The sequence below is a fragment of the Ovis canadensis genome, chromosome 3 (genome assembly GCF_042477335.2).
Source record: "Ovis canadensis isolate MfBH-ARS-UI-01 breed Bighorn chromosome 3, ARS-UI_OviCan_v2, whole genome shotgun sequence".
In the NCBI taxonomy this organism is placed as follows: domain Eukaryota; kingdom Metazoa; phylum Chordata; class Mammalia; order Artiodactyla; family Bovidae; genus Ovis; species Ovis canadensis.
The window spans coordinates 43,867,868-44,087,882 of record NC_091247.1 but is presented as its reverse complement, the minus strand read 5'-3'; the positions used below and the strand labels follow the sequence as shown (position 1 = coordinate 44,087,882).

The window sequence follows — 220,015 nt, the reverse complement described above, 5'->3', positions numbered from 1 at the left end:
AAAGATAGATTGTGGCCAGAAGCAGTGGCCCTGAATGACCAAGCTAAAGATACTGCCATTGGAGGCTAATCAGGAGGAAAGTGATGTAAGGAAATCAGGATTCAGGGAGACTTATCTGGCCCTGGTGTTTAGCAGTAGTTTTCAAACTTGCTTTAACATTGGAAACGTTTTTGTGAAATGAAATCTAATGAGGATGCTTTGTAGGTATGAAGTAGATCAGACAAGAATGGTATTAATAGAAAGGGAGGGTAGAAAAAGATGGGGCCTGGGCTACACTGTGATGCCCAATAGATACTTCTTGGTGGTGTAGTAGTTGGAAGTTTAAACTTGTTTTTCTCACCTGTATTTTCTAATATAAACAGTTATTAGTATCATAATTAAAAATTCCAAAATTAATTTTAAAACTAAAACAATCCATTGCTTTGTATTTAGAATCAGTTCATGGCTCACCTCCTCAAAAAAACTTTCCTTCTTTCTCTGAACCTCATGTATTTTCTTCTAATATATCATCTTGCATGCTCTTTGAAACTTGTGGATGGATTCACAGAAGTGCTATTTTGGTCTGTTCAGGCCACTGTAACACTATACCATAGACTGGGTAGCTTATAAGCAACAGAAACTTATTTCTCACTGTTTGGAGGCTGGCAAGTCCAAGAGCAAGGTACCAGCACATTTGACTTCTGGCAAGAACCCACTTCTTACATGTGTGAGTGTGTGTATGTGTGTGTGTATGAATATGCATATATATGAATGAGGAAACGATGAGGTACAAGGAACACTGCTCAGATGCCAAATTCATTAGCCAGTCAATCTGAGATTGATTAAAAGCCCTGCTATTCTTTCATGGGTATGCCCTGTCCCAATAGATGACTCACTCAAATTCACACTGGACCCAACCACAGAGGGACAGCAGTGACTAAAAGTGACTAAGCACTTTAGGAAATCAGCATTCTGGTTTCTCAAATGTTGAGTCTGATTATAGTTTCACATCTTGGGACCCGCCTCACTCTGGCACAACTTCATTCAAAATTTCCCCAGAGAGGGCGTGGGGCAGACACAAGAGCCCCCGGGGCTTGAAAAGAACTTTGAGAGGCTAATTGTCTGTGGAGATGAATGGTTACAGTCAGTGGGCCCTCCAAACTGAAATGTAGCTTATGAAATAGAACATTATTACTCCAAAACCCACTTTCTGCAGAGGAAGTGGAACTTCTCTAGCCAGTTGGTGAGCTTCTCAGTTGTTTATCTCTGGGCTTCACGTTGGAGAAGAGCTTATTTCCTAAGGCCTCATCAGCCACAGGGAGAGAAATCAAGGATCTGAGTTACAAAGAGGTATTTGATTGCAGGCACCACCTGGTTTCCCAGGATGTCAACATTTGCCAGAGCTCAAAGAAGCTGCTTGGGCTGTTCCTGCCCCAGGTTTGAACTTAATGACCTCGTAGAGAGGAGGCCTCCCACGGGCCTCAGGAAACACAGGCTGTCTAGTATCAGATGTCCGTCTGGTGGACTGGAGACCAGTTGGAAAGGGGCCAGGACTGATCCTCACACTTTTTTTTTGGTACCCTGAGCCCAGCCTCTCCCATTCAGGGCAAGTTCTCCATCTCATAAAGGAGTTGGGTGGCGGGGAGGGTCTCTTCTTTTTCCTTCTCCTTTACACAAGGGTCTAATCCCCAAATCCAGAACTTAAAGAAAGGTCTTCCTTCTCCTTCAGATCCTCTTTAGAGCGAAATCCTGGTGGTCACTTGGATGTTCCAGGTCCCTGAACCAGGCAGGCAGGTTAGTTTTGGCTGCTACCCTCCCTGTAAACAGGTATTTAGATGCCCTTTTTGTGACAATGTGTGTGTGCTCAGTTGCCCAGTCTGGTCCAACTCTTTGCAACCCCCCGGACTGTAGTCCACCAGGCTCTTCTGTCCATGGGATTCTCCAGGTAAGAATACTGGAGTGGGCTACCATTTCCTTCTCCAGGGGATCTTCCTGATCCAGGAATCAAACCTGTGTCTCCTGCATCTCCCGCATTGGCAGGTGGATTCTTTACCACTGAGCCATTGGGAAGCCCTTTTGTGACAATACTTATGGTTAAATACAGGCATCTTAGTCAAACAGGAAATTCACGTTCTTTAGCCAGAGTTGAAGAAGATGCTACAGAAACAGCAGCTCAGGTCAAGAATCTGTGGAATGTGACTGTTCTTTATGTTTCAGTCTTTGTTGGAAACCATGGTACCGTCTCCATCCTCTTTGTCCTCTGATATGACAACGCTCACTCTTCACCTGGTGACAGCTCAGAAGTGACTAGAGCATGGCATGGTGCTTACAGGATCAGCCTTCCGTGTTAGCACAGACCAACTGTCAAATCTCCGGGCCACTCAATCACTTAAAGGGCAGGGCTCAAGGAGACTCACTAAAGGAAAAGAGGAGAACCAGGAAGGTCTGGTATCTGGGAAGCCAAGAAAAGTGACAGAGCCTACTTGAAGGTAAGACAGGTATGTGGCCAGGGTCACGAAAGAATGGACTTTTCCAGAACTTGGTTGTGAGGGGGAAGGACAGTGGCAGGCAAGCTAGGGAGAAAGGTTTTAAGAAGGGAGAGACCTGACCGTTTCTAGGCTGGGGAGAAGAAGTAAAAAGGAGAGAGCAAAGGCCCAGAAGAGACTGGATCCAGAGCCCCAGAGGGGTCTCTGGGCAGGAGAGGATCCAGCTTTTCCTTTGTGAAAGCTGGAAGGTGACTGCAAAAGTGGCTGAAGTTCCAAGGATGTGAGCTGAAGTAGTTCATGAAATAGAAGCTGTAATCCCCTAGAGGAGGAAATGGCAACCCACTCCAGTATTCTTGCCTGGTAAATCCCACGGGCAGAGGATCCTGAAGCGACTCAACAACAATGGACTAAATGTTTATGTCCCTCCAATTTGTATATTTAAGTCCTAATCCCCAGTGTGGTGAAATTTAGAGGTGGGATTTGGGCGGGGGGGGTAATTTGGTTTAGATGAGGTCATGTGTGTGGAGCCCCTATGATGGGATTAATGTCCTTATAAGAAGAGGAAGAGACCAGAGCCTCTCTCACCCTGCCATGTGAGGGAACAGCAAGAAGGCAGCCCTTTACAAACTAGGAAAGGGGATCTCACTAGACACAGCATCTGTGAACACCTTGATCTTGAAATCACCAGCCTCCATAACCATGAGAAGTAAATGTCTGATTTTAAGCCACCCATAAGTATATGACATTTTGTTATAGCAGCCCAAACTGCCTAAAAAAGAAGCCTTGGTCGTCTGCTGAGAGAAAGGTGGCTATGGCTGGGTGTAGTGGTAAAGGTTTAAATAGCAACTGGGAGCATCATGGGAAGAAAGGAAGCTTGATCAATGAACTGTGAAAGGGTGGCTATGCTGAGAACACAGCTGAGGACAGAGGACATGGCTTGTCAAACCCAAACCATGAGACTCTGAATGCCTATGCTACCCTCAGTGGCCTTCACATAGGTAGTAAGTAGGAAAATGGTTGGGGTGATCCACAGAAAAGGATTTGTGGGACTGACAGCAAACGGAAGGGAGCAAGGAGTTTGAGGCTTGTTGCAAAAATGACAGAAGAGTTGTGTCCTGGGGTCCAGCTGTGTTGTCAGCAATGGGCTAGGAGAAAAGAGTAGAGATGAGCAGCAGATGACCTAGGAGAAAGGGGGTGATGGAGCAGAAAGAATAAAGGATGCGTGTGATGAAAGAGGGGGCTTCCCAGGTGATTCAGTGAGTAAAGAATCCACTTTCAATGCGTTAGACCCAGGTTCATCCCCTGGGTTGGGAAAATCCCCTGGAGGAGAGCATGGCAAACCACTCTACTCTTCTTGCCTGGAGAATCCTGATGGACAGGGGAGCCTGGTGGGCTACAGTGGAGTCATAGAGTTGGATGCGACTGAAAAGACTTAGCACACATGCACGGCCATCATCAAGTAATTGGAATTGGCCTATGAGATGGAAACTGCTTTCAGTTCTGTTCCAGATGAAAGGTGATAAGCCTGGGCCAGGTTTTTAGCAACATGGATAAAGCAATAGTAACGTGTAAACTAAGGTCAGCTTGTCATAATCCATGTATCCTTCCTATTCAGCCTTAGGTGCTCAATTAATGCTTATTGGCAAAGGAAATATCCTTCTGCTGATCTGGGAGGGAGCAGGACCTGAAGCTCACCTGTAGCTATTTAAGCTGTGTTTGGAGTGTGGCCTACAGCTTCAGGGACTTTTGCATATATCTTGAATATTGACTTGTTTTTAATTACTGGATTCCTACTGCTCTCCGTAATGTTATATATTTGGTTCTAGCCAAAAGAGACTGCAGCTGAAGAGATTCTGCCACTTACTCAGAAGGTCTTAATCTTTTACTAGTTAGGTTAGGAGAGGACACAGAAAGAAATGTGGGAAGCTAGAAGCTACTACAGCTCAACCTTGAGGAAATACCATGAGATGGGTAACAGGGAGCATGCGTATTACTCTCAAGCTTCAAATCTGCCAAGTGTATGTCTGGTCACAGATATTTCATGTCACACCTCTCTTTGCCACACAAGGCTCTCTCATCTTCTTTCCTTCTGCCCTTACACATCACAGATGCACACACACACATACAATCTCAAGTGTTGCGCTTTCCTTTGTAAATCAATAAGGCTTTGGTTCTATAGATCAGGATTTTCCTCTCTTCAGTTCTTGGCTCTTCTGGTAAGTACCAAAGGGGATAACAAACACGAACAATGAGATAAACAGCAAAACCCGGTCCCGGAAGCCCTCATATTGAAGCAATCTCAGTAGGTAAGAACAATTTAAAAAGTCCTAGATAAGTGAAGACCAGGATGACATATAGATGACTTTTTAAAACATTAATAACCGTCTAAAGGAAGTTGTGGAGACAACTCAGGGACTACCTCTTTACATGGTATCTGATCTATCACCACCACGTGCTTAATAGGATTCAATAGTCTCAGTTATATTGTACAATCAGAGATCTGTTTGGCAATGGCTTAAGAAGACAAGGGCTTCCCTGATGCCTCAGACGATAAAGTGTCTGCCCGCAATGCAGGAGACCTAGGTTCGATCCCTGGGTCGGGAAAATCCCCTGGGGAAGGAAATGGCAACCCACTCCAGTACTCTTGCCTGGAAAACTCCATGGATAGTAAACTACAGTCCACGGGGTCGCAAAGAGTCAGGCACGACTGAGCGACGTCACTTCACTTCACTTCACTTAAGAAGACAAAGGCCTAAAATCAAAGAGTTCCAGCAGAGAGGAAAGAAATGAGGCTTTTTGCCAGCTGAAGCCACGTACCCAAAGGGAAAAGGATTGTAAGGTGAAAGGTGTTTCTCAGAGATGGGCCCAACGCTGCTTCTGTTTTCTCGTAGTCTCAGGCTGGGTCTATCTGTTAGGACATTGTGACCCAGGGTGACTAACTGCATCCTCCCAGCAGCTCCTACCGAGCCAGGGACAGAAACACTCACCCATGGCCGATGTGGATGATCCCTGAATCATGAGGTCTGTGTTTTCCCTCATTCTCCAGCTCTGGAAGGCAGCCACGGCTCTCCAACCTGGGATTTCCACCTGGGACAGCAAGAGGCAGCCAGGTGAACTCTGGGGCTTCAGTAAACTGGCCTTAGGGGGTCCCCAGGGCGATTCTGAGCTTGGGGGTCACCCCTAGAGCCACCCCTCTCAGGGTTCTGAGAGCCAGTGAGGCTGAGCTGTAAGATGTCCTTTCCCCCTGAAAGAGCCATTAATCGAGCATCTATTGATGAATAGGAAGGACACATGGATTATGACAAGCTGACCTTCGGAATTTTACAGAATGGTTAGGAAGGAACATTAACACAGCTTAGGCAGCAGGTGCCTGCCTGTCATATATGGACTGTTTGTGTCCCTGTAAAGTTCATGTGTTGAAACCAAATCCTCAACATGATGATATTTGGAAGTGATAGACTTTGGGAGGTGATTAGGTCTTGAGAGTGGAGCCTTCAGGAATGCGGTTATACTCATAAAAAGAGACCCCAAAGAGTCCCCTTGCCCTTTCTGCCATGTAAGGACACAGTGAGTAGATGGCATATATACATATATATGTTTATGCACACACACACATGTTCATATATATTCATAAAATGGAGAAATAGCCTTGGGAAATAGCATTTGAACTGTTTTGCTAGAAGATCAGTAGTAGTAGCTTACCTCATAGTTTCCTCAGCATGAATATTGAGGGGTTTCCTAATTTGGTGGTACAGATTATTCCAGGGTTTATCCTGTGGGTGGAACCCCCACTCTCCCTCACTTTCCCTCACTTTCCAGCTCCCAGTGGAGTTACAGAATGCAGAAGGAGATGGCAGGAAAGCATTTGAGAGAGCCGCCCACCAAAAACAAACGCAACCCAATTCCAGATGACTTGGCTCCATTTTGAATGGGGCTTTCTCATTGTTCTTCTTTTTTCCTTTGAAACTGGTTTTCATTATCCACTGTTTCCCTAAGTGTATAAGAACTGAAAAGTGTGGATATTACATTGTAATTGGGGTTGGGCTTATTTAACAATTAGGAATTTAACTGATGTTTTTCTAGAAAACTCAACTTGCTGGCATGAAAAATATTCTTTTGCCCCAGTTTTTCATATGTTGATGCAGGAGTGTAGGAAAAGTCATCCAATGTCCAAAATAAAATATTTTCAAATAGTAAACTGTAACTCAGTTTTACATTTCTTTTATTGTGTAACAGATTACAGGGATCCTTGCAGTTGTCACTACTCAATGGATACCTATCACAACAAATATCACCCTACAACTCTCTTACTTTGCTCCTTAACTTCTGTTAAGTGGTTTGGGACAGTAAACAATTCTTTCTAACTCTAGAACTTCCAAACATAATGGTTTTAACGAATTAATCATACCCATTTTTAAAAGTAGTCCCAGAAAATATGTGATGTGATACATTAACATATATTTTCCATTTGTGAATATAAAGATATCAAATAGGAATTAACCTGTTTGTCACCAACTTAGGGAGACAAATGGAAAACTCCATTCTATATTAAAGATCTAATTAATTTATCAGCTATTTGCCTCATCACTTGAACAAAATAAAATGCCATTTATAGAAATTATATAGTTTTGTCATATTTTATTTTTAGACTAGTTTTATAATTATCTTAGCCAAAAGATTTTAGCTAGTTATGTCATTTCTTATTTATTATTGTTGTTCTTGTAACTTGGAATGTACTATTGGTGATTAAAATGACTTTATAGATTGACTATTGAATGATTCAGAAGGTCAGTATCTAACCTACACCCAGGAAATAAAACTTAACTTACTTTTTAATCTCAATATTAGAGCTACAGTATCTCATAGAACCTAGATTTAGTCTTCAGAATTTTAGAAGGAGAAAGTGGCAGGGGAAAAATGACTGACTTAGTTTTTAGTGGGACAGAACACAAATATACTTGCCTCCCTTAAACGGTCAAACGTGAAACCGCATTGATCCATCAGCCTGTGAATGTTTAAAATCTGTCTAGTTCAGCTCTTTTCAATGCCTGGAACATTTAGGAATGTAAAATTAATTTAAAAACGCACTCTAAAAACAGGTTTCAACTCAGTTCCTCAGAGGAGGAGTAAGAGTGTTGATAATCACCTGATCAGATCTTCTGTTTCCTCAAGAACTTACAGAATACTTACGACCTTTTCATTCCTATCACTCTTGTCTTTCAGACATCAGGGCGTTAGACTAGTTTTGTCTGTACATTTATTTCACTATCAGTTGAACAGGGCAAGGGAGACCCTGAGTGATGTCTGAAACCAGAATTGCTTGATTCTTGTTATTTGGTTACATAAAGTATAACATAAACAGAATGAGTGTTGCCTTGTAGGATAGAAGTTAAAGCACTCAAAGCAGAGTGGATCTTGAAGAGAGTCATATGGTTGTAAATGGATCTCAGTAGCTGTTGCCTTTGCTCTTATTAACTACTTCAATTCCCATTTTTGCTTTCAGTTCAGAGATTATTCAATCACTGGCCCCCAGCTCCTACTTCAATCTTTTGACTGCATATTGAATGCTACACAAGAAATACTCCTCTTTGTGTAGAAGGGGTCTGAGGATATGAGTTGTACTTACACAGCTGTAGCTCGAAAGACATAGTTAGAAGAGATGCAGACTGTATTGCTGTGCAGTTGAGCATCTGGGAGGTTCAGGAACATGGTTGGCACCTGGCAACTATCTAAGCCAGGACCTCCACTGCTATGATAGCTGCCATAATCAGGTGGGCAATGGGTCTGCCTGATTTTCCATTAACTCCACACCACCATGGAGTGAAGCATATAGGATCACCCCCAAAGCAGAATAAACCTATGCTTCAGCCACCAGCAAAGCAAATGCCAATCCCTCCTTCTCTCTGCCCATCTGTCTAATCAGCTGAAGGCCTTAAAAGATTGAGATCCCCTAAGAAGCAAGAAATCTGTCTTTGGACTCTGATAGCAGCATCAGCTCTTCCCTGGGTCTCTAGTCTGCCATACAGATTTTGGGCTTTCTAGCTCCACGATTGTGTGAGCTGATTCCTGAAACTCTCTTTCTGTCTCCCTCATTCTATCATCTACTACCTATCCATTCACTACTGGTGCTGTTTCTCTGGAGAGCCCTAACAAATACAATGACATTTCTTCAGAGGTGGGCACTGAAGAAATGGGATGGAAAAATATTCCTAAAATTTTACTGGTGTTTTATGTTCCTATTACTTCTCTCCTTTGCCTGTCCCTCAAGCTAAGGTACTCATTGCTTCACAGCAGATGTAACAGAAACGAGTCTTTCTTGCTTTGGTTTCCAAAAGCCCTATGGCCCTTAGGGGACTGTGACTCCATCCAGAGCCAAAATATATAGGAGACATGGGGTTTGAGGAGAGCAGTGTTTGCTCTGGACTAGACAAGTTACCCCAGACCTTGGAAGGGGAAGGGAAGGGGACATAAGAGGCCAGAGATGTTGTCAGTTCTGAAGTTCCGGTGGAGGCGAGGTGGGTAGGTTAAGAGGAAGGAAGACCTTAGCTAAGGAATGACTGTGCAGCAAGTCTGAACAAATAGTCCTTACATAGCCAGGCAGAGTCCTGGTTCCCAAATGAGACGTCAAAGCCACAAGGAAAGCCTAGACCACTTGTGCAGAGGCAAAATGAACAGGAACCCATCCCAGTGATGACTAACATGTTTCCATGGCCTGTAATTGGGAGAACAAAGGATGCCTCCATGGACACCCTTGTGGTTGGATGATGTAGGACAAATGGGCCTTTGCCAACCCAGTGACCTGATACAACTTCAACTTCCAGGAAGTGAGATACCACCAGAGAAACTCCAACTTGGCTTAGATAAGTTTCTACCACTCTGGAGAATGGGAACTCAATGGTTTAGAGAAAAGGCTATGTCTAGTCACCTGGACTGTGACAAGCAGCATGTAAGAGTGGGATGGCTTTGGGGAACTAAAAGGTGGCCATGAGTGGGCAGTGCAGTGAGTGAGCAGAAGGTAGTCCAAGCTGGGAGGATGGGCAGGGGCCAGATCACACATGCCTGCAGACAGCATGTGTCGTGAGTGACAGGGGAAGCTGTTGAAGGATTTCAAGAATGCCGCAACTTGTAAAGGTGACATTGGCTATTGCATGGAAAATGCAAGGGGTGTGGCCTGCGTGTAGGTTAGGGGAGCAGCCTGAGAGGCTATGGTAGTCATCCAGACAAAAGATAGTGACAAAAGATGGAAGCCTAAACCAGGTTGGTGGTAGTAAAGGGGATGGATTATTGATATGTTTTAGTGGTAGAAATAACAGGTCTTGTCACTGGGGTGTACTTGTGGAGTTAGGGAAAGTAAAGGGTCAATAAAGACTGTCAGGCTTCTGTTTAAGCAACAAATAGAAAATGGAGCCATTAACTAAAGGAGGAAAAGTCTGAAAGAAAACGAGTACATGTGGGGAAACACAAATTTCTGTTGTGATTGTAGTAAGTTTGAGATGCCTGAGTGACAATCCTGTGGAAATGTCCAAAAGGCATAAACAGAGCACAGAGAAGAAGTCTGGGTTATAGATACGAATGTGGATGTCATCAGAATTAGCCTTGGCTGTTTTTTTGTATTGTTTTGATTTGCACCTGCCCAACTTCCATTCATCTTTCAGGTGTCGGCTTAAATGTTGCTTTCTCGTGAGGTCTCCCCTCCCCCCACCCAATAAACATCAGTATAAATGAGGGGCTCTCCTAGGGTCTCTCCCTATTTAACTTTTTTCAAAGTACTTATCATGGTTAGAAATTAAGGTTCATGTTCGCTCGCTCCTTAGGGATGAATCTCAGCCTGCATTGAGAGGCTCTAGGAAAAAAATGACTATTTTTCTATAATGAAATCTTCTAGACCCTAAATTTTAGGAAAAAAGAGAAGGCAGGAAGCAAAGAAAGGAGGGCCCAGAGCTGAGTGAAGATAGACTGACACATTCATGGGTGGAATAGAAGAGGAAGCTGACAAAAGCAGCTGCCAAGAAGGAACTAGAAAGAACACAAAGTCTGGCATGTGAGGGGAGACCGGGACTAAGGGAGTGTCACTGTGTCCTATTCTGCTGAGAATTCAAGCCCAGTGGAGAGACTGAAGTGCCTGTTGGATTTACACTGTGGTGGGCATGGGGGGCTTTGTAAGAGCTGTTTGGATGGAGCTGTGTGAATAGAAGGCAAGTGCAGTGAGTAAAAGAATGAATGGAAAGGAGGCATGATAAATAATACATGAAGACTATTGTTCCAAGAAGTTTTGCTGTTGGGGGAGAGAAAACTAGAGCAGTGGCTAGAAGCATACGTGGGGTTAAAGGACAGTAACTTTGGGCAATACTGAATTGTATTCCTGTGCAGATGAGGACAATGGGTGGAAAGGGAGCGGGGAGAAATAACAGCAGAAGGGATTAGAGATGAATAAAGAAGAGGAAGGGACAGAGCAGGTAGGAAAGTGGTGACACACAGAGAATGGAGCCAAGAAGCCTTTGAAGGCCACGGCCAGAGCTGCCCCAGCTGTGCCCATCGCCTGAGGCAGTGCCAGCTGCTGCTAGGAGGGGGACGCCATCGCTGGCTAAGAGGTTAGTCACTCTGTCGGCAGCCAGACCCTGGCCCCTGGCCAGCCACATGTTGGGAGCAGAGTAATGAGTTTTCTGGCAGGCGTTGTCGAAGAGGAAGGGTGGTGTGGGTGAGCTCTGAGCAGCGGGAGGGCAGTAAGACAGGCTTCAGAGGGAGCCTGCAGCTGAGATGCCACCCCCGCGCCCTCTTTGTTCCTCTCGCCCACACAGCCTGCAGCCAAAGAAGTGGGGGTGCAATTTCACTCCTTTCTCTTACCACCTCTCAGTTCTGCCGCTCCAGGGGGTCGGACCCTGCAGCCCCAGGAGCAGATGGGCACTGCCCTGGCTGCCCCATGCAGACCTCTCCTTCTTGGTGGGGAGTCTGAAGCTCACAGATGGGAGAGGGTCCTGGCCGCTCAGTGGGAGGCCCAGGCTGGCTGAGCCCCAGAAGCACACAGAGGAGCAGGCCTGGGCTCTTGGCACTGCAAGAGCCTGGGGAGGGTGTCTGCTGCAATTCCCCGCATGCCTTAGACCAGTGCTCTGCAGATTTTAATGTGCAAGAGAATGGGCAGGGGGTTGTGTTCAGAGGCAAATTCTGAGGCCGCAGAACTGGGGTGGGGTCTGAGAGTAGGCATTCCTTTTTTTTTTTCTTTCAAATATGTCCTTATTTATTTGGTTGCCTCGGGTCTTAGTGCAGCATAGGGGGGTTTTCCTTTGGTCACGTGGAATCTTCCTTTGGGGCCCACAGATTCTTGAGTTGTGGCCCACCAGCTCTGTACCATCCAGGCTTAGTTGCTCCACAGCATATGGAATCTTAGTTCCCCAACCAGGGATTGAACTCATGTCCCTGCATTGCAGGGCAGATTCTTAACCGGTGGACCAGCAGGAAAGTCCTGAGAGTAGGCATCTCTAACAAGTTCCAGGGTGATGCTGACACTGATGCTGCTCTGTCAGGGCCTTGAATTCGTAGCAAGGCTTGAGAGCCCTGATGGGCCTCTTCCACAGAAACATGTATCAGCTCATATGCACAGAACTTTCACACCTGCTGAGAGTCACAGACACTGGAGACTATTCTTTGGGCTTCAACCCCCAGGATAGTGACCCCTGCACCACACAGGATTACTGGCAAGTTGTTGCCCTTCCCCTAACTCCACCCCAGATGGTCTCAGAACTGAGAGGACCAAGTCACCTGGGATACCTGTTAAAAACACAGACACTCTGCCCCTTTCCTCATTCCCAGAAGACCAGATTCAATAGGTCTGGGGCAGGGTGCAGCAATACACTAGTTTGATCAAGTTCCCCAGGGGATTCTGATCCAACTATTTAAATTGAACACACTTGAGAAACACTAATTATAAACACTTAGGTTTATGGCTTCCCAGGTAATACGTGTACTGAAGTCTGAAGACCTGAAGATGTGAAGGAATAAATATTCGACTGAGGAAGTTTAGATGCTGAGGCTGGTATTCCTGCTCAAGGGACCCTCCTGAGCATTCTCTCAAGTCAGCCTAGAATGATCACTGTGACCGCATGCTCGGTTGATCCTACCTTCTAGCAGACCAGCAGCTGCCCCCCAGGAAGGTGAGTGCTATTTTTTCAAGCATTGGTGATGGATTTGTAGTGGCTGATCAGGTTCTTCCAGGAACTGGGGACACCTCCTTACTAGCTGCTCTGTTAGCCCCTTTGTGGAAGGGTTCTGGGGTCTTTCAGACACTTTTAAATCATAAGACAAATCTTTCTTCTGCTAATGGAGCAGGCAGGAATCTTGTTCCATTGTCCAGGGACCTGAGAAATGTCGCATTAACTTGATTTATTTACATCTGATTTTAAGTCTCTGGTCCACTGGGCTAGCAGAAAATTTGAGTTCAGTCATTACTAGGGAGCTTAAAACCTCTAGGGCGGTGCAAAGATCCCCAAAGACCCTCTGATATTTAGCTCATGCTAGTCCCCTTTCAGGAGAAGGCAATGACACCCCACTCCAGTACTCTTGCCTGGAAGATCCCATGGACGGAGGAGCCTGGTAGGCTGCAGTCCATGGGGTCGCTCAGAGTCGGACACAACTGAAGTGACTTAGCAGCAGCAACAGTCCCCTTTCAAGGCCCCTGTTACCCAGTGACTTTAGTCAGAACTGTTGCTCTGTACTTGGATCTTTGTGGAGGCTGGGAATGCCACGCTTAGGCTCTACATCCTAGGTGCCCTGTTCAGCATTTCCTTCTGGAAATCCTGCTACTTTCCCGGAGAGTGGGCCAGGGGTCGACATAATCTTTAGGGCCTGCAGGCCCATCACCTTCTCAGCCTTGGGGATTCTCCCTCCTCTGTCACCCTGCTTCTGCCTTCTTTTCCCTTCCACTTCTCATAAACTCAGAAGAAACTCAGGCTTTTGAAAAACAAAAGCTAGAAAGAGAGGTTGTCTGTAATATAAATCATTTTTGAAGGAGTGTAAAATTTTCATTAAAAAAATAGCAAGAACAAACCTCAAAATAATATCTCAATGATCCCATCACAGAAGCATATGACTCTCATTGATATGACCTCATTCTTTTTTTTTAACACTTTTTTTTTCTTTTCACTGCACTGCATGGCATGGGGATCCAGGTATCAAGGCTGACTCTTAACCACTGGACGGCTAGGGAAGTCCCATTCTTACGCTGACAAAGTATCTTTGTCTTTACTCTGTCTCACCAAAGGAGGCCCCCCCCCCCACCCTTTCTACAAAGGGAAGAGGATGAGTAGGATATCAACCTCTTTCTATACCAAATTAAACTCTCCAGTGGAGATTCAGCCCTCTGTCGTGTCCCTGAAGCACATTTACAGATCCTTCTGAACATTGCTTGAAAATCCACAAAAACAGAGGGAAAGCTCATCCTGGATCTCATTAGTGTGAGATGTTAGCCCACCCGTCCCATTATCAAAACCTGCACTCTAACTACATCTTGTTGCCTGCCTGAGGCCTGGCTAAGTCACAAGAAAAGAGTTGGATATATTGTGACAAATCACACCTGTGGCTGCACGTTGTTAACCAGAGGAGAGCAGCCCGAGAACTGCACCTGTGGGGAGCATTCTCCTTCCTGAAGTTGTCTGCAATGGTCTCTCTCACTTCCCCAGGTCTCACTTTGTGCATTGGGTCACAAAGAAGACCCGCTTCCTGTGAGCAGACAAGCGTTTGCTTCCTTAGTTTTTAAAACTGGGCCTTCGAGTCTCCATGGCTGTGCTGTTTCCCGTTCCGGCTCGCGCTGCCCTATCTTCCCTTTGTTTCATATGAAACTCATCAACAAGGCAGTCTTGGGGCAGGAGACACTGTAGCCTCTGGCAGGGATCCTGGACGGGAGATCAGAGAGACCGTGAGAAAAATGTCAAGCTCTGCTCTGACCGGATGCGTCCCAAGATGGGAGGAAGGTGGGTCTCACAGAGAGAAGCTTATTATTCATCTCAGTCTTTTGAATTTAGAAGCTAACGTTACACATAGAGTTTACGGAAGTGAGTTAACCCCTAAGCTTCTAAAATACTCACATGGCCAGGTTCCCTAGTGGCTTTTCAGTCTGAAATATTGCCTTTTCCTTCTAGATTTATGGTTCAAGAAATGTTAGCATGTGCCAGAATCACCTGAATGGCTTGTTAAAACGGAATCCGGCATCCTGCCTCTCAGAGTTTCTCATTCAATGACTCATGAATTTGCATGTTTAACAAATCCCCAAATGTTGCCACTGCTGCTCCAGGGAACACACTTTGTGAATCACTTTTTTAGATTAATGCTTCTTAAACTTTAATATATATAAGAATCCCCCAGAGACTCTCCTTCAAAGGCAGATTCTGGGTCAGTAGGTCTGGGATGAGATTCTGCATTTCTAGCAAGTTCTCAGATAATGTCTATACTGCTGGTTTTCAGACCACAGTTTGAGTCACACATCTCTAACGCAGTGGTTCTTAACCCTGGCTACATATTAGAAACATCTGGTAGGGTCTTGAAAAATCCCCACGCACAGGCCACATTCATCCAGTGAAATCAGAATTTCTGGGAGGGAGGTCCAGACATCAACCATTTTAAAAACTCCCCAGATGAATGTAATTGTGCAGCCAAGATTAAAGACTATTGTTTTAGAACAGTGGTTCCCAACCCTACTGCATATTTTAAATGTATGAGATGCTTTTGCAAAACACCTATTCTTTTTTTTCCTCCTATGCTTTATTTTTTTAATTTTCTTTTTAAAATAAGCTTTTTATTTTAGGGTAGTTTTCGATTTACAGAAAAGTTGCAAAGATAGTCCAGAAAGTTCCCATGTACACAGCACTCAGTTTCCTCTGTTGTTAAGATCTTATATGAGTGTGGTACCTTTGTCACAACAGATGTCACAACTAATTGCTGTTAGTTCGCTCAGTCATGTCCAACTCCTTTGCGTCCCCAAGGACTGTAGCCCACCAGGCTCCTCTGTCCATAGGGATTCCCAGGCAAGAATACTGAAGTGGGTTGCCATTTTTTCTCCAGGGGATCTTCCCAACCAGGAATGGAACCCACATCCCCTGCATTGGCAAGTGGATTCTTTACCACTGAACTACCTGGGAAGCCTGTCATAACAAATACTGATATGTTATTACTAACTGAAGTCCATGCATTTTTTAGATTTATTTAGTTTCAATATAATATCATTTTACTATTCTAGAATCCCATCTGGGAAACCACATTATATTTGTGTTGTTTGGGGTTTTTGAAAAATACCTGGTATTTTGGTATTCAAAAAATACCTATTCTTGGGTCACATGCCTAGTAACTTTCTAGCTGATTTGCCTAATAAACATGATTGCATGTTTTCCAAATAAACATAAACACACACACACACCTCTAAAATCTTCAATAGCTTCTCTTTCCTTTTAGATAAAAACAAAAGTCAGAATTTCTGGACATGGGACCTGGGTCTTTATCTTAGAAAATACCCCCAGAGATTCAAATGTGCAGCCAGAATTGAGAACTACTCTAGATAGTCTTTAATTACATTCTACCTGCTCTATAACATTTGCCCATTAAATGCGGTCTGCCCACCTAGGCATGCAGAAACCTACCCTGGGCAGTAGCCTCTGGTGGCTGACCCCTCCCACTTGCCTGCTTAACCTATTATTCCCCACTTTGATCGTTGTCAGTTTGATCCTCTTCATTTGTTCTTTGCCTCCCCAGAGCTGCCCTGGGACTCCTCTATGTTTTACTAAACATAAGCCCCTCATCTCTGGGTTCTGACCCTGCTCCACAGTCTCCCACACTCTGACTTGGATTTTGGCTCTGTACACTCACTCCCCTGTTGGGCTTCCCTGGAGGTTCAGAAGGTAAAGAATCTGCCTTCAGCGCAGGAGACCCAGGTACAGTCTCTCAATTGGGAAGATCCCATGGAGAAGGAAATGGCAACCCGCTTCAGTATTCTTGCATGGAGAATTCCATGGACAGAGGAACCTGGCAAGCTACAGTCCACGGGTTCGCAGAGTTGGACACTGCTGAATGACAAACACTTGTTTCACTCCCCTCTTGGCATCAGCTTCCCCACATCCAATACTGGCTGCCTGCTTAGCCTCCCAGCCACCAGGTCAAGTATGAAGACTCTCTGCAAATATTTACTATGGGTCTCTGAAGTGCCCGGCACTGTGCTAGACAGGAACTGCCTTGTGAACCAAAACAGACCTGTCACTGTCCGTGGAGAACTTCACTTTCTGGTGTGGGAAACAGTGATGAAACAAATGTAAAATGTGTACAGTATTATGTGCTGGGGAGGAGAGGGCACAGTGCTGTGGATGTCTATCAGAGGGGAGCCTTGCCTGAGGAGCAATATTTAAGCTAAAATCTAAGACAGCAGTGGGAGTTACCTAGGTAAAGAGGAGAGGGAGATGGAGGAGCAAAGGGTGTCATGTGCAAAGTCTGGGCTGTGGGATGGATCATGTCATATCGGGGGACGGAAGGCCTGGGTGGCTGCTGCAGAGGGAGAGAGAGGTGTGAAGTGGCTTTCGACATTCTATAACCTATATGGCACCCACTCTGTGGCCAAGGTTCAGCACACAGCAGCCACCCACCCTGATGCAGCAGTCATTTGGTAACTGGCTCTAGTGGGCCACACTTTGTGCAGCAGTGCAGGTTGTCAGCTTTGACTCTGTGAATAGCAAAACTGACCGTTTCTCTTCCCTCTTCCTTGCCCCTATCCCTGGGACTTTCACCCTTTTTCTAGGGAAACAGGACAAATCTGACTACAGACTATAACAGAAAGAGATGGGTTTCATGATTTATTTTAGTTGGCCAGGCACAGAATGTTCAAAGTAGTCCTTTATTTTAAATTCAAGTTGTGCATCTTCCAATTCATATGTTGTCCATAGAGGTTGGAAGTCTGGGAGGAACTCCTCTATCCCATTCAGTTGTCTCCCACATCCTCAGCAATTGAAGTGTTCCCACACATCTTACCTTCTGGAGGCCAGCTCCATCTCCTCCAGCCCCTGGAGAACAACAACAGACTTCCCTTTGAATCCTCATTTACAATAGAGTGTTCTAGGAAGAGGTGACTAATCACAGTGAAGAAGGGACTGTCCCAAAGGACTCCAGGATTCAGCAGGGAACTCCAGAGCTTCTTATCTATGGGGTGTACTCCCCAAGAATGTACTCAGGTTTTTAAATGCCAAAAATAGGGAGGAACCAGCCCTTGGACTAGACCCAGTGAGAATACCTGAAGCCAAAGGGAGGAAGATGCTAACATAAATAACTATAATTAAAGGTAGAAAAAAGATGGTGTGTTAAAAAGGCTACAACTTCCTCAACTTGATAAATACTATCTATTAATACAAAAGTTCTACAGTTAACTTCATGCTTAAATGATGAGAAATAGATGATCTCCACTAAGATCAGGTACAAGGCAAGGATGTCCTCTCATATCACAATTTTTAACATCATACTGGAAGTCCTTGCAAATACAATAAAGCAAGAAAAGGAAATAAAAGGTATAATGATTAGGAAAGAAGACATGAAACTATCTGTTCACAGATAACGAGCATTTATGCAGAAAATCTGAAAAATTCCTGGAACTAAGAAGTGATTATAGCAAGCTGGCAGGATACAAAGTTGATATGTACAAGTCAATTGTTTTCCTGTATATTAGCAATGATCGAGTAGAATTTGAAGTTAAAAACAATTTACATTTATGTTAGCACCCTCAAAAGATATGCTTAAGTATGTGTGTGCATGTACATGCTTAGTCACTCAGTCATGTCTGATTCTGCAACCCCGCCAGGCTCCTCTGTCCATGGGATTCTCTGGGCGAGGATACTGGAGTGGGTTGCCATTTTTTCTCCAGGGGATCTTCTAGATTTGGGGATCGAACCTGAGTCTCCTTCATTGCAAGCAGATTCTCTACCATCTGAGCCATTAGGGAAGCCCATACTTAAGTATAAACCTCACAAAAAACATACAAAATCTATACACAAAAACTCTGATGAATGATATCAAAGAAGAACTAAATATATATTCTGTGTTCATGAATAGTTATAGCTAAGTTGGTAAAGAATCCGCCTGCAATGCAAGAGACCCCGGTTTGTTTCCTGGGACAGGAAGATCCTCTAGAGAAGGGATAGGCTACCCACTGCAGTATTCTGGCTGGAGAATTCCATGGACTGCCAAGAACAGTATAATCCATGGGGTCACAAAGAGTCCAACACGACTAAGCAACTTTCACTTTCATGGTCATGAATAGGAAGACTCAATATTGTCACTATGTCAGCGCTTCCCAATTTGATCTATAGATTCAATGTAATACTAACAAGAGCCTGTAGTGAAAGGTAGCCTACAGAGAGAATGGAGAAGCAACAGGTTTTGCCTACAGCAAATTTTGCCTGTCCTTACTGAAGTACTATTTAAATTATTTGGTTCCCAGAAATGTACATTTAGTAAAAGAATTTCAGAGAGTAGCAAACAAGGTCTGGTGAGGTCTGTGTGCCTGGGACTCTGTGTACCTTTCTAATGGACAGCTGACCTGCAGAGAGATTTGATCATCTCAGATTACAATGAAAGTTTAATTAGTGGTGAGAAAATTGCTGTGTAGTAATGGCTCTCAATCCTCACAACCTGTTATTAACGATGTGCTTTTTCATGATTCTTATGCTACACAATCATTCTTTCTTTCCTATGGTCACCCATCCATCCATTGATTCTATAACTATTCATTTAGCACCTACTAAGTAACAGGCTTTGGAAATATCAAGACAAATAAGACATACTCTCTGTTCTCAAGGGCAGTGCGTACTGTTCGTTCACAGACCTTTTATAGCTTGTAATGATGTGTATTTGTAGGATTCTTTGTTTAATCTCTCTCTTCCCCATTATGTCAGTTTTATAAGGGCAGAATCATGTCATTTTGTTCACTGTTGTAACCTAGCACCTGGCAGAGTTCCTGGCACACAATGGGCACTTGATACGTATTTGGTGAACAAAGGGCTTTCAGTTGATTCAAGACTTAGAATTGTCTTTGTTTGTTTTTTTTTTTTTTTAGCCCTTATTATATCCTACTACGTAAAAGGAGATTTTATAGGAGAATCAGGCAATAATACATTTTGAAAGCTAGGTGACTAATGTCCCACAGTGTTTGAAAATTACAAACTCTGTGACAGGTGCCTGAGCTAACAACTTAGTAACAAAAAACCTGCCTTGTAATGTGGATCCTTGGCATCTAGGGACTCTTCTTTCTTGGTAGCTCTCAGATTAAAACTGGTCAAGAGACTGGGTTCACAGAATGCAGCTGATTCTTTGACCTTGAGGAAATGGACTGTGGAAAGCAGAAGTGGATGTGGGAAATGCCCATCCCTAGACTGATAAGAGGGGGTGGGCAAAGAAGACAAGGGATGCCCCACAGAGTTGGGCAGGTTGCACACTCCATAAGGCACCCAGACAAGGGGTAAGTAGGGGTTGAAACCAAGCCAAGCTCTTTTTCCTGGCAATGAACATTAATGAGAGGCTGTGTCAAAGGAGTCCCAAGGAGGTGGTAGCCCACAGAGGAGTCCTCGTTTTCTTAGGAAGAATAAGAGTAATGAAGAAGGGCGTGGAAGGAACCTGCATTGATATGCAATCAGAAAGCAGAGAGTGGAGCCTTGCCCACTCTGATGGCCTCACTCTGAACCACTGATTCCCCTCACTCCCTTATCCCCAGTCCAGCACACCCAGTCCTCACGGTGATAAAGGCTGTCTCCTAGTAAGAGCAGGAATATTTGTGACAGGACATCTTAAAACCAAAGATGTTAGCAATCTGCTTCCCTGAAGGTAGATGCAGGGGGCTGGGAGGGCCGACAGAGGGGCTGCTAAGCTGCTGACCCAGGTCTGGCTGGCGGCATAAGTCATCCTTTCCCCAAATGTGGATAGACTCTGTGACACTGCAGAGAACTTATGTACACAGCTTAAAGAAAAGCAGTTTGGTACCAAATACCTTTAAAAAAAAAAAAAAAGATTACCCACACCCACCCTTATTCTGCTCTTTATGGTACATGGAAACTCCAGGGCTATTTCTAGCTCGAGATGAAGGGATGCTGGTGAGCAGTGAGGTTTCTGCAGCTGATTACTCATAGGCCCGAGCTGTTGCCACCCTGCAGAGGTGCTAGGGCCAGGCAGCTTGACTGCACATGGCCGGCACATGGCAGGTGGGCGGGAGGACGTCTGGCTGGTTCTGGGGGGAGGAGGGGAGATGGAAGCAGCTCTGAAATTGCATTTTGGGAGCAGTAAGCTAAAGACAGAGCAGTTCTGTGTGCCTCCAACACCACCTTCCTTCCAGAACGAAAGAATGAAAACTGGGCGTATCAGTGTTGCTTCTGTGCTTGTTTCTCTTGCTTCCAGTCTGGAGTGTCAGTGCAGGTAGCCAAGATGCAATTCTTTTTCCTGACGGAGAATGAATAATCTTAAAGACAGTGGTCAAATCTCTCCCTTTTTTTTTTTTTGGCTACGAGGCATGTGGGATCCTAGTTCCCCAACCAAGGATTGAACCCATGCCTGCTGCACTGGAAGCACAGAGTCTTAACCACTGGACCGCCAGGGAAGTCCCTAAAGTGGTCAGATCTTAAGGAAGGTTATCAAAACATCATGGAGAGAGATCAGGAAAGGGAAGGACTGACTTCAACTATAAAATTTCAGAGACTTTGAAATCAGATGAATTTGAGTTCAGTTCCTGTCTCTTTCATTATCAGCGGTGTGACTTTCAGCAGGTACTTAACCTCTCTGCAACTCATTTCCCTCATCTGTTAAGTGGGGAGAATCCGGGACTGGACTGTTTTATTTTGTTGGTGGGGGGCGGGGGTGGGGGGTGAGGGGGGCGGGGTTGCTGCCAGTGCATGGTCACGGATCTAAACACTCATTTTCTGAGCAGGTCAGTCATTCCAAAACCCAGGATTCTGACTCTTGTTCATCCTCTCCTAAGAGAGTACTCATTGATTTTCTTCATTTTTATATTTTATCTTAATGGGAAGCTGGCAGTTTTTGCACAAAGACCAGGTAGAAACGTGATTTATATTACATATGGTATGTTACTTACAGAACAAAATCCACATTTTGCCTTGTCTTGAAAACAAGAAAATGCCTTGTTTTCAAGTTTAAATATTTTTGCCCTCTAGGATGTAGGGTGTCAGATATTGCTCCTCTTCAAAGCCATGTCTAAATTGACAGTAATATGTAAATTGAAGTGATTTTTGTAAGAGTTAGGCATGTGAGTATTTCTCTCCGTGCCTGGCATCTAAGCGCAAAGGAAAAAAAGTGGCTTTGGTGGGAGGTATGTGCTTTCAAACACCACACGTAGGCACAGAATTATTTGATTACTTTCTAAATCAAATTGCACCTTATCCTGAACCTCCACTTTGTACATCCTATTCATTATCGGGGTTGGAATATTCTCAAGTCAGGAGAAGTCAGAGGAAACTCACATAGAGCAGAAGCGTCCAGAAGGCTCTCTGGCCTTCAACCCACATTGATCACTCACTGATGTGCTCTTGGTCCGAGCGCTCAGAGGGGGCCTTGCTGCTGTCTCCACCCTGTGCTTAGGTTCACAGTGTTTGCAGGGACTGAAAGTCCCAGCCCCTTCCACCTGGGTCCCCCGACCTCCCCAGCCCTTCACTTTACCCCCTAGCTATTCTCCACCGAGACATCTCTCTGGGTGACTGCAAAGAAGCAGGGGCTCTATTACCTGAATGCCCCTAAGACTCCTGGAGCCCAAACCACCCTTCTCTTCTCTGGCTCAGAGATTATCTTCTTTCCCGGAAGGGAGGGGGTGCCAGACAGGGCTGCTTCAGCATCTACTCCTCCAAACACCGGGTAATCTCCCTCCAAAGAGGCCATTTTCCTCTTAATTCACATTTTTACTCTATTATCTTCACTATTTTTGAACAGGATTTGTTATCTCATCATGGGGATTTAGGACTCTTTGGGGAAATCCCTGGCGGCTAAGATGGTAAAGAATCTGCCTGCAAGGCAACAGATCTGAGTTCAATCCCTGGATCAGGAAGATCCCCTGGAGAAGGGAATGGCTACCCACTTCAGTTTTCTTGCCTGGAGAATTACATGGACAGAGGAGCCTGGCAGGCTACAGTCCATGAGGTTGCAAAGAGTTGGACACAGCTGAGTGACTAACACTTAGCACTTAGACCCTTTTGCCATATTTTTATTCTAAGAGCTACGAACACTCTCAAAATCCCATTCATTCTGATACCAAATGAAGATCTAGACCTATAGAGCAGAAATTAGCTCAAGTCCATTGAAAAACAGAGATCTCTTTCATTTCTTTGTTTCCTGTTCCTTTCAAGATAGCACAGTGCTTTAAATTATTTGTGAAATATCCTCTGCTTACCTTTCTCTGTTACAGAACTTCCCCAACTATATGAGCTATTTCACTTGACTGTACTGGGAAGACAGTGTGTGTCTGTAGAGTGTGATCATCACAGAGGAGGAAGTATGTTTGTCTGGGATTTTTCTGCAGAAGGCAGTCAGCAACACAAGCCCACAGCCTATAAATAGAACATCTGACTTTCTTACCAATGTGGTTGAATCTTCTGTTTTCTTACTCAGCAAGAGTTTGTTGAAAACTGACATTGTAGTTGCTGGCTGGGGTCATAACACTGCAAATTATTTCTAATGGTATGCAGTGTTTCTAACAGGAGTCAAGCAAGGTCAGCTTGGTGGATATATGTCTGATAGCCTCTGGGGTTAATGAGCATTTTTGTTTACTTTGAGAAGGGGAAAGATAGGAGAGGATGAAGACCTGTGATCTGCAGTCCAGAAAAGTTCTGCTATTGGCTATTACCATAGATGTTTCTGAATTTTTCCATCCTTGAAGGGAATGACTAATAAAATATGTGCAAACTTAGCTCTTAATAAATCTATTTCTACTATTACTAAATGCTTTTTAAAGTCATCAGAATGTTGAAGAAGTAGATGTGCCCTTGTTGATAATTCATGCAAATGAGGAAGCCCCAAAGAAGAGAGAATTAGTCCAGACAGACATGGCCAATGATAGAAAGTCATAAAATCTTATCACAGACTTTCCAAAGCTCTGCTTCATTTGTGAAATTGGGAAACAGTTAGGGAGGACTTTAGCCAAAGATGATGAACACACAAAGGGAACCTCTTGACTCAATCCAAACACTTGAGAACTTCTGGATACAATATAATCAAAGTGCTTGTAATATATAAGCAGCCATGAAGCCAGAAAAGAAAATCACAAAGTTGCAGAAGGAAAAAGAGAACTCAAAGTCAGAGGTGACTGGGAGTTGTATTGTGTAGAAAGTGAGATCTAATCTCGTATTATCTACAGAATGTGGAAACCCAAGCTTCGATACTAACATTAAAAACCTGTCTTGACCTTGATGTAAAAATATGAGTTCATGAAAAGATAAATTTAAAAGGCTTCCAGAGGAAAAATAAATCAGGTTCAAGGATAAGATTCACTATCAAGAAGATCAATTTGGCCAGGTTTATCTGTAAACGTGGGAATATTTTGTGGATATTCTGCAGAAAAAGCCCAGCTGCTTCTAAAATGTACGTGGAAGGGCAAAGGGCCAGAAAGAGGAGAGGAAATTGTGAAGAGGGAGAAGTAGAAGGAGGAAGAGGACTTGCCCCATCAGGTGCAAAAACTGACTGTAAAACTCTAGCAGTAAAGACTTGGGGGAGGGGAGAATTGATGGGGATGGGATAGACAAAGAAACCATTTCTAGAAAGGAAAAGAGCTTAGAAATAAACTCACTACATGAGAACAACTTGATTCATAACAGAACAAGCATTACAAATAAGTAATGAAAGGAATGGGATGATCAAAAAAAAGTCAGGACACGTACATTCAAAATAGATTATAAAGACTTAAATGTAAGACCTGAAACTATAAAACTTCCAGAAGAAAACACAGGTATGCTCTTTGACATCGGTCTTAGCAATACTCTTTTTGGATCTATTTCCTCAGGCAAGGAAAACAAAAGCAAAAAGAAACAAATGTGACTACATCAAATTAAAAAGCTTTTTACACAGTGAAGGAAACTATCAACAAAATGAAAAGATACTCTATTGAATAGGAGGGAATATTTGCAAACAATGTATCTGACAAAGGGCTAATATCTAAGATACACAAAGAAATCATGCAACTCAACATCAGTTGAAAGTTAGTCACTTAGGCGTGTCTGACGCTTTGTGACCCCATGGACTTCTCTGTCCATGGGATTTCCCAGGCAAGAATACTGGAGTGGGTTGCCATTTCCTTCTCCAGGGAATCTTCCTGACCCAAGGATCGAACCCAGATCTCCCACATTGCAGGCAGACTCTTTATCAACTGAGCCACCTAAACAACCCAATTTAAAAATGAGCAGAGGACCTGAATAGACATTTTCTAAAGAAGACACTCAGATGGCCAGAAGTTACATGAGAAGATGCATCAATAACACTAATCATAAGGAAAACACAAATCAAAACCACAATGAGATATCACCTAACACCTGTCAAAATGATTACCATCAAAAAGACAACAAATCACAAGTATTGGTGAGAATGTGGAGAAAAGAGAACCCGCAGGCACTGTTGGTAGGAATGTAATTTGGTGCAGGCATTATGGAAAACAGTACAGAGGTTCCTCAAAAAATTAAAAATATGATCCAGCAAGTTCCACTCCTGGATATTTATCCAAAGAGAATAAAAACACGAATTAGAAAAGATGTATGCACCCCTATGTGTGTTATTTAGGTAGCCAACATATGGAAACACTCAAGGCCCCTCAGTGGATGAATGGATAAATGGTGCAAGAGAACTAAACCTTTGCTTTCCATAGTGGGATTGCACTATGATTCTGACCACCAAAATAAATAAGCAGACAAGAAACAATAACACAAACGTGTTATTTAGAGATGGAGCAGTAAACCCCAAACAATCAACTGAGAGAGCTGGAAATGACTTCTCTGGGGAAGAGAACACAGGGTCCCTATTTGCCTGTTTCAACAATGAGCAGATATCTCTTTACAATAATAAAAACTGACTCGACTGATAGTCACAAAGAACCAAACTGAAAGTCTAAGAGTTAAAAAATTAAACCATTGGAATTAAAAGCTCAAAAGATGGATTGAACTGAGGAATAGACACAGCTCCCTCTGGAGTTTCTTGGTCCAACTAATAAAAGCAGGGAGATTAGGAAGAGAGTGTGTCTTCACCAGGAAACAGACTTGCTGAGCAAGGCAGGGTGATTTCTAAGTCATTTAGCACTCTGCCCAGCCCCCTCTCTCTGCTCTACAGCTTGGCTAAGGTTCCAGGATGAAAGACCTAGATTTTTGGCGTCACCTCCCTATCTGCCTCACATTAACAACAACCATTAACATTAACTGAGACCTGTTCTAAGCACTTTACATATACTAAATGTATTACCACTTTATCCTCACAATCACATTACAAGGTAAACATTTTGACTCATAATTAAAACTGAAGCGTGCAGAGTGAAGGAACTTGCTTTAAGTCATTCATCTGGTAAGTGGTAGATTTGGGATTTGAACCCTGGCAGTCTATCTTCCCAGGTGGCTCAGTGGCAAAGAACTCGCAGGCCAATGCTGGAGCCGCAGGACACGTGGGTTTGCAAGAGGAGATGGTAACCCATTACAGTATTCTTGCTGGTAAAATCCCATAGACAGAGGAGCCTGGCGTACTATAGTCCATGGCACTGCAAAGAGTCAGACTCTACTGAGCAACTGAGTAGGCAGCACCTGGTCTGCTTCAAGCCTCACATTCTTAATGATTATGCCATGCTGTGTCTTGTTACGCACACATACACCCCTGTCTGAATGTCTGAAGTCTTCAGTGAAATAGCAAGTTTATCTCTGATCACAGGTTAACTTTTTTGTTGAGCTGCTAAGTTATGTCTGACTCTTTGTGACCCCATGGGCTACATTATGCCAGGTTCCTCTGTCTTCCGCTAACTCCCCAAGTTTGTTCAAATTCATGTCCACTGAGTCAGTGATGCTATCTAACCGTCTCATCTTCTGTCACCCCCTTCTCCTTTTGCCAACAATCTTTCCCAGCATCAGGGTCTTTTCCAATGAACTGGCTCTTCACATCAGGGGGCCAAAGTGTTGGTGCTGCAGCTTCAGCATCAGTCCTTCCAATTAGATGGGAAAACAATGGAAACAGTGACAGACTTTCTTTTCTTAGGCTCCAAAATCACTGCAGGTGGTGACTGCAGCCATGAAATTAAAAGATGCTTTCTCCTTGGAAGAAAAGCTATGACCAACCTAGACAGCATATTAAAAAACAGAGACCTTTGCCAACAAAGGTCTGTCTAGTCAAAGCCATGGTTTTTCCAGTAGTCATGTATGGATGTGAGAGTTGGACCATAAAGAATGCTGAGGGCTGAAAAATAGATGCTTTTGAACTGTGGTGTTGGAGAAGACTCTTGAGAGTCCCTCAGACTGCAAAGAGATCAAACCAGTCAATCCTAAAGGAAATAAGTCCTGAACATTCATTAGAAGGACTGATTATGAAGCTGAGGTTCCAATACTTTGGCCACCTGATGTGAAGGACTGACTCACTGGAAAAGACCCTGCTGCTGGGGAAGGTTGAAAGCAGGAGGAGAAGGGGACAACAGAGGATGGGATGGTTGGATGGCATCACCAACTCGATGGACATGAGTTTGAGCAAACTATGGGAACTGATGATGGACAGGGAAGCCTGGCATGCTGCAGTCTATGGGGTCATAAAGAGTCAGACACGACTAAGTGACTGAACTGAACTGAGAAACTAAATAAAATATGAGCAAAGTAAAAAGAGCCTAAGCAAGTGATTAAATGAATATGCCAACCAAAAAAGTCAAAAAGTTTGCTGTATCTGAAAATGAACCAAAACATGATCCTCCTGGCAGCCAAGACAAAGAAAGGAATACAATAACTGCAAAAATCTCATTGTAAACTAGGAGACAGTTGATCGAATGTTGTTATGATGTACAAGTTAAGAAGAGTAGGTGAAATGTCATGTCCTTACATATGGAGTCTCTGTGATTTTGGAGAAAGATACCACCTTTCTTTCATCAGTTGGGAAAGTAAATTTGGAAAATCTTCACGTGGCCCCACTGTCTGCCTTGAAGATATCTGGCTGCTTTCTTAGGCTCACAACATTAAAACTATAACTCAGGCTGCTTTCCTAAGTCAATAGAGCCGTCCTTAAGATGAATCAAGCTAATTCAGGGTAAATAGAGAAAGCAACCAGCATAGAGCCAGGTGGGACTTGAACTCCGGTTGCAGAAGTGTGATAACGTTTTCTGTGCTCATGGGCCTTATTGGCAGCCCTCTTCCTCCACTGGATGGAGGAGCTGATTGTGCAGATTTTGGAAGGCTGGGATGGAGGCCACCTGTGGATTGGTAGCCAAGCACACCCGATTCTGGCATTGAGAACAGAGTCCTTAGGTGCTCCTGGGATCCTGGGTACTTGAGGACAATACTAGCTACACCCACTGTGATATTTCAGAGAAGAGAAGAAAACCAACCAGCCAGCAGTTTATGTGCCAGCTCCCTTCCTTGTCTCCTTGACCTGATAGCGCTGTCATCCTGGGGCCCTCTCTTTTCTGGGAAATTTGCATTGACCCTAAATATAAGGAGACTTAGAACTCAACAGAAATTCAAGTAATCATTTAAGGGACCAAGATGATCTTCCCTGTTGGGGCTGAGTTTACTCAGTGCAGCCATCACATCCTCCTCCAACAGCCACCCTCCTTCCCTCTGCCACAGCCAAACTCCTTGAAGGAACTGTCTCCACAGGCTGTTTCTACTTCTTTACCTCCTATCCAATCTTCCAGCAAAACTGCTAATGACCTTTTCACCTTCTTGTTGCTTGGTGGGCACATCTCTTGTCTTCTTGATCTCTTTGCAACAGGGCTACCCTTTCTTTGGAAACTCACTTCCCTTAGTTTCCATAACTCCATTGTCTCTTGACTTTTATTCTCAGGTTCTTGCCCTGGGCCCCGAGTTTTTATTGCCCCTCCTCCTTCATGCAAACCTGGTGCCCTGTGAGCTCTGAGGGAAGAGAAGATCTGTTTGCTCACCATTGTTTCTCTCGCTACAGTTTGGCTCAAGTCCCAAGAGGAGAGAGGACAGCTGGTAGTGCCAGCTCCTCTCTGGGGAGAGACTTGCAAAATGCTGGGCATGTAGAAGGTGATCAATAAATATTTTTGAAGGAATGAACAAATGAAAGTCTTGTTCATGTTTATTTAAGATTTGTATCCTGATGACTTCAAGGAAAGGATTGAAGGTGGCTTATAATATTAAAATATATCAAAAATACCAGTAAACATTTAAAGAGAGAAAGAAATGGTGGAAACCAAATAAAAGTAGAATGAGATGGACATATCAGCTTCCTGGAATGAATTAGTTACTGAAATGGAACATTCAGTTTGGTTCTGAGACCCATTCCAGTACTCTTGTCTGGAAAATCCCATGGCGGGAGGAGCCTGGTAGGCTGCAGTCCATGGGGTCGCTAGGAGTCAGACACGACTGAGCAACTTCACTTTCATGCATTGGAGAAGGAAATGGCAACCCACTCCACTGTTCTTGCCTGGAGAATCCCAGGGACGGGAGAGCCTTGTCTCTGGGGTCACACAGAGTCGGACACGACTGAAGTGACTTAGCAGCAGCAGCTCCTGGTAAGCAAAGCAAAATGAGAAACACACCAAGTTATACAGTTCCTCATTAGTAAATAAAAGGAAGCTTACAAGTTTGAGTATGGATAGAAATATTTTCTGATACTGAATTTTAGTAAGGGTTCTAATATAGTTACCTTGATAAGGAAGACACATTACTAATATCCTGAGTACTGTCTTTGACCATCATTTTTATGTCTAGATGCTTCTCCAAGTTGTTCTTTTTAAACATCTAGATGATACATACCAGAGCTATCTTAATTAAAGAAGTGAATTGAGACTGAATGGGATAAACTCCTTGTGGATATCAGACATTCACAAGATGCATTTGTAATATGTACTCAAACACTATGGCTCTCTTCCCCTTGTCGAAAAGCCTAAGTACATTTTGGTGAAGGCCAAGGGGACCAGCTATAATGATTTTCACAAGGAAATATACACAGAAACCCTAGCTCCTTTTCCCCTCAGAGATTTAACACCTTGGGTTCATAAAAGCTCCAGCTTGGAAATGGGGGAAATCTGTGTTCAAATAAAACCAGCACTCTGGGAGCATATGATATTAAAATCCCCAAGAGAGGCTAGGTAGGATTTCTGCTGGTGCATACCTCTCCTACAAGATTCGGGCTACATCCAAAGACATCACAATTCAAAAGGAGGTACAAGGTTCAAAATTAGGTACAAAGGCCTAGAAAAAAAAAAAATCCAGTGAGATAATTCTTAATGTCCTCTCAACATCCAACTTAAAAGTAGAGTTGAGAATGGAACTTTAGAGACAAGACTTTTGGTGAGAATTTTGGAGAAAACCAGTGGTATGCTGAGGGCTTCCTTCAACCCTGCACTGTAGTGGAAGAGATGCATGCCCTTCCTCTCACCATAGAGGGGCTTGTGGAGAACTTAAAATGTGTCGCCTTTAGTTTGGGAGATGCAGTAGGTTGGAACTGCCTGTAAAACCTACACGGACAGGCTAGTGGCCTTGATGGCCAAGTGAGGAAAGAGGGCTAGGCGAGTGAGTATAGGACAAAGAATGCAGGGAGCAGACCATGCATGCCGAGATGACCAGCATGGAGACTTTGCTGCTGCCCCTCAAGTCATCTCAGGGTGGGGTAAAAGGATCCTGGCTGGGAGACCAGAGACATCACTGGATTTCCAGGAACAGAGGGAGAGTAAGCACACTCTGGAATCTAGATGTGTTGACCTTTGTTCTGGAGCTCACAGTCCTGGCCTGGGGATGCTGAGGTGGAGGATGGGACGTGGTGTCTCTGAAGAAGATGAAACTGTAATCCTGACCAAGTCTTGAGAAAGCTAGAAATTTCCAGCTCCCTCTCCATCTCTCCCTTTTCCTCCAGCTGCCTGGTATACGTGTGTGTGTGGATGCCTGCATGTTTGGGAGGGTGGCGGGGTCAGAAACTGCAGTCAGCAGTTACAGGAGGAGAAGAAGGGAAGGAAAGTGACCCACGGCTGCCCTCCCTCCCATGGCTGGCCTGAGCTGGAAGCCAGGAGAGGCCTCAGCTTTAAATCTGCTTCATAGTTTTTATTAGTACATAGGAATGGACATTTTTATTTCTGGATTGAGACTCTTATTTTTTCAACTTCAATGACTACAGACCTCTTTTTTAGCTAAGATGGACCTGAGAAGTCAGAGGGTCTGCTTAGGTTTCCTTTCAGAGCCAGGAGGAAGAGCCTATAATACAAAGTTTAAGGGATCCTGGAAGATGGAACCAAGCTTCTCGGTGATGCCTGCCCCAAGTTGCACGGGCACAAAGTAGCGGGTACATAAGCAGGCCCATCCCTGCCCTGAAGCAGGGACAATGAGAGAGTGCAGAGCCCACCAAGCTCAGGCGTGGGATTCCAGCCTGTTCAGAGGAGAGGCCTATCCTTGGCGGCAAAGCAGGACACCGAGCTTACTCTGGCACCAAAGAGTCTGGGAAGTGCTGGTGCTGGTGGAGAGGCTCCCAGATCCTGGTGGGGAGGGATGGGGCAGAGCCACATGGAGGCTTCTGAACCACCCTAGGGTCAGGTCCAGCCCCTGGGGGCCCCACCCAGATGAAAAGCTCCTCCATCTGATAACACCCAGGAAAGTGAGTCCAGGTGATGCACTCTTCTGCCCCAGGCTCTGGTAGAAAAAATGAGTTTAGAGCCCCAATCCAAAGAATGTGTAATTAGAATCTGCATGTAGACACAGACAGGTCATACCTGCCCTCACCCAACTGAGAGTACTCGCGGCACTTTGGAAGAAAGGCACAGGGAAAACACAAAGCAATATTATTATCACTTCATTATAATTAGAACCTACAAGTCAAGTCTTGAAAGACATTTATAGCTCATCTTTACTTGTTTAGGTAAGCTTCCCAGAAAGAGCAGGGAAAACAGACTTGAACTTTTAAAATCTAGGCAAAAAACAGATCTGTGGGTCAGGGCCACTATCTAGAGCTCCTCTATGTTAAGGGTACCCTTTGAGGCTCAGGTATATTAACTCTTAGAGCCTAAAATTTCAACATGATTAAAAAAAAAATAGGCTTGTTTTTTAGCCTTGGAGGGCTCCAGGCCAACTGGAAGCTTCTACCCGCTGTGAAGCAATGTGACCAGTAAAATAGCTGGTGAATTATCCATGACTCAGCATCTGATGAGTGATGTGTCTGCAAAGCAGAGCATGAAGGGAGGATGCTCAACAAGCATATAGGGGAACCCCAATGTTTCCTGATTATGACAGGGCTTGTTGTCTTGCTTGAGGATAATTCAGACTCATTGGCCTTTTGCCTCTCACCTCCTGCCTCTATTAGAGGCCAGGAGGCGGCGGAATGGGGCCAAAGGAGGAAATGCTCCCAGCTTATTTAGGTATGAAGGGCAACTCTGGTAGGAAAATCCACGTGAGCAGGTGAGGGCTGATGGTTGCAATGAGTCTCTGTCTCTGTGGATTTCAGGCCCCTATTCTGAGAGCACTTTGGAAGAAAAGAATCCAGAAATGCCTGTGATTGGCCGAGACACTGAAACCAGAGATGCGTAGACATGACGCAAAGAGTCACACCATGTGCGTTGCAGCCAGGTCTGAGGCTTTGTGACTGATGAGGACAAGTGTTGCATAACAACAGCCCATGAAAAACAGGTTTTAAAGGGCCTGTGTACCTGTGTCAGAGTCAATAGACTTAGTGGAGATGCAGTCAGGGATGATCTGCTTCTATTCACCTCCTACTCCCAAAACATAGGCTCCTAGGCTTCCTGGGCTATCCAGGGCCCTGCTTCATGCCTGGCACTGCCTGTCTCATACTCTGAATCCATTTCTGAGTCCTGTTTCCCTTCTCCACTAAGTTGTTCAGGCGCTAAGTCGTGTCTGACTCTTTGCAACCCCATGGACTGCAGCGTGCCAGGTTTCCCTGCCCTTCAGTATCTCCCAGGGTTTGCTCACACTCATGTCCATTGAGTTGGTGATGTCATCCAGCCATCTCATCCTCTGTCGCCCCCTTCTCCTCCTGCCTTCAGTCTTTCCCAGCATTAGAGTCTTTTCCAGTGAGTCGGCTCATCTCACCACGTGGGTGAAGTACTGAAGCATAAGCTGCAACATCAGTCTTTCCAATGAATATCCAGGGTTGATTTCCTTTAATATTGACCACTCAGTCCTTATATTCCAAACTTACCCATCCTTAGTCTCTCCCTTAGGGACTCTGAGAGTTTGAAAATTAACAGTGTTGAATTAACATATCCCTTCTTCTAGGTAGCATTTTATTGTACTTGACTTTGTGGAGCTGGTGCCTGCCAAAAGGAGACTGGTATAAGCCTCTGAGGCATCGTGTAGCACAACAAGGGGTGGGTAACTGTGTGTAGAATATTCCAACAGCACCAGATACACGTCTGAAAAGGACCTTTTTTATTCAATGTTGTTCCGAGTTTCTTGGCTGCTATCTTCACTCAGATAAGTTTTCCTCTTCCTAAATTTCTAATCCCTCAGTTTGTCACAACTCACAATGAAAACAAACAAATTTTACTCCCCTCCCCAGCCCCCCGCCCCGCCCCCCAACCACAAGTGTAGCAATTTTTCTGTGGGTGGGAAGAAACTAAGAGTCCACATCAGAGACCTGAGAAAAGGAAACTTCACTTCTTCAGGGGTCACTATGTATTTTTCACTGACAGGGGGTTTCCCTGAAGTAAGGAGTATTCTGTATGCCTTCCGGGTGATTTGGTGCAAAAATCCACAGTGTTGAGAGAACATGGTTATTAGCAGCAAACCGTACAACCCCTTATCTGTTTCTTCACAGGCTCTAACCATGGGGGTTAGAGCCAAGTGCCAGCTCTTCCTGCTAAAAATGTTCACAATTTGATCTACGCCAGCAGTGAGGACTGCAGTGTGAATATGTGAATTCTTGCTCCAAACTGGCTAGACGCACACTCTGTAAATGTCATTTCTTGGGCGCCTGGTTTATCTGAGGAACCAGATTTCACCAATGACACTGACACTAGCTGATGATGTCGTGCAAGTTCTGAATCTTGCAGGGAGAAGATCTTTTAAGGCCCCTTTCAATACGACTGGCGTGCTTCTCACTTTCAAACCTTTTTAGGATGAGGTTAAATCCGCAAATCACTCTACAAATCTGACAAAGTGAAAATCAAACGTATTACTTTTACAAACTGCTCAAGTCCACTTTCTCCTTTACAACATCTGATATAACTGAAAATGTAATAGAAAATATTAAAACCTTCTCCTTGCTTTCTACCACTGGAGTAATATGGGTTCAATATACACCAAAATGGGGCTTCCTTGGTAACTCAGCTGGTAAAGAATAGGCCTGCAATGCAGGAAACCCCCTGGAGAAGGGATAGGCTACCCACTCCAGTATTCTTGGGCTTCCCTGGTGGCACAGACGGTAAAGAATCTGCCTACAATGTAGGAGACCTGGGTTTGATCCCTGGGTTGGGAAGATTCCTCTTGAGGGAGGGCATGGCAACCCATTCCAGTATTCTTGCCTGGAGAATCTCCATGGCCAGTGGAATCTGGTGGGCTAAAATCCATGGGGTCGCAAAGAGTCGGACACGATTGAGCAAAAAAGCACAAGAACATACACCAAAATGAAGACATGAAAATGCATTACAAATTTAAAATACAGATTTGTATATAACAAGATGACCATCCTGGACCTCCGTCTTTAAAAATTAATGTCATCATCACCAGAGTATTTTTTGACCATGCAAAGTCAATATCAGGCAAACCTCAAATTCTAATTCTAGGGTAAGAGATGCTGTCTCAAAACTGAACAGACTGTCTTCTTCCAGAATCATTAGACGCTTGTATAGATATGCAATAAAAGCATTAAACTGACAGATCAGTTAATCTCTAGGTATTTATTAACCTGAGAAAGGACATAGATATACCATGTATACAATCGTCAATCAGATACTCTGCTTTGCCTCAACATGAGCTTCATTAAGGTTTGTACTCAATAGAACTACTATCTATGTATACTTAAATGAAATATAATTTTCCCACTAAATGGAAAATTTAGTTAAAATGTGTGTCATTATTTTGGCAGGCAATGAATAACAAGATGAGGGAGCTACATGTTCAGTAAATTTAAAGTGGAAAATGAGCATTTGTTGTTCAAATTACAAAAAAATTCTTGTTTGCCCGGAATCCAAATTGCTTGAGATGTCAAAAAAAAAAAAAATGCCTTGGAAATATTCTGCTTTTATGTTTTTTATAGGAGATCAGCCCTGGGATTTCTTTGGAAAGAATGATGCTAAAGCTGAAACTCCAGTCCTTTGGCCACCTCATGCGAAGAGTTGACTCATTGGAAAAGACTCTGATGCTGGGAGGGATTGGGGGCAGGAGGAGAAGGGGACGACAGAGGATGAGATGGCTGGATGGCATCACGGACTCGATGGACGTGAGTCTGAGTGAACTCCGGGAGTTGGTGATGGACAGGGAGGCCTGGTGTGCTGCGATTCATGGGGTCGCAAAGAGTCGGACACGACTGAGCAACTGAACTGAACTGATGGTTTTTATGTGACTAGTAACTAAGCTTTTACCCCAGGATATCTGCCATCTGAGGTTCAAGTGCTATCTGAGGTTGTATCTGCTCTAGGTTCTATGCCCATGGGAGGGCCCTGAATGGTTCTGAAGAGTTGTGTGTGCCCAACGCCCAAGGACAACACCCACAGAGCAAAGAGGTAGGAAATTACTGCGACTGAGCGTGTGGATGGAAGCTGGCAGCTGGCCTGGGTTCAAAGCCCTGCCAGACCATTTAATTGCTGTGTGACTTTATGTGAGTTATTATTCTGTTTTAGTCTCAGTTCCCTTATCTGTTAATGTGCATCATAGGCTTGTGAAGAATATATAGAATACAGAGTATTTAGCATAATATTGGCACATAGAACAATAAACATAGGCCATAAACGTCAGTGATTATTATTCCCAAATGTTTTTCTCCCAATGGATCCCAACCTTCAGTCTATGGTTTGACCTGACTAAATATAACGATAGGACCATATTCGGGAGGGTTACCATAGAAATGCCTATCACCTTTCTATCGCCCCAGGTACCACTGCTAAAACTCCATCATTTGAGCAAGTGTCAACAGAGTATATTTGGATGTAGAACACAAGTGTTACTATTAGCAGTAACAACTGCAAACACTTCTCTGCAAGTGTTACATCCTCTGCCTCGGAAGTCAGTTAAGATACAGGGCTCTGCCCCAGCTCAAACCCAGAATCCCCAGCTCCTGCTCCCTGTGTCTCCAAACACCAGGCTCACCATTCATCTTGGCCTTCTGACCAATTACAGATTTTCTCACTTCTCCCAATGACTGTGTGCTCTAGATTTAAGACAAGCAAATCTTCTTTCATCTAGGCCAGTGCAGAGCAAGCATGAAGGAGACATTTGTTTCTCTTCCTTGCTTGACTGTCAGGTTGTTGGGAGCTGGCCAAGGACAAAGGATAGCACCTTGGGGAACTGCAAAACCAGTGTCAGCTGCCTGGCTTTCACAGGCTATACAAACTCCTGGGGTTTTCACTTTTCCCTGGCACTCAAGCAGCGTGACAAGGAACCCCACCCCATATGTGGTGAAAGCCGGCGTGCCCTTCCCTACAATGTCTCAGGGGACTCCCAAAGAGCTTCCTTGCCTCCCAGTCACCTCTTTTCCAGATTTCTTGCTTCCACTGCACTCTTGACCTACTGCATGTCTTGCTTCTTAAAAGTCCTCGGTTCTCCTCACTGTTCAGTCCCATGCTGACCTTAATTTCTACATTTTCGCCAAAGCACCACCAGCAGGAGGCTGTGGTATGTGGCAGCATTTGGAGCAATGGAGAGGTGACAAGAACAACAGGAACAACAAATCTCAGGATATGAAAGCCCATCAATTATTGTCACCTGGGGGAATTTCCTGCTGGCCTTAGACCCATCTTGGTTTTGTTTTTTTTTTTTAGTTATTGGAGTATAGTTGCTTTACAGTGTTGTGTTCGTTTCTGCTACCTAGCAAAGTGAATCAGCTGTATGTTTACATATAGCTCCTCTTTTTAGACTTCCTTCCCATTTAAGTCACCACAGAGCACTGAGTAGAATTCCCTGTACTATCTATATCTAGGTGCCATTTCCCAGGTCCTTCCTCCCTTTGTACGGGCCAGTCTTCTCCAGATTCAAATTTCTTTCTCATGCACAGCATCTAGCTCTCCATCGCTTGCTCCCCACTAAACTCATATCTACATTTGCAAGTCTACCAGCTCCCTCAAGGTGCTTTGCTAAGCGGAGGCCTCTCCCTTTGGGGTTCTGCCCTTAAGCTGCATAATGATCTGAGAGAAGCTTTGCAAACACATGATCAAAGTTATAACATGGACATCTGCTCCCCACAATCTCTGTAAGAGAGAGGAGGACAGCATAGTGAATAGGATAGGGTACCAGTGTGGCTCGATGTCAGAGATCCACAACACAGTAGCTGAAAGAAACAGAATTTTAGCTTCTCCACACAGAGATGTCTGATCTGGACCTGGGGCACTGCAGAGTCCTTGCATCTGATTGCTCTTCTATCCCTAAGGTGTTGTCTTCATCGCCCAGCTCCAGATGGCACATGGCTACGTTCCAGTCAACTAAGCAAAAAGGAGCCGAGAGCCAGGGGAAGGGCTGCTTCCCTCAGGCATAACCTGAAAGTCGCCTGTATCATGTTCCTTCGCATCTATTGGCCAAAATGTGACCCCACACCTGCAAGAGAGGCTATGAAGCAAAGTCTTTATTTTAGGTGACCATGTGCCCAGCTAAAAATCAGGGCTACTCCAGAACTTTGCCCTTCAGTATTGGTAGCCACTGATTCTGAGTGGCTATGGAAACAACCCAAGTGTCTGACACCAGGGGAATGGATAAAGATGTGGTGCATACACGCAATGGAATATTACTCAGCCATTAAAAAGGAATGAAACTAGGTCATTTGTAGAGACATGGATAGACCTAGAAAATGTCATAGGGAATGAAGTAAGTCAGAAAGAAAAAAATTCTGTATACTAATACATATATGTGGATTCTGAAAAAATTGGTATAGATAATCTTATTTACAAAACAGATATAGAGACACAGACATAGACAGCAAATATAGGGATACCAAAGGGATAATGGTGGGGGGGTCAGATGAGTTGGGAGATTGGGGTTGACATATGTACACTATTGACGCTGCGTATAAAATAGATAACCAGTGAGGACACACTGTCTAGCACAGGGAACTGTACTCAGTGCTCTGCGGCAACCTAAATGGGAAGGAAATCCAAAAAAGAGGGGATATATGTATACGTATAACTGGTTCACTTTGCTGTATAATACAAGCACAACATTGTAAAGCAACTATACTCCAACAAATATTTTTAAGAAAATTAATGACAATAAATTTAAATCAGTTAAAAATTCAAATTCAGTTCTTCAGTCAGTCTAGCCGCATTTCAAGTGCCCCATGGCAAGAGCATTGCACGGAGTGGATGTAGGACATTTTCATCATTACACAGGTTCTACTGGACACTGCTGCTAGAGCAGAAAGAGTGGGACCCTGGGGCAGGACTCGTAGTCACTGTCACCAGTAATATAAAGATTTACTTTGCCCCTCTCACGAGGAGGTGCCTTCAGGCTGAGGACTTTGTCCACTGCCACTCTGTGCTCTGGTGGCTCACTCGTTTGAGCGTGCCCTGCAGTTGTTCACCAGACAATATTGGGTCGAGGATCTAACACAGGCCTGGCACATAGTAGGCAGTCACTAGATGTCACTTCCCTATGTGTCCCCTACCCACCAAGCCCTCATCCATACTCATGGTGCCCCTTCCCTGTATAAAACTTATTTCTGGAGTCCTACACTGCCTCCCCGAGGGACAGGCATCATTAATCACTCCCCTATCACAGAACCCCATCCCTATCACACAAGGTGATTTTTTTCTTGGGCTCCAACATCACTACAGACGGTGACTGTAGTCATGAAATTAAAAGATGCTTGCTCCTTGGAAGAAAAGCTTTGACAAACCTAGACAGTATATTAAAAAGCAGAGATATCACTTTGCTGACAAAGGTCCATATAGTTAAAGCTATGGTTTTTCCATCAGCCATGTACGGATGTGAGAGTTGGACCATAAAGAAGAGTGAGTGCTGAAGAACTGATGCTTTCAAATTGTAGTGCTGAAGAAGACTGTTGAGAGTCCCTTGGAAAGTAAGAAGATTAAACTAGTCAATCATAGAGGAAATTAGTCCTAAATATTCATTGGAAGGACTGACACTGAAGCACCAAAACTTTGGCCACCTGATGCGAAGAGCTGACTCTTTGCAAAAGACCCTGATGCTGGTAAAGATTGAAGGCAGGAGGAGAAGAGGGCAACAGAAGATGAGATGGCATCACCGACTCAATGGACATGAGTTTGAGCAAACTCCAGGAAGCGGTGAAGGGCAGGGAAGCCTGGCATGCTGCAGTCCATGGGGTGGCAAAGAGTTGGACAAGACTTGGCGACTGAACAATATCACAAAAGAGGATTTGAGACTTGGCCAAGGTGAGGGAGCAAAGTGTCTACCAGGGTGGGGGCTCCAGCTCTCTCTTGCTCTGCTCTTTAATGTCCCCTTCAATGCAGGGAAAGCCTGACAGTGACAGATGACCACATTCTCAAGCTTTTTTAAGAATTCATGGGAAAAAATAATCACATATACTTGCAGAAGAGAGGGAGGTTATTCTCTCTAACTAATCCAGCCCTCAGGAGGAACATTCGTCTCAGGCAATACTTGCTGGGAACATTCTGAGCCACCTGAGAACCCAAGCCAGTTCTTTATTCTGAAGGACTGCTGGAACCTTAGAGCTGGGTCGCTTTGTCCCCTTGACCTTTTGCTTCTGGGAGGTCTGTGACCTTAGATTTCCTTTCTTGAGATCAGGAATTCACACGCTGAGACATACTGTCGGAGCTGCTGGAGGCTAAAGGAGTGAAGGAGGAAGCCAAGGGTGTGGAAAAGTTTCAGCATTGGTCCCTCAAGTGAACATCTGCATTTGGGTTCTTTGGAAAGAGGGAGGAATCATGAAATTGCTAATTCTTAAATTTCGTGGGGTCACTGGCCTGTTTGAGAGTTTGAGACTGTCTCCTCAGAAAAATGCATGTACACACCAAAATCTACAAACATCTTAGAAAGTTCATGCACCCACTTAATTAAACTGTGTTACCATTTGACTTGGAGTCCCCAGTGATTGCCATGGCTTCAAAAAGTTTTATGAGAGAGCATTATCAGGCTTGAAGAAGTCCTCCGGGATCCCAAGCTCATTAAGGGCCAGGCTTCATAGAGGCCAGTTGTAGCCTGATGTCACAGCTTGTAGGCTCCATTTTCCCTCTTTTTTTTTTTTTTTTCCTTTTTTGGATTTCTTTGTTTCTGGGAATATGAGGAACTCCTTCTCTAGAACGACACCCCAGGGATAAAGTCAGCCACATCCACCAGGCTGAGAAAATACCCAAAGGTTCAGCCAGGAGCACAAATTACCCTGATTGGAAGATAGGGAAATGAAAATGCATGAGAAATGAAAATGCATGAGGCTCAACTGCACAACTTTCAAATGAGAAAATAAAATTCCTGATTTGAAGTCTCCTTGGGGAGGTTCTTCTTTGCTCTGTGATGGGAACAAAAGGTTATTGCCTTGGTGGATGGCGGATGTTTTCTCATTAGCATGTGGGCGGCTTGATGAGAGGCTTCCTGAGGCCTCTTGGCTCAAGTGCAGGGATTGAAGTGTGAGTGGAGGGTGGAGTGAAGCGAGGAGGGGCCACACAGGCAGAGACTGGATCCTTACAACCTGTGCTGTCCGCTGGGGCTGCCATCTATGACACTTTGAGCTCTTCCTGCTTTGCCCAGGGCTGCATTTCCTGGGGCAGCTGGTGTTCATAGCTTTGGAAGCTCTGCCCATTCAGTCAGTAGTTCTCAGCCCTGGCTGTACATTAGGCCACCCACCCCCCACCCCCCACCCCCCCCCCGGAGAACATTAAAATCAGCACTGCCCAGACACTGCTCTTTGACTAGTCTGGAATGGATTCCAAGATTCCTGGAAATAAACACTCCCTGGGTGATTCCAGTGTCCACCTAGGGTAGAGAATCATCACTCTCAGTGTTGTTGAAACTATCGTAGGTTTTCTGAGGAGTTGTAGAGAATTTAGAAACTTAATAATCAGAGAAAAGCTAAAAGGACTGTTCCTTTAACAAACATGACTGCCTTAGAGAGAGAAAAATCATGTTGCCCAAGAAGGTTGACCAGGAAAATGGGCTGTGGGTACGTTTGTCCTCCTTTCAGTCCTTAAATAACAGATTCTGATCAGCTTTGGTAACAAAACTGAAGTTCTGTTAAATACTTAATGAGAGTTTCCAGAGAGAATTAATCAAGAATGAGTTTAATACTATTCCAATTAGGTGTGGGTTAAATAATGCATGGCATAAAAATTCAAACCAAACAGAGATCAAGTAGCCTGTGGGAGTCCCTCTGGTCAGGGAGGGAGTGGCTGTGCTCTAAGGTGGGGAAGGGTGGCTGTGCACGTTACTTGGCAATAAAATCTGGTGAGTTTGCACTTCCTTACAGTTTAATATTATTCCAGTGAGGGTAAATGTCACTTTTCTTCCAACTAGATTATTCTTGTTTTTAGGAAGCAGGCAGAAAGTTAAGGGTGACCCCTGGAGACTGGTCAGTCATATATCAGAGCAATCAGTAAGTTGAAGGTTTTAATTCTGGTTCCCACAGAAGCATGCTCTAAAACAAGGATTATATTAAAGGGCAAGTAGTTCATTTGGAAGGTGATGCTAGGAACCATTGGAAAGACAATGGAGAAGGTAGAAGGGAAGAAAAGAAAGGATATAGAGGATCTGTTATCAAGCAATTACCACTGAGGGCAACTGGGTTGCCATGCAACCATGCAGACGTGCCTCGGTCACCCTGACTGAGATGCAAGGAAGCTGGGCTGGTTATCCACCAAGTTCCCATCCACCATAGACTGAGGGCTACTTCTAGGATATTAACTCTCCTCTTCTGGCTACCAGGCCTAATGTGCTCCACTGGCCAGATAAAAGCTCTCAGAGACAGAGAGGCAGGTATGGGAAATAAGCAGCCTTTGGCGTACAGAGTTCATATGAGCAAGGCACTAACCGTGCCTGCTGCAGTGGATGAATACTGAGAGTAAAGTAGCCATCCATCCATCCATCCATCCACCCATCCACCCATCCCATAGAATCATGAGCAAGTGATGTGTGTGCTCAGTCACTAAGTCCTATCTGACTCTGCGACCACATGGACTATAGCCCTCCAGGCTTCTCTGTCCATGGGATTTTCCAGGCAAGAATACTAGAATACAAGAGTGGGGTGCCATTTCCTCCTCCAAGGGATCTTCCCCACTCAGTAATTAAAGCCGCATCTCCTTCATCTCCTGCATTGGCAGGTGGATTCTTTACCACTGAGCCATCTGGGAAGCCCTCAATCAAGTGGCAGACATATACAGTTCAGATTAAGGGCTGCTTACATAGACGCTTACAGAGTTCTGTACAGGGACTTTGCAGAGAAGAACCAGGAGGGTTCACCTGTCCACCATATTTCTCTTTATCTGCCGGCTAGTCTCCTAGCCCACTTGATCACTAAATTTAGGAAGTATTGTTTACTCTGATTCTCCAAAAAAAAATCTGTGGTGCTTAAAACTTCCTTCCACCCCCCATTCCCACTCCAGTGCTCAAAACTCAATGACAGGTTGGCAGGTGGAGTCACCTTGGATCTGGCCTGTAAGAGATAAAGGGAGAAAAGTCACTTGGTAAGAGTCATTAACACTAAAAGAGATGAAAATGACCTACCCAAGCTGGGCTGGATCTCCTGACCATTTTTCCATTGTTAACTGCTCTGTTTCTATCAAAGGAGCCTTTGCCATGACCTCTAGACCCAACCCAAAGCATGGATTCTTTAACAGGTTTCTGATATTTCTTTATGCTAATCGAGTAATCAAAGAAATTCTTACCAGTAAGAAGCCAGGAGTGAGCCAGAACGCAGGGTCACTGCAGGGAGAGGGGGGGAATCATTTCCAGTGAGTGAAAGTCAAATGCAGTCATTTCATCCTTTAACAGAGCCAAACAGAAACATCTACTAAATCTTCAGGCTTCAAAAAGTTAGTAGGGATTTGCAGAATCAAATCATCTCACTCAATCCCTGGCCTCCCTTTCTGCGGAGCAGGGTTTGGGGTAAGGCAAAGGCTAGGGAAGGATGAAGTGGAGGGGGCCCCTGGAAGGAGGGGCTTGTGGGGCAAAGGGCTGGTAACACCTGGCACAGAGACCTAGGTTCCTGTTTTTGCTCCATGCGCTCATCTCAGGAGGCGCCATCAGTCAGACAGACAGCAATTGCCCTTCTCCGAGAGTCTGCTCTTAATTTACTAGTCCACCTCTCACATTCTCTGCTCTATCCCTTAAAGTTAACAAGTTGTGTGGGGTTCACTGAGGACATTTGAACCAAAACATAATCTCTTTTTCTTACTTCAGCATGCCCAGAAAAAACATCAGTTAAATTTCTAGGGCTTCTCTAAATACTTTCGATTAAAGACATACATTAAATGCATCACAGTGCCTCGCAAATTATGAATTTTTTAGAGACAATACTAATGTAGCCCTAGAGTCTTCTCCAGTTCTGGCAGACTTAAAAATTCTCTTTATGGCCTTTTCTGATTATAAAAATAATTCACCTCATAAAAATTCAAACCAAACAGAGATGAAGTAGACTGCAGGAGTCCCTCAGGGTCAGGGTCGGGGTTAGGAGCAACACAAAGCCGGGAGTGTCTGCTATGCATGTTACTTGGCAATAAAACCTCGTGACCTTGCACTTGGACAGGGCACTAATGACCAGACGGCTCCATCGTCACAGTCACATGGGCCTCTTTCAGATGTCCCGCCTCCTGGGGATGGAGAGATGGAGGCATCAGGCTCCTGGCCTATTTATTCTCTTCTGTGTATCATGCAACACAATTCCACAATTCCATACATGCTCACTGAGTGCCAAGCTCTAAGACATTAATGAGCAGGGCAGACAAAAGAGACAGATCGCCTCTCTCCATGGCCGGTCTGAAGGGAGACAGACCTAAAGAAAATTGGCCACACTCCTCATACACAATTGTAATCAGTGATGAGAACTCCTGAGGAAAGGAAACTGGTCCTAAGAAAACAGGTAACAGAGGACTCCACCCTAGATGGGATTGAGGACAACTTCCCTGATGAGATGATGCTGAGATCAGAAGGGATGGGGCAGTGAAGTGGGAGCCCTGGGCATTGCAGATGGCAGGGACAGCATGTGCAAAAGCCCTGTGGTAGGAGGGGACCTCTGCAGTTCTAGGAAGGCTTGCAGGGAACAGAGAAAGGTGGACAATGCAGTGGAATCAGGCAACGTTTTTCAGTCAGTCCAGGGTTTAAGCAGTCAGGAGGGTTTAAGCTGGGTTTGAGCATGTGGATCAGTAGGGGGTGCCTGGTTGGGGGGAGGCATGCTGATGCTGGTCACAGCTGGAGGGTGGATAGGGCAGGGCAAGAGCAGTGGCTGCATTATTGATGGGTATAACTCCAGCTGTGGTCTACTGCAACTGTCCTGGCCAAAGCAGCTGGACATGCCTGGGGCTATCATGTGCCTCCAAAGCCTCTTATGGCCACAAACACAGCATTACTGTTTCTGTGACTGGCTTCCAGACCCTAGTCCACCCTGCCAGCCCAACTGCATCAGTTTCCCTGACGAAGCTTCCTTGAAAGTGTTATTTGCTCAGTTGTGTCCGACTCTTTGTGACTCCATGGACTCTAGCCTGCCAGGTTCCCTTGTCCATGGACTTCTCTAGGCAAGGATACTGGAGTGGGTAGCCATTCCATTCTCCAGGGGATCTTCCCAACACAGGAACTGAACCTGGGTCTCCTGCATTGCAGGCGGTCTCTTTACCAACTGAGCCAACAGGGAAGTCCACTCCTATACATATCGATTCTTATTTAGACAGTCTCAGGAGGGCCCAGGAATCCAGTTTTAAAGCTTCTGAAGAGACTCATATGTGGGTCCACATTTTTTTCCATTTTCTCCACAAAGATTTGCTTGGGAAGATGGTGTTGAACCTTGGACTGAGCACTGGGTGTTAGTTCAGTTCTACTACTCCTAACAGTGTGGCCTCAAACAAATGGCTGCACATCATGAACCTCGACTTCACCATCTGTAAATTGGGCATCATATTTATTTTCTTCCTGTGTGCCTGGAGGGGCATGGAGTGTGTTTTGAGGATCTAATGAGATGCTGAATTTGAAAGTTTAACACAAATACCTGATATTCTTTACCTGCAAACAAACTATAGTTTTCAGTGTGGATAAAGAATTGAGATGCTTTTGAACTGCGGTGTTGGAGAAGACTCTTGAGAGTCCCTTGGACTGCAAGGAGATCCAACCAGTCCATTCTGAAGGAGATCAACCCTGGGATTTCTTTGGAAGGAATGATGCTAAAGCTGAAGCTCCAGTACTTTGTCCACCTCACGCAAAGAGTTGACTCACTGGAAAAGACTTTGATGCTGGGAGGGATTGGAGGCAGGAGGAGAAGGGGACGACAGAGGATGAGATGGCTGGATGGCATCACTGACTCGATGGACGTGAGTCTGAGTGAACTCTGGGAGTTGGTGATGGACAGGGAGGCCTGGAGTGCTGTGATTCATGGGGTCGCAAAGAGTCAGACACGACTGAGCGACTGAACTGAACTGAACGCATTCAGATTTTATTGCTTGGTGCTTTGGCCCTTTTTCCTCTGGTTACCTTTTGTAAGTGAAAGCTGGCTAAAGGCATTGATGCTTGGTTCCAAAAGCACCCTCCCTATTCTCTGAGGAAGTGGTGGTCTCCTCCCCTCTTTCCTAAGGGTCTGTCCTCCCTCTAGGCAATGGCCACCCTTTCATGTGCTCATACACTCGTCCCTACTGTGGCCAGCATTGCTCTTCCCGCTACCTGTTTGCTATGTGCCAGGCATTGAACTTAATTATTTACACTCATTATTAAACGTTACCCCCATCACCCTCATTAAAGATAAGGAAACTGAGCTGTAAAGAGGTCAGGTAATTTACTGAGGGTCATGTGGCCAGGAAAGCAAGGAGCTATTTGAACTGATTAACCACTCTCTTACCATTATTTGTAGGAGTCATCTGACCATTAGTCTTAAATTTTACCTTTGCCTTTCTTCCAGAAGAACAGGGGTGTCATAAGGCAATGGTGACTTTTCAAGTGAGTACAGATACAACCTCGAGTCTCATTAAGCAGGGGAAATACTCATAAGATTGTGAGCCTTCTGAGAGCAAGGACATACTCATTCATCATTGGGTGAACGGCACAGAGCAGGTGTTTGGTAAAGTTTGTTGATGAATGAAGCATCGACACAGTTTACACAATGGCACAACAGAACATTTATCCCATGAGATGATTTGTATACCTATTAGAAGGAAGACAAAGGTGAGGCTCAATGACTTGCAAGGCTACAGAGTGATTTGCTGCAGAGAACACCAGCATGGAAGTCGGATAGATCACAGCTTTGTTCACAATAGTTATGTGACTCTGTGGCACTGAACTAGGTGCTCATCCCCTGGAATCTCCACATTGTGTGTTTGTGTGTTCAGTCACTCAGTTGTGTCTGACTCTTTGCGACCTTATGGTTGCAACCTTATATCCCGTCAGGCTCCTCTGTCCATGGGTTTTCAATTCTCACATTACTCATAGGTAAAATGGAGGTGTTTATAGCACCATTTACATAGTATTTTCTTGAAGTTAAATGAGATGATGCATAAAAGCATCAGGCACATAGTAAGTGCTCAGTAAATACTGGCTCTTGCTAGTGGAAATAGAACAGATGAATTCTGGTCATTTGGCTTCAGGTGAATGTTCTTTGCCCTAGATTTGAAGTATGTGAACAGTATGTTTATACTAAACAAATACATAGCAGAATATTAGAGAATTTATGACAATGCTTACCCAAAGAGTTGGCATTTATTTACATTAATGGAAACCAAAGTAGTAGGACCCTCGGGACTGAACAGGGGTGTGTGTCTTTGACAAACTTGGGTCCTTGAAACTAAGAAAGATGGTCCCCTCTGCTTGTAACTACAGTGGCCAGCACACTGACCCTGGCTCATTGTCACTAACTAATTTCAGTCGTTACCTGAGGCATCACTTGAGAATGGAATTCATCTATTCAACAGTCATTTATTGGGCACCTATTGTATCAGCCACTGTGATAGGAGTCGGGATGTGATGGCAAGCCTAAGAGGCTGTGCCTGCAACTGCATGAAGTTGTGAACTAGCAGAAACACTGGAGAGGCTATTCTTAGCCCTAGAGAATCTTGGCACCTGAAGAGCCACACCCGGTGGAACATAAGATCACTTGGGCAGACGGCCACCAGCGTCTACTATTTTTAATCTTTTTTTAATTTATCTTTTAATTGGAGGAAAGTTGCTTTACAATGTTATGTTGGTTTCTGCCATCAGTTCAGTTCAGTTCAGTTCAGTCGCTCAGTCATGTCTGACTCTTTCAACCCCATGAACTGCAGCACACCAGGCCTCCCTGTCCATCACCAACTCCCGAAGTTCACTCAAACTCACGTCCATCGAGTCAGTGATGCCATCCAGCCATCTCATCCTCTGTCGTCCCCTTCTCCTCCTGCCCCCAATCCCTCCCAGCATCAGAGTCTTTTCCAATGAGTCAACTCTTGGAGAAAAATTCCTTTACAATGTTGTGTTGGTTTCTGCCATATAACAACTCAAATCACCCAAATTATACATACATCACCTCCCTCTTCCCTGGTGGCTCAGATGGTAAAGCATCTGCCTACAATACAGGAGAACTGGGATCAGTCCCTAGGTTGGGAAGATCCCCTGGAGAAGGAAATGGCAACCCACTCCAGTATTCTTGCCTGGACAATCCCATGGACAGAGGAGCCTGGTAGGCTATAGTCCATGGGGTCTCAAAGAGTCAGACACAACTGATCAACTTCACTTTCACCTCCCTCTTGAGCCTCCCCCCATCCCATCCCTCTAGTTCATCAGACAGCACCAAGCTGGGTTCCCTGTGTTATATAGCAACTTCTCACCAGCAATCTATCTTACACATGGTACTGTACATAGGTCAGTGCTATTCAGGGTTTGTTATAGTCCATTTTCTCTTAGTGGTAAACTTATGAACAAGTCTCAAAGTCCATTTCTGCTTGGAGGAAATACAGGTAAGAAATGGTCATGAATACAAAACAAAGAGGAGTAGAATCCAAGGATCCATGAAAACTTCTGATGGTAGATACCCTCTGCCTGCAGAGAGAACTCCATGCCTCATCCTGATGTAATCTGACCATCCTTTACAATGCTGTCCCCAGGGATGTGTGTTCTTGGCTGGATGGAACAAGGAAGGGAGTCCCTTTGATCTTCCACGATGAGACTTACCTCCCTTCAGTGTAGATTCACAGAGATGGTAGCTTAGTAGAGAGATTTAAATTATCCAAAATTAACTACTGGAAACATAACACAACATTTACAAGAGACTAAACTATATTTATGGTCTTGGCCTCGTAGCTACTGATACAGAGATAACCAGAGTTAAAAACATTGGTTTACATGTCCTCTTACTAAGGGAAGTGTTTATTTCCAAAGAAACTGTGTTCTTATTTCCAGATCATATTTTCTGCGTGTCCCAAACCCAGCACTGGAGTTGGCAGAAAGGACATAGCTACAATTTGTGTTGTGCCTTTTCATTTGTATGAAAGGCAAATGCCTTACATAGGACCTGCCTTGTAGAATTAGCTTAGTAATCAAATGAGATCATGTATGTAAAACAGCACAGTGCCTGGCATGTTACAAGCTGTAACTATTTGTAGTGGATGTCTGGTGTTGGTCTGCCTGGCACCCATCTCTCCCTTAGGGAACAGTCCTCCCATTTCACATGGTCTTGGCAGGTATGGAACCCAGACTGGGCTGATCATGGTACCCCGTCCCTTATCTGCGGCAGACAAGAGTCAGGTCAACGTGCAAAAATGTGCAGAAATGAAAACCGGGTGGACAGAGAGACAGTCCTGGCACACTTGCGGCCAACTTTGGTCCCTAAACCCAGATTCCTATTTAATAGCTCCTTATGCAGTTCTGTCAGCTGCTCTGAGCTGAGTCACAAAGGTGAGCCAAAAGTTCCTCTTTTGCTTAAGTGGCTTGAGTTGGGTTTCTGTAACGTACTGTTGGGATCATGAGGACGTGAGAACGTGAAGCTGGAAGCCTGTACGACAGGAGGATGGGATGAGGCCGTGACCTTTCAGGAGCCCACAGCTGAGAGGTGATAATGTTCTTGGTCCATTCCCAGGTCTTAGTCACTGATGTTTCAACCGGCTGCAGAACATCTCCTTTCATCTTCCTCTCACCTGTCCTGGATGAGTTACACCATGTGGCTCACCCCCAAAGGTCCCCTCCCTTCCGAGTCTCAGAGACAAAAAGGAGGCTGAGAAATGGAACCGGGTCTTAGCAACAGGGACCCCTCACTTGTTTAGACAAGGAAGGACACCCAGTGGTCAGTCCAGGGGCTGGAAGGAAAGCAAAGTGGGCATAATGAGCAGTGAAATTTAAACTGGAAAACAGGCACTAATCCCAGGGCACTGCCTGTGTTTCATTCACCTTTGGAGTCCCCGGGGTGAGTGCGGTATCAGGTGCTTCACTGAGTCCTCTGGAAAGTCTCAGTGAGTGGAAGGAATCTGAGTAGGCAAGTTCACTCGGGTTATAAGGCCATGTGGGACGAGGCCCTTTCAGGGGGAGTGGAAAAGGCTTGAGACCTGCCTCCTGCCTTCAAGGAGCTCCACCAGAGAGAGGGAGGTGAGGAAATCACTATACTGGGGAAATTCAGTATATCATGGAGATATGATTCCAAATCCACGGGGTGGAGCTGTCTCTTGAGAGGTTGGAAAAGCCGGGGAGTGGGGTTTCCGCTGGCCTCTGGTGGGGAGGGAGGGGGAATGGTGACTAGGATTCTGAGTGTGAAGAGTGAAGCAGAAGATCAGGCAGCTGTGGGTTAAGAGAAGCAGGAGCCTTAGACCTGTAAGGGGTCAGGAAGATATAGCTGAACAGATAAAATGAGAACTGTCCTGGTGGCCGTGGGGGTTTGTAGTAGTTAGGACTTGTGGGAGGGTGGTGGAGAGATTTCTGCTCACACATTCAAATCTGTTGATCGAGTAGCATTTGACCTTGACTGACTGGTGGGATGCTGGGGACAGCTGCCTTTGGTGGCAATGCAGAGGTGTGGGCAGAGTGCTGTTCTTGACAGCAGCATCCAGGAGCTTGTGAGTAAAGGCAAATCCTCCACCGTACCCTAGACCTGCTAATTCAGAAACTTCAGGGGTGTGACCCTGCTGGTTGTGTTTAACAGGCCTTCCAGATGATTCTGACGTCTGGCCTCGTGCAGTCCACGTTCAGAGAATGTCTAGGGGGGCCATGCAGGCAAGGTGGGCTGGCATCTGATTGCAGGATCCTGAAGGTCAGATTCAACACTTACGGTTTTCTTGGTAGTTCAGCTGATAAAGAATCCACTTGCAATGCGGGAGACCCTGGTCCGATTCCTAAGTTGGGAAGATTCCCTGGAGGAGGGCATGGCAACCCACTCTAACATTCTTGCCTGGAGAATCCCTATGGACAGAGGAGCCTGGTGGGCTACAGTCCACGGGGTCACAAAGAGTCAGACATGCACGTAGCGCAGACATAGGGCATTTTCCCTGTACCATTGAGAAGCTATGAAAAGTTTTGGAACATGAGCCATGTTTTCACTCGTTCACTCAGCTAATGTATATTGTATACCTACCATGTGCCAGGCCCTACACTGGGCATGGGAGAAAATACACCAATGTGAGTTCAGGCCAGCATTTTAAGTACAAACTTATCTGGAGACAAGATTGCCATTGCCTGTCTTTTTTTTTTTTTTCCAATCTGATTTACAAATGGAAAAAAACACCTATTATGCTCTCCAGAAACAACTCTGCTGCTTGTCTGTGCCAACAGAAGTTATTCAGCTAAACGTTTACTAAAGTTTCAAACACTAGGGATGGGACCTGATGAAGGGAAAACAGGGGGACACACATACGTGTACACACACACACACACACACACACACACACACACACAATGGAAAGGGGTGATGGGAGGGTCAAAGGAAAAAACTTCCAGATGTAAAATATATGAGTCCTGGAAATGTCATGTACCATGCAGTGACCATAGTTAGTAATGCTGTGTTAGATACCTGAAAGCTGCCGAGAGAATAGATCTTAAAAGTTCTCATCACGAAAAAAAAAAATCTGAAACCATGTGAGATGAAGCAAAGTATCTAGGCTTCGCGTGGTGACCATTTCACAGGGTGTGCAGATATCGAACCACTATGTTGTGCATCTAAAACTAATAACACTGTTATGTACCAATCATATCACAGTTTTTTAAAAAAATTTAAACAAAGGGGTGGGAGGGAAGCATTTTTCTGCTGTCCATGCTGCCTGTCAGAGAGCTGCCTTTTACAGAGTTCTCAGATGGACCTGCAGCCTTGGACTTTGGAAGGAGAGGGCCGACTAGCTCCAAGTGTTTCTATGTTTCCCTAACAGTTTTGGAGGGTGGGAGGGGAGAGAAAGGGAGGAGAATGAAGGAGTCAAGTGTGGGAGGCTTGCTCCTGTTCTCAGACATCAGTCCTGCCCACCGCTCAAGGAAACTGGAGCTTGATTTCAAAGACGAACAGGTCTTTTCATCTGAGTCCAATGAAACAACCAAGGTGCTCATCTGGAAGGTCACGTGTCCTCAAGACAACTTTCAAACCTTTTTACTGTCTATGCAGGCAAGCATGCTAAATTGCTTCAGTGGTGTCCAACTTTTTGCGACCCTATGGATTGTAGCCTGCCAGGCTCCTCTTTTCATGGGATTCTCCAGGCAAGAATACTGAAGTGGGTGGCCATGCCCTTCTCCAGGGGATCTCCCCAACCAAGAGTTCAAACCTGGGTCTCCTGCACAGCAGGCAGATTCTTTACCATCTGAGCCACCAGGGAAGCCTTTACTGTCTGGCCAAACTGGGGGTGAGGATGGGGAGGCTGGAGCACCTCCAGGGGTGCCTGTCTGCGGCCACGAGGCTCCTCCATGTACCCATCTGGTAGGCTGAAGTTGGTGGGCCTGGCCCTCCCCTGGGGAGAAACCTACTAAGGCGAGTGGTGATTGCATCAAGTGGCAGAGGACAGGACTCAGAGGTGTCCCAGGGCTGTTTCAGTTTGAGTTTCTCTCTGGCCTGTAAGAAATGAGACAGGTTTCTGATCTCCCCTAAACCCTTTGGCTCCTGAGTCTACACCCTCTGCTACCCCAACAAAGCAATTACCATCCACTCCTTCCTCTGGGCGGTCCTCTGCTGCTGCTGCTGCTAAGTCGCTTCAGTCATGTCTGACCCTGTGCAACCCCATAGACGGCAGCCCACCAGGCTCCCCCGTCCCTGGGATCCTCCAGGCAAGAACACTGGAGTGGCTGCCATTTCCTTCTCCAATGCATGAAAGTGAAAAGTCAAAGTGAAGTTGCTCAGTCCTGTCCGACTCTTCGCGGACCCCATGGACTACAGCCTACCAGGCTCCTCGGTCCACAGGATTTTCCAGGCAAGAGTACTGGAGTGGGTTGCCATTGCCTTCTCCAGAGCGGTCCTCAGCTGGCTCCAAATCAGAGGAAAGGACCAGGAGAGAGAAACTGAGAAATCTCTGCGTTCAGCATCACCAGTGCCACCAGCCCCGTTTCTGTGTCCCGTGTGTGATAAAACAACAGCACCCTGGCTGATGATGACCCCCTCCTCATTTGGCTGATACATGACACCCCTCCTCATTTGCTTCCTGGGGATTGTTTATTAGAGACCAGCACTTCAGAGAGCAAGGGCCAGCTTGAACACAATAGGCAGCTCATCATCACCGGCATGGTGGAGCTTATTTTTAACTAATTACATTACAGAGGGGTGGATGGCAGGGAGAAGAGGGTGGGGCATTATAATTGGATGAATTTTAAAAAAAAAGATGCCCAGTTTTTTAAAAATCTCAGGCTTAATTTAGTAAATTTCAATTACAAAGGGAGTTACTAAACTGCAGATTATTTGCATTAGATCCTTAATCACCGCTTCATTTGTACCAGGGATCATCAATAGAGATTCTGGGGAATGCGTTGTCAGAATAAGAGATGGGTCCTAATGAGGTCTTTGTTCTTCCTGAGTCTCTCTTCTGGAGCTCTTTCCTCCCTCTGTGGAGAGGCACAGAGTTTTCCAAACGGGGTGGAGATGCCTTAAATTAGAAATGGAGCATGTGAAGGAATCAAGAGTTTTTCAAGCTGGCTTTACCCCTGGAAGAGAGGACGCCATACTCCTCCAGCTCTCTTAACAGGGTTTTTAAATTTCCCTCACATGCATTAGCTCTGCTGGGCTGCTATGGACGCGTCTGCTCCCGTGCCGGCCACAGACACCTGCCTTTATTAGCTGGCAACAGAGAGAATGGCCTTTTTGGACCTTCCTCTTGTGAATAATGGATATGCTGCCATAGACCTTCCTGCTTCTGTTTTTTCTGCTTCCTCTGAAGAAAGTGTGTCCAGTGGTCCCTGGCCACTGGGTCTTTATTGGAAAAGCTGTTTTCCAAGATCATTTAACTCTAAAAAAGTGATGAACCCACAGGGACTTTGAGACCTTGTGTGTGTGTGTGCGTGTGTATGTTAAGACCCATTTTGTAAGAGAAGGTCTCTTTTTTGGGGCTGGGTGAGAGGAGTAAGGAAAGGGTAAAGTGAATAAAAATCTCTCACCTAAATCCTAATGCCTGCAGTTCTTTCCTTCATATGCCACCTCCTACTCTGCAGGGCTTTATAAAGCACTTGTTTATTATCTTATAGGTTTAAAAATTGCCCTCATCCTGCAAATGAGAGAACTGAGGCTCAGAAAGGTTAAGTGACTTGCCCAAAGTCACTCAGCATAGGGGGTGCCAGACTGAGGATTTCAGTCCATGTCTCTGAATCCCGTGCTCCTCCCAATACCCCAAACCACTTCTCACAGGCTGCCGGCAGCCCGCACATTTACCCCATTTGTAGAGGTCGGCGTCTTCACTTTGACTTTTCACTTTCATGCATTGGAGAAGGAAATGGCAACCCACTCCAGTGTTCTTGCCTGGAGAATCCCAGGGACAGGGGAGCCTGATGGGCTGCCGTCTACGGGGTCGCACAGAGTCGGACACGACTGAAGCGACTTAGCGGCAGCAGCAGCATGTTATCCATTTAAACTTCATTTCTGAATCTGTGTATTTCAGCAACAGTTTTGTTTCAGAGGACTCCAGAGAGTAGCCTTACTTAACCTTCCTCTGGAGGGATGTCTCTTTGGTGGGGAGCAGAGAAAAGGGTGGAGGGGGGAGCGGAAGGGAGCAGCCAGCAGCGAATTTTCCCAGTTTTCCACTGGAGGAAGCCAAGGCCTGGGGAATCAGACAAATCCACGATTCTCCTGGCATTCTGAACGTTTGCCAGGTCCCTGCTCTTTGCTCTCACTATTCCTCTGGGCTGGTTCCAAGTGTGGAGGAATGTCTGCTGAAGTGTTTGTGTTGAGGTTGTGTGTGTTGGGGAGGGGTGGAGTGCGGGGAGACTGATGCTGGCAGGAAGGAGGGTGTTTACCAAAAGTCCAGCCAAGCCTTGGGGTCACAGGGGCTGGTCCAAAGTAGGAAGTGTCCTCTGAGCTGGAGGGGCATTTATATCCTCCAGAACCTCCCGTATTCTGTAGCTTCCTCTGCTCTAGCTGGCTACCCCCTCATGGTGCAGATAGAATATGTGTGTGTGTGTGTGTGTGTGTGTGTGTGTGTGTGTGTGTGTGTGTGAAGTCGCTTCATTTGTGTCAGATAGAATACTTTGGTGAAATATTTTTAAGCTAAATACCTGGGTTCAAATCCCACCTCCACTTGTTAGCTGACAGATCTGGGTAAGTCACTTAACTTCCCCATGCATCAGTTTTCTCATATATTGAATGAGAATATTAACATCCACTCTCTGGGCTGTTCTGAGGTTTAAACGAATGATGTAAAGCAAAGAGCAAAAGGTGGCTTTGATTAGTAGAGGGTTTGAGGCAGCCAGGAAGTGGGAGGATAATAAAAGGAGACTGCTTGTCCCACAAAGACATTAGCAAGAGGGCAGGAGTGGGTTCAGTGATGAGACAGCTTACAAGGACTTTTGCAAATAGGCCATATGCTGGCTCTGGGGGAACACTGAGAAACTAGTTTGAAAAGCACAAAAGTCATAAAATAGCACTGGTATTATTGGTTTTTTCCCCCTTAGTGTGAGCAAAAATATTCAAGCTGACAAAGCCAAGCCAATCTTCTGGGAACAAGACTCTAAATTTACTTGTGAATCACCTCAGCTTCCTTCCAAGAGAAAGACACCCCCGTCCCTTCACCCAACACCCCCATCTATGACGCATTAGGATCATAACGTCTCCGTTTCTCCCACCAAAATCACAGTCCCTCGTCGTGGGCTTGAGGACAGCCCTGAGGTCTGGTACTGTTTCCTTGTTTCAGTCCCTCTGGCGGTTGGAGTCAGTTTCCAAAACACCCTATCAAGGGAGCGGGATGCGCGCCAAGCTCTACAGTGGACACTAGGTGGCGCCGGACCCCACATTATTCAGGCAACTTGCCCCCGCTTCCCTTTCTGGAAAATTGTGGCTGCAGTGACATCCTCTTCTCCGAGAAGGGGGCTATTTCACTTTACGCCACAAGCATAAAGGGTCACTAAAAGATTCCCCCCGGCTTTGCTGCTAACTGGGACAATTGTCCGGGTGTGGCTACGGAAGGCCGTTCCCGGACCTGAGGCTGGAGACCCGGCAGTCAGTTGCTGAGCTATATATAACTTGTTAGGAACAAGTAGCTTTTTTCAATTTCTGCTCTGCCCAAAGGGGCAGGAAGGAAAAGAACTTTCTCCCTTAGGAAGAGGTGGGGGGCGGGGAAAGTGGCAGATGCCCAGGCTCCTCCCTGAACTGCCTGGCATCTGCCTTGCCCGCAAGGAAGGGAGCCGAGGACTTCCAACCCTGACCCCATGCCATTTCATTCCAGGCCCCACCCCTTCTGGCGGGGATCAGCCATCCTCAGTGCCCCAGAGGAGCTGTGTTGTGCGTTTATTTTCTGTCGAGGGATCTGGGCTGAGGTTGCCATTAAGTACCCGCTTAATTTCATTGCACTGAGAGTACACCCTCACAAGGACCGGTGGCATATTAGGATCCCGAGGGCTGTGAAAGTTCTTATGGACAACAGCAGTAAGTGGCAGTTATAAAGTCATTTCCAGTTTTCTAAGTGTTTATGAGCACTCTACCTACAGAGGCAGGTGAATTTCATTTTCTGATTGCAGATAAAGTGACTGACACGCCAGGGTCTCACGGGGTCTGCTGGCACTGATGTCTCTTTGAAACAGTGATGATCCTTGTTGCTTACTATCATTTTCACTGTTATGTTCCCTTTTGTGTAGGAGGCCAAACAGAGCACTTGCCTAAAGACAGCTTTTGGCTACTGAGTTTCTGTTTGGCTCATACTATCTAGGCAAAGGGTCTTCCCAGCTGGTGATAGTGGTTAAAAAGAACCTCCTGCCTGCCAGTGCAGGAGACATAATAGAGAAGGGTTCGATCCCTGGGTCAGGAAGATCCCCTGGAGGAGGGCCTGGCAACCCACTTCAATATTCTTGGCTGGAGAATCCCAATGGACAGAGGAACCTGGCAGGCTACAGTCCATAGGGTGGACTGAAGTGACTTAGCACGCACGTATCTAGGCAAACGAGAGCTGAATGTGGAGAGCCAACGAAATAGGGTGAACACTGAGCAGACCCTCAACTTCTTGGCCAGGCAAGAGTTTCCTTCAGTGGGAGATGGGCTCTGCAGAGTAGGAGTGGGATGTGTTGGGAGGGCAGGTATGTTGGCGGTGCTGTTGAGAAGACAACAGGGGAGTGCCTATCAACCAGCCAGTCAGCGCATTCACGGGCACCTACCATAAAGAAAAGAAATACTGTGGCTCTGGGAGGTCACAAAGCCTTTAAGTCTGCCTCCAAAGAGCTGGTGGTGCACTGTCAGTGGGGCAAGCATAGCATGTATAGATAAAAAGAAAGTTAATGACTCAGAGGAGTCCTAGAGAAGTCCTAGCTTGGTTGTGTGACGATTCCCTCTGAAGCAATGAGGAAGGAAGGGGTTGGCGATGCTAGAAGGAGATGGGAGGAAGCGGCCAGGTGGGATTGCTGGTGGCCTGGGCTGGACCTTAGAGTCTGCATAGCATGGGGCTTGTGCCCAGGTCATGTCCAGACTGTAGACGTCCTGCTTGGGTCAAAGTGGAATCAAAGGTGCAGAATGCCTGGGTGGTATATTGTACGTACAGGATACCTGTGCTGTGGCTTAGGAAGCCAGACGAAGTCACCTGGGGCAGGTGAACTTTCTACTCTTGAACTTTATATTCTCCTGCCTTCCTCCCTACAAGGTTCTGTTCCTTAGGTCCTTGGAGGTGTGGGCACAGTTCCAGGCCCATCACTCCCACTTCTGGTCAGTTCTGGCAACTCTGCTCTGGACTTTCTCCTTCCTCCCCACCCCCACCCACCACCACTGACGCATTTCAGGCCTCATCGCACCTGGTCTGAAGGGCTTTTAAAAATAAAATGATTTCTATAGGAAATAAATGCACATGGAAATGAGCATGCATGCATAAATCTGACAGAAGCATTTATAGTAAAAGTAAGCCTTCCTTTCACTCTAGGTCCCCAGCCTCCCAGGTCCTCCCCACAAAGCAGTCCACATCTTTTTCTCCCTACCAGCCCAAGCCTTGTCCAACCACCCTTTTCTGCTTTCTAGAATCTCGTTCTTTAAAGCACAGATTGATCCTGTTTGCCCTTGGCCTTGGATGGGTGAAAATGCTAACTCCTTGGCCCAGCCATCAGTCCCTGTAGACTTCTCCAACCTTCTCTGCACCCCACATACCGCCCCCAGCCCCTCACAAGCTGTGCTCCTGCCAGGCCCACGTATTTGCAGTGGCCTAAATCCATGTTCTTCTCTGTCAGAGTGTACATTTAAAAATAATTTTTAATTTATTTTTTTGAATAGATAACACCAATACACACATACATAATAATCTATGCTCCTAACCACTATTTATTAATTTCTTGTATTTCCTTCCAGATCATTTTTATGTGCAGCCTTCTCCCTTTTTTACTCAAATGAGAACATGTAAGTCATACTTTCTATATCTGCATTTTAAACATTTAGTCGTAATATCCTAGAAACTTCTCTGCAGCAATTCATAAAGAGCGTTCTCATTGTTTTCTGTAGCTCTGTGGTATCCAATTGCTTAGATACACTCTAATCTGGCAAACTTTTTTGTGAGGACCAGATAGTCAATATCTGAGGTTTTGGGGGCCATCCGGTCTCTGTGAAACCACGCCCCTCTCTGCTGTGGTGCAAACGGAGCCCTGGGTATAGACAAAGGGGCCTGGCTGTGTTCCATATACTTCTACTTACGGACACTGATGTTAGAATTTTATATGATGTTCATGCATCATGAAACTGAATTCTTCATTTGATTTTTTTCAACCATTAAAAATTTTTTAAATGATTCATAGCTTCAGGTCCTACAATAGCTGGCAGAGGGCCAGTTTAATGAGAATTCGCTGACCCCAACCTAGTCAACCAGTTCTCAATTAATGAGCATTTAAATCATTTCTGATTTTTTCCTGCAATTTATAATAATGTGCACATGTCACTTTATATGCATCAAATAGATTTTTCTGTAGGGTCAGCTCTAAGAAGGAGGGTTGCTGGGTCAGAAGGTGTATGCATTTATTTTGGTGTGTGTGTGTGTGTGTGTGTGTGTATGTTAAGTCACTTTAGTCGTGACTTAAACTCTGCGACCCTTTGGACTGTAGCCCATCAGGCTTCTCTGTCAATGGGATTCCCCAGGCAAGAATACTGGAATGGGTTGCCATGCCCTCCTCCAGGGGATCTTCCATAACCAGGGATCAAACCTGCGTCTCTTGTCTCTCCTGCATTGGCAGGCGTGTTCTTTACCACTAGCGACACCTGGGAAGCCCAGGTTTATTGTGATAAAGACTGTTAAATGGCCCTTTGGGTCTGTCCTAGTGGACATGCTCACCAGCAATGGATGGCAATGTCTGAGTCCTCACAGATAACCGTGTATTTTCAAAACTTGTGTTTTTGCTAAGCTAATAGGTTAAAAAACACAAGAGGCCTCTCAGCACGTAGCCATTTGGATTTCTTTTTGTTTCTGTAAGTTGTCTTTTCATTACTTTTGCTTGTATTTTTATGAATCTTTTCTAGAGATTTGTTTATATTTTCATAATTTAAGGAGATTAGACCTCTTTCTGCCAAGTTGCATATATTCTTTGCAGGTTTTCATTTGTTTGTTACTTTGCTTATACAAGTTTGCTTATTTGGCATGCAAGCTCTAAAATTTTTTTTAAACTTTTATTAGGTGAATTTATCAACTTGTTACTTTATTAGCTTATAGTTTTTGAGTCATAAGTAGGAATTATAATTCTCCCATGTCTTGTCTTGGTACTTGTGTGGTTTTATTATCAGAATTTAAGTGTTGAATCCATTTGGAATTTATTCTGGTATATAGTATGATAGGGCTTCCAGGTGGCTCAGTGGTAAAGCATCCACGTAACAGGGAAGGCAATGTGGGTTCGATCTCTGGATTGGAAAGACCCCCTGGAGAAAGCAATGGCAACTCACTCTAGTATTCTTGCCTAGAGAATCCCCATGGACAGAGGAGCCTGGTGGACCACAGTCCATGAAGTTGCAAAGAATCAGACACGACTGAACAAATGAGCACAAACGCACCCATGGCTTCTACTTAATATTTTTCTAGATGGTTACCCAGGAATCTCAACACCATTTATTGAATGAGTCACTGGATTTGGAATGCCACCTTTATCGTATGCAAAACGTATTTATATTCTTCCAAACATATATATATAGTCTATCTAGTCCAGGATTTCTCAACCTCAACACTATTGACATCTTGGGCCAGATATCATTCTTTGTTGTGGAGGGTTGTCCTGTGCAATGTAAGATTTTAAACAGCATCCCTGGCCTTTACCCATTAGATGTCAGTAGCAGGAACCCACGTGCGTACACACACACACACATACTTGTAATATGCAAAAAAGAAAAGAAAAGAAGAAAAGTTTCCAGATTTGCCATACATCCTCTGGGTGACAAAATCACCCCTCTTGAGAATGACTGATCTAGTCATTCCATGTTGCTCTTTTTTTTTTCATAGCTTCTTGTTTCTTCTTCTTTATTTCATCACTGTGTGTTTATACATGCGGATCCATCTCTTGGAAGGTCCTCCGATTACTTTCCCATCAGGATTTGGCTCAGGGACTCAGGGAGCCTTCTTGAACCACCCTGCTCTGTCTCCAATCAACAGGTGCACCCCCTATGAGAATTTCCATGAAATTGGCTTGTCTTTCACCCCTGAGCAGGCTGTCAGCTCCAAGAAGAGAGAGGCTTTGTTCCTGTCTTTATCTCCAGCCTTTGGCACTGAGCCTGGCACAGGGTAGAGGCTCTATCACTATTGGTGGATGAGTGGATACTTCTTTTACCCACCTCCCACCAACAGCGACGAGTTCGGTCAAAGCAGACAAAGGATGCGATTGGTTCCTGGGAGCGCAGCCCTGGTGCTGAGAAACAGCCGGGGCCGGGAGAGCTTGTGTGTGCCTGGGCACACTAGTGATGAGATGTGTGCGGTCTCCTGTTTAATACCCTGCAGTCCCCAGCTATGAAGATGCACTCAGCTGCTTAAGAACAGGAAAAGGAGAGCTGGGGACAGCCGGCATGTGGTTTCTTGGAAAAGCAGGATAAACAGTGATGACAGCAAGAGCCCTGGATTCTGACAGCTTATGTCAGATTCCTACTCTGTTCACTTACCAGGCACTTAACCTCTTCAAGGCTGTTTCCTCATTAGTCAAATGGAGGTAGAAACAGTACTCACCTCAGAGGTGAGCAATGCCTTCTTTGGCTGGTTGTTTGTAGTCCCTCAATTTCTCCCAGTTTTCCTGCTTTAAACGCCTTGGGGAGAAGAGAGAGAGAGACCAACCTGTTCTCCAAGGTACAAGCCAGACGGTATGGGAGAGAATGATGGTTTGGGGAGCCTCTGTCTGACTTCTCTAAGGCAAAGGGACCCTAGCATTGATGTGGAAAGAACCAGCTACTAGGTAAGAAGTGACCACTTTGTCCCCCACCCCCACCCCCAAAGCTGACACCTGAAGCATTTACCCAATATCTTAAATGAAGCAGAATGATTCAGTTCTATGCATAGGAGAAGACAATGATAATCATAAGCAGCATCTATTAAATGCCAGACACTGCACCCACTGTTTACATTCAGTTGCATAACCAACCCCCACACACCTCCCTCTCTCAGAGCAGGTTTTCATCTGGTGATGGGATGGGGTGGAATTGCTGTATGCAGCCCCCTTCCCCCATTATTAGTTTACTTCTTAATTCTAGCCCTGTTTATCTCCAACCTGAAATCTCTCTCCCGGCTGCCACACCCTGCTCTGTGTAGGCTGGGCTGGAGTTTGAAGCAAACTAAATGAATCAGATGTGAGCACAGGCGCTAGTCTTGATTTTAGAGGCTTTTAACTCACTGCCGCTCATGGCTAGAGGAGGAGGAAGGCTGTGCACCTGGCCTGCACCCTCATGCCTGCTGCCTACAGCACCCACCATAAACAGCATGCCTGTTCCTGGTGAAACAAAGAGAAAAAAGAAAAGCCAAAGAACACATGCTTCTCTTTTGCATTTTCTCTGATGCCTGCTCAGAACCATGTGTGCTGAGAAGTTGTTGCTGATGGGTTTGCACTGGCCTGAGATGCATTTCTGTGGATGCAGCTGATAGAGGCAGTGGGATACGGAAATAGTGTGCCCCATTTATTGATTTTTTTTTCTTTTTAAAACATATTTAGTTGGCTGCGCTGGGTCTTGGTTGCAGCATGGGGGATCTGTAGTTGCAGCATGCAGGATCTTTAGTTGTGGCATGTAGGATCTAGTTTCCTGACCAGGGATAAAAACCTGGGCCCTGTGCATTAGGAGCATGGAGTCTTAGCCACGGGACCACCAGGGAAGTCCCTTGTTTTCACAATAATCCTTACCCAGGCCACCTGTCACCTCTTCCCCCAGAATCTACAGCCTTTTCAAGGATGTCTCTGACCCTAGCCTTTACCTGCCTGAGATATTATGATTCATAATAAGAAATATATATTTCATCTTTGGCCTCCCATCTTTATTTAGTGAAACTCTACCTGGTGAGTACATCAAATAGCATGTAAATGTCACTTTCTCAAGAAGACCTACTCCCAGGTAGTCATTACCAGCTCTTATGGCTCCAAGTACTCATCACAGTTGCAATTTTATATTGTTTGTGCAATTATTAATTAATGTTTTCTCTCCCAGTCCATGAGCTCAAGTGGTATCTTTTGTTTTCTTACCACTTATCATCAGAGCTTAGCATAATGGCTGAAGCATAATAGATACTCAATATTTATTGAGTGAATAGTGAATGATGGGTTAAGTATAACCTGGTAGGTAATGCTAATATTTATGTGCCAAGAAAGTTCTGAACATGTTAGAAATATTATGATCTTCCTCACAATCTATGGGATGGGTAGTATTACCCCTACTTTACACATAAGAAAATTCACTCATGATCCCATAAATAGTAAGAGGCAGGATTTGAATCCAGGGTGCTGGCTCCAGAATCTGAGCCCTTAACCACTATGTTATTCTAGCCTATGTTGTTCTCCTCTGTTTCAGTAAATTCACAAATTTCATTTTGTTCTAATTATATCATGCCTTGTGCCTCTTACATGCAATGAATTGTACTCCACTTGATGTGACATTAGAAAATTTATTTGACAAAGTGTTTTATCTGCCAAATAGCGCTGTAGTAATATGCATCCTGTGTTTTAGCAAAAATAAGTTGTATGTATTAATAAACATTTGATGGCAAAACTATGGACATCACAGTATATGTTGAGAACCACTGGTCTAATGGCTGATAACAAATCTTCAGTATACTTATTTATTCCATTCTCTCTTATGGATTATAGTTAAAATTCTCCTTACCATTCCCCTAAGAAAAATGTGTCTTTCTGGACTTGGCGGCCGGCTTCATCTTTCTGCTTGGTAAAACTTTGATCTTAAAGAGAAACTGCTGCTGCTAAGTCGCTTCAGTCGTGTCCAACTCTGTGCGACCCCATAGACAGCAGCCCACCAGGCTCCCCCGTCCCTGGGATTCTCCAGACAAAAACACTGGAGTGGGTTGCCATTTCCTTCTCCAAAAGAGAAGCAAGGTCTCCTTCTATCCCTAAGCCCCACATACTCGCCTCTCTGATACTTGCAGTGGTCTACCTCAAAGGGTGAAGCCAAACTCATATTCAGAGGTTTTGATATCTTTCTGTTTTCTTTGTTCCTTGGTACTTTGGAAAAAACAGCCTCACCCCTTTGCAGGAAAGAACCAGGGACATTAATTCAGGGCTTTCTTGAGTAACCTGCATGTTTCACTTTTCTAGATGAAATTGGAAGTGACTTACCGTTTCTGATAAAATACCTTTTTAAAATGTATTTTTTAAAAGTTGTAAAAATATGTGTATATATGTGTGTATATACATAGTATACTGTACATACATAGTATATATATTTTGCAGTCCATGATGTCACAGAGTCAGACACGACTTATCAAATGAACAACAATAACAAATTAATAGAATAGATGTGGGCAGAATCTCTGTCAAAAGTGATTACCTCCAGGGACTTCCCTGGTGGTCCAATGGCTAAGACTCATGCAGGAGGCATGGGTTTGATTCCTGGTTGGGGAACTAAGATTCCCACATGCTGTGTGGCCAAAAGATTTTTTCTTTTTTAAAGTAGTTACCTCCAGAGGCAGAGGTAAGAATGAAAGAGATATGAAGGGGAACGTCTTCAAATCTGGGGAGGTGGTATGCTTCTAAACATTTGGATCTTTACAAAGTAAGACTATATTCACATTACAGATAATTAACTCCTTCCCCCCGAAAGCAGAGAGCCAAAGAAAGAACTATTATTAATGCTGAGAAAGGAGGGGAGAGAAGGGGGGTAGTCAATGAAAGGACTCTTTCATTTTTGACTGTATACTTCTGTATTATTTGAATTTAGGCAACAGGGACACACTCATGTATTTCTTGTATAGCTGTTTTTTTATATCATGCGAAGACTCATTTATGCATTCAACAGCTATTGTTTTTACTCCTCACTCTATGCTGAACGCTGTGCTCTGTACTTGATCTGCTATAATCCTCACACTATTCCATGAGTCACATACTATCATCCCATTGTATAAGAAAGAAATTTGGGGCCCAAAGACTGGTTAGGTCATCTGCCCAATGGCCCATCTAGCTAGTAAACAGCAGGCTGACATCCAGCCAGCTCTCCCTGATTGGATGTGGGCTACAGTGGTGGGTACCAGAAGGAATGAGGCTGCCCTGCCTTTATATAACTGGAATCTAGTTGAGACGGGAACCATGAGAGACAGGCTAAAGGAGTGAACAGACTGAGAAAAATAAACAGACATTTAGCAGAAAGAAACACTCAGAGAAATAACCCTAGTAAAGCTGAATGACTTCAGAAAGACAGTCAGAGATGGTTTGGTGCCCCCAAACACCCATAAACATTTTCATTTGGTTCCACGCACTCCAGAAGCCTCCTGTCACACTGAAGCTCTGTCCAGACGATTCTAATAATAGCCCGATGGAATCCTGTGGTTGGAAGAAACTGTGAGAGGTCACTGAGTCCGTCCCCCGCTGCAGAAGGGCGTAAGTGTTCTCCTTATGGGAAAACCGAGGCAAGGAGTGACTTAAACTGCTAGATCAGTCACTCCTCCACCCCCAACCCCAAGTCAGCCAAGGAGTTGGAACCGTGTACTGGGGTCAAGGGCACCAACAGCTTTGTGAGTCAGCATGTGGAAAATATACTCATACTGCAGCTCTTTACAAAGGAAGCTACTGCTCACCCTCTTTTCCAGCTGTAAAACATTTGGCTGGCCGTAGGGGAGGGTGTCAGCTGGGGAAGTGAAGAGGAGTCACTATAATGCCCCTTCTCCCAAAGCAGCAGCAGGCGGAGGAATGAGGACAGTGGCAGGGGCTTGGGGCTGGGAAGCAGCTGGGTGTCAGTTGCTCTTGCTTTGCTGGTGTCATCCTTCTTCCCATTATCTACTTCGTCAGGATGCGGCTCCATTAGCACACTGGATCAGGCCAAGTGTGTTAGGAATGATTAAGGGCCTTGCAGGAGATTAAGGGAATTACATTTGTATACTCCTTCTAGCCAAAGGCTGCCGGACAACGGCAAGCAAGCCTCTGAATAGCTTTACACGCAAACAGTAAGAATAACTGCAGCCGGTTCCAGGCTTAATGCTTTGAATCATGAGGATGTGGTGTGATGCAGAGACAAGTTCTCTGAGGGCAAGTGGCTCCTCAGTCATGGGCACTGAGAAGACTGTGGGTGGTTGGTGGGGGATGTGCGCGTGAAAGTACAAGTCTGAGAACAGCGACCCAGGAGGCGATCCTCAGGGCTGCCCTTGGGCCACTGGGGCTCACCAGGCCAGGACTAAAGTGAAGCTCTCACCTCCAGCACAAAATTTAAAGGGCCACCCCAAAATTCAGTTATCAAGAAAAATAATATTTTAATGCCATATTAAGAAAAATAAAAATGTAAAAATTTCATGATGAACAAAGGATCAAAATTTCAAATAAAGACTATTTGAATAGTCTTTCAAAGGGGCCGAGCCATATTGGAGCCTGAGGCAAAAAGAAAAATGTGAGCCCCTGGCTTTAGTGGAAGCAAACTCATCAATCCTATTTTCCAAATTTACTTCTCTCCCCTCATTTTTAATTGAGAGAATTGTCTTGTTTGATGATTTTTCTTGACTAAGCAACAATCTTAAATAATTTTAATTAATTGTATTAATTATTTTAAATTAATTGTTAGAGGTACCACTTCACACCAGTCAGAATGTCTGCGATCCAAAAATCTGCAAGCAATAGATGCTGGAGAGGGTGTGGAGAAAAGGGAACCCTCCTACACTGTTGGTGGGAATGCAAACTAGTACAGCCACTTTGGAGAACAGTGTGGAGATTCCTTAAAAAATTGCAAATAGAACTACCTTATGACCCAGCAATCCCACTGCTGGGCATACACACCGAGGAAACCAGAATGGAAAGAGACACATGTACCCCAGTGTTCATCGCAGCACTGTTTATAATAGCCAGGACATGGAAACAACCTAGATGTCCATCAGCAGATGAATGGATAAGAAAGCTGTGGTACATATACACAATGGAGTATTACTCAGCCGTTAAAAAGAATACATTTGAATCAGTTCTGATGAGATGGATGAAACTGGAGCCGATTATACAGAGTGAAATAAGCCAGAAAGAAAAACACCAATACAGTATACTGAAACATATATATGGAATTTAGAAAGATGGCAATGACGACCCTGTATGCGAGACAGGAAAAAAGACACAGATGTGTATAACGGACTTTTGGACTCGGAGAGGGAGAGGGTGGGATGATTTGGGAGAATGGCATTGAAACATGTATACTATCACGTAAGAATCGAATCACCAGTCTATGTCCGACGCAGGATACAGCATGCTTGGGGCTGGTGCACGGTGATGACCCAGAGAGATGTTATGGGGAGGGAGGTGGGTGGGGGGTTCATGTTTGGGAATGCATGTACACCCGTGGTGGATTCATGTCAATGTATGGCAAAACCAATATAGTATTGTAAAGTAAAATAAAGTAAAAATAAAGATTAAAAAAAATAGAAAAAGAAAAAGAAAAAAAAATCTTAACTTTAAAAAAAAATTGTTAGTAATTGATTATAATATATTAATTATTTAAAATCATAGTAAATTTCACTGGGTGTAAATTAAATATTTGAACTTAATGTGAGTTTTGAGAGTCCCTTGGACTGCAGGGAGATCCAACCAGTCCATTCTAAAGGAGATCAGCCCTGGGTGTTCTTTGGAAGGAATGATGCTAAAGCTGAAACTCCAGTACTTTGGCCACCTCATGAGAAGAGTTGACTCATTGGAAAAGACCCGGATGCTAGGAGGGATTGGGGGCAGGAGGAGAAGGGGACGACAGAGGATGAGATGACTGGATGGCATCACTGACTCAATGGACGTGAGTCTGAGTGAACTCCGGGAGTTGGTGATGGACAGGGAGGCCTGGCGTGCTGCGATTCATGGGAGCGCAAAGAGTCGGACACGACTGAGTGACTAAACTGAACTGAACTGAACGTGAGTTTTAGCATACTTACTTTTTGATCTTTCAGTATTTTTCCCACTGCTTTAATGTTCTGGAAAAAGCAAGGGCATATGGGGGCGCACAACTTTCCTTCGGCCTCAGACTCCAACACGACCCCCATGGCTTGGGTGGTGAAGAAACCGCATCCGATGGTCTCCCGGTGGAAATGGGGTGTGTCTCCGTCAAGCATGGGAAATCTTGCTGATGATGCCTCCCCTCAGCCTAGAAAAGACCCTTTCCTCTCTGGGGCTGCCCTCTGGGAGTGGGGATTCAGGAAGTAGTCTCCTCACATTTCACACTGTTCTACTGCTGCTGCTAAGTCACTTCAGTCGTGTCTGACTCTGTGTGACCCCATAGGCGGCAGCCCACCAGGCTCCCCCATCCCTGTTCTAGAGGCCATGAAATTATTGCAAGCTGCGACATCATCCCACCCTTACTGCTTGATGAGTAGGAGTCTCTGACCTTTGGGGAGGGGTCACCTTGAGTCCAAGGGCACACATACAGCACATCCTTGATAGAGAACCTGTGACTAGTACTCCTACACAGCAAGCAACTTTAAGAAATACCACTGGGAAGTTTCTTAGCTAGAAGACACTTTCTGAGATAATGAGAGGTTTTTTTCCTTATTTTCTTTTGAAATATATAATATGCTCCCATGGTTCAAATACAAAAAGTTGTAAAAAGGTAAACATTGAGAAGCCATCCTCCCAACCTTGTTCCACACTCCTCTCCTCACATACAAATAGGCTACAACTTCTAGTCATTTCTTGGCAATTGCAGCTTCTTGAAAAATAGTATTTAAATAGGTGTCACGAGTTAGGCTAGGACCCACGCAGCTCCTCCTGGATGAGACTAGCTAGCCGGCATGCAATGCTGAGCAGAGTGGTCACATTTTGTGTGTGCGGCTGACCCTGGCAGCACGGAGCCAGCGGCCTGCTTGGGGCCACTGGAGTCCACAGGCATGTGGGCCTCTCTCCTCCAGACTGGCACACAGTCCAGTTTCAGTGCTATGGGATACCCCAGAGCCAGGCCAACAGGGAACGGGTCTGAGGCCACTGGCGTGGCTGGCATCTTGGTCTAATAATAATCAGGTATCAGCGTTTCCTAGAAACACATGACGGGGTTTGTGATCCGTCCCTCCTGAACTGCGAGCAAGCTTCTGCATAGTCGGGATGACACGCATCCTCGCAATCGGAATGACATTCCAAACCACAAACACAACTCTTTGTTTTTGTGGTCACCATGTCCCCTCAAGATATCAGTTGCTCCCAAGGTGACCAATTTCCTCTGTTCTCTTGGTCATGATTGGGAGGTCACTGGAAGAGTGGAAGGGAGGAATACCCTTACAGCCAGGGTCCCACGGGGCCCAGAGCTGGAGGCTGGGCTGGTTGAGATCTCAGTACCAACTGGGGAGAAATGCTGATTGAACCACCAAGCCACATTAGCTTTACAACGTGAGAAAGGCGTCCTCTCCTCACGCCTCTTTTGACCACATCCTACTTACCATCTTCTCTATAAAGTTGCTTCCCACTGAGTCACCCTCTAGGGCTTGCTGGCAAACTTTCAGCTCCCCTGGTTTTCAGCCAAGGGGCCGCTCCCAGACTTCTCCACTCATTCCAACCCTTCACAAGGCCTTGGAAACTGTCAAAAACTTGAGTGGCTTGTGAACTCCCAGGTAGTTCGTAAGCAGAGTGAACCCTCTTTGCTCACTCTGGGCCCTCGGTCTAATTGGAATTGAGGAGGACATGGAGAATACAGGGTCAAGAAAAAGAGAACAGAGTTTGTGGTTCCACCCTAGGGTGGCATTACCTAGCCTAGAGCAGACACATTTTTGGTTCAGTTCAACTAGTGCTCATTAACGCATTCAAAAAAGTGATGATGGCTTTGAAGGCAACTTTAAGTGTAGGAATCCTCTGTTGAGGAGGAGGGGCTAGAAGTGGTAGCCTGTATTCAGAGATCAGGAAATGTCTAGACAGCTCTGGAAAGACAGGCTGTGAAATTGGGACAAGTGTCAAATGCCTAAATGCTGAAGGAAATCCACGTGAAGAAAACAGAAGCTGCAGGGTGGGTTCTGAAGGGAGGTTCTAGGTGAAGCAAGATCCCTGAGCACTGTCCCTATTTTCCTCAAACCCATGCAAGCCTCTCCCTCTTCCATTTGTGCAATGCTTGTTTGTGCCTACTTCACTATGGGCACTCAACAATCAACTCAAATAATGTATTTCTCTGTGTATTTTTTCTATCTCCTTGGATAGGTCTTCCTCCATTTTTGAGAAGAAACATCAAAGAAACAACTTTTTCTCTGGAAGACAGGTTTCATCAGCAGTAATCCATTTCCAGAAATATACTGTAGCCTGGGGGCTTCCCTTGTGGCTCAGCTGGTAAAGAATCTGCCTGCAGTGCAGGAGACCTGGTTCGATCCCGGGGTTGGGAAGATCCTCTGGAGAAGGGAAAGGCTACCCACTCCAGTATTCTGGCCTGGAGCAGGAAATGGCACCCCACTCCAATATTGTTGCCTGGGAAATCCCATGGACAGAGGAGCCTGGCGGGTGACAGTCCATAGGGTCGCAATGAGTCAGACACGACTGAGCATCTGAGCATAGGACTTATCTTATGTGCTATGTCTCAGGAACACTTTAACATATTTTCATAAGTAATTGTCATGTGCATTCCCAAGGGTTATTGGCTTTCCTTCTGACAGTGAATGGAGTAAAGAGTAGATCATTATCTCACAGTTAGACCAAAACAGAGGGTCTGAATGTTGCTTTGATTTTCTTGACTGTTCAATTCTTTGACACTTGCATACTTTTTCTCAAACTCTGTGAATTTGAGGTCACGCTGATGGAATGCTCCTTTGTACTCCTGCTGCTGTCTGGAAATGTCTGTTGTCATCTTATGGATTAAAGAGATCTTAGATTTCTATAGTTTAATAAGTTCGACCTACATAGTGGTGAACAGCTCACGCTTCACCTGTACCGTTCTGATGTGATACAGAACATGTAAGCATGCCTTTGAAATTCGGATTAGCTCAGGGCAGGGGAGTTTGAATTGCTTACTTTACTTTCCACTTGCTGTTAAGAGATCTCTCCCAGATTCATCCCATAAACTCTAGCCACCTGGTGGGGTGAGAAAGAATCAAGAAATATGTTCTCTCACCACACAGTTGAATAAACTTCAACTTCCTTCCTTCACAGGTGAACTGCTAGATAGTTCTCATCTTACCAAACACCAGCTCCTCCCTCCTATAGGATGATTCCTCTGATCTACCCAATAACTTCACTCTTTGGAGTGGCCCCTCTTTCTCTGCTGCCTTGATACCTCTCTCTCTCTCTCTCTCATGAATCATTCCCATTCGCCAAGAAAACACACATGAAAACGTCCCCTTCTCTCACACCCCCCAGCCACAGCCCCACCTCCCTGTTCCCATCATACCCAAATGACTTCTCTGCCCACTGCCGAAACTCCTGTTTTCGTGGCACCACTGAAATGACCTCTCTCAGGCCCCCCAGTGACTGCCCTGCTACCCAAGTCCAAGACTCATGCTTTTATCCTAAGCCTTTTTGATCTGACCATTCCCTCCTCTTGGACTTGGCTTCTGGAACAACCCATCTGCTGGTTTCCTTCCTCCTTCCCTGACCCCATCTGCTTAGCCTCTTCTATGCAACTTCAAAATTTGGGGCAGGGCTTCCCTGGTGGCTCAGTGGTAAAGAGGCTGCCTGCCAATGCAGCGGACACAGGTTCAATCCCCGATCCAGGAAGAGCCCACACATCATGGAGTGACTAAGCCCGTGTGCCACAACTACTGGACCCGCGTGCAGGAACTACCGAACCCCGCGCACTCCAGAGCCTGCACTCCACAAGAGAAATGTCCGCAGTGAGAGGCCTGTGCATTGCCACTAGAGAGTAGCCCCCACTGGCGACAGCTAAAGTCTGCACACAACGAAGACCCAGCACAGCCCCAAATTTATGAAGAAATAAAAACAAATGGAAAAATTTTAAAAACTTGGGGCCACTGGAAGGTTTCATCTTAGCCTCTTTTTTCCTCCATCTACACTCTCCCTGGGTGATCTCACCAGTGCCCAGGGACTGAAATTTCCCCTTCATGCTGTTGACTCCCAAATTTCTCTCACCAACCCAGACCCTGCCAACACAAGGCTGGCTCACCAAACTATCTGCTGATATGGCTTCTCTCTGGTCTCTCCATTTCATGGATGTCCCACAGACAACCACTCCCAGACAAGTGCTCATCTGCATTTCTGAGCATCTGAGAATTAAAGGAATTTATTCTTGTCTTCATCCTGGGTGATGATGCGTGATGCTAAAACCTCTGAGCGTGTGTGTGAAGTGCAATTTGGGTGTATGTGAGTGTGTGTGACCTAGAATTCTATGCTCACTCTCCATGTGTACACTACCCTGATAGGCAGCTATGTGTCATTTTCCCTGAGTTGACTTCTACTGGACTATTTGGACTTTTCCTGCTATTCTCATGATATTTTGAATCAGGACCTCCCACACCCCAAAACCGACAAAAGTCCACACCCCACATATTTCCTGAAATGTTGGGAAATGTTTTATAAACTATGGTGACTACCTTGGTGGGACCACAGAGCCAGGCCATAGCCTTTCAGGTAAGACTTAGATGTAAATGAAGGAAACCTTAGATATAAGTGAAGGAAACCATATCACTCTGGATTCAAGGCCTGGGGGCACTGAAAATGCTGGTAGTGGGCAGGTTCCTTACATTGACATAAAACATTTGAAAGCTTTTTTGTGTCAGCTTCTCACTAGTCCATCTCCTGTCCTAGGTGTCTCCTAAGGTCCTAACTCATCAATTATGAAGCTTCCAACAAGAGAGATTCTCATATGACCAAGACCACACAAGAGGGGCCGTGAAGCTCTGGTCTGTGGCTTCCTACCCTGCTACTCTGGAATTACTGTGCTGTGCTTAGTCACTCAGTCGTGTCCAACTCTTCTTGACCCCATGGACTGTAGCCCACCAGGCTCCTCGGTCCATGGTGGTTCTCCAGGCAAGAATACTGTTCAGTTCAGTTCAGTCACTCAGTCGTGTCCGACTCTTTGCGACCCCATGAATCGCAACACACCAGGCCTCCCTGTCCATCACCATCTCCCAGAGTTCACTCAGACTCACGTCCATCGAGTCAGTGACGCCATCCAGCCATCTCATCCTCGGTCGTCCCCTTCTCCTCCTGCCCCCAATCCCTCCCTGAATCAGAGTCTTTTCCAATGAGTCAACACTTTGCATGAGGTGGCCACAGTACTGGAGTTTCAGCTTTAGCATCATTCCTTCCAAAGAAATCCCAGGATTGATCTCCTTCAGAATGGACTGGTTGGATCTCCTTGCAGTCCAAGGGACTCTCAAGAGTCTTCTCCAACCCCACAGTTCAAAAGCATCAATTCTTCAGCACTCAGCCTTCTTCACAGTCCAACTCTCACATCCATACAAGACCACAGGAAAAACCATAGCCTTGACTAGATGGACCTTAGTCGGCAAAGTAATGTCTCTGCTTTTGAATATACTATCTAGGTTGGTCATAACTTTTTTTCCAAAGGGTTAACGTCTTTTAATTTCATGGCTGCAGTCACCATCTGCAGTGATTTTGGAGCCCCCCAAAATAAAGTCTGACACTGTTTCTACTGTTTCCCCATCTATTTCCCATGAAGTGATGGGACCGGATGCCATGATCTTCGTTTTCTGAATGTTGAGCTTTAAGCCAACTTTTTCACTCTCCTCTTTCACTTTCATCAAGAGGCTTTTTAGCTCCTCTTCACTTTCTGCCATAATGGTGGTATCATCTGCATATCTGAGGTTATTGATATTTCTCCCGGCAATCTTGATTCCAGCTTGTGCTTCTCCAGTCCAGTGTTTCTCGTGATGTACTCTGCATATAAGTTAAATAAGCAGGGTAACAATATACAGCCTTGATGGACTCCTTTTCCTATTTGGAACCAGTCTGTTGTTCCAGGTCCAGTTCTAACTGTTGCTTCCTGACCTGCATACAGATTTCTCAAGAGGCAGGTCAGGTGGTCTGGTATTCCCATCTCTTTCAGAATTTTCCACAGTTTATTGTGATCCACACAGTCAATAAAGCAGAAATAGATGTTCTTCTGGAACTCTCTTGCTTTTTCCATGATCCAGAAGATGTTGGCAATTTGCTCTCTGGTTCCTCTGCCTTTTCTAAAACCAGCCTGAACATCAGGAAGTTCACGGTTCACATATTGCTGAAGCCTGGCTTGGAGAATTTTGAGCATTACTTTACTAGCGTGTGAGATGAGTGCAATTGTGCGGTAGTTTGAGCATTCTTTGGCATTGCCTTTCTTTGGAATTGGAATGAAAACTGACCTTTTCCAGTCCTGTGGCCACTGCTGAGTTTTCCAAATTTGCTGGCATATTGAGTGAAGCACTTTCACAGCATCATCTTTCAGGATTGGAAACAGCTCAACTGGAATTCCATCACCTCCACTAGCTTTGTTCATAGTGATGCTTTCTAAGGCCCACTTGACTTCACATTCCAAGATGTCTGGCTCTAGATGAGTGATCACATCATCATGATTATCTTGGTCAGGAAGATCTTTTTTGTACAGTTCTTCCGTGTATTCTTGCCACCTCTTCTTAATATCTTCTGCTTCTGTTAGGTCCAGACCATTTCTGTCCTTTATCGAGCCCATCTTTGCATGAAATGGTCCCTTGGTATCTCTAATTTGCTTGAAGAGATCTCTAGTCTTTCCCATTCTGTTCTTTTCCTCTATTTCTTTGCATTGATCACTAAAGAAGGCTTTCTTATCTCTTCTTGCTATTCTTTGGAACTCTGCATTCAGATGCTTATATCTTTCCTTTTCTCCTTTGCTTTTCACCTCTCTTCTTTTCACAGCTATTTGTAAGGCCTCCCCAGACAGCCATTATGCTTTTTTGCATTTCTTTTCCATGGGGATGATCTTGATCCCTGTCTCCTGTACAATGTCACAAACCTCATTCCATAGTTCATCAGGCACTCTATCTATCAGATCTAGGCCCTTAAATCTATTTCTCACTTCCACTGTATAATCATAAGGGATTTGATTTAGGTCATACCTGAATGGTCTAGTGGTTTTCCTCACTTTCTTCAATTTAAGTCTGAATTTGGTAATAAGGAGTTCATGATCTGAGCCACAGTCAGCTCCCGGTCTTGTTTTTGTTGACTGTATAGAGCTTCTCCATCTTTGGCTGCAAAGAATATAATCAATCTGATTTCAGTGTTGACCATCTGGTGATGTCCATGTGTAGAGTCTTCTCTTGTGTTGTTGGAAGAGGATGTTTGCTATGACTAGTGCATTTTCTTGGCAAAACTCTATTAGTCTTTGCTCTGTTTCATTCCGCATTCAAAGGCCAAATTTGCCTGTTACTCCAGGTGTTTCTTGACTTCCTACTTTTGCATTCCAGTCCCCTATAATGAAAAGGACATCTTTTTTGGGTGTTAGTTCTAAAAGGTCTTATAGGTCTTCATAAAACCATTCAACTTCAGTTTCTTCAGCGTTACTGGTTGGGGCATAGACTTGGATAACTGTGATATTGAATGGTTTGCCTTGGAGACAAACAGAGATCATTCTGTCATTTTTGAGATTGTATCCAAGTACTGCATTTCGGACTCTTTTGTTGACCATGATGGCTACTCCATTTCTTCTGAGGGATTCCTGCCCGCAGTAGTAGATATAATGGTCATCTGAGTCAAATTCACCCATTCCAGTCCATTTTAGTTCGCTGATTCCTAGAATGTCAACATTCACCCTTGCCATCTCTTGTTTGACCACTTCCAATTTGCCTTAATTCATGGACCTGACATTCCCCATGAACAGTATGAAAAGGCAAAATGATAGGCTACCAAAAGAGGAACTCCCCAGGTCATTAGGTGCCCAATATGCTACTGGAGATCAGTGGAGAAATAACTCCGAAAAGAATGAAGGGATGGAGCCAAAGCAAAAACAATACCCAGTTGTGGATGTGACTGGTAATAGAAGCAAGATCCGATGCTATAAAGAATACTGTAGTGGGTTGCTAGGCCCTCCCCCAGTGGACCTTCCCAACCAAGAGGTCAAACCCAGTTCTCCCGCATTGCAGGCAGATTTTCTTTACCATCTGAGCCACAGGGAGCTTTAAAAAGTGCTGAGAGCTGGAACCTTCCCCAGAGATGCTGATTTATATGGTCTGGGTGTGATCGGGTTTTCAAGGTTTCCCAGGTGTATCAGATGCACAGCCAAGGTTGACAGCTCAACTCTGGGCCACTCTGACACCAGCTTCATAATGTTTCTCTTCACCACAGATGATTTCCAGCTGTAGGATTTCTGCTCCAGTGAGCCTCAGGCTTGCACCTATCACATCACACCACCCTGTAACGTTCAGCGTAGATTTCTCTTTCCCAGTAGACTGTGAGGTCTTTGAGGACTGGGGCTGTGTCATGGCATCTGCTTCTCTGTCCAGTACACCGTGGAGCTCAATAAATGTTAGCTCAATGCATAGGTGCCTCTCCCAGACAAGGTGAAGTGGATGGTTGCCCCCACATCCCACGCTCTGGCATTCAAATTCACCTTCAGAGACCCCGCACCATCTGGTGCACACTGGGCATGTACTTTGCATCACAATACATTTCAAACTCAGGTCCCCAGGCTCCCAAGCCTGGCAGGCACTCTGTGTGGAACTGTTATGTTGCTGCCTCCTCCTCAGGGGGGAAAACTCATCACAATAGGTTAGTTCCCTATTTGCTGCAGCCGAGGGCTGTCAGCCCAGATTGTTTCATCAGCACTCTAGGCCTACTTTCCTACTGGCCCAGGAATGCAGTTTCCTGAACACTGGAAGGTCTGGAACCGAATGGGTGGAGAAAGGTCCTAGAGGCCATGGAAGTAAGTGTTCCATAAGGGATGGTTTCTCTCTGGGATGTGTCACTGATTTGACATTGTCACTTGTCTTTCTCTGAGTCTCAGGATGACTTCATACAGCTCAGGACTCCGGGTGTGGTGGGTGGTGGTGCTGGTAATCTTGTGTTTGGTTTTAGGCAGCTCTGTTCCTTGGGACTGAGTGCTTCACGGTAGGGTGTCTTAACCCAGGACTGACAGATGGCCCTTGGGGAGGAGGGACCGTGACTCCCTGAGATTATACATGGGGTGTTGCATCTGTATGCTTAACCACATTTCTCTAAAGAGTTGTGCTGTGCTAAGTTGCTCGATCATGTTCAACTCTTTGCGAATCCACAGACTGTAGCCCGCCAGGCTCCTCTGTCCATGGAATTCTCCAGGCAAGAATATTGGAGTGGGTTGCCATTTCCTACTTCAGGGGATCTTCCCAACCCAGGGACTGAACTCAGGTCTCCTGCATTACAGGCAGATTCTCTACCACTGTGCCACCAGGGAAGCCCCTCTCTAAAGAGAGAGCCCCTAACTTTCTTGAGATAGTCAAAGCTGTCCATGAAACTGCAGAAGTTTTGGCCCTTTGACTGCCCCTGTCTTCCTTACAATTTTACTTTCTGCTGTTTCTAGAAGGTCCTGAGAGGGTGAGTTCTACATCCTTCTGGCACAAGATGTGGAATGAGGTTGTCTGGGTTAGGCCAGCCTCTGTGGATATAGAAAGAGACCAAGGATTACTTGGTTTTCTGAGAGCCTGCAAGGAAGAGGAGCATATTAGCGGCCATCTGTCACCCTGTATGTGTGTATGTGAGAGAGTGTGAGAGTGTGGGTGTGTGAGAATATGTGTGTATGAGTGCACGTGAGAGAGTATGTGAAGGTGTGTGAATACGTATGAGAGTGTATGTGAGAGAGTGGGTGAAAGTGAGTGTGCATGTGAGTGTATGGGTATGTGAGGGAATATGTGAGTCAGTGTACGAGTGTGTGAGAAAATAGGTGTCTGAGAATGTGTGTTTGAATGTATGAGAATATGTGTGTGAGACTATATGGGTGTGTGGGTGTGTGAGGGAGTGTGAGTGTGTGTGTGAGAGAGAATGTATGTGAGAGTGTTGTGTGTGAGAACTGTGTGTGTGAAAGTGTGTTAGTGTGTATGTGAGAGTGTGTGGATGTGTGGGTGTGTGAGAATGTATGTGAAAGAATTATGTGAGTGTGTGAAAACGTGTAAATGTGCATGTGAGTGTGGGTGTGTGAGAGCGTGAGTGTGAGAATGTATGGGAGAGTGCTGAGTGTGTGTGAGATTGTGTGTGTGTATGTGAGACAACTGTAGCCCTCCTCACACTGAGTGTGCGTGTCACTCGCGACAGCGGCTGTGTCTCATGTCCCTGCCTTTCCCTGATGACAGCTTTAGTATTCCCTGGCTCTGTGAGGCGTACTCAGAATGACTGGAAATTCCTCCGAGATGACCCTCTTGGCTCCAAAACCCCCACTCCTGCCCACCTTGAACTCCTCACACCCACCCAATATCGCCCCATTCTCTAGGCCTGGTTGGGTTTATTTTCAGCAAGATGCATGCCTGCTCCCCTTCCACGGGCAGAGGCTGCTCATAAAGGGAAGCCTTGTTCCCACATGAGGGCTGCACCCCTGGCCCAGCCCTCGCTCCATCTCCGTGGCAATGGACGCAGTGACAAGCGAGGACTGAGGCAGGGAGGGCAGCACCCGACTTGGAGATGCTGGGTGACACCACCCTGGGCTGGAAATGCCAGGCCTGCTCGCTGTCTGTGCGGGGCTCAGCTGCCCTGGAGAGAGCTCAAGGCCCGAGGCTTCCCTCACCACCCTCCTGGGGAGGGCAGGCAGGGGGTCCCCAGACTCTTTCAGGTCCTCTTTCCACACAGCGTTGTATTCTGAGGGCTAGCAGCAGCCTCAGGCCACTGGGCTAGGGTAGCAAAAAGGTGGCATGGCGCCAGAAGACACTTTACTTGGCAGATGCTGGGCCCTGAATTCAGGGAAGCAGGTCCCGTGTTAGGAACGTGGAAACCCTGGGCTTTGTTATGAAACTGTGGGCCTGAACCCATAGTCTTCTCTCACTGACCAGAATTTTCCGTGTTTAAACTGTTCGCATATATGCGCGCCTACTTCGGTACAGAAGGTACTGTAGCTGGCACCTGCCCTCAAGGAGACTGCAGTGTAGTGGGGAGCCCGTTATCTGCACACAAGAATAACCACTATTGTTTCAGAACAGTAGCTGGCATTTATGAAGTATGGGCCACCCCAGATACATTGCTAAGCACGTCATGCGGATGACCCCTTTTAATCCCCATAGGACACCTGAAATAGGTACCGCTGTTGTGAGAGTTTAGAGGAAACTAAAGCTCAGAGAAGTTAAGTAACTTGTCCTAGGTCTCACAGTGGGCAGCCCTGGAAGTGGTGCAAACAGCAGGTGATGTGGCAATTCAGGAGAATGAAAGAGCCAGGTGATGAAAGGAAAGGGAAGGAGTGGAGCGGGAATGAGAAAGAAAACTCTGGAAAAGAGATCCAGTAGTTCCACTCCACGCTTGATATTGAAAGGATGCCTGTGGTAATCTTGAAAGCTATGTCTAATCTCTCCACTCTGGGAGCCCTTGTCTTCTCCCAGACCCCTCTCATTTCGGTTGATTCTGGGAATCTGAGTGTTCTGCCGATGCTCTAGGGCTCCACCTCCTCCTCCCAGATCCCTCCTCGCCTGTGTGGGCTTGGCTTTGAACAGCCTGCACCTGCGGCTTCCTTAAAGGCCTGCCCGCGGGCTGATGGAACCACTTTGTCCTTCAGAAGTAGGAAGCCCTGGGAATGTGTAAGCCTCCCAGAGTAGCCTGTAACCAAGGCTGACTGGAGGATGAAAGCTCAGCAACCTTCTCTCGAGGTGGTACGGACACTGAGGTGTGATTTCCACTCCACAGCTCTTCAGGGCTGGGCTTCCCCCGAGGTCACATCCACCGCCCGGCCACCCTGCCTACTTCCCCACTCCCTGCGATTTCTCGTGGGAGCACCACCTTCACAATCACGTGTGTAGGAACCTCATCTCAGGGCAGCTCCCAGGAACCAGACTTAAGACAATATGGCTGTGAAGTTCCAGCAACACCTCTGGGGAGACCGAGTTAACCTGAGCTGACTGGCTATCATGCCAAGTCTGAGACTCTGGGCAACTTTGTGGGTTAAAGAACCCCTAAAGGAAGAGCAAGAGCTTTCAGAGAGCAGGGCAAGGATGCAGGCTGGCATTCACCGCCCCCCCCAAAGGATAGGTAGGAGGGTAAGGGAGAGCATTCTTGGGGGAGAAACAAGATCAACACTGAGGAGGAAGTCCTCTTGGGTCTCCCACTGTTTAGTGGAGCTGGACCTGGGGCCACGGCCCTGCAGCCAGCTCACTGAAGGTCAGACCCCTCTAGGCCACCTGTAGAGTCCTCAGCCCGTGGTTGGGAGAGCCACTGAATATGAGCCTTTTCTTCCTTCAGTAACTCCTACTCCTCCAAGCCACAGTGCACTAAGGTGAGAGTGGGTGGTGATTCCCACAAGAGTTACCTCACCTGAGGAGCCATGTTTCCTGAGTTTCAGATACAAATATTCTGATGGGAAGACACCCAGTGATTAGGACTCCCTCTGTGGAGACTCCACATTACCTCCTGCACATACACACCCATGTACACACACACACACACACACACCGCTTGTAATCTCTCATCCACGCATTGACCTCAGTCATGGCCAGCTGGGTCGATGCAGGTGACCTGGCCTTGAGGCCTGCAGTAAAGCCAGACTCTGGGGTGCCTGCATTTTTGTGCTTAAGTAAGCCCTAGCTGGCAGCCTGACCCAGATAACCAGCAGCTCAGGTCACAGAAAGTGGCGGCATTGGAAGAAAGAAAGTGAAGCACCGTAGGGCCTTGAGACCTAGCTGACAGTGACGGGCCCCTCCCCTGCTTAAGTCATCTTGACTCTCGCCCTCCACACCTGCTCAGAGAGCGTGACCTGCTGCTTGTGGAATGCAGGTGCCTCCCTCCACAGCCTCACAAAGGAGGAGGACAGCTGTTCCACCTCTGGGGAGAAGGAGTCTCTTCCTTGGCCCCAGAGGGATGCTGAGTCCCACCTTCTTCCTCATTTCTGAAGTTGTGGCAGTTCTTCTTCCTTGGGTGATGCTAGGTGTGGTCTTCACTGGAGTTTATCCTCCATTTGTGGGTGTTTATCCGTCATGAACCAGGAATGCGCTTCCTCCCCTCTGGGAAGGTCCTAAGGTAGTACACCATTCCTCCTCCTTTGTCAGAACTTCCACTGATACTTCCCACAGCCAAACTCAAGCCTTGAAGTAGGCTGAGAAAATCTTCAGCCAGAAATGTAGAGTTCCTAGTGGTATATTTCCCTCAATTCAGGCAAAGCAGCAACTTCAGATTCTCTCAAAAACAACTCAACTGACCCTTAGAACCATTGTGGACAGTTGCATAGGTTGCACACTGCACAAATTTGCCCTACTGAAGGCATGAGTGGAGGCTGAAACTCAGCCAGAGTTTCATTTGCCAAGTCATGTACTCTGGTATGGGACTGCATCCTTTTTTGCTCACTGCACTGTGTACCTAGAAGGGGCACCCAAATGGCAACCCACTCCACTATTCTTGCATGGAAAACCCCATGGACGGAGGAGCTTGGTAGACTACTCCATACTTCTAGTCCATAGGGTCGCAAAGAGTCAGACACGACTGAGCAACTTCACTTCACTTCTAAATTCACACAAAGGCTCCCAATTATCTAGCTTCTGACCTTCCAACCTTGCTTCCCTCGCATTCTGCCTAGAAATATTCCCAGCTCTGCAGTCTCAAAAGACAACATCTTTTCTCTTTTCATCTCTTCCCCTTCTGTCTTAGGAAGGTCTAATAGAATCAGGGGCTAACGGTCTATGCCTATCATTGAGAAAGTATGCCCACATGCCTTCTCAGAGTCTTCATCCTCAATGAACAGCAGCTCCAGCCACTCTGGATAGAACTGTCAGTACCAGCTTGCCCATCCACTTGGCCTGGTCTTCCATCTCTTCCTTCCACATTTCCAGCAAGATTATTTCTTATAAGGCTTTCTCCTGGGGAGGTGAACAAAGATGAACCTGAAAAGAGCCCCCTGCCCCTGCTGCAGCCTTAACACATAGCTTGTGACCAGCCTGGCTCCAGTTCTTCTTTGATCTCCTATTAATATTTACATCCCCTTGTCAGGCCTTCCCCTGCTAGGCTGTGAGCTAGGACTGAGCACTGAATCTGAGGGCATTGCCCAGCATGGAGAGGTGCTCAAACAAAATAATGGAAAGTGCCTGCCACATACACCACCCGCACCAGCTTCAGTCTGTCTGATGCGCCAGAGGCACACTTCTATTTCAGGTTCAGTTAGAAGCCAGGCCCAGGAAGAAGCGGGCTGATACCTCACTGCCTTGTCACCACTTTATTTTCAGTAGCATCTTAGTGGAAGAGAGCATCGTGGTTCCGAAGAAGTCAAAGCACTTACTCTGTGGCTCTGTGCATGTGCTCGGTCGTGTCTGACTCTTTGTGACCCTGCGGACTGTAGCCCACCAGGCTCCTCTGTCCATGGGATATCCCAAGCAAGAATACTGGAGTGGGTTGCCATTTCCTTCTCCAGGGCATCTTCCTGACCTGATCGAACATAAGTCTCATGCATCTCCTGCATTGAAAGGCAGATTCTTTACCACTGAGCCATCGGGGAATCTCTGCAGTCATATCCTATTGAACCTCCTCTCTACCGAGGGCTTCAAGGATGTTTTATCTATGTGTCTTCTTGACCTTGGTGTACACGCAAAGAAAGAACAGTTTCTCCTAAGAAATGAATGTAAGAACTTTATGCTGGGCAGCGGGTAGAGCAGACAGAGTGGCATTTTGGCACCAGGGCTCAAGTCTTCTTTGGGGATGAAGATCATACATGACCTTTGGTAAGCTCCCAAGTGCTGGACTAATGCGAGTCATTACTGCTATAGTCTAATTCTTCTGCCCTCCATCCTGACCCTTCACAGAGAGAATATTGAACCTGGGGAAGCTCTATATTGGTAGAAAAATCTATCTCCCAGGACATAATTGTTTTCTCCTCTTTAGACCTTTATTAGCAGTTGTGGGAATGTTTTATAGCTCTGGGCCTTCTAAATTAGCAGTGGCTTTTCCACTTCTGTCTCAGGAGGCTTCAGCAAAAACGATCAGTCTGGGTTTGTTCTCCCTCCATCTTTGTAACTACAGCCCTGATCCTGCAACCCAGCATGTGCTGTAAAACATGGACTCGTGGAGCCCAGAGGGTGCAAAACACCTTTGGGAAAGTGTGTTTCTCACAATCCAAATAGGCAAACTTCACCTGCTGAGAAACAATTTAAGTTGCTGTTGCTAAAGAGAAGACTCTTGAGAGTCCCTTGGACCACGAGAAGATCAAACCAGTCAATCCTAAAAGAAATCAGTCCTTAATATTTTTTGGAAGGACTAATTCTGAAGCTGAAGCTCCAATACTTTGGCCACCTAATGTGAAGAACTGACTCACTGGAAAATACCCTGATGCTGGGAAAGATTGAGGGCAGGAGGAGAAAGGGGTGACAGAGGATAAGATGGTTGGATGACATCACCGACTCAATGGACATGAGTCTGAGCAAACTCCAGGAGATGGTGAAGGACAGGGAAGCCTGGTGTGCTGCAGTCCATGGGGCCGCAAAGAGTCAGACACGACTGAGCCACTGAACAAAAAGAGAAGAAAGATTAGAGGACTGAGGTTAATTACACATTTAGCTTTCTATGCCAGTCACTGTACTAGGTAGTTCAAGGTTAACGCATTTAATTCTCAAACCAAAATAAAGAGGTGTCCTTGTATGACATAGAAGGAAAGTGAAGCTTCAGTGAAGTAGAGTTTCTGAGGTTATATACCTGCAAGGTCGGTGATTAGTTTTTTGAGACAAATGTTTTTGACTTCAAAGGTTGTCGAAAACACACTCATCATACTTAGAACAGTGAGGCTGAGGCTCAACCTTAAAATTGTTTTAAACTGGAATGATGGGAATGGAAGCAGCAGGGGTTCATGATGGGGCTAAGAGCCTGGAAAATGGCTGCTCCCTTAAAGGTGCCAGGGGTTTTTTAGTCTCTGGAGGTGGATACTTCTTTTCAACTTTGGTGAAGAGTAAGGTATGGCAACCCACTCCAGTATTCTTGCCTGGAGAATCCCAGGAACAAAGCAGAGTGGTGGGCTATACAGTCCGTGGGGTTGCAAAGAGTCAGACACAACTGAGCAACAGAGCACACACACACACACACTCCCTGGTTTGGAGACTGTCACCACCAGCATGGGCTTTGGTAAGAGCTTGGCACAGGTAAGAGGAGGCACCAGGGCCACCCTTAGCAGTCTCTGTCTATAGAAAACATATGGCTTAAAAACGTACCACTGAATTAACAGGTCTGTTATTTCATATACCCATTTATCCATGAAGATTTAGAATAATGGGTAGGAAAGAAGTACTTCTGTTTCTGTTTATTCTTCAATCAGTAAAGCTGTGCACCTGAAGACTCTTTGTAAAGTCCGAGCACCCAAAAAGGTGCCAACACTGTTGTTTCTCACAGTCCCATGGCACTTTGGAACCCTTTGCAATTAAACAGTATAGGTTTCTTGCCTCTGCAGTTCCCTAAAACTGTTGATACTGGTTATATCTTTATTCACGATGATGCAGCATCCATCATGTCACCATCTGCCAGTCACTCTTTCAAAGCCGGTTCTGTGCTTCCTTGATGATGACCACAAATGGGAGTCTTATTCAGAGTACACAGATAAGTGTAAACAGTTATTTGTCCTTTTGTTGTTTAGTCACTCAGTTGTGTCTGACTCTTTTGCGACCCCATGGACTATAGCCTGCCTGACTCCTCTGTCCATGGGATTTCCCAGGCAAGAATACTGGGGTAGGTGGCCATTTCCTTCTCCAGGGGATCTTCCTGACTTAGGGATCAAACCCATGTCTCCTGCATGAGCAGGCATATTCCTTACTACTGAGCCTTTCTAGTCATGTTGAATTATTAACATTTATAAGAATTTTATAGTGAAAACATAGAAACGTATTTTCTGATCTTGTCTTGTCTTAAACTCATTAGTTGAAGTCACTGCATTCCTAGAATGTAACCCCTTTCAAGAGAAGGCATCCCTAAAGACAGCCTCTTCAGCAAGGGGTGTTGGGAAAGTTTACAGCCACATTTAAATTAATGAAGTTAGAAGACACCTTCACACTATACAAAAGTAAACTCAAAATGGCCTACAAATGTAAATATAAAGCATGACATCATAAAACTCCTAGAAGTTTTATGAAGAACTCCATAAAACATAGGCAAAACAATCCCTGACATAAATCGTAACAACCTTTTTTTTGGATCAGTCTACAAGGGCAATAGAAATAAAAGCAAAAATAAACAAATGAGACCTAATCAAACTAAAACTTTTTAACAGCAAAGGAAACCATAAGCAAAATGAAAAGACAGCCTACAGACTGGGAAAAAGTATTTGCAAATACATAACTGGCAAGAGCTTAATTTTCAAAATATACAAACAGCTCATACTATTCAGTAACAAAAAACCAAACAACCCAATCAAAAAATTGGCAGAAGACCTAAACAGACATTTCTCCAAAGAAAACATACAGATGGCCAATAGGTACATGAAAAGATGCTTAGCATTGTTAATTATTACAGAAATTCAAGGAAGAATTACAATGAGGTACCACCTCACACCAGTCAGAATGGCCATCATTAAAAAGTCTACAAATAACAAATGCTGGAGACGGTGTGGAGAAAAGGGAACCCTACTACACTGTGTATACACACACACATACACACAGTTGGTGGGAGCATGAATTGGTGCAGCCATTTTGGAAAACAGTATGGAGATTTCTCAAAAAACTAAAAATAGAGTTGCCATATGATTCAGCAATCCCACTCCAGAGCATATACCCGGACAAAATTACAATTTGGAAAGATACATGCACCCTATGTTCATAGCAGCACTATTCACAATAGCCAAGACATGGAAGCAATCTTAATGTCCATTGACAGATAAATGGATAAAGGTGTATGGAAATGGAATACTACTCAAAAAAAGAATGAAATAATGTTGTTGCAGCAACATGGGTGGACCTAGAGATTATCACACTAAGTGAAGTAAGTCAGAAAGAGGAAAACAAATACCATATGATATCACTTATATGTGGAACTAAAATATGACACAAACGAACTTATCTACCAAACAGAAACAGACTCACAGACACAGAGAACAACCTGTGGTTGCCAAAGGGAGGGGGCCTGGGAAGGGAGGACTGGGAGTTTGGGACTAGCAGATGCAAACTGTTATAAATAGAATGGATACACAACAAGGTCCCGTCATATAGCACTGCTGCTGCTAAGTCACTTCAGTCGTGTCCAGCTGTGTGTGACCCCATAGACAGCAGCCCCCAGACTCCCCCATCCCTAGGATTCTCCAGGCAAGAACACTGGAGTGGGTTGCTATTTCCTTCTCCAATGCATGAAAGTGAAAACTGAAAGTGAAGTCGCTCAGTCGTGTCCAACCCTCAGTGACCCCACGGACTGCAGCCTTCCAGGCTCCTCCGTCCATGGGATTTTCCAGGCAAGAGTACTGGAGTGGGGTGCTATTGCCTTCTATATTCAGTATCCTATAATAAAACATAATGGAAAAGTAAAAGAAATTTTTTAATTAAAAAAAAGAAAGCATCCCTGACTACTAAACACTCCCCTAGTAGAGATGATAATTGAGGGACCAGTGATGGAGCCAGAAGATCCAACCCATTTGTACAAAGCGGTCAGTCCTTGTCCTGGTCCAGCAAGGCTGAAGACTAACTGGGCGAGTATGAGATCAGTCAGAAAGGCTCATTAGCACTGCAGAGCAATTGTTCCTAAACCCCTGGAGGAGACAGGCAAGGCCATCCCAGGGGATGGTCTGACACATGGCCTGGAGCCCGTGGTAGAGATGGGGTAACAGTGACGAGGGGAGGAAGGTGTGCCATAGGGTACAGGACATCCCACTGACACCCCTGCTGCCCTTGGGTGTTTACACTGGGAGTGACTCCACAGTGGGAACACACGTGGGTGAGAGTCAGAGCGTAGCTCAAGCCCACGTCTGGCCACAGGTACGCCAAAACCTCAACCTTGTCCTTAGTCCTACAAGAGTGAGAATCTCCCCAAACCAGTGTGTTCACCCCATTCTGGTGGCCTGATCTTTTGTGATCCCTGAAAACAATATTGTACTGACCCAGCAAAAGCAAGTCACTCACCAGGCCTCCTTCCCAGGGCTCCACAGGTCCCAGGAACCATCCCAACTTTAGAAAAACAGATTCCAAAGCAGGGGAGCATGGGCATGGAGGATCAGGGCCTCACTTGTCTGGGTCTAAGGGTGGTGGGAAAACGCTGTCTCCCTGTGTTGAGAGCATCTGCAGCAGTTCTGGCATCTGGTCTGGTCCTGGCAGTGGGATGGACCACAGCCAGGGTTAGCTAGAAGGGAGAGGGAAAGCCCACAGGTTCTGCTGGAGAGGCACTTCTAATTCCCTTTGAGAACTTTTCCTTTGCATTCACAACCTGGCTAACTGTTTGGTACAAGAGGCCTAGATTTTGGCCTATCTCAACTTTTGACATGCCTTCCTCTCCGTGTTTAATCACTTACACCTTTTGATTTAAAGTGAGAGATGTGTGACTCTTCCTTTCACTTGAACACGTAGAGGCCATGGTAGGGTTATTAACTGATCTAGTTTCAATATTGTTGGGTCTCAGGGAATAGGGAGGCCGAGGAGAGTGAACAAAATGGGGGAGACAGCTGGCTGGTGGAGCAGTCAGAACACACACAGTATTTTTCTCTTACATAGGTGTAGTTTTCAGCACCCCAAAACTGTTATAGTAACACCAAACTGATCACAGATAATAATAACAAAAAGGCATACTAATACGTTTGAAATATGACAAGAATTATCAAAATGTGGCACAGAGAGAAAATGAGCCGTCACTCTTGTAAAAATGGTGCTCGTAGACTTGCTCAACACAGAGTTGCTGCAAACTTTCAGTTTGTGAAAAACAATATCTGCAAGGCACAATAAAGTGAGGAATGCCTGTATTTTAGCAGTTCTTTTTTTTTTTTTTTTGCTGAGATGATTCTGTTTATTCTTTTGTATTCTGTTCTACAAACAGAATTCACAGCTTATTTTCCTACTGATGGACTTGGGGCTGTTTCCATCACCTGTGATTTAGAACCATGTTCTGAGGCACCTCAGATGTATGCAGGGTCCACTCAGGATTAGCTGCTAGAGTGGAAGTCAAAGCCTCCATGTTCAGCTCCCTAGGGAAAGAGTTGATTAGTTTTCTAAGAGCTTACAGTCCCTTGGCTTGTTTGCCAGCATCAGTGCTCACGGACAGACAATCGAGATTAAGTCAGAAACCAATAAACCAGGGGCAGTCACAGCTGCCTGATGACTGACTGCCAAATAGACCTGTCCAGATATGCCATTCAGCTCACGCTGGTGAGTAACTCTGCTCCTGGAACAATGACTCTTGTGTAATGAATGAAATTCACAAAAGGAATTAGACTCCTACTGTTTGCCACATTCCAAAGCAATTAACCAACTGAAGGCTAATGGGAGCCTCAGCTTCTGCTGGAGTTTAGGTCAGACATATCAGTACAGACATATAAATCAATACAATAAAATAAAGCATAACCATCTAGAGTGTCTCCAACTTATCATTCATCCAGAAAGTAGAATATGGATGATGTGTCTCTCACAGGAGGACAGTGAGGTGGCTGACAAGGCCTGGGTTCTCACAGAGGGTCCATCAACTGGGCTTGCTGAGGCCCAATTTGGAGAATTGGATAAAACAGGAGGTGTGGCCATACACAGAGCTAGATTTTCAAAATGACTCCTGCCTCCCAGTCCTCTTTACCTCTCCACCCCCCAGAATATTGGAGTAAGAGGAAATGTAATGCTGGTTCCACCAACACAGCTCCTCTAAAGGGGCCCACAGTGAACCACTGACACTCCCACCAGCTGCAGCCAACTTCCCTTTCTGTGTCCTTGCCCAATTTCACAGGAAGCTTTGTGCTTTCTGCTTTCGGCCACCAGCAAACTCAGAGATACATTTGCCACCCAAATATCTCAGGTGTATAATACCTATCATCTAGACACCCTATTTTTTTTCTTTAAAATTTTTTCTTTATTTCTTTGACTGTGCTGGCTGTTAGTTGCTGCATATGGGATTTAGTTCCCTGACTAGGGATTGAACCCAAGCCCCCTGTATTGTGAGTGTGCTTAGCCATTAGACTGCCAGGGAGACCTGTCAACCTATTCTGATTGGTCCTTTCCCTCATCCTAATTTCATTTTGCATTTACATTTCACTAACACACATTTCCTATAAGCCATGTTTACTCCTTCGTGGAATGAGGTGCTGCTGCTGCTGCTGCTAAGTCACTTCAGTCATGTCCGACCCTGTGTGACCCCAGAGATGGCAGCCCACCAGGCTCCGCCATCCCTGGGATTCTCCAGGCAAGAACACTGGAGTGGGTTGCCATTTCCTTCTCCAATGCATGAAAGTGAAAGGTGAAAGAAGTCGCTTAGTCGTGTCCAACTCTTTGCAACCCCATGGACTGCAGCCCACCAGGCTCCTCCGTCCATGGGATTTTCCAGGCAAGAGTACTGGAGTGGGATGCCATTGAATGAGGTGAGGTATGAATAAATAAGTCAGAAAGCCTGACCTCAGAGCTAAGTTGAATACGTCTACATTTCTTTTCTACTCCTACCCAGCAGGGTGGCTGACACAGTGACTCCTTCCGGTGAGTGCAGCTGCCTCTGGAGGTGATGCTTTCCAACCTTCTTACCAGTGCTTGGAACTTTTACTTATTTATTCATTCAACAAGTATCTACTGAACACCTAATATATGCCAATGGCCGGGTGAAATAAGTAGGTCCCTGGTCCTGTGGAATCTCCCCCTGTAGGGGGAGGGGAGGGGGTTGACAGAGATAAGTAATTGAGCCAAAAAAAAGGAAAAAAAAAATCACATGATTTTGGATAAGTTCTATAAAGAAACTGTGTTTTAGCTAGGACAGTCAGAGGAGGCCCCTGGGAGGGGGCGATATTTGAACAAAGACATGAATAAAGGGATGGAGGTGAGCCAGAGGATGTTCTGGGGGAAGAATTTTCCAGGCTTCGGGAACAGCCATGCAAAGGCCATGTGATGACCCAGTGAGCTTGACCCATTCTGGGTGAAATTTGACTGCCGTCACCATCTCCTTCACTAGCATTCAGGTCTGAGCCACCTCACACCCCTGCAGGGGCCTCCTGACTAAGCCCCCTGCTTCTGCTCTTGGTCCTCTTCAGTCTATTCAGCACACAGCAGCCAGAGAGAGCAGTTGAAATTATAAATCAGTTTATTCCACTCTCTTGCTCAAAAGGCTTCATCAGTTTCCAATTACACTCAGAATAAATTCCGAAGTCTTTACCACAACATATGAGGGCCTATACGACCTGATTCCTTCTCTCCTACCACCGCTATTACTATCAGCACCCCCACCATCACCATTATGATCATCAGACTACCACCACTCCACCATCACCTCATCATCACTGCCATCAACATCACCATCACGACCACTTCAGGCACACACCAAAGAGAAAAGCCTCTGTAATAATTATACTAGTTAATACATGCACATTAGTATCAGTTCAGTTCAGCTCAGTGCTCAGTCGTGTCTGACTCTTTGTTACTATATACATAGATATCTATGTATAAAGCTCCTACTGTATGGCAGACATTGTTCTTAGCACTTCCCAGGTGGTGCTAGTGGTTAAGAACCCACCTGCCAATGCAGGAGACAAAACAGACGAGGGTTCAATCTCTGGCTCGAGAAGATCCCTTGGAGAAGGAAATGGCAACCCACTCCAGTATTCTTGCCTGGAGAATCCCATGGACAGAGGAGCCTGGTGGGCTACAGTCCATGGGGTCTCAAAGAGTCCGACATGACTGAAGCGACTTAGCACACAGCACATTCTGAGCACTTCCCACATAGCAACTCATTTAAGCATCACATTTAATATGTAAATTCAAATATAATTTATACAAATTTAAGTCATATGTAAATATAAAGCCTCAAATTTTCACATAATAGCCCACTTAAGCTTCAACAATGCTGAGGAGAAAACACTATTATCGTTATCAACACCACTCTCACTTCATAGATAAGGAAACGGAAATTTAACAAAGTAACAAAATAGAAGAAACTTAGGTCCCTGACAGGATGGAGCCCTTTTATCCATCCTGGATTGCTTAGGGGAGGAAAAAATCAACTTCTGCCTGCTTTAAGCCTCTGTTCCATCAGATCTTCATGACAACAGCTGAACTCGTACCTGTGATGACAGATGGGCAAAGTCAACCTGGAAAAGAGAAGTTTGCTAGTGGCAGGGCCACTGTCCTCATCTCAGAAACTGACGTGCCAAGGGGCCATGTTCGTCTCTGTGTGAGGCTAGAGATTTCTGAAGACCTCTACACCGGGCTACACAAGCCAGACTCACACACTAGAGGTGGGAGGAGCCCATCTCTGCAGCAAGGTGCTGAGGCTTTTATTTATGTAGAACCATAAATGTCCCAGTAGATTTTGCGAGCGTAAAGCAGAAAATTATCAAATCAGAGCAAGGCTTCTTAAGCCAAGAGCTGACACTCCAAAAAAAAAGGCCTCATCTCACAAAAACAGGGTGTGTGTATATTTGGAGGATGTAAGATCATAGGAGAAACTAGATAGGCAATCTAATCTGATCTGAAGGCTGGGAAAGAGAAAAGGAGAGTGAGGTGAAAGAGGCTGAGCTGAGTCACAAGGGGCTGTTTTGGGAGGTGAACAGAAGGATTCAAAGTGTTTTTTCAAATCTCTTTTTTCATTGAAAAATGACTATAATAGTGAAAGAATGTTTTAAGCTTCTGTGATTTCACTAGTTTTTTAACAGAACTTTAAAAGGGATCTTTGATATAAACATCCCTTCTCGTTTTTGTACTGGTTATTATCAATTTTATCTACAAGTTAATTCAACTCTAAAATTTCTGATTATACTTCCCCATATTTCTACACACCCATTGTTGTTGTTGGGAAAGTCACTTAACTCACAGAGCCTCAATTTTCTTGTCTTTAAAATGGGGTTAATAATACCTATAATAATACTCCATGGGGCTTCCCTCATAGCTCAGCTGGTAAGTCATCTGCCTGCAATGCAGGAGACCTGGGTTCGATTCCTGGGTCAGGAAGATCCCCTGGAGAAGGAAATGGCAACCCACTCCAGTATTCTTGCCTGGAGAACCCCATGGACAGAGGAGTCTGGTGGGCTATAGTCCATGGCATTGCAAAGAGTTGACAGACTTAGTGACTAAACAACAAATTGTATTTACTCACTGGACCACCAGGGAAGTCCCATGAAGGGGACATTTTAAAACCAAATAGCAACAAGGCTGACTGGAGCTTAAGCCCACTGGCAACTCTGGAGTCCACACAGCAAAGTCACCTCAGAGTTATCCCACCTGAGTAGCTGCTTCTACACCAATTGGCATCATCCATTGGTAGAGGGCTGCTCTGGAGCTTGGGGGAAGTTCCAGTTCTCTGAAACTCTGGGCTGTCATCAGCCACATGGCCTCCTGTCTAGCAGGCTCCTGGTGCCAAAGAAAGCCCAGTGCATTGGGAGATCTGGCCAGCGTTCACACAGTAGTAGAGGCCCTGGGAAATATTGTAGGGGTATTGACAGTGTCTGCTTCACACATGCTTACATTTCAGGGGCAGAGACAACTCTGGGAAGCCCTATATCTTTATATATAATGTCAGAAGAATAAGAAACTTGTGCCCCTCTCAGCACACTTGGAAGTGAGGCTCAGGTCAGAATAGCTCTTGGGAAATGGATAAATACAGAGCTTTACCTGAAAATATGTTAGTTTCCCAGCACCTGGAGTGCTGGGCGGTGCTTCCGGGGGCAATGACCCTAGACAGGGTGTTCATGTATGGGCATATTTGTTGGTTTCTTTCCATGCAGTGTGGCGGATCAGTGTATTTCATGTCCTGAGTCCTAGCAACCGGTTCAGGGATGAACTTATGACCCACATTAGTAAAATTCAGCATTAATTCTAGAATGTTTGCTGGAATAACAAGGAAAATATTCTCTCTTTCTGCAAGACATGAAACTGGGAATCTGTAAGCCTGGAGCTATGGAGGCCACTGTATAAAAGGAAACTGCCTGAAGAATGGCAACAGAAAAAAAAGAAGAGAGCCAAAGGCTGTGAAGCAACCAAGGGCTGATAACATCACATGAAATACTGGGTCTAGCTATGCCTGAGTACCAACCAAATACCCTCCTGACTTTTCAGTTATGTGTATTACGATGAATACGATTTGCTAAAGCAATTTTTTTTCTGTCACATATCTGGAAGAGTTTTCACAAATATAAGATATGAACTTGCAAACAGTTATGATTTCCAGGCAAGTCCTGGTTGAAAGAACCAAGAAAAATGTCAACTGCTCTTTTTTAAAAAAAAATTTATTTTTAAAATTGGAGGGTAGCTGCTTAACAATATTGTGTTGCTTTCTGCCATATATCAAAGTGAATCAGCCATAGGTATCCATATGTCCCCTCCCTCTTAAACCTCCCTCCCATATCCCACCCCATTCCACCCCTCTAGTCAACTGCTCTTAATGCTTCTCAGAACTAATTTTCTGAAACATTGGTGAATGGCATCTTAAGGGTTACCATTGCAATACAATCAGTCCTTAGAAGTGAGTGTAAGCTTCTCCTTCTTTATCTCTGGAAAATAATTGATGGGACACTTGTTAGAGAAAAATCCACATTGGCTTGTTAAAGAAATAAGTGACTTCTGGTGCCTTCCAATGAGTTATTGGCCCATTAGAGCCTCAGCTAGACTTTTCTTGGAATCTCTCAAGGCTAACCAGGGTAAGAGACCAGAATAGGATCGCATAGTAATAGTTAACATTTTTGAGCACTTAGGTCTGGTAGAGTTCTAAAATGTTTCGTATATATAAACTCAATCTTCACAAAAATCCTATGAGATAGGCACTATTTTTATCCCTGCTGTACAGATGAGGAGTTGAAGAAGAGAGGTTAAGTAACTTACTAAAAGTCACATAGCTGGGGCATAGTGGGACCAGGATTCAATCCAGGAATCTAGAACCTACACTCTTTTCTCATCACCCCACATAAAGAAAGGACCCAAACCTGCTTTCCACTAATGCCACAGCACCAGCCGAGCATGTCCCCAACCTATTCCTACAAGTGAGATGTGAACTATTCCTCTCAGGGTGAGATGGGCCAGGAGTAGTCAGGCCTTTGGGGGCAGAGGCCATTTTGTGGAATTAGTTGTAGGTGCATAATACAGCTAACGTCTTGGAGAACATTCCTGGCGGAAGGTGGGGTCTAGCTCCTCTCCAGGGCCCTTTCCTTCTCCTTTTCTGTAGTCACCATACCAAAGCACCTCATCCTCAATGTCCTATTTCCCTCACTATCCGCTGATGGCCTCATCACCTGTTCCACCAAGAAGAGAGCATCTGAGCCCCTCAGGTTCCTGCTCCCATAAATGTACTAGCATCTCCAAACATAGGAACCCAGGTTCCTATGCTTAGCCTAAAAGGATGGGTCCCATCTCCTCCAGGCTTTGCCTTCACTCCGGATCCCATTCCTGTTACCTCTGCAGACTTCCTAGACCCAATTATTTTCTCTCCATCCTGGCTCCCTCTCCTTAACCAGTAAGACTGTCACCCTGCCTCCCTCCCAACCTAAGAAAAAGTTTAAAAGCCAACCACCGACTCCTTATCATTGCCACACCTCATGAAAGAGGTCCACAGTGGTGTCTCTACTTCTTCACACCCAGTCTCTCTGCAACCTGCTGCTATCTGGTTTCTGCCCACCACCTGCTTCCTTTACAAACTGTTCCTGTGCCAAGCTTGGGTGAGCTAATCTTATTTGACATCCCTACTGCATTGGCAACCCCCTTCTCCTTTTTTGAGTGTGAATAATAGTGTGGCAGTAAAGAGTGCTGTCTCAGGAGACAGACTATCTGAATTCAAAGTCCAGCTTCTACCTGTGTGACCTTGAGCAAGTAACTTAATCTCTCTGAGCTCCATTTTTCTCTTTCTTAGAGGTACTTAGAAAAAAATTCACTTATTTATTTATTTGGTTGCATCAGGTCTTAGTTGCACCATGCATGATCTTTTGTTATGGCGCCCGGACTCTCTAGCTGTGGCATAAGGGTTCAGCACCGAAAGGCTTGGTTGCATGTGGCTTGTGGAATGTGGGATCTTAGTTCCCTAACCACATCCCCTGCGTTGCAAGGCAGATTCTTAACCACTAACCCAACCAGGGAAGTCCCTCTTAGAGGTACTTATAATAATGGTGGTTTACACAATCAAGTACCTTAGACTGGATGAAATATGGTACCTTGCTACACAGAGATTAATGGTGTTTCTCCCTATTAAAAGCCTTAGTGACTCTCTTTTGCCTGGAGTTTGACATCCAACTCCTTAACCACAAATACAGGGCCCATTCCCATCTCCCCCAACTCTACCAACACTAGATCACAGAGATGCCTCCACAAACTACTCTCACTTCTTCAGGGGGCCAGTTCAGAGGGGAATATGGGGTGGGAGATTGGTGTCCTGGAGCCTCTACTATGGAAGTCAGCAGGCTGGACCTGCATTCACTTTCCCCCTCTCTGAGTCATGGCTAGAAAATTATTTTTCAACAATAAATAAAATATTAAAATTTCAGATTTTATTCTATAAAAATAGAACACTTGAAACTAAAAGGCATTTAAAAATTAGGATTTGATGTGGGAAATAATGAAAAAGAACATGTTTTGGGAAAACAATTCTATTTCATACATGTGTAAGTATTGTTCGGTATGTATGTTTCAAGCCCATATTTAAATGGTTTCTAAATTTTGGAGTAGAGTTGATGTCACAAGAAATGTGATAGTTCATTCAAGTACAGTTCAGTTCAGTTCAGTCACTCAGTCGTGTCCGACTCTTTGCGACCCCATGAATCACAGCACGCCAGGCCTCCCTGTCCATCACCAACTCCCGGAGTTCACTCAGACTCACGTCTATCGAGTCCGTGATGCCATCCAGCCATCTCCTCCTCTGTCATCCCCTTCTCCTCCTGCCCCCAATCCCTCCCCGCATCAGAGTCTTTTCCAAGGAGTCAACTCTTCGCAGGAGGTGGCCAAAGTACTGGAGCTTCCGCTTTAACATCATTCCTTCCAAAGAAATCCCAGGGTTGATCTCCTTCAGAATGGACTGGTTGGATCTCCTTGCAGTCCAAGGGACTCTCAAGAGTCTTCTCCAACACCATAGTTCCAAAGCATCAATTCTTCGGCGCTCAGCCTTCTTCACAGTCCAACTCTCACATCCATACATGACCACAGGAAAAACCATGGCCTTGACTAGACGGACCTTAGTTGGCAAAGTAATGTCTCTGCTTTTGAATATACTATCTAGGTTGGTCATAACTTTTCTTCCAAGGAGTAAGCGTCTTTTCATTCAAGTACAGGTTCACAGTAAAGATTTGTTATGGTGTTCTTGAACTTGATTTTTCTTGAACTAATTTTTCATTAGTTTGGTGTTTTACTCTGAGCTATCAGAGAAGCCCTCTTAAATAACTATAGATTAGAAATTACAAAAATAGTAAAAGAGGCTTTATGTACTCCTATGATTTATTCTTAACAGATGATAGAAACCTATATAACGAAATATGTCCATAACATTTAAAAGTTCAAATAAAACTTACAAAAGAGGGGTTTTGTGCATTTTGTATATATTTGGGGGACAAATTCCACTTGGTCACAGCGCATTATTATTATTATATATTGCTGAACTTCATTTGCTTATATTTTGTTGAGGATTTCTGTGTCTATATTCACAGGTATGTTGGCCTGTCACTTCATTTCCTTAGATATCTTGTCAGGTCTTGATATCAGCATTATGCATATCTCCTAAAATGAATTTTAAAACTTTCCCTTCTTCTCTCTTTTTGAAACAGTTTGTGCATGATTTATAGTATTTTTCTCCTTAAATGAATCTAATTCACAAGTGAAATCATCTAGGCATAGGGAGCTTCCCTGTGGCTCAGATGGTAAAAGCATCTGTGTGCAATGCGGGAGACCCAGGTTCTGTCCCTGGGTGGGGAAGATACCCTGCAGAAGGAAATGACACCCCACTCCAGTACTCTTGCCTGGAAAATTCCATGGAGGAGCCTTGTAGGCTACAGTCCATGGGGTCACAAAGAGTCAGACACAACTGAGCGACTTCACTTTTCTTTGTGACAAGCTTCTGATAATGAATTAAATTTCTTTATAAAATATAGATTATTTAGACCTTCTGTTTCTTCTGTGTCAATTTTGGTCAGTTGTATTTTTCAAAGAAAGTTCATCTCACTTAGTTAGCAACCTTACTGGCATAAAGTTGTTCATAGTATTCCCCTATTACCATTATAATGCCTGAAGGATTGGCCCTTCTTCCATCCCATATATTGGAAACTTGAATTTTCTCGCTCTTTTTTAACTGATCAGTCTTACTATGGGTTTATAAATTTTATGAAACTTCAAACAACTAGTTTTCAAGTTTGTTAAAAATCCCTACAGTTTGTTTTCTGATATACTGATTTCCATTTTATACTTATTGTTTTTTCTTTCCTTAGGTTTAATTCCCTTATTTTTCTTTTTAAAGTGGAATTTGGATAATTAATTTTAAACCTTTCTTCTTTTCTAATATGATCAGGTTGGTGCTATTGATTTCTCTCTAAGTGCTGTACCCTATAAATTTTATAAATGGAAATGTAATATTGACTTTTTATCAGTCCGCTTAAATATTCTCTAATTTCTCTTAAAATAGCTTCTTTGATCCATATTTATTTAGAAGTATTAAATATTATTTAATAGTCAAATATTTATAATTATCTAGGTATTTTATTCAGTTTAATTTCATTCCATTGTGGTCAAAGAACACACTCTGTAAGATTTCAGTCTTTTTAAATGTGTGAATATAAACAAGTATGTAACTTGCTTTATAGAAAATGGAAAGTAGTTATCAGAGAGGTGAGGATAAAGTACCGTGAGAGTGGCAAGAAAAGGAAATTCCAGCCAGGCTCAATCATGGAAGGCTTATGGAGGGAGGTGGCATTTGAGCTGGGTCTTGAAGGATGGACACGATTAAGAAATAAGGAGTTTTTCTTCCTTAGAGGAAGGGAAAACTCAAATTAGACTCAATTTTCCTTAAAAGGAGAAATTATGATTATCTTATATGAAACCCAGGACCTCAGAGCACTGCTGAGCACTGCTGAGTGCACTTCAAATAGGTTTCATTAAAGTGACCACCAACCTATGGCCCCAGTTCTTTCCTCTAAGCGTCCTTAAAACACCTGCTCCCAAACCACCGCTTAAATACTTTGAATTTTGAATCTGGTCACCTCCTGTTTTAGAAACTCAATCTGCACAATATATTCTGAACTAGTAATAACAACAACCAGATTTCATAACTTGAAAAGCGCTTTTCTTTTCAAGTTCCCTGTACTCACCATTCTAAGTTTTCTTTTTATGCCCACAAATATAGGAGTTTAAGAAGTGAGATACACTGGGAAGTCTGTATTTGTAGTCACCCCTCTTCCTTTCGGAGAAATTTGGAATTCTCAGTGACATCACTGGAGGAAAGCTCGATTTGTCACTACAATCATGTGGCAAGAGTCACTCTTGAAAGTGTCACAGGCAGGAGGCAAGTGCCTTGTGGGGATCTATGTCATCTGAAAATAACTCCTGATCAGAGCCCTCTGGGTGAGTGATGCAATTAAACCTGGGCCTGAATCCATTAGCCTTCAGCCAAGCAACATAGAGGATGAGATGGCTGGATGGACGAATTTGAGAAAACTCCGAGTGAAGGACATGGAAGGCCGTGCTGCAGTCCATGGGGTCGCAGAGAGTCAGACATGAAATAGCAACTGAACAAGCAACATGTAGGCCACCTTTCCACTCTGTAGAATCTTGAGGGCTCACAGGCACCATCCCAGAGCTCAGGGCAGGGAGGGTGTTCTTACCTATTTCTCACTGAAAGTCCCTCAAGGGACTGAGCAGGGCCCAGTTGAGCCTCTTCCCTGAGCTCAGCACACGGTGAGTGTGGCCTTTACCCTGCTCTGCCCTCTTAAAGGAGAGATGGTCGCCCTTATCTTGACTCTTTCTTAGGGACTGAGCTCCTTATGTGGCAGGGTTTGCTTGGAATGTTTGCTCAGATCTTCTCTGACAAGCTGACACCTACCTTTCTGCCTAAAGTTAATAGTCTTGCCAGAGGTCATGGGCTTGCCTGTGTCACAGGTGCCCTGGGAACCTGTGGGTGGTCTGAATGGCTGAGTCCTGACAGCTGACTCTCAAAAGACTCCAAAGCCACACCAAAGTCTATCAAGGCCTTCAGTTCTAGATAGAATCATTTAATATAATTCCTGGCAAGAAAAGTGGAATCCAAAGTCAGGGTGAGGGTTAGTCCTCTGTGGGTCTAATGAAGCCTACTTGAAAAAAATCAGCTGCTGTTCCATTTGGTCTTGCTGAAAGTCCATGTCCTCTGGCTAGTGGCTGATTTTGGACACACCAGCATGCCTGCCCATGTGTGACACACTTCAGCCATGTGTTTACAATGAAACCTGCAGCAAGGTCCCCACCTCGAGTGAGCAGTACCTCCTTGGCTTTTGCAATTCCTAGGCTGAAGGGCTCCCTAATTAGGACAGTGGTGAGGATGAAACTCTCCCCAGAATGCTTCTCTTCAGAGGCACCTGATGCTTTTGTGTTAGAGACACAGACAAAACGTGAGGACAGAAAATGCCTTTTCCTCTGCAAGCACACCATCTCCAGCAATGACATCTGATTGTTTCTCAGCCTGACTTATCTTGGCAAAGCCTGCCAGCTCAGTTCTTCACACCAGGCAGAAAATGGGCACCTGGTACCTCGCTCTCCAAGTGTGGAGTGAAGAATGTACAGGGAACCTCCGGGCTAGAGGCCCCCTTGAGGTTGTGAGGCCTGGATGAGTGTTTTTCTTAAAAAATTACTTATTTTTAATTGGAGGATAATTGCTTTACAATGTTGTGTTAGTTTCTGCCTTACAACAATGTGAATCAGATGTCAGGATACATATGTCCCCTGTCTTGAACCTCCCTCCCAACTCCCACCCCATCCCAGCCCTCTAGGTTGTCACAGAGCACCGGGTTGAGGTTCCTGGGTTATGCAGCAACTTCCCACTAGCTATCCATTTTACATATTGCAATGTATATGTTTCAATGCTGTTCTCCCAATTCATCCCACCCTCTCCTTCCTGCACTGTGTCCAGGAGACTGTTCCCTATGCCCTTTCTCTATTTCCTGCCTTGCAAACAGGTTCCTCAGTACCGTATATCTAGATAGATGCATTAATATACAATATTTGTTTTTCTCTTTCTGACTCACTTCATTCTGTATAATAGGATCTAGGTTCAGCCGCTTCAACTGCCTCTAATTTGTTCCTTTTTATGGCGAGTAACATCCATTGTATATATGTACCACATCTGTCAATGGCTATCTAGGTTGCTTCCACGTCCTGGCCCTTGTAAACAGTGCTACAGTGAACAATGGGGTGTGCTGGTGCTCAGTCACGTCAGTCATGTCTGACTCTTGGCGACCCTATGCATTGTAGCATGTCAGGCTCTTCTGTCCATTGGATTTTCCCAGCAAGAATGCCGGATTGAGCTGCCATGCCCTTCTCCAGTGGATCTTCCCAACCCAAAGATTGAACCCACGTCTCCTGCATCTCCTGCGCTGGCAGGCAGGTTCTTTACCACTGAGCCACTGGGGAAGCCTGAAAATTGGGGTACATGTGTCTTTTTGAATTACGGTTTTTGCAGGGTGTATGCTCAGTAATGGGATTGCTGGGTCATATGGTAGTTTTATTCCTAGGTTTTTTTTAAAGGAATCTCCATACTGTTCTCCATAGTGGCTGCATCAGTTTATATTCCCACCTTAGAACATTTAGGGGCAAACACTTCAATCTCGAGTCTGGCATCTTCTTCCTGATGAGTTGGTTTATGTTACTAGTCCATCCCATCAACTCATCAATTACTTCCTTACTTACTCCTCCCTGTTTTCCTCTCTCTTTGCAGAGGAGGCTAGTATTTGAGGACTGCAAGGTTTGGAGGCTTGTGGACTGAGACTGGAAACTAGAAAGAGGCCCAAGTGAAAAAATGAAATGCCTAACAGAGCCCTGTGGCATATATTTGTCAAGAGAGGAAGGAATGTTGATGACCAGAAAGGCCAAGGGAAGGCTGCCGGCAACACCTCTTACAGATTTTGATAATGCATTTATAAGCCAAGCCAAATGCTACAGAAAGACATGTTCCAAATGTAATGGGTTTGACAAGCTGGGGTAATGTCAATGTCATATTTGTTTGAGATGTTTCCAGCATCCTCCCAGAATGTGCCCAGAGCAATAACTATTACAACAGCCTCATCGAAACAGGAGTGCCCTGGAGTGCTCCACCCTCCACTTTAGGGGTTAGGCTTCATGTATTAGCATACATTCCCGACACTTAACAGAACTCCCTCCTTGTGTATAAGATGCTCGGGCTTGAAATAATTGGTTTGCACTTAAATGCCCAAATATGATTATATAACTTTGATTCAATTAACAGGTCTGACTTGATTTAAACCTTGCCTAGGAGTGAGCCAAACAGTCATCTAAATAATAATTAGAACAAGACAAACCAGCCTGGCTAGTCTCCAGTGTGGAAGATTAAAGGAATCTCCGAGTCATCAGGTGGACCTGAGGATCCAGAGGTCCCAAGACTATGCTCACTTACCTTTGAGACCCAGGGCTAATGGTCTGGGGTTCGCTCACAGTGGTCAGTGAGGGTTCTGACCATTGCTGTCTCTATCCAACTCAGCAATGATAAAATGGAGCCCAGGAAAGGTGATGTTGCCAGGCCAGGTTTGTTCCATCAGCTGAAAGCAGAGTGAAGACTCAAGTTCAGCACAAAGGGCTGTAGAGTTTATCTCATTCAACCTCCCTCCCAGTATAAGACCCTATGACTGTCATCTTGCCTCTGCTTGGCCTCTATCAACAAACACCCATTACCTCCACCAGTCTTGGATGGTTCCAACTATGATAAATTTTTCATTGTTTTGAGCTCAGACTCATATTCCTATAACTTTCATCCAAAGATCCTTTTATCCTTATCATCGTCATTTCTTGTTGCTTAATCACTAAGTCGTATCCGACTCTTTGCAACCCCGTGGACTGCATGCAGCACACCAGGCTTCCCTGTCTTTCACTCTCTCTGGAGTTTGCTCAGACTCATGTCCATTGAGTCAATGATGCCATCCATCCAACCATCTCATCCTCTGTCAACCCCTTCTCTTTCTGCCCTCAATCTTTCCCAGCATCGGGTCTTTTACAATGAGCCGGCTCTTCCTGTCAGGTGGCCGAAGTATCGGAGATTCAGCCTCAGCATCAGTCCTTCCAGTGAATATTCAGGGTTGATTTCCTTTAGTATTGACTAGTTTGATCTCCTTGCTGTCCGAAGGACTCTCAAGAGTCATTTCTTAACTTCCTCAATTCCACTCCTTCAAAATAGATCCTGGATCTTTAAAAAATCTGTTCTGCTAAGGAATGTTAACCAGCAGCTTAGACTCATGGTTTCTTACAAACCCAATCGTGGGCCCTGCCTTGAGTTTCGAATGTTTCAGCTGCCCCATTGCTGAATACCAAAATAGCCCCAGACCTGGCAGAGCTCAGAGGAATTAAGGAATCCAGAACTTTGCTGTACAAAGTCATTAGAAGTCTAGAACAAAATTGGAGAGGAAAATAATATAACTAATTAGAACCTTTGCCACAGAATGACATATGCTGATGGGAGAATCTGAATTGTTTTTCTGAATAGATTTTTATATCAATTTCATGGTGTCATTTATGATTAGCGAATGATGATATAGTATGTCTTTCATAATATTGGAAATGGATCCCACTGAGGGCAAGTTTGAAGAAGAAGAGGCCAGATTACCCAGTATCTTGATTAGATGTTTCATTTGAAGAGATTAGATAGAATTCATCACAGTTTACACAATGCATGGCACCTAAGATGCTGGGAGCTGTATACCTGCCTGTCTTTGCCACCAGACTGTGAAGTCCTTGAAGGCAGGAAGAATGTCCCCTTCATCGCTGTACCCTCAAGGTTGGCACAGGCTTCTCAGTAAAGCATCGCTGGCCCACAGCCTCTGTGAGAGAAGGGCTTTGGCTTCTTGGGCGGGGCAGCTGCCACCTTCAGGGTTTGATTTCTCACCACAGGTTCACTGTTAGCCCAGAATCCCTTGGCTTTCCACTTGTAACTGTAAATTACTTAGAAGGCTGGGGATCCCATCCTGATATAAGAGGGTGAGGAACTATGAGTGAGGGGCTGGTGAGTACCTGTGTGATGGTGAACTGGGTTCTGACACTGTTCTCTGTTCTCTCCACCACCTTCTTTCCCTTCTCTCTCCACCTCCTTCACACTCAGCCATGGGACAAGAGAGAAGCCACAGTGTTCCTGGCACCCCCAGGCTTCAATTCTGTCTATGCAGGTAATGGATAGATACCCTGGCTTTGAGATAACCAACTTGGGATTCAGCTTAATCCTCTCCTATAAGCCAACTAGGGAGGGAAAAAACCTGTCATGAGTTCCTCTTCACCTACAGGCCAAGGGGGAGGGGTCATTTTGGGAGTACTGATATCCTCGGGCAGTCTCTTCTCTGGCCTTTACCCAGAATGACCCAGTTATGTGGCATATGGGATGACAACAGGATGGCTGGGGTGGGCCTGCCCTTTGGGAATGAATGGGACTGGAATGAATGAAACAGGTGATCAGTTCCATTTCCCATTGTTCATCCTAGCCAGAGGAAGCTGTGTATTAGATGGCTCTGGTTGCATTTGTCTCCAGTTAATAATCTCCTTGCCTCATCTGTAGAATGACGGCCCTTTACCCCTGGCTCCACCCAATCTCCTCAAGTCTTCCCCCACCCTGTCTAGACTCATGCTTTCCCCTCACAGTGCCTCCTCTTTATCCTCAAATACACCATATTCTTTAACACCACTGAGTCCCTTCTATCTAAAATAGCTCTCCCCAATCATCTCTCCGTTGTCTACACCCAACTCTGATGTCACCTTCTTGCTGTAGCTTGCCATAACAAAGCAAAATTAATGACTCCCTCTTCCAAATTTCCATAGCACTTTGTCTATATCGCTTGTCATATGATATGAGAGCATTCATTCCCATGTCTGTCTCACTGGTCGGACAATGCAGTCTTTGGAGGGGAGGGATCATTTCTTATTCCTGCGTGCATCCCCAGGGCCTGGAACACAGAAGCGGCTTCATGAATGTTGCTGCCATGATGGCATTTTGTTTTTTTGCTCCAAAGGTCCTGGGAAGCTCCCAGGGACCAGCAGCACAGGACAGGTTCCAGAGTGAAAGGATCTTGCCTCCCTCTCTCACCACATTCTCCAGGGGAGGGCTCCGTTTGGGTACTAGAGGAGAGAGTCTGTCATTTCTAGAGCAAGGAGGGTGTTCTGGGGGCAGAGTTTGGTTTGGGGGCTCAAAGTGTCCTTTGAAGAACATCAAGGTTATTTCTCAAATCCATAGGATGGCTCCCTAAGCAAGAGGTACAGATAGACAGATGGAGTCACAATTTACTACCTGGATTGTGCATGGGGTTGCAGAATGTTGGACACGACTGAGCGACTAAGCACACACAACTGTGAACAAATCTCAATATGTTCACTTATACACAAGGGGAAGATGATCAAACCTGGTGTTGCTGTGGAGATTAATAATTACTACTTATTGGATTTATTGTAGCAGAATGAGCTCTACAAACATCAGCTGGTGAGAAAACAGTAGAGACAGAATCAGAACAATGACACCATATGAAAAATGCAAAAGACTACACAAATGTTACTACAGCTTTTGCTGAAAGTACATTGAGACTTCAAAACCTTCATCCAGTTAGGAACTGAAGCTGAAGAAAAAAAAAAAAAAGACATTTTTCCTGGACCACAGTAAATGGTGGTTCTAGGAAGTACAAAGGCGAGGGGATGGCAGGGACAGCTAATTGTCCACCAACAAATCATGCCTCATCTTCCTGGCTGAATTATTTCTGGAAGTGGCTGCCCAGCCAGAGATTACATTTCCCAGCTTCCTATGTATGTAGGTGGGGCCATATAATAGGTTCTCCTAAAGAATGGGATCAAATGACAGATGTCACTTGCGTGTCAAGATGGTTAAGAAGAGGGTGTGAAAAGCCAAGAGGTTAAAACAACCCAAGTGTCCATTAACGGATGAATGGGAAAACAAAATGTGGTATACACATACCATAGAATATTATTCAGCCTTCAAAGGGAAGGAAATTCTAACAAGTGCCACAACATGGGTGAAACTTGAAGACATGGTACTAAACAAAATAATCCAGTCACAAAAGGACAAATATCACAAGAGGCCACTTATATGAGGTATTTAGAGCAGCCGAATTCACAAAGACAGACAGTAGAATGATAGTTGCTAGGAGCCAAGGGGTAGCAGGAAATGAGGAGCTAGTGTTTACTGGGGAAAGAGTTTCCATTTGGGAAGATGAAAAAGTTCTAGGGAGCTCCCTGGCAGCCCAATGGTTAAGACTCTGCATGGTCATTGCAAAGGGCATGGGTTTGATTCCTGGTCAGGGAACTAAGATCTCACTTGCCAGCAGTGTAGCCAAAAACAGAGGAAAAAGTTCTGAAGATGGATAGCAGTGATGGCTACAAAGCAATGTGCATGTACCTGCCACTGAACTATATACTTTAAAAAGGTTAAATGGTAAATTTAATGTATATTTTACTGACGTAAAAAAAGAAGAGGATGTGACTTCTCTACATCTATCAGTTAGATGCAGAGGACTTCCAGGTCCTTGGATGGAAAAAGCCACACGATGGCAACAGCCACACTAGACTCTTATGTGAGTGGTAAGTAGACTTCTAATGTGTTAAATCACTGAACTTGGGGCTTGGTACTCGGGGCAGCTAGTGGCACCCTAACACAGCCTGCAGCCAATATTCACGACTGATGTCATGGCACGAAACCACTGCAACATGGTCCTCTGAGAACAAGACAGAAGATGCCGTCAGAGCTTGGCTTGGTTTGGAGATGAGCAGACCTTTGTGCTGAGGGCACAACTCCAAGTTCAGCAGTTCTCAAAGACTGAATCACAACCCCCTGGCTGCAAGATGGATTCCAAGGACTTTATGACTGAGGAGTCTGTCTCCTTGAAAGACACTCATTCAGTGATAGGAACTGGGTGTGGACTCAGGCTATAGCAATGCAGAGGAGAAGGGAGCTGTGGTCCTCAGTCTGCCACAGGCAGACAGGGGAACCTGTCCCCCCATGCTGTCCTGGCACAGGCTGCCCAGGGGCAGTGGCTCCTCATGGCTCCAGTGGGGAGCAGCCTTAGCTGAGCATGGTGAGAGGGGCCAGGGACCATCCTGTCTTGGGCTCAAAGGACAATTGCCAGTGGGACCTGCACCAGGGCTCCTGGCTGTGCCACAGACTCCAGGATTAGCAGCAAGAGAAGTCCAAGACTCAGGGTTAGAGCAAGTTGGAGCAACCAGGACAGGCTTTGAGGCTCAGACAAGGTCATGGAATTACCAACTGGCAGCAATCATACAAGCTGCTATGGGCTCTGGCCCCTCGGGCTTTGGCGACCACCCAAGAACCCTGCGTTTGGCAGTGACTGAGGAGCTCCCAGGCTGAAGACATGCATCTGAGGTGGCTCCAGTGGTCCAAGAGACCAGGAGTCTTCTAATTGTTGAAAAAATTTTTGGAAATGTTAAATATAAATGCTAAATCCCAAGTTAGATTATCTTTAAATTAATTCCTCTAAGCCTCAGTTCTTCAGCTTTAAACAAAAATTGTCTTGCTTTTTGTCATAAACTGTTTATATTAAAGACTGTATATATATCAAAAAAAAATAAAGAAAGAGAGAGACCAGGAGTCACTGTTGCATCTCAGATAATCATCCTAGGAACCTGGACTTCCTGGGTTCATCACAGAACAAGTGACCTGGGGAAAGATAGAAGGCCATCCTTACGGTAGAGCAGATGACGCTGGAGCCAAAGTAATGGAACTGACAAAAGAGATGCAACCTCATTTCATTCTCAGTTTTGCAAAGAATTTACTGTTTTAATGACTTAGAGCAATTCAAGGTTACCCTATAATGACCATACTCTTACGTGCATTCTTCCTGAGCTGCTAAGTTGGAGAGAAAAAGATGAAATGAGGGCCCAGGAATTGCACACATTTGACAGTTGCATCAAAATCTGGCACTGTCTACAGAAGTTAATCATGCAGGTAAAGGTCATGTGAGTCGCATTACAGAGAGATGTTATGGGGAGGGAGGTGGGAGGGGGGTTCATGTTTGGGAATGCATGTAAGAATTAAAGATTTTAAAATTTAAAAAATAAAAACTTAAAAAAAATAAAATAAAATAAAAACTCTTCTAAAAAAATAAAATAAAATAAAGGCTGAGAATGATTGGGTTTTCTAGATTTATTTCAAGGAGCCAGTGTTAGTGGCCGTCAACATTGTTGTTGGCTGTTAGTCCTCTTTAGCTTGCCTCATGCAAGATGTGGGTTTGATCCCTATGGCAGGGAGATCCCCTGGAGGAGGACATGGCAATCCACTCCAGTATTCTTGCCTGGGGAATCCCATGGATAGAGGAGCCTGGTGGGCTACAGTTCATTGGGTGGCAAAGAGTCAGATACAACTGAAGCAACTTAGCACGCACGCACGCAGGCATTCACCATGTGATACGACATCAAGCTCTGAGGCATTCAGAGATGACAAGTGGCATGACAGTCAAAGTAAAAAAGGTGCAGATCCAGACTTTCTTTGACACCCCATGTCTCTTGCAGTCATTCCCCCATCTTCCTACAGGAAGGTGTCTGTTGTGTTCTCCCCCCCTGGGCTGATGTTCTCTTTTTCCTTCACTAAGGTCCAAGTGGTATGGAAGCACCTGCCTATGGTCTGAGCCTTATTTTTAAAAAGCTGTTCTGACTTCCCTGGCATCTTCCATGTTCTTATGCAGCCTCAGCCTGGGCCTGGTACAAAAGCCCACTGATAAAGCATCTTGAAGCCAGCCTTTGAAATGGTGCCAAGACCACTTGGATCCCTTGCAGCTTCCTGGGAGCTGGTCCCAAAGTCAGTGCAGAGTATCAGGCCTCCTGCCTGCCTAACCTGGGCAGGGCCCAGCCAAGAGTGGAAGCCCTTGCGAAAGGGAGGCCTGACCTTTGCCAATCAGAGGCTGAGTCAGAGCTGCTGATCTGGAATCCCAGGTCCCACAAGGTGAAGACACTCTCCTGCCACTCACTTGCCAGGATACCCAGCCCTGCCCCCTTCCCCACCTCCACCCCTCTGGCTGGCAGCGCTCACCTGCGTGGGAAGCACTCACTGGGTCACAGGAATATTTTCCCGTCCCCTACAGCGCCGGGGTGGGTTGGTGGTGGTGGTGACTTGGGGTCATTCAGTGCCCTGCCTCTCAGTCTTTTCTGGGCCTCCTGTCTTCTTGCTGCCACTGGGAATGGGCTGAGCCATTCCTGACACCTGGAGTTGAGCAACACTGCAGGGAGGCCATGGGCGAATGAGGATAACCACGCTGGGTTCAGCATGCCCTGTGACACACAAAGCACCTGAATTCCCAACCCCAGCCCACTTCCACAGGGAGGCTAAGGCCTTGGGGGGAGGGGGAGAGCAGACTTATGTTCTGAGGGTCACCTCTGCCTCCTAGATTCTGCTTCCTCTCGATTTTTTCAGTTTGAGTCACTTTGGGACCTGTGTGCATTGTCCTAGGTCTGCACCTAACTCAGGTCCTTGCCTCAGTTTCCACCAAAACCAAGCCAAACACGAAAGACCTGTGTGTGGTCTGTCAAGGGCTGCTGAGGCCAAGCAGATTTAGGCTGCAGCAATATAAACAACTTTGAAATGAACTTTTGATCCTTAACAATCTTCTTTGAGGCTGTCCCACCTCTGAAGAGTTCTAACTGATCAGACTACCCCAAGTTGCTAACCAAGTGTGGTTCATTAGCCGGCTGTGCCGTAATTGCCCAGTGTGGAATTGGGGGTCTGTTAGGGGGACTGTATGTGTACACATGTGTGCATAAGAGACAGGCAACTTTGTATTTTTGGCTCATTTGTTTGGATTTTGTTTTTTTTTTTTTTTTTAGGGAAGTTTTACATTTGGGGCTGTCATTACACACTCCCCTCAAACATTTTTACATTGGTGTCTAAGATTTTTCATCTTAAGATTAAATAGCTGCAAAAAAATTAAAAGTCCACTATAAATCGAAATATTTTAACAGTTTAAACATTTAAGAATCATTGTTGTCCCTAATTTAAATGTATCCAAATAGAATTGAAATATTAAAGGAATTGATATCCTCCATCATCCTTTTAAAAATATCACAAATGTGCACTTCCTTAACAGTAAGAAATTTTACATTATTCCTTCTTCTCTTTGAATTTGTATTTCCATTTCTCTTCCTCTATAAAACTTTATCATAATATAATATACATTTATGATTAAAATACTTTATTAATCACTTTATCATATTTCTCTTAAAAATGTATACAAATTCAAATTTAGTAGTTTTTCCTTTTCTATGGCCATAAAGTTCTAAAGCTGTGCTGTCCAACAATATAGCCACTAGCCACATGTGACTATTAAAACTTTTTTAAATAAATAAAATTTGAAATTCAGATCCTCATTCACACTAGCCACATTCCAGGTATTTAATAGCAACACGTGGCATATGGGGCTGTATTGGATGGAGCAAATCCAATCATCACAGCAAGTTCTGTTAGACAGCGCTAGTCTATAGCAAGAAGATTTTCTTACAGAATGAGTTATCATTACAATTAGTAGTAATACACAATTCATCAAAATAACATAAATATATCACAGGTTTATTGAACATTTTAATAAAATATTATTATCCCAAACAATATTTTGGAAATGCTTTTCTTAATGAGACAGTTGGTGCTTTCCCCTCTACATATCCATGGATAAATATTACTCTTTCCAGAATGAGAGTGGGTTCAGCATCAATTCTAGCTTTAATTTTTCACTTTAAAAAATGTAAGTGCTAAGAAAACATGTTCAGGATGGAGGGAATTTATTGTAGTTATTATTTGATTCTCTGAACTCCTTCGGAATTCATGCATAATAACAAGATCATTATTAATCATTTATCATGTGTATTACTAAATGTTCATTGGTTTCTCCTTCACCTTTGTTAAAATGATGGGATAACATCTGATTTGCAAACAGGTCTGTAGTCCTATCTGTGGAGTAATTCACTTGCTCAGCTAGAACCAACACTTTGAATTGTCTCTTTGATTCCTGTCTGGAGATTTTTATCAAGGACAAAATGACAAGAAGGAGCACATCTTTCTTTTGAAAAATATGGGAAAAGGCCACTTAGAAAAGAGGAAAGGGGAAAGAAAACAGCTCAAACACAGGAGTATTCTCAGCGAGACCAATGTTCGTCAAGAGGACATCTAGAAATGAGCATCTAGAAACTGATTCTTTAATAGAATATGTATTACAACCTTTTAGAGTGTCTTCATGGACCCTGGGAATATGTTTACCCCAGTTTAAAGACCATTGCTCCAGGACTTCCAAGTGTTTCTTAATTTAGCTCTCACCTTCTCCTCTCTCGGCCTCCACTTTTTAAAAATCCAAATATACAAATTATGTATTTGGATAAAAAATATTAAAGATTTATTCTTTTTTCTCTCTTTGTTTTGTTTCTTCCTTTCAAATACTTTATACCTAATAAGCGAAGTCTCTCAGTCATGTCCAACTCTTTGCGACCCCATGGACTGTAGCCTACCAGGCTCCTCCGTGATGGGATTCTCCAGGCAAGAGTACTGGAGTGGATTGCCATTTTCCTTCACCAGGGGATCTTCCCGACCTAGGGATCGAACCCCGGGTCTCCCGCATTCCAGGCAGATGCTTTAACCTCTAACCACCAGGGAAGCCCAATACATATATATACTTAAATAAGACATATATATATATATATATATATATATATATATATATATATATATATAGTTGCTGTTGTCATTGTTTAGTTGCTAAGTTGTGTCTGATTCTTTGTAATCCTATGGACTGTAGCCCACCAGGGTCCCCTGTCCATGGAATTTTCCCAGCAAAAATACTGGGGTGGGTTGCCATGCCCTCCTCCAGGGGATGTTCCCGACCCATGTCTCCTGCTTGGTAGGTGGATTTTTTTTTACCACTGAGCCACCTGGGAAGCCCATATACGTAAATAGCATATGATAAGCGTAAATGTGTTTATAAAATTTATGTATAAATTAATAATTAAGCAAGTACTCTATGAACCTACCACTCAACTTAAAGCCAAATGATCCTAATGAAGTAGAACGATACCAAATAGCCCGAATGTCTCAATTTCCCTCCTGGGCACATAATCAGATGTACATGCACATGGCCATGTGACTTGCTCTGGCCAATAGGATGTAAGCAGAAGTAACAAGCACCTCTTCTGGATGGCCTCTAAGACCTAGTGCATGTCTTATCATGATCCCTCTCCTCACCACACTTATTCAAGACACACCAAGTGGTGGAGGCCATATTAGCTGGCCTGTAATGAATCTTTAATGTATTTAAGCCGTTGAGATTTCAGGGGCTATTTGTTCCCTTCCCTGGTGGTGCAGAGGTTAAAGCATCTGCCTGCAATCTGGGAGACCTGGGTTCGATCCCTGGGTCAGGAAGATCCCCTGGAGAAGGAAATGGCAACCCACTGCAGTATTCTTGCCTGGAGAATCCCGTGGATGGAGGAGCTTGGTGGGCTACAGTCCACGGGTCACAAAGAGTCGGACACGACTAAGCGACTTCACTTTTCACTTTCACTTTCAAAGGACTGATGCTAAAGCTGAAACTCCAATGCTTTGGCCACCTGATGCGAAGAGTTGACTCATTGGAAAAGACTCTGATGCTGGGAGGGATAGGGGGCAGGAGAAGGGGACGACAGAGGATGAGATGGCTGGATGGCATCACCGACTCGATGGACGTGAGTTTGAGTGAACTCCGGGAGATGGTGATGGACAGGGAGGCCTGGCTTGCTGCGATTCATGGGGTCGCAAAGAGTCGGACACAACTGAGTGACTGAATTGAACTGAACTGAAACAGAAGTATTTCTGAAATTCCATGTATATCCCTTGGCAGTGGTGGTATTCTTTCCCTCTTCCCCAGTGTTAACCATCGTCCTTGCTTTTCTTTAAGATTTTGCCATATATTTATATCACTAAATAATATACTTTATGTTTTTGAACTCTATGAACATGAAATCATATTTTATTGTTTTTTGCAAAGTATTGTTTGTGAGATTCAGCGATACTATGAATATATCACAATTTATCACTTCTATTATTTATAAACATTTAAGTCAGGTTTCTTTTTGCTGTTACAAGTAAGACCACTCTGAGCATGCTTGTACTTTTCTCCTGGGGTCGAAGTAAGAAATGTTTTCTGGGCACCCCTGAGATGATCTTGGCGGGGGTGGAGGAGGGGATCTGAGAAGTCAAAACTGTTTTCATAATAATATAAAGATTTTTTGGCTTTTTTGCTTTCATACTCTCATAAGTAAATGGTGAAGTTTTCCACCAAGTACATGAGATAACACAGAGATGCAGAAGCAGATATGAGAATTCCAGCTGTCTTCTATTAACTCAGATTTGCAAGATTATGAAACAATGGCATTCTTCCCACTAAGTTGTTTTGTTTTAGAAAATAATTATTTTTCATAAATGTTATTTGTTGGTTATGTAATGCATTTTTATTGTTACTTGTAAATGCATTAATAGGTTATCAAATTCTTGGGTTTAATTTCTAGTGTGGTAAATATTGGTCAATATAACTCACCCAAGCAAAAGTTATTTGGCACCCTAAACAATATTTCATAGTGAAAGGGGGTCCTGAAACCAAAAGCCTTGAGAGCTGCTGTTCTAGGACACGTAATCAAGAATGGAATTGCTGGGTTAGTTTTGCACATCCTGGATTCTCCTATGTAATGTGACAAGTTCTCCCAAGTGGTTGTACCAAGTCACCCTCCCACGAGCAACACCTCAGAGTTCCTATAGCAGTACAGATGACCCACCTTCTCAGAAAGCCTTGTGAAAGGGGTGGCTTTAAATGCATCCACTTCTCCCCTCAGGCTTCCCAAGTGGCACTAGTGGTAAAGAACCCACCTGCCAATCAGGAGACAGAAGAGACACAAGTTGAATCCCTGAATTGGGAAGATCCCCTGGAGGAGGGCGTGACAACCCATTCCAGTATTCTTGTTTGGAAAATCCCCATGGACAGAGGAGCCTGGGGGGGCTACAGCTCATAGGGTCACAAAGAGTCAGACATGACAAGTGGCTTAGCATGCACACACATGCACTCGTCCCCTCTGCCGTACCCTGCTCCACAGGGCTTTCCAGGCGGGCTTCCCAGATGAATCAGATTCACAGTCCACTCTCAGAAAAAAGATGCTCCTTCAGCTCTGGGGACAGCTTCACAGTGAGGCTCTGGAGTCAAAGAGATTATGAAATGCCGCCACCCCATCAGAGACAGCTGTTGGCTGGGGTTCTGGACAGGAGAATGAGTTATTGCAGACTGAGGGTCTGCTTATCCACTTTGGATCTCTTGGGAACCATGCTGATTTTAGACCTCTCTGCAAATGTAAATGTGTGACTCCTTTCTCCCTCTTCATTCATGCCTCCTGCTCCCCACTCAGAGCTTTCCTTCCCCAAGTGCACCTTGCTGGAGCAGCCAAGGCAGGTTGTCTACATATCTGTAGCCCTCACCCTCCTCAGCCTAAAAAAAGCCCTGAAGAGGCCATAAGTGGGCCTCTGGCTCTCACAGGCTGGAAAGGAGTTTCCCAGGAGAATTCCCAGCCTTATCCTGGAAGATGAAATCTAGAAGGCATGTTCCTGCCTCAGAAACACAAAGAGGTGGGGCTTTTTTTTTTTCTTTCTTTAATTTTCTTAACACCAAAAACATTTTGTATTGGGGTATAGCCTATAACAATGTTGTGATATTTTGAGGTGAACAGTGAAGGGATTCAGTCATACATATACATGTATCCATTCTGTTGTGAGGCTGAGTTTTGCACTCCATGATTCCAAAGCCTTCTCAGGCTGGGACCACGAATAGTTTATCATATCCCTTCTTTGAACATAAACACGCACACCTGGGAATAACTGCATTCACAGGAAGTAGGCCAGTCTGGAAGAATAAAAACTGTCTTCATTTTCAGAAACATGTTTACCCCCAGACAGGCTTTTTAACCAGGAAGAACGCTGCCGGGTTGTGTCCATTCTCTTCAGAGCCCTCTTCCCTCCACCCTTCCCACAAAACCTCCACTTCCGTCACAAGTTGGCAGGAACTTGCTGTTCCTCAGGCCTGGGATGCCTGCCAGAGCCCTCCCATTTTCCGGAGAGATTTTCTTCTATTTCTAAGTAGAGTTGTTTAAAATCCGGATGCCATATGGAGCCGGGCTCCTTGCCTTTCAAGTCCCACCCCCTTCCCTAACCCCTGGGCCCACAGAGCAGGCCCCTCGCCACTTCACTGTTCTTGACTTTGGAGCCAGACAGTGTGACCACAGCCAAGCTGCTTCTGTGGAGCAGGCTGGCTCCAGCTCCAGGTCAGCGATGGGGGAAGCTGCCAGAAGAAATCTCACTGGGCAATGAGGCTCCTGAAAGACCTACCAGCTGCCTCTTCTCTCAGGCCCCTCACTTTCTTCTCCCCTACCTCACTGTCCCAGAGTCCTCAGACCAGAGGAATCAGACCAGCTCATCTAGCCCTCAGACAGAGCCAGACTTAGCCAGCACAGATGACAGGGAGATAGTCTAGTTGAAAAAAACAACCAAAAGAGTGTCTACAGCCTTCATTCATTTTGTTCTAATACACAGCCATTCACTCATTAATTTTCAGTCCAACAAGGTACCTACACGTACCAGCTGCTGCTATTAGTATTGTGCCGTTGTGGATCTTATGTACAACTGATGGATATTAGAGATTTAATATAGGAAGGAAAGGGGCTTCCGTGGTGGCTTGGTGATAAAGAACCCACCTGTCAGTGCAGGAGACTCGGGTTCGATCCCTGGTCTGGGAAGATCCCACATGCCTCGGAGCAACTAAGCCTCTATGCCACAACCACTGAGCCCGTGCTCTAGAATCTGGGAACCTAAACTACTAAGCTCATGTGCCGAAACTGCTGAAGCCCACGCTCCATGACAAAAGAAGCCTGCATACCACAACTAGAGAGCAGCCCCTGCTCGCTGCAACTAGTAGCCCCTGCAGAAGTAGTGACGAAGACCCAGCTTAGCCAATAAATAAAAATTTTAAATATATATATATATAGGAAGGAAGGAATAGGAAGTCGTTGGAAAAATTATAATAAAGAGAATAATTAGAGGCTGCTCAGCCCCAGATCTGAAAATATCCTTTGATCCTATTGTAAACTTATCGGTGCATCTAGGGTTCACCAGGCCTGAAGTCCAGATCTAGCAATCAAGAAGGCTGGAAAACCCACCAAGAATGTAATGGCAAAGGGAGTGGGAAATTGAAAATGTAGCTTTGAATTTCCCCCAACACATACACGGAAGGAAGTGAGCCATCATCGGAAGCTTAGAGGGGAGGGCCCTGGCCCCCAGCAGCCGCAGAACCCTTTGCTCAAGTCTGCAGAGCTGCTGGCAATTAGAGGATCTCCCCCAAGCTGAGGGAGGGGCCCTTGGCCTCCGGCCCTGGTGCCGCTTTTCTGGTTGCTACAGGAGCTGTGGGTGTGCTTAATCGCTCAGTCATGTCCGACTCTTTGCAGCCACTTGGACTGCAGCCCATCAGGCTCCTCTGTCCATGGGATTCCCCAGGCAAGAACGCTGAAGTGGGTTGCCATTCCATTCTCTAGGGGATCTTCCCAACCCAGGGATCAAACCCAGGTCTCCCACATTGCAGGCAGATTCGTTACTGTCTGAGCCACCAGGAACGAATCCGTTATACCCACAGGTCACCCATGGTGACGGGTTGGGCGGGGGACCCAATAAGAAATGATTGCTGCTGTTCTCCAGAGTTGTAGTGAGGTCCAAGTCTCTACAAATCAAATTCACTTTTCCACAGTGAACTCGTCATCTGTGTGGGAGACTTAATCTCTGTTCCTGATGATTGTTTCTTGAACAAGGCCTTCAACATTTGGCTTTGAGTTTCTCTGTGTCCAGCTTATCCATCACATGGACAGTGATCTATAAATACACATTCATTCACTCAAGGAACATGCACTGGGTGGCAACCATGGGCCAGGCCCTGTGCAGGATGCCGAGAATGCTATTTTGGAGTACAGGTCCTGCCCTGAGGGTTGTGATGGGAGAGGCAGGCACCTGAGAAATGCTCTCATGGAGACATTAGTGAGCCGAGTGTCTGGGGCAGACAGGAGGGCGCGCCTGACTCCCCGCGGGGTGCATCTGAGCCTTCACCCAGCGTCGATTGCACTGCACTAGGCATTGGGATCTCAGCGGGCTTAGCTTAGGATGGATGGTGAGCTCATTCAAGATGAATGAATAGAACTTTGAAGGCAGGCTCCTGACAAGGAGCCGGGAGCTGGTGGAGTGAATGACTTGTGCAAAGGCTGAGAAGGGGAAAAGGGCAAGGTTCACAGCATGCCAAAGAGTAGTTCCTATGTTGGAGCCTGAGTGTGGGAGTGGGGAGGTAGCCTGACAAGGAGAACTTGGGAGTGGAGGGGCCAGAGGGTGTGTGTGGAGGGCTCGCCAAGGAGAGTTTGGACCTCGCTCTATAATAAGAAGGAACTATGGAAGGTTTTGAAAGCATGACATGATCAGATCGAGAGACACACTCGCATATACACACAAATATATATAATATATATATTACACAAACAGGTACACACATATACCTATAAAATACACTAAAATATCTAAATATTCTGAACACATATATACTTGAAATACACATATTTCACTCCTATAAATCATTTTTTATGTTTTTCTTTCTCTGTTCACTCTCCCTCAGGCAGTCACAGGCCTGCACATTGCCCAGGAGAATTATGATGCTCTTAGCAGAAACATAAAGAGAAAAACACAATTAATATTCAGTTGGGGTTTTTCCCCCCTTTCTTCCAAATGATGCTCTTGAGAATCAATAAGCAAGGCTCTAGGGAAGTGAATTGAAAAAGAAGGGAAGAGGGGAGTGGGCAGATGACACCCCTCCCAAGGGGGCCTCCTCTTCCCCCGCCACTGGGGTAGGAGACTGCACAGAGGAAGGCTGGAGACACAGGCAGCCAAGGGGGGAGGAGGGCCCTTGAGAGACTGCTGTGATGCCCACACCCACGCCCCTTCAGCTTCTTCACACTGACTCATCTCCACCCCTGGGCAGAAGGGGTGGAAGTTCTATATCAACAGCTGGCTGAGCACTGTGGGGGTCACACCTGAAATTGCTGGGCCCCATCGTCTGAACTGGCTGAGGTGAGGGTTTAGTTCAGCCTTCCAGGTCTCCCACTCCAAAAATACCCTAGAAGGGTAGTCCCAAGAGGCCACACAAGAGAAGGAGCGGTGGGGGAGCTGTAAATACATATATACCACATGTCATTAAAATGTTTTTGAGACAACTTACAAAATCTACCCACTGTAAAATCTTTTAAAATTTGATAAAGAAATTCAGGTATAAGGAGAAAATAGAGAGCAGAGGTAGAAGAAAGGAGATTCATGTAGAAAGGCAGTACTCAGTGATTCGCACTGATCTTATAAAATTTTCAAAAGCAGGCCATCAATTAGGTTGTGAACTTCCTATGAAATAAAGCAAAAATGAAAATGTGAGTTATAAAATTGTTGTTGTTGTTTAGTCACTTAAGTCATGTCAGACTCTTTTGCACCCCCGTGAACTGCAACAAAAGACCAGAGAAAACCAGTTCCCCAGGACTGGCTCTACTTCTCCTTGTTCTGAGACCTGTGTGAACATATTCCTCCAAGTCCTCATACAGGGCAGTCTCCCAGTGCCCCCGACAGCTCTCCAGCAACACTACGTTTTCTACCCCATTTTCCATAGGGTCACTGTGGGTGATACTCCAAAGGTCCATTTAGGACAGCAATTCTTTGAGGTGGCAAAGGAGGAAGGCCAAACACATCAACCCACAGTATTAGACTTAATCCAACGTGGATCCAAAAATAATATCTACATTCTCTAAAAAGAGGACTGCATATCCTTCAAGCATTCTTCCATAAACATTTCTTAAAAGTTGAGTTGTATATAGACGTTATATGATCTCAAAAGACTCAGCTAGAATAATTTTCTATTACTGATTAAAAGCAAATCAGTCATCTTAAAAATCAACCTAACACATTCCAAAGAAACACTAGAAAGTCATTAAATTATTTTCTATATCATAATTTTCACAATCTACAAATGTCTATAATAGAACAGCTAAACAAAAAATCAGTAACAAAATATGATGTGTAGCATGAAGCACTGGGAGAAGAAAAGGTAAGATATAAAATATTAATTGGTCAGTTCTAAGTGGAAAAGTGTGTGTGTGTGTGTGTACTTATATATAAGGAGAGAGAAAGAGTGAAAGAAAGGATATAAATGTTAACTGTCTCTAGGAGGTAGAATCCTACCACTTTGCTCTTGACATGGGCTTCCCTGGTAGCTCCGCCTGCCAGTGTAGGAGATGCAGGTTCCATCTATGGGTTGGGAAGATCCCCTGGAGGAGGAAATGACAACCCACTCCAGCATTCTTGCCTAAGAAATCCCATGGACAGAGGAGCCTGGCAAGCTACAGTCTATGGGGTCACAAAGAGTCAGACACAGCTGAGCAACTAACACTTTCACTTTCTCTTGACATAGTGTAGGTTCTCCTTACTCCTAAGATAAGGATTTGGGTGCAGGTGATATGTTTGGAGATAATCCAGGCGGCACTAGAAGATGAATGGGAAAGTGAAACAGAGCAGGGAAGAAAACAAATCAGGAGTGCCTTGGTGAGGGGCACTTGCATGTGGGCAAGTGGGCAACTGGAGTGAAATCCCCCAGGGACTCTCTGAGAGGTGTGTGTAACATATCTGAGACCTGTGGCACTGAAGGTCAGATAGCTGGGGTTTTTACCCAGCCACTCTCACCCCCACTGTTGAGGGTTGCTCTTGGGATGTTAACTCCCCAGTACTTTCGACCTGCCCTGTGTGGAGGCCAAAGAAGCCCCCGTGGCCTCAAGAAGATAAAGTCCTCACAAAGAGGACAGAGATGCTGAAAAAAGGGCACCACCGACAGATAAGGTCCCCTGTTAGCAGAGGACTCCAGAACAGATTAGGAATATGGACAGACAACATAGTTTTCAAATTTTCTATGTATATTACTTTTGCTATTGGGAAAATACTTTTAAAAAATTGAATTGTCAGAAGCTGTCTGTTGGCACCTGTTATGAGAATTGCAGAGCTGATCATGACTCTCCTAAACAACGACAATCGCCTCTCTGTCCAAAGGCGGACTGGGGCCAGTACAATAGAAAGAATGAAGTTTGTCTCATCAAATACGCTGGAAGAAGCCCAGAACATAGCTTCCCTAGTGGCTCACTTGGTAAAAGAAACCGCCTGCCAATGCAGGAGATGAGGATTCAGTCCCTGGGTTGGGAAGATCCCCTGGAGAAGGAAATGGCAACCCACTCCAGTATTCTTGCCTGGAAAATTCTATGGACAGAGGAGCGTGACAGGCTACAGTCCAAGGGGCCACAAAGAGTCAGACACGACCAAGTATACACACACAAGCCAATGAGAACACAAGCCAATGAGAAGTCAAAATCTCAAACCTTCACCCATAGAATACTAGCCACACTGATGCTGGCCTAAGATTTGTTCACATTGGGAGTTACCAACTGTCCACTAGACCATAGCACTCAGTCATGCATTCATGAAGCATTTCAATTTGGGCATTCCAGTTTCCAAGGAAAGATGACTTTCACTTTAAATTTATCATCTCAGACTTCAAATGGGTGCCCAACCCTGCCTGAGAATGATCACATCTATTCTAGTAAGTTAGTCTTCCCCATGGTGACAGTTGAGAATGCATCATAGGGAGCATAATAAGCCTAAGGACCCAGCAGCTGTATCCATCCAGGTCTGCGTTGATGCTAAGACCACCTTCCCAGGTGCTGCTCCCCAATGACTGGGCTCAGCAGGAACAACAAGGAAACAGAGGACTCCTCTGACAGCTGGTTTCAGCTCCCCATTGGCCTCGCTGAAACTTCTCTAGATTTCATAGCAGTCTGATACGTTTCCACTCACCCTTCCTTTCCTCTGTCCTTCACTTGGAGTCAGACCTGCATCACCATCTGACAGCTTTCCCAGCCTCTTCTGGCTCCCTCCCCATTTTTTTCTTAGGCATGATTCTACTAATAAAATCCTTGCATGTTTATGCCCATCTTGGCATCTGCTTCTTGCAAGACCTGGGCCAATACACCACTCTTAAAACTGGCTCTTTCCTCCCTCTCCTCTCTTCTCAAGAACACCCTTCTCTTCCCCCCTCACAGCTGATGTCCTGAAGCCTGACAACGGAAATCATCAGATGGAGCCTAAATTCATGTGCATGTATTTTCATCACAATATGCGGAGATGAAGTGTCCCTCCTCCTGCCAAAGCCCAGTCTTCCCAGAGGCACCCAGGGTCTCACCCTCTTCTCCCCAAGAAGATCTTCACCCCTTCAGTTCTCTTCTCCTCTACTGTAGCAGCAGTCTTCCTCATTCTCTGCTGTCCAATCCCTCTGGCTATTGCCTCATCTTTTACTCCTCTCCAAAACCAAATTTTTAGGAGGCAATATTTACACATCTTATCACCACCTAGTCACTTCCCATTCACCCCTAATCCACTTCCTTTTGGCCTCAGCAACCACTGCTCTAGTGCTTTTGCCAAGGGCAACAGTACTTCCACTCAGGCAAATCCATGGAACACTCGCCTATCTTCATCCCACTCAGCTGTTCACAGCATTTGGCACAGCTGACCATTTCCTCATTCTTTAAACCTTCTTCTCTTTTGACTGACACCATAGATGCCTGGTTTTCCTCATACACTGCTGGCTATTCCTTCCCAGTCTCTTTTTCTGACTCTTCTTCCTTTGTCAGATATCCAGATGTGGTGTCTTCCAAGGCTCTCAACTCTTTTCTCTGCCCTTTCTCCCTAAGTGAGCTCATTCATGACCTGGTTTTCAATACCACTGATATGCATGTGTGCCAAGTTTATACCTCCAGCTCTTACATTCCTCTAATATTTAGACTTGTTATAACCATCTACCTACTCCACATCTCCACTCAGATGTCTAATAAGCATCTCAAATTTAATAGATCAGAGTTGTTGTTGTTTTTTTCCCTCTCCCCAGATATGCTCCTCCTTGGCCCTCTTCTTCTCAGTAAACAGCACCACCATGCACCCTGATTGTATTAGTCAGAGATGGAGGAGTGACCTTAATTCTTCCCTCTTCAACTCCAAACTATAAGGAAAGGCAGATGTGTTTCTCTTTTTCTGCATTTCTATGTTTCATTCATTACCTGGACTTTTACTACATGATGGAATCTTTCCATTTCCCTTGCACTGCAGAGGGAAAGGCTTCTCAGAGAGTAGAGCCTGACTCTGGCAGTCCTCCCAAAGTTACAGCGTTAGCCTCTAGCTCCTTAGAGGAAGCCGCATGCTTCTATGGCATTCCTCTGTTGTCCAGGACTCTCATGCTGAAACCACGCACAGAGAAAAGTAGTAAGTATTGGAAACGTGTATCCCACTGAAACCAGATTAGCAACCACAGTGCAGTCTCTCAAGGTTAGGGTGGGTGGTTGCTGTTTTATGTTTCATTGGTTGCTGAAAGAAAAGGTGGTGGGGGAGGAATCATCAGGAAAGCTTTCATAAAACAGGGATCAAATCACCACCACCCTTAGCAAGGGAGAAGGAGGTGAATCATGATTTTCACGTTGAAAGTCAACCCCTTTCTAATCCTCCAGCCTGATCTCAAGTCATGATGTTTAAAACTGCAACAAGAGAAGCCAAGGGTAAATGACTGTTGAATTAATTAAATTATAGGGGGGAAAAAAGCTAAACATGCTTAAATATAATCCCAGAGAAACGAATGCATATGGTCCTCTAGAGACATGTATAAGAATATTTACAACAGCTATATTCATAATAACAAAAAAGTAGAAACATCCCAAACATCCTTCAGTAGTGAAATAAAGAATAGTGGTCTGTTCATACAGATGAATACTACACAGTGGAAAAGAATGAACAAAGTAGGCACTCATCAATATGGACAAATCTCATAGACATTAGGCTGACTCAAAGAAGTCAAACACAGAATGTGGCAGACACACTCTGTGGTGACTCCCCCCAGCACATCATATCCTTATCCAATTCTCTCCTTTTGATTGCAGGGGGAGTCTGTGACTTGTTTCTAACAATTGAATAAAGCAAATGTAATGGGTCATTGCTTCTTTGGTTAGATCACGATATATGTCACAAGTAACAGAACACCATTTCTCCCATGGTAATATCACTTTATACAAGACTCTATCATTGTAAACTAGAGAGAGAGAGATTCTCCCTTACTTTCCATGAAGTAGCTGTCATATTGTGAGAGAGCCTGTGATAAGAGGTCCATGTGGCAAGGAACTACAAGTATTTCCTAAGAACTGAGAATGGCCTTTGGCCAACAGTCATGCAGTCACAAGGGAATGAATTCAGTCAAGAATCTGAATGAACCTGCAAGCAGTTTCTTCCCCATCAAGCCAACAGATGAGAACACAGCCAAGCCAAAACCTTGATTACAGCCTCAGAAGATCCTGAGCAGAGGATCTAGCTAAGCTATGCCCCAGAAAATGTGAGATGATAAGTATCTGTTGTTTTAAACCACTATGTTTATGGTGATCTGTTATACCATAATAGAAAACTAATACAGAAAATACATTAAATGACTCCTTTTATATGAAGTTCAAGAAAAGGAAAAGCTAATCAATGGTAAGAGAAATCAGAATACTGGTTACCTCTAGAGTAAGGAAGGATAATAAAGTATGAAGGAGCAGGGTTACTTTCTGGGATGCTGAAAATGTCTATATATCTGAGTAGTGGTGACATGGATATACATGTATGCAAAAATTTATTGAGCTGTACACATAAGATTAATACACTTTAAATACTTTATTATATATATTATATTCTTTGATTAGAAATTTTTTAAAATAAGAAGAAAACCAAAGGAGAGCAGGACTTCAGAAGAAGGATCCTTTCTGAAGAAAGGATCTGTTCACCAGTCTTGCATCCAGTTGAGCCTCCAGCAAAGAGAAGTTCCCAGAATTTGGGTTCTAGTACATTTCCTTAGCCTTCCCTCAGCTGAGGTCCACTTCCCTGACCTACACTTCTTCTCTACTTACAAAAGGAAGCCACTTGAAGAATTTTGGGCAGAATTTTAAAGCAGGATCATGGTATTAATTTAACAATGACAATTTGACTGTTGTTGTTCAGTTGCTAAGTCATGTCCATGTAGCATAATCATTTGTTCTCTAAATAAGGACTTGTATGAATGGCCACACGAGGGTTTTACTGTCTCTTACTTCCAATCAGTGAAATTGACCTTTGCGAAGCCATGAACTGCAGCACACCAGGATTCCCTGTCCTTCACTATCACCCAGAGTTTGCGCAAATGCATGTCCATTGAGTTGGTGATGCTATCTAACCATCTATCTCATCCTCTGCTGCTCCATTCTCTTTTTGCCTTCAATATTTCCCAGCATCAGGGTCTTTTCCAATGAGTCGGCTCTTCACATCAGATGGCCAAAGTATTGGAGCTTCAGCATCAGTCCTTTTGGTGAATATTCAGAGATGATTTCCTTTAGGATTGACTCGTTTGATCACCTTGCAATCCAAGGAATTCTCAAGAGTCTTCTCCAGCACCACAATTTTTTTCTTTTTTTTTTCTTTTTATTTATTTATTTATTTTACTTTACAATACTGTATTGGTTTTGCCATACATCAACATGAATCTGCCACAGGTGTACATAAGTTGCCACTCCTGAACCCCCCTCCCACCTTCCTCCCCATACCATCCCTCTGGGTCATCCCAGTGCACCAGTCCCAAGCATCCTGTATCCTGCATCAAACCTAGACTGGTGATTCGTTTCTTATATGATATTATGCATGTTTCAATGCCATTCTCCCAAATCATCCCACCCTCTCCCTCTCCCACAGAGTCAAAAATTCTGTTCTATACATCTGTGTCTCTTTTGCTGTCTTGCATACAGGGTTATCGTTACCATCTTTCTAAATTCCATATATGTGTGTTAGTATACTGTATTGGTGTTTTTCTTTCTGGCTTACTTCACTCTGTATAATCGGCTCCAGTTTCATCCAACTCATCAGAACTGATTCAAATGTATTCTTTTTAATGGCTGAGTAGTACTTCATTGTGTATATGTACCACAGCTTTCTTATCCATTCATCTGCTGATGGACATCTAGGTTGCTTCCATGTCCTGGCTATTATAAACAGTGCTGTGATGAACATTGGGGTACACATGTCTCTTTCAATTCTGGTTTCCTTGGTGTGTATGCCCAACAGTGGGATTGCTGGGTCATAAGGCAGTTCTATTTCCAGTTTTTTAAGGAATCTCCACACTGTTCTCCATAGTGGCTGTACTAGTTTGCATTCCCACCAACAGTATAAGATGGTTCCCTTTTCTCCACACCCTTTCCAGCATTTATTGCTTGTAGACTTTTAGATCGTAGCCATTCTGACTGGTGGTGTGAAATGGTACCTCATTGTGGTTTTGATTTGCATTTCTCTGATAATGAGTGATGTTGAGCATCTTTTCATGTGTTTGTTAGCCATCTGTATGTCTTCTTCGGAGAAATGTCTATTTAATTCTTTGGCCCATTTTTTGATTAGGTCATTTATTTTTCTGGAATTGAGCTGCATAAGTTGCTTGTATATTTGTGAAATTAGTTGTTTGTCAGTTGCTTCATTTGCTATTATTTTCTCCCATTCTGAAGGCTGTCTTTTCACCTTGCTTATAGTTTCCTTTGTTGTGCAGAAGCTTTTAATTTTAATTAGATCCCATTTGTTTATTTTTGCTTTTATTTCCAGTATTCTGGGAGGTGGGTCATAGAGGATTCTGCTGCAATTTATGTCAGAGAGTGTTTTGACTATGTTCTCCTCTAGGAGTTTTATATTTTCTGGTCTTACATTTAGATCTTTAATCCATTTTGAGTTTATTTTTGTGTATGGTGTTAGAAAGTGTTCTAGTTTCATTCTTTTACAAGTGGTTGACCAGTTTTCCCAGCACCACTTGTTAAAGAGACTGTCTTTAATCCATCATATATTTTTGCCTCCTTTGTGGAAGATAAGGTGTCTGTAGGTGTGTGGATTTATCTCTGGGCTTTCTATTTTGTTCCACTGATCTATACTTCTGTCTTTGTGCCAGTACCATACTGTCTTGATGACTGTGGCTTTGTAGTATAGCCTGAAGTCAGACAGGTTGATTCCTCCAGTTTCATTCTTCTTTCTCAAGATTGCTTTGGCTATTCGAGGTTTTTTTTGTATTTCCATACAAATTGTGAAATTATTTGTTCTAGCTCTGTGAAAAATACCACTGGTAGCTTGATAGGGATTGCATTGAATCTGTAGATTGCTTTGGGTAGGATACTCATTTTCACTATATTGATTCTTCCGATCCATGAACATGGTATATTTCTCCATCTATTAGTGTCTTCTTTGATTTCTTTCACCGGTGTTTTATAGTTTTCTATATATAGGTCTTTAGTTTCTTTAGGTAGATATAGTCCTAAGTATTTTATTCTTTTCTTTGCAATGGTGAATGGAATTGTGTCCTTAATTTCTTTTGCTACTTTCTCATTATTAGTATATAGGAATGCAAGGGATTTCTGTGTGTTGATTTTATATCCTGCAACTTTACGATATGCATTGATTAGCTCTAGTAATTTTCTGGTGGAGTCTTTAGGGTTTTCTATGTAGAGGATCATGTCATCTGCAAACAGTAAGAGTTTTACTTCTTTCCCAGTCTGGATTCCTTTTATTTCTTTTTCTGCTCTGATTGCTGTGGCCAAAACTTCCAGAACTATGTTGAATAGTAGTGGTGAAAGTGGGCACCCTTGTCTTGTTTCTGACTTTAGGAGAAAATGCTTTCAATTTTTCACCATTGAGGATAATGTTTGCTGTGGGTTTGTCATATATAGCTTTTATTATGTTGAGGTATGTTCCTTCTATTCCTGCTTTCTGGAGAGTTTTTATCATAAATGGATGTTGAATTTTGTCAAAGGCTTTCTCTGCATCTATTGAGATAATCATATGGCTTTTATTTTTCAATTTGTTAATGTGGCAGCACTACAATTTAAAGGCATAAATTCTTCAGCTCTCAACCTTCTTTATGGTCCAACTCTCACATCTGTATGTGACTACTGTAAAAACCATAGGTCTGACTATCCAGACTTTTTTTTGCAAAGTGACATCCCTGCTTTTTAATACACTGTCTGGGTCTGTCATAGCTTTCCTTCCAAAGGAGCAAGCGTCTTTTAATTCTGTGGCTGTAGTCACCATCAACAGTGATTTTGGCACCCAAGAAAATAAAATCTGCCTCTCTTCCATGTTTTCCCTTTCTTTGCCAGGAAGTGATGGGGAGGTTTGACTAGTTCTTCATGACCCAGAATCCCTGTGATGCAGGTGTCTTTGGATGAGGCTTACTTGTGTCTATCTCTCTCTGGAAGCTTGGGTGATCCAGAAGGTCACTTAGCTAGTGTGAGTGAACCTGGCCAACAGAGCAGCAGCCATATCACAAGGGGATTTTATCATTCTATACTGTCTTTGTGTCCACATTCTAATGGGTGGAGTCTACACTCTTAGATGTTCACATATTGAGGGTTCTGGGAAGTCTCCAGTTATCTCCTGCCTCTTGAAGCCAATCACACAGACAGGCACCTTCACTGCCCCATCCTACCCCTCCAGCCCCCAGCAGAGTTCCCTCATATCTTTGCTAACGCCTCCTGCCTGCTCAGCTTCCAACATGACTCAGTCAGCCATATTCTCTGCTGGATTCTCTGCTGATAATCCAGCTTCGTTTGTGCTCTCTTTAGATGGGCTCCAAGGAAGAGCTTCTGTTTCTCAGTACTTTCTCGAGATATGTACTCATCTTAGAACTTTTCTCCCCTCTTCTTAAAGATTAACCTTATTGTTTCAGGGGATAGGAGACAGTGAGGATAACTGGGGATAGGAGACAATGAGGATAACTGAAGATAGGAGACAATGAGGATAACTAACTGGGAAATATCAGCTTAGGTCCTGCACAGCTCCAATACTTTCAAAACACTCAGCACTCTCAGGGGAAAAATCACAGCCCTGTGATTCCCATAATCAACCCTGGCCTCTGTCTCAGAATCAAAGCAAAGGTGGATCTACTGTACAGCCAATGAAGCTCTGAGATCCACTGACTCCTCTTGCACTCACTCCTCTAGGCTTTCGAAGGGGCCTAGCAATGGGATCATATAGCCATAATTTTTGTAAAATTGGCAATATATATATATGTGTGTGTGTGTATCAATTTATATGGTACATGTACACAGTAGAAATTTACTATTATAAATGTATAATACATAGCATATACTAGACTACACATTATATACATCACTGATACATACAGTATGCTGCTGCTGCTCAGTCACTTCAGTTGTGCCTGACTCTGTGCAACTCCATGGATTGTAGTCCACCAGGTTCCTCTGTCCATAAGATTCTCCAGGCAAGAATACTGGAGTGGGTTGCCATTTCCTTCTCCAGAATATATAGTGTGTGTGTGTGTATATATATGGATCACAATAAACTGTGGAAAATTCTGAAAGAGATGGGAATACCAGACCACTTGACCTGCCTCTTGAGAAACCTATATGCAGGTCGGGAAGCAACAGTTAGAACTGGACATGGAACAACAGACTGGTTCCAAATAGGAAAAGGGGTATGTCAAGGCTGTATATTGTCACCCTGCTTATTTCACTTCTATGCAGAGTACATCATGAGAAATGCTGGGCTGGAAGAAGCACAAGCTGGAATCAAGATTGCCGGAAGAAATATCAATCACCTCAGATATACAGATGACACCACCCTTATGGCAGAAAGTGAAGAGGAACTCAAAAGCCTCTTGATGAGAGTGAAAGAGGAGAGTGAAAAGGTTGGCTTAAAGCTCAACATTCAGAAAACGAAGATCATGGCATCTGGTCCCATCACTTCATGGGAAATAGATGGGGAAACAGTGGAAACAATGTCAGACTTTATTTTTGTGGCTCCAAAATCACTACAGACAGTGATTACAGCCATGAAACTGAAAGATGCTTACTCTTTGGAAGGAAAGTTATGATCAACCTAGATAGCATATTCAAAAGCAGAGACATTACTTTGCCAATAAGGGTAGGTCTAGACAAGACTATGGTTTTTCCAGTGGTCATGTATGGATGTGACAGTTGGACTGTGAAGAAAGCTGAGCACCAAAGAATTGATGCTTTTGAACTGTGGTGTTGAAGAAGACTCTTGAGAGTCCCTTGGACTACAAGGAGATCCAATCAGTCCATTCTAAAGGAGATCAGTCCTGGGTGTTCTTTGGAAGGAATGATGCTAAAGCTGAAGCTCCAGTACTTTGGGCCACCTCATGCGAAGAGCTGACTCATTGGAAAAGACTCTAATGCTGGGAGGGATTGGGCCGAGGAGGAGAAGGGGATGACCAAGGATGAGATGGCTGGATGGCATCACCGACTCGATGGACGTGAGTCTGAGTCAACTCCAGAAGTTGGTGATGGACAGGGAGGCCTGGCGTGCTGCGATTCATGGGGTTGCAAAGAGTCAGACATGACTGAGCAACTGAATTGAACTGAACTGATATTATATACAAGTTACAGGGTCCACTTGAAATATGTATCATACTATCTGCAGTATAAATAATAAAATATACATATGTAAATATATGTATTTCTATCAGCAACAATTTAAAATCACAGCCTCTTTTCACTCTCCCTCCTCCTCCATCATGCATTCACCCCAAGTCAGTCAGTCCTGGACTGCTCATGGGCATTTCAGGGATCTGGCTGAGGAGAATTCAAATTAGAGACACACCTGTGCATGCATTTAGGGAATGTCTGTGGTGTTTTCCATGTGCAGATCAGTGACAGCAAGCCACCCCACTGCAGGAATGGCTTTGACAGACCACTCTGTGAGCTCATCCAATGTCCTGACATGTCCTGTTTAAGTGAAGCTAAGGCAGAGATGGATGCACCTAGTTCATTTATCCCAACATTCTTATTTCTCAAATCCTTCACCTTCTCCTTCCTCTTAGTTCCCCACCTCCCCGTATAGCCAGGAAAGGAGAAGCAGTGGCCTGGTCTCTTCATAGTTACTTACTGTCCCACCTCCCTCCAGATAAACACACACACATACACACACAAACACATGGTAGTATGATCTGTTCCCCTAACACATTTAGCATATAAGCCATTTATAAGGATAAATACCCAGTGAGGTCCAAGGACTGTCTAGAGTCTAAACAGCAAATAGACCACAGATCCCATACCAGGAGTTTTGGAAAATAATTGCTGGTAGATTTCACAAATGCTTATCTGTCCTCTATATGAAATGTAAAAGCTGGACCTGTCACATCCAGTTTCATTATTGACCATGGGGATAACCATAGGGTGAACCAGAGAATAGCTGGTGTGATTAATTTCTGACTCAGGCCTTTAACACCATCTTGATACTAACTAGTAGTGATCTGATCTGCTCCCTCTAGACATCTGGGGCCTCATGAGACTGGCAACCAGAACAGGACACACACTCTCAATTTCTAAACAAACTGGATACCTTTTGAGGCCTTAGCAGTCGTGGTCCCTGAACTTTGCCTGCCCTGGTAGACCAAGTTAGGAGAAGACAGCTGTTGGCTCGTGGAATAATGTATGTAAACTCTGCCAATTATCAGAAGCAATATAAATGCAGTGTTTCTACTCACTATTTTTAAAAGCCCCAGTCTGGAAGTCCTTGGAAGGTTTTCCCAAGCCCAGAATACTCAGCTGGCATTCCCCTAAAGCACGTAAGTGTGGACCTAATAATTTGGCCCAAAAAGAAACCCTCATGGTAATACAATTCTATTTTTATAAGAGCTACAAAGAAGACTATTAATGGCAATGCTTTCTGTTGTTAATAATCAAGCTTGCCAAAAACAGTACCTTTGGTGTTCAGGTCCTCACACCCCTGAGACGTGAGAGACCACCAGAGCTCATACCAACCAGTCCCCAGGAGATGTTGGCTTCTTTTGCTATGAAAGTTTTGCCTATGAAAAGCATGACTTTTTTTTAATGTCCTTTGACCTTTCTGCTTCCTCTGCGTTCAGTGTCCCAAAGCTGAATCCAAAGTCTATCTGTTTCTCTAAATAGACTAGTATTATTAGTTATTGTTCTATGAATAAATGTCATCCCTACCTTCATGAACATGATGGTCCTGATTCTAAGGGTCATAGCTAAATAGTACCTCATCCCAGTGGTTTAGGAAGCCCTTTTCTCTGTATTCAGGATTAAAAATAAAGATTACTCACATAGATCTGTGATTCTATCTTGGCAGAGAGTTTCAGAGTCTGAAAACCAGAGTCTATTAGATGAACATTCAGAGGCTTAATTTCAGAATCTCAAATGACAGAAGCATTCTCACTGACTGCAAATGAGGGCCAGAATACTAGGTGAGTTTTTATATTTTAAGCAGCCTTAAAACAACAGGGACTACCATCTCTTGAATTTCCATATTTCAAAATGCATTCTTAAGCTGCCACAACAACAAAAAAGTTGAAGTTCAGTCATTGAGAAAATTACCTGGTAAATTATCAAGAACATTTGTTGATACACAAAGAACTATGCTAAGTACCTTGGTGCCCAAAAAAGCAGGACACAGTTTCCATTGGGAGGACCCTACAGTCCAGTTGAGGAGTCAAAACATGTGCCCTGGTGAACACAAATAGAATGTGAGAAGTGCCACAAAAGAGGGACAAACAAGCTATAGGATTTCAGATGCAAGAGATTACTTCTAGCTGAAGAGACTCCATGAAGATCTTACAGGAGGTGACATCTGAGCTGAGTTTTAGAAGGTGTGCATAGTCTTGCTACTAGATCTGTCTAGTGTTTCTCCAATTACCCATTCGATAATGTTTTCTTGCCAGTGGATCTCATAGTTATGACTTGTGTGAGTTTTCTATTGCTGCATAACACATACCACAAATTGGATGACTTAAAACAACACACATTTGTCATTTCATAGTTTCTGTTGGTCCGAGACACGGAGTAGCTAAGTTCTCTGCTCAGGGTCTCGAGATATTAGCTGGGCTATGCTCTCACCTGGAGTTCTTCCGATTTCACTCAGTTGTTGGCAGAATTTTCTTGTAGGACTGAGGTCCCTTTCTTCTTACTGGCTGTCGCTTGGCATTGCTTTCAGCTCTTAGAGGCCACCCTTATAGTGTAGCCTCATGGCCTTCTCACAATAAGGCAGCTTACCTTTTCAAAGCCAGGAGGAGAATCCCTAATTTAGGGAAAATCTGACAGGGTGTCCCCATCTCCAGTATCTAATGCCTGATGAGCTGAGGTGGAACTGATTTAATAATAATAAAAATAAAGTGAACAATAAATATAATCCACTTGAATCATTCCAAAGCCATGCCTACCTCACCCTGTGTCCATGGAAAAATCATTTTCCAAGAAATCAGTCCCTAGTGCCAAAAAGGTCGTGGACTGTTGCCTTAAAGGACTCATCTGATTATGTCAGGCCACCAGTGTAATCTCCCTTTTATTAACTCAAAGTAACTGATTAGGGACCTTAATTACATCTGCAAAATCCCTCTACCTTTGGCATCTCATGTAACTTAATCATCCCAGGAAATCCCCATCATAGGCACAGGTACCCCCAACTCAAGGGGAGGGGATTATGCAGGACGTGTAGACCAGAAGGTGGAAATCTCGGGGTCCACCTTGAGGCCATTCTTCCTACCACATGGTTCAAGCAAAAGTGTAAGTTTAACACCCATACATTACACAAAACTTACTACAAATTCCATCTCTAACTATAAATGCAAACCACTAGGATATAAGAGGCAAAGAAAGGGATGGTGAATGTGAAAAGAGAGGTAGTAGATTGAATTTTCTTTTAAATACAGCTGCCACAACATGGTGCATGTTCACTATACTTAATACGTATACACTACATTACTACAATAGAGTACACACAGCATTACATGTACACATACACACCACACAGGCTGTTTTACCATACGACATTGAACCCTCCTCCCAGTGTGTAGTGTGTTCTATGTTACACCCCCCATCTTGAATCTGGACAGAATTCTGTAACTGCCCCAACAATTATAATATTGGTATTATGATATTACCAAAATATTACCATGGCTAACACCATTAAACAGGTATTATCTATACATAAAATGCTTTATAATCTGTCATTATTAAATAAGCAGTTTTACATTTTTTTCACTGCTATGTGCTATAACCTCTCTATGAAATAAGTTCAATATTTAGCAAATGAGAAAATTAAAGAAATGCTAAAAAAAAATGTATCTAGATTCCTAAAACTGATTTGTAGTGAGAGAGCCTAGAAGGATAGGCACAGGTACCTCCTAACTCCAAGTTCATTCTCCTTTCCAGTTCTTTCTTCAGGGAGAATGAGATGAAACATTAAAGCATCGCATATTGTCAGTAAATGCTAGATTTTCCAAGGATTTCTAGTTTCTTAAAGGTTCAGTATTGTTAGGGAAAGTACACTGACTGAAACCGCCCACCCTGGCCAGGCCCTTTAGTAACCATTCGCATGAGTTGTTTTATGACAGGAGATCCTGGTAAGGAATACAGAACTAATAAGCCACCACCAACCGGAAGAGTTCAGGAAAGGTCAAAAGGAGAAAGCACGTATCCATCCACTTCCCAGAATCCCTCTCGCTAGCATCCACCTTGGCTGAGCGATGCGTGTGCCACCAGGAAAGACTCTGAATTAGAATGATTGGCCAAGGATAACCTGGAAACTAATCCCATCACCATAAAACCCAAGACTGCGAGCCACATGGCAAAGCAGTTCTCCTGGGTTCCCTTACCCTACTGCTCTCCAGCCAGGTGCCCTTTCCCAATAAAATCTCTTGCTTTGTCAGCACATGTGTCTCCTCAGACAATTCATTTCCGAGTGTTAGACAAGAGCCCAGTTTCGGGCCCTGGAAGGGGTCCCCCTTCCTGCAACAAATGGCGACTCTGGTGGGACTCTTCTTCGCTGAGACTGACATCCTGACCACTCGGGTACTCAGGGGCCAGCTTGCCTGCCAATGGACCAGACCCAGCGGCTGCAACTGAGACCTTTTTGTCCCTGGTCTCCTCCTGACGTGGACAACTGTCCAGAGTGCCCCGACCGGTAAGGAACAAGAGACTTTACTGACCTCTCTCCCCCTTCTCTCTCTCTTTCCTCTCCTTAACCCTTCCTATCCTCCCCCTTTTTTCTAGTCCCCCAGTCTTGGACGCAGGAATCTGGTCAAAGGGCCCTCAGCCTGAGCTGAGGATTGGAGACTGATCACCTCCTCTTGGCAGAGAACTCGAATTCTGGTTCTGGTCTGGTCTGATTTCTGGTAGGGCCGAGTTCCAGTCCTCCCTTCTCTGGAGGCCCAGGGAAAAGTCCCATAATGCCTGGGTATCCGCCCCTTTTGCTCCCTCTCCCGCCTCCTCCCCCTTCTTCTTTCAACCTTGCTTCCTTTCCTCCCTTGAAATCTTTGAAGACCTGAGATATTTTCCTTTATCTGAAGTTCTGTGTCTCTATAGGTGGTTTTCCGAGAGACTGTATTCTTGTATTTAAGGGAGTGTCTGATGAGGACTGCCAGGTTTATATGTGTGTGTTTTAACTCTGTGTTCTGTGTTGTGATTTTTGATGGTCATTTTGCTTCGTCTGGCCACCATTTGGTTTAGACCTGCTGCCATTTTGTTAGAACTTGATTTTCTTTCCCTGTGCCTTGAGACCAGGGCTCTCAGGAACACTTATCTAGACCATCTCTAACCCCTGACACTGAGGAAAAATGGGGAAAAGCCTTTAAATTTTTTATTTATTCCAACTGTTTTTTATAAACATAAAATTTATATTGTAATATCTAATTCATCACTAAACTTAGAAAATGAAGCTAGATCTTGCATTGTGTCTGTCTAAATATGTCAGTATGTCTTTATCTCTGGATATTTTTGAGATTAATTTGTAAATGAGCTCTATTTAATTGGCTTAAGGAAAGGTAAGTGCTTACAAATCAAATAATTCTAAATTAAACAATAAATTCCAGGTTCATGTGAACTGGTAAATATTCAGTATTAAATACCTGATATTAATGTTTGTTTGTTGACCTATCTAATATAGACATGTCTTAGAGTAATTAACATTAATTAGAATATTTTCATTGTACCTAGGTTTAATATAAGTTAAATATTATCATATCTGTTACAAATTTGTCAACAAGGAAATTACCTCGAGTGAAAGAAACTTCTAAAAAAAATGTAAATGAGATATGAGCTTTTATATAAACTCTATTAAAAATAATTATTCTTTAGGAATATCTGTCTAAAATAGTCTCTCCAGATTGGCATTCTAAGAGTTGTGCCAAGTGTGCTAAGTGTTAGAAGTCTATTGAATAGTTAGGCCATTTCCAAATAAAATTAGATTTTGAAACATTTACTACTAAACACTAATTTCCTTTTACAGAGAAACAAAGAGATTTGGGACTATAAGTGAATAATGTTTGATGCCATCCTAAAATGTTCTAAGAAAGCAAGGTTTTAGAAATTATCACTGGTATTTATACTCACCAATCTGTAAAATGCTAATATAAAATTAGTTCTTGGTTGCTAAAGGAAAGTAGGAAGTGTGTTTTCAGTTAAAAAAAAAAAAAGGTATGAAAAATACTAAAAAGAGTTATGCATGATCAGGATTTTCTAAAATTGGATTACAATTAGTTAGATAAATGGATTTTGCTAGGAATGACACAGCCATAAGAAAACTGGTTAAAGCCAATTAGGTCCAAGATGGCAGAGCTGACTTTCACTAGACCTTGAGCCTTGGTATTTATGCCCATTGTGACATATCAACAAGCTAAATGATACACCCATCAACTAAATCTGACCAAATGTTCTAAACCCTTTTAATTGATCTTTTCGATAAAACTTCCTAAATCAAATACTTTTGAAGTTCTTTTGACCTCTAGCTAACTTTGGGGTGCTTCAGAGGGCCCCTGAAACATCTCAAAGAGAGATATTAAACTGTGTTTATTTGGTTGGTTAAATTACATGAAAAAGATTATCAAATGAGTAATAAATCTGCTCATGTTATAATGTATGGTAAAATTACTAATACAGATATCCTAGAAATTATGTGGAGTTCTTAACATTCTGATATGTCCTGGTATTCTAATGGAAAACCTGACAACTTCACAAAAGTTAACAAAAGGACTGAATGAACCAGTGAATATGCTTATAACTTTTATGGTTTCTGTCTGAAAAATTACGGTTTGAATCTTATGTTTTCCGGGAGTAATGAAAACCTTCCTCTCAAACTAATTATGACAATACTTTGGTAAAATTATACATTATAAACAAAACAATTATATTTTCTCTCTGACTCCTCCAGAAATTGGAAACTCTTATGTTTCCAGTAAGTTTGTCAAATGAATTAAGAAGGTTATCTCACTAACAGATACAAAAATCTCAAAGAATTTTGAGACCTTAAAAAGGGAAGAATTCACTTAGATTTGTTAGGCAAAATCTGTGATAAGCCTTTGGTGTGAGTTTCCCACCCCCGTTTTATTTTAAAAGTTCAGTCTGAGACTCTATAAATGTTTCAGCAAAATAAAAAGTCTATGATCAATTATGGTTATATAAATCATCAGACCAAAATTAGTGAGGACAGACCTATTTTGCAAACAAACTAGGCTTAATTTGGTTACATTTGATAAAAATGAGAGTAATTTTAGGGAGAAAAAGATGTTTCAATAAACGTTAAATCCCTGTTTAATGGAGGTCTGCATGTAGTAAAACTCTTTTCTTGGATAGTTCTTTGCTGTTATGTAATATTAATGTAAAATTTAATTGAATTCTTAAAGAACACCGTAAGTTTGTTTCTGAAGCTTATCTCAGTAATCTATCTTTGGATAAAGATCAGATGCCTCATGACCTGCAACCAGGACTGGAAAAAGACATAGTTTAAGGGACTGTCTCCAACCTGGATGGAAGGACTTTTTTATCAGGTGCTCTTAACTAGCTCATGCACAATGAAACTGAAGGGAAATTAACTCTTAGACTAATTCCCACTTCCAAAGGCCCATACACTAGATTGGTCTCTAGAGAAGATAGCTGACCTGATCTCACCTTAAAATAATGCTCAAACGGAGGAGAAACTACACTACACCAGAATGAGAAGACAACGACATCAGAGGTAGACAGCTTGCCCAAGTTGCTGGACCTGATTCTTATGATCATTTATAATGTTTCCTTGACTTCTTAGACCTTTGCATATAAATCAAATGCTTTTCTATCATAGGCCTGATCCTATGCTAGTTTTAAAAATCAACCCAATTGTTGGGTTTGTGGCCAATTACCTGTGTCTAGTTCTGGGTTACCTTTGTAAATTTCTCTACTACAAGACTCTAACTGGTTGGCCCTGAAAAAATTTACTTAAAAAAAATTATAGTCATATTTAGGTCACTATGATATTAGTTCAGGGTGAAAACCAAGATTGAGGCACTCTGTGCTCCGGGAAAAACTGGCAGAACAGGCCTTCAGATAGTTAGATCCTTTCAGGAAAAGATTTTATGAGTTCCAATGCTGGTATCTTCTCGTACCTAGAGAAACACTGACGTCATTAATGGTGACATCTGCTTTGGCTATTAAGGAAAATTTTACAGTTAAAAAGTCAAAATAGAGTGGTTATGGTTCAGACATCCTGGGAAATAACTAGGTGACACTATGGTGTAATTTTAGATTAGACGTTATATTGCTAACACTTGAGTTTTCTGAGTCGTGTCAGGCTTAGATGCCACCATTCTCAAAACAATGTCTGCTGGAAGCTAGTAACTGCAACCTTACTTTTTACAAAACTAGACAACTGGCTACCTGGCTACAAGTCTCCCCGAAGTGCCAGGTCCAGACTGGGTTTCAGGCCTATTCTTCTAAAGAGAAATGAGATTTATTTTGTCTATTAAAATTCTAGTTATCCCTCCTCCAGCTACTTCTAACTGGGTCTGTTACAATAAAATGGCAGACCAAGGGATTGAGATTTTAATCATATAAGGCTCAGATCTAGGACTTGGAACTCAGAAATACTTCCAATTCAGTATCTCTTCTCCATGCCCCATTTTGACAGGAAGTTATTACAGTCATAGTTGCCCAGTTCCCTAAATTAAAACTGAGAGGGACTCTGTGGGGCTCTGGAGTACAGATCTGTTCTGTGTTCTCCATTTCTTGTCTGTAGGATATAGGCTTCATTCAGCCTCCTTGATCTTCCCTGAGTTCCAAAGGGTGGATTCAAACAATTGCTAATCAGGGAAGGGAGGGGATACAGAAACAGAGGAGAAACAATCAAATGGTGGTACAGCCTTGAGACAGGGTCCTGGTTCCTACTCAAGGAAGTATGCATAACAATGTCTTTGAGTTCTACAGAACTGGAGCCCCCACCCAGGTTGCTGCTGCTAAGCCACTTCAGTCGTGTCCGACTCTGTGTGATCCCATAGATGGCAGCCCACCAGGCTCTCCTGTCCCTGGGATTCTCCAGGCAAGAACGCTGGAGTGGGTTGCCATTTCCTTCTCCAGTGCATGAATGTGGAAAGTGAAAGTGAAGTCGCTCAGTCGTGTCCAACTCTTCGAGACCCCATGGACTGCAGCCTACCAGGCTCCTCTGCCCATGGGATTTTCCAGGCAAGAATACTGGAGTGGGTTGCCATTGAAGATGGTACCTTCAGACTGAACACAAGATTCCTGGAACACAGCTCTGTTGCCTCACCAATCAAAAAGGGTTGCATTCCCTGCAACCCTCACCCCAAATGTTGCCTTCTCTTTCCGGAGACCAGGGATGACCATCCTGTTAGGTCTCCTGTTCTGCCCCTGTCTATTTCATCTCTGAGAGGGGCCAACAGTTTCAAACTAAATTGCTGTTATTATATGGGTGAATGCTGGTTTCAGGCAAAAAATACCTTGACTTAGATTAGGTAGAGAGAGACTTCTGCTCTGCTAGGCAGGCCTTCGCCCATGCACAGCAGGAAGAAGTTAGAGAAGAAAGAGACCTCCACCCCAATTCCCAAGAAGTATCTTGAGTATGAAGTCTCTCAGCGGGGAGTTGTTAGGGGAAGCACACTGACTGAAACTGCCCACCCTGGCCAGGCCCTTTAGTAACCATTCGCATGAGTTGTTTTATGACAGGAGATCCTGGTAAGGAATACAGAACTAATAAGCCACCACCAACCGGAAGAGTTCAAGAAAGGTCAAAAGGAGAAAGCACGTATCCATCCACTTCCCAGAATCCCTCTCACTAGCATCCATCTTGGCTGAGCAATGCGTGTGCCACCAGAAAAGACTCTGAATTAGAATGATTGGCCAAAGATAACCCGGAAACTAATCCCATCACCATAAAACCCGAGACTGCAAGCCACGTGGCAAAGCAGTTCTCCTGGGTTCCCTTACCCTACTGCTCTCCACCCGGGTGCCCTTTCCCAATAAAATCTCTTGCTTTGTCAGCACATGTGTCTCCTCGGACAATTCATTTCCAAATGATAGGCAAGAGCCCAGTTTCAGGCCCCGGAAGGGATCCCCCTTCCTGCAACAGTATTATTTGTTCACTATGACAATTAGTTCAAAACTTTTTTCCCTCTCACTCTATGACTGTTTTCATACATGTTTGCATACTTTAAAGTGTTTGATTTAATTTTTGTTAATAATAGAATGGGCTTCCCAGATGGTGCTAGTGGTAAAGAACCTGCTTGCCAGTGCAGGAGATATAAAGAGACGTGACTTTGATCCCTGGTTGGGGAAAATCCCCTGCAGAAGGAAATGGCAACCTACTCCAGTATTCTTGCCTGGAGAATCCCATGGACAGAAAAGCCTGGTGGGCTACAGTCCATGGAGTTGCAAAGAGTCGGACATGACTGAAGCAACTTAGCACGCACAGCCAGCAGATTATAACAGAGTGATGCTAAATTACTTTCGAGACTAAGTCATAAAAATAATACCCTCTTCCACCTTGTCTCTTGATACACCCTCTCTTGGAACCCAGCCACCATGCTTCGAGAATGCAGGTCTTTCAGAAAAGCCACATGAAGGTGTTCCAGTCGACAGTCCCAGTTAAGGTCCCAGCCAACAGCCAGCAATAAATAGCAGACTTGTGAGTGAATGAGTTTTGGATGACTCCAACTCCCAGCCGTGGAGTCACCCCTCACCTTTGAGCCACCCTAGCAAGTGCCATGCTGAAATCACAGATTGATGAGCAAAACTGATGCTTGTTGTTTGAAGCCACTGAGTTTGGGGTGACTTGTTAAGGACCAATACAGGACTGGAACAGATGTGGAATGGCAAGATGGGTCCTGGTAGCTCTGAACAACCCCGGAATCAAGAGGAAACTCTCCTGTGGCCAGGAAGGTATAAGTGCTAAAGATTCTGACATCTAGCATCCTAGCAATTATAATTATAATTATACAATTATTCTAATCTTTCCTGCTTGAATGTGGGGCCCCCTCCACACAGCAGATTAAGAACACTGAGCTGCTGTCACAGGGAGCTTGACATGCTGTTCCCAGGCAAAACAGGAAGCAGGGGGTGGGGGGGGGGGGGGCTCTGGGGCCTGGGGCAAGAGAGATGAATGAAGAACAATAGAACTGGAAAAAGAGATGCAAAGGGAAGAAGAGGCTGACTTTTAAATTGGAGCTTGAAATGCAAATGCACATGTAAATGGAGGAACACTAGAAAAGAGAGATTTTAATGAACGATGCCCCCTACACACACACACACACACACACACACACACACACACCCTTAGAGAGGGCAGCCCAGCCATCCCTTGCCCTCTCAGGTTTGGGAAAAGGAATTTGATTTCCAAATACAAACTGAACTTTTCTTTTTACTGCCATGCCACGTCCCTGGTTCTCTACAAAGCATATAATTCCAGCTGTTTGGCTGCATCTCAAGAGGCACTGGAATAAGGCTTTTCGCATGTGTTCTTGCTTATTTGGCTGGGTGTGGGAGTCAGGGTTTCTGAAGGATCCAGAAATCCAGCACTGATGGGGCCATGTGGGTGGTCATTCTGGAAAGCAGGAGTAAATAGTGCAAACACACACACTACACACACACATTGCACACATGTGCTGCATACACACAACACACATACACGATGTACTTATACACTACACCTATACCACATAAACATTACACACCACACACACACACACACACACACATACTGCCATTTAACCTGCAGGAAGAAAATCATAGTGATAGGTAGGGTTTGACTTAAACACTTGTAAGAACCTGAGTAAAACGACAAATCCTAGAATTGGAACATTTAATTTCAACCTATTTTGTAGGCAGAGAAGCTGGGGTTTAGCCAGAAGTGGAAGCCTGCGTTCCCATCTCCAGGCTGGAGCTTTTCCCTTCTGTCTCAGTGCTAGGGAAATCCTCACTGTGCCTCTCCTGGAGTTTTAGAAAGAGCCATGGTGACTGAGACAGCTTCAGCAGCAGTCACACACACTCATCTGTGCGGCTGTTGTTTTGACTTAAGTTTAAAACAAAAGAAAAAGGAAGGAATGTGTTGCTTCCTTTCATTACCCATGCAGAAAACCATGGGCTTCCTCTAGCTCCCAACATATGCAATCTTGTCGTTTATTTTTCAATCTGAACACCAAATCCAGATCCGAAAACTCCGAGAATAAAGTTGCTGCGGTATCTGAGGCTCAGAGCAAAGCAACAGAATGGGGGCCACAAGGAAACCTCTCTTGTTACCCAGAAGTCCTCCTTTCCTCATACTCAGAGGTCACCCTTCACTTTGAGGCCCATGAGACAGCATCTGAGACCCTGAACTACATACCCAGGGTACCAGCCTCTCACTGGATCCTTGTTAGTTAGTTGTTAGTCACTTGGTCGTGTCTGACTCTTTGCAACCCCGTGGACTGCAGCCCACAGGCTCCTCTGTCCATGGGGATTCTCCAGGCAAGAATACTGGAGTGGGTAGCCATTCCCTTCTCCCGACCCAGAGATCAAACCCAGGTCTCCTGCATTGCAGGCAGATTCTTTACCATCACACTGGATCCTAAACGGCCTCTTAACTGCATCCAGGGACGCCTCAGGAAGGTAAAACCACACGTCTCTCTGTGGATGGTACCACCCAGGAGCTGGTGGTCACGGGCCATTTCATCACCAGCGCCTCCCAGCCTCCCTGAGTCTACTTAGAAATATCAAGTCAACTTTTGAATCCTGGGCCCCATGAGAGACAAACACCTATTTCATGTCAGTCTTGTTTCTCAGGAGCTCAGGGGACTTCACATTCAGCTTAATCATTTTCTGCTGAGACACAGTTTTACCCACCAAGAGGAACTTTTGCACTGCAACCAGGAGGGCTCACCCTGGTCCAGCCCCACCTGAGTTCCTCTGCTGCGTCTTCCCTTCCACATCGTTCTCACCCCTCTTGGGGTCAAGGACCCTCTGTTGTCGAGGGGCTTACAGGTGCCCTAGGCTGTTGTTGAAGGAGTCTGCCCAGCTGCGGATGGAGCTCAGCAAAGGTCCTAGCCACGAGAGGTCACCTTTTCCATAGTTGATAGCCTTTCTGCTATGCTTCTTCCTATATAGCTTACATTTTACTGTTAAATCCACAATCATTTTAAGTTAATTTTGTATAAGATGTGCAATTTAAGTCAAGGTTCTTTTTTTGCGGGGGTGGCCTATAGACGTCCAATTGCTACAGCACCATTTATTGAAAAGCCTGTCTTTCCATCACTGAATTGCTTTTGCACCTTTGTCCAAAATAAGTTGGACCTGTTTGTGTGAGCTTATTTCTGGGTTCTCTGTTCTGTTCCATGGATCTTTGTGTGTGTCCCTTCACCATTATCACTTAGTCTTGATTACTACAGCCACATAATAAATCTTGATTGATTATATTCTTTGCAGCCAAAGATGGAGAAGCTCTATACAGTCAGCAAAAACAAGACCAAGAGGTGACTGTGGCTCAGATCATGAACTCCTTATTGCCAAATTCAGACTTAAATTGAAGAAAGTAGGGAAAACCACTAGGCCATTCAGGTATGACTTCAATCAAATCCCTTATGATTATACAGTGGAAGTGAGAAATAGATTAAAGGTCTGATAGATAGTGATCTATCTGATAGACAGAGTGCCTGATGAACTATGGACTGAGGTTCGTGACATCGTACAGGAGACAGGGAGCAAGACCATTCCCATGGAAAAGAAATGCAAAAAAGCAAAATGGCTGTCTGGGAAGGCCTTACAAACAGCTGCGAAAAGAAGAGAAGTGAAAAGCAAAGGAGACAAGGAAAGATATAAGCATCTGAATACAGAGTTCCAAAGAATAGCAAGAAGAGATAAGAAAGCCTTCTTCAGTGATCAATGCAAAGAAATAGAGGAAAACAACAGATTGGGAAAGACCAGAGATCTCTTTAAGAAAATTAGAGATACCAAGGGACCATTTCATCCAAAGATGGGCTCGATAAAGGACAGATATGGTGTGGACCTAACAGAAGCAGAAGATATTAAGAAGAGGTGGCAAGAATACACAGAAGAACTGTACAAAAAAGATCTTCAAGACCAAGATAATCACGATGGTATGATCACTCACCTAGAGCCAGATATCCTGGAATGTGAAGTCAAGTGGGCCTTAGAAAGCATCACTACAAACAAAGCTAATGGAGGTGGTGGAATTCCAGTGGAGCTATTTAAAATCCTGAAAGATGATGCTGTGAAAGTGGTGCACTCAATATGCCAGCAAATTTGGAAAACTCAGCAGTGGCCACAGGACTGGAAAAGGTCAGTTTTCATTCCAGTCCCAAAGAAAGGCAATGCCAAAGAATGCTCAAACTACCACACAATTGCACTTATCTCACACACTAGTAAAGTAATGCTCAAAATTCCCCAAGCCAGGCTTCAGCAATACATCAACTTCCAGATGTTCAAGCTGATTTCAGAAAAGGCAGAGGAACCAGAGATCAAATTGCCAACATCTGCTGGATCATGGAAAAAGCAAGAGAGGTCCCAAAAAACATTTATTTCTGCTTTATTGACTATGCAAAAGCCTTTGACTGTGTGGATCACAAGAAACTGTGGAAAATTTTGAAAGAGATGGGAATACCAGACCACTTGACCTGCCTCTTGAGAAACCTATATGCAGGTCAGGAAGCAACAATTAGAACTGGACATGAAACAACAGACTGGTTCCAAATAGGAAAAGGAGTACGTCAAGGCTGTATATTGTTACCCTGCTTATTTCACTTATATGCAGAGTACATCATGAGAAATGCTGGGCTGGAAGAAGCACAAGCTGGAATCAAGATTGCCGGGAGAGATATCAATAACCTCAGATATGCAGATGACACCACCCTTATGGCAAAAAGTGAAGAGGAACTAAAAAGCCTCTTGATGAAAGTGAAAGAGGAGAGCGAAAAACTTGGCTTAAAGCTCAACATTCAGAAAACGAAGATCATGGCATCTGGTCCCATCACTTCATGGGAAATAGATGGGGAAACAGTGGAAAGTGTCAGACTTTATTTTTTTGGCTCCAAAATCACTGCAGATGGTGACTGCAGTCATGAAACTGAAAGATGCTTACTCCTTGGAAGAAAAGTTATGACCAACCTAGACAGCATATTCAAAAGCAGAGACATTACTTTGCCAACTAAGGTCCATCTAGTCAAGGCTATGGTTTTTCCAGTGGTCATGTATGGATGTGAAAGTTGGACTGTGAAGAAAGCTGAGTGCCGAAGAATTGATGCTTTGGAACTGTGGTGTTGGAGAAGACTCTTGAGAGTCCCTTGGACTGCAAGGAGATCCAACCAGTCCATTCTAAAGGAGAGCAGCCCTGGGATTTCTTTGGAAGGAATGATGCTAAAGCTGAAACTCCAGTACTTTGGCCACCTCATGTGAAGAGTTGACTCATTGGAAAAGACTCTGATGCTGCAAGGGATTGGGAGCAGGAGGAGAAGGGGACGACAGAGGATGAGATGGCTGGATGGCATCACCAACTCGATGGACATGAGTCTGAGTAACTCCGGGAGTTGGTGAAGGACAGGGAGGCCTGGCGTGCTACAATTCATGGGGTGGCAAAGAGTCAGACACGACTGAGCGACTGACCTGAACTGAAGGTAAACTGAGTTCTCCTACTTAATTATTTTTAAAAATTATTTTAGCTATTCTAGTTCCTTTATCTTCTGGTGTAAAATTTAGAATGCTCTTACTATATCTTTAAAAGCTCTTTCTGAGATTTGATAGGAATTCTGTCAAGCCTGTATATCAGTTTGGGGAGAACTTACATCTTTGTTGAGTCTTCTTGTCCATGAAAGGTGGTATGTTTCCATTAGTTTAGATATTGCTATCTTTTATCAGTGCTATGTAGTTGTCACCGTAAAGTCCTAAATGTATCATATTAGGCTTACACTTAAGCAGTTCTCTCTTTCGAGCAATTATAAATGATCTTGCATCTTTAATTTCAGTGACTATGGTTCTATATTTTATATAGAAATATAATCTATTTTTGCACATTATTTGGCACCTTGCATCCTGTGCCTCTTGTACTCTGTGACCTTGCTGAACTTATTGCTTCTGGGAGGGGTTTCTTGTGTGGATTTCTTGGGACGTTCTACATAGTCAATCATGTTATTTGCAAATGGGAATTGTTTTATTTCTTCTGGACCACCAGGAAAGTCCCTGGACTGCTTCTTTCATACTTGTTTCTGAAATTCAGGTTTAATAAAACTTCCTTCAAATAAGGAGTAAATTCTCCTATCCAGATTCCTTTAAAAAATCAAGTAATGGCATTAACATTCTGTTTCATTTCTATTTGAAGGCTTAATTATGTAAATTAAATAGTTTTTAATAACATTCAAAAATTGAATTAAATGGGACCTATCATCTTGATCTATTTGTGAAGGTTTATATTACCAACAACTCTTAAATATCTTAATGCCAGAATATCTGTGCTGAATATTTTCCATTTGTCCTTCCAGATCCACTCAGCTCTCTTTTTCATTTTGCTGAGGGCTTTAGGAGACTAACCTTTATGGACCACACTAACTACTCCCTGGCAATTGTGCTGGGTCTGTGAGAAACAACCCAGGAAATCAGAGGGTAAGTAGAAATCATCAAGGTCAGGATATTCGCTTCCTGTTCACTTTCTGCTGGGTCATCATGGATTGATTATATTTCCCTTTCAAAGGTCACAGCTCTATAAATGTCAGGCAGCCATTTCTTATAGTTGTCTCTCTGAGTTCCATGATCTGCCCTCTGCCCCAGAAATGGTATTATTGTTGCTAGCCCTGGGTACTATACCAGCCCAGTTAGCTTTCCTTAACACATCACACTTCTGTAAATATCCCCTTCATTAAGCACTCCTCAACATGCTGAAGACTAAGACCTTGATTAGCAGAATATCCTACCCAATTTTTGTTTTCTTTCATCATTCCAAGGGTGACTTCCATAAGCTTTTCATTTTAAAAAGTGAACAAATGTGTGATCAACAAGTTTACCTTTACACAAGTATCAACAAGACTTCTCTACAAGAGGAGATACAATTAGTCAAACAAGCATGTGGGAAAATATTCACTATTTAGGCCCAACTGTTAATCAAAACACAAATTAAACAACAATGAACTTTGTTTTCTGCCAGTCAGTTCCCATTATGGTGGCAAAAAATATACAGAAAACTGTGAGATTACTAGTTCTGGTAAGGATACAGTGACAGGTACACTCATACTTGGTTAACAGGTATTACCCCTGGAAACTATGTTAATTGATACAATTCTGATAAAGCCACTGAGCAATCTATTTTGAAAATCATTCACTGTTCTTCCCCTTTGACACAATAATTCTGATGCTGAAAGTTCATCTAAGAGGAGATAATATATAAAAATTAAAGGGGCTATATTAATGTTTGCATTAACTAGATAAGTATTTAAAATAAAGCAGAAAACAAGATTGGAAATGATTTAGATGTCTGCTGACTGGTAAACTGTTGAATAAAGAAAATGATAATTAAGAAAGTTAATAAAACCTCCCTGAAGATCCAGTGGCTAAGACTCCATGCACCCAATACAGGGGGCCTGGGTTTGATCCCTAGTTGGGGAAGTATGGCAAAGAATCTGCCTGCAATACGGAGACCTGGGTTCAGTCCCTGGGTTGGGAAAATTCCCTGGAGAAGGGAACGACTACCCACTCCAGCATTCTGGCCTGGAGAATTCCATGGACTGTAGAGTCCATGGGGTCGCAAAGATCAACACAACTGAGCAACTTTCACTTCACTCACAGGGGAACTAGATCTTACATTTTGCAACTAAAGATCCCACATGCAGCAAGTAAAGATCAAAGATCCTGCATGCCACAGTTAAGACGTGGCACAGCCAAATAAATAAATAATAATAAATTTTTAAAAAGAAAATTAACAATGAGATAAAATTCTTAGCATATATGCTAAGTTCAAAAGCACACCTTGAAATTATAGTGATGCTATAATTATGTAAAATAATTCATGGATGTGATCAAGGACTAAAATGGAATCATTAAAATCAGAACTTATTTTTAAGACAACAGAATTATGGTTGAGTATTTTTTCTTTTACCAATTTTATAATATAGCTGATTTTTAAAGGGTCAAAGGATACCTCACTAAGATAATAGTATACATACAATATAGTATGTATTGTAGTAATATAATATGCTCTATTATACACCATTGTATTCCATACTACATAGTATTGCATTTGGCCCTTACCTATAGCATAGAGGTAGTGTAATCCCCATTTCATTCATGAGGAAACTGAGGCTCTGAGAGGTAAAGTAAACTTGCTCAAGAACATCATGTAATGAAGAAGTGGAGCAGAGAGTCAGGCACAAAGCTTGCAGTAGCACTATCTGCTGTAAGATCTGACCCCTGCCCCAGTGCACCCTTCTAGAGGCTTTCCTCCTCCACTTTCATAGTATAGTTATTGACTGTTCTGCTCCTCTGACCATCCTTGCTGAATCCCAAGAGTATGAGCCTGGAATGAAGGAATTTTCACAGTTCTGCTCTTGGCTTTCCCCTCTTTAGACATCATCTTTTAGATCACCAAGCCATCCGCAGGGTTGTAACTGGTTCTCTGTAGATCCAGACCCCTCTGATCTCCTGCCTTTGAAACCTGCATTTCCAACTGTCTGGCAGGCCTTCACATAGTTTGGCATCTCGACCTAATCATGTCCAAAACCAGAGCTCTTCTTCCTTCAAAGTACTTTCTTGTCCCCTAAACTTCAAAGAGCCTGATACTGGGAAAGATTGAAGGCAAGAGGAGAAGGGGACAACAGAGGATGAAATGGTTGGATGGCCTCACCGACTCAATGGACATGAGTTTGAGCAAACTCAGGGAGATAGTGAAGGACAGAGAAGCCTGCTGTGCTGCAGATCATGGGGTCACAAAGAGTCGGACACAGCTTAGCGACTGAACAACAACCTTCATCCCCTGTCATGGTACCATCATTCTTCCCCAGTGACCCAGGCATACAATCTCTCTGAATTCCCTTTGGTTCTGTACCATCCTCACATTCCTTCACTTGTCAAGGCATGTGAGTTCTTGCCTCACTTTGTTTATTACATCCTTCCCCGCCTTTTCTGCTCCCACTGCCTCTCTCCAAGTTCTGGTCTCATAAGCTCTCAAGTGGACTGTCAATAGTCCTCACAATCAGTTTGGGCTCATAAATTCTCACCACTAGTTTCTGCATCAGAAGTACACACACACACACACACACACACACACACACATTCCCAAACCCAAGGCACACCTACTAAATCAGAACTTTTAGAAGTGCAATATAGAGTTGCTGCTACTGCTACTGCTAAGTCGCTTCAGTGGTGTTCAACTCTGTGCAACCCTACAGACAGCAGCCCACCTGGCTCCCCCATCCCCAGCATTCTCCAGGCAAGAACACTGGAGTGGGCTGCCATTTCCTTCTCCAATGCATGAAAGTGAAAAGTGAAAGTGAAGTCACTCAGTCGTGTCTGACTCTTTGTGACCCCATGGACTGCAGCCCACCAGGCTCCTCCATCCATGGGATTTTCCAGGCAAGAGTACTGGAGTGGGGTGTTTTAAAAAATCTCCAAGGGATTCTGACAGGTAGCCAGGTTGAGAAGACCCTGACTTACTGAGTCTTTGCCTCTAGTTTTCACTGAGGCACCCTCTTTCCAAAATATTGATGATACAGGTTGTACACTGCTTTCAGAAATGTTTCTAAAGCATATGCTTACATCATTCTTTTCAAAGAATTCCAGGGGCTCCCCATTGTCCCTCCAGCACCTTCCTGCTATCAGGTGTTATGGTGGGAGAATGGTGAGGGGAATCCTGGATTAAGTTTAACCAGTTCCTTTAAAACCGAAATTCTCACCCTTTAGTCATCAATTATACATCATGAATTTTCAGTACGGAGGGATAGATGTATGGTTCCCGAATTTATATGACCATGTGCTAAGTCGCTTTAGTTGTGTACAACTCTGTGCAACCCTATGTACTATAGCCTGCCAGGCTCCTCTATCCATGGGAGTCTCCAGGCAAGAACACTGGAGTGGGTTGCCAGGCCCTTCTCCAGGGAATCTTCCCAACCCAGGGACTGAATCCACGTCTCTGAAGTCTCCTGCATTGGTAGATGTGTTCTTTACCACTAGCTCCACCTGGGAAGACTTTCTGATCATGGAACCTTTCTTTTCTGAAATATCTCATTACCCTAGGGTTCTAAGAAAGTCTTTGGCAAAGTATGGGATGAATTCCAAATTTCTGTACCTGGCCAGTCAGTCCATGGACAAACCCCAGTCTGTCTTTCCAGCTTTATCATGCACAGCTTCCAATACCCGACCCAGACTAAACTGGTCACCCTTCTCTCAACACATCTTTTTCTTTTTTCAATGTTATCTTATTTTATATTGGAGTATAGTTGATTAACAATGTTGTGTTTCAGGTGTACAGCAAAGTTATTCAGTTACAAATATATATGTATCTATTATTTTTTCAAGTTATTTTCTGATTTAGGTTGTTGCATAATATCGAGCAGAATTCCCTGGGCTATTAAGCAGGTCCCTGTTGGTTATCCATTTTAAATGTCTCAGTGTCAATACATCTTTTTCTTTCTCTCTTGAGCTACAAAGTGCTTTATCATAATAGTCAAATAGATGTCTACCACTCAGGATTCTTGTCCTCTAAATCCACAGACCCATTTCTATTTACCAAACTAAAATGTATAGTTATGCATTTTAACTAGACTTTTAATAGGAAAAAAAAAAAAGCCCAGGTTTCCCTCCTATATCAAAGAATGATATCCACGATGCATGTATACACACTAAGAAAGTCTTGATTGTTTGGTACCGTAGGCTATGAAACTAACTTTTGTTCTTTATATATTTGTTTACTAGAGAAAATTTGGAGAAAGAAATGGCAACCCACTCCAGTATTCTTGCCTGGAGAATCCCATGGACTGAGAAGCCTGGTGGGCTACAGTCCATGGGGTCACAAAGAGTTGGACACAACTGAAGAGACTTAGCATACGGGCACGCACAGAGAAACGTATTGGCTTGTTGGGAAATAATAACATAAATATGAACAGGAGTTAGCCAAACAGACTCTATAAAGTTATCTTCTTTCACTCAATCTCTGCAAAGTTGAGAACATCAGACAAATAAACTCCTTGACTTTTGAGTCACAGTGACCACTGAAAGCACCACAAGGATTAAAAGAGGAATTTCAGAGTTGTCTTTCTTTCCTGTGGTTAATAAAATCCTCAGGATATCTGAAATTGATCATCCTCAAACCCTAAGTAGAGTGACTTTTTGGGACAGTCGACCTACTCTTGTTTAGAACCAAATCCTAAGATAAGCACCCATGATACAGAAATTAGGTAATGTGTATCAGTGCTTGCATTGCATGAAACAGAAACCAAATTACAGTGCCTAAAACAAGCAGAATATTTCCCTTGCCTAAGAATTGTGCGGATAGCACTCCAGGTTAGACACCTAAGGGTCCGTGGTACCATCAAGGATCAGGTTCTGCCTAACTTTCTGCTCCACCATGATTAGCATGTAGCTTCTGCCATCATTTGGAGAAGGAAATGGCAATCCACTCCAGCACTCTTGCCTGGAAAATCCCATGGACAGAGGAGCTTCATAAGCTACAGTCCATGGTGTCGCAAAGAGCTGGACACATGTCCACGTTCCATTAAGAAAGAAGAAGAACAAAGAACTAATGGCACAGGCTAGTTATGGGTAAAACAGTAGCTTTTCGGAAAGCCCCTTCAATTAAACTTCTATTGAAATCACACTGACATTACATGACTACCTTGACAGCAAGGAAGTCTGGGGAACAGAGCTTTCTAGCTGGCACGTAGCTACTCACCTTGAATAGGTTCTTTTTGTAAGGAAAGGATAACATTGGGGTGAGGGGACTGGATATTGGGGAATCATCGGGAAGCGTCTGATATAAAGGAAGTACCAAGCTAACTGCACTGGCAGGCAGAGTCCTTGTAATTTCTATATGGATGTAGCCCCAGACTCAGGCATCTAAAAAGCATCTAAATAAATGGCTCTGATTACCTGCCTGTATTGCAATCACGTGCACCCAGCATACCTTCAAGAGTTCCTTCTCTCTGTACACGTTGCTGTTTAGTCGCTAAAGATGTGGCTAACTCTTTGTGACCCCATGAACTTAGCCTGTCAGGTTCCTCTGTCTGTGAGATTTCCCAGGCAAGAATACTGGAGACAGTTTCTATTTCCTTCTCCAGGGGATCTTCCTGACCCAGGGATTGAACTGTTGTCCCCTGCGTTGGCAGGCAGATTCTTTACTGCTGAGCCACCAGGGAAGTCCACTCTCTATATAACATTTAGCAAATGACCTACACAAGGATGACTGAGCATTCCTTAGATCTTCTAGTCACTAAGCATTTAAAATGAACTTTCAGCAAATGAGACATAAAGCAGAGTGTGCTCTGAAAATTGAAATTGCTATCAAAGCTGCTCTGGAAGAACTCCTTTTGCCCAGGGACCAAAAGACTGACAGATATTTGAGTGACAAGTTTTTCAGTGAATTCCACTAATTCATGCATTTTCACCCAGCATGCAGAGAGGAAGAACTGTCTTCTTTATCTTGCTGATACTGAAACCGCTATAGTTTTTTTTTTTAAATAGAAAGTGCTTAAAAGAGTCCAGTGTGAGCTGATGATATATTAAATGCCTTGGATTTAAGAATTTGGGCAAGCTTCAGACATAACCTTCCCAACAAAGCAGACAAAAGAAATACTAACAACAAATAATGGGACCAGTGAAAAGGAACAACTCATTCCTTCTGTAATGATCCAAAAGAAATAATCATTAAAAATACAATCATTTTCCAGATTGCTTTATTGTAGTTTCATGCAAGCCTTTCAGGAGCTGCACTCGTGTGGTGTGACAGCAAAGCCAAGAGAACTGAGCTGGCATCCTTCTTCCTCTGTGACTCAGGCTGGGTAGCTCTTTTCAACAGCACTTGTTAATCTTGTTAAAATGTAAGTGCCTCTTGGTTTTATGAACCACGCTCACTTTCCCTTCCAGCCCTCACTGACCTTGCTTTTTGTGGCTTGAATGTCATCTTATGAAAGAGGTGTACAGTTAATTCTAGAACCACAGCGGGCTGAAAAGTATGTGTGTGGCTTGCATCACAGGGGCGAGGCACAGAGCCAAGGGTTGATATCAGATCCCCATAGAATTTATTTTAGACCTATCTGTGACCAAATATCTTTTAGAGATTGACTTTGGTGACCTGGATGTTGCATGTTTGTCTTTGTTTTTTAGAAGAAAATAACTTTGTCTTAGGGTTGGTTCAACAGAGTGATAATATATCACATATGAGAGAAGATAATGTGTTTAGTTGGTCTAGCAGCCTCTATAAAACTATTAGATGTGTACCCTATAATCAAGCAATTTCACTTCTAAGTGATTTGATTTTTCATAAGAATGTATCCTGATTTTTCTGGTGAGTGGAGCATTCTATGAAGCAGATCACTTTCTGATACTGAATTCAGCTCTTGGAAGGGGCAAACATCCTAGAAGAGATGGATTCCAAATGCAGTGTCCTAAGGTTGAATACAGGCACCTCAGTGTCCTAAAGCAACCCACCTTTTCAGTGCTCCCTAAAACAAGGCTTATTTTCAGTGGGTCCCATGCACAGCGCCACAGAAAGGCAAGTCAGAATTGTCAATGGCTCAAGAGAGAGCATGAAGAACTCCAAAATATCTCCTCTTCCTTCTGTCACCCCAATCCTTACCGCTCAATGGTGATCTTCCATGCTTATTCCTGCTTCTGTCTTCATAGAGCCTGTCAGGTTTAGGAAAAATATTCTTCAATAAAATCCTGGAGTTCAGAAAGAAGTTACTTGTCCCTCAGCCCAAATATAAACCATGTACTCCAGGAAACAGCTATTTCCCTCTGAAAACATGCTCGTTTTTAAGATGATGGCATTCGAAATATACTATGCTCCAAACACACATCCTCCCAATTTGGTTTAGTGTAATAGATGAGTTTGAGTATCTACTCTAAGTAAGATCCATACTGGGCATCATGAGTTCTCCTGTGGTTGTAAATTATTTAACATCTATGTATTTGCTTTGCTTTGTGAATTATTTAGAGCAGTGTTATTCTGCGGGCTGAAAAGTAAGTTTCTAAGATGGCTTTATGTGCTATAAAAATGGGCAAATTGTGTTGAAATATCCATAAGGGAATGTGCTAGAATATGTGACATGGTAAAGAACCTGTTAACATTAAGGGTCAATAATAACAATGTAATCAGTTCAGCAGCAAGAATGACCTTTATTCAAATCCCACATAGATCCTTTAATTCCTCAGAAGACACATTTGATCTGCTGGGAAGTTTACATGTCCTGTTGTGAATCATATCCCCACTGACTATTTTTGCAAAGAGCCCTTACTTATCAAGACATTGTTACAGCCATTTGGAATGTGTTTTTATATACAAATAAAGATAGTGAGGGGTTAAAACAGAATTTCTCTACTGTTTTTAAAGAGGGGATTTCCCCAAACTTCAAAAAAAGAACGTGAAACAAGTTAATCCCACTGGAGTGAAAAGTCTTAAGGATAATGACTTCTATTGCTTGGACTCTTACAGACAAAAAGAGAAGGATAAATAGAGAGAAACGTGTATTCTACATCATCCAAAATAAAACAGTCAGCCTTGGATTCCTTCCTTACCCTAAGCCAGTATGCAGAATTAAAAAATCTAATTATGTAATGTGGGAAACGATTTCTAAATATCTTTAAAAGATTATTTGTTGTTGTTGTCGTTCAGTCGCTAAGTCATATCTGACTCTTTTCGATCCGATGAACTCTAGCACTCCAGGCTCCTCTGTCTTCCACTATCTCTCAGAGTTGGCTCAAATTCACATCCATTGAGTCGGTGATGCTATTTAATCATCTCATCCTCTGTCACCCTCTTCTCCTCCTGTCTTCAATATTTCCCAGCATCAGGGTCTTTTCCAATGAGTCAGCTCTTTGTATCAGGCGGTCAAAGTATTGGAGCTTCAGCTTCAGTCCTTCCAGTGAATATTCAGGGCTGATTTCCTTTAGGATTGACTGGTTTGATCTTGCTGTCCAAGGGACTCTCAAATGTCTTCCCCCGCACCTCAGTTCAAAAGCATCAGTTCTTTGGCACTCAGCCTTCTTTATGGTCCAACTCTCACATCTGTACATGACTACTGGAAAAACCATAGCTTTGAGTATATGGATCTTTGCTAGCAAAGTGATGTTTTTAAGTGTCCAACTCTGTGTGGCCCTATGAACTGTGGCCCCCCAAGCTCCTCTGTCCATGGGATTCTCCAGGCGAGAATACTGGAGTGGGTTGCCATGTCCTCCTCCAGGGGATCTTCCCCACCTAGGGATTGAACCCGTGTCTCTTACATCTCCTGCATTGGCAGGCAGGTTCTATACCATTAGCACCACCCGGGAACATTCTGTAAGCATTAATTAAATAAAATTAAATAAGCAATAGGGAAAAGCAGCACCTTCATTGATCATTCCTCTTAGAGAAGATGTTATAATTAATGTTCAATATCAGGTTACTTTAAAGAGCCTGAGAGCCTATCTCATCAGGATGAGGAAACAATAATACTGCTAATAAAGCTCCTGACATTGCTATGCTTGTGCTTTGGGATTTTTTTTCACTATCATCTTTTCTACCCTTGATCTCACCACTTCAACTTTTCATTGCTTACAAGTGTACTTTCTGACAATTATTACTTAGGTTCAACAACCTAATGTTTAGGTTGCTTCATGTTTAGGTTGAGTTTATGTGTAACCCATGGCATCTAGAATCCAGACTTCTCAGGGATGGGAAGGATATCTCAGGGCATGTCTTTATATGTCAGTCCAAAGAGGACTGTTCTCAGGCTGTGCAACAGAGGGAAACAAGTAGACTCTAGCCTTGGGACCCTGGAAGGGTCCCTATAAGTGCGAGGTTTATTTATTTTTTTTTTATTTTTGGTTGCACTGGACATTTGTTGCTGCGCACAGGCTTTCTCTAGTTGTAGTCAGTGGGGGCTACTCATTGCAGTGGCTTCTCTGGAGGAGCACAGGCTCTCCAGGTGCACAGGCTTCAGTATGTTGTGGCACAGGCGCCCATGAGCCCTAGAGCACGCAGGCTCCAGTAGTGGCGGTGCATGGGCTTTAGCTGCCCAAGGCATGTGGAGTCTCCCCAGGTCAGGGATTGAAGTGATGTCCCCTGCATTGGCAGGCGGATGATTATCCACTGCACCGCCAGCAAAGTCCGGTTCTGAGGTTTCATTTCATCTGCAGATCTGCAGCTGTGCATTATTCAGTAACTCATTCACTTACTCATACATTCAATCAATAAATCTTTGCTCCCAGTTTCACTTCACTTCAGGAAGAAAGACAAGAATCTGCTCTCAAGGCTTGCACCCTCTGATGTGGAAAAGCCACACCAGGTAATAAACAAGACAATTAAAGATGAAGGGAGAATGTGGATGCAGTGCAAGAGCCCTGGCTGGAGCCTATATCAGGCACTGTCTCTCATGGAAGGTGACATTTGAGTGAAGAATTTAAGAATAAGAAACCCAAAGAAGTGCCTGGGGAAGCACGCTCCCCCAAGAGCAAGTGAAAAGACCCTGAGGAATGAGTGTGCTCAACTGTTAGGAAAACTTCAGGAAGGCCAGTTTGGGCTGAAAAGCAGTGAGCAGGGGGAGGAATACAGCCCCCAAATTAAGGTGGAGAGAGAGGGCCAGCTCCCACAGGGCCTTAAAAGCCATGGAAAGGAATTAGGGTTTCATCCCAAATACCATGAGAACTCAGCACATGATTTTAAGGAAAGTCAATGGTACATGATTTATGTTTTTAAAAGACCATACTGATAACGTGAAGTCAGCATTGAAGACAGACCTGAATTACAGTTTACAAAAGATTCTTGGATGGTGCTCTATTTTAGCACTGTGCAGTAATTTCTGCACAGGGCTTTGGGGTGAACTGTGACTGTTTTATGAGCTGCTATCAGGGCACTGAGAATAAAACCACACTGTAGATGAAAACCAACACTAGACCTGAGGAAACACGCATCCTGCCCATACTCAGAAAGTCTACCCATCTCTTCTCACTGAGCTCATTCCTTGTTATTTCTAACTATAGAATATCACCTGACATTGGATAGTTTGTATAAATCATCTAAAGCAACCCTTAGTTATAGCTTCTCTAGAATAACTGTCAGCTGTATCACTTTATGAAATGGGATGACACTTCTGCCCGGTCCTGGCTACAGCATCAGTCTGTCAACAGTGACTAAAAGAGAAGCCTTCTGAAAGACAAGAAATCCTGCCTTCCAGAGAAGGGCACTTTGTAAATGCAACGTGCTTGTCTGTTTTTGATTTTCTCTTTCAGGCTGGGTGAGAGTCTACTCACTGAAGACAGGCTGTGGAGGAGGGGCCTGCCCAGGAGGAGAGCCCAGATCCAATGGGAAGAGAGGGGTGGAGCCTGGGAACAGCAATGAAGTGGAGGAATCTGGCGGGGGAGGAGCTTGGATTATCGGGGAAAGTGCCCATGAGACTGATGTGCAAAGTGGGCATTACTGGCCAGGAATAGAGTTTTGTGAAGGAAGATTCTGAACCAGTCTCAAGGAGGACATCTGTTAGCAGAGAAAATATCAAAGGATAGAAATTTAATATGTGTATCTCCGCCTCAGTCATCTGAAAAAAAAGAAGTATGAGGTTCTCTTCTGTTGATGGGGTTTTTACTGGCATTTAAATCAATGGACTCAAAAACAACCAGTCAGCTAGTTTGTTTCCTCTCCTGAAGTTACTTCCATCTATTCCTGGTATTAAAATGAGGACTGGCTTTTAAGAAAGGCTGAAATTTTCCTCCTTCCCCACTCCATCTGGCCTTACACACACACACACACTCACACACACACCTCACATACCAAGTAAGTAAGTAAGTAAGTGTTAGTTGCTCAGTTGTGTCCAACTCTTTGCGACCCTATGGACTATAACCTCCCAGGATCTTCTGTCCATGGAATTCTCCAGGCAAGGTACTGGAGTGAGTTGCCATTCCTTTCTCCAGGGATCTTCCTGACCTAGAGATCAAACCCAGGTCTCCTGCATTGCAGGCAGATTCTTTACATCTGAGCCACCAGGGAAGCCCCATTTGTTACACACACACACCACATACCAAGCAACCATGAAAAGTCACACCTAACTCCAAAACTTGCTGAATTTATGTGATGTGTGATATGCTCAGTTGCTCAATTGTGTCCTACTCTTTCCAACCCCATGGACTGCAGCCCGTCAGGCTCCTCTTTCCATGGGATTTTTCAGACAAGAGTAGTGGAGCAGGTTGCCATTTCCTTCTCCAGTGGATCAAGCATTAGCAGGCAGATTCTTTACCCTGAATCACCTGGGAAGACCCCTAAATTTAAGAATTCCAATTAATTCTTATGTTCAAGAGCAACATTGAGCCAGCCATGGCCAAGGTTGTGAATGAATGAAATGTGATGAGTTTAATCACTGTAGATTACCAATTTGAACTTCTGCAATTTAAAATATTTTCCTCAACTCTTCAATTAATCTTTCCCTATGGGATAAATTAATCATTTGAACAATTTCAGGCCTAAAAATCAACACGTTACCAGCTAAACTAAATTTAGATAGAAAATGTGTTATCTGATTGGAAGTGGAATGAAACCAGCCTCTGAATTCAAAACACTTTATTTTTATTTTCTGGGCTTTGCTGCCATGTTGGCACGGGAGCTCTTAGACCCATTCTGGATACTGTCAGATGGAATAGGCAGTACGCAGGGAGGGGTCTGTAGTATGAGGAAGGAGAGATGCCCTAAAAGACTCATATGGAAAAGCAGGGCAAATATTTTAAGTATGTGTACGGTCGTTTGGGGCTTTTTTAAGGAAGTAAAAAATGATCCTAATTACAACTAAAACAGAGCCCAGCTCAATAAAGGATTGTTGAACAAATAAACGAAGTCTGTTTCCTCTGAATCTCTTTGGTTAGTCAAATTTGGATGCCAAGTTTAAATTCCCAGGTCCCTCCTGGCTGATGGTTTGTTCAGAAGCTGCCTGTGTTAATCCCGCCTCTGTGCAGTTCACCTTTTAAGAAGTCTAGAAATCTGTGTCACCCAAACATGTTTCCTCTAAAAATCAAATGACCACCTGGCAGCCTGCCTCTGGAGTTTTCCTGTGCCCATTAGTCAGGATTTCCAGGGGACTGCTAAATCTGAACCTTCATCTGCTTCCATGCAGCCAAGCTAAGCAAGTTTCCATGAAACTACCAGAGCAAGAAACCCTTTATGCCACTTGATGACAAGGAAATAAAATCACAGAGGCAATAAAAAGGAGGACTATAAACCAGCAGAGGAAAACAGAAAGCTCATGCATAAGGAGACAAGTGAAATGAGGCCTGGGGCTCTGTCACGTAGTCCAGTCACATTCCTTATTGGTACAAGGCTGGCTGCGCACAGATCTGAATCTTGGAATTAACTAGAGGGAAGGCTGGAGAGGGGGGCACACAAACACAGCCTTGGCTCTCAATACCCACACCAAGCCTGTGCCTTAAAATACCTTTCATTCATGCTGCCAGATCCACAGGCTGGAAGTAGCGTTCTTTTCTGTTTCCCAGCAGAATGCGTTTTGCTTCTGTTACCTTTCAGCAAAGACTCCTGTTGCCTTTCACAGGAGTGAGCCCACTCGGGACCTGTGAACTCCCAAGGTGTCTCAGACATGATAAAGGGCCCACAGTGCCATCCCTGGAGTAGGAAGCAGTGCATTGCTTTGAAGCCCTGAATTCCTCCTGGGAAATGGGCTCATTACTACCCTCTTCAGCCTGGAGGTTTCCTGAAATCAATCCTTCCTGCGCTAAATAATTAAAATGCAAGCAGCAGTCTGGTTCTAGTTTCCTCATAAATAAACTGAAAATAATGAAATGTTGGAAACTGGCACTGATTGCCAAATTTTATGGTTGTCCCCTAATTACACTGGTACAACACAAATTTGTGTGTGTGTCCAAAATAATTATTTGAAAACCATGACCAGAGTTCCTAGAATAATTAAGAACTTTAATCATGTATTGAAATACAGAAAAAGAGCTGATAAATGTTTGCCCTCCTACCTAACTAGGTAAATGAAAGAATGCTGAGTTTGTATATTTTCTGCCTAAGTGATGATTTATCCTGAGCAGAGACTGGCCTGACTAAAACAATTACGGAGTGTTGAAAGCCTGACCAGCCTGTAAAATGGTGCATTATCTTTATTCCTCAAAGTGGGCTGCAAACACCCTTTGGGGCCTGGGACAGGCAGGGAATCCAGCCACGGGATGAACAGGTCAACATTTAGATGCCTCAGTTTTGCTGTATTTATGAGTGTGGGGAGAACATCATGTTTATATCAAAAATAAACATGGTGATATTATGGAACAGATTGCAAAAGTCACACAAATTTCTCAATATTACAGACATTTTGAGCTGGCAGCTACATTCATAGGGGTCCTCACAGGTCCTTCTTCATTGTAGAGGTTCTTTGGGGAACCATTTAAAGTACTCCCATAATATCAGGAAGCAATGATTTGTCAAATAAAAAGGCAAACGTTTCTGATGTACAAGTTTCTACTCTAGATCAGACTGGATAGATTATATATATATATATACTGCTTAATCGTCTCAGATGTGTCCAACTGTGAGACCCTGTGGACTATAGCCTGCCCAAGCTTCTCTGTCCATGGGATTCTCCAGGCAAGAATACTGGAGTGGGTTGCCATGTCCTTCTCCAGGGGATCTTCTCAACCCAGGGATCAAATCCAGGTCTCCCGCATTGCAGGCAGATTCTTTACCACTGAGCCACCAGGGAAACACACACACACACACACACACACACACACACACACACATATTGGAGAAGGAAATGGCAACCCACTTCAATCAGACACAATTGAAGTGACTTAATACACACACATATATGAGTAAAAAGAATCTTAAATCTATTTCTGCTTAATTGACTATGCCAAAGCCTTTGTGTGGATCACCACAAACTGTGAAAAATTCTGAAAGAGATGGGAATACCAGACCACCTGACCTGCCTCTTGAGAAACTTGTATGCAGGTCAGGAAACAAGTTAGAACTGGACATGGAACAAAAGAGTGTTTCCAGATAGGAAAAGGAGTACGTCAAGGCTGTACATTGTCATCCTGCTTATTTAACTTCTATGCAGAGTACATCATGAGAAATGCTGGGCTGGAGGAAGCACAAGCTGGAATCAAGATTGCTGGGAGAAATATCAAAACCTCAGATATGCAGATGACACCACGTTTATGGCAGAAAGTGAAGAAATAAAGAGCCTTTTGATGAAAGTGAAAGAGGGAGAGTGAAAAAGTTGGCTTAAAGCTCAACATTCAGAAAACTAAGATCATGGCATCTGGTCCCATCACTTCATGGGAAATAGAGGAGGAAACAGTGGCTGACTTTATTTTTCTGGGCTCCAAAATCACTGCAGATGGTGACTGCAGCCATGAAATTAAAAGACACTTACTCCTTGGAAAGAAAGTTATGACCAACCTAGACAGTATATTAAAAAGCAGAGACATTACTTTGTCAACAAAGGTCTGCCTAGTCAAGGCTATGGTTTTTCCAGTGGTCATGTATGGATGTGAGTGTTGGTCTATAAAGAGGGCTGAGTACAGAATTGATGCTTTTGAACTGTGGTGTTGGAGAAGACTCTTGAGAGTCCCTTGGACTGCGAGGAGATCCAACCAGTCCATCCTAAAGGAGATCAGTCCTGGGTGTTCTCTGGAATGTTGAAGCTGAAACTCCAATATTTTTTTGTCCACCTCATGCGAAGAGCTGACTCATTTGAAAAGACCCTGATGCTGTGAAAGATTGAGGGCAGGAGGAGAAGGGGATGACAGAAGATAAGATGGTTGGATGGCATCACCGTCTCGATGGACATGGGTTTGGGTGGACTCCGGGAGTTGGTGATGGACAGGGAGGCCTGGTGTGCTGCGGTTCATGGGGTCGCAGAGTCGGACACAACTGAGCAACTGAACTGAACTGAAAGCATCTTTTAGATAACTGGTTCTCAAGTAGAGGCAAGTTTGCCCCATCCCACTCAGGGATATTTTACATTTGTCAGTGCTGGGGGAATTTCTGATTGTCACCATTTGGTGGTGATGCAGGTAGCACTACTGGCCTTACCCTCCACTGGAAAGAATTTCTCAGCCTAAAATGTCAACTGGGTTGAGGAGGAGAAACCCTGCTGCTGATGATGTGTACACATACACACACAGATAGGAAATGAGTGGTCTGAAGGTCAAAGTCAGGCACGTGTAGAGAAAGAAGGCTCATATCCACCTGGACCACAGCAGGAGACAGAATCAACCTCTGAGAACAGGGGTTCAGCTGTTTTAGAATTTGAACCATGAATAGAGCTGTAGTGCAGTCTCTGCAGACTCGCTTTGGGGGGGAATGTGGAAGGGGCTACTGTACACGTGGTCAGAGATACGTAAGCCCTCCAGAAAGCTGGGGTAATCTTCCCAATGGGAATGACTCCCCCAACTTGTTACTTGGGCTGTAGATCTGAGGCCTTTATTATCTTATCCCCTGCATTCTACATAGGTTCCCAGAATGACCTGTGAGCTCCTGCAGGACAACATCCACGCATTTTCAAATATCTCTTCTTTAGCCTTGCTCATAATATGGTTGCTGAACTGACGTCAATGCTATATTTTTCCCCCAGTATTAGAAATTCTACATGCCTGCATTTGGGAAAAAAAAAAAAAAAACATTAAACAGGAAGGAAAGAAAGACACTTCCCTTCTACTATTTCCATCTGGGAAGATCATTTAGCAAAGTCTGTCTTCAAAGAGCTGTGCATACTTCTTTTTTGATGCTAATCATGTTTGACTGCCTCCCCCACATACCTTTAGCCTTTTTATTAGTTTCCAGCAGTAGTGCAGTTCACTCTTGCATTTCATAAAAGGGTCACAGTCTTGGTTAATGTTTTTTAGACACAAATGCCCATAATCAAAGCCCAGAGCAAAGTTTGCCTGTCTTTCTTTGTACAACTCTTTAAAAACTCAAGCTCTATATTTCATTTATTTGCTAATGAATTTCCCTGTAAGAGGTAGTTTGACTCTGCTCAGCTTTATTTATAACAACAACAAAAAATTCATTTAGGCTTCTGCCTGCTCTCCATGTTCAAAACTATTCTATAGAATGATTGAGAAGGAACAAAGCATTTTTGGAATAAAAGCAATTTTCCAGAATAAAGTGTTCTGGGCAGGCTCAGTATCTTCCTGTTTTTTACATTCCTAAAACATAAGAAATGTAAGACCTCATCTCAAGCAATCCAAGTATCTTCAACTCCACTTACAATGTAAATCAAAGCATTATTCTTCACCCTACAAACTACTTATTGAAAGATTCAACCCAAGATTATTTTCATTCAAAAGAACATACTCTCAAACCATTTACATTTAGATGGTATTTACACAGCTTTTCAGGAACCAGACCTTTTTAAGAGCTAAGGAGGAACGGTGAATGAGCCCAACCTCTTAATTTTGCAGTGAGGTAATTGAGGCTTAGAAGTCGATTTGAACTCTCCGAACTACCTAATAACAACGGCTAGGACTTATCAAGGGCCCACAGCTTCTCATATCTTCAGCACTTCTACTGTGTCTGAGCCACCACAATATCGTTCTCGGATTGGTGCAGGAGCCTCCTAAGTCCTGCTTATACTCTGCTTAGGTCAACAAAAAAGTCCTCACTGAGGGTCCTTAAAAAACTAAAAGTAGAGTTACCATATGATCCAGCAATCCCACTCCTGGGCAAGTATCTGGAAAAGATGAAAACTCTATTCCAAAAAGATACGTGTACCCCAGTGTTCATAGCAGCACTCTTTTCAATGGCCAAGACACAGAAGCAACCTAAATATCCATCAACAAATGAATGAATAAAGAAGATGCGTTATGTATATACAGTGGAGTATTGCTCAGTCACTCAGTCACGTCTGACTCTTTTCGACTACATGAGCCCACCAGGCTCCTCTGTCCCATTAAACTGCCCAGGTAAGAATACTGCAGTGGGTTGCTTTCCTCCTCCAGGGGATTGTCCCGACCCAGGGATTGAACCTGGGTCTCCTGCATCTCCTGCATTTGCAGGTAAATTCTTTACCACTGAACCACCTTGGAAGCCCACAATGGAATATTACTCAGCCATAAAAAGAATGAAATAATTCCATTTGCAGCAACATGGATGGACCTGGAGATTATCATAGTAAGTGAAGTAAGTCAGACAGACAAATATCATGTGATATCACTTATCACTTATATGTAGAATCTAACAAAAGCTACAAATGAACATTTGTATTTACATATTTACAAAACAGAAACAGACATAGAAAATGAATTTATGGGTACCAAAGGAGAAAGGGGTGGAGAAGGATAAATGAGTAGTTTGACTTAACAGATACACAGTACTATATATAAAATAGATAAACATCAAGGTCTTACATATAGCACAGGGAACTACATTCAATAATGTGTAATAACCTAAAAAGGAAAAGAATCTGAAAAAGAATAGATAGCTGAATCACTTTGCCATACACTTAAAACTAACACAATATAATCAACTATATTTCCATTCTTAAAATGATTTTAAAATAATAATAAAATAGAACTATGAAAAGAATCCCCACAAATTCCCTAGTGCCTGATACATAGCAGGCCTTCAGGATGTTTGTGGATTTGTAAAGTGCTTACTATATGCCAGGTACTAATCTAACGAAGGTATAGGAACCAATTACCTAATCTTTCCAATAACACAAGATAAGTGCTATTGTCATCACTGCTGTCGTCTTGGATTCACAGATGAAGAAACTGGGGCACAGAGAAGTTTAGTAACTTGTCCAAGATCACCCAGCTAGTTAGTCATAGAGCCAGGATTTGAACCTAGGGCATAAGGCTCTTTAACTACCACAATGTACTGTGTCCCTCTTAGCTTAGCTAATGACGAAAAAAACTTCAATGAGTCTTCCCTATACCGAACTCTCAGAAGTTGAAATATATCAAAGTGTGCTTAAAAAACATTGTTTCCTATGACTGCCTAACATTTTAAAATCATCAATAAGGTGTGATTTTGAGCTAAGACTGGTAAACAAGAGCAAAAGTGTGAGTCACAACTGTGTTGCCCTTCAGTCTCAAGTTCAGAGCACACAAAGGGTATGACTGTGGCTTACAGTCGTGTGCAGGTAATTCTCCCTACTCAACTGAGATTACCATGATTAGCTCTGGTCCATAAAGGGAAAGCTAAGACACAAAGCCTCAGTGATGTTCCAGGCCACACAGTCAGCAATCATGGCAGGAAAGGAGTCTCTGAGGGCCCCTCTGAGGTCACACATGTTCTCTGATTATTAAGTATAAAACACCAGGGTGATGCACACAATGGAATGTCTAAGCCAAGACGTCACCGAATACAGGGTATGTTGATACAGCTTTAGCTGAGAAGTTACATAATCGTCCTAATGTGGAAACACCATAAAGGAATTTGTGACTTGGAATGAAGAGAGGTGCACTCCCTGGGAATCACTCCTCAAGGGATATCAGGAGATGTTCAGTGAGAAACCCACTCCCCTAGATTGGGCTTCTCCGGTGGCTCAGAGGTTAAAGCGTCTGCCTGGAATGCGGGAGACCCGGGTTCGAAAGCGTCTGCCTGGAATGCGGGAGACCCGGGTTCGATCGCTGGGTTGGGAACATCCCCTGGAGAAGGAAATGGCAACTCACTCCAGTGCTCTTGCCTGGCGAATCCCATGGAGGAAGGAGCCTGGTAGGTCACAAAGAGTCGGACACAACTGGGCGACTTCACTTTTCACTAGATTGAGCAGGTGACTTGTAAAAAACAAACAAAACAGCCCAACGAAGGCTTTCTGAGGGCAGGCACTGTGCCCAGTTCAATTTAATGAGATTTAACCAGGCCCCTGGCTAAAAAGTCTCCAGGGACCCCCATCTTTTCGCAGGGCAGGGAGGTCTATTCTATATTCAGCCTCCTGTTATATAAAAGTCCCTACTCCGAGTCCTCTCTGCCTCTTGCTTTTAGGTCAAATATTTATTTATGCAAGCCCAGAGGCCTTTCATTATCTTTGTACCCTGGAAGGCTCGAAATGAATCTTTTCTCGCACTGCGCTGAAATTCTTTGAAAGAAATCTCGAGCTCTGGAATCCACCTCCACCTCCAAATCTTCCTGGATCTCAGTCTCCACTGTCCCACCTGCCCCCAGGCGCAGCCAGAGTAGGAAGGGGGTGGCCGGAGGGGAGTGGCGGGGATGTCACAAGCACCTGTCACCTGGCAGGCCCCGGCCTCACTTCCTCACCCCCGGCCCCACCCACCCTGCCGCAGGAGAGGACCGACCAGGCGCCCGCCCCCTCGCACGCCCCGACACTGGCAGGCCAGTCCCTCCCGCCCCAGCCTCCTGCCGCCGTCCAATGGCCGAGGGGCAGGGCAAGCTGAGCAAGCCGCGGCAGCCCAGCCGGGTCTCCGCCCTGTTCCCGGTTCCCGAGCCGGGCCCCGGCGGCCTTTAAATGCCACCCTAGGCCGACACGGCGCGGCCCTCGCCACCTTTTTCCTCGGGCGACGGTAGCGGCACCCCGAGGAAGAAAGCAGCTTAGACTCTGCAGCTCCGTCCCGGCCGCGGCAGCCACCTCCGACCTCCGGGCCCGCGCCGCCTCCCCCGCCTCCCCCGCCTCCCCCCGTCCCCCCTCCCCCAGGCGCCGCTGGCCCGGTCGGCGCGGGGCCCCCGGGCGTGCGCGCGCGCGTACCCGCGCGTGTGTGCGCGCCCCAGCCAGCCTCGGACCCGCGCCCCCGCCCGGCGCAGGACCGCCCCGGGATCCCCGCCCGCGCGCCGCGTCCCACGTCCCGCGCCGCCCGGCCGCCAGCCGCGCACCCCGCCGCGCTGCGCGAGAAGATGGCGGGGTCGGTGGCCGACAGCGATGCAGTGGTGGTGAGTGCCGGCGAGGCGCCCCCTTCCCGCGGCCCGCACGGCCCCGCCGCTGGCTCCCGCCTGGCGGAGGCCCAGCCCCGCGCCCCCGGCGGGAGACGGCGCCCCAGTACCTGGTTAGAGGGAGCCGGCTGTGCGCGACCGGAGTGGGGGGAGGGCTGGAGGGGTGCCCCGCGGGAGGACCGCTGGCTGAGTGGAGGTGTTAGGGGCGGCCTGCGCGTGGGGGTGAGCTACAGCCCACTCCGCGCCGTGCAGACACCGGCCAGGTGTGAGTGTGCGCGGTTGTGAGTGTGTCCGGCGCGCGCGCCCCTTGTCCGCTCCCCCAACCCCCACGGCATCCCGGGGATTCCCCCTTGGAAATGGGTCCTAGCCTGGGGCTCGCGGGAGAAGTTGAGCGCGGCTGCTGCACTCCAGCCACATCCTGGAAGACAGGCCTGGGCGACAGGTTCTAGGGGCGTTTGCGGTTGGAGAGGAGCCTGCCTTCCTCCGGAGCGGGGCTCTGGTTCCCCAGTGGGCCTCGACCTTCATTTTGATCTAGATCTGAAGGGTCTGGGGAGCATCAGAGGCTTAGCTACCTGATAGAAAGGACGGGTTTGGTTCCGGGGTTTTCTGCGGGTAAGCCTCTGTTGTGGGGAGGATTGCTGGATTCCTCCAGATTTGTATAGGTTCTTCCCTGCTCCCGCTAACACCCACCTCCGAAAGCCTTTGGAAAGCCAATCTGTGTGCTTCTATTTTTAGAAACTAGATGATGGGCATTTAAACAACTCCTTGGGCTCTCCAGTTCAAGCCGACGTGTACTTCCCACGACTGGTAAATGATTTTGTTCCCTCTTCGGTGTCTGCCTGTACCCTCTTGTTTCTAATTGCATTTTTAAATGGGTCAAGTCCTAAGGAACTGAGGGCTTGGCTCTTCCCTAACAGGCTGTGAACTTTGTTTCTGCTCTCATCCTCTACAGATCGTGCCATTTTGTGGGCACATTAAAGGTGGCATGAGACCAGGCAAGAAGGTGTTAGTGATGGGCATTGTAGACCTCAACCCAGAAAGGTAAGGCAGATTCCTTGTCTCCTATGATGCTGTCAAAAATTTTGGGTTTCTCTGCCCACCCAAGCCAAATGAAAAATACGGAGACAGAGTTTGGAGAAAATAAAAGGGTGGCTTTAATCCTCAGCCAGAGGAGGGGAGAAACAGCAGGCTAGAGCCTCAAGAACTGTATGCCCCTCCCATGAGGAATGGCGGGGGGTGGTGATTATATAGATGAAGGGGTCAGTGATGAGGAACAAAGGTGTGAAGGTCTTGTATTCTTCTTCCTTTTGTATCATTTCAAAAACAGACTGGCCATCAGGTACCCAGTAGTTGGGTCCATTGTCTTGCATGAATTGTACTATGGCCTCCTTTCTGTAGTGCAAAAAGAGAGGAAAAGAACTATGAGGGGGTCGTCTGCAAAGAGAGTGCTGTAAAGGTGAGCCCCAGACAGAGTGTGATCTGCATACCAGGTTAGTCTTGATTACCTACTACAGATCAGGAACAGTTAAAAGTGAAAAAAAGAGCTCAGAAAAGGGCAAGAGAAAAAACAAAACAACTTTTTCCTCTTTTTTCACTACAACACTTATACCTATCCAGCAGTTACAAGGTCCTGCCTCACTCTTGTAGCTTTCTGCTGCCCTTCCAACCCCTGTGGCCAGTGTTACTGGTTGCAAGTGCCAAGAAAGTACTATGTTCCCATGAAAAGAATGTGTATGAATCTCAGTGGCCATTTCTCTAGACAGCTATTTATATCAGAGATTATAAATATAGACCCACATCATTTTCTCTTTGACCCTTAGGGAGGCCAAAGGACTTTTTTAAAAAAATGTTTTTCAAACACAGTGCTTGGAGTAAGAACTATCAGTATAAATGAGAACCAAACTACAAGATATTGTTTCCCTTGGTCAGTTTCCCCTGGCTGTTTTTGAGTCTTCTGAAATGGGTTAAAACACAGATGTGTGGGTAGTTTGGAGTATCTGAAATATCCACAGTTAGTTATTTTCATCTCTATCAAAGTTTTCTCCAGGGCCACCTCCTGTGGGTAACAAAATTAGCTAGTTTGATTGTAATTCTACTTATCCATGGTCTTGTCACCTACCCCCCCCTCCCCCGCCCCACCGCCGCCCTGTGGAGAGTAGTGGCCCACTAAAAGCTGACCAATCCAGAGAGGAAGAAGGAAATGGGAGCCTGGGTCTTTGTTAAATGTTATTTTGCTCAACCGTGAATAAATGAGATGATTTTCTTTTCAGCTTTGCAATCAGCTTGACCTGTGGTGATTCAGAAGATCCTCCCGCCGATGTGGCAATAGAACTCAAAGCAGTGTTCACAGACCGGCAGCTACTCAGAAATTCTTGTATATCTGGGGAAAGGGGTGAAGAACAGTCAGCGATCCCTTACTTCCCATTCATCCCAGACCAGCCATTCAGGGTGAGTACCTCGAGTGCTTCAGCTCCAGCCATTGGCAGGATGGTGATATTTTCATCTGAGATGTGCCAAGAGTGCTTTAAGCAGCCAGAATTTTTGCATGTCCAAGAAATTTGTCACCTGATGGTGAAAAAAAGAAAAGCGATCAAAAGAGCTCTGTTTGCTGATATGAATTAATAATCAGTAGAAGCTCTTGGTTCTATTTAGCCAATATGTGTAAATAAACCCATATTTACATGTCTAGATTGTTAAGAATAAATACTTCTCTGTGTAGTATTCAGTATAGTACTAGGCATTTAATAGATAATTGTCCTAAGCTAACTATTTAATAAATATTAATAAATACCTAGAATTTCTTTCTTTTTTCTCAACCTTTAAGTAGTACCAGACCATATCAGTTATACCTTTTTTGAGACTAGAGCAATTATTATTTTATTTTCTCTTGTTCCCTTTGCTAATGAGGACTAGCAGTGCCGTTGCTCCCCTGGGCTTCCCTGGTAGCTCAGATGGTAAAGACTCTGCCTGCAATGCAAAAGACCCAGGTTCCCTAGGTGGGGAAGATCCTCTCTGAAGGAGGGCATGGCAGCTCACTCCAGTATTCTTGCCTGGAGAATTCCATGGACAGAGGAGCCTGGCAGGCTACAGTCCATGGGGTCATCAAGAGTCAGACATAACTAAGTGACTAATGCTGGGTTAAGCAGCCTCAGTCTACTTCATTGTCACAGGCTGTGTGGCTGATTGATAGATGCCTTCCCTTGGGCCAGAATGAGTATAGATTTGTTCCCCACTATCTGTCAGGCAGTAAGCACAACCCAAGTTTCCAGTCCCATCAAATAGCATGAGCCGCATCTTCCTCTATGAAGGACAATGCCAAGTAAAAGGTGCAAGTCAGTAATGTGTTAGAAAAGAATTTACTGACATGTCAGACTTGGTGATGAAGTGTCTGCGTTAAAGTTTGTTGTGCTTAGTCACTTAGTCGTGTCTGATTCTTTGCAACCCTACAGACCGTAGCCCACCAGGCTCCTCTGTCCATGGATTCTCCAGGCAAGAATACTGGAGTGGATTGCCATGCCTTCCTCCAGGGGATCTTCCCCACCCAGGGATCAAATCCATGTCTCTTGCATCTCCTGCATGGGCGGACAAGTTCTGTACTGCTAAGCTACCGGGGAAGCCCTACACTTTGTTAACATACATCATAATAATGACAACTTGGTTAAAAGCTCCCTGTTTCATATATACCTAACAAACAAGAACTACCCTTAACCTGTTGCTCCTCCTCTAGAAATGTACAAGGGCATTATGAATAAGTCATAATATTTCTTCCCATCTTGGAGTCTTGGGGGTAAAGAAGAATCTATGACATTGATATCAGTGATAGAATAGAGACTAATTACCCTTCTAGCATAGCCTGGGGAAGGCACCCCTACCCTTCTCTAGAATGATAATGACCCTGAGGCTCCCCTGAACTGTGACAGTTTCTTAATGGTGACTCTTAACGCAGAGCTCATGAGTGTGAGTAACCAAAGCTTCTGCCCAGTGGAATAATGCTCCCCAACAACAAAATTGAGATGGAATCAGCCCTTCTTGGTGACATAATTTTAGTAATAATACGCATTAAATGTGACTAATATCACATATGGAGTCTCTCCTTACATGATGAATACAAATGCTTTTAATAAATACGTAGTGTAAAACCAGTGATTAAACTCTATGGTGAATTCCTTAAGTTAGAAAAAAGAGGAAGAAAAAGCTTTTACCATATGGAATCAGTATTTTTGTTTGGCTTAACAAAGCCTTGTTAATTACACATCCTTGGTCCAATGGTAATTACTGTGTATCCTTCTCTGCTTAGTGTTTATCTTGTTTGAGTGTCCAAACTGTTATTACATGCTCCCTAATGGGTACCTGCTCTGCCTTGTGAGGGGCTTCTCTGAAGGTGGGATAGAATTGTTCAGGGGATGAGGATGGAGGCATTAAGTGCCATATAGATAAATCTATACCACTTTATATCACTTTCTGGCATGCAATGAGAAGGGAGAAATAGTAAGGCAATTTTAAATCCTTCAAGGACATTGAATAGTGTAGAGCAGTGCCTCCCAAAGTGTGTCCCTCATTCCAGCAACACCAGCATCATCAGTTTCCACCAACAACTTGGTGGAAAAGCACATTCTTAGACCTTACCCTTGACCTACTAAATAGAAAATTTAGGAGGGTAGAGTCCAGCAGTCTGTTCTATAGCCTTCTGTCTGATTCCAGTGCACTCTAGAGTTTGAGAACTGCTGAAGATGTTGCCTTTCTCTAAAATGAGGTATTTGTTCATTTTTCCCAGCAGAGTTCATTGAAATTATGAACTGAGGGTTTTATTTTGTTTTTTCCAGGTGGAAATCCTTTGTGAGCACCCACGTTTTAGAGTGTTTGTGGATGGACACCAACTTTTTGATTTTTACCACCGCATTCAAACGTTATCTGCAATCGACACCATAAAGATCAACGGAGACCTCCAAATCACTAAGCTTGGCTGATGTTTAAACCACGTCTGTTTCAAAGAGCATCAGGTGCCACAACTGCCTGACTGTTGATCTGGAAGAAGTGTCCTAGCAAGGTCTAAAGACTTAAAAAGAAAACAAAAAGGCAGACTTCACTGTCTCTTCTTTCTGTGCAGTTTAAACCCAAAATGACTTCAGCGGTCGTTTGCCCTTAGGAAGCTATCGGAACTAAGACACCGAGCCATTATCCCCAGAACAAAGTAATGCATTTATGCTGGATTTTATTCAGACTAAACTGAGATGGATTTGTGAGGATCTGTGATTTGGTAATAAGTTATTCATCTTTTCAAAGCAAGGTGATATTTCGAACAAAAGTGCTAAAGACTTAAAACAACAACAACAAAGATGGTACACAGAAATCAACTCATTTCTGCACTGAAGTGGAATTGTGTAGCACAACCAACATTTTAGTCAGGGTATTTAACATAGAATGTAGGTTGTTCAAGGGTTTTTTTTTTGTTTTTTTTCCTTTTTGCACAGCATAATGTTAACTCAGATTTTTTAAGCTTTCTTGTAGTTATTTATTTCTACTCAGTGTATGTGTTAGAGATGATTAATGTCTCAAGAACAGCTTGTTATGAACTTTTGAATGTACAATTATCTTAGGTCTGAGTGGGGAAATTACCTATTACAGTCATGAGAAAGGTGAGTTTCTACCTTAAAGAGTTGAGTCTTATCCTCCTACCCCTAAACTTAGGATCTCTTGATATAAATTGCTGTAAGTGCTTTTGGGAAAACTTTGCAACAGTTCAGTAAGACTGCTTTTCAAGTTATTAATGATTATGTAAAATTCTACTTAACATTGCTTTTTCTCCATACTGTGAAATTAGCACAGTATTGGCATCCTTAAGACTAATTAACTACTTTTCACTGGATCTACATAATAGCTCATCAAGTTGTTATTAAGCTAGTTGAAAACACATTAAGAGGTGATTGCATCGATAGTTTTAAAAATGGACTATTACATACGTTTTTAAAGGTATAGTGTGAAAATGATTTGGGAATGCAATGGAAAGCAGAAGCAAATGGCCCCAAATAACTTACTTGGAAATAATTTATATCAACTTAAGCTGTTAGCTCATTGTATCACTTTTATTATGTGACCCTCACCAATCCCTAAGCAATGCCTTTGGAGCTTCAGAGTAGAAGATGCTTCCTACTGTGTGGGCTCTGCTAAGACAGTACGATAAGACAAGATCCAACCTAGGAAATGATCCAGTTAGTTTATCTGAAAAGTTAACTCCCAGGACTCTAGGTCTTTGAGTCCAGCCAGTAGTATGAATGCTCCAGTGAAGCTCTGGGAGTTTCCCTGTACTTGTGGAACTGATTAGACAGTAGGTAGTCTCCAGGAAAAGCCTGCAGTGATACACACATCACTGCAAGGCAAGGGATGGTTGGAGTCCTGGGCGCTGGATTTCATAAACTGCATTGGCTTTGGAGAGAAGGACCCTTGGCATTGCTCTGGTCAGCTAGTTGAGGGTGGTAAGGGGGTGCTGGGGTGGGGGTGTATTTATATATAATTTAGGTTTTATTTGTACAGCATACTGCGTCTTGTTATGACACGTCCTTGTCCTGCTTTGCTTTTGAGTTTTTTTACACAACATGCAGAGGCACGGAAGTGGCCACGTCATTTTCATGTGTCAAGAATGTAGACAGTGTTTCAGTACCAAAGTTTAAGAAAAAGCAAACTAAAATCGTGCATTTTTTTTATAGGTGATATATTTGGATTCTCCTCAGCTTTGAAACTGTTTAGCACAGTTCCACTGTGTTATGTAAGAAGATGCTTTATCCAATAAGACTGGCTGAGCATTGAAAAGCTTTATGTCCTAGCTGACTTAACCAGCCATATTCAGTCAGGAAGGCTATGCTCTGGCTCCGTATTTTGGAGCCCGTGACTAACCTTGTGCAGCCACTAGATTTTGTCAAGTATTTGTAGAAAGACCTAGAGGACACCCTGAAATGTATTGGTAGGGGTTTTGAGTCTCATTATGGTAGAAGACCCCCCCCCCAACAGGAGGTTTTTCTTTGAGTTGTCATCCATTCCCGCCCACTGCATAATTCAGCAGAAACTGGAGGAGTTGGGGGTGTAACTGTTGGAACTGACACTGTTCTCTCTACCTATCAGCTAACTGGTTAGCAGCCAAGCCCTTAGGCAGCTTAGTGTAAAGATACACTGTTAACCCTTCATTGTTCTGTGGGGTCAGTGAGTACCTCTTGGTAAAGCTTATTGAAATTTATCAGAATGATGTGATGGTTTGATTCAGGTATAATTAAGTTAGCGGGGGGCTAGTCCAGCTGCATTAATCATTAGCTGTAAACTGGAAACTGTTCACATCCTTTCATCAGCATGTGAGGTCTAAGGTGGAAATTCAGGATGAAAAGTGCAATTTTAAGCTTCACAGGAAAGCATTTGGGTGTGTAAGGTGTTATTCCTGACCAGAGCTGTAATTCTGCAATATGACCAAAACCAAGGAACATAAATAACAATCAGGCTCTGGGGGAATAATAGGCAGGCTTTAGACAATCTGTTCATTTCTGCATCAAAATTGGAATGAATGTATATATCTACTTAAAAGTTAATAGAAGTGACTTCTATTTCTGGGTTATCCCAGAATTGTCTTAGTTTTTTTAAAAATTTGAAACCCCATTTCAAATCATGCCAACCTTAGTTCAAAACCTCCAGAGGGATCGTTCTTAGAATTGTTGATGATTTGTTAAAATGGCAAATCCTTTCATTTGTATTAAGAAAATATCCAAAAAGAGGGCAGGAGCCCTTTTGCCTTGAGAGAAACACCTTTGGCATTTTCCAGCTACATTATTAATGTAGAAATAATGTTCCTATGATGACATATTTTCAAAGAAACACTTTCTTATTTACTGCGTGGTGTAAAATGTTGCTAAATGTGTTTTAGCGTTATGATGTCACTGCTGAAAGTTATTTGCACTATAATAAAGGAATTTTCTACAAAATGGTTTCCAATTTATAAGGTGCTAAACTTGGTACCAGGTGTGATGTACTTGGGCTTCCCAGGTGGCTCAGTGGTAAAGAATCCTCCTGCCGATGCAGGAGACACAGGAGACTCAGATTCCACCCCTGGGTCGGGAAGATCCCCTGGAAAAGAAACTGGCAACCTACTCCAGTATTGTTGCTTGAAAACTCCCATGGGCAGAGGAGCCTGGCAGGCTGCAGTCCGTGGGGTTGCAGAGAGTTGGACTAAGCATACAGGCATGTGATGTACTTAGCCTGGACCATCTGGTAGCACAACCCTCCTTCCCTGACATGCTCACTCCAAGACCCCTTGTTTATGTGTTGCCCACGTTAATAAACTGATCAAGGGAAGGAAAGTGTCTGAGGGGGCCTCAGAGACCTAATGAGTTGTGTGTGCAATGGGTTATTTTTAAAATAAAATTTGCATATGGTAAATTCACATTTTTCTTGATGTGCAGTTTTGTGAATTTCAATCCATAAATGGATTCACATAACAATCACCTCAAACAGGATACAGAATCGTTCGATCACCCCCAAAATCCCCTTGTGCTATCACTTTATGGTTAAATGTGACCTCTACTCCCAGGCCTAATCAGGCAACAACTGACCCATTCCACCTGCCTATAGTTTTGCCTTTTCCTGAATGTCATATAAAGAGAATCATATAATCCTCTGGGATTGGTTTCTTGCATAATGCATTTGAGGTTCATATTGTGTGTATTAAGTTTTTCCTTTTTATTGCTGAGTAGTATTCCATGGTGTGGATGGACCAGGTTTCACCTGTTAAGGATGTAGTGGGTTCTTAATAAATTATTAATATAACCTTATTAGCATGTTGTGTGTACAAAAGCAAGATTGTATATACAATCTTTCCTGTGGTTTGAATGATTAAGAAGGAAACTTGATCCCTTAGCTATTATGACTACAAATAAAACTGGCTTTAGAAGTTTGCCTAGCTTTAGTTACAGGTAGTTTAGGAAAGATAATTTACTCAACATGCTGGATTTAGGGTACCTACTTACACCTTAGCTGGTTTTACTAATTCCTTCCTTTATTATTATTTTTTCATTTCTATTTTTTAAGGAAGCAAGGCTGGGAGGCTGGTCTTTGTCACAGTTTTTGCAGTGAAGTATAGGCAGCAGCATAGGCAGGGAAGGGCTTCCTAGTTGTCACTAGTGGTAAAGAACCAGCCTGCCTATGCAGGAGATATAAAAAGACTTTGAGTTCGATCCCTAGGTTGGGAAGATCCCTTGGAGGAAGGTATGGCAACCCACTCCAGTATTCTTGCCAGGAAAATTCCATGGACAGAGGAGCCTGGCAGGCTATAATCCATGAGGTCGCAAAAAGTCAGAAACATCTGAAGCGACTTGGCATGCACATTCGTAGGCATGGAAAGCCCTGTCAAAGTGAGAACAATTTGCTGAGGCTGCTGGGCAGAGGTAGGAGAGCTTCCTCTGCCCCCGTGGGATACAACAGTATCCTTGTTCTATGACAGCATTTTTAATTAGTCTAGAAGATATTTATAACTAGAGTCTCTGAGTGCCACAGACACTTAAGGACCTTTATTCATTCAGCAGGTATTTATTGAGCTCTGTCAATTGCTGTTCTAGATACTTGGACAAATCAATGAATAAAACAGACCCTGGTGCTTTTAAACTTCAGTATGCTGAAGAATCACCCAAGAAGCCTCCTTAGGGGGTAAAAGTCCATTCTCACCCTGGGAAATTATGTTTCAGTGGGTCTGGAGTAGGTCTCAGGAGTTTGTATTTTTAAAAAACATCCTTGATGGTGTCAGTGGTCCCAGGTCCCAAACTAAGCAGCTCTGCCTTTGGGAATTCCATAAACATTTGCTGAATCAAGCTGTTGAGTTGTGCCAGGCTGTGAGATTCTGATCTGTGGGTATCTTTCTGTGAAAACTTCAACACTGGGGCATCCTGCTCTGCCAAAAAACCACCGTGCAACTTTAATTGTAACTTTACAACTATGTCTTTTCTCCCCACCTGCCCCCCCAGGTTTAACCTTCCTCACTCCCAACCCTCCCTTACTATAAACATTGTAGGGAAAGGAAGTGTCTTTCAACCAAGTTGTGTAAGAACCTTCCTTATTGGGGTGGCTTTAGGACCTCACTAGAACCCTCCCAGGGACTGGGGAGCCTGGTGGGCTGCCATCTCTGGGGTCACAGAGTCAGACATGACTGAAGCGACTTAGCGGCAGCAGCAGCAGAACCCTCTGTGTGTGTGAGTCGCTCAGTCATGTCCAACTCTTTGTGACTTCGTGGAGCCCGCAAGGCTCCTCTGTCCATGGAATTTTCCAGGCAAGAATAGTGGAGTGGTTAGCCATTCCCTTCTGCAGGGGATCTTCCAGACCCAGGGATCAAACCTGGGTCTCTTGCATTGCAGGCAGATTCTTTTAACTCTGAGCCACCAAAGGACCCTGACACCTGTTTTAAGTAGCAGGTGCTCTGAGAAAGATTAAGGTTCTAGGGGAAGCTTACCTCATTTCTTGGTAAACATTTCAATTAATTATTCATTTGCAGAATTGTCAGGGTGGGGCCCAATTTTTCTATGACGTAAATATACAAGGTGGCTTGTAACTTGTAAAGAGGGTAGAAAGTGAAAGTGAAGTCACTCAGTCGTGTCCGACTCTTTGCAACCCTGTGGACTGTAGCCCACCAGGCTCCTCCGTCCATGGGATTGTCCAGGCAAGAATACTGGAGAGGGTTGCCATTTCCTTCTCCCGGGATCTTCCTGACCCAGGGATCGAACCCAGGTCTCCCACATTGCAGGCAGACGTCTGCTTTAACCTCTGAGCCACCAGGGGAGCAGTGGTAAAGAGGGTAGAGGGCAAGTGGTAATGGCCCAGCTGAGCTGTTTCACAGCATTTTGGAAATAAATTTCAAGTCTTCCTTTCACACTTGTTTCCTGATCACTGTGTTAATTTCACAATGATTATTTTTTAAGTCTCTTGCAAAAGGCAAAGAACTGCTTTGGAAAGCATATATTTCATCATAAATTTACATAGGTATATACAAGGTGCCAAAACAATACTCAACCTAGAGAGAGAAGGGGAAGAAATAGCCACTGACGCTTTCTCTTGCTTTGATACACCCTTCCATCCCCAGGGAAAGATGGTGACGAGGTGAGCAAACACAGACGGGAAGCAGGCTTTGTTGTTTGAGAGGACTGCACAGACAGTTCTAAATCACAGGCTCTGGCAGTGGCAAGCCAGCCCCGGACCATGGGGATGATGGGTCTTCCAAGCTTTCATGAGTAAGAACAATAAGAAACATTTTCCATTAACTCCAGCACCTCCCTTTCTGTCAGTATTCTGTCATTAATTCTGAAAAGACAGATGCAAATAATCAAAGCTTACCTGAACAGTTAGTCTGGGAACGGGAAGAAGAGAAGCCGTGAGGCTGCAATGAGGGTGAGAAGGAAGAGCCATCTGGACCTCAGGGATATAGTGTGTATATTGTGTGTGTTCAGATGGGCACTTTAAGCCTCCAGTCTTTATTTGCCTTGCATGGGAAATGGAAATAATGACACTTGTGACAGTGTGTTTTGAGAGCTAGCAGTGACGGAGGTGTAAGAATTTCTTACAGCTGATAAGGCCAGAGTTAAAATAATCATGATACCAATTTCTGTAATAATCCTGCATGATTTTGTAAGAAACAGTACTAAAAGTGTTAACCCTTGAAACTGTGTCTAATCCATTGGAACATGCTTTTCATATCATTTCATTGAAGCCTGTTTTATTTAAAATCTAGCCAAAATTAGCAGTGTATTAGGCAATGTGTAGAATGATGTTTTAAAATGTACTCTGGGATTTTTTTTTTTTTACTTTGAATTATTACAGCTGTTCCAACATTAGAAAGCATGGGTTTTTCCTAATGCAATAAAAATCACCTTTAGTTCAGCATAAAATTATTTTAATGCTGTGAAAGGTGAACAAGGAAGAAATATACAACATAATGAGATATGACTTAAATAATTTTTTAAAAGAGAGTCTTCCTAGAGTCCTATGGTCTGTTATTCTAATATTCTACTTAACCATTCATTTATCCTTCATTTAAAAAAAAACGCACACATGTACGGACACAAGATCACAGTCTCTTTGTTTGAGGAAGTTAGAAATAGATACTGCTTTTTTGGTAAGGCTTTGATTAACATCAGATATTGGGATTACCTCATAGTTTGAGGTTTTTAAGGCAACTAACATTATCTTTGCTTTTACAAATATAAATTCCCGACTTGGGAATCCCCTTGCAATCCTCAACTTCAAAATTAAGTAAATGATTTTAAAAATTCAGCTTGCTAAGTTGCAAGGGCAAATCCTGGCCTTTTGATACAGTTGGTGTTCTTACAGCATGTGTGTAGAGTTGGTTCATATACTGAGAGAATCACTCATAACTGATGAAGCTACATAGAAAGAAAGCACTTTTATATGAAGGCACCGTGCTAGACAGTGTGGGTTATAAAAACATAAAAGACCTCTGCCACCTGCCCTTGAAGAATTTATGATCTTACTGAAAGACAGGTGAGGTACCTATGACATAAAACATAAGGATGACTGTCAATATATAGAGCCAGACTGAATGGGCAGAGATGTGCATATGACAGGAGTTCCCAGGAACACAACCTGTCCACTGGGGCGACCCAGGAGGGCATCTGGGTCTAATGGACCTTAGCTTGGCTTCCAACAGCCTGAATGCCCCTTGCTCTCTGCAACACCCAAACACCCCAGTATTATAGACCAACTTCAGGTTCGATCTGAGGGGCTAGTGTTGTATTTTCCGGGATTCAGTGTTGTAGTTGAGATTCTGGCCTCCCAAAGGAGGAATTCAAGGAGAAACCTGGTATTCTTTAATTACAAAACACATGAGTCTCTGGTGAAGCGCAGACCCTTTCTCTAATGATGCCCCCAGCAAAGAAAGGATGGTCCGGATTTCCCTGGTGGCCCAGGCATTCAAACTCCACACTCCCATTGCAGAGGGCATGGGTTCCATCCCTGGTTGGGGAACTAAGATCCCATATGCCCCACAGCAATACCAAAAAAAAAGAAAATGACGTCCTCGTGGAATGTATGTGGGGAGATTGTATTGTAAATGCACTTCATGTATTCAACTTCACCTCCACACATTCAGCACCAAAACACAAAACAAAACAGAAAACACCACATAGAGGAAAAGATCCCTTAACCACTTAGGGCAATTCCACCTGTCCTCCTGTTGAAGGAGCAGAGGGCCTGAGAATGCAGTGTGACTCAGGTGCTTCTGCCTCCTGCGTCTCTCAAAGGTGAGCTCTCTGGCTCCCCGCAGTGTCACACCAGTGTGCAGAGAGATCTTTGATCTTCCTCAGGCTTGCTTCTAACTGCAAATCACATCTTTCTGGTGCTCAGCCAAAGAAACAAAGATCTGCTCTATTGCTGGATGAAAAATTGTGGTCTTGAATTCACTGAGAGCTCATCTCCCAAGTGACCCCTTCCTAAGGGACTTTTCAAGGGAAAATTTGACATGAAGCTCTTTTTGCCTTATATGCTTACTTTTGCGCCTAACCCATGTGTGAGACAGACTTTTGTTTATCTTGAATGAATAGCTTTCTTGTGTATACATAATGGCCAGCTCTTTGATAGCAGAATCCATTTTTTGAGTTCTGGCTCTAGACACAAGGCTGTTCAATAAAACTGTGGTGTTGGGGAGGTTCTATCTACTAATATAATTTACACAGTCCAATATGGTGGCCACTGGCCACAAGGGTCTATTAAGCACTTCACATGTGGCTGATGCCACTGAGGAACTAAATTTTAAATTTTATTGAGTTTTCATGAACTTAACTTTTTCTATGTGTCCTTGTGTGTGTATGTGTGACACCTGGGCTTAGTTGCTCCATGGCACGTGGGATCTTAGTTCCCCAGACCAGGGATTGAACCCACATCCCCTGCACTGCAAGGTGGATTCTTAATCCCTGCACCACCAGGGAAGTCCCTCATTAACCTAAATTTAAATAGCCACATGTAGCTCACGGCTACCATATTGGACATTGCAGGTCTAGCACATCAGACCCTGCTGGGCTTATGTTTGGTCTCAGTCCTCATATGCATATGACAGGTAGCAGAAGTTCCTATTTGAACCTAAGCCATGTTCACTCTCAAATTCAGGAAAGTCTAGACACTTTCGGAAGACTAGTGGAGAAGTGGAGGCCTTTTCATAGAAGAGACCAAGACGCCCACGGGAAAGAACTTACCCCAGGGGAAACGAAAAAAAAAAAAGTGTCCACAAGATGGCTTGTTTCAGGAAGATAGGCAAGCTTCAGAAGAAAGTGGCAACTATGCGGTCATATCTGCGTTGTTACTCACACTGTCCCAGGCCCAGTGCAATGGAGCCATTCCTGAACCTAGGAACAAGGGGCTGCAACCCACGCCCTGCTCCCTGTAAGCCCCGCTCCCCTGTAAGCCCCGCTCCCCGGAGCACTGAAGGACAAGGAAGTGGCGGTGCAGGAAGCATGCAGCCAACATTTCTGAGCTGCTCCTGAGTGCCAGGCATGGTGCCAGGTGCCGCCAGGGCTGACAGCTGCTGCAGCACCTGCCTGGGCCCTGCCTTCAGCAGCCTCTGCGCAGTTGTCCGCAGGGCACCGATGCCACTGCTGAGCATCGAGAGCACAGCCCCCACAGCGCTGGGAATCGCCATGATGATCTGAAGCAATTTTTTTTTATGGTTAACACCACTGCGTTTATGTATTTGTTTAACGTTACTGTAAGTGGCTGGTCTCATGTGAACAGTCTGGGATTCACCTGAAGCCATTTTTGAAAGCAGGCATATTCTCCTCTGTCCTCCTTGTCATATCCTCAAAGATAAGAGATTATACTGGCCAAGAATGGCCAGTGGGAGAAAGAGCATTTTACCACACTTTACGTGAGAAACAAAGGAATAAAAATCCTCACTAGATATTTTTTCTCCTCAAGTCCCTCTTTAGCTTTTAGCCTTCTCCAACCCTCTCCTTGGTTACTTCTTAAATCTCCCTAATTCCTTTCCTAATGCAGAGCTATTTGACTTGTACCAGCTTTCCTAGGGGGCTTTTTAAAGCACTTACCTAGCAAAAGGTCACTTTATCCATAGGGGAGATTCATTCCCTAAGAAAAATAAGAATTCTCCATCATTTTGATTTCTAGTTTCTTTAATACCCTGTGTCATTTCCAGAAGAACTCAAGGCAGCCAAAAATGAGGCCATTAAGAGGAAAATGCCAGAACCTTCTGGTTCTATCTTCCTCAGGATTAATGTCTCCTCATCAACTTTCCCAACAACTTAATTTTGAAGAAGGTACCTCCTCTCTCTCAATGTTCTTTGACCTGTTTGTCTGTTTGCTTAATGTTCATCTCTCCTGCTAAATGATCATTTCCAACAGGGCAGGTACCATATTGATCATGTTCACTACCACACCCTAAGCATGTGGCATGGGGCTTGTCACAATAAATAATGAATGGATGTCTGTCAGATGAATGAATGGTTGACAAATGCAGTATTGGTTATCTATGGCTGGGCAACAAATTATCCCAAAATGTACCAGCTTACAACAACAATGATCATTTATTATCTCACACAGGAATCTAGGAACAGCTTTGCTGGGTAATTCTAACTCAGGGACTCTCATGAGGTGACAGTTACACTATCTTCCAGTGCTGCAGTCCTCTGAAGGCTTGACTGGTCCTCCATAAAGTGTGCTTTCTTTGTATCTGGCAACAATTTTTTACGGGACCAGCTTCTCTCCACTCAGAGGTACCGTGCAAAGGAAAAAAAGCATTAGGAAAGAGAGATTGGCATTCAAATCCTGCTGCTTACCAGCTCCATGATCTCTTTGTGTAAGTCTTGACAAGTCTGAACTCTGTTTTTTAATCATTCCTCATTTTTCTCTTCTGTAATAGGGGCTTGCACGACTCTTCTTTGCAAGACAACTGTGAGGCTTAAGCAAAAGGAGCTCCATAACGCACCGAGCATAGCATGGTGTGTAATAAGAGCTCGATAAGTGGTGGCTGTTAGAGTGACAACTCCCTCACCTGATCCTGTATATTCTGGACCTCAGCTTAGCAGTTCTGGTACCTCCTGGGTGGGAGAGTTGGCGAGGTTCTCACGTTGCCGATGAGAAAAACAAGTCCAGAGTGCTTAAGTGCTGGTCCACAGTATGGCTTTGCTCCTTACTGCTTGTCGGGATCCTGGGCAGGGCTCTCTGAGGAGAGTCAGTGATCATCAGCTCAGGAAGGGTGACGAGTGGCCCGAGACAGCGGTCTCCCACCTCAGCTCCCCCAGGCCATTCTTGAGGGGGAGCTGGGACTCTGGTTAACGTCTCACCTGAGTCTTCAGGGGAGGTTCCTGTGCCTGACCCTTCTCCCCGCGCTGGGTCACAGGGATTAATTAGTGGCTGGTAAAACAGCAATGACAGCGTCCTTATCCCAACGAGCCACCCGAGTGCCTCCAACAGCTACAGGCAGATGGAAAACGACCACTTAGGCCTTAATGAGCTTGCTCAGCGGTAATTCTGGGGAGTCCTAAGAGTCTTAGCAGTCATCCAATCTTGTAGTTACTGTTGTTGTTTGGGTTTTCTGGGTTTATTTCGGCTTTTGTTTGTTATGGGGTTTTGGGGTAGGGGGGTGTTTGTTTGTTTGTTTAGGATTTTCCTCACTGAGCAGACTCTTGCTTTGATTACTCAGCCAGGCTGTCACCTCCTACTCTGTGGGTAGATTTTCAGTCATTTGCAGACGTGAGATTATGAGACTGTGTGTGTGTTTGCCTGCTTTCTAACTGCCTTCAGTTCACCTGAATGGCTTTCATCTTTAACCCAAAGAGCACGCACTTCTTTTCCGAATCCAATCTAGAACCTGTGACAACCCACTCAGGGCACTAGAGGAGAAAGAGGCCAGACTTTCTCTTTTCCAAAAAGAGTAACTCCCTGGTTAAGCAAAGAATAAACATCAGACAGTTTTTAGGTCAGCAGGGTCAGGTGGAGTACCCTTCACAGGTTTTGATGAACACCTTTGTATGTGAGACACCACCATGAAATTTAAAGTTAGTTTATGTTCACAGTGCAATAGGCTCAAAGTCCACTTCACCTCACCCGTGACCTAAACAGAGGGAAAATTCCTACTTATGCATAAATTTGTACAAGCAGAGTGTCTGGGCCAGGAGAGTACCACCGAGACAAGCAAGTTCTGGGTGGCTAGAGAAGGCAATGGCACCCCACTCCAGTACTCTTGCCTGGAAAATCCCATGGATGGAGGAGCCTGGTGGGCTGCAGTCCATGGGGTCGTGAAGAGTCGGACATGACTGAGCAACTTCACTTTCACTTTTCACTTTCATGCATTGGAGAAGGAAATGGCAACCCACTCCAGTGTTCTTGCCTGGAGAATCCCAGGGGCAGGGGAGCCTGGTGTGTTGATGTCTATGGGGTCACACAGAGTCAGACATGACTAAAGTGACTTAGCAGCAGCAACTTGTTTGCAGTGAGTGGTGGCCACCACAAAATCAGGCTCCAGAGCATCACTCACCCCTAATCCTGGGTGTGCTGTTCCCCCCAGGGGAGTTATACTCTGGAGGTGCAGCCCCGCCTCTAGAAGACACTTGGGAAGAATTCAAAGAAAATGTCTGCAAGGACAGCATATTGATCCTGCAGGAGTGGGACCTGGAAGGCTAGGTCTAAGATGAGAGAGGGAACTGACAGGAGGCATAGATCATTCAGTGATCTGATATTGTCATTCTTTAAAACTAAGGTCCAGGGAGATGAAGTCAACCGCTTAAAATCACAGTTTGCCATAGACCTGCCTCCTAGGCTAGGATGTATGGCAGGAGAAAAGCCAGGAGCAGGAGGAGGCGGCATTATAAGTGGAGGTGACGTGGGAGTTTCTGAGGCTGCTTGAGAGGCACTGAAAGGCAGGGACCTGGGAACTCCATGTACTTCACATGTTTTCCAGGGATTATCCCAGCTTAGTGAATAATGAAGGCAACTCTCCGAGAAATTGAATTTTGCTTCAAGGGTAAGGGAAAAAAGATGCAGAAACAGAGAAGGGCCTATTCAATTTAGTTGGAGGCCCAAAAAGAGAAGGACTGAGATGAAGCCCTGTCAGGTGACTTTGGGACGCTGCATGCAGTTACAGTAGTCTGCCGGAAGCATGGCAGGCAGTTTAGGTCCACAGAGATGCTTCCAGCAGAAAGTCTGTTGAAAGAGAACAGAGGTAAACTGTTCATCATGGGGGTCTCAAGAATTGGACACGACTTAGCAACTAAAACCACCACCTTGGTACCTAAAGAGATAGTGAAATAAGAAAAAAAAAAAAAGAGAGAGAGAGAGATAGTGAAAGTGTTAGTCATGTCTGACTCTTTGCGACCCCATGGACTGTAGCCCACCAGGCTCCTCTGTCCATGGGCTTCTCCAGGCAAGAATACTGGAGTCGGTAGCCATTCCCTTCTCCAGGGGATCTTCCTGACCCAGGGATCAAATCCATGTCACTTGCATTGCAGGCGGATTCTTTACCATCTGAGCCATAAGGGAAGCCCAGTGGTACCTAAGAATGACATAATTATCCAAAGACAAGGGCTAAAGGCCAACGCTGCCTGGTGCACCTGCCACCCACATTCCTATCAGCCACTGGCTCTCAGGGATGGGCTTGCCCCTAGGACTCTCCACCTTGTGGAGGACTGTTCATCCCTATGAAATGAGGAAGGGCAAGGGTCCCTCCATGTTAGGCTGGCCAATGGAAATATAGACCCTGAGAGGAATGGGTGAGAAGGATGGGGGTACTGGACCTCAAGTTCCCCTAACTATTAGAGCCACTCCATACCCTGAAGTGGGACACTGAGCAGCCCATGTTGGGGAGGGACGGTGTGTGTGTTTGACTCCTTGGTGGGCAGGAGGCTGAACTAAGTCTGCACTGCAGAGTCGAGCCTGCAACATCTGGAGCATCACTCAGGACAAGAACAGAGAGCAGGCATACTCTCTGTTTCTGCACTTCTCTTTACCACTACATTCCCCAAATGATGAGCTTTTAATAGATCTCCTTCCAATAATGGGCTTCCCTGGTGACTCAGACAGTAAAGAATTCGCTTGCAATGTGGGAGACCTGGGTTCGATCCCTAGATTAGGAAAATCCCCTAGAGGAGGGCATGGCAACCCACTCCAGTATTCTTGCCTAGAGAATCCCCATAGACAAAGGAGCCTGGCGGGCTATAGTCCATGGGGTCACAAAGAGTTGGACATGATTGAGCGTCTAAGCATACTTCCAATAACGACCAATGACATATGTGGTTCTCAGGTCATTGGTGATGAGCCTGGCCATCTAGGGCTTGGCCGGATCAAGACTTGGGCTCACCTCTATTCCCAGGTGGGAAGGAGACAAGTGACAGTCTTGTGTGGTCCTTGGACTTGTGCTACACTCACTTGGTCAATGTCATGTTCCTGTAATCATCATATCCTGTGGCCTCTGGCCTCCAAAGGGTTCCATTTCTGCTGAAAACACTGTAAAAAGAAATCTCTCTGCTTGTCAAACAACAGTTTGTGCGCTTCAGAGGGTGTGAATGCTGAGACTTCCTATTTTCTGTTCCTTTTCTGAAGTGCAAAGGGCAGCGGATGGGCCAAGAGGCTGTTCCAGATTAAAGCCCTCTTGCCAGGCTTCCCACAGATCTCCCAGCAAACAGCCTCCTGAAGTACCAAGATGCCCAGGCCAGCCTTTCTTGTCAGGAGTCTCACCTGGACAGGAAAAATAGACAGGCTTCCTAAAGGCATTTTATAAAGCAAAAGAGAGCACTTTTAAAAATTCAGATCTTTGAAAACAGACACTCCCAAACAGTGCTGGGAGACGTGTGCTTTGAAGAGCTTTGTTGGCAAGCCATTTGGCAAAAAGCATCACAAGCGCATCTGCCATTCGAAATTCCCATTGAAAGTGCAGGTGGGAATTCCACTTCTAGGAACTTACCCGAGGAAACAGTCTAAGATATGCCTAAAGACTGAGATGCCAGGGAATTCATTACAGCCTATTTAGAACAGGGAAAAAGCTGGAAACAACCTAAATGGAGAATAGCTTCAATAAATAAGATGAATCCTACCTAGACTGTTACTACTAAAATACTGTAAAGTGAAAGAAAGGAGGGAAAAAAGTGGAGAGAGGAAGGAAGGAAACAAACAAGACAGTAGGTACAATAAAATCTTATTTTTGTAAAAATGTATGAAGGACACATTTCAAGGGGTAGTATAGGATTATGTGTAAATTTTATTGTCTTCCTTTTGCTGTTCAATACATTCTAATTTTTCTACAGGAAACACACATTCATTCAGTCTTTCAAGAAACATGTATTGAGTAACTACTAGGTATCAAGAGCTATGCTAGGCCATTACTGAGAGAGAAGATTTCTGTACACCAGAACTTTCTGATCTATTGCTACTTGTACAATTTTTTAAATTAATTTATTATTTAGTACTGTAGAAGACTCTTGAGAGTCCCTTGGACAGCAAGGCGATCAAACCAGTCAGCCCTAAAGGAAACCAACCCTGAATATTCATTGGCAGGATTGGCGCTGAAGCTTGAAGCTCCAATAATTTGGCCACCTGATGTGAAGAGCCAACTCATTGGAAAAGACCCTGATGCTGGGAAAGATTGAGGGCAAGAGGAGAAGGGGACGACAGAGGATGAGATGGCTAGATGGCATCACTGACTCAATGGACATAAGTTTGAGCAAATTCCGGGAGACAGTGAAGGACAGGGAAGCCTGGCATGCTGCGATTCATGGCATCGCAGAGTTGGACATGATTTAGCAACGAACAACAACAATAGTAGTAATCATACTACTTAGGTAATTTTCACCCTAGTGTCCAGGAGTGATTTATACCAGAGGCTCTCCAAACAATTCCCTGGTAGCTCAGCTAGTAAAGAATCTGCCTGCAATGCAGGAGACCATGGTTCAATTCCAGGGTCAGGAAAATTTGCTAAAGAAGGGATAGGCTATCCACTCCAGTATTCTTGGGTTTCCCTTAGTGGCTCAGCTGGTAAAGAATCTGCCTACAATGCAAGAGACCTGGGTTCTATCCCAGGTTGTGAAGATCCTCAGGAGAAGGGAACGGCCACCCACTCCAGTATTCTGGCCTGGAGAATTATATACAGTCCATGGGGTCACAAAGAGTCAGACACGACTGAGTGATTTGCACTTTCACTGTACAAACAAACCACCATGCTTGGCTGAAATCCACGGTCCTCCTATCGCTTTCTCCCACGTCCTTCTCCTGCTTGTCATGACAAAGCAAGCATAAGCTTTGGAAGGGCAGTAGGGAAATCCAGACCTGCCTTTGGAGAAGGCTGCATTTTTTGGTAAGTATCTGGAGGCATGACTGATTTGTGTGGGGAGCCAGATACCTGTGGTGAGAGATGGGGCAATGGGATAAACAGCCAGAATGGCTGTGACACCAGCCTTGCTGAGGCATCTAGGTGGCTTTCACAAAGTCAGTAATGTCTCTGCACCACACTTTTCCTGTGGGAATGTTCGCCTTGCCTGTAGGTCTAATCGGATTAAAAAAAGGAAAACGTGTCTGCCCTGTCTACCTGCATGGGGAGTTGCTCCAGGATGGCCCAACCTGTGGCCACAGCAGGTTGAACCAGGAGTGGACACCACCCTCACATAGGTCTAATCAGACTTCCTGTCCTGGGATTGTATCTTATTTTTTAAAACATTTTATTTTATATTGGAGTAGAGTTGATTAGTAATGTTGTGTTAGTTTCAGGTGTACAACAAAGAGATTCGGTTATACATATACATGGCTGTATTCTTTTTCAAATTCTTTTCTTAATTAGATTGTTACAGAATATTGAGCCCAGTTCCCTGTGCTACACAGTAGGTCCTTGCTGGTTATCTATTTTAAATATAGCAATGTGTACATGTCGATCCTAAACCTCTCCTGGGATTTTAGAATAAGTACCAGGAGGTTCAGGCTCAGTTTGAATTGATTTTTTGAAAGGAAGAAATGAAAAGCCTCAGTCTCTGGGCTTGGCCATCTTTGAGAGAGCAAGTTGGGCTATAGAAGAACAGAGCAGCTTGTGGGGCAGAGCTGAGACACGTTCTTGACTGATTTCCGGTTGCCGAACCCTGGCCTGGCCTGAGACCGACCTTTCCTTTCCTGCCCTCATCTTTTATCTTAAGTTCCCCAGTTTTGCTCACGGCTAGCTTAAATGGTCTCAGCTTCTCAAAACTAAAGGGTTCTAACTAATAAATACCCTTGCTCACAAAGCTGGTATGAAAATAAAATAGATTCATTTTACACAAAACATTTGAAAAAATGTTTAAAAACACAGACTTAAATTTGTAGTTAGGGCAGGATCACAGGCTCTGACTTTTTTTTTTTTAGCCCCAAATTAAAGAAAACTCTGCTGATTTCAACCCTATCCTTGCCACAAGTTTAAAAGTACATGTTGCATCCAATTTCTGGGTTTTGGGTGAGGGAAAGGCTGTGGGGAATGTGTCTGTGACTGAAGGCAACATGATCCTTGAATTCTATATTAGAATCAGTAACCCTGACTACTCTACCAACAAACTCCCAACTTCAGCAATTTGCAGAATAAAAAGATAACGCCCACCTCCTGTCCAAGCCCAAGGGTGTTGGCAAGGAAGCTCTGCTTAAACCCGTTATCTGGGAACCTAGGTTTCTTCTACTTTTCTGCTTTTGCCGCTTGGCATACCTTCCTTCCAGGGCCACAGAGTTCTCCATGGGTCCTCTGTACCCAGCCAGCAGATAAGGGAAGAGCAAGTGAGAACACAGAGATCTCCTGGAACGTTTTTAAGGAGCCAGGCCTGAAGATGGAAGACTTTATTTCTGCTCATATTCCATTATTCAGAGTTCAGTCACATGGCCCCACTTAACTATGAGAGAGGTTGGGAAAATGTAGGCCACCTACAAGTCCACAAAGAAAACGAAATGCTGTGAGCATCACAGTCCCTGACTCCATCGTTTAGCCCTTTTCCCCTGACTCCTGTTAGTAGTTGTCTCTGGCCTGCTGTCATGCAACCAATAATACAGGGATCGGCAAACAACCAGCCTGTGGGTTATATCCCTCCTACAGCCTGCTTTTGTAAATAAAGTTTTATTGGAACACAGCCATACCCATTTGTTCATTTCTTGTCTTTGGCTGTATTCCTGTGATAATGGCAGTGTTGAATAATTTTGACGAACATCACAAAGACCACAAAGGCTGAAACGTTTACTCTCTGGACCTTTACAGAAAAATTTGACAACTTCTACAAAAAATACATAAGCTTTCTAAATTCCAAAAGTATGTTGATCCCTCTATGTCTTTTCTTTCTGTGTTTCCTTGCCCTTGTGGGTCAGTTTGCTGCCCTGGGCAAACCAGTGAATGAGACCACATGTGGTGAAGCGTTCCATTGTGTTGGGAAGAACTTGGGTGCTCACTTTTTCTGGGGTCATTGGGGCATTTTGGTCATTGTCATAATATTGCTGAAGTTTTCGCTATTTTTAGGCTTAAGGAAACTCTTTCTGAATTTAATTCTTTGCACTTATTCAACCTCTAAATGAAGTTCCCATATCATCTGGAAGTTTTTATATGTTTTCAATTAATGGAAGAGAAAGCCAATAATGTGAGTGTGGCCAACTCAAGAACAACAACAACAAAAAAAACCAGATTATAGGAAGAGCAAAAACTGGAAAGAGAGCTGAGCAATGCTATGATAAGCCTCACAAACTGCAACCCTAACTCTACTCCTGTAAAATTATCTTATTGTTGCTACTGAAAAAATGCCTAACTGCAAAATATGATTTACTGCCTAAGCTGAGCTATCTTTATAAATTAAAATATTACATGCCACTTAGGTCATTTTAAATTAACAATAACTAGATGTTGCTTCATTTTCCCTCATTATATATGATGTTATTATACTTTGCTGTATGATCGAGACCTCTTGGATCCTTTATTTAATGAAGATTTTTGAGACTTCAAAAGAGCCTGCCTCCCCTCTCAAATGGCCTTTTCTTGCCTGGAATTTCTGTGATTCACTGTAGTACCATCAGATCCCAGCCACTTGCCAAGCCTTTCTGCAATGTTTCTAAGGACATAGGTTTGGTTTCTAAGAGCACCGACACGTCTCGCCTCTCCCAGTGCTCAGAGTTTCCACCTTCTGGTTTGGGGCTTTGGCCAGACCCACGCCCTGTTTGCAGATGTGCCAGAAGGAGCCCAGACCCTCTGGCAGAAGCACTGTCTTTTCCGCCTGTGGAGTGGCTGGTGGGGCGGTGATGTGGTTGTTGTTCCCCTCCCCTAAGTCACAGGGAGACTCTGAGGTTGGGGCTGGAAGATATGCAGTCTCTTCCTCTGGGCCCCACCTGAAAGAGAAGTTCTAGGCTACGAAGCTTATGAGGAATTTTTGTTTGCTGCTTTGTGAGTCTTGTTCATGAATTCCCCTTTTCCATGGATTATTGGGGCATTTGAGAACAGAAATTCCAGGGGCTCCAGCTGAAACCAGGAGAAACCTCTCTGCCCCCCAAAGGGTCTTGCTAGAATGTAAGCTCCATAAAGACAGGTAGCTTTGTCTCTTCATTGATGGATTCTAGAACAGTCCTGCTAAGTCGCTTTAGTCGTGTAAGACTCTGTGCAACCCCATAGACGGCAGCCCACCAGGCTCCCCCGTCCCTGGGATTCTCCAGGCAAGAACACTGGAGTGGGTTGCCATTTCCTTCTCCAATGCATGAAAGTGAAAGTGAACTCACTCAGTCGTGTCTGACTCTTAGCGACCCCATGGACGGCAGCCTACCAGACTCCTCCGTCCATGGGATTTTCCAGGCAAGAGTACTGGAGTGGGGTGCCATTGCCTCCTAATACATATTAACTGCTCAAGAAATATTTGCTGAATGAATAACTCTTAGACAGATGACTGACCAAATGGCATTTGGGAATGACTCTGTGTCTGCTTACTGATACTTCTTTTCTCATTTCAACAACACTAACAACAAAAACGGGTTTTATTTAGATAATATTTACACACAAAGAAATGTATAGGTCTTCAGTGCACAATCTGATGAACTTTGAGAACAGATATTCCCTATGCATCCAAGGGCTTCCCAGGTGGTAAAGAATCCACCTGCCAATGCAGGGGACATGAGAGATGTGGTTTCGATCCCTGAGTCCAGAAGATCCCCTGGAGAAGTACATGGCAACCCTCTCCAGTATTTTTGCCTGAAGAATCCCAAGGATAGAGGAGCCTGGCAGGCTACAGTCCATAGGGTCACAAGGAGTAAGACACAACGGAAGCAACTTAGCACACACATACCCATGCAACCAATGTTCCAATCAAGTTTTATAATATTTCCATCACCACAGAAAAGAACAATGCCTTGTATTAATCAGCTTGGGGTCCCTCCCTTTATATAGTCCCTTTTAGAGTTCACATTTCATTTTATCCTATTATAAGAACTCATGTGAGCCTACACCTACCAAAATATAAGCTCGGTGAGGTTGAAGATACCATGACTTGTCGTGGCATGTCTGGAGCCAGGTAACTAAATAGATGTTGAAGTATGCACTCCTGGATAATCCGAAGATAAGTCTTACATCAAAGATGCACCGGGGTGCATGTGACCTATTTCTGAGTGCAGCGCTGGGTGCGGAGCACAGAGAGAAGACACAGGGTGGAGGAGAAGGAGAAGCCAGCTAAGCCAAAGAAAGAACAGAAAAGGTTCAAGAAGGGCCAGATAGTGGGACACACAGAGACTTCACAATTTTGTCTCAAGTCAGATCTACTATTCTTGCCAGCAAAAGGATTCCCTTCCCAATCACTATATGAAAGACTAGTGTGCTTCACCTCCATACCAAATCTCACATCCCACGTTTGCAAATTAGCAGTGCTTCACACTCAGTGGATGTTCAACGCAAGATTCTTCAACAGAATTTATTGAATACCTGTCTTTTCTCATGATACATCTGTACCTGACCCAAACAACTAGGACCCAAAGGACTCTGCAGGAAATAGGCTAAGATCTAGAATCAGTCACTAGCATCATGGTGCAGAATACAGGTTTTAGAGCCCGTTGACTGCATTCAACTTCCAGCACCACCACAAGATGGGCAACTCTGTGCATGTTATTTAACCTCTCTGTTCCACACTGTCCGCATCTGTAAAGGAGCATGACAAGAGGGACAAGCTTCTTGCAGGGATTAATGAAAACAAAGCACATAAAGAGCTTAGCATGAGCCCAGCATATACTAAGCACTCAACCAGTTTTCTCATTATTAGCAACTCTCAGAGAGTGAGCCTGACAAGAATACCCTCAGCTGCAGGAACTGAGCAGAAAGTCTCTCATCCGTTCTGGGGTCAGCGACAGTACTGAGAAGATGCGGCCTCTGCAGGTCACAATCTCAGCAGACAGAGGGCCTTGGAGAATCTCATTGGAGGTGGTGGAATAGCCCATAAAGCAGGGACAGAAAAAAACAGGGCAGTGGGGACGGAAAAGGAGTCTGAGAGAACTCCTTAGAGAGAGGACAGAAACCAAAAACGAGTGACTTGTTCAGAAATATGGAGGCAGTTCTGCCTTAGGACCCAATATGTCTAACTCCTTCCCTCAATTTTGTTCCAGTTAAGCTGGTACACACCAGGCACGTGCTTGATATTGGCACACGTACTAATACACCACATGTTTGTCCTGAGGAAAAGATTTTGGTAATTAATACAGAACATTGAAAATACAAAATGGAGGAAAAGGAATTTGTGATGCATTTCCACTCATGTAGTGGTATCCTGATAACATGTGATTATCAGCTCTATAAATCAGATTGATAATGAAATGCAACTGTAGGTTCGTAAGGACTGTGAGAACTGGGGTCTGGAAACTTGAGTTAAGCATCACTTCTTCCCTAGATCAGAGTGAAGCAGAGAGGGAAGAGACATATCATGGATAAGAGGCTCGTTCCATGTAAACTTTTTCCTTTTTCAGGTCACTTTCAGAGTATCACAATTATTAATTGTCCATTTCTACACTCCCTTATTAGAAGGACCCCCCTCCAGGGAAAAAGCAGTTGACCTTCTAAAAAATGCAGTCCTTTAAAGGCTTGGGCCTATGACTGTCCCCTCTGTGATATTCTAAAAATGCTTCCCTTGGTGGTTCAGCTATTACTCACATGGCCCAGAACAGCATTTCAGGAAAATTGTTTGTCTCTCTCTCTAGTCTCCATTCTTGGTTTCTCTTGTTCAGCTGATAAGACTTAACAGCGCCATCCAGGTGAAGGAATCAGTTATATCTGCAAATAGAACACTCCACTCCATCACACGTCCCATCTGGTGTGGCAGAAGCTGAGAGTAAGGGTTCCTCCTTCATAGTGAGGCAGCTTAGGACATCCTCTCTGGGCCCCGAGATTCCTGGCTGGCCTTCTCCACTGAGGTGGGCCATGGCAGGTGCCCATGAGAGCAGGTGGCACTGCATCTTCCCTGGCATGTTCAGCTTTGGTGTAACACAGAAGCAATTTGACTTGGAGAGTGACAAAGGGATTCCCTCCCCAAGGGATCTGTTTAGCTGGCAGCAGTTCTGGTTAGAAATTTACCTGTTGGCACAGAAAGAAAAGAACAGAGTAATTCTGTCAAGACTGTACAATCAAACTGGTCAGCCCTCTCTGAATGAAGGCCTGATGCTGGAGTCAGCCCTGTTCCCCCCTCAGCATGAACAAAGGGCCTATTATTGGATGGAAACAATTACCTGCGTGCCAGCAGGCAGCATGCTGCAGCGGGACCAACATGCTTTGTTTGTGTCCCATCACTGCCACTTCCCTGATAAGTGATCTTGAGAAAGTTTTGTCAACCCTCCATGCTTCAATTTTCTTACCTGTGGAACAGATCTAATAAAACCAGCCTCCTAGGGTTTGGGGGAAATGATTCAATGAGACTAATTGCGGAAAGTGGGCTGCAAAGAGCTTGACACATAGTAGGCTCTCATCATTGCTAGTTTCTCAACATATGTCTCGTCTTTGTTCTTTTGCTTTCCTGCTAGTTTTCCTAAAAGCAAGGAGAATGGAAAGAAATTAAAGTTATGAAGAAGACGGGGATATTACAGCCAGGGAGGAGGACAGAACTGGCAGGAAGTCTGATGAGGAAAGCTCAGGACATTCAGAAACCAGGACGACGGTGGTATTTTGGGTACTAGTAGGTTCTGCAGCAGATATCTGTGTATTTTTTCTGTCTGCTCAACATCCTTCCTTCTTGTATTAACTTTCTATTGTTGTATAACAAGTTACTCCAAAACTTAGCAGCTTAAAGCCATGTGCACTGCTGACATCACAGTTCCTATGGGTCAGGAATGTAAGTACGGCTTAGCTGGATCATCCAGCTCAGGGTCTCTCACAGGCTATAGTCAAGGAGTCGGCCAGGTCTGCCCTCACTCAAGGCTCATATGGGGAGGCATCCACTCCGAAGGTCACTCAGTGAGTTGTTCACAACAGGACTCAGCTCCTTGTGGGCTATTGGATTGAGAGTCTCAGTTCCTTGCTGTCCATTGGCCAGAGCTGATCTTCAACTTGCCACATGAGCCTTTCCATAGGGTAGTTTATAATATGGGAGTTGGCTTCATCAGAGTAAGCAAGGGAAAAGCGGGGGTCATAGACTTCAGTAAAATAATGTTAGAAGGAATATTCCATCACCTTCACTGTATTCTATACATTAGAAGTGGATCGCTAGATCAAACTCACACTTAAAGGGAGGGGATTATGTAAAGGCCTAGACATCAGGACATGGTGATCACCGGGGATTTAGAAGGCTGATAACCTCACTGCCCTTCTGGTGAGAGCAACCCTCCATAATACCTGCCATCTCTCCTGGACCCCTCAATGGGATAACATGAGACCCAGGTCATCTTTCATCATAGCGCATCCAGTTAGCCACAGTGATTGGTTCAAGAAGTAGCCATGTGACCCAAACTGGGCCAATCAGAGTCTTTCCCTGGGATTTGTATATACTAAAACAAGGAGACAGAAGTTCTCTGTTTCATCTGAAATCACTAATATGAAATGATGTAGCCTGGGGTTTCCCATGACCATATCCTCTACTAATCATAAAAAAGAATTCCAACTCTACAAAGAACAATTTAAGACATCACATATTGAAGCAAAGACAAAAGATCTAAGATTAAAAAGAGAGCACTAACAAACCAATGGCATTTGTTTTTAACCCTGAAGCTAGTTTCACCCTTGAAAATGAATATATCTCCCCTTTTCACTTGAGATAGTTTAAGTTGGATTACGTCTCTTGAAACAAAAAGAATCTTGTTTAAGTTGGCCTAGGTTTTTGCATCTGTAAAATCAAGGAGCTAAACCAAATGATTCCATGTTTCAAGTTCTAAGATTTTTGACTTGAATGGTCTGAGCCTTTATCGAGAAATAGATTTTTCAAAAGTGGGGAAAGAATAGAAGAGCAGCCTGAAGGAAGAGGAGCACACAAGGGGGACAGGGGCTCTCCTATGACCTGTGGGAGCCAAAGACCAATTCTGCCTTCTCCAGAATTTACCAAGGCTCCAAGTTTTAATGCAGAACATTAAGAATGCCACCACAAAGGATTCATGCCTCTAGTGACCCAGGGTAAGAATCAGACATCTTATTTCATATACTGCTGGAGCCATGATAACACAGTCTTCAGGGACATGGACTTTAGAGGCAGTAGTCCTGTGCTTAATGATTATAATAATAAAATAATAATATATGTTTACTGAGTGAGTACTACATACCTGGCAATATCTCACATCCCAAGTTCTTGACTTATTAGGTATATGACCTTAGACAAGTGACTTACCCTCCATAAGTTAAGCCTCTGCTTCCTCATCTGTAAATTGGTGATAATAATAGTTCCCTTCTCACAGGGCTATTGTGAGCACCACATATGAGTCCATGCAGGTAAAGCACCAAGAACAGTACCTGGCATGTGCTGTTCTTCAAATGTTCTTCCTTGCCTTTTACACCCAGCTCAAGTATCATCCACTCCACAAGCCATCCCCTCTTGTCCATCCACCTCCTCTGTGCCCCCCATAGCACTTTATTCCTGCCTGCTTTTCTAGTCCTATGAGCTTGCATTACATTTACCTGTTCACCTAGTTATCGCTCTTGGCCAACCATACCGTATTTATCCGTGGGTTCCTAAGGTCTAGATCTATACCAAACACACAATTTGGATCTCAACACATCCAAACAGGTGGATAAGCACAATATACATCAGCCTCTAAAGCAGAGGAGCAGATGTTCTGACTGGGAGGAGGACACATCTCTTGGTTTCATGACCTTGTTGGGTATTTAGGATTTTTGTCAAGCGAAACTCTGATGGGTGTTTGTAAAGCTTCTCCTCCAATGAAACCATCCATTGCTCAAGTGGAAAGTAATAATTCCTCACAACTGGCAGTCCAACCCGTCAGTAACCAGCGTGGAGCCCAGTGTTAATGGGTGCGGTGCTGCTGGTTTGGAAGCTGACCAGAGACAGCAAGTAAACATGACGGTTGCCTGGGTGTACAAACACCAAACCAGCTTCTCACGGCCTCATCCCTGGGACAGTCCAGTCGCCGCATCCGTGACACCCACATGTGCCTACTTGTCAGCTCCTGTCAAGTGCAGCAGCAAGGGCCAGTCACCCTCAAAATGCAGATATTAAGGACAAAAACACAAGAACAGCAGTTTTTATAAGAAGCCAATGTGTTTCTATGGGTGTGTTCAGAAAAAGTGGTCATTTTCTAAGGGCGGGGGTATATGATAAGGGCCTGTGTTAAAAAGAGGAAATATTTCTCTCCTTCTAAGACCACATTCTTTTTTCCAGCTAGAGGCCAGGCAAGACTAGCAGGTTAGAACTGTGCACTCACCCAACTGATGACAGAAAGATACTCTGGGGGGTTGGTCTTCTAGTTTATACAGCACTTATTTCTCTTTTGTGTAGATGTCAGGGAAGCAGTGCAAAGTGTTTTTGGAATCTATAAGTAGTGTGGAAAAGGAAATGGGAAGCATGCCTGGCTCCTGTGGCATGAATAATGGAATAAAAAATTTTAAAAACAATGTTTATTCCCTTGTACTCATTGGAATTCAACTCCAGGGCATATAGTAGGGTTTACAGGATTACAGTGGGTGGTCTCCCTCATGACAGGAATTCAATAAAACTCTTACCAATTCTTCTTCCCCATCTGTTAGTTTCTCTTCATTCACTCACTCATTTATCTATACCCTGTCTGGTTCCTGGTTCTGGAAATGAATGCAGCCACATATTCTATAGGCTTGGGGAGCTACGCATGGGGAGCTACGCATGGTTTTTAAGCGGGGGAACTCCACGATCAAATAAGACTTTTAGAGCATCTAGCATCTAGAATCAGTGCTGAGGATGAGAATAGAGGCCAGTAGCCATCCAGGTGAGTCCTAACTCGTGGCTGTGGAGAAGAGAGGATAATCAGAATTTCTTGGCTTGGCCAGAATGTGGATAGTGGAGAAATAGCAAAAACTAACTAGAAAGTTTCTTGTTTAGGTGATTTTGTGAATGATGACACTACCAAAAAAGACTGACAATACAGAGGAGGAGAATTTTGGAGAAGGGAAGATGGAAAGCATGAGGAACCACCTTAGTGAAAAGTGCCCTGTAATGATGTCCCACTACCAGTGAAGGGGACAGATAATGTTGCTAAGGAGGGTCATGTGTTGTTCCAATGGTCAATTGTGGGTTGACCTACAGCTGCACCATGTTGGGTTGCTCTGTCTCACATCCACAGCTGGTCTTACATGCTGATTGTGCCCCATGGCATGACCACTATGGCCACTAAAGGAACTTTGAGAGTGTGGGAATGGGGTAGCACAAGCCTAGGAGCACCCTTAGAGACCACCCAGAAGGCCTCTATCTTTACTGATAGTGGGGCTGGTGTGTACCACTTTCACACATAAATATCTTGAGCTTGGACAGAAATCCACAGGTAGTGGGAAACTGAGTACACCAGAGGAGATAATCAGACTGTTATGATAGTCCTCAGGCTCTGCCCTGAATCTCTGCCCAAATTTGACCTCCTAACCTGAGGGATGAAGTATACTTAGTCGCTCAGTCAGTTCTCTTTTCAACCCCATGGACAGTAGTTTGCCAGGCTCCTCTGTCCAAGAGATTTCCCAGGCAAGAATACTGGAGTGAGTAGCCGTTCCCTGTGCCGGTGGATCTTTCTGATCCAGGGATTGGAAGGCGGATTCTTTACTGTCTGAGCTACCAGGGAAGCCTGGAGGGGAAAGAAGAATTATTTCCAAGAACCCTAGTCTTCTGTCTTGACTCCCAAAGCACCTTCTCCTCATCTGAGTACCTCTGCTGCTCCTCCCACGTCCCCATAAAGCCTTTCTTTTCCATATTGGGCAAGTCTATGAGCTGAGCAGCTTCCTGGGTGAGAGAGAAGTTATCTATTGGAGCAGCTCGTACTGCATAAGCTGTTTCTGTTGCACATATAGAAGGCAGCTTGGAGGTTTTCTTTGTGTTTTTTGTCTTGTATTGCTTATTTATTTTCACTTTGTTTTAAATAAAATTTTAGGCTTCTCAGTATAACGGGCTTTAATAATTTTAAGAACAGATGACTGGGAAATATCTTGCACAAGGCTAAGACCCCCCCCCCCCCCCAAGGAGCAAATGTGAAGGCGACCCCTGCTGGCTGGTTTTGCTCCTGCAGCCCTCTGCCCATCTGAACACGTTAGCTTTTGGGAAGGCCTGTGCAGTTTCACAGGGGAGAATCACCTAGCACCAGAAGATACTTTTGCTTTCCGAAACAATGGTCAGTGCCCCTGTAGACTGACCATGTGTAAAACTCATTCCATCACTCTCTGCCCTTCTCTTTCATCGGCTCTTGCACAAATATTCAGGGTCTTAATTTGTTCGTCCGTGGAACATTTCCGGGGCCCTGAGGCAAAGCCCGCACTTCGCCAGCAGTGGGAGCCTTCAGGCGAAAGAACACGCTTCCTACCCGGGAGTCCAGCATTAGCAGAGTTGGTCTCTTTCAGTAGTAACAGCCCAGCTATCCAGGCTGAGAACACTCAGTCTACAAGGGTTCCTCAGACCCGAGAGGTAGGTTTACATCTACCTAGGATTTTTCAGGAAACTGGAGTATTTATTTTATCATGAGATAACTTAACCCGGTGCTTCCTCTAGGCTGAGGCAGATCCAGGCTGCCCCCTGCAGGTGGGAGGGAGAGGTAAGCATCCTGAGCGCGGCTGCCCAGGCGGCCTTTGCTCAACCCTCGTGACCTTCTTTTCAGCGGTTCCCCCACGCCCTGGGCGTTGCTCCATGTGATGCTCAATACGCGATCCCCAGACTAGCGGCAGGGGTGCACCTGGGAACTTGTTAGAAGTGTAAATTCTCAGGCCCCACCCCAGTCCTACTGAAAGGCAACTCTGAGGGTGGGGCCAGCAGCCCGCTTCAGCAAACCCTCCAGGGGATCCTGATGCACCTCAATTTTGAGAACCACTGGTCTGGAAAGAGCAGTGTAGCCACCTCTGGAGGCCCTACTAGACAGCCCAGCTACTTGAGACGTGGCCCATCCTGGCTCATGTCAGCCTCAGAACCACAGGATCTCAGAAGTGCCTATTGCAGAGCCCTTCCATTTACAAATAAGAACAGTGAGATACAAGGGTGTGAAATGAGAACAGTGAGGTACAAGGATGTGAGGGAATTCTCCCACAAACCTCGCAAATTACAGGAGAGGAAAAGGAATGCCAGGAAAAGTAACCCTCCCAGGGTTCCTCAGACCTACCTGGGTTTGGGGGCTCTGCCCATTCCTCTCTGCAGGTCTGGCTTTCCCATGCCTGTGCCAGGGAGACTCAGAGCTCTAGGCCTTGAGACAGAGCCCCTGGCCTTGCCTTCCTCTCTTCAGAGCGATGTCCCTTCAGTCTTCTCCTTTTTGATCACACTAAGTCCTGCCTGCCACTCAGAGATGAACAGAAAGGGCCCAGTTGTGAAAGGATCACAGCAGGATTTGGTTTTGTTTTTCATCAGTCTCCAGCATCTTAAAACGATTTGTCAATCAACGAGAGATAGGAAGTCACTAGAAAGACAGGAAACATTGGAGGATGGAAACACATCCTGTTCAGCCGCAGCTGTCTTTGTGGATGAGCGCCTGGGTCTTTCTGGCAGGCTGGGATGAAGCGGGTGCACTGCCTCCCTCTCCTCCCAGTGTTCAGATGCACGCTGATTTTCTAGAAGGACTGGGGAGCTGGGGGGTGGGATGAGGGTGAGGGAGAGAAGAGAATAGCACCTAATAAAAAGCTATGTGTAGAAAGAATTTTCAAATGTCATCTAATATATTTGTTAACAAAATCAGAGGGGTTCGGTCCCCAAGGGGAGATTATACCATGAACATGCAGCTTTCTCTCAAAGACTGGAGAAGCAATCGGCCCCTTTTCTAAGCTCTGCACATAGCCACAGAGATCCCCTGACACTCCCCACTCGCATGGCCTTGGGGACAGGTCGAGCGTTCCTTCGTTTTAGAACATCACCATAATACATTTTCCACCCAGTACCCACTGGGCAGGGTGGGCAGTGGAGGAGACTTTAAACAAAGGAAAAGCTGTCCTTCTCCCCAGATTTGGAGGAGTCATTTTTGCAAGAGGCTTTAACTGAATGCTGCAGCTGAAACTACTGAGGAAGCACTGAGGGAAATCATCCAGTAACAGGAGGACAATCCTTTTTCACATTTCAGTGAGGGCTCTACTCCCTTCAGCCCTCTTGGGAGGTGAGCTTTGTACAAGGCTGTTCCATTCAGAGGGACTTCAGCAGGTATTTGTAGCCTGGCTGGACTTTGGGACAGCAATTAAAAAAGGCGGAGGAGAGGATCTTGCAGTAAGAAAGGGAGCTCAGGGTATAAAAGGCATGTTCATTACCAACACACTTGCCTTACACACACTCATACTCACACTCAAAGCTAATTCTGCTTTGGTTTCTGAATATTCTGTCTCTGCATTCCAAGAAAGTGTTAAGCTAATACTTATATTTCTTACCCTCAAGAGCACTTGCTAAGTGGAAAGTTGGTGTTTTCAGAAGATAAGCTGTTTTCCTGGCCTAAATGAAAGTTTTAATCTCATTGAGGATTTTCTATTCTTCTGGAAGTGGGCTGTGTTTAGCGGAGGGATGGGGCAGGAGCTGAAGCAAGAGGAAGATTCACACACTAGGGTCCTGGCATGAAAGATCTAAGAATGTCTAAATGCTGTGGAACAAGTGATCATGACTTTTTAGCAAGACATGGAACAAGAGAGGAAAAGACAAACAGTAGTTGGGGTGAGGAAGAAGGAAAATGTGTCCACAAAGATCATATTGTAGGACATATCTGGAGATACCAGAAGGAAAATACAGGCAGCTCTTCCAACAGGACCATGTGTTCAGAACACATAATCAGAACAACCAACCCCCCAAAAGAGGTGGAAGCAATAGACACTGTCATGTTGGAGGGGCGGTGGTGATCAGGCCAAGAGTGACATGTGGCTCCAGGGAACCAAGTTTGCCCACAGTCAAAAATGTTTGGGTTCCATAGATTGGTAGCCTTAAACGTACTAGAATTCTGAAGTGTTAAAATCCTAGAAGGAGCTTTGCTGCTTATGTAATCTGACCCCTTCCCTTTTTATAAGAAAAGAAGCTGAGACTCAGAAATGTGAAACAGCTTGGCCCAAATCACGTGAAACTTGTCAGGACTCTTTCACTCACAGTGACAGAAACCCAGCTCAAACCAATTCAATATACAAAAGGGAATGTGTTAGCTGGTGTAACTATGGGGACCACAACTGGTCCCCATCGCAAGACTGAGACAGAAATTTGGATGTGAACAATTCTAGAATTTATAGCAGAGATAGTATGAGAAATAGACTTCTGTCACAGTCTTCTGTGAAGAGACAGGCAGGCAGGCAGATGTGGGGCTCACTGGAATTTATAAAACTTTTCTTAAAAACTCCTTGCGGTCTATTTCCCAGAACAAAATAAATCAAACATCTACTTTGTGAGAGGCAGGAAATTGCTTGCCACTCTAAATGGCACTTTCCTCCAAGGACTTCTCAGTAAGGGTCTAAAACAGAAGTTGTAAACTCATGAGCCATGCACTAGATCCGATCTCCAGCTGTGCGTTGTCTGACCCACATATTAGGATGTTTTTTAAAATTCATTTACTCAACAAATAAATGTTGAGCTCTCTAAGCACCAGGTACTATTCTAGGCACTTGGCACACAAAAGCGGACAAAACAAGACAAAAAAAAAAAATCCTTGCTCTCATATACTTTGATTGTAATGGTAGGAAATGAGCGTATCAATCACTAGGTTTTCAAATTATTTATTTGTGTGTGTTAGTTGCTCAATTGTGTCCAACTCTTTGTGACCCCATGGATTGGGGCCCACAAGGCTCCTCCATCCATAGGATTCTCCAGGCAAGAACACTGGAGTGGGATGCCATTCCCTTCTCCAATTATTTATTTAGAAGATAATAAATAATATGGAGAAAAAAAAAACAGGAAAAGAAGAGAAAATATAAGGCAGGAGGAAGAGGGTATTGTGCCTTAAAGAGGGTGGTTGGGAAAAGCTGAGAAGGTGACATTTGAGCAAAAACATGAAGAGAAGAAGAAAAAAGCCTTATGGATGCCTAGAGGAAGTACATTCCAGTAAGAAGTGCAAAAACTTTGAGGCAGAAACTTACCTATGATGTTTAGGAAACAGCAAAAATGTTTTTTGGTTTTTTAATCTATATGAGATGCCAACATTTTAAAAATTGGAAGATTTCACATCAACATCCAGATTCCCACTTTTTCTTGGAAAAAAAAAATCCAGGTAGGATCTGGCAATGTTGGCTCCAAATTCTCCCATAAGAGAATGAGCCAGATCTAAACAGCAGCTCTTCCCCTGTAATGGAACAAGCATTTCCAGCTTGGCGCAGTCCCCTCCCCACCCCAGTACCTCTCTTGGCTCTCCACTACTTCATTCATTTGGTCAAGTCCCTGCAGGCGTTTAAGCTCTTGTAGCTACATAGGCCAGGCTATGGTCTTAGGTAAAGCCCAGCAGCTCAGCGGCTTAATACAACAGAAGATTCATTTCCTGTTCACACAAAATCCAACAGGAGTGGGGTGATTCTTCCAAGCATCTGCCCTCTGAGAAATGACTCCAGGATCCAGGTTATTTCCATCTTGTGGCTCTGCCTTTTCAATTTTGGAAACCTAAGTGCTTTGACTTTTATAGCAGATACAACAAATGAGCCAGTGGAAGAGAAAGGTGAGAGGGAGGAAGAGCATGGTGTCACAGAAACCGTGGTAAGTATCTGAAGAAAGAGAGAATAGACAAGTTATCTTCCACTCCTGGATATAGTCATGCATTTAGACTAATTGGGTTCTATAAATTAGATAAAGCTCACTTGGGGGGAGCTTTAGCAATATGCCTAAATCTATCAAGTAATAGGAAAACTCCCTATGGGTTCTGAGGTGTCTGCTCAAATCCCCCAAACAAAAGCCATACAGCCATTCCTCTGCCTAAGCAGTGCTGCACCCAAGCCCACCAGGATGGACAGGACCTGCTGTTCTGGCTCTGACGATGTCTGTTGTGTGATCAGTTGTGTCTGACTCTTGGCGACCCCATGGACTGTAGCACACCAGGCTCCTTTGTCCATGTAATTCTCCTGGCAAGAATACTGGAGGGGGTTGCTGTTCCCTTCTCCAGGGGATCTTCCCAACTCAGGGATCGAACCTGAGTCTCTTGTGTCTCCTGCATTGGCAGGTGGATTCTTTACCACTGGCACCATATGGGAAATTGTAGTTCCACATAAACTTACTAGAGCCTGAATTCTGATAGACAAGCATAGTCATGCTCTAGGTTTTTGCAATCAAGGCATTAGGGACTGTTTTCAAGTACTGGAGGAGAATAGGATCTTGAAGATGCCAGAAAGAGAAAGATAACTGTCAATAGAGGAGGAGGTGGGGAATTATTGATAAAATCAAGAACTCCAGAAAAAATTAGTTTGGGCAACAAAAATAGGCTTCTCTGGAATTAGGTAGAAAAACCGAAGGAAAAAAGTAAAGGATGGATGACAGTGCAGATCAAGTTGAGACAGCAGAGAGGAGAGCTGAGGCTCTGATCCCCTCAGCAAACTAGGTGTGGAGACCGTCTGTGGGGAAGGGGAAGGTCAGAAGTTCTTCAAGAAAAGGATTGGGAACAGCTGTCTCTAAGAATTTAATAGAAAGTCAAGAGGAATAAAAAAGCTACTCCTTCAACAAAATGACATATGAATCTGAAAATCAAACATGCCTGGATAATGCATTGGATACAGATTGATTTCCTCCTGAAAAAAAGTCTTTGCAGGTCTCTGCTGATTGTACTGCTTGTTGGAACATCCATCTGAATGTCTAAGTCTGATACAAATCTTTCGCAGACTAACTAATGGCTGGGATAGCTATTAGCATGCACGTCTCAATACTTAGAGAAATGAAATGTTCCACTCACAGTAAGCTGCTAAAATCCTAATTATCTCCTTGGAGCCCAGCCCTTTCAATTTCAGAAACTAGCTCCTTTACAAAGGAAGGAAATCACACATGCGCGCCCGCGCGCGCGCACACACACACACACACACACACACACACATTCATAGACACTATGAATAAAATAAATGGATCTTCATTTCCTCATCCAGTAAGATACTCTAAGTCACTGCTTGACATACCGACTTTTTGGTAATCCTATCATTGATCATTCCAAACAAAGTAAGCTTTCTACCAGTTCCAGTGACAGCAGCAGCTGGATTTTGTCGGAAGATGCATTTATGTCAACTCTGGAGAACATTTACTCCCACACCACACTGTGGCCAATTATGAATGAAAGGCCTTTCCTCCTGGGCTTTTGTGGAGAGACTGAGAAAATCATTTCCTGGGGAAATGAAGGCTGAAAGCCCTGGCAGGAAAGGAGACAGTTCTCCAGAGAGGGGTAGCGAAAGGTTGGCAGGGGGAGAAATGTTAGGGACTGATGCCAGAAGCAAGATGCCCGAATGTTTATGGCACCTTCTTCTCAACCCTAAATGGCTTCTCCATGGGCTCAGGCTTTCGGCAAATGGCAGGGTGAAGCAGCAAAGAGAGTTGTTTTTACGTGGTCCTGAGTAACTCAGCTTGGGAAGTCCCGAGTCAACCAGAAGCCCCATGGCAGTTTGCCCAAAGAGGAACCAAAACAGAATGGAGGTTGGAGGAGGTTTGGGAAGCAGAGCCATGCTTTGACCAAAAAGTAAGCAACAAGAAAAGGAAAGGGAATGAAAGCCTTCCTGTGTGATCATCCCTGCACAGAAGATTGAATTAATTAAATTAAGAGGTTCTAATAATACTCTACTGAAGTTAGAATTTGCAGCATTTTGTTATTTGGGAGTTGTTAGATTGCAGTGAGACCTGTAGTTTGGTATAAACAGATCATATCTGTTATAATTATTATGAATCCACCAATGGTTAAAAAAAAAGGAACCAGGAGGGCTATGGGGGTGGGGGTGGAGGTGCTATGGGTACATAGTTATGGGCAGTTAAAGAGTACAAAGGACTTCCCTGGTGGCCCAGTGGGTAAGAATCCGCCTTCCAACGCAGGGGATGCAGATTCAATCCCTGGTCCAGAACAAAGATCCCACCTGCCCAGGGGTGACTAAACCCAAGCACCTTAGCTACTGAGCCCAAGTGCCCTAGAGCCCACACTCAGCAACTAGAGAAGCCCCTAAGCCACAACAAAGACCCAGCACAGCCAACAACAATAAAAAAGAGTGTACAAAGAATATGGAGTTAAATGAATAGAGTGGGGCTACCCCCTGAGAGATAAAGGTTAGTAATTGAGCTGAAACATAACCAGACAGGTGATATATTGTGTTCTTTCCCAAGGCTGGCTGTTCTTTAATTGTGCTGCTTATCTCTTAAGAACACTTGAGTATTTGCAAAGTTAACATCTGAGCTGAAACTGAAGAACTATAGGTCCACACACATCCCTATTGCTGTAGATCCCTTGGTGCAGAAGTAAAGACCCTCCACAGATTGGTCTTAGCCTGCCTTTCCAAAATAAGGCATAGAAGAGCCAGTGGGTAATGCATTAGGTTGGGAAAAGATGAATTAACATTGGACCTGATACCAAATTGGTAACTGATAGTAATGACAGGTTGTCTATAAAGGAGTGAGAAGGTAGGAAGAACAAGGCTTGCCCATGGGTCAAGGCACTGTCCCACCTCCTCTGCTGCCCTCTCCACTTTGTCCCTCCTTCACTCTCACCCCCTTCCAAGACATCCAGTTACACTCTGGAGGTGCTTTCTGACTAGCTGAAGTTACCATCACATCCCAAACTAGGCTGGCAGCTCTTTGACATGCTTCAAATTACTTACACCCCTTTCCTTCCACTTTCTGCCCCACTTGTTAGACAAATCCATAAAGAAACCACGGAATTATTTGTCACAGCAAAATACAATAGAGACAAATTTATGCCAATCATCACAGGAATTGGTTAAAAAATTATAGCCAGCATATTGTGGAGTACTATGCTAAGCGCCGAAGAATTGATGCTTTTGAACTGTAGTGTTAGGGAAGACTCTTGAGAGTCCCTTGGACTGCAAGGAGATCCAACCAGTCCATTCTAGAGGAGATAAGCCCTGGGTGTTCTTTGGAAGGAATGATGCTGAAGCTGAAGCTCCAGTACTTTGGCCACCTGATGCGAAGAGTTGACTCATTGGAAAAGACTCTGATGCTGGGAGGAATTGGGGGCAGGAGGAGAAGGGGATGACAGAGGATGAGATGGCTGGATGGCATCACTGACTCGATGGACGTGAGTCTGAGTGAATTCTGGGAGTTGGTGATGGACAGGGAGGCCTGGCGTGCTGCAATTCATGGGGTCGCAAAGAGTCGGACACGACTGAGCGACTGAACTGAACTGATGCAACCACAGAAAGGGAAACACACTGTGTAAATTGATAGGAGAAAATGTCCATAATATATTGCTGAGTTTTTTCAAAAAGTAGTTTGTCTGAAACTATGTCGGAAGTCAGATGATTCCATCTTTGTAAAATGAATAAAACCAAAGAATGTATAGATGCCTTGAGACCCCAAGAGTAAGCTTGGAGAACAGCAGGTAATCTGCTTGGCAAGAGCCTGAGACTCACCTTGATGGTGAAAGGTTGTTGCTGAACCACGAAATAATTCTTGGCCTCCAGAGAAGAATTCAATCCAGGGCCAGAGATGAGGCTTGATCGCTCAGAACTTTTGTGTAATAAAGTTTTATTAAAGCATAAAAGAGATAGAGAAAGCTTCTGACATAGACATCAGAAGGGGGCAGAAAGAATGGCCTTCTGCTAGTCTTTAGCTGGATGTTAAATAGCTACTAGCAAGCTGTTAATTATAGAAAGGAAATGTCTCAAAACTCAGAGTGGCACCAGGCCCCTCACCCACAACATGCATTTTGAGATAACATTGGCACCAGGTGAGTCATCCTGGGCGGGAGAAAAGAAAGGGCTGGAGAGACGCCCTGCCACAGAGAGAGGAGCTACACAGGGGATGTTCGGACAGTTACTCTGCAAGCCATCTGGGCTGAGGTGTGATTGCCACTTTCTAGAGCCAGTTTCTCAGTTCAGAACATCTTTCTGCACACTGTGGAAAAACAACACTCCTCACTGAGTTTTAAGTTTATAAATTAGCAGAACTTTTATTTATTCATTTTTAAGCAGAGTTGATGTTTGCTGCTTCTAACACTAGGCATTAGTGTATGGTCTTGAAGAAAAACCTGGAGAACAGTGAGAAAGGAGGAGAATATGGACCTCTGTTGGCAAAGTCTCTGCAAAAAAAAAAAAAAAACTTTTGATTTTTTTGTCTCTGCTTTTTTAATATGGTATGTAGCTTTGTCACAGCTAACCTTTAAAAATTGTGAAACACTGTGTTGTACACCTGAAATATGTAATGTTGTATATCAACTAAATACCTCAGTTAAAAAAAGAAACTTAGACAGTTTATACATGTAACTCCATGTGATTCATTCATTTTAGGTGTTCTATACTATATAACCACATCATAATGTATTTATTCATTCTTTTCAATGGTGACAAGTGGTTTTCACATTTTTGCTATTACAACCAATGTTGCCATCAACATTCATATTCTCACCTTGTTATGCTGGCTTGCAAAGTTTTCTCTGAGATGTACTTCTGATGCAGAGTTGCTGGGGTGAGAATCCCTTGGACTGCAAGGAGATCCAACCAGTCAATCCTAAAGGAAATCAGTCCTGAATATTCGCTGGAAGGACTGATGCTGAAGCTGAAGCTCCAATACTTTGGTCACCTGATGTAAAGAACTGACTCATTGGAAAAGACCCTGATGCTGGGAAAGACTTATGGCAGGAGAAGAAGGGGACAACAGAGGATAATATGGTTGGATAGCATCATTGACTTGATGGACATGAGTTTGTGCAAGTTCTGGGAGCTGGTGATGGACAGGGAAGCCTGGTGTGCTACAGTCCATGGGATCACAAGTAGTCAGAATACTGGGCAACTGAACTGACTGACTGATGGGGAGGGGTGGTGTGTGCTATTTGTTTTATTGAATATTGGCAAATTGGTCTCCAGAACAGAGGTACCAATTTATATTCCTATAGACATTAAATGTATCATTTTTTTTAACTTGGCAAACTAATAGCTGTTAAATTGTGTCTTACTATGTGATTTTAATATTTTTTCCTGATGTCTAGCAAAGTTGGAAATAATTTTATATTTATTGGACATTTGAGTTTTCTTCTGTGAATTACCTATTAATATTCTTGTTCATTCTATATTGGGATATTTAACTTTCCCTTGTTTACTTATAGGAATCATTTTTGTATTCTGGATATTAATACTTGTTGGATGTATTACAATTATCCTCTCTTGGTTTTTGGTGTAACTTTGTGCTTTTAAAATATGATGTCTTTTGATTTATTTCAATTTTAATGTAGTCACATTTATCAATCTTTTCACTTGTGGTTTGTATTTTTTGTATTTTATTTTAGGAACTATTACAAGTTCTTAAAATAGTTATTTTAAGAACTATTTCCTTATCATGAGGTCATAAAGTATTCTTGTATATTTTCCTGAAAGTTTTTAAATTTTGTTTTTCATTTTCAGGCTTTTAATCTATCTAGAGTTTATTTTTCATTTGTTTTGAAGCATGGTTCTAATTTTATATCCAAATGGAAAATTCGGGTTAAGACTCTGCAACTCCAATGCAGGTGGTCCAGATTCGATCCCTGGTCAGGGAACTAAGATCCTGCATGCCACATGGCAAGGCCAAAAATAAATTTTAAAAGAAAATTCAAAAGAAGTATTTCGCCAGCACTTTTTGTCCCATTGCGTCTTTTCCCTCTCCTGTCTGTAGTGACAGTTCTGTCATGTATCAAGCTGCATTTGTGTAGATCTATTTCTGGGCTCTCTAATCTATTCCATTTGTTTACCTGTATATCTCTAAGCTAATACAAACTGTTTTCAAAACTATAGCTTTACGTTATGGCTTGATAAAGTAATCGCCACCATCGTGTTCTTCAAATTTTTACTTTTCTTGGCCCTTTGCTCTTCCAAATGTTTAAATCAACTTATTAAATTTTATGCAAAAAGGCATGTTTGAATTTGTGTTGGAAAATGATGAAATTTGTAAGTTTATTCATGAAACACTGATCTCTCTACCATACTGCGGCTTCCTTTCTATGCACACAGTGTGCCTCTTTACTTAGGTGGTTTTAGTACATTTTTAAAAAGATTTACGATCTTCCTCTATAGACTCTTGCCCATCTTTTGTTAAATTTTCTTTTTTGTTGTTGGTATTATGAATGACATACATATTTAAGTTATACTTTCCTCACTGTTTCTTATGTATAGTATTGCAGTTGATTCTTTCATATTAATCTTTAATCCAGCAAACTTTAGCTCCAACAATTTGTCTATAAACTATTTTAAATTTTCTGTTGTTTTTTCTTCCCTTATATATAATAACATTTATGTTTTTCTATTTGTGTATTACCCTACCATGTTGTCTAAGACCTCCAATAAAATGCAGAATAAAGCAGTGGCAGCAGGCATCTTTGTTTTATTTCTGATTTTAAAGACAATGCTTCTAAAATGTTACCACTACATTTAATAGCTGTGGCAGATCTGGGAGATACTCTAGTTTCATGGTCTTTTTCTTCAAAGGGGAGGTGGTTTACATCTTACTTTTTTTCCATGGACATGTAAGGATAGTCAGGTGCCAGTAAGTTGAAGCCTGCTGACCACACTTATAAAAGACTGACTAGAGCATCAGTTAATTACTTTATAATAAGAAGAATAAATACCAGGTAGACCAGATGCTGGTGCATAGATATTCTGTCTGGGGCCAAACCTTTCTGAAAAACCAAATTATCTTCAGAAGGTCATTAAGTGTGTGGGAAAAGTTTGCAAAAGTGTTATCAAACTGTGATACTTCACTGCCGTATGCTCTACTACAGGATAAACCCAGTTGAATCAGCACAGGTCAAAAGTCAAGGCTTCTCTGTCCTGGGCAAAGTAATGCTCCTCTACTTCCCATGTGTCTTTTGTTGGCCAACCTTTTTCTGAATGACATCCTGTAATATGCTTGTGCCTTCAATCATATTAATACATATAATGACAATTTAAGAAGAACTGCTTGTATTCCTGCTGAGATCCACAGTGTGTTTAACACTCTACAGCAACTGAATTTATAGTTTTGACCCTCATACAGTGACTATGTGATAGTGTGACACTCAGAGTTTGATACTCATACAACTATATTTCACCTAATTTTAAGAATGTAGATCATCCCAAAATGTGTCCACCCTCTGATCTTACAGTTCCAATTCTGAGAAATGGTAGTATAAGTCTTCAAATGTGCATAGGTAGAAATGGTTCAGTGCTATTTTAATATTTAAAAAATTAAAACATAAATATACCTCAACAGGAGACTGGTTAAATTAATTGAGTGTATCCACTCAATGAAATATACCACAGCTGCTAAAGAGGCTAGGATAGGTTTTTATATACTTACATGGGAATAGGTAGGCTTCCCTAATTGCTCAGTGGGTAAAGAATCCGTCTGCAATATAGGAGATGTGGGTTCGATCCCTGGGTAAGGAAGATCCCCTGGAGGAGGAACCCAGATAGCATATTCAAAAGTAGAGACATTACTTTGCTGACTAAGGTCCATCTAGTCAAGGCTATGGTTTTTCCAGTAGTCATGTATGGATGTGAGTGTTGGACTGTGAAGAAGGCTGAGCACCAAAGAATTGATGCTTTTGAACTGTGGTGTTGGAGAAGACTCTTGAGAGTCCCTTGGACTGCAAGGAGATCCAACCAGTCCATTCTGAGGGAGAGCAACCCTGGGATTTCTTTGGAAGGAATGATGCTAAAGCTGAAACTCCAGTATTTTGGCCACCTCCTGCGAAGAGTTGACTCATTGGAAAAGCTTCTGATGCTGGGAGGGATTGGGGGCAGGAGGAGAAGGGGTCGACAGAAGATGAGATGGCTGGATGGCATCACTGACTCGATGGATGTGAATCTGAGTGAACTCCGGGAGTTGGTGATGGACAGGGATGCCTGGAGTGCTGCGATTCATGCGGTCTCAAAGAGTCGGACACAACTGAGCGATTGAGCTGAACTCTGTATTCTTGCCATCTCTTCTTAATATCTTCTGCTTCTGTTAAGTCCATAACATATCTGTCCTTTATTGAGCCCATCTTTGCATGAAATGTTCCCTTGGTATCTCTAATTTTCTTGAAGAGATCTCTGGTCTTTCCCATTCTATTGTTTTCCTCTATTTTTTGCATTGATCGCTGAGGAAGGCTTTCTTATCTCTCCTTGCTATTCTTTGGAACTCTGTGTTCAAATGAGCATATCTTTCCTTTTCTCCTTTGCCTTTTGCTTCTTTTCTTTTCACAGCTATTTGTAAGGCCTCTTCAGACAACCATTTTGCCTTTTTGCATTTCTTTTTCTTGGGGATGGTCTTGATCACTGCCTCCTGTACAATGTCACAAACCTCCATCCATAATTCTTCAGGCACTCTATCTATCAGATCTAATCCCTTGAATGTATTTGTCACTTCCACTGTATAATCATAAGGGATTTGATTTAGGTCATACGTGAATGGTCTAGTAGTTTCTTCAATTTAAGTCTGAATTTGGCATAAGGAGTTCATGATCTGAGCCACAGTTAGTTCCCAGTCTTGCTTTTGCTGACTGTATAGAGCTTCTCCATCTTTGGCTGCAAAGAATATAATCAATCTGATTTTGGTGTTGACCATCTGGTGACGTCTGTGTGTAGTTTTCTCTTGTGTTGTTGGAAGAGGGTGTTTGCTGTGACCAGTACATTCTCTTGGAAACACTCAGTTAGCCTTTGCCCTGCTTCATTCCATATTCCAAGGCCAAATTTGCCTGTTACTCCAGGTGTTTCTTAACTTCCTATTTTTGTATTCCAGTCCCCTATAATGAAAAGGACATCTTTTTGGGTCTTAGTTCTAGACAGACTTATAGGTCTTCATAGAACCATTCAACTTCAGCTTCTTCAGCATTACTGGTCGGGGCATAGACTTGGATTACTGTGATATTGAATAGTTTGCCTTGGAAACGAACAGAGATCATTCTGTCGTTTTTGAGATTGCATCCAAGTACTGCATTTAGGACTCTTTTGTTGACTACTCCATTTCTTCTAAGGGATTCTTGCCCACAGTAGTAGAAATAATGGCCAACTGAATTAAATTCACCCAATCCAGTCCATTTTAGTTCACTGATTTCTAAAATGTCGATGTTCACTTTTGCCATCTCCTGTTTGACCACTTCCAATTTGCCTTGATTTATGGACCTGACATTCCAGGTTCCTGTATAATAATGCTCTTTACAGCACTGGACTTTACTTCCATCACCACTTTACTTCACATCCATAACTGGGTGTTTTTGTTGGTTTTGTTCCATCTCTTCACTCATTCATATTATCTTACCTTTATCTTTTTAATGTTTATGTGTGTTTATATAGGTCAAAAAACCTATATCTACATAGCCCACACACAGAGATATGTATATATTAACAAGCTGCTAACATTAGCTATCACTAAGGAGAAGAAATTATGGAGTTACAGTAGCAGACATTTCCCCCTTTTCTGTATTTCCATTATACTGTATTATCTGACAAAAAATATTTTGGGATTTTTTTTTGCATTTTTATAATTTTTAAAAATTATGCAACATAAAGGTACAAAAATTATAAATATATTGTAGGGTTAAAAAAATTGACAGACCCAATTTTTTTAAAGATTACTTGGATAGAGAAGCAAGGAGAGGAAATTTGTCAGCAATCAGAAAGCAGAAGACAGAAAAAGATTTTTGATGTATTGAGATAATATTTTGTCTTTTTTAACATGCTGTACAGCATGTGGGATCTTAGTTTCCTGTCAGGGATTGAACCCAGGCCTCCTGCATTGGAAACAGAAAGTCTTAACCACTGGACCACCAGGGAAGTCCTGCTGCTGCTGCTGCTAAGTCGCTTCAGTTGTGTCCGACTCTGTGCGACCCCATAGACGGCAGCCCACCAGGCTCCGCCATCCCTGGGATTCTCCAGGCAAGAACACTGGAGTGGGTTGCCATTTCCTTCTCCAATGCATGAAAGCGAAAAGTGAAAGTGAAGTTGCTCAATCGTGTCTGACTCTTAGCGACCCCATGGACTGCAGCCTACCAGACTCCTCCGTCCATGGGATTTTCCAGGCAAGAGTACTGGAGTGGGGTGCCACTGCCTTCTCCAAGGGAAGTCCTAACAGACCTGTTTTCAAAAAAAGAAAAAGCCTTTGCAGGACTTCCCTTGTAGTCCAGTGGTTAAGACTTTGTGCTTCCAATGCAGGAGACAAGAGTTCCATCCTTAGTTGGGAAACTAAGATCCCGAATGGCACTTGATATGGTCAAAAAGTAAAAATTAAACAATCAAAAAAAAAAAAAACAACCACCTTTGCTATTTATAAGAACTGCATTGCCAAAAGGAAGAAGGAGAGGACTCCTAGCAAGGGGCTGGGAACCACCAACCCCAGTTCCTTAGTTCCCCAGTTCCTTGATTTTGTAGGGTCTCTTTTACACCCAAGTACAACCCAGGATTTAGTGTGTCCCCATGCTACTCTAGGAACTGTTCTGTGAACCACAAGAGAGAAAAGGCCTTGCGACACATGGAACATGGGTCCAAAGCACCTGCTGGGAAAATGCAGGCTCGCCATCTCTAGCAAATGGCCAGCCTGAAGGATCGAAGTAGGATGCCAGATACTCCTCCACCTAAAGCTCTGCTCTGCATTGGTGGACAGACTGTCATCCATGACTTTCCTCTTAACAAGCTTCAAACATTTATTTGAAAGGAAAAACTGAAAACATGTATTTGAAAATGAAAGGAGTTCCAGCATTTGTTTGAAGAATAAGAATCAGTAGCACATTAAGGAACTCAATTTTAACTTTTAGAATGTGTGACATGAAGGTCTTTGATTATGGAAGGACTGATTCCTCGCAGGCTCCTACCCATTTTGAGATTATGCAGATGTTAATATTTTGCCTTAATTGCCACTGCCATTTCTCTTTTTTAACAATAAAATATGGCAAGAAAAATGAAGGCCCTCCCCCTCAAACTTCCCCTCATTTTCCTTCCCAGAGATCAGCACAAACTCCTGCCTCATATCTCCCTTTCCGAGCTCTTTTTCCATTATCCTGGAGTTTGTATGTTGTATTTCCTATGCGTGTTTTAATATGGTAAAAGAGCATGCATACTATTCTATGTTTAAATAGACACAGATAATTTCAAATTACACATGTCCTTTAGCTACTGGCTTTCTCTTCCAAACAACCTTGTTTTTGAAATTTATACACGTAGATCCAGTTCATTCCCATTAAGTGTGAATAATCACAGTTGGTTTACCATCCCCCTGCAGAAGGACAGATTGCTTCCACTATTCCACTGTTATAAACAGAGCTATAATGGGTGTTCTTATACTTACTCTTTGGACACAGATGCTGGAATGCTTCATGGGAGTTACTGGCATACATATTTTCTGAATTCCTTCAGAATGAACTTTAAAGCATTTAAGTGAATATTTTGTTTATTAAAATAAAAATAAAATTATTATTCATGGAATATATCTATCATTCTATGAATATGTGCAGTCTCAAATGGTTCTGGATATATATGGTTTGAACCCTTAGGTCAGTGGTCTCCAACCTTTTTGGCACCAGACATCCGTTTTGTGGAAGTCAATTTTTCTGTGGACCAGGTTGGGAGTGGATAGTTTCAGGATGATCAACTGCATTATGGTTATTGGGCACTTTATTTCTATTATTATTACATCATCTCCACCTCAGACTTCCCTGGTGGCTCAGATGGTAAAGTGTCTGCCTAGAATGCGGAAGATGCTGGTTCCATCTCTGGGTCAGGAAGATCCCCTGGAGAAGGAAATGGCAACCCACTCCAGTACTCTTGCCTGGAAAATACCATGGACTGAGGAGCCTGGTAGGCTACAGTCCGTGGGATTGCAAACAGGACTGAGCGACTTCACTCACTCCGCCTCAAGACCATCAGGAGCTAGGAGGCTGGGGACTCCTGCCTTGGGGCATGCTAACCTTCTAATAAGACGAAAGTGACAGCAATGTGATAGTGACTCTTTGCACCTTAAAAGGAGAAATTGAATTTTATAGTATCTCACCTTTGTTAGTCTTTTTATGTATATATCCTATCTTCTCAACTAGTTCATGAACCACTTGTCAGGAGGTGCCTCAGAATTCCCAGCCATCAGGAAGGTGCCCTTTACATAGTATAACCCCCTTGCTACTCAAATATGTAACTCAAACTAGCACCATAGGCATCACCTGGGTACTTGTTAGAAATGCAGAATGATGTCTCAAGCCAGACAAAGTGAATCTGGTTCTGCAGGTTAATAAGATCTCCCTCCCATTAAAGTCTGAGCAGCTCTGGTGTAACTAGACAGAATGTTCCCTGGGCCTTCCCAGCAGATGTGGTTAACTTTGATTATATTAACCTCAATAACTCAGATTCCCTAATCCTATGTTTATTTGCTTTCAAGAACCTTAACTATTTCTGAGCCTATGATGCACCACCAGTGTGATATGGGGGTATTAGAAACAGGGCATTCTCAGATGAGTGAGTCAGAACACGGTCCCAAAGAAGCTGATGTCTGAGCAAGTCTTAAAGGACTCTTGGTCAGTAACCAAGTAACCAAGAAAGGCAGAGGGAAACAAGTAAGAAGAGGTTTCAGAGCTGTTTCAACAAACTAAATTTCATACCATCAATTTCATATTATCTTTCAATTATTCACCCATCCAACAGATGTTAGATGAACCCTACAGTAGATGCTAGAGATACAGGGATGAAAGTACAGTCCATTCCTTTAAAGTTGTGCATTTAATGGAGTAGACAATTAAGGAAGTTGGAAATTACAATTGATATAAGAGCAACATTATGGGTACACCAAAAAGCACTGCAGGGGCTTAGAAGAGGGGCAAAATATTTAGATTGGGCTGGGGGAAGTGGGCAAGTACAGGGAAGATATCAGTGAAATTTTCCAGGAGAAGTAATTCTTGAGCTCTGAATTTTATCTTAAGGAAAAAAAGAGAAGCCAACTGGTTTAAAGGAGTATTGTTCAGAGATCTTGTAGTCACAAGCAACAGAACTTGAGATTATCTGATTAAGAAGAAAAAAAATTTATTTAAATGATAGCAGATAGCTCATAGAATTTCATGAATGACCCAACAACTATGCTCAGAGTCCATGCAGCCAGAAACATTTCTCCAAATTATGCCAGAGATCTAGTCCAGTAAGGATGCAGCTGAATTTGGGCTTGCCAGTGCCGCTGGCCCTGGACACTCAACAGCAACTAGCCCCTGCTGCCTTGAAGTTCAGTCTTGCTGCAGCTGCTACCATCACCATCAGCAAAAATTCTCTGAACTCCTGCTTCTGTATATCATCAGCTCCTAACTGAAAGTCTGGTCAGCAAAGCCTAGGTCACATGCTATCTCTAGCTGCAAAGAAAGCAAGGAAAGCCAGCACTTCCCTGTTTCCCTATCCACTGCTGCATAACACTGGAGAAGGAAATGGTAACCCACTCCAGTATTCTTGCCTGGAGAATCCATGGACAGAAGAGCCTGGAGGGCTATAGTCCATGGGGTTGCAAAGAGTCAGACACTACTGAAGCAACTTAGCATGCATAACAAACTGCCCCCAAACTCAATGGCTTCAAACATCAACAACCATTATTATATCTCAAGATTTTGTAGGTTTACTGAGCTCAGCTGGACAGCTGTGCTCCAAGTGGTGTTTTCCGGGTCTAAAGTCATCTGAAAGCTCATCCAAGATGGCTCACATGGCTGGCTGTTGGCTGGGAACTCAGCCAGTCACCCAATATTATTTTAATAAAGTTACTTTCTACTTAATCAGCCAATTTGATTGGTTGAACATTACTTAATTGAGGAAAAAGCAAGACTGAGGAAGAGGTAGAACTGTAGCAGGTCAGATTCTCCTCAATGGGTCTCTTCACATAGACTGGGCTTCCCCACAGCTTGGTGCTCTTGGAAAAATTGTACATTTTCACGTGATATCATTCTTCCAAATGGGGGCATTCCAAGCAGCAAAGTCAGAAGCTTCAGGTCTCCTAATGCTCAGCCTGAAAAGTTACACAGCACCGCCTCCACCAAGTCTGTTAGTCAAATAAGCCTCAGGTTAGCACACACTCAAGTAGTAGATCTCAAAATACAAAGAGGGGCAAAACCCCTGCAGCTGTCTTGAAGTCCCCACACTGGCACTTTCAGCTCTTATGTTAATACTTCGAGGAAGGCTTTGCCTTCCACCTAGTCTAAATTAGAGATTTTCTCAAAGGTATAAAAAAGGGTTCAGATGCTGAACTCTCAAAAAAAAAAAAAAAAGACTATTGTCCACTGTAAGAAGCAGGAAGAAGGGCATTCCACACAGAGTGAACAGTATTGGAAAGTCAGACAGGGCTTCAGTTGATCCTGCCACTTAAATAGTGTACTACTCATGATAGCTTAATTCTTGCTAACACTGCATTAGAACTGCTCTTTGTTGAGCAGAGTTGTAATTCTACTGCATTTGTGCGTATTAGACAGTTTAACCTAATTACAATTGATTTGGGAGTTGCAGTCCTTGCTTGTTTTCTCCTTTCTACATCTTTAAAACACTTTACAAGATCACTGTTTACAAGATTTGCTCCTGAATCAGAAATGTGTGTTTGACAATGATTGCCTAAAGGTGTGCAGTAATTTGGAAATAAATGTAAGGAAAATCCAAACCTCATTACATGCTCAGGTATTTTTAATAGTCTTTTAATTATGAAAATATTCAAAATGGGAAAAGTAGAAAGAAAAGTACAATTAACACCAAGATATCCACCATCTTGATTCAATTCAGTAACTGCTAGCATTCTGCCTTATTTTCTTTATCTCTATGCACATAGTCTTTTTTTCTGAGCCATTTTAAAATAAGTTACATATAACATATTTTAGTCACCTCCAAAAAGTAAGGACATTCTCCTACATGTCCATAATTTTGTTATTATATCTAAAAAAGTTAATAGTAATTCCTCAAGGCAATTTCATACCAGCGCACATTCAGATTTCCTCAGTTATCTCCAAAACGTCTTCTATAACTGATTTGTTCAAATAAATGTCCTATTAAGAACCACGCTCTACATTTGGTTGTTATTTCCCTTAAGTCTCTTTTAATCTAGAATTTCCCTTTTGAAGAGACCAGGTTATTTGTTTTGTCCAGTAATCCGGGTACTGGGTTGGTATGACTGTTTCTTTGTAGCCCTGTTAAACTGGTTCTTCCAGTATTTCCTGTAAAACGAAACGTATATTTACAGGCTTATTTAGATTCAGGTTAAATATATTTGGAGAAGGCAATGGCACCCCACTCCAGTACTCTTGCCTGGAAAATCCCATGGGCAGAGGAGCCCAGTGGGCTGCAGTCCATGGGGTCGTGAAGAGTCGGACACGATTGAGCAACTCCACTTTCAGTTTTCAATTTCATGCATTGGAGAAGGAAATGGCAACCCACTCCAGTCTTCTTGCCTGGAGAATCCCAGGGATGGGGGAGCCTGGTAGGCTGCCGTCTATGAGGTCGCACAGAGTCGGACATGACTGAAGTGACTCAGCAGCAGTAGCAGTAAATATATTTGGCAAGAATACCCAGTACTTCTGTGATCTGTATATTTCATCTGTGATGAGAAAATACAATTGAATGAATTGTATACATTGAATACAATTCAATACATTGAATACAATGAAATATACATTGAATCATACCAGGAGGCTCGCGGTGGTCAGTTGTCTTTGTCTTTTAGTTTGGGGAGGAGACAGCAAAAATAATGCACATCAGGTTTATGAGGCAAAACAGTCTAAGCCAGGGTCATAGCAGGACTAAAGGTGTGGAGAGAAGTGGTAACCAGCCCATGACCCGGCTTCTAAGCACTAAGCTTCAGGCTGACTTGCTCACTGGAGACAAGAGACACTCATCTGTTTTTTTTTAAGTCTTTATCGAATTTGTAACAATATTGCTTCTGTTTTATGTTTTGGTTTTTTGGCCAAGAGGTATAGGGATCTTAGCTCCCCGATCAGAGATCAAACCTGGTAGGCTGCAGTCCATCGGGTCACTAAGAGTCAGACATGACTGAGCGACTTCACTTTCACTTTTCACTTTGATGCATTGGAGAAGGAAATGGCAACCCACTCCAGTGTTCTTGCCTGGAGAATCCCAGGGACGGGGGAGCCGGGTGGGCTGCTGTCTATGGGGTCATACAGAGTCAGACATGACTGAAGTGACTTAGCAGCAGCAGCAGCAGTACTTACATGGGCCCAGAGGCCAAACACCGGAATTATTGTCACTATCAGCTCTAACACACCAGTAGAAGCCCAAAAATTGTATTAAGAAATCGTTTGGAAGCTGGTGAAGAAGTGTGGCTCCTGGAGTGCTTTCAAGTTTTTAGGTGCAGTAACAGACATTTAAGGACCCAGGATTAGCAGCCCTAGTGGACAGAATTAGCCAAGGCAATACAGTAACAACTGGCACCCTCAGGGTGGTCTAGAGCAGGATTTCTCAACCTAGCCACTACTGACAGTTGGGGCTGAATAATTCTTTATTGTGGAGGCCATCCTCTGCATAGCAGGATGTTCCATGACATCCCTGGCCTCTACCCACTAGATGCCAGCTGCACCCCAACCCTAGCTGTGACAATGAAAAGTTTCTCTAGACATTGCTAAATGGCCTAGGCAAGGGCAGAGAGGTAAAATTTCCCCTGGTTTTGAATCACTGGTGCAAAGGAAGGGTCAGTTAGGGAGCCATAGGGTTTTCCACTGAGGGACTAACACCAGGCTCTCTACTGAAACCTCTTACATACATTGAAAGTGAAAATGAAGTCGCTCAGTAGTGTCTGACTCTTTGTAACCCTGTGGACTATAATGTAGTCCTACCAGGTTCCTCCATCCATGGGATTCTCCAGGCACGAGTACTGGAGTGGGTTGCCATTTCCTTCTCCAGGGGATCTTTCCAACCCAGGGATCAAACCCAGGTCTTACATACATTAATGCATCTCAATTAGCAGCAGCCCTGTGAGGCAAGGTTACTGTCTCGAATTTTACAGCTGAAAAAAGTTCTCAGCAAGGTTCTATGATGTGGCTAAGGTTCTGTCCAGGGTCTATCCCACTTTAAATCTAATTATTGGTCTTCCCTGGTGGTTCAGTGGTAAAGAATCCACCTGCCAATGCAGGAGACACGGGTTCTATCCCTGATCCAGGAGGATCCCACAGGCCGTGAGGAAACTCACCTGTGAGCCACCGCTACTGAGGCCCAAGTCCCTAGAGCCCGTACTCCACATCGGGAGAGGCCGCTGCAGTGAGAAAGAAGCTCATGCACCAAAACTGGGAAGTAGTCCCCGCTCACCAAAACTAGAGCAAAGCCCTCGCAGCAGTGAAGACCCAGCAGAGCCAAAAATAAGTAAATAAATAAATGAAATTATAAATCTAATCGTCTTTCCATATGCCGAGCTGCCTCTTTCTCTGGCAGCAGGGAGCTGCTGCCAGAACACCAGCATCTAGCCCAGTTGCTGGCACTGAACTTCAAAGCAGGTGAGGAGTAAGAGGGACAGTCTTGAAGGAGCTTTCTTAGCTCAGGGCAGGGAG

The 220,015-nt window shown here is 44.0% G+C and overlaps 1 protein-coding gene and 1 long non-coding RNA gene across 4 annotated transcripts; one reads left to right on the top strand and one right to left on the bottom strand.

Moving 5' to 3' along the window:
* Positions 1-28,704: 28,704 nt before the first annotated feature.
* LOC138436822 (uncharacterized) lies at positions 28,705-165,566 on the bottom strand. Of its 3 annotated transcripts, none has more exons than XR_011255637.1 (4): positions 165,427-165,566; positions 100,787-100,928; positions 42,616-42,712; positions 28,705-29,163 (listed from the first exon to the last, which is right to left on the bottom strand). It is a non-coding gene; the product is annotated as an uncharacterized lncRNA (long non-coding RNA). The 3 variants fall into 3 exon arrangements; XR_011255635.1 differs by lacking the exon at positions 28,705-29,163 and adding an exon at positions 41,001-42,383; XR_011255636.1 differs by lacking the exons at positions 28,705-29,163; positions 165,427-165,566 and adding exons at positions 41,001-42,383; positions 164,965-165,156.
* Positions 164,252-173,273, top strand: LGALSL (galectin like). The gene is made up of 5 exons (XM_069583027.1): positions 164,252-164,854; positions 165,590-165,661; positions 165,807-165,895; positions 167,125-167,302; positions 169,678-173,273. Exons 1-5 carry the CDS (start codon positions 164,819-164,821, stop codon positions 169,819-169,821), a joined length of 519 nt encoding a protein of 172 aa, XP_069439128.1. The 5' UTR covers positions 164,252-164,818; the 3' UTR covers positions 169,822-173,273.
* The last annotated feature ends 46,742 nt before the right edge of the window (positions 173,274-220,015 follow it).

Coding starts and splice junctions, on each gene's coding strand:
- LGALSL (XM_069583027.1), top strand. CDS start 164,819: ATGGCGGGGTCGGTGGCCGACAGCGATGCAGTGGTG. Junction 164,855..165,589: donor CCGACAGCGATGCAGTGGTG/GTGAGTGCCGGC, acceptor TTCTATTTTTAG/AAACTAGATGATGGGCATTT. Junction 165,662..165,806: donor ACGTGTACTTCCCACGACTG/GTAAATGATTTT, acceptor CATCCTCTACAG/ATCGTGCCATTTTGTGGGCA.